Source organism: Sorex araneus, chromosome 2, assembly GCF_027595985.1.
Source record: "Sorex araneus isolate mSorAra2 chromosome 2, mSorAra2.pri, whole genome shotgun sequence".
Classification (NCBI taxonomy): Eukaryota; Metazoa; Chordata; class Mammalia; order Eulipotyphla; family Soricidae; genus Sorex; species Sorex araneus.
In genome coordinates this window covers 324379653-324649730 of record NC_073303.1, presented here as the reverse complement: position 1 = coordinate 324649730, position 270078 = coordinate 324379653, and the positions used below count along the sequence as shown (strand labels likewise).

General features: G+C 45.2%; 1 protein-coding gene and 1 pseudogene across 3 annotated transcripts; both read left to right on the top strand.

Annotated features, from left to right (window-relative positions):
• Positions 1-66570: 66570 nt before the first annotated feature.
• MTCL1 (microtubule crosslinking factor 1) lies at positions 66571-199786 on the top strand. 3 transcript variants are annotated; one of them, XM_055125794.1, is made up of 16 exons: positions 66571-67238; positions 75971-76195; positions 78661-78819; positions 145398-145457; positions 146577-146654; positions 150454-151746; positions 152851-153009; positions 163461-163688; positions 165107-165304; positions 174155-174319; positions 178292-178546; positions 185189-185488; positions 187606-187637; positions 191763-193038; positions 196256-196311; positions 198576-198741. In XM_055125794.1, exons 1-16 carry the CDS (start codon positions 66591-66593, stop codon positions 198595-198597), a joined length of 5154 nt encoding a protein of 1717 aa, XP_054981769.1. In that variant the 5' UTR covers positions 66571-66590; the 3' UTR covers positions 198598-198741. The 3 variants fall into 3 exon arrangements, with proteins under 3 accessions (XP_054981769.1, XP_054981768.1, XP_054981770.1); XM_055125793.1 differs by lacking the exon at positions 196256-196311 and having other exon boundaries at positions 198576-199786; XM_055125795.1 differs by lacking the exon at positions 146577-146654 and having other exon boundaries at positions 66572-67238.
• Positions 131519-131663, top strand: LOC129402683 (U2 spliceosomal RNA; annotated as a pseudogene).
• Positions 199787-270078: the final 70292 nt, after the last annotated feature.

The following is a 270078-nucleotide window of genomic DNA, read 5'->3' as shown; positions in this document are numbered from 1 at the left end:
TCTTTTTGCAACTTAAAATTATACAATAAAACTAGTAATCAATGAAGTGTGGTAGTGGAATAAGGACAGACTCAGACCAATGGAATAATATTGAGACTAGAGACATACTCAGTTACTTGATCAGCTAATCTTTGACAAAAGAGCTAAGAGTATTAAATCAATCAAGGAAAGTCTCCACAAGTTTCCTGGGAAAACTGGTAAGGAACTCTGACCTCTGTCTCATACCATAAACAAAAGTCAATTCAAAATGACTGAAGACTTTGATATCAGATAAAGATCCATAAATTATATTGAGGAAATATTTCATGAATTCATGAATTCAGAGGCATTTTTAAGGATTTGATTTCGCCAAGCAAATGGAAGCAAAGATAAGCAAATGGGATTAAATAAATGAAACGTTTGCACAACAAAAGAAACAATGACCAGAATTAAAACATACTTTACAGACTGGGGAGAGACTTGCCCACCACTCAGCTGAAAAAAGGTTATAATCCAAAATACATAAAGCACTTGTGAAAGTCAACAAGAAAAAACTAACCAACCCCATCAAAAATTGGGGAGAAGTGGTGAACAGAAACTTTGCCAGAGACATGCAGATGGCTAATGAGTAGACTGCACTGCATCATTGATCATCAGAAAGATGTAAATCAAAACAAAAAATTAAGAACTGAGTTTTTGGGCCGGAGCCATAGTACAGCAGGGAGGCCTTGCATGCAATTGACACAGGTTCAATCACTGGCATCCCAAATGGTTACCCAAGTGCCGCCAGGAGTAATTCTTGAGTGCAGAGTGTCTTCATATGACTTGGCAATTCCACTTCCCACATCTAGGCATGTGCTCTGAATGCCCAAACCCCTAATCTGAAAGGATATTTGCACCCCTATGTTCATTGCAACTCCATTCATGATAGCCAAAATCTAGAAACAACCCAAGTGTCCAAGAACAAACTGGCTACAGTACATACATAACAATGGAATAAGAAGATGTCACTGTCACTGTCATCCCGTTGCTCATTGATTTGCTTGAGCGGGCATCAGTCACGTCTCCATTCTGAGACTTGTGGCTGTTTTTGGCATATCAAATACGCCACGGCGCCCTCGGCCCAGATAAATCCGGAGCCGCTGAGCGCGAATCGGACCCTCTGCGCCTAAAGACTTTGATTCCAGAGATGTAACACATTCGGGCATCCAGCGCAGCATCCGATAGCAATGCACTGGGACTGCGAACTGGGCTACAACTCTGTGCTGCCGGGGGTGGATTTTTTTCCTCCCCACCCTGTCTTCCTGCACGGAAAGCAGCAGCCTGGCGGCACCCACGTGGCAGGCGCCATCTTCTGTGACTCCAAACCCAGAAGTATTCGGTTTTTACTTTTGGGGCTCCCAGGAACTCATGGGAAGGGGTGCGTAACCGGCACGCCCTCGGCCCAGATAAATCTGGAGCCGCTGAGCGCGAATCGGACACTCTGCGCCTAAAGACTTTGAATTCAGAGACTTCTTACAGCAATGCACTGGGACTGTGAGCTGGGCTATGTAATTTCTGGCAGAATTTTCCTTGGACTTTATACAGAAATCCAAAACCGCGCGGACGCTGCCGCGTCCGCACGACTTAACATTTATAATTGTCAGCAATGTGAAACAGTTCCTTTTGAACAGGTCTGACTTGGGTGGGAAACTCCAAATAATAACAGTAAGTTTTTGTTGAAATTTTGAAGGTTTTTACCGTAGCAGCCACCTCTCTGGACTGTGAACTAAGCAAAAGCCCCACGCTGGCAGACGCGGCGTGGTGTACACCATACTATGAGGCGCGGGAAGGGGGATGAGGGGGAAAAAGAAAAAAAAAAAAGGGAAAAGGAAAAAGAAAAAAAAAGAGAGAGAGTTATGTACTTGTAGCAGTGGCGCTACAAATCTCTTCATTTCCAGCAATGAAAAACTAAATATCAAATGTAGTAGGTCTGTCTCTCTTGGTTGGAAACTCCAACAACTATAGTGAGTTTTGTGTTGAATTATGGAATGTAATCAAGGTAAAGAAAAAATGAAGTGAAATTCATTAGTTATACAGTAGGGGGTAGGGGGTGGGGGCGGGGGGGTATACTGGGGTTTCTGGTGGTGGAATATGGGCACTGGTGAAGGGATGGGTGTTTGAATATTGTATAACTGACATATAAAGCTGAGAACTTTGTAACTTTCCACATGGTGATTTAATAAAAAGTTTAAAAAAAAAAAAAACAAATACGCCACGGGTAGCTTGCCAGGCTCTGCTGTGCGGGCGGGATACACTCGGTAGCTTGCCAGGCTCGCCAAGAGGGACGGAGGAATCAAACACGGGTCGGCCGTGTGCAAGGCAAATGCCCTACCTGCTGAGCTATCGCTCCAGTCCAAGAAAAGATGAAAACATGCAAATTGCAAATTGCAGCTACATGGATGGATCTTGAGGACATCGCGTGAAGTGAAATAAGGAAAGAGACAGACGCAGAATGTTCTCTCTCATATGTGGGATATAAAGAAACATAGTACGGAAACAGCAAATGCACCAACTACCAGAAACTGGGATTGGTCTTCTCTAGGCCCACAAACTGCAATTAAGAGTAGATCAGGGAGACAGCTCAGAGGCCTGGTGTTTATTCTTTGCATTCAAGCCCTGGCCAAATTCAGTCCCTTGCACTGCACGGTCCCCCAGGCACTGCTAGAAGCAGTCCCCAAACACCACTGGGTGTTGCTCAAAAACCAAGAGGGAAAAAAAGAAATGGAACCATAGAGGTAGTACAGGAAGTAAGGTGACCTTGCATGTGACTGATTCTAGTTGAATCTCTGGCACCACAAATGGTCCTCCTTGACCCACCAGGGGTGGCCCCCAAGCTCCTAAAATGTAGCTCAATGGTATAGTGCACGTGGTTTGCATACATGAAATCCTGAAGTTCTGGCCTTCAAAACCTGAAGCCCTGCTATTCCCACCTCAAAAAAAAAAAAAAAAGTGGGTCAGTGCTCGATCTTTGGACCTCTTATTCGTGTGCCACAGCTTTGTGTGGTCAACCAAATCAGAATTTTTTCATGGCTGCCATATGCAGATCCCAGAGCTTAGGGCACTCGAGGGAGAAGGTGAGTAGAAGATAAAACCCAGTGGCTCCTGCCCAGAGTCCACCACATACCAACGGCAGACCCATGATTGGAATTTGAGGCAGAGCTGGCCCCAGAGCAGTATCCAAGCTAAAAATCTATTGTGCCAAAGCTACGGTTGGGGAGGTGAGGGAATGTTTTCCTTGGCTTCAAAAACAGATAGGCTATTGGCTGGTGCAAGGCAGGCTTGTTCTCAAAAACTGCATCTGGAATCTCAAAAAAATGGGATGTGTACACCCAAAAGGAGAGAGATATCAAAGTGTAATGCCCCGCCACAGAGGGGGGTGGGGTGGGGGGATGGGATTGGGGGGATGGGAGGGATACTGGGTTCATTGGTGGTGGAGAATGGACACTGGTGGAGGGATGGGCTCTCAAACATTGCATGAGGGAAAAACAAGCACGAAAACGTGTGAATCTGTAACTGTACCCTCACTGTGACTCACTAATTTAAAAATAAATAAATTTAAATTAAACAAGGAAAAAAATTAATTAAAAAAAGGATGTGTGAAGGCTGTCCTGCTCGCTCTCATAGGCGGTTGTAGCGTCCTGCGCACTGGCTGGCTCTGCACGTTTGGCCGAGCCTGTTCTGATAGAGGTGCAACTGGGAACGTGGCTAAGCTGTGAAGCAGGTTCATCCCCTTGCCATGTCTTGTTCATACACTCACAGTTCAATTGAAAACTCCTTATAGATCTTAGCAGAGATCAGGCTGATGAGTTTATCCATCTGTGCGCCAGTCAATTCTGCTCCAGAGACTTGGCTCACGGAAGGATTACAAAGAGAGGTTGGACAAACTAGAAGGGGGGCCAACCCTAAGCCGTCTGCTGTGCTGGCAAGAACAGGTCCTCACCCACCTAGTGAGGTGGAACATTCCTCCCCTACACCCGTCACCCAACAAAGCACTAAGAGCTCCCAGAGCTGTGACACTTAATCACGTCCATAGACGGCAGGGGTTGGCTGCTTAACACCTGACAGAGAAGACTAACAGTAGAGACTCTTAACGTTTTGCTAGTTATTTTTGTTGTTGGAAAAACCACAGGTATTTTTAATGCTAGTTTAAATACAGTTTTAAAAATGTCTGGGAGGGGCTGGAATAATAGTGCATCCAGTAGGGTGTTTGCCTTGCATGCAGACAACCTGGGTTTAATCCCCAGCATCCCATATGGTCCCCTGAGCACTGCCAGGCGTAATTCCTGAGTGCAAGAGCTAGGAGTAGCCCTGAGCATTGCTAAGTGTGACCCAAAAATAAATAAAAACTTTAAAAAAATGTCTGGGGGGCTAGAGCAATAGCCCAGCGGGTAGGGCGTTTGCCTTGCATGCGGGCTACCCGAATCCGATTCCTCCACCCCACTCGGAGAGCCCGGCAAGCTACCGAGAGTATCCCACCCACACAGCAGAGCCTGGTAAGCTACCCATGGTGTATTCAATGTGCCAAAAACAGTAACAGCAAGTCTCACAATGGAGATGTTACTGTTGCCCTCTCGTCGATGAGCAATGGGATAACAGTGATACAGTGACAGGGATTCAAGTGGGACGCACTTGGTTTGGGGGCAACTTTGTTTCTTTGCTTTACCACCTTCCCTTCCAGTTGCTGCCATCACTGCTGTGGTCAGGGTTGCACCGTTAGGCTGGGGGCTCTCCTGGGATGAACCGCTGGGTGCAGTATCCCCACATGGCACTGCTGATGGTCCACTCAGCTGTGGCGCCCATAGGCTCAGTGTTCGCACATACTTGGGAGGTGCTGGGGTTGTGTGTCTGTGGGGGCACCACATGCCCCAGATGGCAGAGCCAAGGCCTGAGCTCACTGCAAGAAGCAGCACTGGGCCCAGACAGCGGCAGGGCGCAGGCGCAGATGCCCCTGACCTTCCCCGAACTCCTGCTGGTCCGTTTTAGTTTGGGGCCAGCGAACCCCACAAAGAGGGGAAGGGACCATCCCTTGTTTCATTCTTTAAAACAAGCAGGGTGAGTCGGAGAGATGGTACAGAAGCTCGGGTGCTCACCTCAAACACGGCTGATCCCCACCTCAGAGCCCTGCCAGAAGCAACCTGAGCACAGAGTCAGGGGTAACCCCCGAACACTGCCAGGTGTGGCCCCAAGCCCAGAAGTGATAATCAGTGAACAGGGCACTTGCCTTGCATGCAGCCCCTCTGGGTTCAGTTCCTGGCTCCCCATATGGGCTGCTGAGCCTGCCAGAGGGACCCTGACTGAGCCCGAGGCAGGGCTCAGCCCTGAGTACCTCTGTGTGAACACCCACGTGCAGGTGCCCAGGACTGCTTCGGATCAGCGCAAAGTGGACAGCTGGATTTTGGGTGGCGGGCTGCAGGGAGGGGACAGCTCTGGACCAACCCTGGTCCCCAGTTGGGGACTGCAGCTTTTCCATGCCTTATTGCCTGTCTGGCTTCTCCAGCCACCTTCAAGCGTCCAAGGCAACCCAGCTCTCTGGTCATTGGTGCTTGTCAAATGAGTGTTTATGCTTCTTTTCAGGGAGGGGGCCCCCAAATGGTGCTCAAGGAATCCAGGGGCCCTCAGCTCACTGCCACCTAACTCCCAAACACAGTTCCACACAGACAGTCCTCACCCCAGTCACCAGCATTGCACAGCAGCCTGGATGTGTCCCCTCTCCACCCTAAGAAGCTCTCGCAATAACAGGGGGGCTGGGCAGCCTCGTACCCACCCCGTGCCTGGCTGTCATGAGCCCTGGGAGTCAGGAATGCAGCTTGAGAGCCAAACGGGTGGGTTTGAGTGCCAGTGCTCATCACTTGGCAGCTCTGTCATCTTCTGGGAGATTGCAGTCAGTGTCACTTAGTGATAGGGACACACTGAGAAATCTGGGGTCACTGATCTCATCACCATGCAGACTGCAGAGAGTGCAGTCACAGAGACCAAGAGCAGGGCCAGGTGACACCAAGGCATGTGGCATAACCCACAGAGACCACTAGCATTTAGGAGGACCACCAGCATATATGGGGTCCACTGGCTTTCATGGGGACCACTGGTATAGCTGGGAACACTGACACAGATGGGGAGCACTGGTATAGCTGGGAACACTGACATAGCCTGGGAGCACTGGCATAGATGGGGAATACTGACACAGAGAGGGAGCACTGGCATATTACTTGGTCCTTGACCAAACATTATTTATTAAGTTTATGACACCTAACTAACCTTGCTTTCATCATGAAACAAGCCAATAAGTTGTTTGTGAGGATTATTGAGTGAATATTTGTAAACTCCCTATTGTAATCCTGCCACACAGTAAATAACCAATAATTAGCTTTTATCAATGTAAATGATCAATACCTTTCATTTTAGAAATGTCTTTAACCAACAGGAAATTACAAAAGTAGCACAAAATAGCTATGTATTCTTTCATCCACTCCCCCCATGCTAATAGCTTACACAATTACAATATCAGGGGCTAGAGAGAGTGCAAGGGTTAGAGCTTCATTACAAGTGTCCCAACTGATTTCCAGCACCGTATGGCCCCAGCAGAAAACTGGGAATAACTCTAAGCACCACTGGGTGTGACCCAACAAATAAATTGTATATATATAATATATTATAAACATTACAATGATCAAATCTGGGAAACCAATGTATATATTATATATAATACATATATTACATATAGTATATATAATGATGATCAAATCATTATAATATATTATCATGGGAAATTGACATTAACACAGCACAGATGTGCAAACTGAAGTCAACTTTATTCCAAGTTTCATCAGTTCCTTTATTTTTTAACAATCTCATTCTTTTTCCAGAATCTCTGCTCTTCCTCAGTGCCCCGACTGGCCTGGAACTATCTCTAAGGCTTGGCCCTGTTGGGTTCTAAGGTGCCCTGCGCTCCTGGGAGGCAGGCTGCTGACTTGTTCCCTGAAGTAAGTTCTATCCTTGTTTCTTTCACTTGGCTGCAAGAGGAAAGCCCACGTGCTTCTGGAGAGGCTGCTGCCCACAGTGGGCAGGAGTCTGGCTGGTGTGCATCCTCCCCCATGCCCCCTACACACACACACACACACACACACACACACACACACACACACACACACACACACACAAGGATTCCACCCTTGGCTGACCATTGCATAGTGATAGAACTTGTGACCACAATCTTGCCAACAAGCAGGAGTTCAAGTCAGGTAAACAGTCTTCGGGAAAGGGTTTTACTCGATTTTCTTTCTTTGTTTCTGTTTGTTTGTTTGGGGAGCACACCAGCTCTGCTTCTGGTGGCACCTAGGGGACCTAGAGCTGCTAAGGGTCAAACCCAGACCTCCTGCTTGCAAAGCATGTGCTCACCCTTCTCAACCCTCTCGCCAGGAGCAGAGTTTGCTTTAAAGAGAGTCAGACAGAGGGCCTCAGCCCTCTGGAGATGGTGGTTTTCATGAGATGCTAACAACTGTAACAACTACCTGAGAACTATGAGGCAATTCTGCCAAAAAGCACTGTCAGAATACCAAAAAGAAGGCTGACGATAAAATGGAAATAATACTTCAGGGTCAGTGAGAAAACTAAAAAGGCTAGAAAGCTCTTGCATGTAGAAAGTCCCAGCACCATACGGTCCCCTGAGCACTGATAAGAGTGACCCCTGAGCACTGAGCCAGAAATAGCCCCTGAGCACCACTCTGTGTTTCCCCAAAATCAAGAGGGGAAAAAAAGAATCCAAGTCCTTCCATTGTAGCCGAATGTTCCGTCCCATCCTATTACTGACCACCTCCTTGCTCACCCCAGGTTCTGTTGTCACTCAGCCACCCACTCACACCTTGAGCGCCATCTGTCTGTCCACACCAAGCCCCATACACTTACCTCAGGCCACCTACTGCCACTCCACCTGGGTGGCCTCAGCCACCTCAAAATCAACTGGCATTAATTTAGGTGTTAATTTAAAGTGTTTTGGTTTTTGCTGCACCCAGCAGAATTCAGGGCTTGCTCTTGGCTCTGTGCTCCGTAGACCATATTGGAAACCAGAGATAAGCCTGAGTTGGCCGCATGTACTACTGCTCTGGTTCCAAGACTTTTCTTCTTTCTTTTTATTTTTTATTTTGAAGAGGACACAGTAAGCCCTAGAAGTGTTCAGGGCCTACTCCTGGCTTAGGGATCACTGCTGACAGTGCTCAGGGATCAATATGGGATGCCAGGGACCAAACTTGGATCAGCCACATGTAAGGGAAGCATTTTTCCTGATGTACCATCTCTCCAGCCCTGTAATTAATTTTTGAACTGCTACTACCTCCCACCTCCCTTTGCAGGGAGTCGTTGGGCCACTCCTGGTAATGCTTTAAGGTTGCTCTCGGCAGTGCTCCGGGACCATGTGATATGAAGGACTTAGCCAGGGTCAGCTTCATACAAGGCAAATGCCTTAACTATCTCTCAGACCCTTGTCTTCTGTCTCAGAGCCAGTTCCAGCCAATGTGTGCTCCTGAATTCCTTCTCTTAGTAAAGGGAATAGCCATGTCCCAGATCTCGGACTTGCAGATGAGTCCTCAACCTTTCTTTCTTCATGTCCAATTAGTCTTCAAGTCCCATTGAGCCGAATTTTCTCTCTGGCCTTCGGCAGCAGAGGAAACCTCGTGTGCTTGTTTATAAGTCACTGATTTGTCTATGTTTTTTCATTGTTTTCTCTATACTACTTATGCTAATAAATTATAGAAAATCCCTGTTTCAGCGGGTAGGGCGTTTGCCTTGCATGCAGCCGACCCAGGTTCCATTCCTCCACCCCTCTTGGAGAGCCCGGCAAGCTACCGAGAATATCCCACCCACATGACAGAGCCTGGCAAGCTACCGTGGTGTATTTGATATGCCAAAAACAGTAACAACAAGTCTCACAATGGAGACGTTACTGGTGCCCGCTCGAGCAAATCGATGAACAACGGGATGACAATGACAATGACAGTTATTATCCAAGCATATTGGGAAATCCTATCTTCTCGAGGACACTTTCCCCCAAATGGAGAGACTTTCATGCAATTTTGCTTAAGTTTTCTAAATACTCCTTTGAATATAGTACATGTTATTTTATTTATTTAATTGAGTCTCAAGAAAACAAGGTGCTTGACCAGCTCTGAAGAACTAACAAGTGGTGGAGTTTAGACAGGAAGCCAAGTATTGATTCCTGCTGCTTTCTCTCACTGCCTTTGGAAAGAGTTACTCATCTTCTGGCTTCAGTACATAGTTACTGCTCCTCATTATTTACAATAACCAGCCAGCCAGTGGATAATTGACTTCCAACTCAAAGAGGTCCCCAAAGTTGGGTCATACAGTTATTTTAATCTGCTAAAAAATTCAATAGTGTGATTATAGTGCAAGCACTGCTTTTAAATGTCCTTTTTTCTTTTTTTGTGGGAGTGGGTCATTTGAACCGGAGCCTTGGACCCCCTCCCAAGATTCTTGGCCAACAGGGGACCACATAGTGCTGGGGGATCAGACTAGGTTGGCAGCCTGCAAGACTTACACCTTAAGCCCTCTACTATCTCTCTGGCCCTGGTTGTCTTTGAACAGGAAACAGAAATGGCTCAGAGAGACAGCTCCATGTTCTGAGCACATGCTTGCACGCAGAAGCTCTGTAATTTGCTCCCTGGCCCTTCGAGGTTCCCAAGCACCTCTAAGAGGGATCCTCACACATGTGTGGCTCCCCAGATAGAACAAACAAAAAGTTAACTACATTTTTTAAAATTAATTTTTATTAAGAACACCGTGATTTACAAACATACAGTTGTTTCAAGAATTTAATATTCCAACCCCGCCAGTGTGACTTTCCCTCCACCAATATCCCCACTTTCCCTCCCAATCCCAACCTGCCCGCTTAGGCACAGAACAAATATACTTTATATTGCTTATACAAAACTTTAAGAAATGGCAAATAAAATAATCAAAAAATAAATCAGTAAGAGCCAGTTTGTGATTACTATATAATTTTGACCTGTGTTAAATAAGATAATTAGAACCAATTAAAACAATATTATAAAATGCCTATATATCTCACTTACATACATAGGGATTCAACTCTGGAATCTAAAGTATACTACATTAAATTTCATTTTATACTTGGATCTCATTATGGTAATAATCATGTTTCACCTGTATTAAAACTTTTAAAGCAATTCTGTGTTAATATATTTTGGAATTTACATGTAATATGCATACATATGTAAATTTCCCCTACACTTAATATAAACACTATGGTTTACAAGGTTGTTCATAATAATTTGTTATGGGTATTCAATATCCCAACACCAGTCTCATCACCATTACACCTTCCCTCTACCATTGTCTCCAATTTTCCCAATCACTCCTTAAACCCTGCTCCCATAACAATCCCTCAATAATTCATTTTATATTGCTTGTTATCAATAATTTGCTAACAGAAAGATCAAAAAAAAGTTTTTTGTAAGGATGCTAAGTGAAAATTGTTATATTTCACCATGGAGCCATTAAGTCCTTGTATAAGACATTACTAGAGTGTTGTTACAGGTTATGCCTTATGTGTTTATGCTTTGTTAATTGAGACTGGTTGCCTTCTGCATTATATCCCATCCAATCTGGTGTGCTACCACTAGTTTATCAGTGTAGTAGTTTTTGAGTGTTTGAGATGCTCCAGGAAGTCCGGGATTCTTAACAGGTTGGTATATCTGGAGTTAAATTTTTAACTGTGTCATGGCTTGGGGTGTGGATGTGACTGCCAGGGCTTCCAGAAGCACAGAAAGATGGGGGGAGGTAGCCTATCCCAACTTGGTGGAATCCTGAAGATTCTCGTCACAAAACCAATATATTCCTGAACTGTTCAGCAGATGAATTTCTGGGTGAGGCTTGGTCACAAGACAGTGGAGTCCAGCCAGGAGAATGGCAGTGATTTTGGAGTATGGGAGCAAGCAGCTACTGGGGCTCTGTTTGAATAGCTCACCCCGCTCCAGGGTGCCTTGGACATATCAGCTGGGTGCAGATGTCCAAAAAAAAAAAAGAAACTTCTGTGGCTTATTGATCTCTTTCAAAATTTGTTTATGAGTCTCTGGAGCACATCTGATAGATGAGCTTACATGGTGATAGAGGGGTTCATCCTAAATTTAAAAATAAATTGAGAAGGTAAAAATAGACAAAAATAGTTCTATGATTCCTGTGGAGATTCCAATGCTCCTTTCTCGGTGATCAGTAGAGAAAGAAGGTAGAAAATCTGTACAGCTATTAAGAAAAAAAAAGAAAGCAAATAACAACTTGACCTAATATCCAGTAGCAGGATATAAATTTTGTATAAATACACATAAAATTCCTCCCAAACATAGTTTATTCTGGGCCATAAAAGAAAACGTCTTCTCTGACCACAGCTATACACTAGTTTTATTTTTATTGGGGAGCCACATCTGGTAGTACTGTTGGTTGGTGCTCAGAGACCAGAAATCAAACTCTTGACTCTTACATATAAATCATGTGCTTCAGGCCTCTGAGCCACATCTTTAGGTCCAGAAATGCACTTTTAAACAAATTTATGTCAAAAAGAAGTGACAGGGCATTTAAAAAAAGCACTTTAATTGCATGAAAATACAGTGTCTCCAAATCTGTAGTTTGTAGCTAAAATAGTACTGTAGCATTAGCACTCTTGGGAGGAAATAGGCTTAGAACGACTTATTAATAATTTTTGCTTTAAGAAATTAAGAATAGGAGAGACCAAGAGATAGCACAGTGGATAGGGCACTTACCTTTCACGTGGCCAACCAGAGTTCAATTCCCAGCATCCCATATGTTTTTCCTAGCCTGCCAGGAGTAAGTCCTGAGTGCAGAACCAGGAGGAAACCCTAAGCACTGCCAGGGGTTGGCTCACAAACAAACAAACAAAAAACAAAAAGAAACTACAGATAGGGGGCAGAGAGCTAGTATAGCAGTTAGAGTATTTACCTTGCATGCGATTTACCCAGGTTCAATCTCTGGGACCCGATATGGTCCTCCAAGTTCTGCCAGGAGTAATCCCTGACCCCAGAACCAGGAGTTAGCCTGAGCACAGCTGAGTATGGTCCAAAAAAAAAAAAAGAGGGAGAAAAAAAATAAAGGCAGGAAGTCAGGAAGGAAGGAAAAAAGGCAGGAAGGAAAGAAGGAAGGAAGCAAGGAAGGAAGGAAGGAAGGAAGGAAGGAAGGAAGGAAGGAAGGAAGGAAGGAAGGAAGGAAGGAAGGAAGGAAGGAAGGAAGGAAACTATGGACGGAGGAACACATTAATCCAATGCAAGCTGAAGGAAGGAGATAATAAACACGAATCATAAATATGTAAAAATAAGTAGGTAAAAACATCTGAAAAAATCAGTAAGTGGAAAATCATATTCATACAACTCAAGAATAAGTAAACAACACAATTATAAAAGAAGAAAAAATAGTAATTAGAGTCTGGAGTGTAACAGTGGTGGAACACTTGTTTCACATGTACAAGGACCAGGGTTTGATCCCAGCACCTACACCCAAAACTTGTCATTAGGGAAATGCAATTTAAAACCAGAAAACACCACACCCATAAGGATGGCTATTATCAAAGAAAGAAAATAACAAGTCTTGGCAAGGAGGCTGAGAAATGACCACCTTTATGTGCTGCTCTGGGGGTAATATAAAACTGAAATGATATGGAATTCATCAAACTTTTAAATATAGATATGCCATATATACAGAATTATACATCTGGATACATGCCTCAAAGAAGCAAAAGGTGAGGCTCAGATATTTGCCCTTCAGTGTTCACAATGACATCAGTCAAAATAGTTCAAAGGTAGAGAAGTAATACATGTTTTCATTGCTGCATGGATAAATAAATAAAATGTGGGGCCATATACCTACAATAAAATATTTTTCAACTTTGCCAGTGACCAGCCCCAGGTAAATGGCTCTGAAACAGGGGCACTGTGAAGATAAAGAAAACAAGGGAGTTGTTTGCCTGTAGAATTGTTTTCTAGCCTTTTTTTTTTTCGGTCTCCTTTAGGTTTTTAAAAATTTTTTAATTAAAATATCTTTTTAATGGATCACCGTGAGATAGTTACAGACTTACAAACTTTCGTGATTCCATTTCAGTCATACAATGATTGAGTATCCATCCTTCCACCAGTGCCCATTCGCCACCACCAATGTTCCCAGCATCCCTCCTGCCACACCCCACCCCATCCCCCAGCCTTTGACTTTGAGCCTGTGTTTGCTCTGACTGTTCAGATGTGTTTCTTACAGGCAGCAGAATGTTGGGTTCAATTTTCTGATCCATCCTGCCACTCTGTGTTTTTTAATTGGTACGTTTAGCTCATTGACGTTGAGAGAGATTATTGTTATGGGGTATTGCCCCATCTTTATGCCGAAGTTTGTTGTATTTGAGGGGCTTGTCTTGTCTTAAAGTAACCCATTTAGTTGTTCCTGTAACCAAGGTTTTGAGTCTATGAAGTTCCTGAGTTGTTTTTCTGTGAAACTGTGTTGTTCCTTCTGATATGAATGAGAGTCTAGCTGGGTAAAATATTTTTGGTGAGGTGTTTATTTCACTGAGGTTTTTTTTTTTTCTTTCACTATATCCCACCATTGTCTTTGGGCCCTGAGGGTTTCATCAGATCACAAAGTTCCTCCACTACCCAACCGCCGCCACGCTCCAGGCCGCTTTCCACACGCTCGGGCCAAGCCTCACGCATGAGCGAAGTCCCATGGAACCTAGGTAGTGGGGAACTTTGTGATCTTGGACTCTGGGCTCAATGGGACCTGGGAGCAGAGATCCTCTGCCTGCTTCCCCCAGTCTCCAGAGACCCGGGAGTCACACCCATAAGCCACCTCCTGCTGAAGCCAGATAATTTCCTCATCAACCACCCTCCAGAACTCACAGCTGCTTCTCCCGGAAGAAAGCATGAAATGAGGCTCCCATAACCATGCCACGGACTCCGAGCCAGGGGCGCCCTAGAGAGTGGATTGGTGAGAGGCTTCCCCGCCCCAAGGGACCCAGCCCTGGCAGCGGACCTCCACTGCCCAACCGCCGCCGTGCTCCAGGCCGCTTTCCACACACTCAGGCTGAGCCTCACGCACGAGCAAAGTCCCATGGAACCCAGGTAATGTGGATTTTGTGGAATTGTAACACTGTTGTCCCATTGTTCATTGATTTGCTCGAGTAGGCACCAGTAATGTCTCAATTGTGAGACTTGTTGTTACTGTTTTTTGGCATATCGAATACGCCATGCCATGGGTAGCTCGCCAGGCTCTGCTGTGTGGGCAAGATACTCTGAGTAGCTTGCCGGGCTCTCGAGAGGGACGGAGAAATCAAACCCGGGTCAGCCGCCTGCAAGGCAAATGCCCTACTCACTGTGTTATTGCTCCAGTTCGGATCACAAACATATCTCCATAAAATCGTTATAGGAATCTTGATTTTATGGAAGCATCAACTGTTGTCCCATTGTTCATCAATTTGCTCAAGCGGGCACCAGTAACATCTCCATTGTGAGACTTGTTGTTATTGGTTTTGGCATATCGAATTCACCACGGGAAGCTTGCCAGGCTCTGCTGTGCGGGCGAGATACTCTCGGTCACTTGCCAGGCTCTCCGAGAGGGATGGAGGAATTGAACCTGGGTCAGCCACGTGCAAGGCAAATGCCCTACCCACTGTGCTATCGCTCCAGCCAAATAAAACCTAAAAAAAAAAACCCAAATTTGAACTGGAGTGGTAATACGGTGAGAAAGGCCTGGCCTTGCATGCTGTGGACCCAGATTTGATCCCTAGAATAATTTATTATTTTTCAGCACCATAAGGAATGATCCCTGAGCACAGAGTAACTCCTCAGCATTACTGGGCATGAGAACCCTGGAAAAGAAAAGAAAAAATAAATAAATAAACCATACTCTCTGATATAAAGATTGAACTAAAAAGTGACAGTGACAAAAACATAGAGAGGGGTGGGAGTGGGGGCTCTGCCACAGAGCACTGGCCTTGCAGGTGTGAGGCCCTATTGCAGGGTGATGAACAAATGAAGAAGAGAAGAAGCAGGTCTATTTATACATGGTGAACTGATGTTCAACCAATGGAAAAGGAGGCAGTTCAGTAAGCAAAAGAAATTGTGGAGAAGAGTTGTTTGTTGTTCTCAATGACTGGTACTGGAACATTAAATATCCATATGTTAAAAACAACTATTTAATACACAAACTTTAATATGCACTTATTCTTTACAAAAATTAATTCAAAATAGAAACATAAATATGATGCTTCAAAACTACAAATCTCCCAGGGCCCAAGTGATAGTATAGCCAGTAGTACAGCAAGTGGGGCATTTGCCTTGCCCACTGCTAACCCAAGTTGCATCCTCGGAACCCCAGATGGTCCCTCAAACTCAACCAGGACTGACCCCTGAGTGCAGAGCCAGGAGCACCACTGGGTGTGGCGACAAAGCCAAAGCCAACCAAAAAAGCAATCCCTACAATTCTGTTAGAAGAAAACTTGGGTGTGGGGTGGGGGAATCTTGTTTGGGAAAACTACTTTCAGACCCTGAAATAAGTTTCTAAGATAGAAACTTACTGAAACGAGAAGTCAATAAGAAAGTAAAATAAGAGTTGCTACCACAATCTCTGCTCTTTAGCCATTAAATACAATAATATTACCCACTGGTAATTTAATTCTAGAGCTGCTAGGTCCCATCATACCCTCTTTGTCTTATTTTCCATGACTTATTCCAAAACACTCATCAGAACCTATTTCAGGGAAACCCATAGAAGACGTAAGTGCATAAACCAAACACCAAGAATGACATTGATGGAACATTCATTTAGCCTCAAATTTTCATTAGGCTTTTATTTTCTAACAAAAATGAGAGCAGCCCTACCATCTGTGTGATTCTTTTAAAACATATGGATTGCTCTTAATCAGCTGCAGAGATTATCCACATTCCAAGCTGTTAAAATTGAACAAAGCCCCAAATTTCTGCTTAATATCATAAAAAATTTTGTGATGGTAATTTTAAAGTTGAACGCTCCATTTCTTTTGCTCTCAGTCTTAATAGCATGAGTCGTATGACAGCTTATAGGAGAGCTGGGTGAAGAAAGTTTTAGTCTGGGGTTGGGGTGGGGAGCTCAGGGGACTGGAACACACACTGTATGCAGAAAACCAGAGCTTAATCTCCAGCATCACCTAGTACTCTGAGTATTGCTGGGAGTAGCCCCTGAGCACTGAGTTGAGAATAGCTTCAAGCACCAACAGGTCTGGTCCAAAAGAGAGAGAAAGAGGGTCAGAGAGAAAGTACAGAGGTAAAGCACTGAACTTGCACATGTCTAACCTGGATTCTGGCTCCATATATGTTTCCCCATACACTTCCAGGAGTAATCCCTGAGCACAGACTAAAGAGTAATCCTTGAGCACAATCAGATGTGGGAAGGAAGGAAGGAAGGAAGGAAGGAAGGAAGGAAGGAAGGAAGGAAGGAAGGAAGGAAGGAAGGAAGGAAGGAAGGAAGGGAGGAAGGGAGGAAGGGAGGAAGGGAGGAAGGGAGGAAGTGAGGAGGGAGGGAGGGAGGGAGGAAGGGAGGAAGGGAGAGAGGAAGGGAGGAAGGAAGGAAGGAAGGAAGGAAGGAAGGAAGGAAGGAAGGAAGGAAGGAAGGAAGGAAGGAAGGAAGGAAGGAAGGAAGGAAGGAAGGAAGGAAGGAAGGAAGAAGAAAAGTAAAAGGAAAGACGACCTCCTGGAATTGTCTTGATTGTGCTTGGATATCATGCCTTCAACTAACATAGGAAGTAGGAAATTTCTTGTGAAATTCTTTAGTCAAGGGGTGTTCAAATAAAATTCACATAAAATTGTAATCCCAAACTTATACTTACATTTATTTTTACCTTATTTTAATGTGCATCATCACTAGTCACCTCAAATCTTTGGAAATGATGTCCTTGATACAATTAAATAAAGTTATTACAGATAAAGATAATCTCAGTTGAGGGGCTGGAGCGATAGCACAGCGGGTAGGGTGTTTGCCTTGCACGCAGTGAATCCAGGTTCGAATCCCAGCATCCCATATAGTCCCCTGAGCACCGCCAGGGGTAATTCCTGAGTGCAGAGCCAGGAGTAACCCCTGGGCATCGCTGGGTGTGACCCAAAAAGCAAAAAAAAAAAAAAAAAAAGATAATTTCAGCTGAGTTTCTGCAACCACACAACTGCCCACTGGGGGGAGAAAGAGGACCGATGATAAAAAAAAATTGTATGTGGTTTAAAACCAAGTACAATTATTTCTAAATTAGAATTTTTATTCTCTCAATGCTTTTTACTATATTTTAAAGGAATGTATGTTTATAGATATAATTTATATATGTGGTTTAATATAGAAGAGGAATGTCAGTCTTAAAAATGTAGTTGTGGGGCTGGAGTGATAGTGCAATGGCAGGGTGTCTGTCTCGCATGCTGCTGACCTGGGTTGGATCCCGGCATCCCATATGGTCACCCCACCGGGAGCGATCCCTTGTTGCAGAGCCAGAAGTAATCCCTGAGCACTCCTGAGAATGTCCTTAAAACAAACCAAGAAAATTGTAATGCTTGGGATTGAGAGATAACTCAAAGAGAGTGAACATTCTGCATGGCATCCCAGGAGCCAAGCCTGAGTACCACTGAGTGTGGTAAGAAAGAAATGTAGATGCCTCCTGTATTTCAGAAGCAATTTGATTTTTTTGTTGTTGTTTTGAGGTCATGCCCAGCGGTGCTCAGGATTCTCTCCTGGCTCTCTCTCTGGGATTAGTCCTGGCAGGGCTGGGGGGCCATATGAGATGCCTGGGGTGGAACCTGGTCAGCTGCGTCAAGGCAAGCTCCCAGGAGGCCAGCTATGACTCCCAAGGACAGGAATCTTGTGGACTGGACAGAACAGGCTCTTCTGGAGGATTTTTAGATGCGGTTTGGTTCGATCTGTTTCTGCCACAAAGAGCACAAGCCCTAAGTTGTAGATCTGTTGGCTCGCTCCTTCCCACAGTGCTAATCTCTGACTACAGGGGTAGGTGACTGAGCTTTGCACTTCATATACAAGGTGCTCTTCTGTGCAGTTTATTCCACTCAATACTGTAAAATCCACCTATATTGTAGCAAATCATAGTACTTTCATTGGCTCCATGTAGAGTTTATTGCAGCAATAAGCTATGAATTATTTATTATTCATTGCATGACTAAACCAACATTCCTTTTCTGCATAGAGGGACAATAAAAGAACTTGTGTAGTATCAAAGTTAGGACTGGGGGCTAGGGCTATGGCTCAAACACTAGAACCAATGCCAAGCAAGTAGGAGTACCTGAGTTCTAACCCAGCACCCAAGTACCACTGGACCAGAACACCAAATGGCTAGGTATGCCCCACCAGGTGGAGCATCACCAGAAGTGACCCACGGGCCCTCCATCCCAGCACCACTGGGTTCCGCACCTGGAAACAATTCTTTTTCATAAGGCTGCTAGGGGCTTGACAGATGGCCCAATAGGTTGAGCACATGCCTTGCACGCCAGAGGCCTGGGTTTAATCCTCAGCATCACAGGGCTCCCCTAAGCACAGAGTCAGGAGTAGCCCCTGAGCTCTGCCGGGTCTAAACCCCAAATCAAAATAAACAGGGCTATCAACGTCTTATTCGTTCTGTGAATGAACTCAGGCCATATTTCTGTGAACTAGACCTTGAAGGTGAGTTGCTGGTGCTGCATTACAAGGCATGTGAAGACACAGCTGTGATAAATACTGACAAAAACATTGCCACCGCAGCGGGGCTGATTGACAATGCATGAAGAGACCAACAGCTCTATAATTATATTAATGATAGGTAATATTGTTTAAAAATAGCAATACTAAAGTTTTAATGATAAAATAATTATGATTGTTCAAAGCAGATGCCCCATTAAATAAGTCAATCAATAGAATTAATTACGTTAATAGCATTTCTTAACAACTTGAAACTGCCTTTTTTTCATTTTATCCATTCCAATGGCTCTATGAGTAGTATCTAATGTTTCCTCCATCTTTTACACATTTTCTCTTTTACATATACTTTATGTTCTATGGAAGTATTATTGTTATAATTATATAATAATATATAATAAGATCTAATATATTGGGGGCCGGAGCGATAGCACAGCAGGTAGGGTGTTCGCCTTGCATGTGGCTGACCCGGGTTCGATCCCCAGCATCCCATATGGTCCCCCAAGCACCGCCAGGAGTAATTCCTGAGTGCAAAGCCAGGAGTAACTTCTGAGCATCGCTGGGTGTGACCCAAAAAGCAAAAAAAAAAAAAAAAAAAAAGATCTAATATATTATGTGGCAGAGTCTCCTGACCCTGCACCTGGCTTTCTTCACCAGGGCCCCTTGGAGGGGGAGGGGTTTAGTTTCTCTCCCTGCCCTGAGTAGAGCCCCGGCAGCTGAAGACCTCTGGAGCCCAGCCACAGCCATGCTCAAGGCCCCTCTCCACACGCTGGACAAGCCTCACGCATGAAGTAACCAGCAGAGGAACCAGGTGTACGGGAGCTGAGGCTGAGGTCTCCAAGCCCGCTCAGATCAGGACTGGGCCTCCTCCACCCAGATCCCCCATCTTCCAGTAGCTTGGGAGTCACACCCACAAACTGCCCGGTGCCATGTAATCCTATCAATGGCCAAGATCCAGAGACTATAAAACAAAGCTCCCGGACCTCTTATTGTCTAGTTATTCCTCTCAGAGAACTCAGAAAGCTACCGAGAGTATCCTGCCCTCACAGCAGAGCCTGGCAAGCTCCTTGTGGTGTATTTGATATGCCAAAAACTGTAACAATGATAGGTCTCATTCCCCTGACCCTGAAAGAGCCTCCAATGCGACACCATTGGGGAAGATAAGTAAAAAGAGGCTGCTAAAATCTTGGGCTAGGACAAATGGAGACGTTACTGGTGCCCGCTCGATCAAATCGATGAACAACAGGATGACAGTGATACAGTGATGCAGTGAATATATTATGAATATAATATATTATAAAATATATATTATATAATAATATATATAATAATAATTATTATATAATATATACTCCTGACTTTGTGCTCAGAGATCACTCCTGGCAGAACTCTGGGAATCATATGCAGTGCCAGATATCAAGCCCAGTAAGCTTCATGCCAGGAAAGAGCCCTTCCTGCTGTACTATTTCTGTGGTCTCTCTCCAGAAGTATTCTTACAGGATAAAATATAAATAGACAAGATGACTTGGGATACCAGTGGTGCCCATGTCTGAGCAAGCAGAGCCTCAGGGAGAAAACCAGAGCTGATCACCTAACCTGGTGGCAGTGACTTGCTTGGGCCAGAACAACCATCGCTGGTTTTTTCCAGTATGTTAAATTCAACCTGAACTCAGCGCAAAGAAATGAAGAACTGAACTCAATACTGGGAACCAGAAAACCTGTGTGGTCAGGGGTGGTTGAGGATGTTGAGAATGTCCTCTTACCTTGTCCTAAAGGATAAGAAGATGAAAATAAGAGGATGAAATCAGAAATCTCTATTTGTGGCCACATGGAAGTATGTGGTGGGAGATTAGCCTAAGAGAATTTATTGACCAGCCTGGCGCCCACTAGTCTGTGACCTACTCAGAAAATAATTCCCTTTTCCTATAAACTGCTTCTTGTGACAGAGGACAAGATGGTTACTTTGAAGATGTGAGTCCATCATCTGCCACCCCTTAGGCTGGCTGCCACTTAAGCTCTTTCTTGTCTGTCACTGAATCCCAATGGTCCTCGGGAGCTAGTGAACTGAAACGTCATGGTTTCAAATACAAGAAAATGTGACTTTGTGTCTTACTGGACAACTTCACCCTTCTCTTTCTCTCTCTCTCTCCCCCTGAAATTTAAAAAGGAATTTATTTGTTTAAAAATGATTTCAAAAAATTTTTTGCTGCACCCTGGAGTTATGCTTAGGATCTTACCCTCTCCCCCCAACAATGCTCTGGGGTTGCTTCCAATGGGGGCGCCTGACATGCCAGGGATCAAACCTGGGATTCCTGTAGGCATGTACCCAGCTTTTTGTGTTATCTTCCCATACCCCTCTCCCCAAAGTGGTTTATGGCATGTTCTAGGCAAATGCATTCCTTTGAGTTATGGTCCTCAACTTACTGATCCAGCAAGAAGTTTCACACGTGGCTCAGGACTTGAAAATAAGCCTTAGCACGAAGCAGGCTTTTTGGCGCTGTTACACTATTGGGGAACACGACATTGCTCCCTTGGATGAGTTTAAGATCCATTTGTCTCTCAAGGGCTGTGTGAAATGACAGCTCTCCATGATATCCCTGACTCAGGTCGTGCCCCGGCCTGCCCCAGCTGGTAGGTTTTCTCTTTCTTTCACAGTGACACTCAGACACCCCACAGTCCCCTTAGAACATCTCCTCTCCCACCGCATGAATAAACGTGACTCTTGGAGAGCGGATTTGCTCAGTCTTGCCCAGCTGCTGATTTGTCTGCTTGTCTAACAATAGGGCTGAGCCCGACACAATGCTTCTTTGTGATTTGTGCTGGGCCCAATTTGTGATGACCACTTCAAACTGCCACTTAATTAGATCCATTTTCACATTCCAAAAAAAAAAAAAAAAAGATCTCGAGGACCTTTTGTAGGAAGAACTACTTTAAATTCTAGGCAGCACAAACCCTTTGCCATCCCCAGGACTCATGTGGAATTGCTGGTGAACTCCTGGTGAGGGCAGCCACGGCTAATCTATTTCAGAGCAGGCCTGGCTTTATTGTCACCAAGGTCACTCCCAGCTGGCCGGGTCATTCACTGCTCCAGGCAGCAGGCAGCCTCAGGGAACTGCCTCAGACTTTCATTTTCTTTCTCTGTGGGCTCAAAGGGCCCAGACTGAGTCTGAGAGATGGCTCAAAGGGCTGGAAGACGTGCCTTACATGCAGAGCTGTGGGCCGCACATGGACCCCCAAATGGTGCAAATACCCCCAAACAACCCTGCTCATGGAGCCAAAAATAGCCCCCCTGCACAAAGCAAAAGATGCAGGCTGATTCTTCCTTCCTTTGCTTTTCTCCTTGATTTTTTTTTTTTATGTTGAGGCACCCTGACTTAACAATATTGATAATAATAGAGTTTCAGGCCTACGATGTTCCAACTCCACACACCAGGGTATTGACATTCCTCCATCTGTGTCTGGGAAGGTGGGTATTTGTTTATTTGGGGGCCAGTGATGCTCAGGGTTTTCCTCCTGCTTTTGTGCTCAGGGATCGCTCTTGGTGGTGCTCTAAAGATCATATGGAGTGCCAGGGACAGAACTGGGTGTGGTCATGTACAAGCCGGCGCCCTGCCTGCTGTACTATCTCCCTGACGACCTCTCCCCTTGGCAGACTCAGTTCTGTGGGCAGGCTCCTGGGGGTTGCTACCCTGAGCCCTTTGAATCTCAGGTGGGAAGGACCATTCCAGGTCCACCTCCCTCAGCACGATGTCCGAGGGTTCCATCTTTCTGTAGAGGATTGAGAATTCCTCAGTGATGTTTCCTCACTGCCCACACATTCATGCCCATCAGTGCTTTTGCGCTTTTATAGCTCTTCCTTCCCTTCCCCTCGCCATTTGCGCAAGTCTCTTCATCATCACCATCTTAAGGTTCCCTAGCAAAAATGCAAGAAATTTCACATCCTTCAAATTCCTTTGAGAAATGCCAAGCCCGCCATGCACCCCAGTTCTCACTTAGCCAGGCTTTTGTGACCATAGAACCCCACCCTGCCTCTGTGGGGGAGGGGGTGGCAACCCTCCACCCTCCAAACTTGATTGCTTGGACTTGGTGCTTCCCTCAGCGATAGGAAAGTTATCCCCCAGTGCCCTCCGGAATGCTACCCACTTTTCCTGCTTACTCCTGTTGGCAGTTCTGGTGAGGGTGGGGCTCGTGGCAGGTGAGGGTCCTCAGTCAGTGATCTGGACTGCCCTCCCAGGAACGCTGGTCTCCTCTTTGTCCTCAGAGTGGGCTGCATGGGTAGTCAACAATGAGAGGCCAGAGAGGACTCTCCATAGACTGAGCTGTGCATGCGGGAGGTCAGGGTTCAATTCTGGCACTGCCTAGTTCCCTGAGCAACGCCAGGAGCCACCCCTGAGCACTGCCAGGTTTGCCTCAAAACCCAAAAGAGAAAATTCACAATGAAGGTCAGAGAGCGATTACAGGCAGTCAACCCAAGATCAAGCCCTGGCACATGGTCCCCTTAGCAACACCCGGGTGGTCCTGAAGCCCCTTGAGCACTAGTGAAATTGGGAGGGCTGAGGATCATAGGAGGGGCTCCTGGGTCTCTTGGGCACTACTTGGGACCCCTTTCCAAGCCCATCCTCCCAAAAGGTCAGGAATGAGTGTGCGCAGCTGGCCTTGGGTCTTCGTAAAGAATTTACTACAGGCAGGGAGCAAAAAAAGGCTGAAACACTGGAGAGAAAAATGCAGATATTTTGTTTTGGATCACACCCAGCTGTAGTCAAGGTTTACTCCTGGCTCTGCACTCAAGCATCACTTCAATGGACCATATGGGGTACCAAGGATTGAACCCACGTCAGCTGTGTGCAAGCTGTGTGATAGAATCTTACCCATTGTACTATCTCTCTGGCCATGGAAAAGCATTATTTTACATCTCACTGGCATTTCTTATTGTGGTTTCAACACCCTAAATGGCATGAGCTACATTTCCTCCCAGGAAAGGGGCCCCGAGGTGGCCTACAGAGTTTCCCTCTCAACTGTTTCTCTGTAAGTTCCTGGAACACAGCACAGAGGGGTCCACAAGCATTTAGAAGCCTCTTTGTAACAGAAGGATGTTAGTGCTGGGGAAGCCACCGCAGAGACGCCAGGAGGAAGGCCGGACTGGATCAGCCCTAGTCATGCACCCCTCATGGCCTCGACACAGGAAGCAGAGACAGTGTGACCTTCAGATAAATCCATATTGATCCGCTGTTGTCTGGGTACTCACTACCCAGGGACTCACAAAGTGCTTACTCGGTCTTGTGCCACTTTGCTAAATGCTGTTGCTATGAAAGCCCATAATCAACTAGGAACTCAATTTCCTCAGAGACTGTAAATGAAAGAAGTAAATGGAGACAGACTGGCTGGGCAGGCACCTCTCTGCTCCTGGGACAAAGCCAGCTCAGCCCCTAACCAGGAAAAGGCCCTGAGCCCCCACAAATCACTATGTTAGGCTTAAACCTGCCACTTCAACTAACTTTCTACAGACACTTTATATTAAAGGAAAGTCTGGGAAATGCAGAGGATTTCCTGCCCTCTCAATGTCTTTTTATCTATACAGTAAGGAACTCCAGGGCCAAGAGAGAATATAAGGGTTGTAGAGCTTGTCTTGCACATGGTTGGCCAAGTTTGACCCCCCCCCCACCATTGCACATGGTCTCCCAAGTACCACCAGGAGTGAATCCTGAACACAGAAGTAGATTTAGCCCTTGAGTGTAGCCAGATATGGCCCAAATCCCCCCATCCAATAATAATAAAAAAATAAAAAATAAGTAGGGCCAGGGGTATAGTACAGGGATGAAGACTCTTGTTTTGCATACACCTGAACCCACTTTGGTTCCTGGCATCACATATGGCCTTCTGAGTTCCACAGGAGTGAGCCCTGAGTACAGAGCCAGTATAACATTCTGACAAGAGTCAGGTGTGGTCCAAAAATGGACTGATTAGGGATGGAGAAGGAATACAGTGGGGAGGGTGCCTGCCTTGCATGCAGCTGACCTGGCTTTAATCCCTGGCACCACATACAGACACCTGAGCCCACCAGGAGTGATCCTTGAGTGCAGACAAGAGTAAGCCCTGGGCATCACTGACTATGGCCCCCAAACAAAAGCCCAAGCAATACAATAAACGTAGGATCAGAATATTAGTACAGCTTGTAGGGCATTTGCCTTGCATGCAGCCAACCTGAGTTCAAACCCTGTTATCCCATATGGTCCCCCAACACCGCTAGGAGTGATCCTGAGTGCAGAGCCAAGAGTAACCCCTGAGTATTATGGCCACAAAACAAAACAAACAAAATAAAACAAAAAATGACCTAATTGAATGAATGAATGCATATACTGAGCAGGTCTGGGGGAGAAAAGTATATATAAAGGTGCCGAGACAGGACTGGGGGTGTGGCTCCATGGGAACATGGCACTTGCCTTGCATATATAAGTCTCTGGGTTCAATTCCTTGCATTATCTGGTCCCAGAGCACTGCCAGGAGTAAGCCCCAAGCACTGAGTCTGGCGTAGCGCCATCCCTCAGTTACAGCCAATATGGGAAAACCACTACAGAGACATATGTGGGCCGGGGGGGTCCCCCTCATTCCCTTTGGTGCTGGAAAGAAGGGTCTGTCTTGAGCCAGTGGGAGTTTCCAGGCTGACCATCCCTGCCTCACAAGCTGACCTCACACATCCATAGGCCGCTGCAGCACCTCTCACAGAGAAACTAGAGTAGGTTTTGGCCATTTGGAAACCCTTCAAAGGAGACTCTTCATGTTCAGAAGAGGAATAAGATGTGCATTTGTGGGCACTGGAGCTGGGAGCTCTGAGCACTCCCTAGTCTCTGAGGGCAGAAAGAGAATCTTAGAAAAAGTAGAGAAAAGCTTTCCAACCACAGGCCTGGTCGGAACGGCTGCTTACACTGGTTGGCATGTGGCCTCTGCTGCCAACTGCCTGGGATTCCACAAGGCCTCCCAGATGGTTCTCTTGGATACTTGGTGGCAGGAATATAAGGGCTGGGCGGCCGGGCGGGGGGGGGGGGGTGGTTCCAGTGGCCACACCCAGTGGTTCTCAGGGGACCTTGTGGTGCCAGCAGAAATTAAACTGAAACCAGCCACATTTAAGCAAATGCCTTAACCACTGTAGTATCAATCTATCCCTCTTGGCTATTAAGAGATCTGTAGGTTCTAAGAAAAATCAAATCATAAAAATCCAAATTAAACGGGATTGGTTAATGAAGACCAACACAAAATGATGGTAATTTCCAGGCATTGTGAAGTGATTCACTAACAGATTGCTGTAACAGTAAGTTCCCTTTCATCGTTATATTTATTTACTTAGATCAGGACATATGACCCCACCACCACCATCCCCACAACACACAACCTTTTTGCTTCATTGTCTTTGGAATCTACATCCACACCTATCCCCCCAGTATACAACCCTGCCTTCTATCCACCTGTGTGATCTTACTTTTTTAGTTTGATTTAGGATCACATCTGGCTGTGCTCAGGCATCACTCCTGGTGGTGCTGGGGGGGTCATATGTGGTGTCGGGGATGAAACTGGATTCAGCTACATGCAAGCCAAGTACCATCATGACTGTTGTGTTTCTCTTCATGATTTTGTCAGTCCAAGAAGAACCTTAAGAGGGAGGAAGAAAAAAAAAGAGGGAGGAAGAAACACCCTCAATTATCTACTTTCTTTTTTATAAGGTAGGAGTACTGTTATTTATTCAGCCATTGATTAAGCTGATTGAATTGGGCATGAACTCCACCTTACAATTTTTTTTAATCACCATGAGATACAGTTATAAAGCTTTCATGTTCAAAATTCAGCCGTACAATGATCGAACACCCATCCTTCCACCAGTGCACACTTTCCACCACCAGTGTCCCCAGCATATTCCCACCCATCCCAGTCCTCACCCTGCCTCCATGGCAGGCAATTTCCCCAATAGTGTCTCTCTACTTTTGGGCATTATGTTTTTCTTGAATTTTCCCAACACCATTCAAGCCTGCCTGTCAGGGGCAGAAGCTAGATCATTTATTGTCCATTGCTCATTTTGAATATCTTGGGAGCTGTGGTCATGTGTTTCTAGAATCCTAGATTGTAAACTGTTGGGTTCCAGAGACATTTCTGTAGGGCACTAATCCATTTTGGGATTGAATTGGGCATCTCTGGACCAGGGCTGTTGGTGCACTAAGATGGCCCCCAGAGGCACATTGTGGGGATAACAGCCAGGTCGACAAGAAGGCAGGGAGCTCGGGAGGGACAACCCGGCGCCTCTGCCACCATGCAGCATGAAGATTTAGTCCTGGAACTTTCATATCTGGGCCTTGCTTGTGGAAGCTCTTGGTTGCCGGAATTCCATCTGGAGTAGGTGAGGAGCACCTGCTCCATCTGGGGTGCCCCAGTGAAATTGGCTCGGTGAAGGGCCCAGAGAGATCTTGGCTCTGTGGTGTCTTCCAGGACTTGCTGCTGTGTCTCTGGACCAGGGCTGTGGGTGTGCTAAGGTGGCTCCTGGAGGCACCTTGTGGGCTGACAGCTAGGCCGACAAACCGGAGAGGGACAGCCCAGGGCCTCTGCCACCATGCCATGTGGCATGGAGATTTAATCCTAGAACCCAAATACCTGGACTTTGCTTGTGGAAGCTCTTGGTCACCAGGATTCTATCTGGAGTAGACAGGGAGACTGCATCTGCTCCATCTGGGGTGGCCCGTGAAATTGGCTTGGTATGGGGCCTGGAGAGATCTCCGATTCTGTGGTGTCTTCTGGGGTTCACTGCTGTGTCTCTGGCTTTTGATCTCTTTTGATATTTATTTATGGGTCTCTCAAGCAAGGCCAGTAATAGAGTTTACAGGGTGGCGCTGTAGCTGGTTCATGGGAGTGACTGCCAGTTCCTCCGTGTGTATTGGGAAGTAGGGAGAGGTAGCCCACCCCAACTCTGTGAAAGCCTGGAGATTTCAGACACAAAACCCGCATACCCGAATTTTCAGCAGATTATATCTTGGTGAAGTCCATCTTGAGACAGTGGAGTCAGGATAGGAGTATGGCGGCGATTTTGGATTGTGGAAGCAAGTGGCTGCTGGGGGCTCTGTTTGGGCAGGCACAGGCCAAACTGCCCCTACTCTGATTTACCCTAGATCTGTTCAGCCCAGCCATACCCGGGTCTGAGATTAACTGTGGCTTTTGGTCTCTTTCGAGAATTTCTATGGGTCTCTGAGATAAGGCCAATAAATGAGTTTGTATAGCTGAGTCAGAGGTGGTTTGTGGGTGTGGCTCCCACATGCCTAACTTTTGGCCATTTAATTTCTTGGCAAACTTGCTTCCAGGTTGTTGGGGTCCGGCCAAAGGCACAGAGGCAATTTTGGGGTGACAGAAGCCTGAAGGCACCATCAGGCTGCTGATGCACTTGCCCCACAAGTACCGGTTGACCTATTGGCGGCATCATACCCCCCTCACTTATCTATTTTTTAAAAAAGAAACTTCTTAACTGAATAATGTAAATTTCCACCTCAGAATTTCACACACACACACACACACACACACACACACACACCATAATCCAAGCTACTGAAACAGAAAAATAAAATAGGAAATTTAAGACAAGAAATTTTAATATTGCAAATAAAAATGATACACAATGGAACTAAAAGATTTTTGAGGGGCCAGACCAATAGTGCAGCAGGTAAAACACTTGTCTTGTGTGTGGCCACCCATGGTTTCATCTCTGACACCTGATATGGTTCCCCAAGACTGCCAGGAGTGGTCCCTGAGTGCAGAGCCAAGAGCAATCCATGAGCACAGTTGAATGTGGCAAAAAAGGACAAAAAAAAGATTTTTGTGAGTCAATAAAATTGATAAATAAACCTCTAGCAAGACTGAGAAAGGACGAGAGGGAAATAGTACAAATGGTAGCAATCAGAAATGCAGAAATGAAGTTGGAGATCTCACCATGGATTGCCCAAACATGAGAATGAGCCTCTGGTACTATTATAAATGCAAACATGTGGGTAAAATGAATCTCTTTCCTAAAAGTCACAACCTACCAAAACTTACTCAAAATAGGATATATAATCTAAAAAGCCCTAAAGTTGCTGCCTTTTTTGTTTTTGAGCCACACCTAACAGCTCTGAGTTCAGGGATTTTCTCCCAGTAGTGCTCAGGGAACCAAGTGCTGGGAAACAAGCCCAGGCTCCCTCTGAGCTTGCCCTCAGTACATTGCGCTTTCTTTCCAGGACTAGCCCTAACAGGAACAATATATATTTTTAAAAGAGCAAAGTATGGTGCCCAGGATGTAGCTCAGCGGTAAAGCATTTGCCTTGCATGCGTGAGACCACAGTTTTGGTTCCCAACATCCCCCAGCAGGGAGACTACTAAAACAGCATTTGCCTCTGATAGATGGTGAGCAAAAGCAAAGTCTGTATCGCAGAGAAAGAGGTCATTAGAAAGTATTAAGTGCTTGAGTAAAAAGTATGTAAAATGCAGCAGCAGAAAACAGCCTCTCCCAGATGTGAATGGAGTTTTCAAAGATCCAGAGGAAGGATTGGGGGCCTGGAGAGACAGTACAGTGGGTAAGGCGCTTGCCTATAGGCAGCTGACCCTGGTTCAATTCCCAACACTCAGTATGGTCCCTTGATCCCTCCAGGAGGAATCATCCCTGAGGGCAGAGCCAGGAGTGTACCACTGGGTTTGGCCCCAAAACAAAGCAAAAAAATCCAGAGGAGAGAATGAGCAGATGGGAAGTAACAGTGTTCATGTTTTATAAATGGTGCTAAGACTTTACTCAATTAATCTCCACAATCCTATTAGGATTAAAGGTACTGATAGTTACAACAGTATCTAGCATACCCTATCTGCTATGTATTTGCATGTTAAATGAAGTAAAGTCATGAGTAGAAAAGAGGTAGTGTCATTATTAATTGTTTACAGTGTCAGAGTACTGGTACTGAGGCTCAGGATTACGTTGACCAAAGGCATATGCTAGGAAGACAGAGGGTCCCTAGAATAGTTCAACCCAATGTCAAGAGAACAGGAGAAAAGAAAGAAATGAAGAAAGTGAGATACTGAAGAAAGTTACATTTAGAAGTTGAAAGAGCAAGAGATTTTTCTATTTCAAAGCAATTCCAAGGACCCATGACCGGTGACTCTGGACATTACAAATGGACGGGGCCTCTCCTCTGATATTAAAGAGGAGGAATAATGGAATAATGTTTTAAGCTAGTGCTACCTTGGGGCTGGAGCAATAGCTCAGTGGGTAGAGTGTTTGCCTTGCACTCGGCCAACCAGGGTTCGATTCTCAGCATCCCATATGGTCCCCTGAGCACCACCAGGAGTGATTCCTGAGTGAAGAGCCAGGAGTAACCCCTGAGCATCGCCGAGTGTGACCCAAAAAGCAAAATAAATAAATAAAATAAAATAAAATAGTGCTGTCAGTCTGGGGAGACTGCTCAAGGGACTAGAATATGTTCTGCATGTGGGAGATCTGGATTCAATTCCTGGACCCCCATGACGCCTGAGCACTGCCAAGAGTACTACAGGATGTGGCCCCCAACAACACAATAAAAAGTTAGGTACTTGAGAGAGAGCTTAATGAGCTGAATGCAGAAACACAACTATATGGTTCCCATGCACAGTCAGAAGTGACCCCTGAATATGGGGCTGAGAGCCACTGGGTGCACCTTGCCCCACTAAACCAAAACAACACAAAATTTAAAAATAAATTGAACATTTTTGGTTTGACCCCTACCCAGTTGTGTTCAGGGGCTACCTCCTTTTAGTGCGAGAAGTGGGGCTTTGTTTCCAGTGTTGCTGGGGCTCTACTTCTAGCTGAGTGCTCTGGGGTCACTCCTCAAGGAACTCAGGGGACATTGTGGTGGTGGGGATTGAACCCAGGCATCCCGCATACAGAGATCTTCTTGAGCTCTCTGTCTCTCTGTCTCTCATTCTCTCTGTCTCTGTCTCTGTCTCTGTCTCTGTCTCTCTCTCTCCCCCAAATAGGCACAGTTTTGAATATTTGTCAGGTTTTAGTGTTTGTGTTAGAAAACTTTTTTAATGCAAAAACCACATGAGTAGAGGAAAATTTGATGACATTACCTTTCACAGCAGTATTTCTCCCAGAAGCCCCTTTAGTTATTTACTTGGCTGCTTTTTATTATAGGAAGAAATGTGCATTCAAAAAATTGCCCTCTGTTGAGTCTGCATTATTTTAATGACAAAAGCACAGACAAAAGGATTTAATTTTTAAGAAGGAAACATGCCAGTGGCAGATGAGAACTTCATTTTCAGTGGGTGATTCCTGACTTGAGGAAGGGTGGGTGGCACGTGGGAAGGCCTACTTTGTTTCAGGTGCTTTGAATTTAATGAACACTGGCAAGTGAATTCTTTCTAGTTTTTTCAGCAATGCTTTCCATTCTCTTATACTTTTTCATGTAAATGGGGTTCTAGAAATGTAAATAAGGCTCACTGGGAGAGCAGGCATCTTGCATGCATGAGGCCCTAGATATGATCCCTCACACAACACATCACTGTCACTGTCATCCCATTGCTCATCGATTTGCTCGAGCAGGCGTCAGTAACATCTCCACTATGAGACTTGTTGTTACTGTTTTTGGTATATCGAATACACCACAGGGAGCTTGCCAGGCTCTGCCGTGCGGGCGAGATAATCTCAGTAACTTGCTGGGCTCTCCAAGAAGGATGGAGGAATCAAATCTGGGTCAACTGTGTGTAAGGCAAACGCCCTACCCGCTGCACTATTGCTCCAGCCCAACACCATACATAAATATCGTTTTATGCATTTGGATAATTTTTTTTACATTGTTTGCATGCCTATTGCTCTTGGTCTACACAACTGGTTCTCAACTTTGTCTACACCTATGTCTGATTTAAGGCTGGGAATGTGGCTCAGTGGTAAAATGCACATGGCCCACTCTAGTTCAATCTCAGGAGTAAGTACAGACAGGATTAAGCTCTGAGTAGACCAGGTATAGCCCAAAATCCCACCCCTTCAAAAAGGGAGAGAGAGAGAGACAGAGAGACAGAGAGAGAGAGAGAGAGAGAGAGAGAGAGAGAGAGAGAGAGAGAGAGAGTAGGGAATGAAAAACAAGAAACTGGAAGATCTCTTGGAAGATATCCTACTTATGGAGTCTATAAATTGGGGGTCCTTGGGGAACACCATCATGGTGGTAGGTAAACTTGCTTGTTTGTCACAGTCAGTAGTTCTCAGGGACCACTTCTGTCTTGGTGCTTAAGGTTGTTCCTTACAGTGCTTGGGGGACCTTACGGTGCTGGGGATTAAATGTGCAAAATATGAGCTCAGCACTTTGAGTTGTCTCTCTAGCCTATTCAGGTAGAGTTTTCAGGGAATTTGTGTATACATGAATTTTATAGGAAAGTTTTTAAGTTTTCTTACAGAGGGTTCGGTGAGTCTAATTAATTAAAAACAATTAATCTCTGCCAATAAAAATATAAGAACATAATTTTTTATTGGCATAGACTAATTGTAGACTACATTCCAAGTATAGATACTATTATTCTGATATGCTGAAAGAAACTAATTATGTTAACAAAACAGAGAAGGGGGCTTTGAGGAAGCAAGCTAGAAAAGGGCAGAGACAATGCAAATTGTAAGTGATGTACATGTATTTTATATGGAGTTTTTGCTTTCTTTGAAAGTAAGACTGTTTTTTTAGTTTATCTGGAAGAATAATGCAATATGTTAGCGTGACAGCAATGCTCAGATACTTTGATGGACATGAGTTTAAGTTCAGTCATTTAGGAAAACTATCTGTGCCCCATCTACTAACAGTATGGACTAAAGAACTGCGTGTATATGTGCATCAAAGAATGTTTATAGCGGTATTATTTTATGTAGTCCAAGAATGCAAACCATCTCAGTAATCACAGCCAGTGGAGTGGATAAATAAATCAGACAGTCGTGAGATGGCATTCCGTGCCACAACGGAAGTGAGTAAGACACAGTTACATAGAACAATAGGTGTAATGAAACTCGTAAACATAAGATTGAACTAAGGAAACAAGACATCAAAGGAAGCACACTGAACGGTTCCGTTAATGTTAAGTTTAAAACACACTTTGACTATTGCTTTAGAAGTCACGGGGTATGGGCCAGAGAGATAGTGCAGATCTTAAGTTGTTTACCTTGCTTGCTGCTGATCCTGGTTGGATCCGAAGTACTGCATATGTTCTCCTGAGTACCCCTGAGAGTGATCCCTGAGTGGAGCCAGAAGTAAGTCCTGAGCACTGCTGGGAGTGGCCCAAATCTTTATGCTCCCACCCTTGAAGAAATAGAAGTCAGTGAAGGGGCCACCTCAGGTTTCTGGGATTCAGTTGTGTTTTGTTTCTTGACACATGGCTCTGTTAGCTTTGGGATAATTCAACAGTATGTGCACTAATGGTCTGTGGCCTATTTGAGGGGGATGGGCCACACTCACTGGTGCTCAGGGCTCTTCAAGGCCCTGCTCTGCGCACGCGTGGTGCTGAGGATCGAGCCCTGCACTTCAGCAGGCAAAGCATGTGCCTCAGTTCATTGATTTCATTCAGTTCATCTCTAGCCCTGGTTTGTGAACTGTTATCTCTAAACAGAAAACTCTAATTTTATTCTGATTTATAGAGATTTCTGCTTCTCTATCTGGACACATTTATAATACGTTTAAATGACCGCTGTCTTGTATAAACAATATATTAAGGATCACTAAAAGATAAAACACAGAACATTGGCAAAATTAATTTAAAAAGTTTTACAAAGGAATGACAAGCTTGAGCCAGGAGAGAAAGTATCGTGGGTCAGTCACTTGCCTTGCATGCACTGACCCAGGTTCAATCCCCAACACCACATAAGGTTCCCTAAGCACTACCAGGAGTGATCATTGAGCTCAGAGCCAGGGACAGCCCCAGAGCAGTTCTTGGGGGAAAAAAAGAACTTCGAGTAGTAGAGAAATTCCTAAGTGGCAGCAGAGGGAGGGCAGCGAGGGACTTGGCCAGGAAGAAAGCAACCGTTCCATGAGTTTACAGTTTAGTTCTCTGAACACGGCACACAGCAGGAGCTGAAGGTGGGGAGTGGGAACCTCTGTAGGAGTTACAGGTTGGGTTCAGGGACATGAAGCGCACAATCCATGTCACACCAAAGAATGTGGGTTTAGGAGATCCTCGATCTTAGAAATGGCTCCTGGGAAACATCCATTTTTTAAAAAATTTCCCCTTTTTTATTGATTCACCATGAGATACAGTTATAAAGCTTTCATGTTTGAGCTTTGAAAATACAATCATCAAACACCCAACCCCTCACCAGTGCACGTTTTCCACCACCAAAATCCCCAGTATCCCCCCCACCCCGCCTCAATCCAATCCTTTCCCTGCCTGTGTGGCAGACGATTTGCACAATACTCTCTCTCTATTTTGGTTCACTGTATCTCTGTATCACTGTCATCCTGTTGTTCATCAATTTTCTTGAGCGGGTGCCAGTAACATCTCCATTCGTCCCTGTCACGTGCTAGTGTAGCCCGATGGCATATTGGGGGCTCTTTCAGGATCAGGGGAATAAGGACTGTCGTTGTTACTGTTTTCGGCATATCAAGTACACCATGGGTAGTTTGCCAGGCTCTGTCGTGATCTACTTTGGTTACATTCAATATTTCGAAACCAGTCCCACCACCACTCAAACCTGCCAAAAAGGCAATGCTAGACAATTTGTTTTGTATTGCTTGTTATGGATAAAATGATAAAATATAATGTCGCGAAGCCTCGAGAGTGACATTGGAATTCTAGGAATTCTAAAATTTTAATAATTAGGGTCTGGAGAGATGTCTGCAGTAAGCTGCTCGGTTCCAAGATTCATGTGTGTCTCTGGATCATGGCGGTGTGGAAGCTTAAGTAGCTGGTGGAGGTTTGTGGGCATATTCTCAGAGTCCCATCAATGGGGCGGGATGGGACTCCCCTCCCAGTGGGGCAGGAGGAAGCCCATTCTTGATTCCAGAGAGACATGTTCACTTATCGTTATCCTGAAATGTCAGCAGATCATTGGGAGCATTCTTGTTGCCTTTAATCAATTTTTAAAGTTTTTTATTTATTTAAATTTTAATTGAATACTGCGAGATACGGGCCGGAGCACAGCAGGTAGGGCGTTTGCCTTGCACGTGGCCGACCTGGGTTCCATTCCTCTGCCCCTCTCGGAGAGCCCGGCAAGCTACCGAGAGTATCCCGCCCACATGGCAGAGCCTGGCAAGTTACCCATGGTGTATGCGATATACTAAAAACAGTAACGACAAATCTCACAATGGAGACATTACTGGTGCCTGCTTGAGCAAATGGGATGACAGTGATATAGTGATGCTACAGTGGTATTGTGAGATACACAGTTACAAAGTTGTTTACAACTGGATTTCAGTCATACAATGTTTCAATACCCATCCCTTCACCAGTGTGCATTTCCCACCACCAGTGCCCCCAGTTTCCTTCCCATCCCCACAGACTGCCTCTATGGCAGACACCTCTCTCTCTCTCTCTCTCTCTCTCTCTCCCTCTCTCTCTCTCCCCCCCCCCCCGCCCCTGCCTTTTCTCTCTCATTTTCCTTTTATTGCTGCCTTTAATTCAGAAATCAGCTGGGGACTACTACTTCTTCCCCCCCCCCTTTGTTTGTTTGTTTGTTTGTTTGTTTAATCTGACTAAAGGCATTCCTACTTATACATCCCTCAATTGACATTTTTTCCCCATACATTTGCAATCAGGGTAAAAAAAAATATGTCTCCCTCCTGTACTGTTCCGTCTCCTATTATATTGAAAATGTGTAATGCCATAAATGTACACTGGTAAATTAATTCTACCATCTTTAGATGGCTACAAAGTTTTTTTCGTTTTTTGTTTCATTTTTGAGGAATACACCTGGCAGTACTCAGGATCTGTCAGTGGTTCCTGAGGGTAACGTAGTACTAACCTGGGGCTCCTCCATGCAGAGCCAGCAGCCTGACCTTTTTAATCCATCTCCCACCCTCAAAGCTAGGTGGTCACAGTTTTAATCTAGAAGGTGTCAGTAATTAAGTTCTTCAATTTTAATGAGATTGAGAGGGATGGGTTGCAATCTTACATGTCAACAAAAAGTATGTGTGCTGTAGGTCTCTCCAGTCTGACATAAAACACATATGAATTTTTTTCCTTACATCTATCCTGGACTGTTTTATTTGATTAAGAAACTGAGCTGGGAGTAGCCTTTGAGAATTGTCAGGGTTTGACTTAAAAACAACAACAAGAGTGAAAAGATTCCTTAAAGCAAAAGGATCATGTGTACAAATAAATGGGAAATCACGAGATATTGTGAAAAAAATTAAGTGCACAATGATAGAACATTCTGGGTGAAGTTCATTTGTTTCATCTTTAAAACAGAGGATACACTAAGATGCACAATTTGAATTTTCCCCTATAATTTAAATGCTACTGTTTGCAAATGATCGAAAGCTGGGCTTGCATATGAGAGTTCTTCCCTCTCTAGAATGTCGGATCGGAGCCTCCAGTCCATCACAGAGCCAAGTCCCAGAAGGCCTGGCCTGGAGTGGGCAGGCGTCAGGCTGGCTGGGAGGGGATGCTGCCTCAGCGCTGTCTGTTCCCAAGCTAGGCCAGCAGCTCGCCAGGAGCATCTGGGCCTGAGAACTGGGTAGAAAGATGAGTTGTCCCAGACCTGCAGGCTCAAAGACTCTGTAGCAGGTACCAGCACTCACAGGAGACACAGAGATGTCTTTGCCACCAGGCATAGGCAAAGCTGGTGGAGAATGGGCACTGGTAGAGGGATGGGTACTCAATTATTGTATGACTGAAATGTAAGCATGAAAGTTTCTAAGTCTGTAACTGTACCTCATGGTGATTCATTAAAAATAAAAATTAAAAAAAAATAAAATATGCAATACTACTCAGATTTTTTTCTTTTTTTTGCTATTTGGGTCACACCCGGCAATGCACAGAGGTTACACCTGGCTCTGCACTCAGGAATCACCCCTGGCGGTGCTCATGGGACCATATGGGATGCTGGGAATCGAACCCGGGTCGGCCGCGTGCAAGGCAAACGCCCTACCCGCTGTGCTATTGCTCCAGCCCCTCTACTCAGATTTTAAATGAAGTATTACTCAGCTATTTTTTTAAATAAATTTATTTATTTTTAATTAGAGAATCACCGTGAGGGTACAGTTACAGATTTATACACTTTTGTGCTTATACTTCCCTCATACAAAGTTTGGGAACCCATCCCTTCACCAGTGCCCATTCTCTACCACCCGTAAACCCAGTGTCCCTCCCACCCTCCCCAATCCCATCTCCCCCCCACCCCACCCTGCCACTGTGGCAAGGCATTCCCTTCTGTTTTCTCTCTCTAATTAGCTGTTGTGGTTTGCAATAAAGGTGTTGAGTGGCCGCTGTGCTCAGTCTCTAGCCCTCATTCAGCCCGCAACTCCCTTCCCCCACATGGCCTTCGACTACAATGTAGTTGGTGATCGCTTCTCTGAGTTGACCTTTCCCCGGAACGTGAGGCCAGCCTCGAAGCCATGGAGTCAACCTCCTGGTACTTATTTCTACAGTTCTTGGGTGTTAGTCTCCCACTCTGTTATTCTATATACCATAGATGAGTGCAATCTTTCTATGTCTGTCTCTCTCTTTCTGACTCATTTCACTCAGCATGAAACTTTTCATGCCCATCCACTTGACTACAAAATTCTTGACCTCCTTTTTTCTAACAGCTGCATAGTATTCCATTGTATAGATGTACCAAAGTTTCCTCAACCAGTCATCCGTTCTGGGGCATTCGGGTTTTTTCCAGATTCTGGCTATTGTAAACAGTGCTGCGATGAACATACATGTGCAGATGTTGTTTCGATTGTACTTTTTTGCCTCTCTGGGATATATTCCCAGCAGTGGTATTGCTGGGTCAAATGGGAATTCAATATCTAATTTTTTGAGAGTCGTCCAAATTGTTTTCCAGAAGGGCTGAACCAGTCGGCATTCCCACCAGCAGTGAAGAAGGGTCCCTTTCTCCCCACATCCTCTCCAACAGCGGTTGCTTTTGTTCTTTTGGATGTGTGCTAGTCTCTGTGGTGTGAGGTGGTATCTCAAAGTTGTTTTGATCTGCATCTCTCTGATGATTAGTGATGCAGAGCACTTTTTCATGTGCCTTTTGGCCATTCGTATTTCTTCCTTGGTAAAGTTTCTGTTCATTTCTTCGCCCCATTTTTTGATGGGGTTGGATGTTTTCTTCTTGTAGAGTTCAACCAGTGCTTTATATACCATTGATATCAACCCCTTATCTGATGGGTATTGTGTAAATATCCTTTCCCATTCTGTGGATAGTCTTTGTATTCTGGTCACTGTATCTCTTGCGGTGCAGAAGCTTTTTAGTTTAATGTAGTCCCATTTGTTGATCTCTGTTTTTACTAGATTGCTTAGTTCCGTGTCACCTTTGAAGATACCCTTATCTTCAATATCGTGGAGGGTTTCGCCGACCTTGTCTTCAATGTACCTTATGGTTTGTGGTCTAATGTTGAGGTCTTTAATCCATTTTGATCTGACTTTTGTGCATGGTGTCAGGTCAAGGTCTAAACCCATTTTTTTGCATGTGGTTGTCCAGTTGTGCCAGCACCATTTGTTAAAGAGGCTTTCCTTGCTCCACTTCACATCTCTTGCTCCCTTATCAAAGATTAGATGGTCATACATTTGGGGTTGTGTGTAGGGATATTCCACCCTGTTCCATTGGTCTACGGCTCTGCCTTTGTTCCAGTACCATGCTGTTTTAATTGTTACTGCTTTGTAGTAAAGTTTACTCAGCTATTTTTTAAATGAAGTCCTGATATTTTATTTTATTTTGGTTTGCTTTGGTTTGGGCCAGATCTAGCAGTGCTCCGTGATTATTCCTGGCTCTGTGCTCAAGAGTCACCCCTAAAGGTGCTTGGGGACATATGGGCACTGGGAATTAAACTAGGGTTGGTCACCTGCAAGGTGCCAGCTGTACTGTCTCTCTAATCTGAAAATTCTGATATTTTCATACCAAGGATGAACCTAGAGTCTATTGTGTTTAGTGAAATAAATCAGATGGAGAAAGACAAATGATGACATATGATGTTTATATGATTTCTCTCATCTGTGCCATATAGAGACCAAACAAAGGAATTAACTAAACAGAAACAAATTTTCAGACTATAAGATCAAATTAGTAGTGACCAGAAGTAATGTGAAAAGGAGGTGGGTAAGTCAGATAAAAGGGGTCAGCTGTATGTTGAAAAATAAAATTATAATTTTAGTGATAAACTTAATGTAATTTATAGAGGATTTATAAGGATGCATTCATGAAACTAGATCATGTTATAATGCAATATTGCTTCAATAAAAATATGATAAATAGGCCAGAGAGGTAGCTCGATGGACTCCATATGCTTCTCATTAAAAGGCCCAAGATTAGACCCTGACACCACATGATCCCTGAGCACTGCCTGGTATGGTCCCCAAGACATCCGGCGATACACAGGGGTTACTCCTGGCTCTGCACTCAGGAATTACTCCTGGTGGTGCTCAGGGGACCATATGGGATGCTGGGATTCGAACCCGGGTCGGCCGCGTGCAAGGCAAACGCCCTACCCACTGTGCTATCGCTCCAGCCCCAAGTCAATACAAATTTTAATTTAAAGATACTTAAATAAAAATATTAATGAACACTCTGGGTGCTTCTGATGTACACTAGGTTTTAGAACTATTGTCCACAGTTACAAAGACAGGATTGTTTTTTTATACTGAGACTGAGTAATTTCAGAGGCCAGTTCAAAGTAAAAAAAAACAAAGCAAAACATCATAGGAAACAACGTTGAATTAAAGCTTTTCTTCCTAATATATGTGAGAAGAAAAATGTTCCAAACCAGGCGCAGATATTTATTCTGATGGATTAATTATTTTTTATAACTTGGTCAGAAAATTAGAAAAATCATAGCTAATCTAAAAGAGAAAATGCTACTTTAAATATATCTCAATATTTTATTTACCTGAAAACATAAAATAATAATACTCGTAGCATGCAATTCATATAAAGATGAAACATTTGGGGGGCTAGGGAGATGGCTCAGAGGCTTGGAACCTATTTTCCATTTGATCCCCCACTGCATGGACCCCAGCTACAGAGCCAGGAGCACCGCCAGGTATGACTCAAAAAGCAAAATAAACAAGAGACATTTTAGATTTTTTTTCCCCAAAATGCAAATTTTTATTCAGGGCTTTTCACTTTAAGGTTTTCCTTGTCTAAACTCTTTTAGGAATCTCTGATATAAATAAAGGCGATATCTCCAATAAATACTAATGCAGTAAAATATATATTCAGGATTTTCTTTCTTTCAAGGCATGAAAAATGATTACGAACAAGCCAGAATTCCCAAAGGAAATTAACTTCAATATGTTCTTTTGTGCCTTGTGTCAATGGTCAATTTGACATGTGGCAAATAATGGTGACTTACTCATAACTAAAAAAAGGCTGAGAAAGGATTTTATTCTTTCCTTTGGGAAATAATAAATGCTATACCAATATATGGTTTATTGTACTACAGAGAGGCCATTTTGAAGTGAAAATCAAAGGAGTCATCCTGCCCATAGCCCTCCCTTCTGTCTGGTGAGCGGCTTCCTGAGGCTGGGCTCCCTTGGAGGGTGCAGACATTCCACAGCACTGACTCAGACCCCACTGAGGGGCAGGAGCAGGTGCCCCTGCAGGTTGGTAAGTGGTTGGACCAGGTGGTGAGACAAGAATATCCTCTGTCAGCTACAGTGGCACCTGGCTTCCAACTTGTGTCTCCATTTCACCTTTTAATGGATTAAACACTATCGATAAAATCTCTACCAATAAAAACTCGAAGTCAGGGACTGGGTAGGTACTACAGCATAGAGCGTGTTTGTCTTGCATGTGAACCCACCCAGGTTTGATCCCTGACTCCACATATGGTCCCTTGAGCACCACCAGGAGTACTTCCTGAGTGCAAAGCCGAGTAACCTCTGAGCATCACCAGATATGGCCCTCAAACCAAAATATTAATAATAATAAACTTTAAAAATAAATTTAAGAGAAGAAGGAGGAGGAGGAGGAGGAGGAAGAGGTGAAGGAGAAGAAGAAGAGGAGGAAGTAGAGGATGCGGAGGAAGAAGAGAAGGAAGAGGAGGAAAAGGAGGAGAAGGAGGAGGAGGAGGAGAAGGAGAGGAGAAGGAAGAGAAGAAGAAGAAGGAGGAGGAGGAGGAGGAGGAGGAGGAGAAATTTAAGGCAAGAAATATCCCTAAAGTGGACAGGTCCAAAGTGAAAGAGGACCACATAAAAACATCACCAAGATCTCTAGGAACGTTTGCAGCTAGTTGGAGAAAACCATTGTTTATTGGAATTACACAGTTCCACTTTCCATGATATAACACACAACTATTGAGTCCAGTTGCCCATTGAGTGTGTGGATTAGTTAGTGACATGGGACCTCACCTAAGTGTAATTTTATTTGTCTGTATTTTTTTTTGCTACCTTTTCTGGAAAAAGAAATATTGGACGATGATCATAGTTCTTTGGAGTGTGAAGGACAATAGGTGTGTGACTATTCCCTGGTGCCTCTCACTGTAGACTTGAACATTCTGCCTCTGCTGTGACATGGGAGCTGAGACTGCCACCGCCCCCTCCACTCCCGCTATCTCCCCCCTCCCCCACACTCGGCCATCCCCAAATCCCTGAGACAATGCTGAGTTGCAGCTGGCAAGAGGTCTCCTGGTGGGAAAATACCACAGCTGGTGGGTTCTTGCTTTTGACATGAAAAGAATTACGCTGTAGATCTAGGCTTTGGAAAAGTTGGTTATTCCTTCCTGCCAGACAAGACTCACACTCACCCCTGAGTGAGGGTGGTAACCAGGACGGTCTATAAAGGCAGCGAGGCAGACTTCTTGAAGGCAGCTTCTGGTGCAGTTTTTGTAGCTTCCTGTCTGGGCGGGTCCAGGAAGGGATGTGGGAGTGGGGTTTGAGGCTTTTTCCTCATGGTAAGCTGGAGAGAAATAACCATCAGGATTCCAAAGTCCTTTGTGGCCTCTGCCTGGCTAAGCAACTCAGAAGCTGCCGGCAGCTGAAACCACACCCCAAGACCCTGGCTCTTGATTGACAAACGGGAATAAATTGTATGGACAGTAATAATAAAAGGAAGTGGCAATGACACGAACAGATCCAGAGCTCAGATTGTGTTACCTCTGCAATCTGGCTGGTCATGGTTACACAGAAATCTCTTTCCAAATTCCCCAATTTTGCTGGATTTGCAGGAAGAAGGAAGTAGGGAAGAAATGAGTCTTTTTTATTATTTTCTTTTTTTTAATAGTTTATTTTTAATTAGTAAATCAACATGGGGGTACAGTTACAGATTTATACATTTTTGTGCTCATGTTTCCCCCATACAGAGTTCGATAACCCATCCCTTCACCAGTGCCCATTCCCTACCACCAGTAAACCCAGGGTCCCTCCCACCCTCCCCAGTCCCGTCTCCCCCCACCCCAAACTGCCACTATGGTAGAGTATTCCCTTTAGTTCTCTCTCTCTGATTAGGTGTTGTGGTTTGTAATAAAGGTGTTGAGCGGCCATTGTGTTCAGTCTCTAGTCTACATTCGGCTCGAGTCACTCCTCCCCCGCATGACCTCCGACCACATTTTACTTGGTGCTCCCTTCTCTGAGTTGCCCAGAATGAGAGATCAGCCTCCAAGCCATGGAGTCAACCTCCTAGTACTTATTTCTACTATTCTTGGGTGTTAGACTCCTAGTCTATTATTCTATATTCCACAGATGAGTGCAATCTTTCTATGTCTGTCTCTCTCTTTCTGACTCATTTCACTTAGCATGATACTTTCCATGTTGATCCACTTATATGTAAACTTCATGACCTCATTTTTTTCTAACAGCTGCATAGTATTCCATTGTATAGATGTACCAAAGTTTCTTCAACCAGTCATCTGTTCTAGGCCACTCGGGTTTTTTCCAGATTCTGGCTATTGTGAACAGTGCTGCGATGAACATGTAAGTGCAGATGTCACTTCGACTATACTTTTTGGCTTTTCTGGGATATATTCCCAGCAGTGGTATTGCTGGGTCAAATGGGAGCTCAACCTCTAGTTTTTTGAGAATCGTCCATATTGTTTTCCAAAAGGGCTGAACTAGCCGGCATTCCCACCAGCAGTGTAGAAGGGTCCCTTTCTCCCCACATCCTCTCCAACAGCGGTTGCTTTTGTTCTTTTGGATGTGTGCTAGTCTCTGTGGGGTGAGGTGGTATCTCATGGTTGTTTTGATCTGCATCGCTCTGATGATTAGTGATGCAGAGCACTTTTTCATATGCCTTTTGGCCATTCGTATCTCTTCCTTGGAAAAGTTTCTGTTCATTTCTTCGCCCCATTTTTTGATGGGGTTGGATGTTTTCTTCTTGTAGAGTTCAACCAGTGCTTTATATACCATTGATATCAACCCCTTATCTGATGGGTATTGTGTAAATATCCTTTCCCATTCTGTAGATAGTCTTTGTATTTTGGTCACTGTATCTTTTGCGGTGCAGAAGCTTTTTTAGTTTAATGTAGTCCCATTTGTTGATCTCTGTTTTTACTAGATTGCTTAGTTCCGTGTCACCTTTGAAGATACCTTTATCTTCAATATCGTGGAGGGTTTTGCCGACCTTGTCTTCAATGTACCTTATGGTTTGTGGTCTGATGTTGAGGTCTTTAATCCATTTTGATCTGACTTTTGTGCATGGTGTCAGGTCGAGGTCTAAGCCCGTTCTTTTGCATGTGGTTGTCCAGTTGTGCCAGCACCATTTGTTAAAGAGGCTTTCCTTGCTCCACTTCACATCTCTTGCTCCCTTATCAAAGATTAGATGATCGTAAATTTGAGGTTGTGTGTAGGGATATTCCACCCTGTTCCATTGGTCTACGGCTCTGTCTTTGTTCCAGTACCATGCTGTTTTAAATCAATCAATATAATCCATCATGTCAACAAAAGTAAAGATAAAAACCATATGATCATATGAATAGATGCTGAGAAAGCATTTGACAAGATCCAACACCCATTCATGATAAAAACTCTCACCAAAATGGGTTTTGGAGGAACTTTTCTCAAGATAGTCAAAGCCATCTACCACGAACCTATGGCAAGCATTATCATCAATGGAGAAAAACTAAAGGCCTTTCCTCTAAGATCGGGGACAAGACAAGGATGCCCACTCTCACCACTTCTCTTTAATATAGTACTGGAAGTATTAGCAATAGCCATCAGGCAAGAAAAAGATATTAAGGGGATTCAGATTGGAAATCAAGCTCTCACTATTCGCAGACGATATGATACTATACCTAGAGAAACCTAAAAGCTCTAGTAAGAAACTCTTAGAAACAATTGATCTGTACAGTAAAGTCGCAGGCTATAAAATCAATACCCAAAAATCCATGGCCTTCCTATATGCAAACAATGAGACAGAGGAAAGGGACATGAAAAAAGCAATCCCGTTCACAATCGTGCCCCAGAAAATCAAATACCTTGGAATCAACTTAACTAAAGAAGTAAAGGACCTGTACAAAGAAAACTATAAAACCCTACTCCATGAAATCAAAGAGGACATGAGGAAATGGAAACATATCCCCTGCTCATGGATAGGGAGAATAAACATTGTCAAAATGGCAATACCCCCCAAAGCATTATACAGTTTTAACGTGATCCCTATAAGTATACTCATGGCATTCTTCAAAGAAATGGATCAAGCAATCCTGAAATTTATATGGAACAATAAACGCCCACGGATAGCTAAAACAATTCTTGGGAAAAAGATGATGGGAGGCATCACCCATCCAACCTTAAACTCTACTACAAAGCGGTAACAATTTTTTATTATTTTCTTTTTGGCTTTTGGGCCAAATCTGGGTGAGTTCTGTGTTGACTTCTGGCTCTGTGTTCAGGGATCACTCCTGGTGCAATTCGAAATTCCAAATGGGGTATCTGGAATCGAACCTGGGTCAGCTGAAGCAAGCGCCCTGCCCACTGTCATAGCTCCCCAACTTGGGAAGAAATGGATTTTAGCCAAGCTTCAGGGTAGGCGCTACACACAGTAGTTCTCTGTTTCCCAAAGCTCTGCGTGTGTCTGGGCCATTGCTCCTGCAGCTGCCTCCCACTCCTGCTGAGTCCAGAGCCAATATCTCGCCCAACCCTCATCTTTCAGATTTCTTTTGCCAAGGATTTCTGGATCCCAGGCACTGAGAAAAGGCCCAGTCAGCTGGAGGGAGCTGAGAGGCACTGTGTGTGGGCATGCTGGAAGACCTGCCACTCCCCACCCCCCCCCCCCGCCCCCAGAAAACCAACACCACTGAGAAGAAAAGAAACTGATGAACCAAGTCAGAGAGAGAGAGAGAGAGAGAGAGAGAGATGCAGAGAGAAGAGGGACGAGGAAGGCCACATCTGTGAGGAGTTTGAGTGTGGCCCCATTTCCTTTCTCAAGAGGAGCTGAGTCCTTAGCGAAATGGCTCCTGTGTACCTTGTCCAGCTGTAAAAGAATATATGTCCCAACTTAGTCTGGGAAGGAACCTGATTGTGTGCCATGTTATTCCCAGACTTTTTCTGGGAGATTTTTTTTTATTAGTTTATTTTTAATTAGAGAGTCATCGTGAGGGTATAGTTACAGATCCATACATTTTTGTGCTCATGCTTCCCCCATACAAAGTTCAATAACCCATCCCTTCACCAGTGCCCATTCTCCACCACCCGTAAACCCAACATCCCTCCCCCCCTCCCCAGACCCGTCTCCCCCCACCCCACCCTGCCACTATGGCAGGGAATTCCCTTTTGTTTTCTCTCTCTGATTAGGTGTTGTGGTTTGCAATAGAGGTGTTGAGTGGCCATTGTGTTCAGTCTCTAGTCTGTATTCCACCCGCCTCACCCTTCCCCCACATGACCTCCAACCACATTTTACTTGGTGGTCCCTTCCCTGAGTTACCCAGAATGAGAGACCAGCCTCCAAGCCATGGAAACATTCTCCTGGTACTTATTTCTACTATTCTTGGGCGTTAGTCTTATAGTCTATTATTCTATATTCCACAGATGAGTGCAATCTTTCTATGTCTGTCTCTCTCTTTCTGACTCATTTCACTTAGCATGATACTTTCCATGTTGATCCACTTATATGCAAACGTCATGACCTCATTTTTTCTAACAGCTGCATAGTATTCCATTGTATAGATGTACCAGAGTTTCTTCAACCAGTCATCTGTTCTAGGGCACTCGGGTTTTTTCCAGATTCTGGCTATTGTAAACAGTGCTGCGGTGAACATATACGTGCATATGTCACTTCGACTATACTTTTTGGCTTTTCTGGGATATATTCCCAGCAGTGGTATTGCTGGGTCAAATGGGAGCTCAACCTCTAGTTTTTTGAGAATCGTCCATACTGTTTTCCAAAAGGGCTGAACTAGCCGGCATTCCCACCAGCAGTGTAGAAGGGTCCCTTTCTCCCCACATCCTCTCCAACAGCGGTTGCTTTTGTTCTTTTGGATGTGTGCTAGTCTCTGTGGGGTGAGGTGGTATCTCATGGTTGTTTTGATCTGCATCTCTCTGACGACTAGTGATGTAGAGCACTTTTTCATGTGCCTTTTGGCCATTCGTATCTCTTCCTTGGTAAAGTTTCTGTTCATTTCTTTGCCCCATTTTTTGATGGGGTTGGATGTTTTCTTCTTGTAGAGTTCAACCAGTGCTTTATATACCCTTGATATCAACCCCTTATCTGATGGGTATTGTGTAAATATCCTTTCCCATTCTGTAGATAGTCTTTGTATTCTGGTCACTGTATCTTTTGCGGTGCAGAAGCTTTTTAGTTTAATGTAGTCCCATTTGTTGATCTCTGTTTTTACTAGATTGCTTAATTCTGTGTCACCTTGGAAGATACCTTTATCTTCAATATCCTGGAGAGTTTTGCCGACCTTGTCTTCAATGTACCTTATGGTTTGTGGTCTGATGTTGAGGTCTTTAATCCATTTTGATCTGACTTTTGTGCATGGTGTCAGGTCGAGTTCTAAGCCCATTTTTTTGCATGTGATTGTCCAGTTGTGCCAGCACCATTTGTTAAAGAGACTTTCCTTGCTATCTGGGAGATTTTTTTTTTCCCTTTTGGGCCCCACCAGGCTTACTCCTGGCTCTTTGCTCAGGGGTCACGCCTAACCAGAGCTGGGCACCATTCATGGTGTGGGGATTGAACCTGGGTTGGCTGTGTGCAAGGCAAGTGCCATACCTGTTGTACTATCTCTCTGGCTGTTAGGGCGCAGATCAAAATCTCCCTATAACGACAAAGAGACTCTGGCTCCAGCACTCAAGTGTTCCACATAGAGAGACAGACAGACAGACAATGAACTGACTATAAAAGCACCACTACATGTGTACACATCTGCAGTTGATTGACTGATCTGACCCTTCAAAAATGGCAGGGAAAAAAACTGATAGACTGAGAAAGAAAGGAACAAGTCCCCAGGGCAAAGTTAAGCCCTGTCGGCTGATTGGGAACATTGCTCCCCGTTTCTCCGCCTGACCAGCCAGTTAAAAACGGGTCAAGAAAGCGCTTTTGTTGATATAAGCCGGCAAAACAATGCATGACAAAGTTGTTGAAACCTAAGTTGTCAGATGTTACCATTTTAAGGTCAAGACTACTGAGGCAGGGAGCTAGTATATCTTCTTATCAACCATGGGGATAGACCGCCTTAGTGACACACTTTTTCATTCCTGATATTATTAAACACTCAACCACATGATCTTGCATTTCCTGCCTTCTCTGCTCTGATAATAATAAGCAGAACTAAGAGAAAGATAATGAGACAAATACACACACACACTAAGGGCACATGCACATACACACTCCTGCACTCACTCGGACCGGTCCTTCTCTCACTCGGGTGCGCACCCCACTCACCATGTTCACACTGAGACTCCCAAACCTGCCCGATGGGCGTCCGAGTGGTCCGAATGTTCAGTGGAGTCAGCCTTTCCAAATCAGCACCTGGCGCCAGGTTACCAAAACCAAATGAGGACCCAAAGACCATTTGTCCTCCCAATCAGGGTTGACCACTTCCCTGCCGCGGTCCAAATGGGGACACCAGGCCCCCGAAACCAAATGGAATATTCCCCAAAATTTAAGGCCTTTTTCTGACCTGCTCTCTGGGCCTGTTTGCCGTCGGGAGATCTTGCTGGGGCCTCCAAATGTTAGGGCGCGGATCGAAATCTCCCTATAATGACAAAGAGACTCCAGAGACTGCAAACAGCAAGCAGGGTTTATTGTAAGACTGGCTAACCAGGGTCCAGCCGCCTATGCGGACACACAGGTCCAGCAGGTTGGGCAAAAGATCCCGAGCTTCTCCAGAGGAGATCTTATATAGGCCTTCCCCGGCCGTTACAGCAGAGCCTGCGCATTTCATAGCCAATAGATTTGTAATATTGCAAACTTTCTTAACCAATCCATTTAAAAGGACATCACTCCTTAGCCTATGGTTTTAGAGATCAGTATTTGAGCCAATATTCAGGAATGTCCCGGTTCTGGGGGCAGTCCTGGGTCCTGTGATATGGGTCTTGTGATATGGGTCTTGTTATCTGGTCTGACCACCACTCTTCTTGCGACCCAGGGTGCCTGTATCCAAATTCCTTGCTCAGGGACAGATAGACAAGTTATTCTACAATGCCGGCTCCTGTAAAAAGAGTCTTAAGAAAGCTAAATAGATTCCTGTGGTCTGTCCTCACACTGGCCAGAAATGAACATTCTGGATAAACAAATTAAGAAGTAGTGAGGAGCTCCATTGGGATTCGAATTTGTTCTGAGAAGCTGTCAAACTAGACAAAGGTGATCATTGATAGAATATCCTTATCTTATCACCTCTGGTTAAAACAATGATCATCTAATAACCTTTTCCTATAAAATGTCCCTACTAAGAGGAGATTGTATTGTTCTACTCAGGATTTTTAACTTTTGCTTGCACAATTACACTAAATCTCATACTGAAATTATCTTAAAAACTTGCCTACATGAGAACAATCAGTCAAATCGAGCAGGGGTGATCAAAAATGTAGTCTACCTGGCATCTTGCTAGAAATGGAGTTGTGGAGTTTCAGCTGATGCTGATACACAGAAATGTAACATCATCCCTGGGCACATGCTGGACCCATAACAACGGTAGTTGAATGTTTTGGGGAGAGGTTACTGTGGTGCTCGGGGGACCAGGTGGTGCCGAGGATCCAACAGGGGTCTGCAGCCTGCAGGTTGCACCTTTGCCTCTGTGATCTCTCCAGCCACATTGCTGGAAATTGCTCAAGACTCTGGGTGGGCCTGCATTGCATTAGAGACCTACTCACAGTGACTTCTTCACATTCTTCTTGGCTAATGCATAAATTATTCTGGTCGTAGGGGCTTAGACTCTGAAAAGTCCACCTACCATTTGCTCTATAGACATGGGGCTTTATTTAGGGAATAGAACCAGTTGCCATTTTTACTGACCCCACAGTAACCCCAAGCCATTGTGCTGGCTCCACTCAGGAGGTTCATGAATGAAGAGGCCCTGCTGAGAGTTTGTCACAGGAAAGCATGCCTAGACAAGTCAGCGAGACTTTGATTTAGGGCTGGAGCAATAGTACAGCGGGTAGGGTGTTTGCCTTGCACGTGGTCAACCAGGGTTCGATTCCCAGCATGCCATATGGTCCTCTGAGCACGGCCAGGAGTAATTCCTGAGTGCAGAGCCAGGAGTAATCCCTGTGCATCACTGGGTGTGACCCAAAAAGCAAAAAAAATAGATTTTCTTTCAGTCTTTTTATATTAATTCAGTGTTCACTTTGTCTTGGGGCTACACCCGAAGGTTGCTCAGGAGCTACTCCTCATGATGCCGAGGGAACCACCTCACACGTGGAGTCGTCTCATAGCCGGGGGGCCCTCTTTGCAGTTCTTAGGCTGATTTTGCACAAACACATGGAACTTGGGCATAATGCCAGGCCTTCAAACAGGTGGCCTCGAGCCTGGCAGATAGAAAAGCGGGTGACTTTTAGAGGGAGGATTCAGGGCAGAGGTCTTAATAATTAGAGAAACACGAGTTTAGATAGCAAAAAAAAAAAAGTCACATCTTTTCTAGACCATTTCTATCTGGCTAGAAAGATAGCCTCATCCTGTCTTCATACAGGAAAATCTTATTTTCCTTACATCTGTGTCCAGGACATGCTCCAAATAAAGCAGTATGTTATCCTTGCTTATATGCTGACTTCTTAACAAGATCCCTTTGAAGGCCAGAAGCACCTTTGCGTTCTCAGGTTTGTGTTTTTGAATGAATGAGTTAATTAGGTTTGATTCTAATGCCTGGGTGGGAAATGGACCCAGTCAGCGGATCCTTAGATCCATTCAGTCAAACCCTCTAAGAGTACAGAATTTTTCACACCCCACCCCCCACACTCCATCTCTTTTTATTATAATTAATTAATTTCGCAGAACCCAATGATGGTGATTTCAAACCACTTTAATTTCTATTCAGCTTTAAAAAGAGCATTTAAGTGGCTATCCTATTTAATTGCAACAGTCGGTCCATTCAAATAGACTAGTTTCCACCAGCTACTTATCTCTGAACAACACATCTCTTAAGAGAAGGTGGGTACTTGTAGCTTGGATCATTTCTGCTTCATTTCTGAATCTTGAGAATTCAAACTGCATTTTGTCAACCTTATCAATTCCTTAGGGGTTGGTCAGAAGTGTACCTTTGTGTTCTCAGTGAACAAAGGTTTGCCAAGGAAAGGAGGATTGTCAACAAGGTTCCACACTGTTTTCTTAGTGGAGAGGTTCACATCCTTGGGCACTTGGAGTGCCATTTACATATAAACAGGGTAATTGCAGTGATAGCAGGAGCTGGCATGAAAGAGGCTGGAGCTTGATGTGCTAATTGCAGTCCTCTATAATCTGTGTAAGCTGTTTGCAAAGAGAATTTAGATTTGGAAAGAAATGAAGCCCCGTGAGGCTAAGTAACTTGCTGGAAGGTCACAAGGACAATTAATTAGACATTTTCTGTGTGTTTAGAGTGTGCCCTCCCAAAGTTGTACATACAATGGCTCACTTCATCCTGGCTATGTTCTTAGCTGACAATCCCATTACTACACTCATCATGGTGTTGGTGGGAAAGAGAAACCAGAGAGAGAGAGAGAGAGAGAGAGAGAGAGAGAGAGAGAGAGAGAGAGAGAAGTAAAGCTGCATCTTGTCCAGATTTACTCTGCCTGTCCATCAGAGACCAAACAAGGCCGGCTTCTGTCTCAGGCCAGGTCAAGCTGCCTCCGGAGAGGGAGGCGCATGTCATTCTGTCTGTTAGGAGCAGAGCAAAGACAACCTCCCAGGTTAAATCAGCACAGAACTCAAGCCGCTTCATTCCCATACACATACGAAAGATTAGTTTATTTGGAGCTAGAGAGATACTAGGGGGTTATAGTGCTGGCATTGCACCTTGCCAACTCTTGTTCAGTGGTCCCCCAGAGCACTTGCCAGAGTGACCTCTGAACACAGAGCCAAAAGTAGCTCCTGCTGAGCTCCACCAGACAGTGCTCAAAAACAACAGCCAAAAGTTTTGGTTTTTTTTTAAAAGAGGAGAGTAGTTTATTATTATTATTATTATTATTATTATTATTATTATTACTACTACTATTATTATTATTATTTTATTGATTTGGGGCCACATCTGGCAGAACTTAGGGATAACTCTTGGCTCTGGACTCAGGAATCACTCCTGGCGGACTCAGGGGTCATATGGGATGCCGGGGATTGAATCCAGGCCAGCTGTGTGCAAGGCAAGCACCCTCCCCACTGTATTATCTCTCCAGAGGGCGATAGTTTATTAAATCAGAAAAATAAAAGCTATACAGGTGCTATAAATGCAAGCTAGTCTTCTAATTAACTTCCCACACAAGTGAACTGTGATCAAGGTATTTCTTTCTTTTCTTTTCTTTTTCTTTTTGGGTCACACCTGGCGATGCTCAGGGGTTACTCCTGGCTCTGCACTCAGGAATTACTCCTGGTGGACCATATGGGATGCTGAGAATAGAACCCTGGTCGGCCACATGCAAGGCAAACGCCCTACCCGCTGGCTATCACTCCAGCCCCCTATCAAGGAATTTCTGTTCCATTAATTCATAAATCATCTAAATAGTAACAAAGGTTTTTTTATTAATGTGAATTTAGAGCAAAACATATATATATGTGTTCTTTTTATTTTTGTGTCATTTCAGATATGTAGTGTTTTTATAGCAATCAATATGGTTTGTTCTCTAGCCTCAGTTTTTTTCCACACCCAGTAGTACTTAGAGCCTCTTCCTGACTTATTACTCTTATTTGGTGGTGGTTCCAGCAGTGCTCAGAGACAATGTTACTATGCAGATTAACCCTCATTACAGCATTGTCTCTGAGCCCCTGCATGCAAAGCATACATTCAGCCTACTGTTATCTCTCTAGCCCATTCTATCCTCACTTTTAAAAATTAAAACAGTAAAGCTGGAGAGATAGTAAAGAGGCTAAGGCACTTGGCCACGTGTGAGGCCAGCGCCACTGACGGTCCTCTGAACATCAACGGGCTTGATCCAAAAACAAACAAGAAAATTAAGAAAGTAAATATTTGAACTCACATTTTTAGGATAACACTGATTCTTTTGTGTGGAAGAAGTAATGAATAAACAGACATATAAATTATTTCTACTTCTCCTTCTTCTCCTTCTCCTCTGCCTTCTTCTTTTTCCTCTTCTGTCACACTTGGAAGTGCTCAGGGCTTACTCTTCCTCTGTGCTCAGGGATTGATCCTGGCAGGATTGGGGGATCACATGGGGACTGTGCTCAGGTCAGTTGTAGGCAAGGCAAGTGCCTTACCAGCTGTACAATCTCTTCAGCCCAGTTATTTATCTTTTTCTTTATTCAGGAATTTCTCAGAAACCAAAAGGGCATTGCTCAGATTCATCCTGAAATTTGTGAAGGTTGCTTGAGCACAATAATTTAGGAAACATTGAATTTGTACACTCAAGTCTGGATTAGACATTCTCTCTATTGCTTTGCCCTGAAACTGGCCAAACCAAGAAAGAATAGGAAATTGGAGTCACACATGACCTTGGAGCTTAGAGATCTTGGCTGATTTCTGGGGAGAGCTGAGGGGCAGAGACAGTACCTGTGAAGGAGCAGATAGTAGCTGCTCAATGAAAATACAGTCACTTAATGGACTGCTTGGGGATGCAGAAAGAGGAGGAAGATGAACATTTGGTATCCAAGAACCAAAACAAATATGCAGGAAAATGGGCTGGAGAAGGGACTTTTTCTTCTCACTTTCTGTTCTCTCAAAATTACAGGAGTACAGGCCTGCTTTCAGCAGTTCCTGCATTTGAAATTCTTTAAAGAATTCTAAAGTATCAGCTGTGTTCATATTCAAGCTTCAGGCCCCTAGGATGTATTAACTGCTGGTGCTCTCACTTTCTTTGTATTTCATTAACAAAGATTTAAATGAGTTTCTACTTGAAAAAAGCAATAAGATAATTTTACTCCTGGAATTTTCCCCCTCAAAGATATACAGAAGTAAAATGAAGAAAGTTTTGGTATTTATAATTTCCAGTGAATAAAGAGAAAGTGAAATTAAGTATGTTCTACTAATAGAATATTTCCTAAGGTCTAGTATAGGACAGTGAGTAGATCATCAAATGAGGGGTTGGTGCAGACGCCAATTCAAGTTCTATGAACTTGATATGTTTGTAGAAACTTTTAACGGTTGGATCAAAAATAGAGAAAGGTTTTTTGTTTGTTTGGTTTTTTTTTTTTTGCTTTTTGGGTCACACCAGGCGATGCACAGGGGTTACTCCTGGCTCTACACTCAGGAATTACCCCTGGCGCTGCTTAGGGGACCATATGGGATGCTGGGAATTGAACCCGAGTCGACCGTGTGCAAGGCAAACGCCCTACCTGTTTGTACTATCCTTCCAGCCCCGAGAAAGATTTTTTTTAATGATTGAATAAAATCAACATGTCTGGAATGGTTCTCAGTGTGTGGAATATTTAAGATGTCAGATGATGATAAAGATACTTTGTCCTTAAGAATCCAGGCTAGAGGCCACAGAATTAGCTCAATGACCTGAGGTGCAAGCTTAGCATGATGGAGTCCAGGATGATCCCTGGCACCATATATGATCCCCTGAGCACTGTCAGAAGTGACCTCCGAGCAAAGATTTGGTCACTGCTAAGTGTGAACCCAAAACAACAAAGAACAACAAATAAAAGAATGCAGACTTGAGGGCAGCCCACAATAACACTAGCAGGGGCGTGGTTCTTCAACTCTGAGTTCCTTGTCTTTCCTTCTTGGCATTAATTTGCTTGTGAAGTTAACGCCAAGTTAATGCCAAGTTAATGCAAGGTAATGCTGCTATATTAGCTACATATCAGGAAAAGATACTCTATCTTTTCTACACAAACTTTCAGTACTGCTCTGTGGCTTTGTACTCTATAAAAGCGAGAAAAAAATATAACTATAAAGTTAAAAGAGGCCCTGGCTCAGATAAGAATCATGTTGGTAGCTCAAAGACTGGCATGCAGCTTTGCATGCAGGAGGCCTCAGTTTCTCCTCTTCACTAGAGAGTTTCCTGAGCATTCACAGCTCTTGAGCAATACCTCAAGAGGAGCCTCTGGGCATTGCCAGGTATGCCCTTGAAATCAGAACCCAAGCAAACAGAACAATCTATCTCGATAATGTCCGTGAGAAATAGATGGGCTAGGAAATACCTTAAACTAGTGATCGTTCTTTTGGAGATAGCCCATTCCATCTGACTTCACTTATCTCTGGAGAGATGAAAATAATAATATGATCTATGTACTTCCTGGCATTCCTGAATATTGAATAAGCAATGAATTTTTATTTTATTTATCTCCTCTTTCTATGCTGCTCTGATTATTTTATTTTCCTATTGCTTGATATATTTTTCAAGGCCATATCAGTAGTTCGCTGATTATACCAGAGAAGCATCCTTCAGAGAAAATAAAAATTAGCACAAATTTCGTAGCCTTGCAGAAAGGACTTGGGGGTTGGTGAGATCATTGAATACTATGTCCCAGATTATAAAACAACATTATATTGGGCAAGTGATAAGAGCCTGGCTTCACTAGAGAACAAAAGAAACTCATGGAGCCATGTTGGGGCTGGACTGAGCTATCAGGGCGAGCCCATGTATATTGTACTGTACTACGGACAGGAACATAGGGACCCATGGAAATGGGCGAGATTTCTCGTGTGTCCTGACTGGTTTGGATGAAGCTGAACATTTTCACCCTTCAAGCTGCCTTCAGAAAAATAATTTCAGTATATTTAAAAGAGCAGTTTTCCTTCTCTCACAAAAGCCTGGCTGGTCTTTGACGTGCAGATGGTGTCAGCCAGGCCTGACCTTTGATATTGTAAATTGTAGGCTCTGGCCCAGCCTAGTCTTTGGGATGTAGATTTCAGGTGCTGCCTAGTTTTGTAATTGATGTGTAGATTTCATGTGGCAGCTCAGCCTTGTCTTTGGGATGTAAAACCAAGTGCTTTTAGCCCAAGGAAGGTTTCCGGTTTTGGTTTTGTGTCTTCTTTCCGGAGGCCTAGATTACTGGCCTGCAGATACAAGGAAATAATGTTGCCTCAATGTTCTTCCTGTAACATCTTTTGATGCGCTCTTTAGAGGTATCATGATCAATAAAAGGAGATCCACGAGGCCCTCTGCCTTTGCCAAGAGCCAGAGTGAGCCTGGTCCTCCATGAGACATATTTCTTCCGTGTTCCTTATCTTAGCGCCTCCGACCACACAAACGTTCACGCAACAGAGCCAAAAGACCTTCTATTCTGTACAGCTCCAAAGTAGTTTTTGATCTGGGCAGGTGAATTGCTCAGAGATGTGTGATCTCGAATATATTGATAATGTTTTTCAATCTTTATTGTCTTCAAGGAGAAATAAACTTACAGAACAGTCAGTGGTAAAACAAAAAAGCACCAGAACACAAAACTTATAGCTCATGGACTCAGAAATTTGCAAAGTAGAGGATGGATGTTCTCTCTAGGAGCATACACACACCTGTGGTTGGGTAAGTAGGTTTGTAGCTTGAGGTTCTTGGGGGAAATGAAACAAGGAGCCCACTAGGTAGGAGACTACTAGAAAGGACATGAATTGGATTTTGTTAGGGAACCTGGAGGAGACTTTAATCAAGTAGTCTTTTCTGTGGATTGGTATCTGGATGTGGGGTCAATTGGTATCTGATTGGGTGTCTTAATAAATCTTTTTGTTTGTGTTGGGGACCACAGCTTGCAGTTTCTCAGGGAGTCTGGGCTACCTCTGTTTCTGTGCTCAGGGGTTGCTCCCTGCAAAGTTCTGGGACTCCTATAGTGCTAGTGCTAAAACCTAGGCTCTACTCAAGCTACCCCCAGTCCTTTGAGCTCCCTCCCCAACCTGATATTAATAAATCTCATTAGACATTTGTGGCCTAAGTAAGGGTTGTGTTTGGTCTATTCATGCATGACCTTGCTGTACTCTTGTTCTTGTATTGATCCATCATGGTGTCAGTGAGGCCCAGTCTGATGAGGAGGTTCTGTGACAGCGTTTATGTTTAACAAGAGCTTATCAGGCCCAATTTGGAAAGTCAGGACAGATCCTAGGAGCATGGAGGGGACATTAGAGGACATTCTGGATTTGGTGGTCAACTTTTCTCTTTATTATAATTTATAAAACATTTATATGAGATTGCAAGCACCATAAAGGAAGATAGCTTTAAAAAATCTTTATTCATTCTATTATGCAAACATATTAGAACAAACATTTTAGCCAAACATTTTATTTTGCTTTTTTTATTTGTTGAAGAGGACCAGGGATTGAGCCCAGGTCTCCTGCCTGCAAGGCATGAGCATTACTACTAAGCAAAGTGTTGAAGAACTAGTCTTCGAATGACTAAGTGTTTAAACAGGCAAGTGGGTGAATGGACTGTAGAGATTGATCCCCAGACTTCTGTCTTGATAACATCTGAGGGAGTCAAAACACAATAAAAGAGTTTGTGTTTCCTTAGTAAGGGGAATATAAACGTGAGTCAGTCTGATTCCATTTTGACTCATTGGTTTTCTGTTTGCTTGGGGTCACACTTAGCTCTCAGGGAATCATACGCATTTTGGCATTTTGGGGGATTGAACTGGGTCACTGGCATGCAAGGTGCCTTACCCTCCATACCATCTCTCTGCTTCCTGGAATCATTCTTTTATTTTTTTTCTATCATTCAGGTTTCAAACTGCACACTGTGGTGTCCAGGGACTATCTCTAGCATGGTGATTAGAGTCGTTCCTGCTGGTAGTTGGGGATCCATGTGGTGCTAAGGTCAGGCCCCATGTGCTCCAGCCTAGAGTTATCTCTCTGGCCCTGCAGACTTTCATACCTTGAGAACTGTTCTGTAGTCATAGGGTGAAAATACAGAAGAAGCTGCCTGCCAAGATCCTGCTCATATCTTTGTTTCATGCAATTATTCCTGGTGTTCTCAATTTTATTTTCAAAGATTCTGTAGTCTGGAATACAAATCATTTAATTACCCTAATTATAGAAACGATGATTTCTTCAGATTTAAAAGGACTATAAATCCCAGTCATGGAGTTTTCCAAATACAGACTGACAAGGTTATTGTGCAAAGGGCCCTTTCTGCTATCAAATTCTTAGATCCTGGACATAGTTTGTTCATTTATTTATTGTGTGCTGCTGGCCTATACATTCAAGGCATAGCACTCTACCACAAAACTATACTAGTAGTTCTGTTATTTTTTTTTTCTTATTTATTGAGGTGGGCAGCACACTCAGTGGTGCTTAGGACTTACTTCTGTGTTCAGGGATCACGCCTGACGGTCTTTGGGGAACGATAAATTGTGCCAGAGATCTAACAGGTGTTGGTCACATGCAAGGCAAATGCTTTAACACCTGTCCTATCCCTCTAGCCTCCTTTCTAATTTTTTAATTAATTTTTTAAAAATAGAAGTAATTCATATTTGTCTAAAACATGGTAAGGTTTTGGGACCAGGACAGTGTCTGAGTTGGAGAATGCATGTTATACATATCTGAGGCACAGGGTTTGATCTCTGACACCATGAAGCACCATCCCTCACCCCTCAAACAAACCCACATTATAATAATTTTCACATAAATTTCATTACAATCCAGTATTTGTCTGTACTACAATATGACCGCCACATGAATTCTAGTTTCCATTCACCACTGTCTCATTGATCTCTTTACCCAATTTCCCCACTGGCCTTTTTTTCATGTCTGTCACTCTAGTTTCAGATAATTTCTTCAAGGCCCAGAAAGGCAGAATCATTTTGTCCAAGGTAATTGAACAGAGCACTGTGACCAAGTCTAGCACCTGCATCTCTTCATTAGTAAAATATGCCTGGAGTAATTTTATATAGAAACAATACTTGAAATGTATTTTGTGTGTGTTTTATTATATAGTGCCCTACCTCCTGAATTTATCAGGAAATAGTTTATAAATACTATCATCTGTTATGGAACTGTCTACAAATTCATTTTTTAATTTTTGCTTGCCATGTGTATCTACTTTTATTTTGTACATAAGATGGCTGTGGGAGTTGAGCAAGAAAGTCAAAGTCAGCAGGAAGAACTAATATTTGACATCGTCAATTTCAGATCTCCATATATATTTTGATTTTTTTTTTTGCTTTTTGGATCACACCCGGCGATGCACAGGGGTTATTCCTGGCTTTTGCACTCAGGAATTACCCCTGGCGGTGCTCAGGGGGCCATATGGGATGCTGGGAATTGAACCCGGGTCGACCGTGTGCAAGGCAAACACCCTACCCGCTGTGCTATTGCTCCAGCCCCCTCCATATATATTTTGAAAGGGAGAAACTCAAAGATAGAGACAGTAAGCTGCAATAAAATGAACACAGGGGCCATAGCAATAGTACAGAGGGTTGGACACTTGTCTTGCACACAGCACCACATATGGTCACCTGAGTCCCCCTAGGAGTGATCCAGAAATGAGCTTTGAGTATCACCAGGTGTGGCTCAAAAACCAAAGAAAAAGTGAAAGAAACACCAACAAAACCACCACACAAAGAAAAACAAATAAAATGAACACAGGACATGTACACATACCAGAATCTGCATGGTGAAATATGAAATGTTCGCAATTAAAGAGGTGACAATATAACACATCAATTTCCTTAACATTTTTTTCAATAGATTTTACTCATCAGAAAAGGGAGAGTGTTGATTATTTCACAATGATTTTCCAAGTGTAAATTCCAAGTTAAACATCCTAAAATGGTTTCTAAAATTATTCTTTTTTTAAATGAGCTGTTATTTTGTAAGAGGAAGGGAGGCCAAATATACAAATTAAGTTTATCAAACATGACTAAAACGTGTTTGAGGAAATACAGACTCCTCAGCTTAATGAAAGGACATATCTTAGAATTACCAACCTCTTAGTCCCACCTCCAGGAACTGACCCTTCTTTCTGTCTTTTTGCTGTTTTTTCCTACTGGAGCAGGGATTTCATTCTGGTCCCTTTCCGGGCATCCTCCGGGACACTCACCTTCTATGTCAGAGCAGACACTCAGCCCCACAGCTTCTCAGGCCTCCGGTGCCTTGTCTCTTTTCCTTACAAATAAATACCTTCAGCATCATGGAACAAAATTGTGTGTAGTACTTACCAAATGTGTATGTGTATGTGTGTATACATACATATATACACACATACATATGTACACACATACATATATATCACTGAGTGTAATAAAGAATTAATAAGAAAGTAATTTATAACAAAAATATGTATTTCAGTATCTAAAGTCTAGGTACAAATATGCAAGACAATATATGTGCAAAAGCAGTCAGATTCTTTTTGGAGAGGCAATTGCTAAAAGGCAAACACACATGGGTGTGTTGTACTAGTGAAAAAAATACTCTGAAGTGTGCCACAAGTGTGTGTGGGCAAAGGGTAGTTAGGACAGAGAAGGGACTAATATGACAATAATAGTTGGAAATGATCACTCTGAACAAGAACTGAGTGATGAACGTAGGTAAAGGGATATGCATGATAACCTTTCAGTGTCTGTATTGCAAACTATAATTCCCAAAAGAGAGAGCAAAAGAGAGAGAAAGAGAGACAGAGACAAAGAGAGAGAGAGAGAGAGAGAGAGAGAGAGAGAGAGAAGAAAAGTGCCAAAGTACCTGCCATAGAAGAGGTGGGGGTACAGGGCAGGAGGGAAATTTGGGACATTGGTGGTGGGAAAGGCACAGGTTGGAACATTGTATGGCTGAATCCCAACATGAATAACTTTTTAACTGTGTATCTCTCTACACACCCCCCCTCATTCTTCCGGCCCCCCCCGCCCGCCTCCCTCTGCCACCCACTTGAAGGCCACTTCTGGGGCTGGGGCTGACAGGACTTTGTCAACTTTGACCTATGACAGATATTTCCCCAGGTAGTTGAGGTGGATTAAGCAAGGAGGCAGAAGCTCTGTTTTCTACCCAATTGCCTGCAATACCAGCATTAGCTTGAAGTAACCAAAAGAAAGAAAGGAAGAAAGAAAGGAAGAAAGAAAGGAAGAAAGAAAGAAAGAAAGAAAGAAAGAAAGAAAGAAAGAAAGAAAGAAAGAAAGAAAGAAAGAAAGAAAGAAAGAAAGAAAGAAAGAAAGAAAGAAAGAAAGAAAGAAAGAAAGAAGAGAGGGAGGGAGGGAGGGAGGGAGGAAGGAAGAAAGGAAGGAAGGAAGGAAGGAAGGAAGGAAGGGATAAAAAGAGAAAGAAAGGAAAGAAAAGTCCTTTGAGTCCTGCCCTCATTACTAAATGATCTGAAGATAAACACGAATTGTAAATCTTCAACTAAAACCAAGTTCAGCTTTGATTTCAGTTGCAGCTGTTTTTCTTTAAAAGAGGTAGTATAGGGGTCGAGGAGCACAGGAGTTCAGTCCTATGTGGGGCTGGGAGGACCCCGAGCATGGCCAGGGCAAGTATTCTTTTTTGCAATTTTTAAATATTTTATTTTCATAAAGTTGTTTATAATAGTTCATTACAGACAGTATTCAAACACCAATCTCACCACTGAGCACCTTCCTACCACAATAAGAGGGAAGTGTGTGAAGCTTGTTGTATTTCATTCTGGAGCCATTTAATATAAGAGAATATGTGAGATATTATATATTCTCTTTTTTTTTTTTGCTTTCTTTGGGTGGGGGGTCACACCCGGCATTGCACAGGGGTTACTCCTGGCTCTGCACTCAGGAATTACTCCTAGCGGTGCTGGGGGACCATATGGGATGCTGGGAATCGAACCCGGGTCGGCTGTGTGCAAGGCAAATGCCCTACCCGCTGTGCTATCACTCCAGCCCCAGAGATATTATATATTCTTATGTACACCCATATACAAGAGAATACAAGCAAGTATGTTAAAAACAAACAAATGTGTGCTACTTTTAGTACATAAGTGGGCTAGGGGCTGGAGCGATAGCACAGCAGTTGGGCTTTCACCTTTCACACGGCCAACCTGTGTTCGATTCCTCTGCCCCTCTCAGAGAGCCCGGCAAGCTACTTGTGTATGGAGCCTGCACAGCAGAGCCTGGCAAGCTATCTGTGTGTATTGGATATGCCAAAAACAGTAACAATAAGTTTCTCAATGAGAGACGTTACTGGTGCCCGCTTGAACAAATCGATGAGCAACGGGATGACAGTGACAGTGACAGTGAAGTGGGCTAGAGGTTGCGCGGCTGCAAATGTGGCTGCGTGCTCCAGAAAATTCTGTGTTGTTCTCTTCTGGGAGCTTTAGTTTATAGTCTGTGGATCTTGGCCATTGATGAGATTACATGGCGCCGATGGGGGGTGGCAGTTTATGGTGTGACTGCCAAGCTACTGGAAAACTGGGGAGCTGGGGGGAGGAGGCCCAGTTCGAACAGGAGCAGGCTTGGAGATCTCAGCACGGGTTCCCACATATCTGGGTTTTTCTGCCTGTTCCCTTTTGGTTGAGGCTCATCCAAGCATAGACAGAGTGCCAGGGTACTGCTTGGGGCGGGGATGGACAGACCAAGTATTGACAAAACAGGAAGGACAAAATGCAGGGGGCTGGTCATAAAGGTGAGAGAGGAATGTAGGATAACATTGGTTTGTCCTTTCTATCTTGCCACAAAGAGCTTAAGTTTATTGGGTTACTCCTATCACAGTGCTCCCATTCCTCTGTGTTTATTTGTAATCTCTTTCTTTGTGCTCTGTTAACTTGTAAATATTTAAGTCTTTTGCATGATTCAGAGCAATATCCTTTTTGTATAGATACAGGAGGACAGTTAATGCTATGCTTTTGTAACTTGGGAGTTAATTGACTCTGAATGATATTCACCCCAAAGCATCTGTTCTCTCGACTTAAGCCTCAGTTTTTCTTAATTCCTATCACTCCAAAAGCAGGGTCCCGACAAGGGACTGGATGGACCCAGGGCAAGCAGTGGGACCCTGGCATTGGAATGGCCTGGCCAAAGCGCCATAATACTTAACTATAAGTTAAGAGCATGGTCATGGACAAATTCTGCCATGATCCAAAAAGTAATAACTGGAGTAGGACCCTGCTATGGTTAGGAATGATTAATCTGGCTTAAGCACTATAGTCTGAGATCTATAGAGAGATGTCCCCAGGAGAGCCACCCTACAAGCTCAGTGCATTTCTTGCTGTGTGTACAAAATAACTAATATTAAGAAGTCAAATTAAGATGTTAATTAAGATGTTAATTGAGTTATTAGACTAAGGAGAGGAGAAACACCCCTTGGTGGTATTCCCCTACCCCCACCCCACCCTTGGACCATTAGGAAGGGCCTTTGATATGTTGATTTTGATATGTTGATTCTGCAACCCCCAATGCAGGGAGTTGGTGAGAGAGGAGAGAGGGAGACCAGGGCAGCAAGATGGAGCGCAGAGAGACTAGCAAAAGAGACACAGGGAGAAGAATGTAGGGAAGAATGCAGAAACAGGCACATGGAGAGACAAGAGATGTGGCTGTGAGAGGGAGGGTGGAGAGATAAGTGGGAGAGACAGGAGGAGACGGGAATAAGGGGCAGCGTGAGACTGGAATGGGGAACTTAGTGAGATTGGAACAGGCACGTGGGGAGAATGGAATAAATGGCAACTGATCACCAACCAGCCTGGTGGCCTTCATTTCCTCCTTCGTCTGCCCATGGCATGGGCCGCCCTGGCAGGGGGAGTGACTCGAGTCCACTGAACACAGCCAGCGAGAGGGAGAGCTGCCAGGGATCTCCCTAGCTGCCCAGAGATTACACAGAGGAACCAAGAGTCAAAGGGGTGGGGCCAGTATTGGGTTCTATCACTGGCACTGCAAAAACGAAACAAACAAACAAACAAAAAACAAAGAATAAAAACAAAACTCTTAAAACGTTTTTTGTAAAAGTAAAGAAATTCAGAGATGTGCAGTCACTGGAAGCCAGGACCACCCTTTCCTAGAGAAGGAAAGTAGGGATCAGCAACAGCACCTCATCCAAGTAAGGTGAGCCAGTGAGCACTGAGGCCAGTTCACAAAGACCCGGACACCATGAAAGAGGCCAGCTCAAGTTCGGTGAGGGTTAGGAATTGTCTGCAGAGTTGGGGGGATGGCTCAGAGAGCTGTAGAGCATGTCTCACATGCGGGAGCCTGGGATTCTATTCCCAGCACCACAGGAATGGCCCTGGAGCACTGTGCCAGGAGTAGCCCCTTCCCCACATCATACCCAGGTGTGGCCCCCAAACAAAACACACACAAGAAATTCCCTGGTTTGGGAGGAGGGTTGGGGAGATTATGTAGGAGTAAGGTGCTTGCCTTGCATAGAGCAAACTCCAAGTACAATATCCGGTACAACATAAGGTACCCTGAACACCACCAGGTGTGGCCCCCAAACAAAACAAACCCCCCCCAAAAAGGAAAAAGACATTCCTTATAGTCCTTGAACTGTTGCATTGCAGATTAGTTCTCCTACTGGCCAAACCCACTCAGCAAATCCAGGAACCTTATGACCCACCATTACGGATTCTTCACTCCACACTGAGAAAGGGCAGAGCAAGACTGGACCTGCGGACAGATGCAAACAGCACGTTCAGATTGGATTTTGTCATTCTCCTGCAGAATAAAGATTAAAGAGGCTTAAGTTTTTTTAAATAGTATCTTGCCCATCTTTTCTTAATAACTTGATTTAACAACATTTTTCCCCAAATCACATGTCACTTTAAAAATGCACCTAGATATCTCTTTATATCTACAACTTATTGAGTATCAGTAAAACATAGCATTATTAAACACCTCCTAGCAAGAGCCAACAGAATCAATGGCCAGATTAATGATTTATGGGACAAATTGCATTTGAGTTACTACATGAAGGAAGGAGGAGCTGGATACAAGTATTGTACTCACCTGGTAATATTTTTGGAAAACCAACTTAATGTGACATTTTTGAGGTGTTTTTTAATGACTGTATATGGTGTGAGGGGCTGGTGAACTGTGCTGAATCCTGGAATCAATTCTTCAGAAACATGAGGATATTGGACACTTCTTTTCTGCTAGAAGTACCAGATGAAGGCCTGGATGCTCTAGGGATCAGCGTTGCTGCTTCGTGGGGGTTTCAGCGCCCTCTAGGGGACAGTTGTATGGCACCTTGCAAACACTTTCTGTGTCGTCACTAGTCCTTCCCCCCACCCCCCAAGTACTCAAGTATGTTTGAGGTCTTAGTAGATCCTGCATCGAAGGAGACTCAGTTCAGATCCCATCTGCGTGAGCTGTCAGGCAGTCAGAGGAATTACTCAACAACATACCCAGTAGCGGCACACAGCAGCAGAGCACAGCAATCAGCTGTCTCCAGGGCTCAGTCTGGTTCTCAGCCTGCTCGCTTTTCAGCAGGACCAAGTGTCTGGCAGCCTGGTGGTGCCCAGACATCCGTCATCCCATTGCTCATCGAGTTGTTTGAGCGGGCACCAGTAACATCTCTCATTGAGAGACTTATTGTTACTGTTTTTGGCATATCCAATATGCACGGGTAGCTTGCCAGGCTCTGCCGTGCAGGCTTCATACTCTCAGTAGCTTGCTGGGCTCTCCTAGAGGGGCGGAGGAATCAAACACGGGTTGGCCATGTGAAAGGCGAAAGCCCAACCGCTGTGCTATCACTCCAGCCCACCCAGACATACCTTTAAAAAAATTACATTATTCTGCATATAAGATAGACAATGTGTAGTTAAGATCACAAATGTTGGAGTCTATTTTCCCCATCTGCTTTCATAAACCTGTTTCCTTTACTCTTTCCCCTACTTTCTTTGCTGTGTGTATCAAATGTCAGCCTCGGCTCAAGCTTCTGCTTGCAGTGCTCACACACTGGGTGGAGAGACTTAGAGTTTGCACACTTTTTAAAAAAATCATTACTGGGGGGGATGCTGTGGGCCACACTTCATGGTGCTCAGGCTCTATGCTTGGGGCTCATTGGTGTCTGGAATCGAACCAGGATCTCAGCCATATGCACATGTTGATTTTGGTGCTTGCACAACAGCTCCTGGGGGCCACCCCCCTTTAGTTGTGCCATGTGGTACATTCTAGTTCTAGAGCTGGGGTGGTAGTCTACATTTCTGACCTGGGTTTGTATAGGGTGGGGGGCAGGCATAGGCCTTGCACTTGGCACTAGAGACACTGGGTGATGAGCTATTATCCTTGAGCTATTCCTAGGTTTTGGTTAGCCCCTCTCCCCCTTTAAACTTATTACCCTTGGCCTGGACCTATGCTTGCTATCACTAAGCACCCCACTCCAGCCCCTCCTCACCGTCAGTGGGAATATTTCTAAGCACAGAGGTCCAGTCAGGTTTTAAATCTTCAAATCAGAGATCAAATCTCAACTCCTCTAATTGTTCCTCCAGACTCTGGCTCAATGTCCATGCTGAGACAGGGTACCCGTCGTATTCACACTCAATGTTACCTCTCAGTCCTAGCCTGCCTTCAGCCACTCCCCCCAGACCAACCCGTCCTTCCAGCAAAGCGCCCAGCTGCCCAAGCCGGTAGGCGCGACCCTCCCAACTTGTAATTACTGCTCCTTGGCTGCCCCACGTCTAGACAGCCTGCTGGGCCATAACACTCTAGGCGTTGCTCAACACCTAACGCCGGGCATAACCCCAACTCACATGTGAAAAGCATTTGATGGTCTGCACTGCATATTCCCCGGTTCATGCAGTATTTTCTAATGAAACGGGCAAGGGAGGGACCCCAGACCCGAAGGAGTCCAAGGCACAGGCTGAGACTCCTGCGGCCGCAGCTGCTGCCTCGTGGGGAGCACGCAGGACTGAGAAATGAAGAGACACGGGACCAGGGTGGGTGGATGGTGGCGGTGCTGGACGCGGGTGCCTGAGGTTCCCCCAGACCGGCGACTTTGCCTCTCTGCGCCTCTGGCGATCTCTAGCCCTCGGACCCGACTAGGGCTGGTTGGGATGATCCAATGAAACGAAGCGGGTGGAACGTCCGGCCGCGGCTGGCTGGTGCCGGCACTCTGACTGTGAGTTCCCTCGCTGCCCCCACGCCCGGCGAGCTGCTCCTGCTCCTGCGAGTCCCGGCGGCCGCTGGGGGTGCCAACTGTGGAGCTCGGCGCCCGCTCTGACGCCGCGGCCGCGTCCTCGCTGCATCCGGGACCCGCGGGCCTTAAAGGAGCTTGGGGGTCCAGGGACGCGGCTCCGGGAGCCAACGGGGTGCACCCTGCTTCCCGAGCGCCGGCGCCCCGCCCTGTGCCCCGGAGGCGGGGCCGCGCGCGCGTGCACCGGGGCGCTCGGGGCCGGGGATGCGAGCGGCGGCGCGGGGCCAGGCTGCAGCCCGCCGCCCGGCCCGGGCCATGGACACGCCGAGCGGCCCCGAGCGGAGACGGCCGCAGCGCGCGCCCTCGCCCGCCAGACCCGGCCTGCAGGAGCCGCCGGGCCGCGCCGCCGCGCCCGCCGCCCCCGACCGCCTCCCGCGCCGCGGCGGCTGCAAGGACAAGCCCCCGCCGGGCGCCGCCAGGGCCGCGCCGAGCCCCAGGAAGCCGCCGTCCCGGGCGGGGAAGCCTCCCGGGCCGCCCGCTGCCACCAAGACTCGGAAGGCGCCGCGCAGCCCCGCGCCCTCCGCGCCCCCCGCACCCCCCGCCGCCTCCGCCGCCCCCGCGGCCCCCGGCCCCGGCTCCCGCAGCAGCCAAGCCGACAGCAGCTCCGATCTGTCCGACGGCCCCTCCGAGCCCCTGTCGGACGAGCAGCGCCCGCGCCCCGCCGCCGGCAGCGATGCCCGCAGTCCCGGCCGCCCCTCGCTCCTCGCCTGCGCCTGCCCCGGCCTTCGCGGCAGCCTGGTCGGGAGCCCCCCGGGCCGAGCAGCGCCGGGACCCCCGAAGGAGCCGGCGGCCCAGGAGGAGGAGCTGCTACGGGAGGTGGAGGAGCTGCGCTCCGAGAACGACTATCTTAAGGTGAGCCGCGGCCCCGACACGCCCGCGCCCGGCGGACCCCGTGCAGGCTGCTCCTGGGTGATGCAAAGGCAGAACTTCAGGGAAGAGCGGCTGGACCCAGGCGTCCACAGCGTCTTTCCTTCTTTCCGCCTCTGCCTGCGCCCCCCCTTGAGGTGAACTGGTTTGGGACACATCAGTGGAGCGCCCCCATAACCTTTGCCCCGCGAGCGGGGCGCTCCTGGACCAGGAGGAGCCGAGGTGCCCGCCGGCCACGTGCCGGAGGACGCGCGGGGCCACTGGCGCGTCCAGCAGTCCTCGCGTCTGCCCCCGAGCTCAGCGCCTCCGCGCTCCCTCCAGCGCGGGGACCGCCCAGGCTCGCGCCGCTGAACCCCATAGCTACCGTGTGTGTGGCCTGCTTGGGCGACAGCCCCGCGGGTCAGGTCTTTGTGAGCTTCTGCAAACCCTGATGGCCGCTGGTGTCGGGAGCAGCCACCTGATCCCCGCCGCACGCCGCCGCCCTCGAGGCAGCGGCTACAGCCTCTGGATTCTCCCCCAGGGCCTGCTGCCGGGGCCTCTCTGTGCCTCCACCCCTTTTTTCCAGAGCTGGTGCGTGGACGTGCACAGTCTGCTTTAGATAGTTGGGAAAGCTTGTGGTTCCAGGCAAACTATGTCCCCTCCCGCACCCAGACCCGTGAGGTCAGATAAGCAGGGGTTGTACTGGGGCAAGGTTTTGATCTGTTGTTAATCCTCGGATAAGTTTTAAAAAGGAAAAAAGGAAAGAAAGGGCTCCCTGTTTCTGTTGAGATGGCAATACATCTCCCATTTGGGCGGCATTGCCCATCTGGAGTCAGGTTGTTAGTGGTATTTTCTCTGCCATGGTGGCCCTCTTCCATGAAGGTCCAATTTGGGGACCTAGTGAGGCCATGGCTTGGAAGGTGAATGATGCTGAATGTTCTGTTCATGGCAGGCTGATTGCTGAGTTTTCTCAAACCAGATCTCTTCTCTGCTGTGTTCTGGTCACTAAACTTGGGCAAAGAGCTAATGACAGTAAAACAGAGAAGAGAGGCAACGAGAGCTTGTTGAGACTGGAGTAAGGTGTTTTCAACAGTACCTTTGCTTTTGGTCACCTGCTCTTATGTAAGAGGCAACAGAATGTGTTCAAAGGTGCTGGAAAAAATGATCAACTATTGGTTGAGCCTCTCTCTGTGGGAGCCGGCACTTTGGAGAATCCTCCATAAGCAAATATAGGGTGTGGGATGGGTTTGCTCAGTGTGGCAACCCTAGCACTAAAGCTTAATATCTGACCTATGGAGTGAGAGATGTTTATCCAAATCTGAAATGCTAAACAACAGAAAGAAAACAATTTTAAGAGACAGTGTTTCTCATTGCATCTCTGATTCTCACAGTCAGGTTAGACTTCATTCAGGAGTCATGTCTGGGAAACTGGGTATTTCTCTTTTCTCCTTGGTTGAATGTGCGGTGAATAAATAGGTTTCTGACTCTAGAATCTGATCGTGTGTCTTTAACAGTCAAGTGAGTCTTCACGATGTAAGGTTTTAACGTGACAGTGGAGGTGCTGTGTGCGTTAACGAAACCGCATTGAAGTGTGAGCCACCAGTGGTACACATCTGCCCAAAAAACCTAAATGGCTTTCCCAAGGTCAAAGAGCTCATAGGTGTTTAGCATCTTTTTCCTGACTCCGGATTCTGTATCCCAATTTCCAGCACAGATGCTTTTCTTATAGCATGCTGCTGTGCTTGGAATTGTTTTCTTGGCCCAGAATGTTCCCAGTATTTAGCTTCACCAGGAGATCCCCTGTTTTCTCTTCAAGGTAAAGGAACCCTAATGAATACATCCCCTCAGCCCCTGTACGGACCATCACATAGGTCCCACTGCTGCTGTTTGGCTTTGAGAGACATATGCTCTTGTGTCCTGAGGATAGGTGCCAGGGCCATTTGGTCTGCTCAGGTCTGTGTCCAGGCTGTTTCTGTGACAACAGGCAAGAGGAGTAGGTCGCGCAATTGCAGATACATGTGTGTTGGTTCAGAAACATCAGCGGCAGTGGTTCATTTGGAAAACGAGACACAGCCATCCTTGTAGTCTTTTCTAAAGGTCAGTGAGTCTGCCCGCGTGTGCAGAACCAAACTCCAGTGACCCTGTGGGGATAGAGACAGTGGGAGCGCTTGCACCTTGTAAATAGAAACTTCTTTTGCTCAGCAGTGGATTCTCCTCTCATGGTAGATAAAAGCGTATCCTTGACCTACTGTTCGCTTCCAGAACATTGCCCAGAACCCTTGCTGTTAGATTCAGCAGCTGTCAATTCAGATGTTACCTAACAAGAAGAGACTCTGAGATTTTTGCTTTGATATATGCTAGAGGACTGTGAGCACATGAAGAACTACATTATTTCCTGATTCAGTTGCTATACAGGACTGTTACTTCTTCTGAGCTACTGAATCAATGGACAATGGGACAGAAAACTAAAGTCTGCAGAACCTTAGCAGGGTTCCTCTTATTGATCAGGAAATTCAAGTGTTTTTCTCTCAGCTTAGACCAGACTGTTGGATTATTTTAGAATAGCAAGTGTCACCAGGGAAGTGCGTGCCTCCTGTTGTGCTGGTGGGTCTGTACAGAGCGTCTCTGGACCCCGCTTTCTGTTCCTTTCTTTGTTAAAGGGGACTGGATTTTGAAAATGCAAGAGGACTTAATCCAGGCTGCTAGCTCTTTGCAGGAGAGAGGTCAGGCTAGCGTTCTTGTTGTCCCTCTATACCTGAGGAACTCAGGAATATGTGGGAATCTCTGGACATTCAGGTGAGCAGCTGAGTTTGGTGATCTAAAGGCTTTGACTTCTTTCTTAACCTAAGCCCGAACACGTTTCTCAGTGATGAATCCCTGCACTAAAGGCTGCGTCACCTGCCGGCCACAACCGTGCTTGGCTCCAGTGCTCAGAGACAATCAATCAGACATGCCTGGATGCTCATTGAAAACATTATTAATTATGTTTCCTGTTTCCACAGAGAATATTTGCAGGAAGGTTTTCATCCCTTGGAGTTTCGGGGCTTATTTGGAAAATGCTTTCAGGGACACTGGATCATGGTGCCGACCCACCCCCCACACCCATCCCCGCTGCCTTCCCCAATAGTGTTCTTCAAAGCGCTGGTGTCCAGCTTGCTTTTGCTCTGCTTTCTCAGTGATTTCATGAGGATTATTTTTGGTAAGGCTAGTGCCAGCTCCAAGGGCAGACAACACTGGATTCTTTGAGAAGAGAGATTTCCTAGGGGAGGTGGCTGGGAAGGTCATTTGGGTTTTATAGGCCACCAGCTATCCCCACAAACCCATCCTCACCCTACCGGGTCCCACTTGAGATGCTGTCTGAATCCGAAGCCATGCAGTGAGTGTTTGGGCTCAGTGTGACTGCCAGGACCGCAGGTCACAGATGCACGAAGGGAAGGGAAGAAGCCGCTGAAGTGCGTGAGCTCCACCCTCTTGCCTCCCCACGCCTCCTCCCTTTCTCTGGGAAGGGTCAAAGTGGACAGAATTTGTATTCTTCCCCCGCATTCCACTTGCCACACTCATGCTTTATGCAGCCCCTGAAAGAGCGGTTGTAATCATCTTAGGTGGCAGCATAATGTAGGGCAGGGCACATAGAGCCCAGCAGCTGCGGACTGGACTGTCACTTGGTAGACAATGGCAGCAGCCCCTGCACAGCTTCGCTCCAGCTGGGACTCTGCAGAGAACATTTCCATTGTCCAGATGGAAATGAGGTGGATTATTTGTATATTATTGCAGACAATAGTCTGTGTTTGCAACTCCCAGAAGATGGAATTATTACAACAGTGGACAGATGCTGGCCCAGACTGTCAAACTGGGGCTATTTAAAGAGGACCCATTAACATCGAATTAGTTATTGATTTCAGTTGTCTCAAGGAGGTTCAGATTTGGATACATTTTTATCAGTAAGTTTTCATCATTGGCACTAAGAAGCCATGCATTTTAAAAAAAGAATTATATATTTGTGGGTAAAACTATCCTTGTAGAAGTTTCATGAGAACGTTTAATTTTAATCTTGGTTTACTCTAGTGCACACATAATTCTTCATTATTTCTTGATGAAGAAAAGTGGCTCAAGTGTGAGCTACAGGTAAAGCAGAATACTTGAGAATGTCACATGACTTTGAGATATCAGTTTATCTACAAGATTTTAAAAATAGAGTGAATTGCAATTAGCTTAGCTTTCAGTGGGGTAATGATCATGTAACATGTCAGAGTATTACAGAGTTAATTAAGCACAAAATTACGGATTCAGGACAACTTTGTTTTTATGTATAGACTATATTTTCCTCACCACTGCAAAGCCTAGTTCGTCTTCATTACCATGTAGGTGACCCCAATTTACTCCTTTTCTGATAACTACTGTTTTGTCCTTATAGTCTAAGACTTTGTTTTTGTTTTGTTTCTTTATTTGTTGTACTTTTTTTTTAAGTGTAAAGTTTTTTTTTCTTGCGTGTAGCATAGACAGGAACATTTAAATTCAACAGTTTTTATTTAAAACAAAAATAAAATAAATTAATTAAATTAATAAGATAAAGAAAATGTTTTCTTTAATAAAAAAATTTAAAGAACTTTACTTCCTCTCAAGCTTGAATCTTGAGCTCCAGGATGTCCCTATAGATAGCAATTCAAACCTTCCCACATCACCAATCTTGGAAATAGTGGTCTTGTTTTTGCATTACTACTGTGTTTGCACGGCTCTTGCTTTTTGGGAAGAATTTTTTTTACAGGAGTCAAATTGTTGTTGTTTGTTTTTCTCTCTATGACTTATTTCGCTAAACTTAATATCCTCTAGGTTGATGCCTAATTGCTAAATGCAGACATCGTGTTTTCCTCATTGATTTCTGTGTATGAAACCCTACAGCCAGTTCCCACTCTCACTTATTCTAAATCATTGCTATTAGAAACATTATATGTTGTGCTTGATTTGGATTTTTTTTTAACATTCCACTAGCAGACATATTTAAGGTTTAGTACAATGTTCTTTTAAATTCCAGCATGCTGTCAGAAAATTAATGTTATGTTAGCCTGAAAATCACCATCCATCAGGATCCTAATCTGAATAATCACAGTTTTTGCTTTTCAAACATTTGCTACAAGCTTACATGGGTTATAATTCACTTTTCTTTTAACTCTGTTTCACTGAACCTGAAAATTGCTTTTTTCAGGGCTCTATGAAAAGTGTTGCAACACTGCCTTGTTCCTTCTTCTATGTAGACTCCTTCTGGAAAGCCATTGAAACTCTCAGGACCTCATTTGGGAAATGGGGGTCTTAAGATCTTGACATTGCAATGTTTTCTAAGGACCAATTTTAATAATTGATATACTTGTACATAGACAGTTCTCAAGCGCTAAGTGGTAGCCTGCTTTCATTGCTTTAAACTGATGGTGGGCTCTTAAGATACAATTTCAGTCCTATTATTGTTTCATTTATATTGTGGCAAGTAATTTATGGTATTTACTGGAAAGAGGATGTGGTGTTTGGAAGCAGACAGATTTGCAGCCTACCTTTCATGTACTAACTGTGAAACTTTGGATACATTAAACAGTAGGGGTGTAGTTCTTTGTTTATCAAATGGGGGTGATATATTCCTGGTAGGGTTATTATAGGGCTAGTAATGATGGTAGAATATTTAATAAAGGGTGCTTTCTACTCTATAAATGTGATAAAATATTATGAAAGCAGTGATTCAAATAGATACAATATTTCTCTCTAGTTTTCCTCTTAATGCAATTACTGTTAGTGATTACTTATTTTTAAAACGTATTTACATTTGGCCTGCTAAATGATTTGCTGCTGTGGGTTCAACTAGCCCTTCAACAGTTGTGGTTTTTTCTTTAGCATAATGTTGATGAGTTCTCCTCCTCCTCCTTTCTTCTTTCTCCTCCTCCTCCTCTTCCTCCCCCTCCTCCTCCTCCTCCACTTCTCCTCCTTCTCCTACCCCCCTTCTCCTTCTGCATGTAAGGTATGTGCTTCGTTGCTGAATCATGTCCTGGATTTAGGAAATTATATATTATATATATAATCTCCTCCTATGACTGTTTCACATTTTTTTTATTTCTCTTTCTTCCTTTTTTTTTTTTGCTTTTTGGGTCACACCCAGCGATGCACATGGGTTACTCCTGGTTCTACACTCAGGAATTATTCCTGGCGGTGCTCAGGGGACCATAAGGGATGTTGGGATTTGAACCCAGGTTGGCCGCGTGCAAGGCAAACGCCCTACCCACTGTGCTATCGCTCCAGCCCCCCCCTCTTCTTTCTTTCTCTCTCTTTCTTTCTTTCTTTCTTTCTTTCTTTCTTTCTTTCTTTCTTTCTTTCTTTCTTTCTTTCTTTCTTTCTTTCTTTCTTCCTTCCTTCCTTCCTTCCTTCCTTCCTTCCTTCCTTCCTTCCTTCCTTCCTTCCTTCCTTCCTTCCTTCCTTCCTTTCTTTCTTTCTTTCTTTCTTTCTTTCTTTCTTTCTTTCTTTCTTTCTTTCTTTCTTTCTTTCTTTCTTTCTTTCTTTCTCTTTTTTGGGTCACACCTGGCTCTGCACTCAGGAATTACTCCTGGCAGTCCTCGAAGGACCATATGGGATCCTGGGAATCAAACTCTGGTTGGTCGGCGCATGCAAGGCAAATGCTCTACCTGCTGTGCTATCTCCAGTCTCGTTTTGCATTTTAAAATGACTTTCATTCCAGCTGAGAGAGCATATAGCTCAATGGTAAAGAATTTGCTTGCATATATGTATGAGATCCTTGGTTCAATCCCTGCACTGCAAAGTAATTTAAAACACAATTAAGAATTTCCATTACATTAACAGGTAACTTCGGACACTAATGACTGACTTTTTTGTTGTTTGTTTTTCTTTAAGCTATACCTTACTTCTGGCTCTATGCTCCTGGTGGAGTGAACATATGAATGATCATATTTGGTCCTGGGGATTTAATCTGGGTCAGATGTGTTTCATGGGCAAGATGCTGCCACATCTTTTTAGTTGTGGTTCTTGCTGGGGGCTGCAAGGCTGTTTTGTAATGCTTGTACACACTTGGCTGTGATGTGGCAGATGTCATGTGGCACAGCAGATGTTATGGCACCAGGATCCCAGATAGTAAAGTTGCTAGGATCACCCTCATGGAATGTTGAACACTGGGGATTTGAACTTACAGCCATGTGTTTGCAAGGCAGGAGTTCAAGGCCCTGAGGCCCAAGACCTCTTTTATTGAACTTCCATGTAAATTGAAGAAAATTAATGGGAATGACTGAGGAAATCCCATTCGGGAGGCATTCAAACTATCAGTGATAAAACAAATAAAAAAATCTCAAGTGCATATATTTTTTTAATCCCTTCCTTCCCAAAGTGCTCCTCACTACAATCCTTTGTGATACTTTTGTAGAATTCATCTCTTACACACGGCAGCTACCTGCTATGGGTTTGGTAAGGAATGGACATAATTAGACTAGGACACAAAGCAAAGATGCCGTTGTAGCCAGTTTTGTCATCTTGAAGATCTGGTGCTTCTGCATGTTTACTGGTTTGCCAGTGTATTCATCTGTTGTACAAATATTTATCGAGAATCTAATGTGCGGTTCACCCTGTTCTGGGTTCTGTGAAGGCACAGTGGAGTGAAGCACTCAAAAGGCACTGACCCTTTTATGTGGGCAACAAAGAACGAGTAGGAAGAAACACAAATAACATTAGGTGGTGATAAGAGGTAGGAAGAAAATAGGCAAGTTGGAAGACCAGAGTGGGCGGGAGGAGGGGGCAGTCGGCAGGCATAGGGCCTTCCCAAGAACAAGGTGCCATGGAGGGGTTGGGGGTAGCCACACAGGGGAGAGGCTGGGAGAGCAGCAGCACAGATGCCCCTGGAGGTCTCTGAAGAAGGAGGAGGGGTCTGAACTGCCCACTGAAAGGGCAGCTTTGTGGGTCATGGGAGATGAGAGGGTTGGGAAAGCAGGGAGCTCCCTGCCTTGACTTGCCCATGTCTGCCACTGCTCCCTCGAGAAGTGTGGGCCTGGCCTCGCGAGCACAGGGAGGTAGGGCTGCTGGGCAGTGCTGGGCACTGCACTGGCCCCAGGAGGGGAGAGAGAGGGGTTTGTCTGTGACCACCGTGTTTTCTTATTAGTGCCGGAGTAGAATGGAGACAGGAAAGGAAGGCTGGGTGAATGGAAAAAAACCCGATGTGTATCTGAAATGATGCAAAAGGAGTTATCTTTAGAACGGTGAGTCATAGAGTCCATACTGAGATTTGTATTGTGGAAGGGAATTTCAGGGATGTTTGTAAGCATGTTATAATTTGAGGACCATTCACAGTTATTTCACTTAAAGTTTATGTTCCTTGAAGGCAGAATCTGTCCAAGGCTGCCTAGGATCTTGGTTGGGCTCTGTGATCAGTGCTGGGTTTGAATCTGAAGGCTTCCCTGTTTGTGGTGCTGATTTGCATGTATGAATATGCTTATGTAAGGAACATGGTGAGGAGCATATTCCGAGAGGCTGCAGTGAATAATCCAGGCTGTTGTGCTCTATTTGTTTCTGGAGCCGTAGGACTTGAACAGACCTCAGGTGGGTGTTTTCTCATGCTGGCCTCTGCTGAGGCCCCTTTGCTCTCCCACCAGGTGGGGACGTGTGCCGGGCAATTGGAAACCCTACTGACTGACTCGGGTGCAGGGCAGACACCTTGGTTTCTGGTGGACTTTGCTGATCCGTTCTCTGTCTGGCTTGTGTAGGATGAGCTGGATGAACTCCGTGCTGAAATGGAAGAGATGAGGGACAGTTACCTGGAGGAAGACGTTTACCAGCTGCAGGAGCTGCGGCGAGAACTGGACCGTGCTAATAAGAACTGCCGAATCCTACAGTACCGCCTCAGGAAAGCCGAGCAGAAAAGCCTGAAAGTGGCTGAGACGGGGCAGGTGGACGGAGAGCTGATCCGCAGCCTAGAGCAGGACCTGAAGGTGAATAAGCAGGGGCGTGGCGTCCCAGCAGGGCTTCTGGACCTGATCTCAGGCCTGAAGATGCAGTCCTGGGCCCCTGCGCATACACGCTTCTCCTGCTCACCTATTTTCTCAGCAGGTCCTCGCACAAACATTCTGAGTTCACTCTTGCCTCATAGGCATGTGTGGTCATGTGGCAATGACCACCTAGGATTCAGTTTGTCAAGCAATCTGTAATCTTAAAACCTAAAAAAAATGAAAGAAATGATATGAATGACTCTACAATTAAAAAATATATAAGGGCTGAGGAGACAGGGCAAATGACAGAACACATGCCTTACATATGTGAGGTCCTCAGTTTGATCCCTGTCACTGCTGGATGTGGCCCTATTGGTCCCAAGCACTTGCTGGGGCCTGTACCAAATTATCCTGCTTGGAGCACAGGGCTGAGCATTGCCAGAATAGGCCCTTGCTGCCCCAGTGATGCTGAATGGAGCCCCATTAAAAAAAAAGAATGAGAGAGATAGTATGGGTAGGACACTTACCTTGCATTGGTTGACCCGGGTTTGATCCCCGACACCCCATATGGTCCTCCAGGCACCACCAGGAGTGATCTCTGAGCATAGCTGGGTGTGGCTCCAAAACAAAACTAAACAAAAAACAGAAAGAAAAGAAAAGAAGGAACAATTGCTAATTTGGATTTTCAGGAGAAAGGCACACCCAATGGTGCTCAGGGGCTGCTCCTGGCTGCAGGCTTGGAGCACTGCCAGTGGTGCTTGGGAGATGTTGTGATGCGCAGGATTGAACCAGGGTTGGCTGAATGCAAGAGAAGTATCTCAATCCCTGTACTATCTCTCCAGTCCTGCTTTTGATTTTTGGGGAGACTGATTCGGACCACACCCAGGAGTGCTCAGGAGTCTCTCTTGGAAGTGATTGGAGAACCATATGGTACCAGGAATTGAGCTGGGATCAGCCACTTGCAATGCAAACCCCTTGCCCCCTGTAGTATTTCTGTGGTTCATCATCTGCCATTATGTCTGGCAATTATATAGAAGTGTCTTCCAAAGATCTGAAATTTATTTTGGTAATATTTGTGTATGGGGCCTAATATCAAGTCAGGGCCTCATGTATGCAAGGCAAGTGCTCTACCACTGAGTTATACTCCTGGCCTTGAAATATTTTTTAAAAATTATTAATTTGGGGGACTGAGAGAAAATACAGGGATTAAAGTTCTTGCCTTGTTGTAGCTGACCCCGGTTCACATGTGGTCCTCCCAGCACCCTGTGTGGTCCCTGACCACCACCAGGAATGATCCCTGAGCACAGAACCGGAAGTAAGTCCTGCGCACAAATAGATATGGTCCTAACCCCTGCACCTTCCTTGCTGCAATCTATTGATTATCAATAGATTAAAATATTGGTATTTTATTTTTTAATTTTTTTCCATTTCTATTTTAATATTGGATATTTTAATATCAAAATATCTTAAAGTTATCCATAGCTGTATAATACTTTAGTTGTTCTTTAAGTTTCTAGAGATAGGCTCCCTGGAATCATCATAACCCAAGCGAGACCCATGAAGTGATGATTCAGCTGAAGGAGAATTTAGGGGTCTGATGGCCAAAGTGTTCTTGCAAACTTTTGGCAGAAATGAGGGTGAGGTGAAGGGGACCCAGACTTGGTACATTTACTGGTTTACCAGGTAGCCTGGCTTCTCTCAGGCTTTGATTATCAAATCATATATATAGAGACTAATAATGAAAAATGCCCTATTTATTATGGGATGGCAGTACTTCCGAAAGAACTCCCTTCAAGTTTTCCATTGTGATAATAGGACAAGAATCTTTGTAATTCTATCAAACTTATAAACTATTAACAAAATGTCATTCAGCGTGACATAAGGGTAATTATTTCTTTTGCAAAGCCTTTTTTCTCATTTTATTTAGAAAGTAAAACATGTTTAACTGCTTTTAACATTCAAGTATTTTACCACAATTGCCCGTTTACAACTTGAATACCTCAAATATTGACTGCAAACAGAATTTGTTTATTTATTTTTGCATCTTGGTCTGGTATTACCTAAGAGAACAAAATGTTTATTGTTGATGTTGTTGATGACAACAATAGTTTCTAATCTTTCATTTAAAAAGTATGTGTGCCTGCATAGAATTGGCATTCATGATGATATTCGATAAGTAGTTAAGACATTCAGTGCAGCTTAAGTCATATTTTTGTTCATTGGTGGTTTTCATGTTTTAAACAAGTAGTCTCCACTATTTACTTTTAAAAATGTAAAGTAGAATTTATTGATATTAAAATAAGCCTATAATATACAAAGAAGGAAAGCAGATTGCAAGAGCATGCAATGTAAGATACCACTTGTGTTAGGCATTAGAGTCTGGAAATATATAAATATATATCCTGACAATTATCTTGGTCACTATCAAGATAATATATGTTGATAATATTTGAACATTATCAATGCAGGTAGCCAAAGATGTATCTGTCAGATTGCACCATGAACTTGAAACCGTGGAGGAAAAGCGTGCTAAAGCTGAAGATGAAAATGAAACTCTCCGACAGCAGATGATTGAAGTGGAAATATCCAAACAGGCCCTCCAAAATGAACTGGAGAGGCTGAAGGAGGTAAACCACAAGTGGGGGGATACCTCTCAGCTTCACATGGGAGGAGCTTGGGGCTCTATGGACCCCCTTCTTGGTGGAGCCTAGAGCAAGCTGCCACCTCTTTTCGCCTGGGAACTGAATATGATTTGTGTGGTTTGGATGACACTATAAACAACACGAGGGACCACCACCACACAAAATAAATAGGCTGACTGTGACCAAAGATTGCATGTGGCTTGCAGTCTAAACTGTTTGTTATGTGGCCCTTTGCTGATAAGTCTTGTTGAATGCTAGTCTAAAGCTATTTTAAAAAATAATTTCATGCAGATGAGCTGGTTATTAATTTCTTTTATGTGTTTAAGTTGGGGTCTATTATTGCTAGAATACATAATTTAACCAGAGCTATTTTTCTTGAGTCATCTCTTCCAAAGCGCTGGATATGTTATAAGACTATCTATTAAGGCTGTGTAAACAGTTAAGTTATTAGTGCTTCCTCTACCTATTATTTAGCTAATTGGATTTAAACATGCTAATTTTGGAGCCAGAAAAGTGGCCCAGTGGTAGAGTGTGAGGCCTGGGTTCCTGACACCGTTTGATCCCCAGGTCACCACCTGGGGGGCAACCCCAAGCTCTGCTGCGTGTGGTCCCAAAACTCAAACAGACAAAAAAATGCATACATTAAAAATTTAGGGAGTGCATGTGTTATAGCAAAGTGGTCTAGAAAGCTGAATATATATGTATGAATATATATTCACTTGCATAGAGTATTACAAGTCCTATTTTGTTGTTGAATTCCATTATAAAATTAAAGCAGAGCGTTTATTTAGAAATGGCTTTTAGGTGATGGCTAAAGCTACATTTTCGCAGTTAACACACTCATTTTGCTGCTTGGGACAAGTTTCCTGAGTCACAGTCATTCCCACTGGTGTCTGTCGACCTGCAGCAGATCCTCAGGACACAGCTGAAGCCCTGCCCTCAAGGGCTTTGAGGTTCAGCTCTGTCCTGGGGAGCAAAGCAAATAGGTTACAGCAGAAAAACACTGCACACCGTCAGCCTCTGCTGCTTTTTCTCGCACTTGGCTTCCCAGATCTGCGGGACTGGGGGTTTCTCTCTCCCCTCTCATCTCTGTGACGTCTCTCCTCAGCCACCCTCAACTTAGTACTTCAGTTACATTTTATTTCATTTTGGGCTAAACAAGTGGTATGACAGGTGGCAATACTTGTGTATGTGTGAGTGTGTGTGAATGTGTGTTGGGGGGGCACTGTGAATAGTGATTGGGAGATCCTGCAGTGCTGGAGCTCAAATCTGGGCTCTCACATGCGAAGCATCTGTCTCAGTTCCCTCCCTTGCACTCAGCTCTTCTGTTTTAAAGTCAGTCCTATGACACCTCCCTAATGGCCCCCAGCTATCCCCCTCAGTTTCCTAAGCATTTTGGGTCTGGGTAAATTATTTGCATGCTTTCACTACCGACTGAACCCACTCTGTGTTATCTTTGTCTTCCATCAGTCCCTTTCCCACCAATGTGCCTCTAGTTCTGAGATCATGGGACAGGAAGTCCTGTGAGTGACTGTAGGATCCTTGCTGGGGGAGGGCATGTGTGCAGGTGACAAGGCAGTGCTGTGATTGCTCGCCAGGGGACCCTGAGCTTCACAGAGGAAGATTTCAAAGTATATTCTGAGAATTTCCTTTTATTGGGGGTAACCCTGACCCCTTACCTTATACGCATATTAATCTTCAAGCCCGGAGGCTTCATTTCTCCCCCATCAAAGATCTCTTACTTCTACACTCAGGAGTCCTGGTGATTCACTTCCCCTTCTTGTCCAAGTTTGCCAGAAGATATATCTTAAGATTTTCTTAAGATTTCTCTTGTGAGTTTCTCCTTAAAAATGTAGAAAAACAACTTGGTCCTTTTTTGTTGGTGTTTTGTTTTTGAGCCACATCTAGCAGTGTTGGGGGGTTATTCCTGGCTCTGCACTCAGGATCACTCTTGCCGTGCTTGTGGGACCATATGGAACGCTGGGGACCGAGCCATGGTTGGCTGCATGCAAGGCAAATGCCCTACCTGCTGTACTATCACTCCAGCCCTAGAATTATACTTGGTCATTTTTTGTTTTGTTTTGGGGCCACACCCAGCGGTGCTTAGAGTTTACTTCTGGCTCTGTGCTCAGGGCTCACTTTTGGCAGGGCTTGAGGGACCATATATGGTACCTGAGTCGGGTGCATCTAAGGCAAGTGTCTTACCTGTTCTGCTATCTCTCCAGCTCTCCTTTGGCAAATTTAATATGTGTGTATGTTTGTGTTTCAGTATGTAAATTGTATAGCCATGTAAATAAATATATGTAACTGAATAGATAAACTTTTATCAGTCACAGATTCTTTTCTACACCTTTAAGTGAATTTGTGTCAGATTTGGCATAAGATATGAATAGGTCTTTGGGAAAAATATGATTCCTGAGAGTCACAGCTAGGCAAGGATGAAGTGAGTGTTCAGAGAGCTCTGAGTGTTCAGGCGGATGTGAGATGAGAAAGTGGAGGGATCCATCCCTCCCATTTCTGTGGATTACAGTTACTCAGAGCGATTGCTCAATTGGAATACAGTAAGTATTTTACCTCCAGAGCCGCAGTCAGACTGGTAGGACTGCATACTTATACTCAACAGGTAAATGAATCGCAAAATGAGGCAGGCTGAATTGCTTGCAGAATGTGCTGGAAGCAGAAAATGATAGAATCAAGTGATACCAGGTTCAAAGGTGGTGGGAAGAAATGGTGATTGGGAAATGCCAGCTGCCGTCTTTGGTGAATGTGTTTTTTCTCTTTTCAGACTTGTTCTGTGGTAAGAGTAACCCCCTCCCCCTCCTTTCTCCCCTTGCTCGTTATTGCTCACCTCTTAAATCTGATAAATTTCACATGCTGAAAACTGCAAGGATGATCTGTCTGCCTGAGTATGTGTCGAAACGCTAAACCTAGTTGCAGATGTTGTGTGCCCCCTTTGCCCCAGAGGGCAGTGAAACAGCACCAATCTGTACCTCCTCAGTGCAGTGGCTGCGGCGGGGATTACTCCTATAATCTGTATTTTCATCTGCCTTGTGACCTCTTCATGTGGGTTTCTCCCAGCCCTTCTTACTTATGTTCAGAAACAGCCTTGCCTGCTCTACCATCTACACTGGCTTCTGCCTTGCCCCTTGGTGTTACTGGTGCTGTGTCCTTCATCCACCCAGGTCTTAGTGGATGGCAATTAACTTTACCTCGTTTGCTGCCCACTCTCAATTCCTACCTTGTGCTTTTGATTCTGCAATCTGTTTTTTTTTTTCTTTTTGAGTCACACCCGGCGTTCGACAGGGGTTACTCCTGGCTCATGCACTCAGGAATTACTCCTGGCGGTGCTCGGGGGACCATATGGGATGCTGGGAATCGAACCCGGGCCGGCCTCGTGCAAGGCAAATGCTCTACCCACTGTGCTATCACTCCAGCCTCTGCAATCTGTTTTTGCTAAAATTATTTTTTGTCACTTAACTGCATAAACCTCAAAAATATGCTAAGTAAAAGAAGCCAGGCATTGAATAATTCCACTTATAGGAGATAGCCAAACAAGGTAAACCCATTTAGATAGGAAACAGGTCAGTGATTTCAGAGGCTGAGGCTCAGGGAACCAACTGCTTAAGAAAAATACTGGATTTCACTTCAGGTGATGAAAATGTTTTGAAACCATTCAGGCGACAAATTCTCATTGTACTAAATGTTAATGAATTGCACATTTAAAAATGGTTCATTTAAACCCCAAGTAAAAGTTTTTCACCTCTGCTGTTCTCACTATCCTTTTGCTAATCTCCTCTCAAAGGGATATTTGAGAGCCAGTACTTGGAATCAAATGCATTCAAGTTATGTCCAACTACTAGTTTTTCCTTTTTCTATTTTTATCTTCTCTTACCCTACCCTCTCCCCTCCCAAATCTGTTAGTGTTACTCTGTTTACATTTGCCTTGGATCCTAGTTGTTCAGATGACACAGAGGGCCTGTCCTGCATGGCCCATCCTGCTGCCTTGCTGGGTTTCCCATGGCGGTAAACCCTGAAGCTAAAGCAAAGCAGCTGGAAGGCTGGGAAGAGACTGTGCCCTCGGGTCTTTGCACAATAGAGCTGTGTTTTTGTAGAAGTCACTTTCTCCACTGATAAATGAGATAAGGAAGACTGGCAGTGTTAACTCCTTGGCCCTGTCAGTTAACCAGCTTCCAGTGACCTGCCTGACCTTCTGGCTTCTGTGCCTACATATGCCATATTCTCTGCAACAAACACTTACAGCCCCTTCCATTTGTGCAAACTCATTTTTGTTGTTTTTGTTGTCATTTGGGGGTAGAGAAGTGTATTTCTTCTAGTGTTCAACTCTATAAGATGGTATGTTGAAAATGATTAACTTTACCTAAGTTTCAACTTCATAAAAAATTGCTCAAGTTCTTCCACCCAACACTATTGCATTCTGCCAAGTTGTTTTTGTATTTTTTTTTGAGTCCTTAGTACATGCTAGATACAAATGATAAACAGCCAAGTTAGTTGACACAAGAGACAGATATGTTCTAGATCATTCCAGTGAACTAGGATTGTGGAATATAACCACAGGAAACCAGCTATCAAATAGTTCCTGTGAAAGATGACGCCTTTCATCACCTTTCAGGAGATATTACTAGTTCTCCATGCTTGGTTGAGATTTCTTTTGTATCTGATAAGTCATTTGACTTTGTTAATACTTCACGAGTATTTGAGAAGATTATGCATCTGCTAGTTTGGGGATCAAGACTAAAATTTAAACCCATTAGATTTCAACCTTTCAAACTTTAGTCATAATTTCAAAAAAGTTTAATTTAATGAACTGGAGTGATACATTTAAATTCCCTTCTTTTAATTCATCAGATTTTCTGTATGTATTATGAGGCTATACTTTTTAATGCATGCAGACTTGGAACTAACTGTTCTTTTTGAATTATTTCCCTTATTTTTTGTCAATGATCTCTTTTACTTGTTGCTTCATTGTATATATACTTTGTTTGATTTTTGTCTTTGATACAAAGTTTATTTTGGTTGATATTTGCCTACTGTAGCTTTTTTTGTTATTCTTTTAGTTTTTCTTGTTCTATGTCAGTATGCTTCAGTTTTTTTTTCTTTTTTTTTGCTTTTTGGGTCACACCCAGCGATGCTCAGGGGTTACTCCTGGCTTTGCACTCAAGAATTACTCCTGGCAGTGCTTGGGGGACCATATGGGATGCTGGGGATCGAACCCGGGTCGGCCGCGTGCAAGGCAAACGCCCTACCCGCTGTGCTATCGCTCCGGCCCCTCAGTTGTATTTTTTATGAAAGAAATGTATATCTACATTTTAAAATTGGAATTTGATAATCTCTCTTTTAAATTTATGAATTTTATCCATTTGCATTTATAGTGATTATTGATGTAATTGAATTTATCTGTCATTTTCATTTTCATATCTGTCATTTCAATTAAATTGAAATCTGTCATTTCATTTTATACTCTTTGTATTCTATGACATCTCCTCCTAGTTTTTAAATGTTGATTTCTCTTTGATTTTTTAAATTTTCCTGTGCTCTCTGAGGGTTCTGAAGTTATGCACTCTGTAAATATTATTTTGTGTGCTGCTAAAGAGGATATATATCAGTATTCTTTTAATGATTTCTCTTAACATTTAACATGCACACTTGACTTAATACCTAAAACTTACATTATCTCTACTTTTTTCCTGAACAATGTAAGTGTCTTAAAAAGCTTTGACTTAGGGGCTAGAAAAATAGTATAGTGGATAAGGTACTTGCCTTGCATGTAGCCAATTGAAGTTTGATTCCCTGTTAACCCATATGATCCCAAGCCTAGCCAGGCATGACCCCTGAGCACCATTGGGTTGGATGTGCCTCCTCCAGGGGCCTAGTGATAAAACACCAGGTAGGGTGCTTGTCTTACACATCACTCACTCAGGTTTGATCCCCAGGTCCCCCAAGCACTGCCAGGATTGATTCCTGAGTGCAGAGCCAGAAATAAGCCCTGAGCATCACCAGGTGCAGCCCCCTCCCTGCAATTTTTTTTCCGTTTATTTATTTATTTATTTATTTACTTATTTATTGAATCACCATGAAAAAAGTTACAAAGCTTTCAGGTTTAAGTCTCAGACACACAATGCTCAAACCCCATCCCTTCACCAGTGCACATGTTCCACCACAAGAACCCCAGTATGCTTCCCATCCCCCCACCACTCCACCTGTGTGGCTAATGATCTTCACTTCACTCTCTCTATACTTTGATTACATTCAATATTTCAGCAGAAAATTCACTATTATTATTTGGAATTTTCCCCCAACAATCAAACCTGCTGGAAAGGCATCATTGGATAATTTGTTTTCCATTGCTGAGAATGAAGAGTATATGAGGTCACGTGGCCATAACAGTGGCCACAGGGTTTTGGAATTCTGGTATTTTAGTAATTAAGTCCAGAGAAATTTCTGCCAGAAGTTGCGTCACTGCAAGCTCGTACCTCCAGTTAGTAGGCTCTATAAGATGGTGGTCGCCACGTGGCCACCCACGCCACCACCGCTACCATGGAAAGGAAAAGCCGAGAGAAAAACCTTTCCCCTCCTGGGGTGGCATGGGGTCGCAGCTCAGTTCACAGTTTAGAAGCATTTCTGTAAGAAGCCGCTGGGTGCCGAAAGTAGTTAATAGGCTTCCCAGATCATGGCCTTTTAGGAGCAGAGGAGCTGTTCATGTGCAGCTGCTTCGGGTCTAGTCTGGGCAGAGAGCGCGCCATCCCGAGATCTCCCACGCGCCAGTCATTGCCCCGCAATGGTTTTTTTTTTTGGCTTTTTGGGTCACACCCAGCTGTGCACAAGGGTTACTCCTGGCTCTGCACTCAGGAATTACTCCTGGCGGTGCTGGGGGACCATATGAGATGCTGGGTATCAACCCGGGTCGGCCGCATGCAAGGCAAATGCCCTACCTGCTGTACTATCGCTCCAGCCCCCCAAAATATTTTTTTAAAGAAAAGAAAAAGAAAGCTTCCTTTCCGAGCAACTCCTGTCTCACATATTGTTGCTCTCATTTTAGAATCATTTAATTTCAACTTTTAAAAATTATCTAATCCCCCCCACACACTATATTTGTCTCATGATGCTTATGCTTATTTAGATTCACATAAAAATTTTCCAACCATTTATCTCTGAATTTTTTTCTTATTAGTTATTTCTTTTTATTTCCTTTCCTTTAAAATTTTTATCTGAATCACACTCATGATGAGTTGCTCTTGTCTTGGTGCCCAGTGGTAGCCCTTTGGCAGTGCTCAGGGACCATCTGTTCCGGGGATGGAAGCTGGTCCTCCCACGTGCAAAGCAGACGCACTCAACCTTTGCTCTGAGCTGTCTCCTAGGCCCATTACTTTATTAATTTTTATTGGTATTTTAGAAAAATGTATGTATTAGCTGGAAATGCTTTTATTTCAGATACAATTATGAAAACGACTTAGCTAGACATAGAATTCAAACACTTTGATATTTTTGACTTTATTTTCCTATCAAGAGTCCCAGTAGTATTTGAATTAGCTGCAGCTGCTTCTGCTTCTTCTTTTCCTCCACCTTCCCCTCCACTTTTTCCCCTCCCCCTCTTTCTTCTTTCTTCTTTTTTTTTTGTAAATAATCTGTACTTCCTGGGGCTACTTTTGTAATTTTCTCCCTGAATTTGGTATTCTGTAATTTCAAAGTGATAGATCTAGATTTGTTTTATTTTGCTCAAAACTCAGCGATAGGTGCTGGAGTGATAGTAGCACAGCGGGTAGGGCGTTTGCCTTGCACGCGGCCGACCTGGGTTCTATTCCCAGCATCCCATATGGTCCCCTGAGCACCACCAGGAGTAATTCCTGAGTGCATGAGCCAGGAGTAACCCCTGTGCATCACTGGGTGTGGCCCAAAAAACAAACAAAAAAAATCCTCATTGATAACATGAATCTTTATGGCTTTTGTTAAATCTGGAACATCTTCACTCTTTGAAGAGTGTTCAGCGTGAAATTATGGCTTTGCTTCATGTTTGGCCGCATTCCCTGAATTTCGGTTAGTGTTCTCTGGACATACTGGGCTGTTCTTTTTCCAGCTTCCTTGTCACTTAACTGTTCTTTCTGTTTTTCAAATAGTTCATCTTTCCATTCTGTGTTCTAGATACTTTTATCATTTCTTGTCTGTTTTTAAATTTATCCATTATATTTTTATTTTAATGTGCTCACCTTTCATTTCTAGAAGTAAATAGCTTGCTTGTTCTGTTTCAGTTTCTTCTTTATCTCTTATTTGTTCTCTTATATCTTCAACATCTTAATTTTTTAAAAATTGGGGGTGGGTGCTGGAGTTACACCCAGTCATACTCAGAGGTTGTCCCTGGCTCTGTGCTCAGAAGTGACCCCTGGCAGTGCTCAGGGGACAGTGTGGGGTTGCTGGGGATCGAACCATGATCAGCCACATGCAAGGCAAGCGCCTTAGCCCTACACTATCTCTCTGACCCTAAAACTGCTGATATTCTAAAGTCCTAATTTCTTTCACTCTGCTCTCTTATCACAAGTTCTTGGTGCTACTAATTCTCTCTGTCACATTACTCACTCTTGTGCTGTCAAACTGGAGAGTTTTATGAGGGGCTCCTCAGAGCGGGCATTTCATGGTATTTGTTAATCTGTTGAGAGTCTAGTGAGAGGCCTTGGGAGTACCTTTGGCCCAAATACAAATCTTCATTTTTGGCTGTGGATTCATGTGCCAAATGGACTATGTGAAACTGACAGTAGACTCGAAGGTGACACAGGCTATTGTACTTTGTCCTTCACAGGAGATCTTCGCCCTCACTCAGTGTTCCCCTCACACTCACCCCAGAGATTTATGTCCCCTTTTAGTGGGACATAGTTCTTTGATGGGTTTCTTGAGCAAGCTCATAATCAAAGGTTCTTCTCCCACCCTCAGCTACCAGGGCCATAAATTGGGTCTGGAAACTTCTATCATTCCCTCCTACACACTGCTCCTTAATGTGTAACTTTGTCCTGACCCTGGTTTTTCATCCTTATGCATAGATTTCTCATACTAAGGGAATGTTGCTTTGTTTTTTAATATGAGTTGTGCATGTATACATTTTTATTTGTCATGTTTTCTCTAGCATTTCTTGCTGTCATTTCAAGGGGTGTGTGTGTGATGGTTTAGTAGACTTTGATGCCAAAACAGGATGTGACCCTTCAAGGGTCAGGAAGAGCTCTCAAGCCCCACAAGTGACCCAGGAGCTCTCAGCCCATGACTCAGCTCTCCTATTTCTGTCTTTCTCTCTGGTTCTTTCTACCCTGCTACTCACACAGTCTCCTGTTTTCCCCTTGTGGCTTTTCTGTATTGGGCTTTTCTGTCCCTGTCTTCTCAGAACTAGGGAGTTGCTCTAGATGGAATGCTTGTACCCAACCCCCTTTCGTATATTAAATCCTAATTAAATCCTGATCTTTAGTGAGATTCTGTGTGGAGGTAGGTCCTTCGGGAGGTAATTAGGTTGTGTGAATGGAATCTTCATGAAGGAGATTCGTGACGTCTGAGAATTCATGACCCAGGGAATGTGTTGCCCGTCCCGCCAGTCCAGCTCAGTGAGAAGACAGCTCTCCATGAACCAGGGAACCTGCCAGTCCCATGTTCTTCAATTCTCCAGCCTCCAGAACCATGAGAAATGAAAACTTTGTAAGCCACTCGTATGGCACTCTTGTTACACTAGCTCTAATATAGCGAGATAGTGCAAGGTAGTGTCTTTCTACTTTCTGTCTACAGTGGTGAGGCTTCTCTTAGGCAGCCATAAACAGGGATGTAAAGGTATCATCAGTGGCTTATTGTTGTTATTCTACAATTTAATATAATGATAATACTATCTGTGCTTCTGGACTTTGGTTTTCAGAAGGAACAGATTTGCTCTGAGGAGCCAGTTTCAAGTGTCACTGACAGAGGCCTCATCACATGGCATCTCCAGTGACTGGCCAGTGCCTGGAGGGGCAACCAGCAACCCTGTCCATAGAGGCAGGAAGTTTTTGTTTGTTTGTTTATTTGTAGTTCTGGGAGTCATACTTGGCAACACTTAGGAATCATTCTTGGTGGGGCTGAGGGGACCATGTGTGATGCCAGTGATTGAACCCAGGCCAGCTGCATGCAAGGCAAATACCTACCTGCTGTGCTGTCACTCCAACCCAAGGCAGGGTATTAGCTTTATGTATTAGCTTGACTGGTTCTCTGGTGCACCTGAGAAGTACTAAGTAACACTTGGTCTCATTTGCAAGTCGTACAGTGGCAGAGGCTGGGGTGGGCACAGAATGGCTTGAGTTAGGAAAGTAGAAGTGGGGAGAAATACCGTGTCCTCTCTCTTATGTGGCTGCTATGTGGTTAAGGTGGTAGAAAGGGCTAAAGACCAGGAGCAGGAAGAATCAGGTGAAATCTTTCCCCAGGCAGAAACTTGAGAAAGGGCTGGGGCACATGGGCATGCAGCGTCTGGGCAGGTGTAGGCAGAGAAGGAGCCCGGGAAAAGGGCCCTAGAGCTTCATCAGCCAGTGGGCTGCTGGCTGCAGAGGGTGAGCACCAGGGAGATTGGGCATGGCTGGCTTTGAATGCTTTAAGTGTGAGCTGTAGCTGGAAGCTCTGGTGGATGAGAAGATAGTTTTGGCGGGTGGTGTGGTATTCACTGAAATGGCTAGCAACAGTACTAATGCCTGTTTCTTGCTGCTGCTGGAAAGGAAGAAGCAGGACCCCTCATAGTCCGTTCTGATCAGCGGGACCATCTCAGAATACAGGTCGGGCCATAGGAAGGTGTGGGTCGGTTGGTGGACCCCTGTGGCCCTGCACAGAGCGCGGTCTCCCTGGGCCCTGACCAGCCGCTGCCTTGCCTTCTGTGAGGCCTAGGGTCTGTTTCTTTGCTTTGTCGTGGTAGCATGTGGCTGGGACTGAGGAGCTGAGGGCTTGTCCAGCTCCACTGTCCTGGAGGCTTTTGTTTCTCTTGTTTGCAAGATTCTATCATTAGAGCAGGATTTTTTCCCCCCGCTTTGATCTATATATTTTTTCATGTTGGAAAGGAAAAAACTGTATGTTGGGGCTTGAGTGATAGTACAGAGGGTAGGGCATTTGTCTTGCATGCATCCAACCAGAGTTCAATCCTTAGCACTCCATGTGGTCCCCTGAGCACTGCCAGGAATAATTTCTGAGAGCAGAACCAGGAGTAACCCCTGAGCAACAGCAGGTGTGGCACCCCTCTGCCCCAGTTTTTTTTTTAATTAAAAATAAAGAAAACTGTTGAGAAACAAAGGAGGCCCCGGAAGTAGGGACAGTGGCCGCTGAGCCTGTGGCAGCAGTCTGCTGAGGCTGTGCACATGCCCCAGTGCCTGAGGACCAGTTCAAGAGCTTTCAGAGTCCCTGAGGGGAGGTCACTCGGCCACTCCATCGCTCCACACCCTGAGCGGCCTCTGCAGGGGTGGGGCACGCAGCCTGTTAGCTGGCAGTTGGGCAGAGACTGGAGCCCAGCTCCTGCCCCTCCTCTCCTTCGGGCCTGAGGTCCAGATCCAACAAGGATGTAGCCTCCGTCCAGGATGCGAATGAAGCAGCCCCCAGCTCCCTTCTCTGAGGGTCAGCGAGCAAGGGCTCCCCTACCTTTCTCTGACCCATTTACGCTTCTCGTCAAACTAATTTCTGCTTTTAGAAGTCTTTATTAAGCTCCTTTTATCTCTCCTGAGAAAATTATAGGCTGACCGAGGGTACGATTGACCTCTGCAGATGGACTCCGCGTCTTCCGGACCTGCCTTCCACCCTGCCCTCCTAACCGAGGGGCCCTTCTTCCCCACCCTTCTTCTTGGCTCCATTGTGCTTCCCCCCCGGAAAGCCCCCAGGTTCCCACCTCCGCCCATTGAAATGCTCCTCATTCTCCCCAAGCCCCCAGAAGTGCCATCTCTCACAGGAGCCTTCCACATCTCTCTGGATAACTCTTACAGATGTTTTCCTGAAACCATTATTATGATTGTAGAAAATACTGGAGGCAGAGAAAATGATAGAGGAAGAAAGTTCAGAGTTCAGGTCATGACAGAGATAGAGCTGGTTCTGTATGAAACTGGGAACTTGCCGCCTGGCTGATGTGTGGTGCTATTTGTTTACTTGGTTTTGGGGTCACACCCAGTAATTCTTAGGGGTTACTCCTGGATCAACACTCAGGGATCACTCCTTGCGGGTGCGGGGACCATTTAGGGTGCCAGGATTGAACCTGGATTGGATATATGAAGGCAAGCACCTTACCTTATCTCTCCGGTCCCAGCATCATTTATTTTTAACTCCTGCCTTGACTTTGAGATACTCGCAGCGATGAATGAACTTGTGTGAGATAAAACCTAGGCCATGTAGCCTCCCCTAGTTTTCTCCGGTGATCACAGCTCACCAGCTTAAGCCCAGTATTATAGGCAGGATAGGAACCTCGATTCGGTGAAGATGCTGAAGAGGCCCCTTCCTCAGGCCTCCTCTGGACCTTTTCTGACCCACATCCACTTTGCCTCACCCTCATCTCCGCCCTGGCGACCATGGCTGTGTACTCCATTTGGACCTGGTATCATTTCCAGTGTTACATAAATGGGCTCATGCAGGGCATCACATCTGGGGACTATTTTCGCTCAGTGTCATTCATTCTCTAGAGCAGTGTTTCCTCTGCCCTTGCTGGGAAGGTGAGGAGGGGGTTAGGGTTGTTAAAATGGTCCAGGGGGCACTAGTAGCCTTGGGAGCGATGAGGGAGCAGGTGGATTTTGAGGGGTAGGTAATGTATCTGCAAAGGGGGCTGTAGGTCAGATTAGTTTGGAGACTTTTTTGGTTTTGTTTGGGGACTACACCTGGCATTTCTCAGGGGTTACTCCTGGCTCTACAGTCAGGAACCACCTCTGGCAGAGTTCCAGAGCCCATATGTGATGCGGCGATAGAACTCAGTCAGTCTCGCCTGCAAGGCAAGCACCTTATCCACTGTACTATTTCTCCGACTCCAAATTCGGGGCTTATGTCTAGCAATTCATCTAGGTTCTTATGTGAATTTGGAATCTACCCTTTTTCTGTTGAGTAGTGTTCCGGGTATGAATGTAAGAGCATTTTGGACCATTTACTTGTTGGAGAACCTCTGAAATTTTTCAAGCTTGGGCCTATTATGCATAAAGTTGCTGTGAATGTTACTGTTTAGGATTTTGTGGGAATGTGAGTCCAGGAACTTTGTTCGTAGGTGATGCAGTTGCTGCCTCCATGATTTTCTTTATAAATAGATATATCTCCACATATGTGATGAACTTGACCCTTTGTGGTCATTAGGATTGTTGCTTTGGTGATAGGGTGCGGAGGTCAAACAGACCAGGCCCTGTGCTGGGGATCCCCAGTGGCAGGAGCTGGAGCTGACTGCCATCGGAGCTGGTGCCAGGAAGGGCACGAGCAGCATCCTGCCTGCTGGGCTGGCCCAGGCCTGTCCCATTTTCCTGAGAGCCTAGAGCTGTCCAGAATTCCTGCCGTGTGCCATTGCTGCCAGCAGTGCAGAAGCCTCTTTGCAGGTGCACTACTGCTGCCATTCTCATACTGGAGTTTTAATTTGCTTTTATCAATGATGAAAGAGGCTGGATTTTTTTCCTGTCAAATTTGCCATGGAGCAATATGGGCTGGAGCAATAGCACAGGGGGTAGGGCATTTGCCTTGCATGTGTCCGACCCAGGTTTGATTCCTTCGTCCCTCTCGGAGAGCCCGGCAAGCTACCGAAAGTATCCTGCCCGCACAGCAAAGTACCCATGGTATATTCGATATGCCAAAAATAGTAACCACAAGTCTCATAATGGAGACATTACTGGTGCCCGCTTGAGCAAATCAATAAGCAACAGGATGACAGTGATACAGTAATACAGTGATATTTGCCATGTGCGTATCCTCTTTGGTCAAATGTCTTTTCATGTCATTTGCCCATTATCTAAATAGATGCCTGTTTATTCTATTGTTCTTAAAATTTCACTGTTGAATTTTGAGATTTCTTACTGGGGTCTACATTTTAGTCCTTTGTCAGATAAATAGTTTGCAGATATTTTCTCCCACTTTATAACTTGTCTTTCATCTTTTCAACAGGGTCTTTTTTTAGGGAAAATATTTTTAATTTCAACGATGTTCATTTTATAAATATTTCCTTTTATGGCATCAATTCTAACAGTTCCCTGCCTTGCCCTAGATTCTGAATATTTTCTTCTTCTTTTTTGAGTTTGACACTTTCACATTTTACTTCTTAGTTCAAGGCCCATTTTGAATTCATTTTTGCACAAGGTAGAATGAGGAAGCCAAAGTGAATTTTTTGCCCATGCGTGTCTAATTACTCCAGCACTATTTCTTTCTTTCCTTTCTTCTTTTGGGGGGGGATTTTTTGACACACCCAGCTGGCTCAGGGTTTGCTCCTGGCTCTGTGCTCAAGAATTTCCCTTGGCAGGGCTTGGAGGACCCTGTGTAGTGCCAGAGGCAGAGGCATAGCTGGCTGTGTGCAAGACAAGCTTCCTACCTGCTTCTCAGGCTCCCACTCCAACACTGCTTGCTGAAAAGACGGGCTTTCCAGCATTTCACTATTTTTTCACCTTTGTCAAAATGAACTGGGCATATTTGTGCAGACTATTTCCGGGCTCTCTTCTCTGTTCCATTAATCTCTGCCAATGCACCTTATGCTAGTTATTTAACTTTCTTAAAAGTGCTCAGTATGATGCTTCTCCAATCAGCAGTTCAAGAATCTCATTTAATCCATTAGTAGCATTTTGGAGATGGAAACGGTCATTCGGCACCATCTCTGCCTAATGATACATGTAAGTGTATCTATGCATTCTTGCCCTTATCAAGTGTTCAGTAAATATTTGTTGAATGAGTAGAGGTGTTATCATCTTTATTTTTCCCCTGGGAAAAGAGCCATAGCAGTATTTAGAAATATCTTGGTGAGGAATTTCCGATTCTGTAAATGATTAGCTCTGAGCAGTTCTGTAAACCAGTATGTCCACTCTTGGCCAAGTTTCTTTCTTTTTAAACAATGATGACTGTGGGTCAGAAAATCACTTTATTTGGTTAGCGATAAGCAAAGCTACTTCCAGAACATTTTGCCAGGCCCAGGCATCTCTGGGGTTGTGTTACCCCAGGTTGCTCCCTCTGGGGTTTGAGATGGGATTAATTTTCTTCTTTCTTTATGGCAAGGCTGGGGGTTGAATGCGTTTCTGCGGCTGCTCCCACACTGGCTTGTGGCTGCATAGGTAATCTTTCAGGAAGGTGATGGACACTGGGACACGGGACTGCTGTGCCAGCAGCCCTCAGCATACATAACCTTTGGCTTTGGAGATCTAGCTTGGCACTGCCCTTGCACTGTGAAAGGTGGAGGGCAGTGCCATCTGCAGCTTCAGCACTCGGGTGGGGGGGTGTTGTGGATTTCACAAAATAAGTGCATTGTCCTTCTTAAGATCCAATCTAATTATAGACAGAGTGCTTATTGACAAGTAATTTTAGACTTTCAGTAGGCAGTGAAGAGTCTTCAGACTGTACTGTGGTGCATTGCACCCCAGAACTGGCTGCCCCCCAACCTAAAGGTGTGCCGTCCCTTTCTTTTGCTGTATGGGATTCTCTCCTCTCTCCTCTCCCTCAGAATTCCTAAATAAGACCATTTTACTCCCCCAGGAAGTTGGTGCTACAGGTAGAAATAGAAATGCTTCTTTTTTTTTTCAAGAATGACAGTCTTTCCATCTGATGTAAGTGGTGTTATTGATGTGATATAATTTAGGGAACTTTTATCCTCAAGTGCAGAACTGAGAGAGAAGTCAAGACGCTTAGGAAATACACTGAATATTTGCTGCTACCTGGAATGCCTTTTGGCATACCTTCCTCCCTCACTTCCTGCCCTCTGTTGATATTGTGATAGTTTGGGACCATGCCCGGGGTTGTGCTATTTTCACAAACTTGGCTGCAGTGTGGCTGAAAATTGATTGCAGTTCTGGGGAACTTTGCAGAGCTACCAGGCAGAAAGAGCAGGACTTCCAGGGGTACTCTTGGTATATACAGCACTGTGGGGGATTGAACTCATGATGTCTCACTTACAGGGCACTCTAGAACCACACACACACACACACACACACACATACACACACACGAATTTAGGCTACACTGGACTGTGCTCAGGGCTTAGCCCTGGCTCTGTGCTCAGGGATGACTCCTGGTGTGCTCAGGTGACTATATAGTGTGCTGAGGTTTGAACCCAAGTTGGCTAGGTGCAAGGCAAGTGCCCTACCTACTGTACTATTAACTCCAGTCCCCTCTAGAACCGCTCTCGGTCTCATTCTTTAACCACTGAGCCTTCTTCCGGCCCCTGGCTTTTCTCTGACTCATCAAGTTGAAAGATTTGAAGTAGAGCCTCATCAGCAGTTTTCACTTTCTCCCCTAGTCATCAAAACTTACTCAGCATTGAAAAGATACCAGCTATGTATCGTGTAATACAGTCACTCAGAAAGTCTTGGTAGCGAGCAGTTGATTAGTCAGTGTTGAATATGATGGAAGGATGCTCCTCTGAGAATGAATCAAGAGTGCCCAGCTCTCCCAGGGAATGTTCCTTCATGGTTTATTTATACAAGTTTGCTATAAAAAATATTTTATTTTTATAAAGTTCTTCACAATATTTGATTGCATTTGATATTCAAATACCAATTCCACCACCATTACACCTTCCCACCACCATGTTTCAAATGTTTCCGTTCTGAATCCCAAACCCTGCTCTCAAAGCAGAACCAAAATAATTTATTTTGTATTGCTTATTATGAATAATCTGCTAAAAATGATCCAAAAAAGTTTCTTAGAGTAAAGTGTGTGAAGATTGTTCGGTTGGCTAATTTTTTTAAAGTCACTATTATTTATTTATTTATTTATTTTGATGATTACAAGTGTTTTAAACAAAAGTCACTGTTATTTAAAAATTTATTCATAATAGAGTTTCAGGCATACAGTGTTCTAACACCAATCCTATCACCAGTGTTAGTTCCACCAATGACCCCAGGCTCCTTCCCCAACACTCCCAGCCTCTTTAACAGCACATTTTAGAAGTTTGGTTGCTGTGGTTTGGATCTTCTGCTTTCAGAGTTGTGGACTCTGTGGTTTGGATATATGCATAGACCTCCCCTCTACACCACCGATGTGCCCGAGGCCCCTGACCCCTACCCGTATTACCTCCGTTATGCCTCTTCCTGTCCTCCCTGCTCAGTTTCTTTCCTTCCTTGTCATCATTTCTATAACCTAGGTTTCAAGGTAATCCTTTAAATTTGTTGCTGTTTGGAGGCTTCATTCAGTGGTGCTCAGGGGCTACTTTGGATTCCTTGCTTTGGGCTTGCTTTCAGCAGTGTTTAGGGGACTTTATGTTCTCGGGGATCAAGTACAGACCTTCTGCCTGCAGAGCATATGCTCAGTCCTTTCAACAGTGTTCCTGGCTTCTAGATGAGCCAATTCCTTTTCTTAAAGAATATTTGTGTGGCATGACTGGGGTCCCATCTGACCCCCAGTATTGCAGGTGCTCTTTGTTATGACCCACAGCAGCCTCATGCAACAGGGAATGGAGAATATGTGGGGTGTATTCTTAGATGGCTGACATTTGAATATCGACTGAATATCACTGGATGCTCATGTGAGCTGGTTGCCCAAGCAAAATGATATTTATTTACAAGCACATGCTTCTCTTTAATTATTAAATTTTGCACACTTGTCCATTATTTTCCCTCTCTGCATCGTGTCTTCTGGCTGGTGATGTGGGAATGAGAGGGGCTGGGAGCTGGAGAGATGCCAAAGGGAAGGCAGTGGGGCAGGCGTCAAGGCACCCCACGTTCCTTGTAGCAGGAACCATGAGTAACCATATTGGAGGTGAGGCTGCCCAGGGGCATCAGTGAATGATTGTTTGCACAAAAGAGGGAACTAAATTTACTTCCAAAAAACCTTTTTATCATTTTTATAAGCCATCAGAAATCTTAGAGTTTAAAGAGGACATCACTGTAGGTTCAAGTGCCTGTCTATTTTGGTCAAATGCATGTGTTTAAAACACTTTTGATCATCAAGTGCTTTATTTGTTTTGCTTTTAGTTTTGGGGCCACTCCTGGCAGTGTTCACAGACTACTCTGGGCCCTGCGCTTGGGAGTTGCTATTGACAGTACTCAGGAGACCAGCGGTGCCAGGACTCAAATCCAGGCTCCCTCATGCAAAGCCTGCACCCAGCCACTCTGGCTACCTCCTGGCCCAATGATCAAAACCTTCAGCCATTTTCACTAAAGGAAAGTCACAGGAACTCTCTCATGGGACCTGAAGACTTTCCCCCTGGCTAAAAGACCCCGTGTCTGGTTTTGACCAGGCTTGTCTTTCACTTCTCAGTTTGGAGGGAACATTGGGGTTTTTTGTTTGTTTCCAGGAGGTTTCCTGTATCTCTTTCTTGGTTTGGGTTGTGATTTATTGCTTTATTTACATATGCATTTATTTGTTTTCACAGTGCTCAGCTGAACACACTCTACCACTGGGCCGTATTTCCGGCCCAGGGATAGGAGTTAGGTTTTTTCCTCACTGGTTCTTTCTACTATATACTTTAATTATAGCATCATGATTTACCAAGTTGTTCATAATACAGTTGTTTTAGGTGTTTAATGTTTCAACACCAATCCCACTACCAGTGTGACTTTCTTTCCACCTATGTCCCCAGTTTGCCTACCACTTCAGCCCATATCCTTAGCGGGCACAAACAAATTTAATTCATATTATTTTGTAGCAACACAAAGGCAAATGGAATTATCAAAACTTAGATGAACAGAAGTCAATTTGTGATCATTGTTATATATCACAGTGGTCTTACTGAGTCATTGTCTGAGGATTTATGGGGCTGGCTGGTGCTAGTTGAGCTTTCTGTATTACTGTTTTCACACAGTGAGTTTGGTAGTCTCCAACACAACTTTCTCATCAGCTTTGCTGTGCTCCTACTGGGCTGACAGTACTATGAAATTTGGAGGTGTTGTGTGGCTGCATATATGGCTGCACACTCCAGGAGCCATGATGCTGGAACAACTTGATGGCTTGGAAGTTTGATGAGGCTCAGCTGGGGAGCTGGGCTGTTTCTGTGTCAGAGGGAGTGACCGTGGGCTGCTGTGCCTTCAGGCAGAGGGGAATCTACCTGGCCTCATTCCAAGGAGGCCCCAGAGTTCTCAGCCAGACCAGACAACCCGGGAAGAGTCTGCAGCATGTTCTTTTTAAGATTAGTTGTGGAGCTGAGCCATTTCAGATTTAGTTTTGAGCAAGATTATTTATAGGTTACCTATGTGACTTGGCCCATGTGGCATATCACATCATTGGAACCTCAGGTGTGGGGTGCTTGAGAAGATGAATTTTATGGCTGGAATTCCTCGGCGTGGTTCTGTGGATATCAGTAATGAGATCGTTCCCTGTCTCATGGCTACTGCCCACTAAATACAGGTACACCTACCCTACATTACATATGTGGTGATGAAATAAAACCATCTATGGGTATTGCCAAGTGTCCTTGGTTGCTCAAAGTGCTTCTCATTGCGCACTGATGGTTAAGAGAGACTAGGCTCAAAGGCCAGCACAATGGCCCTTCTTCCAACCCCTTGATATTCTTTCCTCAGCCCCTCACTGGAGCAGAATCCTGGTGGCAGCTGCACATGAGCATGTGCTAGGATCAGCCTGCATTTGGCCTTGACATGGTGTGGGCTCCTGGAGTCGCAAAGAAGGGTTTGTTTGGCTGTGGTGTATGTCTTCAAGAAAAGCTCTCTTTTCTCCTTTCTTACTCTGTGTGAATTCAGATCCCCCTCCTCAGCCATCCCAGTGAATCTGAGAGCTTCATTGATTAGCCCTGGGCCCCATTTTCTTTTTTTTTTTTAAATTTATTTTCATAAAGTTGTTCACAATAATGGATTACATTCAATATTTCAACACCAGTCCCACCACCTTTACACCTTCCCACCACCATTCTCCTGCACTTTCTCGCCACCACTCAAACCTGCCAAAAAGGCAGATGCTAGATAAGTTATTCTGCATCGCCTGATATGAATAGCATAAGATGTTGTGCAGCTGCTCTTGCAACTCCTGGAATTCTAAAATTTTAGATAGTTAGGGTTCGGAGAAATGTCTTCAGCGAGCTGCTTGGTTCCGAGATTCTTTTGTGTGTCTCTGGATCGTGGCCATTGAGGAGCTTAAATAGTAGCCAAAGGCAGTTCGTCGGTGTGACCTCCAGGGTTCCATAGGGACAAGGAGATGAGAAGGACCAGCTCCTTCCCTACCCCTTAAGGCCTGAAGTTTGCCATCACTGAACCCACGTGCCTGCACTTCTCATTGGGTTCTGGAAGTTGGTGGCCACCAGGATTCTTGGGGGCAGGTGGAGGGACAATGCCTGCTCCTGTCTGAGGCATCCAGTGAAATCAGCCTGGCTTAAAGTCCAGAGGTATCTCTGCAGCGGGCTGCTCAGTTTCAAGATTCTTTTGTGTATGCCCATTTTCTAACTCTGTGTAGAGGTGGGTAGGAGGTCAACATTGCATGTTTGCTTTACCCTGAGCATTTTGTAGAACATCTTCAAAAGTGCTCTTTAAAAGGATGGGAGAGATGTTTGGAGTCTTCCCTGCAGCAGGATTAGAACATGGCAGTGTTTGGAGCAGGTTTTGACAAGGTGCCTCTTGCAGAATGGCTTTCATCAGATAGAGAAAAAGAGCACATAAATATGGTCCAAGGACTGAGCCCTTAGGCCCTCCCTGGAATGCCCCAACTCTGGGAGCTTTAAGAATCCCAATGTCCTGGCCACTCCCAGGTCAGTTGCATCAGATCTGCAGGGAGTGTGACCGGATATCTGCACTTTTGACAGCTTCCTGGGATATTTTATATCAGCAGCACTAGAAGCAGTTCCATAATTGGAGCTAAATGTTTTCCCCAGCACCCAGGAGAGGTGCTGCTGGTTAGTTAGGTTAATGAAGGATAAAATAAGAGTTTCCAGGACAAGCATTCGGGGAAGATGAGGGTCACGCAGTGACCTCTTTCTATCAAAGTCAAGGCCCCAGACAATTGAGCTACAGCCTGTAATTGCTCCGGTGAGTTCATCAGTTTTCATTCTGCAGTTGTATATTTATGGCCACAGAAGGTTGTAAAGGGCAGTGACTCTGTGGCTTCCTGTCCATTAATTATCATTTTTCCTAAAACACATTAGAGATTCGAGGCTAGCATGTGCCTACAGCAGCCTCCATCTGGCTCTGGATCACTCAAACCTGCTACTCTTCATATTCACTCTCCCCGTCCTGCCGTAGTACATTTTTTCCCTCTTCTTTTCCCACCGAAGATTGAGCCCTTCTCAGTTTGTGCTTTCTACTGAGCATGTGGGCCTTGTTGCCACAACTCCCCAATTAGAATTTGATTAGACTGACCTAAGCGCCGCCGTCTCTCCTGCTCTTTTCCAGCCTGAGCTCTCGAGGGCTCTTGAAACCACCCCTCTGAGTTCTTGAATTATCCCAAGTGATTTCCCTCAAGTCAGGAAAGGACAGACGAGGCAAAGGTCGGTTGCTAGCCTGGGCCTCTCACTCTGCTCTGTATTCCAGGGGCAGGGCATGGGTCATGGAGAAGCAAGCAACAGCAGTGAGAACTCTCCTCAATTGCCATGACAAGAGCTTCTTTGTTCTTTGCTTTTTCTTCTTGTAGTACTTGGAGGGGCAGGGGGGGGGTGGTGTCCAACCCAGGTTCACGCACATGTAGGTAGGTGCCCTACCGCTAAGCACATCCCTGTCCCAACTCGGGGTTTCTCTGGTCCAGGGAGGAAACCTCACCTGGTTTCCCTGAGTAACCCGTGAGTCTGGAGACCAGCCCATTTCCAGCTGAGGAAATTGTGCCTCAGTGATAGTGAGTGATTTGTCTTTGGCAAATGTGTACTCGGTGGGTGAGCCCTCAAGCCAGTAGGAAACATGCCCTATAGGAGACAGAACAAAACCTTTTGTTTTCTTTGGTACGTGGGTTGGGAGGAAGATTGGATCACACCTTGTAGTTCTCAGGGCCTCCTGGTTCTGTGTTCAGGACTCATACCTGGAAGTGCTCAGGGAACCATATACAGTCTCAGAGATTTAACTGGGGTCATCTACTTGCAAGGAAAGCACTTAACTCCATTTCCCCCCAATTTTTTTGAAATGTAAATACCTTTTCTTTTCCTGAAGAGAAGTATCAAAATTTAATGTGCTTAGAATTATATATTTAGGCTGTGAACATCCAAAGTAAAGAATTGAAGGTAAAGAATCAAATCTGGGGCTGGAGCGATGGCACAGCAGGCAGGGCATTTGCCTTGCATGTGGCCGACCAGGTTCAATTCCCAGCATCCCATATGGTCCCCCGAGCAGCACCAAGAGTAACCTCTGCACATCTCAGGGTGTGACCCAAAAAGCTAAAATAAAATAAAATAAAATAAAATAAAATCCTCCTGGGGAGGGAGTAGGGCAGGGCAGGATATTTCAAAGACCTGGAGCATATTTCTTGCACACACATGACTCCTGGTTTAACCCCTAGCACTTGCAGAGTAGAGCTCTGTTGGTCTGTGAGTACTACCACACATGGTCCTGGTGACCTCTGAGCACTCTAGGGCATGGCTCTGGTGGGCCCCAGCACGGTTGGGCCTGAGTTGCATCTTCTCCAAGGCTCAGCACCTCACCACCCGGTTGTGCCTCTGTGAATGGCCCCCAGAGCCTGTGAGCACTCTGGAAGTCTGTTGTTCCACTTTGGGAGGAATGCCACAGCTGGCGGTGCTTAGGGGCTTCTGACACCTCAGTACTTGGGGTTCTTCTCAGTGGTGCTTGGGGAAGCATGACTTGCTGGGAATTGAACCTGAGGCTCCAGTATGGTTTGCATGTTCTCGGTCCTTTAAGCTATCTTCTTTTTTAAAAAAATTATTTTATAAGGTAGTTCACAATATTTGTATTTGATTACATTTAATATTCAAACATCAATCCAACCACCATTACACCTTCCCACTACCATATTTGGGATGTTTCCATCTGAAGCCCCAAGCCCTGTCCCAAAACACAACCGAAATAATATATTTTTGTATTGCGTGTTATGAAAAAATGTTGAAAATGCTACAAAAAAGTATCCATAGAGGACATAGTGTGAAGAATACTCTATTTTGGCAGGGACCATTAAGATCTTCTTTAGGATATCACAAATATGTTGTTATAAAGGTTGAGTGAACTTTCATATACATATATGAAAATATATATATGTGTGTATATATATATACATATATATACATTTCCCTCTATGATTGGTTGCCTACTATTTGAACCCCATCAGATGTGGTGTGGTTCTCTTGGAGAATGGATAGGGAGTGTCTTATGATTCACGGCCACGCGGTCCAGGAATAGGTTTACTCGTGTGTGAGCCTTGGCCAGAGCATGTGGGGAGCGGCCTTGAGCATGGCGGTGGTTGGGTTGTGGAGGTTTTTGGCTGCCAGGGCTGGGTCCGTTGGGGCAGGAAGCACTCTCACCTGTGCCCCTCTGGGGCGCCCTGAGTGAAATAGCCTGGTGAGGGGTCCCACAGCTTGGCTATGGCGGGTGTCATATTGTTCCCTTCCGGGAGAGAAATAAGCTACCTTCTTGGTCCACTAAAATAGCTCAAAGGGTAGAAGCACATGCTTTTTTTGTGTGCAAAAGCTTGGATTTAACCCACTGCAGGGTTCCCAGAGCACTGTGGGGAGTAGGCTCTGAGAACTACTAGATGCGGCTCAAAAGCAAAAGGAAAAGAAAATAATTGAATCTTCCTCATTAAAAGAATTCTGGGTCTCAAAATTGTCCTGGATCCCATTGACAAGCCCAGTCCCCTGTCATTCATGGAAAAGAAAACCAGTAAGAGAAAAATCACACTGACTCTTAAATGATGCCACGGATCAAATTATGCAGCCTGAGTACAGAGAAATGAAAAGGTGTTTCTTAAAATTAATGAAATGTGCCATGTACACTTGTTTAAAATTCCTGTGGATAAGCCCAATTCCATTTCATGCCTGAATTAACTCCCGCTGAGCTAGGTGCCTTAGGAAGCATTGCAGGGTGGGAGTTTCAGTACATTCTTGGAGTAATGTTGCCTTTGTAGACTAAAGATTTCTTGGAGTGCCTGTAGTGTTCCAGTAGCTGGTGCTAAATTCGGGTGAGTTGTCCCTTTTGTCTTTTTCTAAATAGCAGTCAAGCTCCGAGGTGACCATCCTTTTTCTTCAGCTTCAGACCAACCAGTGAAACAAAACTCAGTAGAGGGATGGATTCTTGTGGTCAAGAGTTGTGTGTCATTCTTGCCAGAAGTACTGTTTTGACAATTAGTAGTGAAGACCTTGGAGTGGGGGCTAATGTTTGAGGGATAACTGCGGAAAGCAGGGACAAGGTTCCATGGTGATGGCATTCCCTGCTGTATTTAGAGCTGACTGGGGGTTGGGCACAGAGCTGGTGTGCCTGAGGCAGCTGGTTGGCCACAAGGGAGTAGTGCTTAGAACTCTCTTCAGATCAGAAGTGACCACACCTGAGTGTAAGGTGCGCCGTCGCTGTGGGAGATGCCAAAAGGTGGTAAATGGGGGCTCAGTTTAGACGCTGAGAAAGGTGTCCCTTCATTCCTCAGAGCTGAGAGGATCACTGAGAAGATTCACAGTCTGGGTGGTGTGAGTCCCATGGCACAGAGAGAGGAGGAGAAGCCCCAGTTACTGCCCAGACGCTGGGACCCCTGGGGTCCCAGGGCCCTCTGCAGGACAGAGCTGTTCCAAGTCAAGGCCAAGGCCCACCTGACCTGATTCGGCTTTCTTGTCCACTCGCTGTTTAGAATGGAAGTTTTCAATCTCTATTAACTCTTTTTTTTTTTTTTTTTTTTTTTTTGCTTTTTGGGTCACACCCAGCAATGCTCAGGGGTTACTCCTGGCTTTGCACTCAGGAATTACTCCTGGCAGTGCTTGGGGGACCATATGGGATGCTGGGGATCGAACCCGGGTTGGCCGCGTGCAAGGCAAACGCCCTACCCGCTGTGCTATCGCTCCGGCCCCTAACTCTTTTCTAATGGGCTCCATTTCCTTCCTGTTAAAATGCATCTTTCAACGTTATTTTAGCAACAGAATTTCTGAAAAGCAACTTCTCTTGACCCTTACCCTCAAACAGTAATTTAATTAGGCTACATCATCCTGCCTTGGCACTTCTTTTTTTAATTTTTTTTATTTTATAAAGTTGTTCACAATATTTGATTACACTTAATATTCAAACACCAATCCCACCACTGTTACACCTTCCCACCACCAAATTTGGGATGTTTCCATCCCAAACCCCAATCCCTGCCCCAAAGCATAACCGAAAAAATATATTTTGTATTCTCTGTTATGAAAAACCGCTGAAAATGCTACAAAAATATTCATAGAAGAAACAGTGTGAAGATTATTGTATTTTGGCAGAAGCCATTAAGACATTCTTTAGGATATCAATAACATATTGTTAAAGTAATGTGAGCTTTCATATATATATCTGAAAATATGTATATATGCATATATATATATACACATATTTCCCTCTATGATTTGTTGCCTACTATTTGAACCCTATCAAATGTGGTGTGGTTAAAAAAAAATGGATGGAGAGTGTCTTATGATGTGTCACATGGTCCAGGAATACGTTCACTCGTGCGTGAGGCTTGGCCTGGGTCAGATGAGATTATCTGGCGCCGGCAGGACGTCGTTTATGGGCATGACCCCTGGGTCACCGGAGACTTGGGGGGAAAAGGGCAGAGGATCTCTCCTCCTGGTCCCAATGAGCCCAGAGTCTAAGGTCTTAAAGATCCGCATTACCTGGGTTCTGTCGGATTTCACTCATGCGTGAGGCTCCACCCGAGTGTGTGGGGAGTAGCATTGAGCATGGCGGCGGTTGGGTTGTGGAGGTTTTTGGATGGCAGAGCTGGGTTACTTGGGGCAGGAAGGGCTCTCACTGGCCCCTCTCTGGGCCACCCCGACCGAAACAGCCTGGCGCGGAGTCCGGTGGCATGGCTGTGGGGGGCGTCATGTTGCTCCCTTCCGGGAGAAAAAGCTGTGTGACCCGGATGGCGGCCAGTGACGAGATTATCTGGCACCAGCAGGAGGTGGCTTATGGGTGTGATCCCTGGGTTGCCGGAAACTTGGGGGGCCTTGGCACTTCTAAAGATACAGCCAGCAACGGGGGTGTAGCCTCAAGGGCTGAAGCACATACTTTGCCAGCAGGAGGCCCTGGATCAATCCCTGTTCTTGCATGGTCCCTCCACACTATTGAGTGGCCCCCAACACAGAGCCAGGAGTAACCCCCAGCCCTATCAGATGTGATCTCCAAACATGCAAAAAGGTGTAATTCTGTATTGGGCCGGGGGTTCCATCTTGTCATTGTAGGAACTATCAGCCTAACTGTCATTCTTTGCCAGTAACTTGACTTTCCTCTCCATTTAAGATTGCCTTATTATGTACCATCGCGATTTCATAGTCCTGCATCTTGAAGTGGAATTGTTTTCTAAATGTATCCCTCTTGGGACTTGCAGTCTTTGCCTTGTGTCTTATGACTAGGACCACTGTAGCTTACCTGGCTCAGGTATTGTTGCCTGCTGTCTAGTTGCTTGCAGCTTGGTCAGGTATGTCGGATGATGGCAGAGAGGCTGAGAGCAAGAGATGGTATCGGGACTTTCAGAAATTAAGTCCCCGTCCACTAAATGCTGCTTTTTCTGGAAGACCACCATATCACTCTCACTGGAATTCGTGAGTCTAAAAGAACAAACCTCTTTTTCACTTCTCATATTCCTCCTCAGATAACCGTTCGAATATATATCAGTTGAATCCATGGTTTCATGGCTAAAAGCATTACCCTCTAAAAGGTGTTACCTGGTTTCTCATTTCTATACTGGACGGCATTTTCCCCTTCTCTACCAATATAGCAGGGCAGGCAGCCATCTAACTAGAAGATTATGCTCTCATTTCCCACCTCAGCTCTGAATTTATTAGAGCAGATTTTAAGAGATAATTTCATGCATTGGCTACCTGCTCTAATACAGAGTCCAGTTACTCTATAGCAATAATTAGTCTATGCATTTATAGGTATCACAGAGTTTTGTTTTGTTTTTTCTTGTTTGCTTTTGGACGACACACAGCTGTGCTTGGGATCACTTCTGGCAGGTCTCAGGGGAACCATGTGGGGTGCTGGGGATGAAACCTGGCTTGGCCAAATAACTTACCTGCTGTGCTATCTCTCCAGCCCCTGCAAATATAAATTTATCTTCAGTTCACACGTTGCAGGCAGCACAAAGAATAAGTGTATTGGTGGTATTATTTTTTTTGCAAAAATTAGTTTTTATATGCATGAATTTTGGAGGGGGTCCCAAGCAGTGTTCAGGGTCCTGGTGGGGAGGGGGCCACTCCAGGTAGTACTCTACCAACCAGACCAGATGGTTCCATGTTTGAAGCTGAGGATGTGGATTTGTTCAGGTTTTGAGGCACCCTGGCATTGTCCTAGAGTCATACCCTGGTGGTGGGGTTCAAGCTCAGGTCTCAGCACCTGCAAGGATAGATCTCTCACTGCTGAGCTACTTTCTGGCCTGCTGTATGCACTAAAGGGAAGTCCTGTGGGTCTGTGTGATTTTTGAGCTGGTATTCTCTTTGCTTCCTATTCCTTTCTGCTGCTGTTGTTTCTGCAACGAACAGGTGTCTCACATACGCTTGGTCTCATGTTCCCGTGGTCACTGTCTTCTTAGGTGGCTACACACTTTTGTTGTTTTGGTGCTGAAGCATGTTCTGGCTGTGGTGCTTACATGCTTAGTTGTGGACTTATCAGGGATTGCATACTTTAATCGTGGATACCACGTGATTACCTACTACTGAGTTATCCATAGGCTCTGGAGTTGGCGGGTTTTTTCCCCTTTGGCCAGTAAATCTAAGGAATTAAAAAACTATTTTGGAGTAACTTTTTGGAGGACTAATTGGCCTCATCTGGTTTGCTGGGAATGAAGGCATGTTGGTTTATGTTTTTGCCTGCAGGACAGGAAACAGACTCATTTCTTTTGAGATGTCTTCCTATCCTTCCACACAGTAGGTTTACCCAGAAGAGCCTTTTAGTTTCAAGTCAGGTTACATTGACCGGCTGGTGTAGAAGGTAGAATACATTACTGTGAATGGGGCAGAGGAGGCTCAGGGGAGTTCTTGGCTAACCTTCATCCTGAATGGTCCCGTTGGAGCTGAAACACATTAGCAGACCAGCCTAAAAAATAGCAAAGGCAGGAAAAAACACAAATGAAACCCTTGAGCGACAGATTATCTAATGAAGCGAGAGTTCACGTTATTCATAGACTCCATCATAGAAGCCTAAAATTGGTGTGTCTCAAATATAGGTAGCTAAGTGGAGGCAGTAATTAGGGGCAGCTAGGGGATGTCCCACACAGGAGGAAGATTCTTGGCAAGATTGAGGGGCATGTGTAGAAGGGCATGGATGGAGGGGATGGAAAGTAGTTCAGCGAGAAGCAAGATGGTGTCTGCCCTTAGTTCTCTAAGGCCCTTCCCAAGGGCCATTAGGCTAAAGATCATTATCACCAGCTCAATATTATATTCAGGTTAGAGTAATTCATTTCAGGGCAACACAGGCTGAGTGGAACAGCATGGTCGGAGCACCCACGGTCTGGGGTGTGTGAGCAGAATCAAGTGTTGCACCAAGAGGGATGCTGCTAGTATCCAATGGTGGAGAGCCAGAGCGGGAATTAAGAGCGATGTTCCTTTTCTCAAGGTTGTGGCAAGCTCCTCACTCCTTGGGAAACATATTTGTGTCTCCCTCCTTATGCTGATTGGTTTTTGAGAAACAAACTCCTTCATAATTAGTTATCAAAGAATCAGGGGGAGGGCTTAAAGCATGACTGGCACACTGGAGGCCCAGGTTCCATTATGGCATGACATGGCCTTCTGGGAGGGACCTGCCCAACCCCATCCCTCACCAGTGGGTGTGCCCTCCTCCAACAAAAACCACAACAAACCAAAGCAAAAGAAAGAACTCACTATTGTGCTTATTATACGCTGACCTCTAACTGGAGGGTTCTTTCATTAACCAAAATTCATTGTAGAGCTCCTCTAACTCAGATTCATCCAGGGACCAAAAATCTGTGTGAGCCTGAAAGATTCTTGAGAAACAAGTTAATGGCCATTTGGGGACAGTGCATTGTGCTTGGGTTTTAGTTCATTTTCAAGTCCTATGAGCTGATTGTCTAATCACCTACGTAACTTCCCCAATCTAATTTGCAGTATTTATGTACTTTTTGCTTTGCTGATTCATTTATTTTTTTAGGACATTTACAAAATTTAATTATTATAGTTTAGGTCACACATTTACAGTAATGTCAGTGTTTATGGTCTTGATATACAGTTACCTCACCTCAACATTGCCCAAGTGTTCCAGACCCTCCACTCAATGTCCTCAAACTACTTCCAGTCCAAAAAGATTAAGGAGTTTAGAAAACCTTGTAGATGCAGGCATGGAAGTGTCCTGAGGCAAGAACTGTGGTTGCTGGACCCGAGACGCTGAGGTGGTTTTGGACTCAATTGCTCTTGTTTGGGGAACAGAGTTGAAAATTGAACATCATGGCAAACCTTGAGTCCCTTGTAGTTGATCCCTCACAGAAACTGTCCACTAGACAACCAAGAAGACAGCAAGACCATCTTCCCCCTTTCTTTGCACAGGTCTGGACCCTTAGTCCAGAATGGTTTGTGACAAGACCAAGATTTCTTTGAGTCTCAGTTGAAAGAAAGCTCCTCTTGCCTTTTGAATAAAAGTACTTGGTTTTGCTGGACATCATGGTGTGTATTAAGAGGAAGGTGTGAAAGTTGTAGGATTTTGCGCTTGAAACCTGGGTTTTGAGCTGCAAAAATGGCAATAAGGAACTGCATACGGAAGTAAATAAATATGGGATGGGAGGAACCAGTGAAGTTGCCTCTAAGTAGAAAGTAGAAAAAAATGAGACAAGAAAAGCCACCAAATGCACACACACAAACCTAAGATGTGAGGGGGGAGAAGAAATAGGAAGGATTTACATTTTTGGCCAATCAACACAGACTTGCTGATCAATTCATGCACATGGACCATTGTGAGGTGTTTGCTCTCAAGAGTTTTATTTCCCAGTGTTCTTGGTGGCCATCCAGCAGCTCATCAAGCCAGCTTAATGGAGAGGTAAATGACTCTTGAAACGAGCTGGCTTGATGCAGCTGGCAGCTCAGAGCTGCGTCCCTGTGCCGGGCTGCACTCTAGGAAGAAGCAGCTCTGTGGCCAGTCTGTAAGGAGGACCCTACCTCCAGGGGCCAGGGCCTGTTGCTCTTATTCCTCCCTGGCCAGCCCGGCCTCCTCTCGCACAGGAATCAGATGCTCAGGAAACTGTCCTGCCACAGCCTGCTGTTTCCTCAACACATGGCCCTGAGTGGTGGGGTAGATTGGCAGGCAGGAAGCTTAGCTGGTACATGCATTTTCACATGTAGAGAGTGTCCCATATATGTAGCATTAGAGAGAATGATAGAACCAGCTTCGAAGGCCTTATCACCCAGATGCAATTGCTAACAACATTTGCCGGTTGGCCTTGTTTATTTTGTTTTGGGGGCCACACCCAACTGTGCTTAGAGATTGTTCCTGGCTCTGGGCTCAGACATCACTCCTGGTGGGGCTTGGGGGACCAGATGGGTTGCCAGGGATTGAACTTGGGTGGTCACATGCAAGACAAGCATCTTACCTGCTGTATATTATCATTCTGGCCCTGCTACTTTCTTTAAGTTTTCCTTTTTCCCTCCCTTCCTTTATTTTGAGTTAAAGCCAGTTTCAACTATCTACATAATATTGGTAATGCTAAAAGCCTTGTTTGTTCTTCTTCTTTCTTTTTATCATCATAGGGTCAAGCCCAATGTTGCTTCAGGGTCAGGGGCTAGCTAATTCCATGAGGCCACACTCAGTGACCTGGGTGGGGGTGTGGTATTGAGGATGGAGCCCAGGGCTTGGCATATGCAAGATACGTGCTCTGCTACTCAAGCCATGTTCTTGATCCTGAAATCCTTATATTTCAAGTGGAGAATGTGGGACCTGTAATAAACTAATAATCTAAACCTGCAGATCCTTGACTTACAGGAGGCAAGGATCTAACAACAAGGATCTAACAACAGCGATAACACTTTTCAAGATACAGATGCTACTTGTGGGGCTGGAGCGACAGCACAGCGGGTAGGGCGTTTGCCTTGCACGCGGCTGACCCAGGTTCGATTCCCAGCATCCCATATGGTCCCCTGAGTACCACCAGGAGTGATTCCTGAGTGCAGAGCCAGGAGTAACCCCTGTGCATTGCCAGGTGTGACCCAAAAAGAGAAAAAAAAAAGATACAGATGCTACTTGTATGTATGTGCCAGGCCTTCCCTTTGGGGTTGGATTTAAAAATAATTAGTAATTCCTCAGTGCAGAGCCAGGAGTAAGCCCTGTGCATCGCTGGATGTGACCCAAAAAGCAAAAGCTAAATTTAAAAAATATTTTTAAAATAAAATAAATAAAAATAATTAGTAATTTGTTTTATTTCTATTTACCTATCACTTAAATATATCTCATTAAGTTAAAACGACTTCGGAAATGAATTAACTGCTTTTTGAAAACAGAATGGTTTGTTGGGTTTTGGTTTTGCTGCTGTTGTTTGATTTGTTTTTGACGCATTCCCAGCACTCTCAGGGGTGACTAATGGCCCTGTCTCAGAGGTCAGTCTGTCAGTGCCCAGAGATGGGTCTGCTCCGTGCAAAGCATGTTCTCCAGTCTGTGGGGCTATCTCTCCAGCCCTGAATGATTTAGTTTAAATGCCATGGGGAGCAAGAAGGAGATGTAGTAGTCTGCAAAAGCTGACATAAGTAAGCTGAGCAAGAGACTCTAACCTTGTTTCATTTGTTCTTTAGTTTGAAAGGCATTGTTCTTGAAATTTGAAGATATACCTTTTAAGAATACCATAAAAACAAATGTGTGCCCAGCTAGGGGCCACAGTGATAGCACGGTGGGCCAGAGTGCTTGCCTTGTATGCAGTTGACCCAGATTCCATCCTGGGCACCCCATATAGTTCTCTGAGCCCCACCAAAAGTGATCTCTGAGTATAGAGCCAGAGTAAGCCCTGTGCACCACTGGGTATGACCCAAAAAGGAAAAAAATAGATAGAGGATCAAACATGATAGCCTCTCAGTATTGCAACCCATAATGCCCAAAAGTAGAGAGAGAGTAGGGTGGAAATTGCCTGCCATAGAGGCAGGGGCAGAGGTGGGATGGGAGAGGGGATACAGGAGACATTGGTGGTGGAAAATGTTCACTAGTGGAGGGATGGGTATTTGATCATTGTGTGACTGAAACTCAAACATGACAGCTTTGTAACTGTATCTCATGGTGATTCAATAAAAAAAACAAGAACAATAAGGTAAACAGATGTTGATTTGAATTAAAAAAGCAAATGTTTGGTATATTAAACCTGTTCTGCTTCTCATAGTTGTAGATAATTATATTTTTATGAACATCGTGACACCAGTAGTTGACAAACATGTATTTAAGAACACAAACTGCTGGTAGTTGACAAACATGTATTTAAGAACACAAACTGCTATGAACAATCTCCCTCTGAGGCAAAAATTATGGAGTACACTAAAATGAATTTCATTTAAAATTAAAAAAAATAACATCACATGACTTGGTACAGTAGTATATTCGACTCACATTTTTATTTTCTTTTCCCTTTAGTCCCTGGTGTTATTAGGCCCAATCTTGAGTCTTAGTACACAGGGATATAGCGTCTTATTGTGGCAGTAACAAATTATCCCAAACTTAGCTGCTTAAGACTGTGTGAACGGTCAACTCTCAGCGTGCAGCACAGAAGCTCCAGTGGGCCTCAGTGACTAGAATCTTGCTGTCAGTTCAGCACTTCTCTCTCTCTCTCTCTCTCTCTCTCTCTCCCTCTCTCTCTCTCTCTCTCTCTCTCTCTCTCTCTCTCTCCCTCCCCCTCCCCACACCTCCATGCTCTCTTCTGATTCCTCTCACCCTCTCCCTTTTTTACAATTTTTTTGCACTTGGGATCAATCTAGGTCTCATGCATATAAGGCATTTTTGCTTTGCCACTGAGCCTCATATCTAGTCCCAGAACTTCTTTTCTTTTTTCCCCCCCAGGGAGAACATAACCATAGTGCTCAGGGGGCTCTTCCTGGCTTTCTATTCTGGGGCATCATCCTGGCAGTGCTCAGAGGGACTAAGCAACAAGGGGGGTTAAACTGGGGTCAGCCACATGTGATGCAGTCACCTTTAGCCTTAACTCTCCATTGCTTAAGGCTGCGATAGGCTGGACTCACCAGGGAATTGAGGCGAGCCTCCTTATGTTTAGGTCAGCTCTGCCACATCACAGAGCTTCACCTGCGTTACCTCAGCAGGGACACAAAAATGCAGACTTGTTGACTTAGAGTTCCCTAGCTCCTTCCTGCATTTGCAGAGTTGGAAAACTGAGACCCAGGCATAGCATTTATTACATACCACTTGTTCCAAATACTCACGTAATTGTTATGATCACCCTTTGATGTAAACATTTCTATACTTCTACTTACTGATTAGAAAACCGAGACTCCAAGTGGCCCACAAACCTGGCCTGCCTGGAGTCACAGCAGCGGAGCCGACCTTATGCCCGTCCACTCTTTCCACTCCACGCTGGGGGTGATGGAAAAGAATTACCCCTGAGTTTTAGATCTGAGCCGTATCTCTCAGATCTTCCCACTTCCTGCCTTAACTATTCTTTTTCCATCACTCCATTCTGCCAACTCACATTTTTCGCCTGTGACACAAATAATAATGTATTTTCCAGAATCCCCTTTGGAAAGAAGATTCACAGATCATTGGTATGTTGAAACCTTTTTCTGTTTTTTGTTCCAATGTCCTTCTCTAAGAGGCACCATACATTCTATTTTTCATACTCTCAGAGCATGATTTTTTGTTGTTGTTGTTGTCAGTTACTCACTTCATGCACAACAGAAGTTTCCTGTGGAAATTCTAAGATAAAACTTCATCTGATTTCTATTCTTTGCTCTGCCTCCTGCAGCATCTTAGGACTGGACCCCAGATTTCTTTTTCTATTTGTCTTTGACACATTCCTTCAGTTGTTTTGCTTTTCTCTTTAACCAAGTTTGAATACTTAAAAAAAAAAATGAACAAACACAGATACTCTGGGTGTCCAGAGAGACAGCAGGTAGCAGGGAGCATGCCTTGCACAGCTGAGCAGTACTCCATCCCCCAGTACACATATGGTATCCAAGCACTTCCAGGAGTGATCTCCTGAGCACTGAGCCAGGTTAAACCCTGAGCACTGTTGGGTGTACCTCAAAACAAAACACAAATAGAAAAGAGTATAGACTCCTACATGTATATGTTCCTGTAATCCTAGCTGACACTATTTTCTTTTGATAATGTCCATCTCACTGATATCCAGTGATACTCATTGTGATATTTTTTATTTTGCTTTCTGGGTCACACACAGCAATGTTCAGGGGTTACTCCTGGCTCTGCACTCAGGAATTACTCCTGACAGTGCTTGGGGGACCATATAGGATGCCAGGGATCAAACCCGGGCCAGCTGAGTGCCCTACCCTCTCTAGCCCTGTTAATTGTGATTTTAACTGAATTTTTCTACTGACTAGTAATGTTGAATAGCTTTTAATTTGATTACTGGCCATTTGTTTACCTTCTTTAAGATTTTTTCTTTTCTTTTGGTGTCAAGGAGAAAACCCAGGACTTTCCCTATGCAAGACAAAGTTCCTAAGTACTGAACCACATTCCACATCATTTGTGTGTCTTCTTTGAACAAATTTCTATCACTTTTTTTTTGCTTGAGTTCATTCTGACTTTTAATAGGTAATATCAAATCATTTTCCAGATGGTTGTCAGAGCTAATACATAATCAGCAGCTAATGGGAATTCCGTTTGTTCCCTACCTGTGCCAGCACTTGGGAGGTTGGGCATTTAAATTTTTTCCTGTCTGCTGAATGAAATATTACACTCTTAGGGCTTCGTTTGCAGAGATTATAAAGTATCTTCTGGGCTTGTGTAATATTTTCAATCTTTCAAATCATAACTTTCAAAGACCATAAAATTTCAATGGGATTCATTAAGTGAGTCTCTTTCCTTTTGTGCATGTGTGTGGTGTGGTGTATCGGACACCACCAAACCCAAGGCCTCACACGTGCAAAGCAAGTGCTCTACCACTCAGCCACCTTCCTGGTCCCCACATTCATCAGCATTTCACAGTTTACTTCCCAAGATTATGCATCTCGTTTCCTATTATATTATAGACAGGATTTACTTCTAAGGCAGAGCATGAGTTGAGACTTTCTATTTTCCTATGAACCACCAGTTGTTCAGTGACACAGTAATCACTTGACTCTTGGGTGGGTCACGTCCTGAATTACGGGAAGTTAATGCAGACTGCACACCCTGCCTACCGTTCTGACAAGTGAGTCCTGAGAGGAAAGTTTCTCTGTGTATGTGTGTGTGTGTGTGTGTGTGTGTGTGTGTGTGTGTGCGCGCGCACATGTATGTATGTGTTTGTGTGCGTGCTTGTGTGTATGTGTACATGCGTGTGTATGTGTGTGTGTCTTTGTGTGAGTATGTTTGTATGTATGGATATATGCGCATGTCTGTGGATATGTGTGCAGAGAGTCTCTTGCCCCTGTGCCTTGCTGTCTTTCCCTGGGCCCCTGACGGCCCCTCAGTTTCTCTCCCCACCCTGAGCAGAAGACTTTCAGGGCCCAGTCACAGCCATGCTCAAGGCCCCTCTCCACACATTCGGATGAGTCTCACACATGAAGGAACCAGTAGAGGATCCCAGGTGTGTGGGACCCAGGGCTAAGACCTCCAAGCCTGCTTGGATCGGGACTGGGCCTCTTCCGCCTAGATTCCCCATTTTCCAGTAGCTAGGTAGTCACACCCAGGGACTGCCCCCGTCACTGTTTAATCCCACCAACAGCCAACATCCAGAGACTATAAAACCAAGCTCCCAGAAACATCTTATAGCCTAGTTCTCACTCTGGGAGAGCCTGGCAAGCTACTGAGAGTTTCCTGCCCACATGGGAGAGTCTCACAAGCTCCCCATGGTATATTCATATGCTAAAACCAGTAACAATGCAGGGTCTCATTCCCCTGACCTTGAAAGAGCCTCCAGTCAGCACCATTGGGAAGGAAGAGTAAAGAGAGGCTTCTAAAATCTCAGGGCTAGGATGAATGGAGATGTTACTGAGACTGCTCGAGAAAAATCGATGATCAACGGGATGATGATGATGATGATGATGATGATGATGATGATGATGATGATATGTGCATGTGTGCGTGTGTGTATTCCTGTACAGGCACTCAGCAGTCTGTGTGCTCTCTCTTCCCAAAGCCATTGCCTGGTATGGAATACTTTGCCTGTTTACAGATTGCCCAGGTCTCTGTTCTCTGTAGTTCTGCTGCAGAGCTAACTGGGAGCCCTCTGGGGTCAGGCCTGGCCTCCTTATCCTGTGCTTTTCTATGTCTGTGTGGGGAAAAGGTAGATGGTCCCAGGCTGTCACAGGCCCTGGGAGGGGTGGAGAAGGCTCTGTGCTGTCACTGAGAGAGCGACCTTATTGCTCCCTCACAGGGTCCATGTTTTTCTGACTCTTGTTTTCTATAATGTTTCTGCATTTTCTATGTTGATTGAAGTCATTCATGCTTGCCCAATGTTTCAAGGACCTGAAGTGCCTGGGGACTGTCCTTGCTGTTTCCCATAGTTGTTCTGGTAGTGGGGGTGTCCTAGGACATGCTACTACAGAAAACAGATAAAAGAGCAGCCCTCTTGGGCTCTGTTGTTGGGTTTGGAGCAGAAGACTGGGAGCCAGTGAGTGGTTTTCCTCTCAGGAAGAAGCTTTCTCTCACTGTGTGCTTTGGGGTCTGTGGTGTTGCTGGCGGGCCTTCCCGCACAAAAGGCTCCCCAGAGCTTACAGCCTTTCCAGTGTCCAAGACCCAGCTCCAGAGGGATGGGTGTGGATTATTGAGGCAGGATGATTAAACAGACAATTATCTCATTATTTATAATAGTATTGAAGAAATAACCGAGGATTGGTACAATAGATTTTTAAAAATTGGGCTGGCTAATACCACTCCTGGGAATATATCCCGGAGAGGCAAAAAGGTATAGTAGAGATGGCATCTGTATTTCTATGTTCATTGCAGCACTGTTTACAATAGCCAGAATCTGGAAAAAACCAGAGTGCCCCAAAACAGATGACTGGTTAAAGAAACTCTGGTACATCTACACAATGGAATACTACGTAGCCATCAGAAAACATGAAGTCAAGAAATTTGCATATAAATGGATCAACATAGAAAGTATCATGTTGAGTGAAATGAGTCAGAAAGAAAGAGACAGACATAGAAAGATTGCACTCATATGTGGAATATAATGTAACTGAGAAGTACAAGTTGGCAATGATGCAACTTCTGGCAGATATCTCTCTGGACTTAGTTACTGAAATACTAAAATACAGAAACCCAAAACCAAGAGGCCGCTAAGTGTGGTCACTCGACCTCATACCTCTTCATTCTCAGCAATGGAAAACAAATTATCTAATGCTTCCTTTTCAGCAGGTCTGACTTTAGGGGAGAGACTCTCCAAACAATAATAGTGAGTTTTGTTGAAATATTGAGTGCAATCAAAGTGAAAGTAAAGTGAAATTTATTAGTTACACAGGCGGGGGGGGGCTAAGGGCGGGGGGGCTAGGGGCATGGGGGGGCTAGGGGTGTGGGGGTGCGGGGTGGAGTTATACTGGGATTCTTGGTGGTGGAATATGTGCACTGGTGAAGGGATGGGTGTTCGAGCATTGTATAACTGAGACTTAAACCTGAAAACTTTGTAACTTTCCACATGGTGACTCAATAAAAAAAAAAAATTGGGCTGGCTTCTCTTGCTTCCCATGGGAAAACACCCTTTTGAGGAGATTTGTAGGGCAGGGTTCTCTGTAAACTAAAGGTGGGGGGTGATGTTTTCTGAGAAAAAAGACAAAAGCTGACGGGATGAAGGAGCCAGTTTAGCTTGAGCTCAGGAGGATGTTCCTGCCTCTCTCCTTCTGTCCATGTCACCAGTCCCTGTCACCCAGTCTTTTTTTTTTTTTTTTTGCTTTTTGGGTCACACCCAGCGATGCTCAGGGGTTACTCCTGGCTTTGCACTCAGGAATTATTCCTGGCGGTGCTTGGGGGACCATATGGGATGCCGGGGATCGAACCTGGGTCAGCCGCGTGCAAGGCGAACACCCTACCCGCTGTGCTATTGCTCCGGCCCCCCCTGTCACCCAGTCTTTGGCCAACACTGTCGTCCTTCCCGAGGGCCCCACCTGGGCCTGACTCTTCCGTGGAGCTCCAGCATCCCTGATGCCTGCCAGGCCATGCTCCTTTCCCAGGGCTGCTGTCACAAGTGCCACGTGCTGGGCTTTGGCTGAAGGGCCAGAACTGGATTCCTGTAGCGGTCTGGAGCGTGAGCGTCTAAAAGAAAACCTTGGCCAGCCCTGCTTTCTCGGTAGGCAGCCCAGGGCCATTTTTTTTCCATCCCTCTTTTTCACTCCTGATTGTCCTGGACATTCTTTGCAGCTGCCTGGAGCCAGCTGTGGATGAGTATAGTTCTGGGCCCTCAGAGCCACCACCTCCTCCTCTGCCATGTCCCCTCTATGGCAAATTTAAACCATACTTGTGTGACCACAGGACAGAGAATGAAAATAATTGGTGAAAGTTTCTTGTATTGCGGAGGAGGAATGAAATTTTAGAGTAATAGGGAACAGCACTGATTCCATTTTCAGATGTCAAGGTAAGAGTATGTAAGATTATATATGTATTACATATATAATACAGTTACATATCATATGTATTTTATATATCTATAAGGTACATAGATTATGTTTATAATATTTAAATTTATCATCATCATCATCATCCCATTGCTCGTCAATTTTCTCGAGCAGTCTCAGTAACGACTCCATTCGTCCTCGCCCTGAGATTTTAGCAGCCTCTCTTTGCTCGTCCTTCCCAATGGTGCCTCATTGGAGGCTCTTTTAGGGTCAGGGGAATGAGACCCATCATTGTTACTGGTTTTGGCATATGAATACACCACGGGGAGCTTGCCAGGCTCTCCTATGCGAGCTCTAGGAAATTTATTAAAATATTAATGAAGATTATTTAGAATCTTTGAAAATGTGAGCTCAATGCTTGCCACTGCTGTCTCTTGTGCTGGAACTGCTGGGTGGAGAGCAAGTCTGGTGAAGGAGCAACATGGAGTGTGCATGGAGCTTGCCAGACGGCCTTGTGTCCTCGAGACTGACCCATCGGGTGGCACAGCCCCTGACACACCCAGTCTCTCAGAGCACTTTTGCACGTACAAGGTCAACTGAAGTGTCTTCTGTGAGCGCCACCAGCACGTGACAGCAGCCTCGTCCTGTTGCCTCATCTCTACTTTTAGTTCTGTTATAAATGGAGACCCCGGGCTCACCTCAGCTGACCTTGGGAGATACTTGGCCACTTCACCTTGCTATTGGGCAGCAAAGTGGAGCTTTTGGTCAACCAGGAGCATCTTCCTTGGCTGAGACATTCTCGCCTGGGCCCTCTGTCTTAGCTTATTACATACAGCATAAAGAACAACTAGGACATAACAGAGCAACATAGTGCAGTTGCCCAAACCCCAGGCTTTAGCAGAAAAGAAGTCACACAGATTTCGGAGCACTGGGATGGGAAGGAGAGCCACTGGCCAGGTGAAAACCGAGCAGAGATACTGATGTTCTGGGCCCAGAGGGTAGGATGCTTTTGCAGAGGCTCTGAGGTATCCCAGGAGGCTTTGAAATAGGAGTGACACAGTCAGAATGATGTCTGTGGAAGGTAACTTGCAGGAGACTGAAGCACAAAGAGAAACTAGTTAAGAGGCTGTTGCAGTAGCAGAATAGGGGGAAGCAACCAGAGTGATGCAGGTGCAGTGGTGCTAGGTCCAGGAGCCAGGGAAGGATTTTGCCACCTAAGAATTGCCTGGAAGAATAGCATCTTCCTCTTATGCTGGCACCTGAGCTCAGTAGATAGTGTCAGGGCCTGTGTTGGAGATGGGCACAGCCTTCCAACTCAGTCCTCTTCTGTCACTTACTGATAGGGCACAGTGCTTAATTATTTTAACACTATTGTCTTCAACTCGGACAATGACATATTAGTACTGGCAGCATAAACTCGTTCTGATGTTTCAGATAAATTTTTGCATGAAGAGGAGGCATGCTAATATGAAATATAAAAATGTATTTTGATACTACTGCCCTTTAGGGAATTTTTAAGTTGTTTATAGTTAGCCATGCATTCATGTGTGTGTGTGTGTGTGTGTGCGTGCGTGCGTATGTGTGTCTGTGTGTGTGTGTGTGTTTGTATTGGTTGCCAAAGCCAGACCAGCCTGGAGAGAGCCCAGAGCTGAGCATGTCCTCTTGAAGGGCAGGGCCACACCCAATGTCTCTGAGTTCCCTGCTGTCTCCAGAGGGCTGGGGACCCAGTACTTCTGTGTCATGTGCCTGTCACTTCGCTGGCTGCCACATGAGGAAGTAAATTTCTATTTTCTGATCAGTTGGAGAGCCTGGAGGAACTACGCAAGGCTCTCAGCTTAGGGTTGCACACATGGACCCCGCACACGTAAATCCCGAGTACTCTGCTTCACAAGATGATTGAGAATTCTTTTTATTCTAGGCATGGGAGAAGTGGAGACAGGATTATTACACGCTTTTTTGAATGTGTTGCAATTAAATCCGATTATCCATCTGACTGGAGGGAGTTCATGGCTTATTAGAGTGCTTTATCTTCATTACAGAGAAGCGACTTGCCAGTAAAACTTAATTTATTTCAGGGAGTCACCAGATAGCCACCTTTGGCTTGGCAGGGGTGGAGGCCTGCAGAGCTGCTGTCTATTTATATGTTGATACATTAAACATATCATGGAAGAAAATTCCCAGGAGCGTGATGGGCAGCTGTGGGGCAAGTCTGCTGTGTCTGTACATAAACTCCTTGGTCAGCTTCCATGCAGGGCTTTGGGTCAGCACTCAGCTCTGAGGACTGGGAAGATGCTCTCGGCAGCAGACCTGGAGCTGGACTGTGGGTGTGGACATCACACCTGTGCACATTCAAGCTTTGTCTATATCTCTCAGCTCATGGGCTGGGTGTGTCTTATTCTATTGAGAAAAAAAAAACCTGTGCAGAGAAGAGGCCCGTCAGGCTCAAGTTGCTGCTGGCACTGCACTTTGGCTCAAATGTTTATAACAAATCGAATGTGTTTGAACATAGCTTGCATATGTTCTGTCAAAAGAAGACCCAAAAAAGGCTATTTCACCAGGCCCTGGGTTGTGTGTTTCTAGTTTTGTGTGCAGAGACACTAAACATGGCTCTTTCTGTGACCACCCAGAGTGTAACATGATATTTTATCTAAACTTCTGACCACGTATGCAATGCTACTAGAGCTATGTTGGACCGTGCAAGAGTTGGCCATGTCTTCCTTCTAGAGTAGGTCAGTGTTGTTGGGGAACAGAGTTATTTAAATTTGGTATTGTGATTTCTCACTGGAATGCAGGTTCTCACGCTGATTTCTGTCCACTGACATGAAGAACAACTGCCTTTTTGTTGTTGGGATTTTGCTTCAAGGGCTTCAAAGATTAAGTAGACTTGGGGGGTGGGTGGCTGGCTTTCTTATTGTTCTGCTCCCACAGATTCCAGAGGATGCAGTAGGTGTCAGACAGAGACACAGGAGGTAAAGCTCAAGTGAAGTTGACTGTGATTCAGAGTGGGAACGCCATAATAAGAGTCATCATTTTTTTACTTGTCCCTAGATTATGCTCTGAGTTGGGCTAATGTAACTCACCTTGGAAAGTGGTTACAGTAATCTGAGCAGTACATACTGCAGACCTGGATCAGGTTAGGGATGCCGAAAAGAGGGAGAATGAAAGACTGTTAAGGTGTCTGAAAAAAGAGGTTTGTTGATGCTTCCATAAGACCTACAGGAAATGAGTGGAGAGTCTGAGTAATGCAGTGATTTGAATCTGGGACATTTTGATGACAAAGCTGGAGAAGGCTAATTTGGGGTAAAGAGGATGAGGTCAGGGCTGACTTGCATAATGAGATAAAATTAAATGTATCATCTAATGTTTTAAGTGATAACATCTAAATAGTGTTAGCTTGAGTAGGACGTGTAAATATCGTGACTTTATTTAAAAATCTGCATATTAGGGTATTTAAGACATGTTATAGATGTTTTATAAACATCAAACTTTTCTTTCTTGTAATATTTAAGCTTTCACATACTTGTCTCCTTATAATTGAAGAGAGCTGGTAATTGATAACTTTTTTTTTGTTTTTTTTTGTTTTTTTTTGCTTTTTGGGTCACACCCAGCAATGCTCAGGGGTTACTCCTGGCTTTGCACTCAGAAATTACTCCTGGCAGTGCTTGGGGGACCATATGGGATGCCGGGGATCGAACCCGGGTCGGCCGCGTGCAAGGCAAACGCCCTACCCGCTGTGCTATCGCTCCGGCCCCCGGTAATTGATAATTTTTAAATAAAAATTTTTTAAATTTTATTTTATGGTTCTCTTTAGCAACTGTTAACTGATTTTTTTTTCAGATTTAAAAGTTTAAGAAAGGCTTGTCTTTTCTTTGCCTCAAGGAATTACCACAATGAAATAGCAAATTAAGCAGAGTGAAAGCAATTCCAGTCTGAGGTGTGCAATAGTTTTTGTGCTGGACTAATCCACACAACAGTTCTGAGGTTTAGGGTAACTTTCAGTCTTCCTTCTACTTTCCCACTATTTATTGTTTATTTGGGTGGCAATATCTGGTGGTGCTCAGAGTTTACTTTGTTTCTGCTCACGGGATGGGCTGGAGCAATAGCACAGTGGTTGGGCGTTCCCTTTCACGCGGCCGACCCGAGTTTGATTCCTCCGGCCCTCTCAGAGAGCCCAGCGAGCTACCGAGAGTATCAAGCCCGAGAGGCAGAGCCTGGCAAGCTACCCATGCGTATTGGATAAGCCAAAAACAGTAACAATAAGTCTCTCAATGAGAGACGTTACTGGTGCCCGCTCGAACAAATCGATGAGCAATGGGATGACAGACAGACAGACTGCTCATGGGTCACTACTGGCAGCGTTGGGTGGACTACATGCGGTAGACAGATAGAACTGGTTCAGCTATGCAGGAGGCAAATGTCCTAACCTTTGTACGATCTCTCCCTTCCTTTCCCACTTCTGTTTTTGAACGACATCTGGCAGTTCTCAAGGCTCAGGGATTGCTCCTGGTAGTTCCCAGGTGTTGAAGATTGAAATTGGGGTCAGTCACATGCAAGGCAAACACCCTACCTATTGTACTATCTCTCCCACCCCCTTTCCCACTTAAAAAAAATACTGTCTCAGGGAGATCTAGAAATTGCAAGAAATTGATTCATTTACTGCCAGATTTAGGCAGTTGCTACTGAGGACCACTCTGACAGACTGCATAGGCTTTTCCAGGACCCTGTGTCCACCCCACCCCAACCCCCACAGCTCTCCAAGAGGGCTGAGATAAGGAGGCAAGGGTTTCACAAAAGGAACAGTAAATTGCAAGTGAGACAAAGCACCAGGCTGTTGACCTCCAGGATTACAGTCTCAGGGAATTATAGGCTCCTTCAAGAATATAGAGGCAAATAGCCAAAGTTGGGTACCGTGAGGCTTCTGCTTTGGCCATCCTGAACTGAGAGGGGGACTTGAGCCAAAGGCAGAGGTTGGTTGCCCCTGGATTTTCACTCTGCCCCTTGGCTGTAAAACCATTTCCTTCATCATCCGTTCTATAAAAGCAGAGCTACAGGTGCCCTTGGAAAGACTGCATATAGGAACTGATGAGCCGGTCTGGGCAGGCAGGGGTTGCCTGGCTTCAAATGTGTGCACTGCGGACAGAAGTTTTGTGCAAGTTGGGAACTGGATGCAGAAGAGCAACAATGAGGGCAAGACCATTTTCACAAACAACTCCAGATGAAATGCTATTCATCTTCAGAATAGCAAATGCTTGGGGCTGGAGTGATAGCACAGCAAGTAGGGCACTTGCCTTGCATGCGGCGGACCCGGATTTGATCTCTGGCATCCCATACAATACTCCAGCACCACCAGGAGTGATTTCAGAGTGCAAGAGTTGCCCCTGAGCATTGCTGACTATGGCCCCAAAACAAGTAAACAAAAAAGCAAATTAAATGTGGTAAGCATGACCTGCTAATCCAGTTGTTTGTTTGTTTTTCCCATTGGTTCAACTGTAAAGTCATTTATTGTGGGGTTTTGTCAGTAGTTTTTTGTTTGTTTGGTTTTGGCAGGGGGCATATCTGGTAATTCTGGGGACTTATTCCTGGCTGTGTGCTCACTCAGGGATCACTCCAGGTGGGGCTTGGGGGACCATATGGGTTGCCAGGAATTGAACCTGAATCAGCTGCATACAACGCAAGCACCTTACCCACTGTACTATCACTCTGGCCCCTGTAAAGTCTTTTTATTATTATTATTATTATTTTTTAAGTTAGACACACTCCATCATAATTTGAAACAAATATACTGACAGACCAGGAATGAATTGACTTTCTTTTTTTGTTTTTGTTTTTTTCTTTGCTTTTTGGGTCACACCTGGCGATGCACAGGGGTTACTCCTGACTCTGCACTCAGGAATTTCTCCTGGTGGTGCTCAGGGAACCATATGGGAATCTGGGAATTGAACCTGGGTCGGCTGCATGCAAGGCAAATGCCCTACCCGCTGTGCTATCGCTCCAACCCCAAGTGACCTTCTTAAAGTCTAGTACCTGGTTGATAGAGTTTATTGAAAGCTGGTGAAGACATCACCCTCTTGAGTCAGAGACAGAGGACTTGATTACCTGGGCTGAGTGGGCAGCCTCTATGTCAGATCAGTGCCTGTTTTGCAGGGGTCAGAGAGCAGGACATGGGCCCAGTGGGAGGCTGAGCACACCGTGAACATGGTGATAGCTGAGGAGCACTGAGTTGGAAGGCCTAGGACTGTTAGAGCTAATAAAGACCAGCCTGTCATTGTTACTCAACCCTTGAGGGTGCTTGCTGCAACCACGCCCTGGAGAAATGGCCCAGGGAAAGGCTGCTCAAGGCTTACATCTTCAGCACACACAACAGGGTGTGTTGGACTAGGAGAGATCATGGAGACTGTCTCCAAATGACAGAAAACAGAAATATCATGATGTATGGGTGAGACCCTTTTTGGTACTTATTTTTTTATTTTGGTGGAGGTAGGACCATACCCAGTGGTGCTCAAGACTTTCTCCTGGCTCTGAGCTCAAAAATCACTCCTGCTGGTGCTCAGGGGACCATATGCAGTGCTAGGAATTGAACCCCAGATTCAGCAAGGCCAGAGCCCTACCCCTATACTACCTCTCCATCCCTGTAAGGAAGACTCTGAGAGAAGTGGGTCCAAGGATGTGGCTTAATGGTAGAGGGCCTGTCCTGAAGGCAAAAGGACCAGATTCTAGCCCCAGCACTGCCTAATATGATCCAGTGCAATCCAGGGATATATATCATTGCCACAATCAAGTGTGTAACACCCCAGATGTAGAAGCAACAACAAAGGGAATTAAGGGGGTGTGTGTTTGTGTGTGTGTGTGTGTGTGTGTGTGTGTGTGTGTGTGTGTGTGTGTGTGTGGTGGGCAGTTGGGGGGGGATTAAAGTCTTAAGGAGTGTTAAAATTTGTGTCTGTTCCATGAAGAACCATTTCACAGGCTCTAACTGGGAAATATATTTCTGCTTTAAAGACTTGCAATATTAAGTGTTCTTTCAAATGATTTGAAAGCCCTATTGCTTTTTTGAGACTCAGCAATCACCAACTGCTTGAGAATTTTTCACCTCACTGCTTTCACTTCTCCCTTATTTTTAAACAGTCATGTATAAAATATGCCCGATGTGTTTGATTTTCTCTGGAGTGCCACTGGGAATACAGAGGAAGTATATGATTCCATTGTTGACCTTGAGTTAATAATATAATTGAACAATGAGAAAGGCAGACATAAAACAACCAAGTAAATCTATCAAGTGGTTGATAATGAAATACTAGTGGTGTCAGAGGGAAAAGTGAACCAAATCATTTCATAAAATTTCCCCAAAGAATGGTTATGTAATTTTTTAATTGGTCTGTATTCCTGTAGCCATGAGTCATCCTACTTCCAAAGAGCTAAAGTATAGAGGTGCACAGTTGTCCAGAACTTCTAGCCAGTACTGCGTCCCTCTGTCCCCGAGTTGATCTGGATCTTGTCTTCCATGTTGCTCTTATTTTACTTCCTTCTTTTTGCATACAAGTCTTAGTGAAAATGGGGTGGGGTTGTTTTTTAAGACTTTAAGTGGGAAGAAAATGGCTTGCAGATGAAGCTCACTCACTCCCAAAGTCTTCCCAATGTTGTGCTCTGCTTGATCCCTTCCACCCAGCTCTCCAACCCTCACCTTCTGTCCACATCTGAGCTACTTAACTGGTTCAAATTGACCCCCTTGTTGATGGGGCACCTTGAAATCAAAGAAAACTTAACTATAGAGCCAGAGCCTTTAGGTATCTTTTGATTTAAAACAATTTCATAAGAGTAGAGCATGTTTGGGCCGGAGCAATAGCACGGTGGGTAGGGCGTTTGCCTTGCACACGGCCGACCCGGGTTTGATCCCCTGCATCCCATATGGTCCCCCAAGCACTGCCAGGAGCAATTCCTGAGTGCAAAGCCAGGAGTAACCCCTGAGCATCGCTGGGTGTGACCCAAAAAGCAAAAAAAAAAAAGAGTAGAGCACGTTTTTGTGATGCCAAGTGCTCCTGAGCCATGGGTTTGCCCCTGACTCTGCTCTATCAATTACGTGGTAACTCATCCCCACCTCCTGAGGGAGGCCAAAGGATTTTCTGTGTAGATTCCACAAGTCAGAAGAAAGGTCAGGACTCTTGACCAACTAACACCCAGGTTACAGGTGCTGTTGCAGAGTTTGGGTTTTGTGGTTGTTGGTTTACTGTTTTATCAACCATGGTTTTTCTTGAGATTAAACCATTGTATCAGTGTAGAAAACTGGCTGGTGTTTAGTACTCAGTTGCTCCTTTTCATCAAGACCATGCTGAGTAACGAAGGTGTAGGGCACTGAGGTGATTCTTCAGTGCTGACACTGTAGTAGGAGTGGCTGTTACTCTTTATGAAGGAGAGGTGTGGTTGGTACTCTTTATGGAGTATATGTGTGGTTGGTATTCTTTGTGTAGGAGATGTGTGGTTCCTTTTCTATGAAGGAAGTGTGTAGCTGCTACTCTTTATGAAGGAGTGGTCACCAAGCAGGGCTTGATTTCCACCAGAATATTTAAGAGCATCTCACATCCTGCTGGCTTTTCCTGGGACCAGCTCTGTCCCACATACTCCTGAAGGCTTGCATAGCTTCTGAGAATTCCAGAACATCTCTCTGGGGCTCCAGAGATAACCTGACCTATTTTGTGGTGGTTCATGACTAGGTTTTAAATATCTAAGTTACCTTTGAAAGGTATTGTCACCTCTTAAGAAAATATGGTGCTGTAAATTCTACAAAAGTTTTTCTCATAGAAAATTTTAGCCTCTTCAGGGTTAATGTTTTTGTTTAGTGAACATAGTTGACTTCTATGTTACTTTGCCATATAATTTGGTGTACTACTACTGGCACATCAGTATTGTAGAGTTTGGAGGTGTCTCCCAGCAGCAAATGCAGCTTTGAGTTTCAGAAACTCCAAAATATTTAATTGGGCTTACACAGTGGCAGTTGTGGGGTGTGAGTGTGGCCCAGGGCTTCCAGAAGCATGGGGGCTGGGGAGAGGCTGCCCCCCCAACTCCAAGAAGACCCTTGAGTTCTCAGTCAAAAATAAACCTGTGTACCTGAAAGTTTTGGCAGTTTGGCATCTCTGCAGAGCTCAGTTGTGAGGTGGTGAAGTTTGGCCTTTGGCAGTTGTTGGGGTATGATTGAGGCTGGCGGGCCTTTCACAAGTTGGGGACTTATCCCACCTCCCTCCCAAGGGTGCCTCAGAGTTTTCAGCTGGAAGACCAATGTGTCTGTGGATTTTTGTGGCTAATTGATCTCTTTTGAGATTTAATCATGAGTGTGGAAAAGTTGGGTCGGTAGATGAGCCTGCAGAGGAGGCTTCTATGGTGGGGCGGTTGTGAGATATGAGTGTGGCGTGTGCTCTACTTTTAATATGAAAATGATCACTTAGTGGCTTTCCCATTCAGTGGCTTGAAGAACACAGTGCCAGAAAGAGCAAATATATATTTCTTTTATAGGTCCCAATATCACTGTATAATATTGCTATCTAGTAATGGGGGTCTGATAAAGTCTCATCCTTTTTAGAAATTTTTTGCTATTTAAGGATTCACACTCAATGTCATTCATTGGTGTCACTAATTAATGATACTGGTATTACTAATAAAATGTGCAACCTTCTTTGGATCTAGATATTCTTCCTTTGACTGGCTTTGCCACTGGATTTGGTAAACAAGATTTTAAAGGCTGTCTTGTCACTTTTTCTAGCAGAGATAAAAGGAAGTGTTTTCAGTAATGACTCAGACACGAGATGGAAGCACCCGTTCCACTAATCCTCCTTCAGAAACTCTGCCAACTCACATCGGAGACTTTCCTGGTTATGTAGCTGCTCATTTCATGTTTACTGGGTGGAGATCATTTCATGTAACATTTTATTCCATATGTTATAATGGTGCTAGTCACCTGGGTTTTTCTTAATCCACAGGATTTGAGATAATTGAAGATAATGGATAAAAGTTTCAGGTTGATTAATCTGGTCTGTGATGAGCTTAGCACTTCTGCCCTAGGATATTTAGTTCATACAACTTGGCAAATCTACTGACGGGTCTAGTCTTACTTGAATGATAATTATATTTATTTCTGCTGCTGCTGAAGTGGCTTTTTTTTTTTGTTTTGGTTTGGGAGCTATATTTGATGTTGCTCCTGGCTCTCTGCTCAGGGATGAGTCTTTTTTTTGTGGGGGGGTCACACCTGGCAATGCACAGGGGTTACTCCTGGCTATGCACTCACGAATCACCCCTGGCGTTGCTCAGAGGACCATATGGGATGCTGGGAATCAAACCCGGGCTGGCCACATGCAAGGCAAACGCCCTACCCGCTGTACTATTGCTCCAGCCCCTCGGGGATGACTCTTGGTGATGGTCAGGGACCACACAGGATACAAGATGCTCCAGTCTGTTGAGCTATGTCTCTGGCTCCCATCTATTAATTTTCCTGAGAATTATTCATGCTTATTATATGTTAAGATGCTCCCATCTCTTTAAGTAACAGGAAACTGGAAGAATTATGAATTCTTTTCAGGAGTCAGGTTAGGTAGTAGACAGTAATGTCTGATACGTCTGATACAAGGAAGCAAAATGCTATGCATGGTAAATTGATTGTGCTGGGGACACTAGCTAGAAGGCATTCAAAACAAAAATGAAGATGGGCAATATGCCAGTGTTGTAAATTTCTGTCAAAGTTTCCTCATTCTTTATCCACTTGGGGCAGACAGTAAAATACAGTTGGCAGTAGTACCTCCTGTAGTCCCTCCCTGGTTAGCAATACAAGAGCAGCAGAAGGATGAGCAGAAAGTGGATGCAGGGCAGGGTGGGATTGTTGTTTTCATTCTGCACTTGGGGTCACTGTTTGAGGAAAATTGCCTTTGAGTGGAAAGGGCTCCCAGTAGACCACACACACAAATGCTGCTAAGTGCTCTGGAAGCCATTGGATAATGTCTGACAGACTGCTGAGCAGCCTCTCTGGGAAGCAGTGGCAGAAGGCTCAAAGTAAAGCTGCAGACACTCCACCAAGTAGGAGAAAACTGCCCCATGCTTTAGAGATGCTTCCATACGGTAGCCGTTCTTGGACCCCCACTAGTCTCAGCAGCACAAAGGCACTGAATCGAATAGGAGAGAATAGCACCGATGTCAAAGGCTGCTGGATATTGCAGCTTTGATGTGGGAGAATTTTCAGCTTCTCCCATTCAGCCAAGAGTACACAGAAGAAGGCTTTCTTTCTCCCGTTCTTTGTGTTCACTTCATTGTGAAGCTCCTGATGCTCAAGGATGACTGAATCCCTCTCTCAGGAGTTGAAAAGATTCCCATTTGTCACAAGTAACATGAAAGAGATCTCATGGGAAAGAAAGATGAACTCCAGGGCTGGGCTGGGACTCAGCGGCAGAACATGTATCTGGCATGCATGAGATCCAGGGTTTAGTAGCACTGCACTGTAGCACTGTCATCCTGTTGTTCATCCATTTGCTCGAGCGGGCACCAGTAATGTCTCCATTGTGAGACTTGTTGTTACTGTTTTTGGCATATCGAATACGCCATGGGTAGATTGCCAGGCTCTGCTGTGTGGGTGGGATACTCTTGGTAGCTTGCCGGGATCTCCAAGAGGGGTGGAGAAATCGAACCCGGGTCAGCCGTGTGCAAGGGCAAATGCCCTACCCGCTACACTATCACTCCAGTCCCTGAGTTTAGTACCAGGCAAAAAAAATTAAAAGAGTAAGAAGCCAAAGTCCAGGCCTGGGATATAACTCAAGTGGTAGAGCACAGCGCCTGCATGTGAGAGACCCTGGGTGTGACTTCCAGCTCCTCCTGTTGTGACTCCTGGCACCCGCCACCCTTGCCTGCCAGCACTGCTAAGTATGGCCCTCACAATGAGCAGTGGCAAAAGAAGAATTCTATCATGTGACCCTTAGAAAAGAAATTTTTTCTCTCATACCAAATTTTATAGAAAGCATATGATGGGCAGATGTTTCTACTCTCTATTGTTCATAAACTACAAACTTTTCTTATCAGTTTCTATGCCTCCCAGGAGCTCATACCACACTCGACCATTAGTCATCAGGAGCCTGGGTGTGAAGAGGGAGGAGTGGGAGACACATCGGTGAGACATGGGTTTCCTGGCTGTGAACAGGTTGGCACAGTTTGGAATTTGTCTCTGGAGGTCTCTGGAGGTGCACCCTATGGTACGCGCTCATAGGAGCTCAGAGTACGTTGGCTTCACTCTACCTGGGTGCCTGAAGCCAACCGGGGAACTCTGTGTCCCCTTAGAAAGTGGATCAGTTCTAGTTTAGGAGGGTTGGAGCCTCTCGAAGCCACGCTGTTTCTAGGGTATGTGTAGTCTCTTCTTAAATGCCTGGGACATGAGCCCTGCATGCAGAGGTAGGAAGTAGCCGAGATCGTATCACGCTCCCGCAAAGGTAGCCCAGTTGTAGGCAGAGATTGTTCAAATGCTCCCGATGGGGCTGGACAATACGTTCCTTTCTCTGAGCCTGTCCTCTCACTGATGAGTGAGACTAGGAGTTGAGAGGAAGACAGATTCCTGAATGTAAAGTGTTTGGCTCTAAAGAAGCAAAGGTCACCAGATACCTATTTGACAGATATGCCATTCTCAAGGATGGTTCGTGGGTGGGTGTATCATAGCGCCTTAGGGTTTCTCTTTTCACCTCTAAGAAAGTACATGTTGTCACCTTGACATCTCAGCTGGAATACAGAGGCTTAGATAGGTTAGTTAGAAGCCAGACATAAGGCTTGGAGCTCTCCCTTCCTCTCTCCCTCCCTCCATCCCTCCCTCCTTTCCTTTCTTCCTTCCTCTCCAACTTCCTTCTCTCCTTTCATTCTTCTTTCCACATTCTAAAAATTGATATATTTTTGTGTTATGTGTACAATACACAAATGGGTGACACTGTTGAAGGAACTCCTGTATTGCTTCTAATAAGTTTCAAAATGTTACATTTTTTCAACCAAGACACTTTAAAAAAGAAAAAATATTCCACTAGTTTTCTTGGGTAATTAAAAAAAATCCTACAAATAAATTGCAATCACTGAAATTATTTTCTTCTGATGGAAAAACAAGACATGCAATAGTTGGCTAAAATATTCTGGCTTGAGCCAGAGAGATAGTACAGCAGGTAAAGGCACTTACCTTGTACCCAGATGACCCAGGTTCAATTCCTAGCCCCTCATAGGGTCTCCCAAGCACTACCAGAAAAGACCCCTGAGCACAAAGTGAAAAGTAAGCCCTGAACACCATCCCAAATCACACTTGGCACATCACCGAAAAACCACCACTAGAGACATGACAGGATTAGTTATTTATTAGACTTTGTTTTGGTTTTGACACACAGCCAGCAGTGCTTAGGGGTAGATAGCTCCTAGTGATGTGTTTGGGGCGGTGCCCATTGGTGCCGAGCAGTCATGTGGTGCCAGGGGTTGAACATGGGCATTCTGCATGCAAAGTATAGACCTTTGAACTATCTCCTTGACATACAAAATAAAAATTATTTTATTTTTCAGGGAACGGGAGGTGTTGGGTCATATCTTGCAGTGTTTGGGGTCTGCTTCTGGCTCTACTGTTAGGAGATAGTGGTATGCTGGGACTTAAACCACACATGTGGTCAGCCACATTTAAGGCAAAAGCCTTAACCCCTGTACTATATTTCCAGCCTTAAAATAAGATTTTAAATGTGTGACTTTAAAAAATAAAAAAAAATAAAACTTAGGAGGAAAGATTTGCTGAAGCATTGGCCACTATCTTCAAAGCATTTATAAATACTTCATTCATTCATCGCTTCTCGGCCTTTTGGCTAAGATCAAGTATAGTATCTGTTCTTATCAGGTTAAATAGTTCATTCAGATGTGTTTTTTACAGATTAAGAATAGTCCTAACTCATCTTAGATTTCTGGCCATAAAAGGAGAAAAAGAACATATATATCTGTTCTTATGGAAAGATAAATAAATCTTGTATCTTATAGTGACACCCCTAACACAAACTACAGCTATGCAAAGAGCCCTGTTTGGGGTGCTTTGTTATGACTGTTGTGGCTTTCACAGACTGTATTGGATATAATTGATTATGTGTGTGTGCTTGTGTGGCAAAATATACACAATCTAAAATGATCATTTTAATCCTGTTACGGGGTGAGGTAGCCCCAGCAGTCTGAGGGGTTACTCCCTACTCAATGTTTGGGGGTCAGTCCTGGTATGTGGTACCCAGGTGTAGATGAGCATCATGAGGACAGAGACAGGTGGAGCCCAGGCCATGGTGAAAAGGATCACAGTAAGGCCTTTTCTTGGTGAGTAGCAGACAGGAGGTTCTGCAAGAGAAGGATGAGAAGCCGGAGAAAAGTAAACAACACAGGAATGGGGGGGGGTGGAGGGAAGTTGCTTGGAAAAGATCCCTCCCCTGTTTTCTGCCCCCTCACAGCCTCTGCCTCTGTGCTTCTCCTCCTCCTCCTCCTCCTCCTCCTCCTCCTCCTCCTCTTCCTCCTCCTCCTCCTCCTCCTCCTCCTCCTCCTCCTCCTCCTCCTCCTCCTCCTCCTCCACCAACACCTTTTCCTTCTTCTCTTCTCCTCCTTCTCTTCTTCCTCTCTTCCTCTCCCTACCTTCTTTACTTCAAGTTCTCTACATTCTTCCTCTTTATCAGATTCCTTTGCTTTTTTTTGGTTAATACATCTTTTGCACAGAAACTTTCTGGCAGAAATGATCTTTCCCAATGACTCCCATTCAGAATGTCTCATTTATAAGGTGACAGACACCACCATCAGATCACAGGACACCTTGTGACAGGGCCTTGTGTCTGTTGTTTTGTGTATGGGGAAAAAGAGCAGAACTGAAACCCAGATGCTGGCTGGGTAGATGTGTGGAGGAGGACTGTGTCTAAGAAGAGCCGTGCCCGGGAGGGCCTCCTGGTGCAGATGCCAGCAGGCTGGTTCTGCTCTTGGACCCACAGTGCATTGTCTCATTTTTCTCATTTCTCCAACTGCTTGTTGGTTCACACCCTGATGAGATTTTCAGGTAGTGCAGAACTGACTGATTCTGGAACAAAAAATGGCATATAGAAAGTTTCATGATCCCTCTCCTAATTTCTTTTCCTCTGCTTTATACATTTACTCACCCTGAAACCAACTCCCATAACCTTATTTATCACTTTATGTTCTTGTGTGAGGGAAAACCCCTGATAGGTACAAAGTGAGCATCTCTCCTTTGATCCTTGGGGTCCAGTGGGATTCAATGGTGGGTAGAACTTTTGTCCCTTTTCTCCTCTGGCTTCTACCTTGTATTGTGACTGTTGGCTTACTTCATTTCTTTGTGCAAATCTGACCTTCTTATCAGCCTGAAGTGCTAGAAATAATGTCTTAATATGAGACCTCTCTGTTGTATTCAAATCCCTTCCATGAGTTCCTAACAAGCATTAATAAGATATTTTCATGATAGATTTTATGTGACCTGACATGTGAATTTAGACTTCTTAAGAGTTCAAATTTCATTCCATATGCATAAAACAACATACAAGAATATACAGAAACTTAAAGATTACACTTCAAGCAGCCCTGTCTTCTGCAGAGAAAAAGACATTTCCTTGGACATCTGCTTTATTCCTCAGAGAGGAAGGCAAGCAAGAATGATTAACAATGGCTGCTACTCTCTGATCTGTCAAACAAACTAGCAAAAAAGAAGATGAGTATTATTTGAAAATATTAACCAGGAAAAGAATCAGAGTTCTTTAGTAAGCTAAGATTATGATTGCTTTTTATGGCTACCATGATTACTGGTGCCTGCTCGAGCAAATCGATGAGCAGTGGGATGACAGTGACAGTGATACAGTGATACTTCCACATGGCACTTCTTTTAGTCTTAGAGAACCCTTTATGTCAGGTTGATGGAATGGCACTATTGTTCCCTGTTTGAAAAGTGAAACTGCTGGCATTGCCCAGTCCACGAGTCTGAGGTCTCCGGCTGCATGTCCCATCACCCCTGGATTTGGTCACGGATGTGCACCCACACACATACCCTCGCTGTTTGCCCTTTTGTTCACCCCCATGTGCTCTCCAGAAAAATGAAAGATTCATGGAGATGTTAGACCAATTTTGGAATAAGGCTTTTATCTAATGCCCAAAAAAGGCTACAATTTGAATTCCACATTTCTCTAAAGGCTTACTGCATTAAAGCTTTCCAAAGCCAGTTAAAATTACACCTTTGTATGTAAAATTTTAAGTACTGTCACTCCAGATGTTAAAAAGGAAAAAAGAAAAATTCCCAAAGGGGTCAGAACCAAATAGTGAACACAGGTGTGTGATGCAATCACGAGATGCTGGCATGAAAGAGTGGACACAGAGCAGAGGGCAAAAATTTTACAAAAACATAAAACCACAAAAACATCTGTCCTCTGACTTTTTCCTATTCACAGACTCTGCACTACTTAGATTTCCCACAGGCTTGCTCTTTGAACAGCAGTGAATTTGGCAAACCACTTTTTAATTTGCATCCTCAAGTGGATGTTTGCCTGGACCAGGCTGTGGTACCCAGGTGAGGTTGTAAAGCAGAGGACGTGATTTTGTGGCTGGCCACTTTCCTTCTGTCAGTCTCCCAAAGTGATGTGGGTCTTGAGAGGGTAGGGAAGGTGCAGCTGCCAAGTGGGGTTGTGTGGGAGTGCACTGGACCGAGGGCTGATGAGCTGAAGGGACACTTGACTCCACTGCCCTGTGTGATGGCCGTGGTCTGCACTTTGGGGCAGCTGAGGTGTGGTCATGCTGATCACTCCAAAGTGAGCCCCAACTTCCTCCCTCCATGACCTTGGGTACTTTGAATCACCTGGTTAAGCCTCTGTTTCTCTCCTGATGGGAACAAAGTGGGGACCAAGATTCCTAGTGTCCAGTTGCCAATGGCATGGCATGGCCTCTCCATGTTTGGGGACTTTTCTACTCATGGTTTCTGCAGGGGAAGTCTCATTTTTACCAACCTGGTGTGTAGCCAGGAGGAGTGATTAAAAAAAAAAACAACTTTATAATTGAATCACCGTGAATTACAGAGTTGCAAAAATATTTATGATTGAATTCCAGGTATACAATGCTTCAACACTAATCCTTTACCAGTGTCCACTACCCTCAGCTAGTGTCCCATTTCCCTCCCGTCCCCAACCTGCTTCTGTGGCAGACACTTTTCCCCTCCCCTATTACCCTAGTTTTCCTTTCCCTAACATATCCCCCTACCTCTTCTTGCTCCAGTGCCAAGCTTCCTACTGAAGACCAGCTCTCCTGCTGTTCGCTACTATTGCCACTGGACATTTGATACTCCCCTATGAAAGGTTTTTCATATCCCATATATGAGAGATACCATTTTGAGTCTGCTTCTCTCCCTTTGACTGATTTCACTAAACATGACGCTCTTATCATGTTCTCCAGATCTATCCATACAGCAGTGAAAATTAAGAAAATACTTTTTTCCTTATGGAAAGTAGTATTCCATTGTGTAGATATACCATAGTTTCTTTATTCTGTCATCTGTTCTCAGGCGCTCGGGTTATTTCCAGATTCTGGCTATTGTGAGCAGTGCTGCAATGAACCTAGGAGTGCAGGTGTCAGATTTCTCCTGCATTGTGTTTTTGGGCCCTTGGAATACATCACCAGAAACTGGAACTCATCCAAAATAAAAGAAAAAAACCCCAGTGTGCAGCCAGGAGGAGTGATTTAATCATGCAGTAGAGTCAGAGGAGGTAGTGGTTGGGAGAACCCAAACTCTGCATCAATTCCCAAACTGGCTGAGCCATATGGGCTTGTCAGAGTGGAGCAACAGCCCTGGACAGAGGAAGGAGGAGCCGTGTCAGGGAAGGAAGCAGTCACAGCCTTCTGGCCCAGCCCCTACCCACAGTCCACTCAGATATGTTAGCATAAGGGCTTGCCCAAATGTATTTACACACAGCCAAGAGAGGTGCCATCCCAGTGAAGTGCTGCTCAAATCCAGACTTCTAATGTCCTTCCTTAAGGACATTTGTCCTTCTGTCCTTCTGGCCTCCATAGTCTGAGTTTTATTGCTTGCACACAAAGTTATAATGTCTGAGTTTTCTCTTGCCAGCTCTTCATGTGAGAAGCTGGTTATAGATTCATTGTCATTTAGAAGACAGAAAACTCAGGCCAGAGTAATAGTACAGCAGGTAGAGCACTTGCCTTGCATGCAGCTGACCTGGGTTTGATTCCTGGCATCCCATATGGTCCCCCTAGCACCACCGGAAGTGATCCCTGTGTGCGGAGCAAGGAGTAACCCCTGAGTACCACCAGATGTGGCCCCAAACAAACAAATAAATAAAAAATTAGAAAAGAAGACAAAAATGTCAACTACTTTAGTCAGCTACACTGTCTGATTCTGCATGAAGAAACATGTAGCTCTGGCTGCAGAGATAGTACAGGGGTTTAGGCACTTACTTGCATGTGGCCAACTCTGGTTTGATCCTCAGCACTGCCTATGGTCCTCTGAGCACTGCCAGTGGTTACTCTTAGCAAAGAGTTGGGAGTAAGCCCAGAGCACCACTGGGTATAAAAAGAAGAAAGGAGCAAAGGAGCCATCAGTGCATTTCCACTGGCTCTCCCCAGGCCCCTTCATTCTCAGCCTCATTCCCTGCTCGCAGTCCAGCTCCAATGGCAGCTCAGTGGAGAAAGGCCCGGCTCCTTGGAGAGCAGGCTGCAGGCTGCTTGGAGGGAAGCGCCTTGGCGCCTGTGACAGGGTCACTTGTCACAGAGGGTGGGTAAGGGCTCAGATCACAGCCCCTGTCATTCAGCTGCAGAATCCCTGCAACACCATCACCTGGCCTGGCACTGGTGGTGCTTTAAATCCTGGGTCTTCTGTCGGTGTGATGGTTGCAGAAGAACACTTGGTTTGGGGTGTCCTGCTTCTGAGCCCCTGTGTTCCCCAAAGAAGTGGGCACCATAGCAAGGAAGGCAGGCTGCTCTGACTCACAAGCACCCAGACTCCTTGGGTCTTCTGTGGGGTGCTTGCATCCTTCTACCTGAGTGGGCAAGAGGGGTGGGGTCCCCCTCTGCTCTGAACTGTGCCAGGTTCCACCTGTCCTGGGCTTGTGTTGTTCCTGTCAGGAGTTTTCCTTTGCTCCCAACTTATGTCCTGCTGAAAGCATATTCCCCAGTGCTCACCTCTGGCCCACTTCAAACTGAAGCTGGCCAGCCCCTTCCCCAGCACCCCATCTGCTTTCCCACCCTGGGGCTTGCTCACTCTGCAGGAGGATGGAGGTTCCTGTCTCTGTCCCGGAGCTCAGTTTCTGATGTGGTACAGCTGAGACGACGACAGCTCCCATCAACAGAGCTGATGATGGAGAATCAGGAGAGCTTTTGCCCCTTGGGAGTCAGGGTCCCCTTGACCCAAGAATCCCCACATCCTTCTCCCACCAGCTGGAGTGGGAGTGGTGAGCATTCCTGTGCTGTGGCTGAGAGGGAGAATTGGGACAGAGATCCCTTCGTGCAGAATGCGCACCAGAGACTCCACGAGTTCCATCTTTGGGTGGACGGTGATTGGAAGTGGATGGAGGTTGTGATGACAGGGCTCAATAGCAACACAGGTTCGTAAGCGGCTGCCAGGTGGGACTGCGGGGCTCTCGGAAGAGCCTGGAAAGGCAGTTCCATTTGCTGCTTCTAAATATCCATTAGGCTCCTCTTTGTCTTCTGGGGGAAGATGTTTCTGCTAATCCCTACAAACAAGGAGCTAATCCTGCCTGATTGTTCATCCTGCTGCCAAGTTTCCTGTTCATTTTCATCTCACTCAAGGGTCCACAGGCTACAGTTTTGTCCATTGCTTTCAGGGCAGACTGCACATGACACACAGATTTAGATTTATGGGGGGTGGAGAGATAGTAGAGCAGGTAGGGTGCTTGTCTTATTCCTTTGTCCCTCTCGGAGCGGCTGGCAAGCTACCAAGAGTACCCTGCCTGCACGGCAGAACCTGGCAAGCTACCCATGATGTATTCGATATGCCAAAAACAGTAACAAGTCTCACAATGGAGATGTTACTGGTGCCCGCTCAAGCAAATCAAAGAAAAACGGGATGACAGTGCTACAGTGCTACTCCATATGGTCCCCTGTGCCCACCAGGAGTGACCCCTGAGAGCAAAGCCAGGGGTAAACTCTGAGCACTTCCAGGCATAGCTTAAAAACCAAAATAAAAAAGAATTAGATTTATGGGTGTTTAATTATGGATCAGTTGTGTCATCCATCCCAAGAAATAGCTTGTTTTCTCATTTGAAAGTATAGAATGTTAATTTTCACTATTTGAGAGAGAATACCAAAAGAAAAAAAATCAATGAAGACTTGGAGTTATATTTCTCTTAACTATTGATAAAACCTGTTAACATTTTAATATATTTGCCAAATATCTCAAAGACAAAAATATTTTATCATGGTAAAAGTATATTAAATTTATGTTTTTTTCTATCCTACATCTAAGTGGTATTTTTAGGAAAAATTCTCATGTCATTTAAGTTTTTCAGTAATCATGATTCTAACAGCTCTATATTATTAGCTGGCTTCAGTGAAACTGCACGTATTATATATTTTATAATATCCCTGCCTGATATTATGAAAAATTTCAAGCAAATGTGAGAAAGTTAATAGTTAACCCATATGTTCTCGCCGCCTACATCCTACGTTATTTTTCTGTAACTCCTTTATCACATATCTATTCATCTGTCCATGTAATTTGTGTTGTTGAGAGTGTTTGGGCCACACCCAGCAGTGCGTGCTCATGGGGTCCATGTAGTGTCAGGAATTGAACTGGGGTCATCTGCATGCACTTTAATCCTTCTGCTATCTCTCCAGCCTGGTCCATCTAATTTTTTTATGCTATTAAAAGAAATTGGCTATATCGCCATTATTGTAAGTTTATGCTATCAACAGAAAACAGTCAATAAACCTATATTGCCTAAAAATAAATAAAAGAAATTGTGAAGGTGAAGAGATAGCCCAGTGGGCTGCAGTCCGTGCTTTGCATGAAGGAGATGTGGATCCAGTCCCCAGCACTGCATGATCCTCTGAGCACAGCCAGAGGAAGAGGCTGGAGTAGCGTTGCTCGTTGTAACCCAAAACCCACAAATGAATAAATTAAAGAAAAGAAATTATTGCCACTAATTGACTTTCCCCTAATCATAGTTACATAATTGACTCATATTGGTTAAATTGTTAACTAGCTTGATTTTTGTTTATTTTGTTGATTTACATATAATACGTGCACAGATCTTAAATTTACATTCACTTTAGTTTTGAAAATGTGTTGCATAAATTCAATGCTACACCAATGCACTATATTACCTAAAACAATCCTCAAAATCTAATTAGAATGTCCAGAGTTGTGATGACAGAAGAACCCTATAATCTGAAAGAGAAGGTATACATGAAATAATATAATTAGTAATGCAGAAATTTTCTGTATGATCTCTTATTTGAAAGTTAAACTAAAAAACTAAATATTTTTCATATTACAGGCACCTGAAAAAAATGAGTGACAAATTTTCTCCGAAAAGAGGAGTAACATTTAAAAATACTTCGTATTTCTATTTTGGGAGCTTTATAAGTACTTCTTATTGTTTGATATTGTTTCATTAGACTAGGAAATAATTTACCTTTCTTGATGAACTGGTGTACTTCCTTTCATTAGACGAGTGGAAAGGCAGAGACAGATTTGTTTTATTTTTATTTAGGCAGTGTGGTTTACAGTTAGTATCCAGGGTTTCTAGGTTCATCTCCTCCCCCACCCTTGCTTAGCAAACAAATCTATGAGCAGATTCTCAGGGTGGAGGAACAGATTGTAAAAGAATACAAATCTTGGGCTGGAGAGATAGTGTAGCAAGGAAGGCTTTTGGCTTGCATGTGGCTGACCCAGGCTCAAACCCCATCTCCACATATGGTCCCCTGAGCACCACCATACTGAACCCTAAGCACACAATAAGTTCTGAGCACACCCACCAACCCCTCAAGAAAATATTAAAAGGTACACAGTACTGGGGTTGGAGTCATAGTACAGTGGGCAGGGTGCTTGCCTTGCACACAGCCATTTTAGGTTCAATCCCCAGCATCCCACATGGTCCCCTGTGCATAGCTTGAGGAGTATTTCCTGAATGCAGAGACAGGATTAACCCCTGAGCACTGCAGGGTGTGGCCCCAAAACAAAGCAAACAAACCAGGGGGAAAGTGCACAGTCCTTATCTTCAGTTCTCATTAGCAAGTAGCAAAGATTCATACAAATTTTCAACTTTTTTGAGTGGTCAAGAGCCCATTGTCACTCACCAAGTGATCAGTAGGAGCTTCTAAAATGGATCCTAATTTGATATTTCATGTAATGCTTGGTGGTTTTGCCAAAAGCCTTTGAGAAAGTGCTCATTGAGAGTGGGGATTTCTACAGTTTTGGCCTTTGGTGCAGTCATAGTAGTTTTCCAATAAATATGATTTTTCATTTTTCCTTTGCACAGTTGGTAGGGCGTTTGCCTTACATGCGGCCAACCCGGGTTCGATTCTTTCATCCCTCTCAGGGAGCCTGGCTAGCTACCGAGAGTATCCCACCCGCATGGCAAGCCTGGCAAGCTACCTGTGGTGTATTCGATATGCCAAAAACAGTAACAACAAGACTCACAATGGAGATGTTACTGGTGCCCGCTCGAGCAAATCAACGAACTATAGGACAACAGTGCTACTGTGCTAAAGTGCATTTTAATAAAAGCTTTTGCTTTTATTTATCATGGTCATTTTAGTTACTTTTGCATAGTTTGAGGCTACTATGCTGTAATGTGTTTTGACCAATAACTTCACAATAGCTGTTTCAAAATCCATGTCTCAGAGGTTCAAATAAAATCTACCAAGTCCCCATACTCTCTCTATTATCTGCCATGAAGGCAGGGGGAGGGTGGGAAAGGGGGAGCATATTGGAGATATTGGTGGTGGGGAATGTGCACTGGTGGAGGGATGGGTGTTTGACCATTGTGTGATTGTAACCCAAACATGGAAGCTTGTAACTATCACACGGTGACTCAATAACATTTAAAAAAAAAATCTACCGTCACCAGTGCGAGCAAATATTGACACATTCCACAAATTTACAGAGGCAGCTGTCTGTCATGGTTAGCATCATGCTGTTTTCCCAGGAGAAAGTGGTGTGTGATGGGCAGGGTGTGCAGGCTCTGTGTGTGTGTGTGTGTGTGTGTGTGTGTGTGTGTGTGTCCGTGTCCCTGGGAACTTTGTTCTTCAGGCTTGCCCTCTTCATCTTGGCTTCTGGACGTCATGACTCGGCTCTGACTTCTATGGCTGTCTTTCTTCAGCCACTGTGTTTTGCCAGGATGTTTCGCCTCTTCTCTACTTCAGGGTCTCTGTCCTCTGATAATAGCTTTCTGTCTTTTCCAAACAAGGAACATTGCTGTGTGTTGCCTCTGATCCTTTCTGGACTCATCAGAGTTCCAACAAACATTTCATGGCCATGAGGCAACTCATGCATTGAGCACTCTGCAACTGTTCTTATATTAGTTATTCATGCTTTTTCTTGCTACAGAAAAACTGTTTTTGGACAAAAAAAAAAGCAGCAATTTGGGCCTCAAAAATCTTTAAAAAACAAAATGAAGAGACAGTTTGGATTTGAGAGGCTGGACAGAAGCTCTGAACTTGGGGTTTCAATGACAGATTGCTGGGGTGCAGAGTCAGATTGGTACCCCATTTCCAAGTTCAGAGGACCTTGAAATATTCCCTTAATTCTGAATGTGCTTTCTTGTGTTTGATCAGTCATAATAATATCTGCTACTGCAGCTTTCATGAGAAGTAAATTAGATCGAATGAGTTTAATGCTGTGCCTGGCAAGAAATGGTAGCTGCTAATGCCATCCTCTCCTCAAACAGAGCAAAGGAGAGAGAGAGAGAGAGAGAGAGAGAGACTTTCCTTCCTGCAGGGACCTGGAGGAATTTCGGTCTCTTAGGGAGGAGGAGAAAGGAAGGATCTAGTTGGAGGAGAAGCTAATATAGTCATCTCTTAGTTTCTAAGGAAATTGATTCCATCCAGAACTCCTGGGAACACCAGAATCCTTAGATGCTCAAATTCTTTTACATAGTGGTACAGTGTCTGCATATAATCTACAAATCCTCCCTTATGCTTTAGATCATCTCTCATTATTATAATATCTGGTACAATGTTAACATTATGCAAATTACTATTATACTGTATTGCTTAGGGCATAATGACCCAGAAATAAAAATCAATTTGTATATGTCAGTTCAAATGCAAGTGGGCACTCCTGGTGGTGCTCAGGAGACCATGCCAAGCATGTGCTCCAGCCTGTTGAGCGGACCCACTGGCCTTGTAGTACAAATTCTTGAACTGCAGTTGGTTGAATCCAAGGCTGTGAACCTGATGATATGGACTAACTATAAATCTTACCATTTCTGTATCATAGCATAATGGATAAATGAATCTTAATAACTTCCTCCTAAAAGGAATGGGAAGCCCTCTGTGCCTTCATTTTCTAAATCTGATCTTATAACTGCATTTGCTATAAACCAGCCCCAAATAACCTAAGGTACTTTCTAAATAGTAGGAGCCCAGAAGAGTTCTAAAAATCATCTCTACATCTATACACTCTTCCCACTAATTCATAATTTAGAAAATCCTAAATTTTAGTTGCCCCCTAAACTTTATGCTTGAAATCTCTAAAATACTAGCAATTAAGATCTTATTTGAGTTCTGAATTTGCCTTCAAAAAACTGACTAGCAATATAGGCAACATGGAGTGATGGGAAAGTCCATATCACTGCCTTATTTCATGTAATTTAATTACATTTACTACCTCAAAAAAGCATCAGGTCTTTGATAAAATTCATCTGGATTCAGAGCTTTTTTTTTTTTTAAAGTAGTAATAGTGTTAATCGTTGGCAGCAAACCAGACTAAAAAAAGACTGAAGTTAATCAGCTGCAGGTTCTAAATTCTGGGTTGTTTATTTGATTAGTGGGTTGTTTATGTGATAATCTGCATTTTCTCCTTTTCCAGAATTGTTTCTTGGAAGAGACTCTCCAGGATCTCTGGGTTATCTAGAGGAATGAACTGGCTAATAATAATCTCATACAAATAACAGTCATTCCATCCCCAGGGCCCTTGGCCAATATGCCCAAGATACTCATCTCTCTTGAGTGAATGAGACTCATCAGCTGTGAAGGATGAAGACTACATCTTGTGTTGGGGACTTTATTTATAGTGGGGTGCCTGCAAAGTCCTCAGGACTTTTATTTTTCTTTTTAGGTCACACCCAGTGATGCACAGGGGTTACTCCTGGCTCATGCACTCAGGAATTACTCCTGATGGTGCTTGGGGGACCATAAGGGTGGCTGGGAATCAAACCTGGGTCTGCCGTGTGCAAAGCAAACTCTCTACCCACTGTGCTGTCACTCTAGCCCCACCCTCAGGACTTTTTGATCTTTTTAAATAATAAAAACTATGTGAGGATGTATGTGTGTGTGTGTGTGTGTGTGTGTGTGTGTGTTAGGCCCTGTGCTTGATCCCCAGCAACTAAATAAATAATTTTTTAAAAAAATAAGCTTTAATTTTTAAAATTTTTTTTAACTTTTTATTAAATCACCATGTGGAAAGTTACAAAGTTCTCGGGTTTATGTCTCAGTTATACAATATTCAAACACCCATCCCTTCACCAGTGCCCATATTCCACCACCAAAAACCCCAGTATACCCCCCGCCCCCACCTCCCCACCCCCTACTGTATAACTAATGAATTTCACTTCATTTTCTTTTTACCTTGATTACGTTCCATATTTCAACACAAAACTCACTATTGTTGTTGGAGTTTCCACCCAAGAAAGACAGCCCTACTACCAAGGAAGCATTTGATAATTAGTTTTCCATTGCTGGGAATGAAGAGATATGTAGCCCCACTGCTCCAAGTATATAACTCTTTTTTTTTTCCTTTTCCTTTTTTTTCCCCCTCCTCATCCCCCTTCCCGCGCCTCATAGTATGGTGTACGCCACGCCGAGTTTCTCCCTGAAAATGGGAAACAACCTGGAAAGAGGGATATTTCCTCTTCTCGGCCGGCGTGGGGCTTTTGCTTAGTACACAGTCCGGAGAGATGGCTACTACATTAATAACCTTCAATATTTCAACAAAACTTACTGTTATTATTTGGGGTTCCCCCCCAAGTCAGACCTGTTCAAAAGGAACCGTTTCACATTGCTGACAATTATAGATGTTAAGTCTATAATCTATGGTTTTGGATTTCTGTATAAAGTCCAGGGAAAATTCTGCCAGAAATTGCATAGCCCAGCTCACAGTCCCAGTGCAATGCTGTAAGAAGTCTCTGGAATCAAAGTCTTTAGGCGCAGAGGGTCCGCTTCACTCTCAGCAGCTCCGAATTTATCTGGGCGGAGGGCGTGCAGGTTACACCCCCTTCCCATGAGTCCCTAGGAGCCCAAGTGTAAAAATCGAATAACTCTGGGTTAGGATTCTTAGAAGATGGCGCCTGCCATGTGGGTGCCGCCGCCGCCGCCGTTTTCCGTGCAGGAAGACAGGGTGGGGAGGAAAAATCCACCCCCGGGCAGCACAGAGTTGCAGCCCAGTTTGCAGTCCCAGTGCATTGCTATTAGAAGCTGCGCTGGATGCCCGAATGTGTTAGGTCTCTGGAATCAAAGTCTTTAGGCACAGAGGGTCCCCAAGCTTTAATTTTTTTATAACTTAAATAATTTTAAATTATTTAAATCATTTTAATTGCAAACAAAATAATATTCACTGCAGATGACTGGAACCCAGGAAAAGTTCCAACAAAAGAAATTAAAGGGCCCAAGAAGCAGCTGAAAGGACTGGCACATAATTTGCCTGGAAGGGGTAGAGTTTAATCCCTGTCACTGCCTGGCCCCCCAGAGCACCACCAGGAAACACCCCCAGCGCTATTGGGTGGTGTCCCAAAACCAAAACTAAACTCACCTATAATTCTGTCACTTGAAAATAATCCAGTAATGTCTCCATTGTGAGATTTGCTATTACTGTTTTTGGCATATCTAATACACCTCGGGTAGCTTGCCAGGCTCTGCCGTGTGGCCGAGATACTCTTGGTAGCTTGCCGGACTCTCAGAGAGGGGTAGAGGAATCGAACCCGGGTCGGCCGCATGCAAGGCAAATGTCCTATCCACTGTGCTATGAAAATAATCACTATTAATATTTAATACATATTTCTTCGGTCTATTTTTCTTTTTTTGTTGTTCAAGGAGCTAGAGTAATAGTACAGTAGGTAAAACACTTGCCTTGAATGCGGCAGACCCAGGTTCAATCTCCAGCACCCCCATGTGGTCCCCTGAGCCCTATCAGAAATGAACAGTGAGTGCAGAGCCAGGAGTAAGCCCTAAGCACTGCTGGGTGTGCCCCCACCCAAAAAAGGGAAAAAGATGCAGATAAGCTCTTATTTCCATGAAAGTCAATAATTGAGGAATATCACCAGATGTTATCATCTGGATTTATTGGCCTCTTAGGATTTGAAGATTTCACAATGCTTATTCGACTGCATCTAAAGTAGCAATCAAAGTGGTTTCTTGAATCCAGTGGAAAAATTAGTGTCTGTCCACTATCTGCATTCTCTGCCTCACATTGGCTCCCACATGGGACCTTTCTGAAACTGAATGTCACTTGGATCTTTTTCAGAGTTCCCTAAAAAGAAGAGGCAGCCGAGAAGTGTATAAAGACAAGAAAACCTTCAACCAGGTAAGCAGGGGAAATTGCCTCTATTTGAATTTTCTTTAAAAAGTGGTTAGCTTTGCCTTTGAAGGAGTCAAAGAGACATTATCTGCCCCCCACCCCCCATATTCCATCATTCCTCTTTTCAAAAAAATAAAATTGGATTCATTTAAAGACTCCAAGAGGTCAACATTTTCCCTTCCAAACCCAGGGCTCCTCCCCTTTGTCTCTCCCACTGATAAGTGGGTGATTTCTTCAAGAAAGTCAAGGACAGAATGACTTTGTGTGAAACAACTCAGCACAGCTAAGGGCTCTGTCGCTCCCAGGCTGGGAATGCTATTTCGGCCTTCACAGTGGTTCACACAGTGAAATAATATCACCGCTGTGGTGTTGGGTCTTCCTAAGGCATTGTTTGGAATGTTGTGTATTGCTCCCCCCCCCACACACCCCCCAATGTACAGGATGAATGATGACTTCAATTTTTCAAATTGAAAAATAATATATTACCGGTTAAAGTTGGTAAAAGCTTAGCCCTTTCTATGTTCGTAGTATGTATGTTATCTTCAGAATTTTAGCAGCTTTTCTGAAAGTTTTCCTGGATTCCTTTCTTCTTGTTTTTTTTTTTTATTTTTTTAAGACAAATAAAACAGCTTATTACTAGTATTAGGTGTTGGAGAGAACAAAGGTATTATTGGGATATCAAGTCCCTGAACTCTCAGAACCAGTAGTAATTAGAGAGCTGAGAGACCTGAGCTGGCCTGCCCTAAAGATTCCACACTCAGTCCCCTGGGGTGTCTCCATTCTCCAAACTCATGGGGGCCTAGATTGTCCTGCCAGGAGGCCCGGCCTGGTGAGGAGTAGAAAGGCTAAAGATGGACTTCCCCTCCCCCACCCCCAAGGCTCACACGGGCACCTTAACAGCAGGGCAGTGAGAATCCCTCCCCCTTCTCCTGGGGTCAGGCATGTCTTCTCTGACTAGCTTCTGGCCAAGGAAGACCTTCTCCTTAAAGGAAACCGCAGCCCTATTACAGTACCAACAGCCTGGCATTGTCTTCTGCTGTGGCCCTAGAGGCCCCCTGGGCACTGGGAATTGGGTTAAGTCTCCCCTCGGCCTGCAGTGTCATTGAGCAAGGAGTTTCTGTTCAGCAGAGTGGTGGAGTGGAGCGCCTTGGGAACTGCAGGTCTGCAACCAAAACTCAAAGGAAACTGGCACCCCGGCGCAAGGTAGGAATGCGAGCAGCCAGCGCTTGGGGTGCTGGCTAGACATCTGACTTGCAAGCCGAAGAATATATACCCATCATGATATATTTCTGCTGCTTGGCAAGGCCTTTTCAGCTGGTGGCGGTGGTCCTGTGTGCGTCCTCCCCTCCATGTCATGCTTGCCCTCTCTGCCTGCAATAGGATACTCTGAGTCCACGTTCCACTGTCATGACACGTTCCTGGTGACAGTCAGTGATCTCCTCTGATAGCCTGAGGTTAGGGTCTGGCTGAGACCTCTCCATGGGTCTGGGGAGAGTGCTAGAACGTTGATGGTTACAAGATGAGTATCCAACCTCCCTCTGCCTTTGCTGAGACTGGGAGTCCCCATCTTATTTGGAGGGATAGCCACTGTTTTCCCCAACCCCCCCCCCCCCACACACACACAGCCTGAGCTCACTCTCTTCTACCTCCCATTGCCCTTGGCTCCCCTCTGCCACCCTAGGATTCTAGTCACCCCCCGAGTGAGGAAGTCTGACCCTTTCATTAAATACACATTCTCTCTCAGCTTCAGCGTTGGTGGCAGGCTGGGGCGTGCATGGGTGTTGGTAGGAATGGCGGCATGCTTTCATTATGTTAGAACTCCGGTGGGCATACACTTTCTTTCTTTAAGGAACAAGAAGACTTTTTTGAGATGTGTTCTCAATCCACAGGTAATCTGTGAATGGGTAACTCGTATGGTAGGTCGTAGAAATCACGCTTCTTTTCATTGCGATGGGAATTTAGCAGCACGGAGCTGGGAGAGCATCCTGGTTCTGGTTTACAGTCAGATGGGTAAGGAGTAAATGGGGGTCTTTGGTGAAAGGGGCAAGATGCCAAGGCCCCTGTTTCTAGAAATCAAAGCAACTTTAAGTTTTTGCGAGGGCAGGAGGTCAGGATTTTGTACCTCATTCAGGGGGTGCAGATAAGTACTTACAACCTATTGTTTCAGATGCCCCAGGGCAGTCCCCTGTACCTCTCAGAGTCCTTCTCCTTTCCCCAATTTCTCAGTTCAAATTTTAGGGAAAGTTCCCCAGGAGAGATCACTTAAACACCCTAAATCTTGGTTTGAGATAAAAGCTTCCCCTGATGCAGGCAACTGTCCCTTGTGTGACCTTTCCCAGCCTCTGTGGATGGAAGGTCTGGGCATTCACTGGTCACGGCAAGTGACCTGCCAACCGAGGGTTCAACCCTGAGGTTTCCAGAGGATAGATGAGCTCTGTGGCAGCAACTTTGTCCCCAGATCCCTGCTACAGCCCTCAGCATGGAGCTGAATTTCCATGCTTCCGGAGATGGGGTCAGTTTGGGACCAAGGAGCAACGGTGGCTCCTGAGTTAATAAGGGGACCAAGCTTTTCACTCCCCCAACTAATTTTTTCAAAGTCCAAGAAACTTGACTCTGTCTATATTACTATATGTATATTAGTGCCTTCAAGTGGAAAGCATAGATCTCACTCTTTTGGAACGCCTTGCAAATCTGTGTCCCAAAATTAAAAAGGTGCTTTTGATTGTTGTCCTTTTGAAAGTTGTAAGAAATTGGGCTGGTAAACATGAATGGGTAAACGAGTAGGGCGCTTGCCTTTCATGCAGCCAACAGAGGTCCAGCATCCTTTTTGGTCCCCTGAGCCTGCCAGAGTGATTTCTGAGTGCAGAGTCAGGAGTAAGCCTGAGCACCACTGGGTGTGCTCCTCCCCCCAACAGTAACATATATGCATGTATTCAGCAGAAAGAATAAAGGCATGCTTTTCCTTCAGAGTGGATATTAAAGAAAATATCTTTTGAAGTTTAGGCCGGCCCTTTAAAATAATGACCAACAATGAGAACCTGATTTGTCCTTTGTGGGCAAAGTGGGCACCTTGCTGTTCACTTGGGCACAGAAGCTCTTCTTCTATCTGCCAACCCCGAAACAAACCAAACCTGAACGTGATAAGTTCTCAGGACACAAGACCACACTGTCCTCTTGTGACATTTATATCTCACAGAGGAGGAGAAAAGCAGAGTGACTGACCTCTCCCCAATAAGAACTGGATTTCAGACAAAGGAGGTCTCATTGCAGGGTGTTCAGATATGCTAGCTGATATTTCCTTTGACCTTCACCATGATCTTATGATTGAGGGAGGTCCCAGCTGAGCACATGATGGGACAGGCTCTCAGTCAGCACCTGGTACCCTGGACAGAAGGGGTGGGAGGGGCAGGAGGGGTATTCATCTTTCACCCCAAACCCAGCAGGATGGTATGGTCCTTTGTCATGAGGCTGGTGGCAGGAAAATTGTCCTTCGGGTACAGGGCCACTCCCAGTTGGCTTTAGACTTTCCCTGTCTTCCTTGTGACATTATTTTCTCCTTCCATGGGATCGTGCTGAGGAGGGGAGGGGAAGGTCTCTACAAGATGGAAACAGGAAAATCAGGGGGACTCCGAGGAAAGGTGTTCCTATGTTTCTCTGCCCAGGGGCAAGTCTGCAGCAAGCAAACGACTGAGAATGAGCCCATTTCTCTGAGCAGGAAAGCTGATCAGCTCTGCAGGACCAAAAGGATGGGCTGCCACAATTCATCTCTGTTTCCAGACATTGGCTTTGCTGTCGGCTCCATCGCTGGGGCCCACGGGGCTTGACAATCATAGAACACGTTGTGTTTCTCTGTGTGACACCTCAGAGTCACTGACCGCTACCACCTATTTAAACACCCAAGAACCCCGAAAAAGGAAGGATGGCTGAAACTGGCCATTTTCCTCACTCAGGAAAAGTGAAATATTTGTGTAGGACAGAATCCGAGAACCCAGGAAGACAGAGCTGCCTTGGTCGCTGGCCCACAAAGTGCCTTCTAGATTGACCCCAGCCAAGCGGGTGTGGGCCTTTCACAGCTCAGAGGCCCTATGGGGGGGTCCCCCCAGAAATCTCTAGGTTGCCAGTGAGAGCCACTTCTCAGGTTTTGAAACACTAATTCCTTGCATTGGGTGTCTGAGTTTAATTTCCTGCTCTGTTACAGCAACTAAAGGGAGCGGAGAGTAACCAAAGGCTCAGAAGTTGCACTTGCATGGCAAAAGAGGTTGTGAGTGACCCGGCCATTTAGGTTTGCAGCATCTGATTTATACTAACCGTCAGCTCTTCACACTTACTCAGCACCGTGGCCTCCAAAGCCCCCCCCTCATTCCTTCCATCTCATTTTTTTGTCCTCCTGTCATCCTTGTGCTATGTTGGGAACAGGGAGAGAGGAGGAGGAGGGCTGGTAAGCTGCTGTGCCCCACAACTCACTGTCCACCCAAGCAGGCCCCTGCCCTCCTCACCCCAGGGGCGGCTGTGGGACGGGGGCTGGGGGTGCCTCTGGAGGAAGCCAGAACAGTGGGCAGAAGTAGGCATGGCAGCGTCTTCCTAGCCTGGCGCTGGTGCCTCGGTGGTGCTGCTGATTAGCCCTACTAGGTTCCCCGAGCCATGACGGGTCCCTCCATCACTGCGGGGGCAGGCAGTTTCATTTCATTTACCTTGCCTCCTTCGTCACTCGGATGAGGTTCTTCATGTGCACATCTCCCCCGAACTAATTTTGTGGTTTCTTTTATTTCTGTGACAAAGCAGCAGACCGGAGGCCTCACCTCGTCCCCTGGCCTTTGTCTTGGCCCTTTCTACATGGAACTTAGTGCATCATGGGAAGATTGGTGTGTGTGTGTGTGTGTGCGCGCGTGTGTGCGTGTATGTGCGTCCGTGTGTTGGGGGCGAGGTGCAAGGGAAATCATGAAAAACATGAACATTTGGTATTTTCAAATAACCCTTCTCCCGGGCTGTTCTTCCCTGGCAGGATGACAGTGCCGATTTGAAGTGCCAGCTACAGTTTGCCAAAGAGGAAGGATCCCTGATGCGCAAAAAGATGGCCAAGCTGGGGAGGGAGAAGGACGAGCTGGAACAGGAACTCCAGAAGTACAAGGCCCTCTACGGCGATGTGGACAGCCCACTGCCCACGGGTGAAGCCGGTGGGCCCCCCAGCACCAGGGAGGCTGAGCTGAAGCTTCGGCTGAAGCTGGTGGAGGAAGAGGCCAACATCTTGGGGCGGAAGATCGTGGAGCTGGAGGTGGAGAACCGAGGCCTCAAGGCCGAGATGGAGGACCTGCGGGGTCAGTGTGAGCGGGAGGGGCCCGGCCGGGAGCACATGGCCAGTATTCCTACCTCACCCTTCGGGGACTCCCTGGAGTCCTCCGCGGAGCTCCGCCGACACCTGCAGTTTGTGGAGGAGGAGGCCGAGCTACTCCGGAGATCCATAGCAGAAATCGAAGACCACAACCGGCAGTTGACCCATGAGCTGAGCAAGTTCAAGTTTGGCCCGGAGCCGGGGTGGCTGGGCGACAGCGTGGGCAAGGGTGCCGCGCCGGCGCCGCTGCAGGAGGAGCTGAAGTCAGCCCGCCTGCAGATCAGCGAGCTGAGCGGGAAAGTGCTGAAGCTGCAGTACGAGAACCGCGTGCTGCTCTCCAACGTCCAGCGCTATGACCTGGCGGCACACCTGGGCCTGCACGGCCCCAGCCCCCGGGACAGCGACGGCGACAGCGACGCCGGCAAGAAGGAGAGCGACGGCGAGGAAGGCCGCCTGGCCCAGCCCAAGCGGGAGGGGCCGATCGGCGGCGAGAGCGACTCGGAGGAGACGTTCGAGAAGACGTCGGGCTTCAGCAGCGGCGGCGAGCCGTGTCCCGCGGAGCTGGCGCGGGCCCGGGAGGGCTCGGAGTGCCTGGTGAGCATCAGGCACGAGGCGGAGCGGCTGGAGCGGAGCGTGGAGCGGCTCATCACAGACACCGCCGGCTTCGATGCCGACGTGGGGCTGGCGGGCGGCGGCGAGTCCTCGCCGGGGCCTGACGCCCAGGGCACAGGGGGCAAGGGCGAAGGGAGCAAGAGCGAGCCCCAGCTGCTCGGGACCATCAACGTGAGGATGAAGGCTTTCAGGAAGGAACTTCGGGCCTTCTTGGAACAGGTGAACCGGATCGGGGACGGCCTGTCCCCTCTGCCCCAGCTCTCAGAGTCTTCTAGCTTTCTCTCCACCATGACCTCCGTGTCCCGGGACTCTCCCGTCGGGACCCTGGGGAAGGAGCTGGTCCCGGACCTGCAGGTAAGGGGACTCCCAGCGCTGCCCCCCTGCTCCGTTTTGCTCTTCCTCCTCCTTGCTGGCATTGCTGCACTCGAACTCATTCTGCTCACGGCTGCTCGGTTATGATTTCAAACCTGCATTGTACTAAAGCCTCAAGTGTCAACCAAATCCTTTCTATTGGCTGCGTTTCTTTTATTTATTTATTTATTTATTTTTTGCTTTGACGTTTTCTTTGTATTTCCTGGTTTTTTTTTCCTTTTTCCTCTCCCGTTTTGACTGCACTGCTGCTCTTGCTTAGAGATCCTCCCTCATGATACAAGGCTAATCCCAACGGAAGAGCTAGGGACCGGCGCAGTCCAGCCTTCCTCCTCTGTTGGCGTCCAGGGTGACCAACTAGCCCAATGAAGAAGCAAAGAGAAGTTTTATACAAACTCGCTTCACAGTCAGGATCCTTAGCAGACTCGATCGGGCTTCCTGCCAGAGGGCGCGGTGCAGGCCTAAGGGGCCCTAGGCAGCCAGACCCCTGCACCCCCGCGGGAAGATGAGCCAGAAGCGGGAGAGAGGTGCACGCTGCTGGGAGAAGGATGGTTTGGATGGAAAATCTCACTGTCAGCCCTGCTGCCCGCCTGGGGCGGAGGGGAGTCAAAGGGCGTAGCTCCCATGGACCGCTTTCCTATGCCTCGCCCTCGGGTGCTGCCCTGGATGATGGCTTTGCCGCGTGACCACAAGCCAGGAAGGAGGAGCCTTGCCCGTACCCTTGGTGGGCAGCGTGCTTGCGGTGGTCCCAGACTGCATCCCACTGCATGTGCGTCTTCCTCATCTCCCCCCTTCCCCCCTCGCTTTGTTCGCTTTTCAGATCTTTATGCCCATCTATTTCTTTTGCCCGGTCAGCATTTTGCTTCTGTTCTCTTCATTCTCTTATGCCATCGTGTTGAATTTGGCTCTTCTATTCACGCTTTCTCTGCATCTGGTAGTTTTGTCCAACCATCAACCTTACCCATTTTCTGGTTTTCTTTATCCCCTCTTCCCCATGCCCTACCTTCTCATCCTTTCTTTTTTTATGTCAAAAAAATAAAATAAAACTAAAAATGGACAAACCAAACCTCCGTCCCGTGCACCTGACAGTCCAAACTGAGAGAACAGATGGAGTGGCAGCCGCTGGCTTTGGAGCAAGGCAACGAGCGGGAGCCGCTGCGCCTGCACACCTCGGGGGAGCCGCACCGCAGAGCCGATGGGGATTCTGGCAACTTCCGGCCGGGAAGCCAGAGCTGCTTCAACCTAGAGGTCAGCTGCTGACGGTCCCCCTGCGGGCCCCTCCCCTTCGTCCTGCTAGGGACTGTCTGACGTTTCCCACCTGAGGTCAAGGGGGATGTGGAACCAAATGGGGCTTTACCATTTTACCAAATGGGAATAAAGTAAACTGGAGGGTCCTGACAGGTGAGTGCAGTGCAGTGCAGGCAAACAGCTGTGGTTAGACAAGCAATGCCTAGTCCATACAAAGGCCTGTGGGCCTCAGAAATATAGTGAGAACTTTCTGGGCTTCTCAAACACAGAATAGGATGAGAACCAACAACCATTTTTGTATAGACTGGAGGAAATTATTCTCTCTCTCTCTCTCTCTCTCTCTCTCTCTCTCTCTCTCCTCTATCCCTCTCTCACTCTTTCTCTCTTTCTCTCTTTCTCGCTTTCTCGATTAAAGGATTGTTATACATGTATAGCCCTCACCTGATGGTGCTCATGGGACTGTGTGATGCAGAGGACAAAAGCTAGGGACAAAACACACCAGGCTGTGTGTGCTCTGCCACATGAACCACCCTCCCAGCCTCTCCCTGTGTCTCTGGGGGCCAGTCCCGCAGTTTCTGATGACAGTACTCCAGCCCCAGAGGACAGAATCAGGCAGTGTGCTCCTGGCCTGGGGCTCTTCAGCAGTTTCTGTTCCCATGGTAATGCCATGTGAACAGAACTCCTAGTTACCATCATTCCCATAGGAAGAGACAGTCGTCAGCAGCCTCATCCTTTGGTGCAAATAGCTCTGCCCAGGACAGAAGAACAGGTGGCCCCTAGGAGAGAGCCGCTGACCCTGGGAGTGTTGCTTCGAGTATAGTCTGTGTTAGAAGTTTCTGGGTGAAGATTCCTAATAATCGGTTCCAGTGGGGATGTTACACATCCTCGTGCCTCCTCTCCAGCGGAGGTGAGGAAAAAGACTGTCAGCAGAGTGAGGACTGTCACCCCTGAGAGCACACAGAATCTCAGTGGCTGGGAATCAGGAAGTGCTTGCGTAGAGGCACCTGGATTCAAGCAGTGCTTGGTTTCTGCTTGTCAGGCAGCCCAAGCGGGGATGCTGGCGGAGGTGCACTCAGCTCTCGCCACGCAGAGCCTTTTTCTCTTCACCTCAGAAAATGGACCACACCTCTGCCCATGCCGCAATATGAAAACCACTTCCAGACAGCTGAAGTAAAAGCAAACACAGCTTTCAGAGACATCCTCTGCAATCCTGCCACTCGTCGAGTACCTGACAGAGGAGAGGCCCTCTGGGAAGGGCGCATCCAAGTCTCCCCCCCCACACAGGGTGGGAGGCTGGCCACACTGAGGCGTGCATGGGATCAGCTGAAGGGCCAGTCCTGTGTTGATGCCAGGCTCTTGGAAAATGTGCAGAATCTCCATGTGGCTATGCAGCTGTCTCTCCAGAAGAAGCTAGCAGTGCCCGGAAACATTGATGGTTTTAATTTATGTTTGTTTGGTTTGTTCTGGGGCCACACCTGCCAATATGCAGGGTCTACTCCCAGCTGAGAGTGGCAGAGTGCCATGGTCAAGGAGCAAAGGTGAACCCAAACATTTTTGTCTAGAATGGAGTCAAGAAAGAAGCAGGAGGTGCCCTAGCAGTTTTCTTTATGCCCCATCTCCATCGTAGCTACTAATTGCACACTTAATTGCTCTGTTCTTGAGTCATATTCCTATAGCTCTCTGCCTGCCTTCCTTGGGGGATAAGGGGAAAGGGCCAGTGGGGTGGATGTGAAACCTAGTATCTGCATCTTAATGAAAGCAACAGTATTCTGAATCTGACCTAGATTTTTTTTTTTTGCAAAGGTCAGTTTCTTGAGGCCTCTTTGTGAAATAACTCTAAATCTTCATAGGAAAAGGAAAGTTGTTATTTTAGGAGTAGTTCACCCTGTGAAATAACTACAGAGGGAATGATGCCAGAAAGGAGAAAACCACATCCTATGTTCTTACCAATGCATTTTGGAGGCTAAAGAATCTGTCCTCAAGGGTCTTCCCTCAGATGGCAGCACTTTGAAAACAGTCACAACCAGAGGAAACTGAAGTCAGAATCCAGTCATACCCAGTAGCTCATTAATACAATCACACAAAAATTCACTCCTCAGCATGCGCGCGTATGCGCGCGCGAGCACACACACACACACACACACACACGTTCTTCAACACACACGAGCACATCAAGCTTCAGAATAGCAAGTGTTTCTGTTGCTTATTCATCTTAGTAGGCATAAGCAAGACCGTGCACTGAATTCTTCTTTCTCTTTGTTCCTTATGACTTCCAACAAATCTGCAGAGAGTCACATTTGTTAAGACAACAGCATCTAATCTATCGGTTTGGAATGTTCAGGCGCCTTAAAAATAGTTCCAAGTGAGAAGTAGCCAAGCTTGGGCACTGGTCAGATTTCAGATATAAATGAAGTCAAGCCTGTACCCGAGGATTGAGTTTCTGGGTCAGAAATCTCTCATAGCTCTCCTCTCTAGCAATCCTTTTATCCTTTAATCAACGAAACACCAAGGCATTTATGATCTCTTATGCCTCAGCTGTGAAATACCAGGCATGATAAAATGACGTGGGGTTTTATCTAAGTATGTGTACACAGGTGTTGACCTCATGTACTGATTTTGAGAGAAGTGGTAGCAAAACTGGCCTGGACTAAATGGAACTCTCCAGAATATGTAATCACATCAAGGAGGTAGAATAGAGTCCATTACCTGCAAGCCGCAAGCTGGTTATTAGAGTGACTGTAATGGAAAACATTCCTTTTAGTCTTGTTTTTTGTGGTTGTGATTGTATTAAATGTGGAAACTCATTTATGGACCATTTTCCCAAAAAAAATATGTCCAGGAAATGAGTGAGTGTAAAGCAGTGTGGGATACAAGCATACAGGGTACAGGGCAGGGAGGAGCATGGATGTGGGTTTCAGAACACAAATACAGGAAGGGTGGTTGTGATGTCGGGATGGGTATATCTGCACAGGCTCAGAGTCCAGTGAGGATTTGCTGGACAGAATGGCTTTCGGGAGAGACCAGAATGACTCTGATGAATAAGCATAGTCTTGGGTGAGCGGACACAGGTTGACTTTTAGAATCCAGCTGTTGGGAATTTGGTAATAGAGGTAACGGTTTTCTTCCTCAAAGTAAACCTTCATGTGTGTATGATATGAGCAACCTCTCTGCATGTGTGTGACTGTCTGCAGTCATGTGGTGATAACATAAATAAGTCTGATTTTGCCCGCCACATGTTTATATTTTTGGTTTTAGGGTTTTGTGTTTAGCACTGGAGTGGCATCATCCTGACTAAGTAGTTAAGTTGTCCACATGCGTCTTCATGACCCACTAGCAAAATGGGCAGTAAAGGAAAGTGCACATGGAACTGATCTAAGTTTCTGTGCGACTCTCTACAGATGGCTTGGAAGCCACCTTAGGTAAATCAGATGCCCAGACGGATACTCTTGTACGGCCCCAGGGACATTTTTTCTGTCCTTAGAGGGGTGGTTCAACCAGGGGAACACATTTTGCAATGGGGAAAGGTTTGGGGCCACAACTAGCAGTGCTTAGGGCTCACTCCTGGTTCTACATTCAGGAATTACTCCTGGTAAGACTCGGGGGACCATTGAGGGTACCAGGGATTGAATGCAGGTCAGCCATGTGCAAGGCAAGCATCTTCGCCACCGTTCTAGCTCTCTGACCCAGGAACACATTTTTAATTAATCATTGCTGAAGTTTAAGGTTCATTTATTTTGGCAGGAGTGATAGCATAGCAGGTAGGGCATTTGCTTTGCACTTGGCCGACCCGGGTTCGATTCCCAGCATCCCATGTGGTACCCCGAGCACCGCCAGGAATAATCCTGAGTGCAGAGCCAGGAGTAAGCCCTGTGCATCACTGGGTGTGACCCATAAAAAGCAAAATATTTTTTAAAAGGTTCATTTATTTGTTTAAAAATAAAAGTGGTAAAACTAGACTAAACCAAATAACATATTTTGTGTAGGTTTAGTAGATCTTCGCTTTCTTCAAATATAAGCTTGATGAGGGTACCCATTTTAAAATTTAAGGATAAAATCTAAGGATATGGAGGTCTTGTCCAATGTGTACACTGCAGAGAATTTTTTCTTATTAACTATAGAGAGTATTGTGTAAGTGAACAGTGGAACAGCCAGGGCCCCTAACAGCCCTCCCATGTAAACATCTGAACTTTCAGAAGGGTTGTCTCAGGGGACAAATTAATTTGCTGCTATTTCTCTACTCTGAGGCTTAGTCTTATAGGTACTTAACTTGTTGGATACAGTGCAGCATGTAGTAAAATGACCTTTTAAATCTCGGACTGAAATCCCCAGGAAATTGGGAACACCTTCAAGGGTGGGAATTGAGCATAGAGGAGGAAAACCAGAGCAAGGTCTATGGCCATTTCATGGGTAGGTGAAGAGGATAGTTACCAGAATTGGTGCCCCCCAACACCTTGCATTTTAATAACTCCCTGGGGATAGGGATAGTCCTGGGCCCAACATGGGCAAGTCAAGATGAACTCAGATGTCCCAAGTCTGTCCACGCCTAAATCTCAAACTAGTGAAACACCTGCTTACTGGAATAGGAGGCAACAGGGAAGTTTGTTCCCAGTGGAAAGTCTCCCTGGAGCATCTTCAAGGACAGCTGTCATGTCTAGGGTCAGGCTCTAAGCTGACTGGTAGCCCAGGAATCCCCAAGGAAAGGAAAGTTTATGTTCTTTTGCTGGTGCCTACAGACACTTAAGCCAGCAGCATGCATGTGGAGTTGAGGCAAGGATTCCACTCTCAGCCCTTCTTAGACAAGGGTGATCAGATGGAGACAATAAAATGAATGGGTTAAAAAAAATTATAAATGTCAAGCAAAAAGATAGAGCAAGCTGTTTTGTAAAGTATCACTTATTAAAAATAAGCATAAAGAAATGAGTCACTGAAAAAATTCACTGTGTAGAGAAGTACATTTGAAAAAGAGTCCCAAATCCTATCTAGGAGCTATGAAAAATCTAACAGAATAATCCTTAATACCTAGCAAAGTGAAAAAGCATCAATAATCTCCATTATTCTTGAGTTTCTTAAGAGTTGAGCTTTTGAGTAGAGCAAAAATCTCTAGCTTTCAAAACAGACTCACCAAATCTCAGATTTGAGGAGTCTCCAGTGTCTGATTTTCTTTCTTTTTTTTATTTTTATTTTTTAAGTTGTTCACAATAATTTATTGCATTCAACATTACAACACCAATCCTACCACTATTACACCTTCCCACCACCATTATTTTGCATATTCCCACCATCCCCAAAGCCTGTGCCTAAATAATTTATTTTGTATTGATTGTTGTAAAGAATCCACTAAAAATTATCTTAAAAAGTTTCCTTAGAGGAAAGTGAAGATTGTTGAATTTCACCCTGGAGCCATTAAGCCCTTGTATAAGAGATTACTAACATGTTATTACAGTTTGAGCCTGTGTGTAAATATATATTTGATCAAGATCGGTTGCCTTCTACTTTACACCCCATCAAATGTGGTGTTCTACTCTTGGTACATCAATGGTGTAGAGTATGAGATGTCGCGTTGCTACGAATGCAGCTGCACATTACAGGAATTCTAAAATTTTGAATAGGGTGCTAAAGCTGGAGTTAAATTTTTAACTGGATGGTGACTTTGGGGTCCGGAGGCATCTCTGCAGCTTGTGGCTCTCTTTCGAGATTTATTTATGAGTCTCTGGATCATGGCTGTTAATGAGTTTATATGGCACCAGAGGCAGTTTGTGGACATGACTGCCAGACTCCTGGAAGCACAGGGAGATGGGAGGCAGTCACCCATTCCTGACTCCATGAGAGCCTGAGAATTTGGTCACAAGTCCCACAGTCCTGGGTTTTTCAGCAGATTCACTCCTGGATGAGGCTCGTCCCGAGCCTGTGGAAATTGGCTATGAGTATGGCAGCAATTGAGTTCTGGATGTTTTAGGCTGCTGGGGCTCTGTTGGGATGACTAGGGGGCATCACCCATGCCCCTCTGGGTTTCCCCAGATGAGACTCAGCCTGGCGTGGGGTCTGGAGGCATCTCTGCAGCTTGTGCCTCTCTTCCAATAGTAATTTGTGAGTCTCTGGACCATGGCCTGATTTTCTTCGTCTCCATTCTTCTCTGTGTTCTCTCAGTCATTCTCAGTGCACAGGGCAGAAATCTGCTCTCTGTTTTTGCATTTCCTGTTCTTGGGGTATGATTGGCACTCCTGGCAAGCCACACATATCATCAGACTAGATGAGTAGAAAGAGCAAACAGGATCCTGAGGGGAAAAGTATCTAGTCAGTGAAAAATCATTGCAATCAACCCATAAAATGACACTCTGTTTTTGTTGCAACAATGAGTTCTCACCCCAGCTGTAGGCATCACCTATGTTAAACAGCATTCAGCAGTGGGTAAAGTGTGATGCTTCTGTTCTCGTGCCACCTGCTCCCTTTGCTCAAATACTTTTAAAAATTTCAAAAGTGGGACTGACTGATCTATCATTGGACATAGAAGTAGACTATCAGGAAAAAGAATATTAAAAGATCTTTAGCTCTCTACCCTTCGATGTAGTAAGCAGCCCTTCTGGGCAGCGCATGTGATTGGGAGACCTGTGGTGCTGAGTGTGGGATGGAAGGACTCCTTTCCAGTCACCCTGAGCATGGAGGGGCGCTCCTGAGAGCACAGGAGAGACTCTGATCATCTCAGGAAGCAGCTGAAACAACGAAATTTGCAGCTTAAACACGTGTGAACCTGAGCCTTGAGTCTTAAAGGTGGAATGTAAAGGTTCAAACTTTCAGAATCCCAGCACAGACCACCCTGGATGCTTAGGAAACTGTTCAGAAGCTGCTTTGGTAGCTAGACCCCTTGGGAACATCCTGGATCCCCATCCAGCGCATCTGTGGCTGCCGTGGCAGCCAGGGGCCAGGGACCAGGCACCACCTCCCAGCCTGTCTCCGTGAGGAGCCGGAGGGGAGGAGCAGCAGCCCATCCTCGGACAGAGCGAGTCATTCCACTGCTGCAGCACCAATGTGTGTCCCCAACATGTGCCTGCCTCTGGGCATCTTCACTCAGCCCACGCGCTTGCTTCCACTAAACCTTTATCCCACCCCACCCTCACCCCAGTTTAACTGAACAGAGTGTATAGAAGAGCTCCAGGGTCGGCTCACACAGGCGGCCAGACAGCTTCAAGAATAGACATTTACAAACAATATCTGTAAAGTCAGCATGTCACGGGGTCAGCGCCACTGCCATCCTGGTCGCAAGCCCCAACACAGATCCAGGGTGTGTTTTCTAGCATACCGGCTTGTCTGCTATCAACTCCTGGACACAGGAGGCACACAGAAGTGTGGCCCAGTCCCCACACTAGTGTTTTCAAGATGTTTCTACCTTGCTGCCGTCCGGACCGTGCTTTTCAGTGTGATAGCGTGCCTCAGGAAGTCCTTTTGATTTCTCAGTTGTCCATTGCCTTAACCAGCAGAGTCAGATCAAATAAAGACCTTCTACAACTGGACATGAAAGCTTGTCCATAGTCTTTTTTTTTTTTTTTTTTTGCTTTTTGGGTCACACCCACCGATGCTCAGGGGTTACTCCTGACTCTTAGGAATTACTCCTGGCGGTGCTGGGGGACCATATGGGATGCCAGGGATCGAACTTGGGTCAGCCGTGTGCAAGGCAAATGCCCTCCCCACTGTACCATTGCTCCAGCCCCACATGTCCATAGTCTTGCTTGGCCTGCAAATTTGTGCATTTTGTGAAGATCAGGATACTCTTCTGATAGAAAGTAACAGCTCCCTCTAAACTACCGTCTTTGAAACCCCTTCAGTCACTAAGCCCCTTATAAACTCTTTTGGCTGTTTTCAAGAACCTGTCACCAACAGGTTATGCTAATAATCCCGGGACTGTTTACTTTCCAGAACTCCCAGTACCAAGGCCCCAGGGCCTCCCAAAGATCATCCCTGCCGCCTGAATCTAACTAAGCTGTAAGCCGGTGTCCGGACACAGAATTGCCTTCTCTGTTCCCCTTGCTCTCATTTGATCTTAAAAACATAACTGGACCTTTTCAAACAAAAGCAAAAAATCACTTGGTTGGGGCTGGAGTGATAGTGCAGTGTAAGGTGCTTGCCTTGCATGAGTCTGATCCAGGTTGGATACCCAGCATCCCAGATGGTCTCCCGTACAGAGCCAGGAGTAACCCCTAAGCATCACCAAGTATGACCCCTCCCCCAAATAAAATTTAAAATAAAAAACACTTTGTTTTGAATAGGTTACCATGTGCCTTAAAATGCTTATCTTGTGCAAACAAGATACCAGGGGTATCTTGTTTAGAACTTATTTTGTACATGCACATTTGTTACCATGAGCCCCTGGCTGCTGGCGATCCTGCTCAGTAACTAGGGCAGAAACATATTAAGGGATGTACGAAAAGTGCAGGTCCTGCCCCCTGTAGCTTAAGGCAAACAATGCTGACTGCCAGCAGCTGGATATGGCTGTCACTCTTCACCAGTAGACACCCTATTTCACTAGTTTCCTTTACAGGTCAAAAGTACACAGATAGTTACAAAAGGGAAGTGATTTCCTGTTACCTGAAAGGTAAATTGCTAAATAATATTGCTTTATTCTTTCGCTTGCCTCTCACAATGCTTAAGTTCACCATGTAGATTTATCCCTGGAGATGCTGTTGGGAAAGTGTCAGGGTTCCAGTGCGTCCAGGACTTAAAGTTGAGGTTTCAGCCTACAGACTACCGCTGGAGGTAGTAAGATCTTGTCAAAGCTTGTTGAAAGGGAAAGGAAGGTGCACCCCCTGACAGGCCCAGAGCACAGACTCTGAGCCCTAGGGAACTGCTTGGAATCATGGGACTGAAGTAGGCAGCCAGAGCAGTGGAAAAGTTGCAGGAAAGAGTATTTCTGGGGGTTGCAGATAAAATAGCAAGAAAACACCTCCCCTCGATCCACCAGCACTGCACCTTCTCTGACTAAGACTAGTGATCAGCAGAACCTGCCTTGCACCAGGCTCGCATCTACTTTCCTCCACACAAACTGTGAGCAACTTTTGGTGGCACTGTTCTTAGAGTATCGAGTGGGCTACAAAGACACTGCAGGTGGAGGATAACACCTCACCAGCATGGGAAGTTTCCCAGCATGGAGGCCGACCCTTCCCACTCCGTTGTTGGGTCCAGAAGGACAGAACTAGGATAGCACTCGAGGGCTGCTTAGGTGTTGAGTGGATTGTTTTATGTTCTTACAGTCCAAGTGCAAAAAATAAAAAGGTGTGATGTCATAACAGGGGCCGTGCAGATCGCTGTGCGAGCAGGCCCTCCCAGAGCCCTTGTCCTCTGCCAGCTGGTCAGTGGATGTCAATCACAGGCATCCAGAGCCTTAGTCTGAGTTCTGAACATGAGTCGAGTACTTCAGGAGAACCAAAGCAAAATAGAATGTCTTGATTTTTGGCGCAAGAGGAAGAATTATTTTAGGAGAGGACAGCCGGTAAAGAAGAAATAGACTTCTGACCTTGTTTTCTGTTGATTTTTGTTAGATTTGGTTTGGTTTGGGTTTTGCAGTGCTAGAGACTGATGCAAGGGCTCTTCCACTAAGCTACATCCCCAGCACTAACCTTGTTTTTTTAATAGAGCATAAAGTTTTCATCCATATGTCACTTTTGTTACTATAGAAGTTGCACTAATGTGTCACCTGTAGACTAACATTTTATTCACACCCCTTTGTTCATAATAAATATTGATTGTTAAAGAGTATACTACTGTTTTAAAGATAGGAACTTAATCTAGATATGGAAAACATTTATTTCAGCTTTTATTTCAAGACTTACCACATTGAAAGGAATATGAAATCTTAAAATTGGAAATAGGTTTGGACTGCCTTTCCTGTTTGCTCACCACTGTATGTAGTAGGGTTTTGAAAGTTTTCCAAGAATGCTCTGGCCATGCCACTCTTGCTTTCCACATCTCTGCTAGATTTCATCAGTTCTGAGTTCTCCACTTTCTACACGGGATGGCAGAGACCCAGTGGCTCAGGAAACCCCAAAGGAGAGTTTGCATTGCTCCCTTTTCCAAATGCAGTGTTCCTCTGTGTGCAAGCTTACAGACAGGGCAAGTGGAAGCTACATTGAAGTAGACACAAGCTCTACATCCAAGGAATAATACTCCAGAGGAGTTTAGAGAGGTTTAATTTTTTGTCTTTGTATAGATGCCTTTTTAAAACACCATGAGAGACTGGACAGGAGAAAGAATTAAATTAGTTTGCTTAAATTATCTCTTCTAGATCAGAGAAATCATGAAGGTTTGAGAAATATGAAGCATCTCAAAGGGTTAGACCAATCATTGGAGGTTTACATGTTCCATGCCCCATATATAAAATGGTACCACGTGAATCCACGAGTGGTTGGATTAGGATGAACCGGGAGGATGCTGCCATAACACTTTCTCTCATTCCATTTCAGATGGAGGAGGAGCATCTTTATGGTCTGAGGTGGAAAGAGCTGGAAATGCACAGCCTGGCTCTGCAGAGCACCTTCCATGAGCGGACCTGGAGTGATGAGAAGAATCTAATGCAGCAGGAGCTCCGTTTCCTGAAGCAGAACATCTTCCTTTTCTATGTCAAACTCAGGTGGCTGCTAAAACACTGGCGGCAAGGGAAAAGAATGGAAGAGGAAGAAGATTTGGCTGAGGTACCTCCACACAGAGAGAGTTCACTGTCTATTTCTCAGCTTAGATCACTGTCTATATCTTACCCCAGAATACTGCTGCATCCCCTACACACACACACACACACACACACACACACACGCTATGATTTTAGATGATTTTGTCTAGTCCCATCTAAACCATGGAACACAGCGGGCCCTCCAACATACACTGGCCCTCATTCTAAGAGCATGCTGCACTGTGTTCTGCAGCAAGTTGGCTGCCGTCTTCTCATTTGCCACTTTATGAATTGTCATCCTGTGGGCCTTTATGAATTGTCATCCTGTGGGCCTTTCCTACCCCATTCAACCATGATGCCTGGTTAAACCCTGGCTCTCAAACGTTGTCTTTTCATCATAGTTTCTGTTCCTAAATTCCAGGAGCCTGTCTTGCCTTGCACTCTTGACGCACATCCCCGAGCCAAGCCCGGATCACGTACCACCACAGTTTGTGTGTCTCAACTTCCCCGGGTCTCAGTTCCCAGATTCTGAACAGAGACACAACACAGCAGGGACTTGCCTTCTAAATGACATCTCTGGAGCCTTGGTTCCCTCAAGTTCTGCTGGCTCCTTCCCGGCCTTACTTTCTGGTGGGCTCAGGGCAGGGCTAGGGACCTTTGGGTTGTATTCCTTGGGTTGCAAACCAAAGCTGCATTCCTGCCCCTGTTGTTCTGAATGGTTAGGGTCCTTTAGACCCTGTGTATGCTTTTCATCTATAAACCATGAGTGTTATTTTCGTTTTGTTTTTTGGGTTTTGTTTTTTTTTTGGCTTTTTGGGTCATACCTGGCGATACACAGGGGTTACTCCTGGCTCTGCACGCAGGAATTACCCCTGGTAGTGCTCAGGGGACCATATGGGATGCTGGGAATAGAACCCGGGTCGGCTGCATGCAAGGCAAATGCCCTCCCCGCTGTGCTATCGTTCCAGTCCCCAATGAGTGTTATTTTCAACTCCTTGTGAACAAGAAGCTACTTTATGGGTCCCTCTTTCTTTGGGGTGAAGGAAGGCTTCAAATCAGATTCCGCCAGTTTTCAAACCCTCCTTAAGCAAGACGTTGGCATAGTGAAGTTTTTCAAATTCCTCCTTTACTGATGAATAAAAGTATGATTATGAACCAGCAGTAATTCAGAAAGCAGTGAGACTTTTTTTAATATCAAAATATCAACAAGTAGTAAAATTTTCCCTCTCTCTCACAAAGTTTAGGTCCACATTCTGTGCTGTTTAAATGGAGAAAGAGGCCAGTGAATGAAAGAGTCCAAATGAGGAACTTAGGGGAAAAGGCTAGGAAGCGAAATCTTGATAACCCTTAGAATGGATCCTTTGCAGTGTTCAGACAACACAAGTCAGGCTGCTGGCAAAGCAATTTGGGCAGAGCAGTGATCATCATCTCTTGTATTTTCAGGGTGAGCACCCAGAGACTCTTCCCAGGCTTGGGGAAGTTCGAGTCCAGGGGGACCTCAAGAGGGAAGGTCCAGACCAAGAGGACAATAGTCCAGGCCTCGGATTTCCCACAGGGGACCATTCTCCCCACTGCCCTGTGCAGATGGGTGAACACGGGTCATGGCTGCAACCTGCAAATGGTGGACAATTCCATGGACAGGTGGGTGCTGAGCTCCCCAGCCTACTTATGTACCCAGGCCTGTGTTGTCTTTTGCAGGCTCGTGTTCCAGGGAGTAGAAAACATTCCTTTGCTTGAGTTTTGCTAGAAATCACACTGGTAAGACTCTGTGTGTGTGAGTGTGTGTGTGAGCGTGTGTGAGTGCGTGTGTGTGAGTGCATGAGTATGAGTGCGTGAGTGTGAGTGTGTGTGAGTGTGAGTGCGTGAGTGTGAGTGTGTGTGAGTGTGTGTGTGTGTGTGTGAGAGAGAGAAAGAGATAGAGAGACACAGAGAGAGAGAGAATGAGAGTAGGAACTGAGCCCAGGCCATACCAGTACTGTGCCGTGATGCTAGAGTCCTGGCCCCAGATGTCAGGCTTTTCTTTAAGTCACAGTCCTGCAGAGTGTACAGACTTATACATCTAAGTCAGAGTTCAACAAATCAATGTAATCATGTCCATTCAGGATCAACAAATGCATCTTAGAAAAAGAAAAATGATTTTTTGGTTGCTTTTTTACAGTGCTGAAGATTAATCACAAGGCCTCACATATGCTAAGCAGGTGCTTGATTTCTGAGCTATATTCCTGGCCTCCAAAAATGTATTCTTTTGAGGGGCCTTAGAAAGGTTGCTCAGGGTCAGAGAGATAGTACAGCAGGTGCGGCTGATCTGTGTTTGTTCCCCGGTACCACATGTGGTCCTCAAGTCTGTCAGGAGTGACTCCTGGGTCCAGAGCCAGGAGTGATCCCTAAGCCTAAAAACAATAAAGACAATAAAAAAATAAAAGTGTCTCATTCTCCCAAGGAGGAGAGAATTCAAAGCAACCCTCTCATCCACAATCAAAGCACAAATAGGGCTCCTTTGTGGATGTTCAAATGTTTAACTGAGCTAGTATCACCATCATCACTAATTTGGCAACATCCTGTATAAAGAGAAAAAGAATAAGTACTTAAGAAAAAAAAACAAACATGTAGTTCAAAGTGTTTTTAGGTTTTTTGGGGGCCACTTGAAACTTAATGCCCCAAATAAAAAAAATATTTAATGAACCCTTTTTTTTTAAAGTATATAAAAAAGAGGAGGATTTTAGTGTAGGCCATTAAGAAATGACTCATGGTGCTGAATGCAATATTCACATAAAGCAACTAGATCCTGCTTAATCAATAGCCTAAAGATGCTACTGACGCTCAGGTTGTTTTATACTTTAATGCAAACCCACAGGCCTGTGGGTTTATTGTGTTCAAACCCTCAGAGGTATGGATGTCAGAAGCTTTCTTGCTCCCAGACTTTCTCTGACTTTTTTACTTCACAGTGGAGTCCACAGAGTAGGGCTGGGGGCCTGGAGCCCTGGCTATGGGCTATGGGGCAGACTAGGAGTGTAGGGAGCAGCCTGTTGCCTGGAGCCCACCACATTGTGGACACTCACTCTCTCTGCCCCGGACACCACAGCTGCAGCTGCTCCCTCAGCTCAGGGCCTCAGAGGGAGAGAGTTGGCCTCCCAGCACTGGCTCAGAGCCAAGTGTGAAGTAAAGTGGTAGCTCTAAGGTGCCTTTCTGGCTATGATCAAATCATATTTTGCCACCTAAGGGCTGTTTCTGAGTAATGTGACTAAAGAACAGGAGGTCCTGCTTTCAGATGAACTTGTAATCATACTTACTAAGAAGTTTGTCATTATGCAGAATCCATGGGGAGGTTTGAGATCATCGAATGGGTTTTCCAGCAGTGATTTAGTTGGAGAATAAAAGGCTGCTTTTTGATCAATCCTTTAAATTCTGCCACTTTCATTATTTTTCACTTATTAGAGATCCATCAACTCTGTAAAGTATCTGTGATTAACTCTGATGGTTTGGTGGCCAGCTGATCACAAACCTGTTGCTCCTAAGGTCCCACGTTGGGTGTGTCCACACATGCATCCAAATTCCTTGGAAAAGAAGGAAAAAATGCAAGACATCTGGCTTTTCTGAACAGCAGTCATGGAAAATTTGACCTATGAGGTGGAAAATAATGTAAAATCACTCAGCTGGAACCTCAGAGGCATTCTTGTGTTTTCATGTCAGCACTTGTTGCTTGCCCCCTTTCCACCACTCATTTTTCAACTATTCTTCTTGTTTGTGGAAAGAGACACACGCTTCGGCATCACGCAGCATGAAAGAGAGACAGCCCGGGGCTGCTAGGGTGGTGGCTGTGCTGGGCATGTCTGTGCTGAGTGCCAAGGCCAGCTGCTAGGGCAGGGGATTACTGAGCTCTACTGTAAGCACCAGCTGGTGCCCGGGAAGAGGCTTCTCCCTGGGCTTTGCCTGCCATTTACTGGCAAGATCATTAGCGGGGCTGCCTGCACACCAAGGCAAGGACACTTTTCTTCCCGAGCTGCTGTACTGAGCCACACTGTTTCCAGAGACTCTGAGAGCCTCCCAAGGTGATAAGGAGATGGGACACCTAGCAGCCCTCGTTCCCAAGGCCAGAATTGCGAGTAACACATTTCCCAGGCCTTAGTCTTTCTCCTTCCCACAATCCAACATGGTAGATGGCAACATTTATCTCATCCAAAGAGCTAAAGGAATAATAAAAAATCACATGGGCTGTGCCCAGGGGAGAGCTGATAGAATCCAGCAGGTCAGAGAGCTTTGGACTGCGTGTCCTGACTGCTGCCTGCTCAGTGCTCGAATGATGGACTGGGCTGCCTTGAGGCAGTTGGAAGAGAAGGCAGTTTGTGTCCAGCCTGGAAGGACAGAGGGGAAATAGGGGAGCGTTATCATGTCTGTCTCGCTAAGCTCCAAATGAGTCAGAGGCTCCTCGGCTCACTGCTGGGGATTGAAGCATTAGGGCAGCTGGTAGGGTGCCTGCCTTGTACTCAGCTCACCCAGGTTTAACCCCCCGGCACTCCGTACGGTCCTCTAAGCCTGCCAGGAGTGATCCCCAAGTGCAGAATCAGAAGTAAGCTCTGAGTACTGCCAGGGGTGGCAAAAACAAACAAATAAAAATGACAATGCAGTCAGGGCCAGCACTCCTAAGACTGTAAGCATTTTATACTTATTAGTAATTCCAGAAAGCATGTCTTTTTAAACACAAGGTGGTTAGTAGTGCCAGCATTATGACCTTATGGGTCCAAGAACTAATCTTCCCAGAATCAGATTATTTTATTATGAAAGAAGACTTTTTTTTCATTCAAGAATATTATCTCTTTCTTAGTGCATCAAAGTGTACAGTTGCAGATGCTCTCATAAAATTCAGAGCAGGATCAGAGCTGGAGCAATACTGCAGTGGTTAGGGCATTTGCCTTGCACGTGGTCAACCAAGGTTCAGCTCCTGGCATCTTATATCTGCCACTGAGCATCACCGGGTATAGCCCAACAACCCCCCCCCCAAAAAAAAAAAAAAGAAAAAGAAAAAGAAAACCTCAGAGCAAGATCTATTGAAATTGTATTTCCAGTTAGTTTCCAAGCCTCCAGCTTTAACCAGAGCCTGAAAACTCTGCCCTGAGGCCCGGGCAGGAATCTGAGGAGCCTCTGACTCATCTGAAACTTCACTCAAGCAGAGACTGATTGAGATAAAAGCTCACAATGTGCTTTGGCTTCCTGTACTCCAAGTCACTGTAGTCCAAGTCACTGATGTATCCGGCAGCCTCCCTTCCTGGTTATCCACCTTCCTGCTTTGACCAAGATGTAAAAACTAGAAAGAACACCTGTGCACCATGTGACTCATACCTGAGAACTGGGAACCCCCTCAACTCCTGTTTGGCTGATTGGTTGGTTGGGGTCTGGGGTCCCACTGGCAGGGTGCCTGGGCTACTTCCGGTTTGAGGCTTGGAAGGTTGTTCCCAATAGGGTGCAAGGGACAGTGTGGTGCCAGGTTGGAACCAGGCCTCCTGAATGCAGCACATGTGCTCCACCCCACGGAACCATCATCTCTCCAGGCCAGTCTTTTCTTTTTTTTTTTTTTAATGTGAAAGCTGACCTCTCAAGTCTAGAAACATTCAGGCCACTATTTTGTATATGGGACTGGGAGTTATTGGTCAGATGCACCTTTACAGCCCCTTCTGTGACACTTGCAGCTGTCTATGAGACTAAGAGACAGAGTTTATGATGAGGAAATATTTTATTTTGCTTTTTGTTTGTTTGTTCTATAACTGTGAAAATAGCACCTGCAGAAGTGAGCGAAAATAAAGAAGTACAGGAGGACTTCAGGCAAAGATGTTTTGTGACACCCCTTTCAAAGGGCCTAAGAACTCTAACCCCGGCTCACAGGGGAGTTTTTCCCATCTGGCCTCTTGATTCTTATCAGACCATCTCTGGTTTCTTTGACACCTGTGGCTGTTCTAACACTGTTGTTGCTCTTTTTTACATGCATGTCCCTTAGGTCTGTCACACACCCACATTTTATTCTTGACAACTGTTCAGTAAAAATTATGGAGACCTTCAACCCAAGCCTAGTCCTCCTGGCTGGGCTCATCTGGCATAAATTTAGTCAGAGGGAGATGGAAAGAACTCAGTAAATGGGAGCACAGGTTTTGAGTGCAGAAGGCCTGGGTTCCAGCATCCCATAGTTCTCTAAGTATTGTCTGGAGTGACCCCTGAGCACCAAACCAGGAATAGCCCCTGGATACTGCCAGATGTTGTCCCAAAACACAAACAAGCAGATTCACCTGGAAAACAAATGATTTCTTATACATTGCTATAAACTCTCATTACAAATTTTATTTTCTCAGTTCAATCTTTTTTTGTTTTTTTTGCTTTTTTGGGTCACACCTGGCAATGCACAGGGGTTACTCATGGCTCTACACTCAGGAATTACTCCTGGCGGTGCTCAGGGGACCATATGGGATGCTGGGATTCGAACCCGGGTTGGCCGCGTGCAAGGCAAACGCCCTACCCGCTGTGCTATCGCTCCAGCCCCCTTCTCAGTTCAATCTTTAATAACCCATTCTTTTTCAATCTGTGTGAGCAAGAAATGGTTTTAGAAAAGAATCTTGAAATGACTTGTTCGGTTGGTTGTTTTTTGTTTTTTTGTGGAGTTTTGTTTGTGTGTTTGTATGTGTGTGTGGCTACACCACTTCTGGTTCTGTGCTCAGAGATCACTCCTGGCAGAGCTCAGAGCACTGACCACATGCAATGCCAGGGATTTAACCCAGGTTGGCTGCATGCAAGGCAAGCATCCTACCCACTGTACAATTTCTTCAGACCCTAATGGCCTATTCTTATAAGTGTTGCTAATGTGCAAGTGGATTCTTTTTGACTGATCTTGCATTCTTGAGTGACTTTCCTGGGTTTGGGGATCTTAGGGTGCAGCTCCTACCAATCCCCAACTAAATTTACATGTTGAATGTCCTGTGCGAACATGCATTGGAGACTATTTCTCTGTTTTGTGACTGGCTTTTTGTGAGTCACTACATCTGTTCCTTCATATTGAGCCTATCTACAGAATCAATGATTCTGCTCTTTGAGAGTGAAAGTGTCCACATCTTAGAAATCTTACAAAAGATGACTTTGTAAAAATAATGGTCATTGCATCAAAAATGTCTTGCTCTGTTGTCTTTTCCAGAAATGCCCTTCTCACTTTGTGTTAATATTTATCATATACTTGATAGCAGTCCAATTGGGTGAAACTCAACCTTGAGCCTATTATAAAGTTTAACAATTGACAGCACAATGCCTGTTCCCAATTTTGGGATTATTTTAAACCCTCCCCAGGAGAAATGGAAGGACTGAAATACCCTTGGCTTGAGAGGAAGGAAGTACTGGAGCTAATTTATCCTGCTACTTTGTGAGAACAGGGATGCTGATCTCTGAAGGATCAAAGTGTTGTTTATAATTGACACATATTTAACAATTAAAAGAGATAAAAGGTTACCCAGCTCTGTCACTGGCATAAAAGCTTCAGAAAGCTGTCTCCAAGACAATCTTCAAGGATTTCTATGTAGACCAGAGTCCTGATTTGTTTTTTGACTCGTTTTGAATCCCCTTTTTATCCCCAAAATATCTTAGTATAGGTCATCACAGGAAGAAAAAGTGAGACATTTCCTTCCCTTTTCAACATTCTTCAGGACAACTCTCAATTATATCCTTAGTTAGAAGATAGAATTGCTTACAGAGAGATTAGTTTAAGAATTTTTTTTGGCCTCTGAGGACCCTAATGCAAAAATTAACAAACTCTTTTCTAATTTCTTTTTTGTTGTTCATTGAAAAGTACAAATCACAGACAGGGAGATAGAAGAGTGGATAATCTTTGCAGATTTGCCTTGCACATGGCCAAATCTGGTTTTGATCTTTGTTTGGTTCCCTGAGCCCTGCCAGGAGTGATCCCTGAGCAGAGAGCCAGGGGTAAAGCCTGAGCACCACTGGACATTGACCAGCCACTTCCCCAAATAAAATTAAATCAAAAAGAAAAGAAAGAAAAGAACCAATCCATTTTGTGAACATCTTTTAGAAGAGCAAGAAATGGGGCTGGAGTGATAGCACTGTGGGTAGGGCGTTTGCCTTGCACGCGGCTGACCCTGATTCGATCCCCAGCATCCCATTTGGTCCCCCGAGCACCGCCAGGAGTAATTCCTGAGTGCATGAGCCAAGAGTAACCCCTGAGCATCACCAGGTGTGACCCAAAATAGGAAAAAAAAAAAGAGCAAGAACTGACTCGTTTATTTAGTCTGTTTGGTTTGTAAGAATAGGCTTCCAAAGAGACAGCTCAGGGTAAAGACCCCAAGTTCAATCTCCAGCACCAAATACCCACCTCCCCCCCTTCAGGTGTCGCCATCATAGTCCTCGGCAGCACTGCACCATCAGGCCCACATTGAACCATCACACCCAGATGGCCAAGTATCCTCCGGACTGACGTTCAGCTCCATTATCACTGCTTGGGAGACAAACCTGCCACCCCCTAGAAGTAAGAAAATAAACTCCCACGTTAGTGAAGTGCAGTTCAAGTACAACTTCACAAGTATCAAAACTCTTTTGTTTTGTTTTGTTTTTGAGCCACACCCACAGACACTCAGGGATTACTCCTGCCTCTGTCCTCAGGGGTCACTCCTGACGGGGCTAGGGGAGATGAAGAGGCTGGGGAGTGAACGCAGATTGGCTGGGTGCAAGGCAGTCGCCCTACTCGCTGTGCTATTGCTCTGGCCCTTTTTAAAAAAAGTAAATAGCAACAATAATGATAAACATTATGAGCAAAATAAGTCACAATACAAAACTTTTTTAAGTGTGGGGCTTTTTTGTTTGAGTATTTTGAGGACTTCTGACTTATTTTGAGAGGTGCTCAGGGCTCACTCCTGGCCCTGTGCTCAGAGAACCGTGTGCAGTACTGGGAATGAAACTGGGTCAGCCCCACACAGCAAGTGCTGTAACCTTTGTACTATGTATCCTCTGGCTCCTAAAAATCTGCAATGTTTTATTTTTCAATTTTTATTTGGGGGTTTCTTTGGGCCACACCAGCTGCTCTCAAGAATCACTCCTGCTTCTGCTTGGGGGACCGTATATGGTGCTGAGGCATGAACCTGAGTCTGCTGCATGCAAAGGAAAGAGGAGGCCTGTGCAAACACAGGAAGCTGCAGGCTCTGTCTGGCTGCCTTGACCTGAAAGGTTTTCCCAGGTGGAGTGGGACAGTGATAAGGGGTCTCTGGGGCTCTGCTCTGCCCTGCCGTGGAGGAGGGATGCATGCAGTGTGCCTGAGAGCACTTTCATTCATCCAGCCTCCAAAATACAGCAACCAAGGCTGCCTGGGGCAGGTCCGAGAGCGTGTGGTGAGCTGAGTGTCTGTCTGAGAGGAGAGACAGTCCCGGGGGATTCCATTGTCTCAGTCCATCACTAATGTGGTGTGTTCATCATTCATTCCGACAAACCTTTCTCAGAGAAAGCTCGTACACACGTGCAGAAAAACAGCCATCAGAGTTTTGAAATACCACTTCTCACAGGACAGGAGGATGTAGAAAATATACAGTTAAGTTTAAGAGACCAGTAATAAAAATCCAGATTTAAGGAATATAAGGTAAGGGTAAGAGACCAGTAATAATAATAATTTAAAAAAAAAAAACCTGGGTTTAGGGAATATAAAGTAAGTGTAAGGCTCAGCACTGTAGCACTGTTGTCCCATTGTTCATTGATTTGCTCGAGCAAGCACCAGTAACGTCTCCATTGTGAGACTTGTTACTGTTTTTGGCATATTGAATACGCCATGGGTAGCTTGCCAGGCTCTGCCATGCAGGCGGGATACTCTCGGTAGCTTGCCGGACTCTCCGAGAGGGACGGAAGAATTGAACCCGGGTCGGCCACATGCAAGGCAAATGCTGTGCTATTGCTCCAGTCCAAAGTGTAAGAGACTAGTAATAAAAATCCAGTCTTCATTCAACAGGGCTGTTGGGGTCCTCACATGGACCCATCTGTATAAAACAGAAGGAGTAGGGAGGTTCAGGCTCTGCTTTCTCTGCCAGCCCCCTAATTCACGGTGGTGGCACTGTGGAACAGTGGGGGTCATGAGGAAGCCTTTATGGACAGATGTGGCTTTTACCTTAACTTTCGTTATTAAACATGGCCATGATGTGTTTTTAGCTAATTACATACATGACGAGCACCAGGCTTTATTGATTCCCTTTCTGTTCAGCCTTTGGTTCTCCAGCATCAGCGAGTGTCTAGACCTTGTTCTCTCAGCCCCCCACCAGAGCTTGCATGTCTGATAGCCTCAGCCTGGCTCCTGGGGCTCCTGCTGGCTCCTCGGCCCCCTGATCCGGCAGCCGGAGTCCCAGCTTCCCCGAACATCCCACACACCAGGGCTCCAGCCCCGGTGCCCCTTGTCTCCCCCAACCTCCACGGCTCTCTGACCTCCCCTCGCACCACCCTGAACCCAGCACTGTCCTCCCCACCCCCTGACAGGTGGAAAACCAGCAGCTGTTCGGCGCACTCAGGAGCCTGCTGGAGGAGCTGCGGATGGAGCTGCAGGAGGACCAGCACGCCCGGCTGCGGCTGCAGCAGCAGTACGCCGGCGACAAGGCAGCCTGGGACGTGGAGTGGGCCGTGCTCAAGTGCCGCCTGGAGCAGGTATCCACCCGCATGCCCTCTCTGCTCTCACCCGGCTCTGTCCTCTGAGAGAGGTGGGAGGTGGCTCAGTGACCCACATCCAAGAGAAATAGGGTTTCCAGGACAAAGCATGGTTGTCTTCGGTCTGTCTTCCCAGCCCCTCCCCTGGGGTGAGACGAGCAGCATCAGAATAGTATTCACCTTCCCACTCGGGCCAGGCCAGGTTGACTGGAGCCCCCTCAGGCAGACCGGATCCAAGGACACGATCAGCAGGGCCTGTGGACAGCATGCAGACAGGAACAGGGAGCCAGCTGGGGGTGGGTTGTCTCTAAAAGAGGTAAATGCATGCTGTCCTTTGGATTTCTGGAAGTACCGGAAAGAGCTGATAGGATTTTGCTGCACATCCTAGGAGGCTGGGAGCTCAGTACCAGAGTTTGCACGGAAGGAGGTGGGCCCAGGAGATCAAATGGCCTTCCAGGCAGAGTGATTGGAAGGCTGGTTTCCTGCCTCCACACCCCCCATGCCAACCCCTCCCAGAGCACAGCACAGCAGCTTTGGAAATCTTACACCCTGGCCATGGTTTTGAAGTTCACACTTAAGTTTTTGATCCCTTGAAATTCATAAAAGCAACCTCCCTTCCTCCATGTGTTGCTTGCTTAGAGCAGGTCTCCGGGTCTTCCTAGCACCTTGACTGTGATGAGAGAGGAAAGAACTGTGCATCTGGGCTAATCTTCCTAGGTCTTATTTTGAGACAAGTCATACCCATCATTCATATTTTGTATGATGGCAGATATACAGTAAGCACATGGCCAATGCACGGAAAGACAGAGCCACAGCCCCGGTGTGGTCTCCTGCCGAAGGACATTTATCTCCATTTATCCTGGTACCCAGGCAGAAGAGCCCGCTCCAGAGGAGGAATCGCTAAGGACACTCTCTGATGAGCTGCCTCCTACTCTATTTTTAAAATGTTTATGGGGGAGCTACATATGTTTAAAGAGTTCACATGTAAGCTAAAGAAGGGGGAGTATAATGTTTGGTGCCAGCCAGTTTCAAAACATTTCCTCTTTGTTTTAGAAGAACCTGATCTCCTTCCATATACATTTGCTGCAAATAAAGCCTCAGGGAGTCACTAAGCACCAGAAATAAAGAGCATTTCAAATCTAGATGCCGGGTGGTAATAGATAAAGATGACTCATCCTCAACTCATTCTGTTTCTGCCCAAAGAAATTTCTCAGATAGACATTTGTAGCCCAGAAAGCAATTGTGTGGGTTGATGCCAGTTTCTTTATAATAACCTCACCTTTACTCTCTTCTAAGCATATGCACAACAGTTGGGATTCTTGTATCACTTGTCATCCCATTGCTCATCGATTTGCATGAGCGGGCACCAGTAACATCTCCATTCGTCCCTGCCGTGTGCTAGTATAGCCCAATAGTGTCTGCTCGCTCCAGGAACATGAAGAGCCTCAAACCGTTCATTCAGGTCTTGACGAAGAAGTCTGACCATCTCATAGGTGGGTGGCCAGGCGTTCTTTTTGATGTCCCATGGAATCCAGTCGGTAACAGCTCTAGTCCAGTGGTGTCTCTGAATATCATTACGTGTCCGGCCCATCTGATTTTCAACGCCTTGGCAAACAAGACAGGGTCCCTGATTCTTGATCATCGACTGAGGTCGGACAGAACTTCAGATTACTTCGAGCAAGCCAGGTTCTGAAAAGATTGACCAGAATGTTATGCGACAACCGGAATGGGAAGGAATGGGAGTGAAGATAGACAGTTGGCAACTATACCACCTCTGCTTCACTAATGACATTGTTCTAATAACACCAAACATTAACCAAGTGGCACGAATGCTGGCTGACTTCAACTGTGGATGTGGAAAGGTCAGACTGCAGCTGAATCTCACAAAGACAAAATGCTCATGAGAAACGGGCTAGTTACTGACATTCCATTTGCTCTCAATGGAATAAACATCTCCAAATGCAGCAGTTATGTGTACCTAGGTCAAGAACTCAACATGATGAATGACCTGGCAACTGAGCTGCACTGGAGGAAGAGAGCAGCATGGAACGCCTTCAAGAACGTCCAAGAGGTTGTTAAGAGGACAAAGAACCTCCGAGTCCAGTCACATCTTTTTGACTCCACCATTCTTCCTGCACTAACATACACCTCAGAGACCTGGGTCCTACGAAAATAGGATAAGAGTGCTATTTGGGTCTCCCAAAGAGGAATCAAAAAAGCTGTGCTTGGAATATCATGCTTCACTCAAGTGAGAGAAGAGATCCAGAGTTGGGATTCTACCAAAAGAAATATTTTATCTTAGTAGAGGCTATGTTGAGACTATTCCCAAATCTGTAATTCTTTTAGTTGACTCCTAAGTCAGACCTGGTCTAAATATCAAGGATACAGCAACAAATATCTTGTCTGTTGGGTGTTTTGTTTGTGTGTTTGTTTGGTTGATTGGTTGGTTGGGGAGGGGAGGGGAACCCATCGGTGCCCACAGTTACTCCCAGCTCTATGCTCAGAAGACTGTGGACTGCTGAGAGTGGGATCAAGCCTCTTGCATGAAAAGTCTACCCTCATCTCATTGACCCAGTTCTCCAGTTCTGCTGTGTGTGTGTTTTGTTTTGTGTTTTGTGGAGGTGCAGTGCTCAGGGTTTACTCCTGGCTCTGCATTCAGGAATCTCTCCTGGTGGTGCTTAGAGGACCATCTGGGGTGTCAGAGATTAAACCTGGGTTATCCATGTGCAAGGCAATATGGTTCAGGCGTGTGTGTGTGTGTGTGTGTGTGTGTGTGTGTGTGTGTGTGTGTGTGTGTAAGATCTCTTTTGAAGCACTTTTAGTGCAGGGAGATCCAGACAGTAGATGTAATTTTGAGTAGTTTGAGAAGTGTCTGCTGGTCTGTACTCAGTGAGTCTCAGGGGTTGTAGGTATGCAGGACATACTTTTCAGCTTGTTGGTTTTGGAAAGGGTTATTCATAATGGCTCTCAGAGGATCAGAGAGAGTGGAGGAGAGAAATAACATTTTCAAGAGACAAGGATCTACTGAAGAAAAGAGAGGGAATACCTGAGCAACAGCGGAATCCTGTATAAGGGAGAAAAAATGTTCAAAGAATTGAAGACTAAATCAGATTGTATCACAAAAGTCAAGTATTTTGATTTGCATTTTAAAAGTCTGTTGGGGGCAGGAGAGATTATTCAGTGGGCTGGAGTACATGCTCTCCATGCAAGAGACTTAGATTCAACCCCACTTCCCAGCATATCCTCCCCAACTACTGGCCCTCAGCAAATAAAGCCCTGGGAATAACTCCTGTTCATGGATGGATAGAGCTGTGTCTTTTTTCCTGTTGTGCTAGAGGCTTTCTGTTAGATTTTCAGCAGTTTGAATGTGATATGGCAAGATAGGATTTTTTTTTCTTTTTGGGTCACACCCAGCAATGCACAGGGTTACTCCTGGCTCATGCACTCAGGAATTACTCCTGGCGGTGCTCAGGGGACCATATGAGATGCTGGGAATCAAACCCGGGTCAGCCGCGTGTAAGGCAAATGCCTTACCTGCTGTGCTATCACTCCAGCCCCAGGAATTTTTTTTTACTTGTTTATTTTGGTATTTACCTCCTGGGTGTTTGGCAAATAGTTGTCCTCGACTGCTCGTTACAATGGCTGCCTCATTACTAGGATCCATACAGGGGATAATGATATGGAAGAAAAATTGCATAGAAGAAAGGCCAGCAAAAGATGGTGTGACTCAGACTGGCAATGGAATGGAGAAGCAGGCTATGGGCAGCGAGGTGGATTTGTTGCTTAATATTCTATGTGATGATGTCAAGTGTTTCTAATTTGCACTTTTAAAGTGAAATTTGTTCTTCCTTGGGATTAGTCACATCTTAGTTTAACTGTATTTCCATAAATAATGGATACTCATGAAACTTCTTTTCTCCTATGAAAGTAAGATGTGTGAGGAACTAAGTTCCTGTCCTTCTCCCCTGACAGCTGGAGGGGAAGACTGAGAATAACTTGGGAGAAACAGGCTCCCCCGTGGACAACAAAGGGGCATTCAAGAAAGAGAGGGAGACCCACCAGAAGCTCCTGGCTGACAGCCATGGCCTGGTCATGGACCTGCGCTGGCAGATCCACCACAGCGAGAAGAACTGGAACCGGGAGAAGGTGGAACTTCTCGACCGCCTCGACAGAGATCGGCAGGAGTGGGAGCAGCAGAAGAAGGAGTTTTTGTGGAAAATAGAGCAGGTAAGGATGTCTCAGGGGAGTGGGGAAGAGCATGGAGACCATCAGACCACTTAAGTGAGGGGGGAAAATCACATGGCGCAGAGCCTTTCATCAGAGTATTTCATGGACTCCAGAGAGAAAGCAATATTGGAGATAAGTCTTCTGCTTTTCCTTACAGTCTGTAGGGAACTTTCTTGGGTGACATGTATATGAGTAGAGGTGAACAGTTAAAGTTCTTAAAGGAATTAAAAAAGCTAAAGATGTGATCGTTTCAGGTTTTGTAAAGTGACTTTTTTCCCCAAACTAACTTTTCCATTTACCACTCAGTCACAGCAACTGCTCCGGTTTGAATGGAATTGTTGTCCATCTGAGGAGTTGCTGAAGTAAGTCAGATGACAGGCTGTTTGCACCTGCCACAGATGTTGCTGAGTAATGATTAAATGGGACAGTAGTTAAAGGAGATAGCAGGGAGCTCACTGTCTTCAGCTAACCAAGTGATTTAAACCCTTGAAATTAAGTGGGGAAGAGGGAGATATTTCCCCCTCTCCAACTAGTCTTTCTCTGCATTGCATCAGATTTTGTCCTGTTTAGATAATTCTGGACCATGTTGCCTCAGTGATGCATGGGCTAAATTTTCACATTGGGCCAGGTTTTACTTTCAAATACATTTTCCTTGTTGCAGTCTGTCACACATGAGACCTCAAGAAAATATACTAAATCAATCGAGAACAGAGTTTGGGAAGGGTAACCTCATTCTTCTATCCACATGAACTACATTTTCATCAACCTTTAGGGGAAATGTGCTCCATTATCCTCCAACAAGGCCTCTTTCCTAGATATATGCAATGGTGGACAGTGATTTCAGCAAGCAGTAGGGGAGTGAGGAAGGGGGGAGGAACCAAGTGTTGAAAAAGACCAGCCCCCTTTGGCTCAGACACTGTTGAGAAGAGGAAAATGCATTCCACACCGAGAGTGGTGAAGTTCTTCCAGGTTTGATTATTCACACCATTGAGTCATCAGGTTGGCATTTGATATGCCGCATTTCATAATCTCCCAAAGTCTATCAGAGGAAAGATTGGCTGCCATCTGCTTAGCCTAAAAACAAAGCACTAGGGAAAGTCTTTCGTATTAAATCCTTTTTGGACCTCAACTCTCTTGGAAGAGATCAGACATGAAGTAGACATGCGGAGGGTAGACATAGCCCATAATTCTTACAAAATGGTGTCAGAGTCACCATGTCCCACTTGGGTTAGATAGTGCCACAGTCACTCCAAATATTATGTTACCTGGTGGGTCCTTCTTGACCTGCCCTCCATGGTCACTGACAGGGCCTTGTTCTGCTGCCTATTAGCCATTGGCTTGTTACTCACACTTAGGTTGGAAGTTGACTATCAGTTAGGCAAGTTGTTAGGTGTTTGATTTTGGTTTTTGGAGTGAGGAATTCTTTGTAAGATCATTAAGATATTCTGTGATATTCATCTTGCATATGATGATTTTGGGTTAGCAGTTACTTCCATTTTTAGACTATATTCTTGGAAGAGTGGGTAGGGACTGAACCCCATTTCCAAATTGTCAGTACTTGGCTGTCTTTCTCATAAAGTCAAGATCATTCTTTGAGAATTCTACCGCCCTAGAAATTACAGTGATATGCATGCCACAGACCTAACAGCCTCAGAGCATTAGTCCACAAAGCTGATGTCACTGAGAATAATTTATTCCAAAACACATGGGTTTCAGGCATCATCTGTTCCTGAAATCTGGGTACTGGATCCCACAGACTTTGTACAATTATTTCATTGTTGTTTTTAAGAGATTTGTGCTAGTGACTGTTAGGAAGATCTGCAATCATGGATATTTAGTTGAGTCTTTAAAAAATAGGCGCAGACAGATGGTTCAAAGGACTGGATTATATGCTCTGTGGGAGCCCAGGGTTCAATCCCCAGCTCTGCATGACCCCCTGAGCAGCTTTGAGAGTGACCCCCAAGCACCATGATAGGCATGACCCCTGCCAGGTATGACCTCAACACCAAAAAGATTAAAATTAGTTTATTTGGGGGACACACCCATTGGTGCTCAGGGATTGCTCCTGGCAACGTTAGGGAACATATGTGGTATGACAGATTAAACCAGAGTCAGCCACATGCATGACAAGTAGCTTTACCTACTGTACTATCTCTATGGCTAAAATAAATTTAAAATTGAAAATAGTTACTCTCAAGACAGCCAGCTTTTTAAATGAAGTTTTTATCATTCTCACTCCTCTGTCCTGAAATTTTAGTAGAGCAATTATAGGTTTTCATTGCAAAAGAGAGATTTGGCTAAAGTGTGCGTGTAAATTTTATTTATCAGTTATTGGGTTCTTTGTTTATTCAACTCTTCGTCACATATTTCATAGATAAGTAATAATATAGTGAACATCCTTCACAGTGGATGTCCTTGATATTTGACTACTTGGTGAACCATATAGCTTGGCTGTGATCATCCAATACGGCTGATGAAAGAAGTAACAGTAAATCCATTTTCCATTTTCCAAACACATGCTTCATACTTGTCCGGTGTCAATGAATTCCTATATAATTTCTGTGTCTCATGAGGCATTGTATATGATGAATGGCTCTGGGAATGTGTCTGGGGTCATCCAACACATATCACCTCTCATACCATCCATCTTATCAGCATCTCTTGTGTCAACCGAAATGTAATCAGTTGGTAGTTAACTTTTATGGAGTAGCAGTACTTTTCTCCTAGGAATTGTTAAGTTCCCAGTTAACTAGCAGCTGATGCAGGACTCGCTGTATACTGAACAGCTAAAGAAAATCTCCTGGTCATTCCATTCTCCTTTCAGTATATCCTTCATTAAATCAGGTAACAGGAAAGACCATTCTCGTAAAACCTGTGACCCTTAGGGTGACCTTTATTCTTTGGACCAGTTCTTATGAACAATTCAGGTGACACTCCAGGAGCGTTTATTGTTTTTTCCTGTATTACTTGAAATGCAAGTCCTTTAAAATTTTTTATTTGCACTAAAAGTTGCTTTACTGTAAAATTTTAAGAACAGTGGAACTGACTCTTGATTTAAATGATTCTCCTAGGAAACCTTATCCTCTTAAAGATCCATTATTCTATTACAACACACTAGAGGCATTTCAGCAGCAGATCCCTCCCTCTGAAACCATTCCAGTTCATTTTTAGGAAACTCAACACTCTCCAGCTTTAGTGAGCTTTGCTTCTGGCTGCCTGGGTTTATTTTTGAAATCCCACTTTACTGAGTTCAGACTGCTTTTTCATAGCTCTCTTCTGGGCTCATCCTTACCCCTCTTCACTCACACCCTCGGTGCACATTTACAGCTTCAAATGTGATTCTTGCATTTTAATTCCTTGCCCAAAATAACTTGGAGATGATCACGTGTTGAAACCCAATTGCACTGACATGTGTTAAATGAACACAATGAAAAGCTTTCCTTTTTACTATTCATTTATTTTTCAGAAAGCATTTTAGCAGCATCTTTAAGAGAACTTTGAAAGAGTTTGGTCTTTGGGGAGGGGTAAACAAAGAACAAGGGCTGTGCTGGAACCCATAAGGACTCTGCTTTATTCCAAAATTTGACTGTGTTCTTGCCTCCAATGCTCATATTGACTCTCTGGCAGATTGATTCTCCATCTTTCTCATAAAATCACAATAATTTTCTGAGATTTCAGTTCTCCCACCCCAGAAATCACTGATGATATGCATGCCACCCTAATACCTGAATTGTGAATGAAGGCCCAAATTAGGAGACAAAGGTACAGTTTGGAAAGATGTTTTGTTAAGACTAAACCAAAAAAGGAAAGTTAATTAATATGCTTCTAAGAGAGTTTGAGAATTTCCTGGCACTGTCTCAGCACTCGCGGACTGAAAACCTTTCTTCTGCCACCCATGTAGGTCAAACTGAAATGTCACTTTAGTCATTCAGATAATTAACTTGTTCAAAAGAGCAATCAGTGTGATGTCATGCACTGAGACTGGCAGGTAGAGAGGGCCCTCACCCCCCTCCATGCTCACTGTACCTATTTTGAAAGGAGGTCTGTCAGGAAAGTTTTGCAGAGAAGAGAGAACATGGGTTTTCAGGCGAAGTGGGGAGTGTCTCATACATGCCTTTTCCTGCCTGTCACAGTGGCTTCACATTGGGCCTCTCCTGAGAAAACTCATCCCTGTGCTGGAAATAGATCGGGGAGGTGTGGAGCAGGCCATGATGGCCTCCCTCACTCAAAAGAGCTTTGTCATAAGCCTTGTCCCCACAGGATCCCCATGTTTCTTACCTCAACCCACAAGGGAGAGATGTGCTATGCCAAATTTCTAGGTAAACTGAACTAAAAGGAGTTGGGAACTGTATATCTGGGAGCAAACCAGCAAGTCATTCAACACTGGTCCCTGTGCAAATGTTCCTCACACCAGGCAGTCCTGCATCCCACCACTACTTCCTGTTTATCGAGGGCATAGGGTTGCTGCACCCAATTCCAACCTATGTGCAACCTCTCCCTACCAGAAAGCAATTCTCACATGCCAATATAGTGTCAGATAATTCCTCTTTTCTGCTTCATTCCAACACTGTCTATCCAGACAGATGAGTTCAGATTCACAGGGAAAGGGCTTTTTATACCACCCTCTTCTTCAGATGCCATTTGTACCCCTTCCCAGGTTATTGCTTGTACCTCTGAGCATCTAACTATACATCAGAAGTTCCCAGGACACCCTCCTCAGTTCTGATTAATTTGCTGGAGTGGCTCACAGAACTCAGGAAAGCCATTTATTCACTACTGCACTGGTTTATGACAAAGAATATTATTCAGGGACAACCAGATTGGAAGGTGTGCTTGAGGCAAGGTGTGGAGAAATGTCAGAGAGCCACTTTCTCTCTAGGTATGGCATCCTCTTCAAATAGCCAGTATTTGTCAACCTAGAAGCTGTTAGAACCACTCCTTTTGCTTTTTTATGTTTATTTTTCATGGAGACTTCATTGCATAGGCATGTTGATTAAGTCATTGGCCACTGGCAGTTACACTTAACCTCTAATTGCTCTCCCTTCCATGGAAACCAGGGGGTAGAACTGGAAGTTCCAGCCCTTTCATCACATCTTGGTTCTCCAGGCAACCAGTGCCGATTTTCAGGTGCTTTTCAAAGGTTGCTTCATGAATATAACAAGAGACTACTTTGTCACTCTCAACACTTAGAAATTACCAGGGCTTGCTGAATTGTTGATCTAGGAACTGTGGGGTCATCAAAATAACCAAATATCTACATCTCTTGTTAATCAGAGTATTGTGCCAAGTCAGGTCAAAAGTCCAACTATAAAGTATGTGTCTTGTTTTCTTTTTAGTCCTCCCAGGCTTTAAAGTGCCTTTATAGCTTAATTTTATTCCTCTCAAAGTATAAGTGTTCATTGACACCAAATACTTATTAACCCAGTTTGATCACTTGGGTTACATATGTATAAGACTGTTCCAGATGTTTTAGGTCTAGTTAGGAAAATAAAATTTACTCTCAAAAACTTGTTACCATTGGTGATATTCTAGTAAGTGTGCCTTAAATTCTGGATAATTAAAAAGGCAAATTATAAATGTGTTGCTTAAACATATTTTTGTTTGTTTGTTTGTTTTTTGGGGTCACACCCAGCGATGTACAGGGGAGACTCCTGGCTCATGCACTCAGGAATTACTCCTGGCGGTGCTCAGGGGCCATATGGGATGCTGGGAATCAAACCCAGGTCGGCCACGTGCAAGGCAAATGCCCTACCCGCTGTGCTATTGCTCTAGCCCCTAATTAAACATATTTTATAAAACTGTAGAAACCATGAATTAAAAAGCTTTCAGTAATAGTTTCAGGATACAATGTTCCAACTTCAATCCTACCACCAATGTCAGCATTCCCCCACCATGTCCCCAGATTTCCTCCCAAATACCCCAGTCTGACTCCTCAGCATATACCTTTTTAGGTTTAACAATTGTAGTTTGGGTTCCATGCTTACAGTAGTGTTAGTTCATGATGGGTTGGTTCCATAAATTTGCTGTTTCCTATGAGGATATTCCTCCAAGTTATGTACAATAACATCAGAAGGGGTTGGCGTGAGCCTGGTTCATGTAATTTTCCCAGTTCAGACTTTGAAGTTAATTTAAGAGCATTTACCTCTCAGACTTTAAAATGTAATTCAAAATTATGAGGAACATGGTATTGGGAGAGTAACAGAAAAATGAAGCTAATGACCGGATAGATAGTAGAGGGATAAGGTGTTTTCCTTGCACGCAGCCAACTCTGGTTGGATTCCCAGCATCATATATTTTCTCCCAAGCACTGCCAGGTGTGATCTCCAAGCTCAGATAGGAGTAAGCCCTGAGCACTCCTAGGCACAACCCCAAGCCCTTCCCACCCTCAAAAAAAGAAAAAAAGAAAGAAAAGTGAGGTTAATTGGTTTTTTGTTTTGGTTTGGTTTGGTTTGGTTTGGGGACCACACCCACTGATGTTCAGATGTTCTCCTGGCTCTGCACTCAGGAATCGCTCCTGATGGTGCTCTGGGGAGCCATTGGGATGCTGAGATAGAACCTGGGTGAGTTGCATGCAAGGCAAGTGCCCTACCCACTGTACTATTGCTCCGGCCCTTAATCATTTTTATTTTTAAAACTCTCAAGTTGCAGAAAGAAAATAATTCTCGGAGAAATGGCGCTTTCCTCTGTGACCAAAAAGAAGGCAACATTCACCCCTTTGCCCACTCAGGAAGCCCCCGAGTGCCCCGCCCCATGGCTATGTGGTCATGTGCAGATGCCGACTCCACTGCGTTTGAAGACCGTCCACTGTCCAAGCTGAAGGAATCGGACAGGTGCTCTGCACGGGAGAACCTCTACCTGGACGCCCTGTCCCTGGACAGCGAGGATCCAGAGGAGCCTCCGGCACGAGGGCCCCACAAGGATTTTAGGAACTGCCTCCCTGAGGTGGGTTTCTCCCTGGGTTTCTCATTGGAAAACACAAAGGGTCCTAAGACATCCAACGCTTACCTCTCGGGTTTCAGAGCTACATGTATGGTCATCTCTGTATTGAGTAGAACTCCAGTTTTCACAATACCAAGAATTTTGTTGGTGCCCCGACCTCAGACAAGTGTGCCCTTGTGATCTCTTTCACTTTGCCCTCCTTGTCTGGCATTGAGAAATACAGGACTCAAAAGAAAAGGCCTCACCAGTGGACATGTCCAACACAAAACACTTTAATGGAAATTCTGGGCAAAGTAGATCTTGAGTTTCTCTTAAAATTATAGCAGTGTTTTTGAGTCAGGAAAACTTATTAATAACCAAAAAATATCGTTTGAAAGAAATTACCTAACATTAAGAAGTAGCAGGAGCTTAAGTGGCCCAATCAAGTTATCGTAGTACTTATCACTCACTAGTGATATGCTATAAATATCTTATTTGGTACAGAGCAGGGAAATCCAGTGCTTAGAAACTGTACATATGACAGGGCAACTGGCCCCTTTACTGACATTTTCATGTTACAGTGTTTTCTATTTACTCCTTTCTTAAACCTGGATTTTAAAAACTGATTTTAGGGATCGTTACTTATAAATTGATTTAATCATTATTTTACCTCTTTTTATTGAATGCTAACAGACATGTAGCCTTATATTAGTCAGTGTACAGCATAATGACTGGCTATAGATAGATATTTCACAATATATGATCTCCACAGTTAAGTATAAAACCACGCAGAATTATACTTTTTATTTGTGATGATGACTTTCATGAACCCCTCTCCTAGTTATTTTCAGGACGGTGAGAGGTTAGATATGGGTGACAGCCGTCCTTTTTTTTTTTAATTTATTCTTTTATTGAATCACCATGTGGAAAGTTACAAAGCTTTCAGGTTTAAGTCCCAGTTATACAATGCTCGAACACCCATCCCTTCACCAGTGCACATATTCTACCACCAAGAATCACAGTATACCTTCCCCCACCGCCCCCACCTCCCCAGAACAGCCGTCCTTTTCACCAACATACATTTCACTGACACAAAATGTTCCCATTCAAGAATGTTGAAATACAGGGCAGTTCTACTTCTCTGAGCTGTCAGTGAAATCAAGGCCTTGTCCATACACACCTGTACACACCTGATGGTGCTTCCCATGTACTCAGCCTCATTTGATCTCTGGCTCACAGTAGAGAGAAAATGTGAGCAGGAAGATACTGTCCCCAGCTCTGCAATAGTCCAAACCAGTGGCGAGCACATGGGAAGGTGTTATTCCAGCCCCTCTTGGCCTGCAGGGGGACACACATCACACAGACTTGGGTGGCTTCTGGCTCCTCCTTCAAGACCTCATCAGTACAAGAACATTTATTCTAAAGACAAGTTTGTCTTCACTGCACTGTCTGCCAACACATAGCACTCAGCCTTTAGGGGAAGTCACTGGCACTTTGCTGCCAGTTCTCAATGGCAGTGTTTAAAAACCAAGAAAGCCCTCATACCCAAATATGTGACTCCACCTACTATAGTGACCCAGGAATCGAGGGACATCGGTCTTCTAACACACTCTCTCACCTCACCTGCACTCCCCCCTACCCATGTCTCTGTCTCTTGTTTCTCTCTGTCTCTGTCTCTCTGTCTGTCTCTGTCTGTCTCTCTCTCTCTCTCTCTCTCTCTTTCTCTCTCTCTCTCTCTCTCTCTCTCACACACACACACACACACACACACACACACACACATAAAGAGCCGTATTCACTGGTGCCATTAGAAAAACTGGCTTTGAAATTCATATTCTTAGTCCTTTGAAGAGGACACATGCTTCCTCCCAGCCATGTTCAGGACTGGTTTTTCTCACTTCAGTTGGCTACTTCCTGACTGCGGAGGCTCCAGCCCCTCATCATGCCGTGGGTTCAGGTTTTATTATCATACTTCAAAGGACTTAGTTGCAGTAACAGCTCCTGACCAAAATCTGACCTCCTTAGACGTTTCACAGGGTGTTTCTTCCCGGCAGAAGAGCAGAGCTGATCAGTTAGTACTCGGAAAGCTCCCGAGCAGTCTGAAGTCATTTACTCAGATAATGCTTATGTTTTTCTTATAGGAAGAAGAACATCACAAGGGAAATCTTCAAAGGTAAGTAAGATAGATGAAAATAATAGTTGGCTATTGAAATGGAAAACTCTTGGTCTTAACCTCTTGGCACATTTTGCTACTGTAGTCTATTGCATTACTCTTTTCAAAATACTTTAAGACTTCTGATAAGGAGTTGCTTTATTATTATTATTATTATTATTATTGTTATTATTATTATTATTATTACATCAATAAGGTGTTTCTTAGTAGTAGCAACAGAGAGGTCATTCCTGTGTCCTCATGTGTTGTATTGTGGTTAGAACTTGCTGTTGTGATTGTACGTGCATTGTGTAGGGCCAAGAGTTATTGTGTTAAGTGGTTTTGAAAAGTGCACAGAAACTGCTCTGTTTTATTTAGAGTCTGGAAAAATTTCATAGTGATAATATTTGAGGCATTTTATATATTTTATATATATTTAAAAGCTCTATATATTAATTATATTAAATATATTTTATATATTTAAAAGAAATAGCTCAGAAGATGGAGCACAGCTTTGCATTCAGGAGACCAGGATTTGACCATTGGTGTTATCTGGTCCCTGAGCACCACTAGGACCAACCCTGAGCACTGAACCATGAGTAGTCTTCAAACAATTCTAGCAGTGACCCCCAAAACAATTAATAATGATGATAAACCCCTTCTAGGGAAATTTATTAAACTATTGCTCAGTAGCAATCCTATTTTGGTGGGGGGTAGGGTGTTGTTGGACGATACCTTGCAATGCTCAGGGACTATTCCCAAGTTCCTGCTTAGGACCCATTCCTAACAGTGCTCAGGTGACCATGTGGTACTGGGGATTGAACCCAGGCTTCCCTCATGCGAAGCTTGTGCTCTTGACATCAAGTTCTCTTTCTGGCTTTCTCGGTAGTAATTACTGAAGTAAATGTAAAAATTGTTGCTATTAATTACTAACCCCATTTTAGTTCAGATGTATGAAAAGCTATGTCTGAATAAGTCAGACAGAACTACATTTGTTTCAGTTTAATCATTAAAAATACACAACTGAGTGTAAAGGATAGAGATTTTCCACATATCCCTCTGCTGGCTCACACCTACCTTTTATTTGAGAAATAAATAGATACTTTTTCCACCACATGGAATTTCTTCTGAGAACAAGTCACTGTTCTCAGATCTTCTCATCTCTGATTTTCTTTAACATGGAGCCCGTGAGCTCCTGTCTTCTGTCCACTTGCCACTAATCAGTTGCCTCCCACACCTAGAATTCCCTCTATTATATCCCTGCCCTCCACATCCCAGCCTCACACAGGCAGGAAGTGCCCAGGGGAGCACCACTCTAGACTCAAACAGCCTTGCTTCAGGTCTACATCCACCTGAGGTTGGCCCTGTGTCCATTCTGAGTTATATGACCACTTTGTGCCTCAGTTTCCCCATCTGTAAACAGGAGGTATTTCGACTTGTTCACAGGTTTGGTGTGTTGATACACATCAAGCAATGCACCCACCCAGGTTTCAGCTGTTTGCTTCTTTTCTCCTGCCTTCTTTCTCGGTCATCCCATGAGGACTTGTAGTGAGCCCCTTTACTGCCCAAGCCATCAACTTGCCATTTCCTCCCTGTACATTATTTTGATTGATCCTTTCTCCATTCCCAAAGGAATCCACTCTGGTAAAATTTAAATTACCAAACTGTCCAAAGTAGGAGCACACCTGTGCCCTGGTCGTTGCTGCCTTCCCTGGGCATGTGGCAATGCCGGGAGTCCCTTCTCCACATCTTCCAGCACCTGCCTGTTGTCCCACATGCTGTGGTTTGAGTCAGCATTGCTTTGTTTCCCTCTGGGCTGCTTCTCCTTCCTGCATGCATGTGGTCTCTGACAATGAAAAGAGGTTCCGGAGGAACAGCATCCCTGCCTGGTGCCTCCAACTGAACGCTGGAACCATTTCTTCCATGAACAGATAAGGCAGATACGGACAGCTGCATGCTGGAAATGTGACAGATTGGGGCTTTCTGTGTCCACAGAGCCCCCTTTCCTCCCCTGAGAATGAGGTTCTGGAGCTGCCACTTCATCCCACAAGTCCAGAGGCAACAGCAGGAAAATCATCCTGTTTCCTTTCAGTCCTAGCGCTGGCCGTTACCAGTTCTCTGTAATTCAGATGACCATTGGTGGTTTGTAGATCATTCCTAATAACAACAAAAGAATCTTTTACCCCTAAAGGGAAATGAGATGAGATGCCCACAGTATTGCTGATAAACACCTGCTTTTTTTTTTTTTTGCCTCCTGGTGACAAAAGCAATTAGCCCTGAGGTGAGAGCCATGTGAGGATCCGTCTATGGGAACATGAACCCCAATCTGGCTTCACTGTCATTAATGGCACCATGGTGGAGTGGCCAGTGGGTTTTATCTGGAGCCTTCTGAAAGCCCAGGCTAGTGTAAGCCTTTAGGATGGCAGATCAACCTTGGAGAGGGTGATTTGTCAGCAGCAACAATGCTCTATATGCCTCTTTTCTCTCTGCTACCCCACCGGAGAGGTTCTGGGGCTGACCTGTCAGCACGGCCATCCTGGGCCTGCCTCCTACACAGGGAATACTCACCACAACTGCTCAGCACCACAGCCTCATGACTCCATGTGCTAGAACTTCCAGCACATTGTACAGGACCTCCAGGTGTCTTAGAGGCAAACAGATAATCATGTCGAATTTAAAATATTAATTTATCACAGCACATCAATTTATTTTTCTTTTGGGGGTCACACCCAGAGATGCTCAGGAGTTATTCCTGGCTTTGCAATCAGGAATCACTCCTGGTGGTGCTCAGGGGACCATATGGGATGCTGGGAATCGAACCTGGGTCAGCCGCATGCAGGGCAAACACCCTACCCGGCGTGCTATCACTCCAGCCCCATGCACCTCAATTTTTAAAAGTTTAAAAGTTTTTAAAAGATTAGTTGGAGTGATAGTTCAGCAGTTAGGGCTTTGCCTTGCACATGTCTGACCTGAGTTTGATTCCCAGTATCCCATATGGTCCCCCAAGCCTGTCAGGTGTAATCCCTGAGTGCAGAGCCAGGAGAAGCTCTAAGCACCAGGAGGTGTGGCCCCCAAAACAAAACAAAAAAAAATGTTTAAAAAGAGACAATTATTTTACTTTCCTACTTTCAATGTTTATACTTATATTTTTATACAAATATTTGGATTGACAAAATCAATATTTCAACTTCCCTCTGAACAATATGAAAAGATCTTAAAATCCATGTTCCATATGTTTGTCTAATATTTTCATGCAAAATATTTTTAAATCTTACAGATCAGTCATAATTTTTTCTCTATCAGCAAATACTCAGGTATGCACCTGCTTAGATCTCACCTACAAAGTTTTTACAATGAAGTACTCTAAGTTTGAAAAATGAAACTTAGAGATATGAACTAAAGTTTAGTATATTAATAAATCTACTTCCAAGTAATGCTTTGGGCCACCGCCCATCCCATATTGGCTACTGCTTTAACTCCCCTAGCTTCACCCCCTGCATGGAACAGAGTGGGTGCCTGGCACGAACAGAGTGTATGGGTAAGAGAGGACAAGAGCTGAGACCTAGTAGAAGATTTGGACAGGACTCCATGGAATTTCGGCTTGAGATAGCATTGGGGGAATAACTTGCCAGCTTGATTGCATATCCCTTTGCCTACAACTCCATCTCCCATTTGCCTTCAGAGGTAGAGCGGGCCACCTATAGATTCTGTCAGTTGACCAAAAGACTGTGAAGGCATTGATCTGTTGCAGTGTGCTCTCTGGCTTCCCCACTGCGGTAAGCTCTGGTCCAGGTCTCCGGTGTCTACACCGGATGCCATGTTGCCTGCAACTGGGGAAACTCCCAGCAGATTGGGAACCAGATGTTCAGCAGCAGCTGAAGGGCCTCGGCCAAGCAGCCACAGGCTACACCAAGCTGTGTCCTCGCTCCAGTGGGTTTGCAGCGCAATTACAGTTGCCTTAAAGCCGGGCCTTCCACTTGTTCCCACAGTATAAGGTGGTTTCTCTCCCGTCCCTGAGCCGATGCTGGGTCACAGAAGCCCATGCACACCCAGAGGGATGCTGCGGAGCGGCCAGAACGTCGCAGGGAGCTGGGCGGGGCGGCATTGGGGTGGTAGCCGCTGACCACTGCTCTCTTGCCTTTCCAGGGCTGTGTCTGTGTCCTCCATGTCCGAGTTCCAGCGCCTGATGGACGTCTCTCCCTTCCTGCCGGAGACCGGTCGGCCGGCGAGCAGCAGCAGAGAGGACATTACTCCTCCCCTGTCCCCCGATGACCTCAAGTACATCGAGGAGTTCCAGCCCAGGGCCTGGGGCGAGAGGACCGCTCGGGGGGAGGCGGGGCGTGAGAGCAGCGCAGACGCCACCTGGTACCTCACCACGAGCATCACCATGACCACGGACACCATGACCAGCCCGGAGCACTGCCAGAGGCCCGCGCTGCGGAGCCACGTCCGCGCCGAGCCGTCGGGGGTGCGAGTGCTGCACAGCCCGCCCGCCGTGCGCAGGGTGGACAGCGTGGCGGGCCCTCCGGAGCCGGCCCCAGGCAGGGCGCAGGGCAACCCCTCGGAGCATGGGGTCGGCCGCTGGCCCGGCACCCCCCGCAGACAGCCCCGGGACGGGCCCCGCTGCGCCCCGCTAGCCTTCGCTGCACCCCTGCACGGCCTGCAGATGTCCAGGAACCTGAGTGACGACATGAAGGAGGTGGCCTTCTCGGCCAGGCCGCAGCGCAGGGACACGGCGTGCCAGACGGCAGGGCCGCCAGCGGCGCGCGTCAGCGTGGGGCTGCAGACCGAGGCAGCGCGGGGCAGCGCGGCCAGACCGGGGCCCGGGAACACGCCCGCCTCATCCCCGTCGCGGGGGCCCAGGGCCCGGCCGCCGGCGCCCAGCGACAAGGGGTCAGCCAGGTTCGAGCGCGCCTGCTGCTCCCCGAAGCTGCCGCGGAGGCCGCCGCCCAGGGCCGAGCCAGCCGCCAGGACCACGCAGGGCTCGGCCTGGGCGCGCTCCACCACCACGCGCGAGAGCCCGGTGCACTCGGCCATCGGTGATGGCCTCTCCAGCCTCTTCACCATCGTCGGGCCCAGCCCCGAGCCCTTCCCGAAGGGCGCGCGCAACGCCTGCCGCTCGCGCTCGGCCGAGCCCCGCGCGCAGCCCAGCCCCGACGCCGGCTCCCGGGGCCGCTCGCCCAGCCCCCGGGGCCCCGGCCCAGACCCGCGGGAGGACGGCGGGGAGGCCGCGCCCGTGCGCCAGGACCTGTCAGCGCCGCCCGGCTACACGCTGGCCGAGAACGTGGCTCGCATCCTCAATAAGAAGCTGTTGGAGCATGCCTTAAGGGAGGAGCGCAGACAGGGCCCCCACGGCGTCCCGGGTCTGAACAGTGACAGCCACACCGCAGAAACGGCTAGAGCCGAGCCAGGGTCCATGGAGGTAATGAGTGCCGAGGGGCCCCGCCGGGCACCCGCCTTTTCCTCTCAGCCGCCCTTGTCCGGGGCTAGACTCCTGCCAGGCAGAGATGTGGGTTTTAAGGGAGAATGGGATGGCAGGACAGCAGACGTAACCTAGTCTAAAGAAAGTGTCATTGTCATCCCGGTAATCTGAGGACACCAAACTGGCCTTTTTTTTTTTGAAGAAGTAGCTCAGGGTTTGAGTCAGGCTAATTTCTCAGTTCTGAGTGACTAATGCTTGTCCATGTGCCTGGGCCTTTTACCTGTGGATATATCTGCCCTCTAGAGTTTATCTTTTCTGATTTACAGTAGTGTTGATTTATACTTCATTTATACTTGAAGTTTGCGCCTCCACCACCAGAGTGCCAAATAAAAGCATTTCTGCAGAGGGAAGACTCCCTGGCAGTGCTGGAGGCCATGGGGTGGTGCCAGGAACAAACACAGGCTCTAGGCATGCCAGGCTGTCTTCTGAACTCTGTCCTTGCCTGTCCTCTACCTATGTTTGTTCTAGGACAGAGAGGTGGGGAGAGGGGGAAGAGAGAGACAAACAGACGGAGAGAGGAAGGGGGATGAAGTACCAGGCATCAAGGTGAACCTTCCTACTGGAGAATATCAGACGGTGCTGGAAAAGGCCCAACCAAACATAATAGAAAGTCACAGTAGGAGCCTCACCTAGACCAGCTGAGTGCCAGTGTTGTCTTCAGGACAGTGTAGCATTCAGCTCTCAAAGCCTGGCCCTCCTGGTGACCACGGAGAGTCCAGGCCAAGTAAGACACAAGGGTCAGAGTGATAGTAAAGTGCATAGGCCAACCTGGGTTGGGTCCCCAGCATCCCATATGGTCCCCCAAGCACCAGCAGGAGTGATTCCTGAGTGCAGATCCTGGAGTAAGTCCTGAGCACTGCCACGTGTGGCCCATAAACAAAAACAAACAAGAAAGCCATGTAAGACAAATGTTGGGCTCCAAATCCCCCGCCTCATGCACTGTGATTATCAAGGCCATCCCCTTTCACAGCACATGCTAGAGCATGTGGCCCCATGTTATTTTGCCTCTGCTCACATTACTCACCAGCCAACTTTAAATTCCCTGCCAGTGCATAGCCATGCATGATGGATTGGCACTATGCCACCTGAGAATACACTCTTAAGCACCAGAGGCCACTCACAGGGTAGAAGGCTTTGCATACTGGAGGCCTGGGTTCAATTCCAGGCACTACATGTTTCCCTGTGTGTGACCGGGGTGGCTCAATACAATCCTTCCCCCACCTCCACCCCACCCCCAAAAGTTCTTTCTTTCTTTGCTTCAAAAATGGGCAAAATAAAACAAGGCTGGATGGTGTTGTTGGAGGTGAGAAATGTGGCAGTGCCAGCCTGGGGGCTTGAGCCCACAGAAAGGCATTGTCCAGCGATGATCTCACTTAGGCTTGGGAGTGAGTGGTCTGGAGGGACCGGGGGTCTAGACCCAGTGCCATTCTCAGCAGCTGCTGAAGTGAGAGGAAAGAGATCTTCCCCTGCGGTTGCCAGCTCCATCTTCCCCCTGTGACCTGGGCAGCCCCTAACTCACAAGTATGGGGAAGGGGAAGATGTTTATTCCTGTGACCTCCTCCACCTTCAATCCCACAATTCCTTTCAATAGGGATCAGTGATGGGCAGTTTTTCAGTCTGTCTGAGCAGTATTTAACTCAAAATACAGAATTTAAATCTGGAACCAAGTGCAATTAAAAGCATGTGAAATTGCAGTAACCTACAGAAATGGCACTGCTCTATGGTATAATTTGATACTGGTTGTGCGTCAACTACATCACTCCAGAGATGTAGGTCCTTGAGCTGTTCTGAGGAGCACAAATAGAAATAGCTGTTCTCAGGGGAAAGTGTGTCAGATTTCAGTTACCCATTCCTCAGGTAAGTGACTGGTTTCTGTGGAAAGAGTTCAAGTGCAGTTGTTTCTGGTTTCTGTGTGTGTGCGTGTGTGTGTGTGTGTGTGTGTGTGTGTGTGTGTGTGTGTGTGAGCCGCACATGCGTGTACCCTGCCTTTTTGTGTCTCTGGAAGAATCCATTGATACTACCTTTGTTCCAAAGCATTAACTGATGGTATCTGTGGAGTCCATTTCTATTAGACAAACTAGAATTTGCTTAGGAACCAAAAGAAAAACGGTGCCTTGTGTGTCTAACTGAATGCTGTAAGTAATATATAGATAATATGAAGAAAAGGGTTTGATGACTGAGCGTAGCACTAAGACATGAAAATGGTTGGGTCCCTATGGAGCTGGGCTCACCCTTTTGGCCCTCTCTCAAATGTCTAAATTTAGATTTTCTTCTCTCTCACTGCATTTGATATCAAAAGACAATTGGCCAAGCCTAAGAGGGTTAGGAGGATTGTATCCTAGGCGGAGCATTCATTGTCAGCCTTTTAATATCTTAGGCTCTTGTTTTCCTTTTCTGACAAATAATTCCAGTGCCAGGAATTATTCCTGACTTATATAGACTTGGATATTAGTCCTGGGGGGAGGTGGTGTCCAGCCTGTCACTCATCAGCTTTGTAGGAGTTCCAGGTCTCCTTCAAGGTCACCAGCATTGTTCTGATCTCCCAGTCTGTTCTAAACACCCTGTTGTGGAGTCTCTCCCCAAACCTGCACTTGAACACACAGACCCAGGGGTGACATTGGTGATCCCTCACAGGAACGTGCCCCATAGGAATAACCCCCTCCCTTGCTCCCTCCCTCCCACCAGCTTTGGACTCCTGCCCTCTCTCCAAGTTCTAGCGTCCAGGCATCAATGTGGACAGGAGTGCTGCGGAATCAGCAGAAAATGCCACAGTTGTTCTTCCCTCCCTCGTCTCAGTGCTGAATACAGGGAAAGTTTTCAGTGTGAGCAGCGGTTGCTCCGTTGTTGTAACTAAAAGCAGTTGTTTCAAGGTCTCTGTTCAGACACAGTGGTGCAGGCCATGGGGTGTTGGGGAAGTGAGAACCAACTGTGCATGGTAGAAGCTGTGTGCGTGGCCTGGCAGATGCCCTCTGTGCACTCAGCCGGAGCCAGGAGGACCGGCCCATGGTACCTGGACTTTGTTGAAACTTCATGCGTCTCCTATGAACCCTTCCTGGAACTGCCAGCAACTCACTGACTTGACACCTGGACTGTTCTTCTTTTGTACAAAGCACTTTCCAACCTACTTGCTTTTCTTTTCTCTGTCTGTTCTGTCCAGAACCAAACTGTCTTACTAACCGCCCCTTGGGGATCTAGCCCGGCCTGCCTCACGCCGTAAGTTCTCCTTTCCTTCTTTCCATGTCATCCACGTGGGGCATCTGTGTGGCTCAGGGTTGGCACTTGTCACTCAGAAATGGCTGACTTGTCTCAAGCGGACTGGCTCCATCGAGAGGTGACTGCCCACACTGCAGGGGCCCATCTGCAGGAACAGATCGGTGGCCTGGTGGTGACAGCTCCCCACAGAGCCAGGCTCTGAGGTGATGAGCCCCCTGCTGTGGATTCTCTCACTGCAGTTTGCAGCCCATCTGATCTCTGAGGGGTCAAAGGAGGTCTCTGGAGACCGGACAGTCTTTGACACAGAGATCTAGCCATTCTGGCCCCACTGTCTGCTCCTGTCCCCCAGCATTTGGAGCCATGCGCACTGCCACAGGCTGTGATGAGGTAAATTGCACCTTGGGGCTCAGCATCTCTATAACAAGAAATCAAGTTAGATGTTTCTTGCCCATCCAGGCAGTCACCCCAAATAACATCAGAAATGCTTTATGAATACAGGTTGAACAAATAACAAAGTGTGGGAGGCCATTGCCTCAAAGGCCACCGAGGATCAAGTGCCACACATAGGCTGCTTCTGTGGCCTTGTAGGCAGAGCCCCATTGGCTCATATCACTAAGGAGCAGTTGTCTGGAACTGACACTCACACACCCTTTTCTCCTCTGGAAGGTGTCCAGCTTCGTGACATAAACCCCCATTCACTCAGCCGCTGCTGGGGGGTACCAGGCACAGTAGGACAATAAAAACCTGCACACAACAGTCCCACAGGACACGGACCTATGCTTTCCCCTTTCCCGCACCATCCAACACACAACAGACACATCACACAGTGCATTCTTTGAGAACATAGCCCATAACAGCACACACACACACACACACACACACACACACACACTCAATTGCTACTTCACTAGAAGACACAAAACCACAAAACATCAACCTCAGGTCCCCTCTTGCCCTGGGGTGAGGTGAGGACTCAGCTCCCCACTGCTTTTAAGTTCTGCTGCCAGTGCCCTGCGGGGTGTTGCCTGGGTGAGGTAATTCTGGTTGTCATGGCTGCCATTAGCATAAGCACTCTGTGGAGGCTGCTTCCCCCTCTTCACATCAAGTAGCAGCCATAAAAGGGCGAGGAGCACTGAATATCCTTAAGGTGCAGTTTCCTTTATCTGCTGACCCCCACAGGAAGGCGGGGAATCACCTCTCTTCTTCCCTCTTCTGGGAACACGGGCGCTTTGTGTCTTCACCATCCATCTTTGCTCCCCCGTTCTAGGGCCGTCAGCAGCGCCAGCTGCCACTTCCCACCCCATTCACTGTGCTTCATTGTGGTCTGCATCAACACTTGTCATGTCTCAGTCCTCCATCTTGCTTCCTGCCTGGCTGTGCAGGTCTTCTCTTCGTCCTTCCTCATCACAATGGTTGTCCCTCTCAGCTTTCCCTGGCTTACCATATGGACAGGTGGAGTCCACCTGGGAGAGCACACAGTTTCCTCATGCTCCAGCTCTTTTCATCTCTGTGTGCCAGCAGACACCAAGTCCAGGGTCCTGGTTTCCTCAGATGAGCGCTAAGGATGGGTTCCACAGTCTTTAAAACCGAACAAGTAGCCGTGACCCTTGGGAAGCAGGGTGATGGGGATTTTTTAAGAGCTGTGTGTCTTGCATCAGCTGTTCTCTGGATGAGTCGGAGTCTACAGCGTGAGCACTCAGATTCCTTAGCTGCCACGTGAAGTCATTAAAGTCAGCAAGACCCAAATTACCATTTCTGCCAGCAGTCTTTTTCCATGTTGTGGGAGTTTGTTTAACCCACTGCCAGTCAGTTTGGAATAAACAGTAGCAAAGTTTGTTTGTTCTGAGGCGAGTCTCAGTGCTGATGCAGCTGAAACACAACACAACAGGGTTGAGGGAGGAGTCACAGTAGCTGAGTGGGTCCTTGGGAAAAGTCCAGATGATTGGGTCAGCTACATCGGGAAAGACGTGGACCCCACAGCCACCTAGCCTTCCCCACTGCTAATGCGCACTGTCAACCTGTCCATTTCACAGCCTCATCATGATCTGAGCATTTCCCTCATTGATCATGCATTGGATACTTACCATCTTTATATATCTCCAGGAGCAAAATATTCACTAACATGCAATGGAATCGCTCCTGATTGATGGCATTTAACCCGAGTTTGTTGAGAAGTGTTTGTAGGGGCTGGGGGGGGGGGGGTCATCCCCTGAGCTGGCGGTGGGTTGTGAGTAACTCTGTCTTTTTCTTTCTTAACTTTGAAGGAACTACCTTGTTCCGCACTAGCTCCTTCCCTAGAACCCTGCTTCTCCAGGCCCGGAAGACCAGCAAACCGCCGCCCTCCGTCCCGTTGGGCCCCACATTCCCCCACTGCCTCACTGGTTCCGCTCCCTGGAGACCCGGCTTTGCTGGAGGAACAGGGCGATGAGGAGCCGCCTGGGGAGAAGCCCCACCTGTGACGTGATGCAAGTTTGCATGGATTGTCACGGAATAATTCACTGATTTGCAAACCCGACACCATCGTCATCAACCAAATGCTGCCCCAAAGGAGAGATCTAGTTTCCTAAGGTCAAAGAATGTTTGAACACACACACACACACACACACACACACACACACACACAGCTGCTGAATGTTCAACCTGTGAAACTGAGATGTTTCTAGAATGAAACAGTAAACGTGCCTGTAATAACTTAATTTTTTCATAACTCAGAAAACTATTTTTGTCTCCATCTTTTTTATGCACAATATATTAAACAATAAAGGGTAAATAAGATATAAATAAATTTAAGATATAAACGTTTTCAAGATCTACCTTTTAAGAGATTCTGAACTCTCGCACTCCCGAGACGGACTGCCTCTCCTCCATTTGCACTTTCCCGTTTTGCTTTGGTTTCTTTCCACATTGAGGTTGAGTGTTTTAAGTTCCTTTCATTTGGTCAATGTTGCTATTCTCTGAAGACTCTTTGAAAGGCTCATGACTGTCTGAGCCGATGAACTCTTTGGAGTGGAAAGCCATGAAGCCAGTAGACATGACAGATGCCCTCTGGACTGAAGGGGACAAGCCAGGATGCTTTTGAAGGTATAGCGTCCTCAGCCGGGCTGACAGAATCCGCTGCATAATCCACGTATCCTACTCGACCTGCACGTCCTCGGGTCCGAAGCACCGCGGTGCATGTACATGCTGCTACCATGTTCTCCCATAGCCTCCTTGTGTCTGTCTGCTGTAGGATGTTTTAACCCCCTTGTCCTGCACTTTCACTGTTGTCTTCTAGCATTGATGATTCTACCACCATGGCATTTTTTTAAGTTATTGTTAAAGAATTAATTGGCAATATACAGTGTTTACTCGGAAATTTTCTTGTTTAAGGACAAACACTACAAAATGTGAGGATACCAAATTGAAAGAAAGAATGGTGCCTCAGAGTCTGTACAGGACGATGACAAAGTAGAAATAAAGTCTTTACGAGATGGCAGCCGGGCCCTGAGCCCCTGTTTCTTGTGAACCTCCATCTTTCCCTCAGGACTATAAGCATAACTTCTTCTGCAGCCGGAAGAAGGGGGCGGGATGTTGTGGACAAGAGGGACCAGGGGCAGGTGGGGCCAGAGGTAATACCTGCCTACACAGCCAATGGAAGGCTGTAGAGGTCTGATCACACTGCAGTTTCTCGGAGCTAAGAGGATCAGAAGGTAACTTCAATTTCCCTGTTAAAAGAAGGAGTCCATGGGCTAGAGTGATAGGGTGCTTGCCTTGCATGCAGCAGGCCAGAGTTTAATCTTCAGCACCTTATAAGGTGAGCCTGCAAGAGTGATCCCTGAGCACAGAGCCAGGAGTAAGCCAGGTGTACTGCCAGATGTTCCCTAAAATAAAAAAAAAAAAAGAAAGAAAATCAGAAGAGATAGTACATCAGGTAATGTATGTACTTGCTGTGCATTAGGCTGGCCCAGGTTCAAGGGAGAGAAAAAAGAAAGAAGAGAGAAAGAAAGAAAGAAAGAAAGAAAGAAAGAAAGAAAGAAAGAAAGAAAGAAAGAAAGAAAGAAAGAAAGGAAAGGAAGGAAGGAAGGAAGGAAGGAAGGAAGGAAGGAAGAAAGAAAGAAAGAAAGAAAGAAAGAAAGAAAGAAAGAAAGAAAGAAAGAAAGAAAGAAAGAAAGAAAGAAAGAAAGAAAGAGGAAGGGAGGGAGGGGAGAGAGAGAGAAACCAAGAAAACAGGAAAGAAAGAGCAAATGGATGGTTTTGCTGTCCCCAGGCAGTACCAGGTGCCATCTCTGATTTTTAACATTGAAAGGGCAAATGGTTGGTACAAGGAAATTGATTATCCAAAAGGTATGTGTGCCGGCCTCTCTCCCTCACAAGAAGCAAATGACTCCAGAGCAGAGATTCTCGTCTTGATGCTAATCGGTCGCTCTGATACTCAGATGCAGCCCAACCAGTTAGCACTTGATGGAGTCAGAGTATAAAGAAATGGTGTTGCCAGCCACGGAAGAGCAATTTCAGGCTGAAGCTTTTCAGCTTTAGTGTTTCATTAAGTCAACAATTTTCCTGTTATCTCAATGGATTAATGGAAAAAGTACTGTTGCCATTATCACCACATTTCCACCTCTAACCCAAAACATTTTCAAATAAAAGGAAAACATGATTTTTCATTCACTTTGGAAAAGTTGGGGTGAATATGGAAAAACTGGTGCTCTGTTGTGGGAACATAAAACAGTCTGGCCATTTTGGGAAATAGTATCATACGGTGCTTTTATGGTGAGAATGGCCACATGAAGCCAGTAATTAAACTTTGGGAATTCCTGAAGGAGGTAAAAGCAGTGTCTCAGATATTTGCATATTCATCATCACAGCAGCACTATCCACATCAGCCACCAGGTAGAAACTGCCCAGATGTCTGTCAGCTAATAAATGGATCAATTCACTGTAGTGTATACACATACAACAGACTAGTCTTCAAACGGAAGAGATCCTGATGCATACTTTATGTGAATCAAATTTATGTGATTCTTGAGAACTCTGCTCAGTAAGAGAAGTCATTCACAAACATGGTAAATGGGGTAGGATTCTACTTATTTGAGGTACATAGTATGGTCAACCTCAGAGACAGGGGAGTAGAGAGTAGAATAAGGGGTAAAGGAGAGGAAAGAGTGAGACTCAAGCAACCGTGGTGATGGTTGCACAATCTGAATGTACTTAATGCCATTGAACCCACTCTTAAAAGACGAGATGAAAGACCAGAGAGATAGTACACAGATAACCCAGATTCCATCCCTGGCGCCCATGTCAGAAGGAAGGCTGAGTTCCATCCTGGCAGGCATTCACTCCCTCATGGTCTGAGCACCACCAGGAGGAAGGCTGAGTTCCATCCCTGACAGGTATTCACTCCCTTGCGTAGCCCCATGGCCTCCAGACAAGGAACAAGGAGTAAGCCCTGAACACTGCCCCAAAAACAGAAACAAAAACAAAGAGAAACTCTTTGAGGTGGGTTAAGGAGATGGCACAATGAGTGTAGCCTATGCCTAGCGACAGTGCCTGCACCATGAGGCTGAGTTCCATCCCTGGCACACAGCCCACTCCCTCATGCAGCCCCGGGACCTCCACACATTCCCAGGCCCTGGACTGAACTTCCAGGCTGGTATACCAGGGAAGATTCTGACTCAACTCTAGAACCACTGGGCCTGGCCCTTATTTTTAAAAAAAATTAAATAGATTGAGATATGTATCCGTATATGTACATATACATATACATACATAAAAATATAATATGTACATATACGGATACATATCTATCTTGCCATAGAAATTTTGAATGCAAAAACAAAATGCTCCGCTTAGGCATCCTACATGGATGTTACAGCTAACACATAATCCCTTGTGCCTATGCTGTCCCCAGAGCCAACACTGCAGGTGCATTGGGCTTCTTACAGTTGGAAGCCAGTGGCAAGTGGCGGATGGGATGACACTGGCTCCCAGACCTGTGGTGCAGTACGGCCCAGTGCAGCTACAGCCTGGCGCCACCAACAATGCTGGCAGGACACTACTTCTTGGCATGACTCTTCCCAAGGAGAGTCTCAGACAAGCCATCCCCTGCTCCCCACGACTCCTGCTTATCAAAAAGATAAAGAGAAAACATTGTTGGTAGCTACAGCAGAAGCACCAGGATTGGTGGCTCTCCTGACTGTTGATCAGGCCAATAAAGGAGCTGTCAGAACAGTGGGGAAAGGTGCCCGAGGACACTGCAGGCCAGGGACATTCCAAAATCACAAGGGAGAGGTTTCCAGCATCAGAGAACTTGCAGTTTGGTTGGATGAGATATCTTTTCCAAGTACACAAACAAAATGCAAGAATAGTGTGATTTAGGTCTAAGGAAAGTGAACTGAGCTGAACTGAGATCATTTAAAACCAATTTTTATCATCATCATCATCATGATCATTATTATAGTTTACTTTGGGCTGGAGCAATAGCACAGCAGGTAGGGCGTTTGCCTTGGATGCAGCTGACCTGGGTTTGATTCCTCCATCCCTCTTGGAGAGCCCAGCAAGCTTCCAAGAGTATCCCACCCGCACGGGAGAGCCTGGCAAGCTACCCATGACATATTTGATATGCCAAAAACAGTAAGAACAAGACTCACAATGGAGATGTTACCGGTGCCCACTCGAGCAAATTGATGAACAACGGGATGACAGTGCTACAGTGCTATGGTTTACTTTAGGTAATAGGTCGCAACATTTTAAGTTTCAGGTCTTGATGCACAAGGATCACCTCCACCGCCAAAGTGCTCATGACCCTTCTTCTCTTCCCCATGTCATCCAACACTCACCCCTACCCCCCATCTCCTCCACCACTGTCAACATTCTTTCTGCGCTCCTACAGCTCTGCCCCTTATTTGCTCATTGACAGGAGAAAGTTCAATGAAAGGAAGACAGAGGTGGACGACAGAAGAACAGTTGGAAAAGAGGCGCGTCTCTAACTCAGAGACAGCATACAGTGATAAGGCACTGGCCTTGTATATAGCCAATCTGGGATTGATACCTGGCACTCCATTATGGTCCCCGAGCACTGCAAGAAGTGAGCCCTGAATTTAGAGCCTGGAGCAAGCCCTGAGAACTCTCGTGTGGCTCAAAAACAAACAAATGAAAAAACTGTCTAACTCAGGTTCAAATCAGAGCCCAAGAAACAAAGCCACATCATGAGACAACCAGGCCTTGAGTTCTGGATTGGAATTACTCGAAACCCACAATTTCCTTCCATTTGGACCTATGTATTTATTCTTGCATGGATGCACACCCACTTCTGAAGTCAGCAGAATGAAACCATTTCCTACACAGGGTGCAAATGGCCGCAGAGGCAGCTCTATGGGTTCCCGAGTCTCTGGAGGAGGGTGGCACCAGGGAGCAGTGTGCAGGTGTGTCCAGGGTGAATGTCCTAAAAAAGGCAGCAGAAGCAGAGTCCGCAGGCTGCCTCACCCAGTGGGCATTCCCCACTTGCTGGGTAGTGCCAGCTCCAGCAGCCCTGAGAAATTTCTAGTCAAACTGAAGTCTGTATGGGCAGTGGTCTGCCCGTGTCCTCCTTCTGAAAGGGTTAAATTAAGGTTTTTGCCACAAGGTGTCCTTTTTCCTCTCTCAGTATATCCTAACTCTGGTTCTTATGTACTACATTTGTTCCTACCTCTTTTCCTCTTTTTTGTTTGGGTTTTGGTTCTGAAGCCACACCCAGTGAAGCTCAGGGTTTACTCCTGGCTCTGTGCTCAGCAATCCACATGCACTACCAAGGATTAAACCAGGTCAAATGCGTGCAGGCCAAGTGCGCTGCCTGATGCACTATTGCTCTGCACCCTGCCTCACCACCACCTCTTTTTTTTTTTCAGATCAATCTTGAATTAAAGTATATTTACTTTATTTAGAAACAGAGAAGCATCATGATAATTTTCTCTTTTTAAGTCCATTTGTTTGATGGTGCTGAGACACACACAATGTGAAATTGCCATTTGCATGCATGCATGCTGTATGGTCTCGCCCCTGTCCGTTCTCAGAACATTTCATCGCCCTAAAAGGAGATACCAATTAAGCTTCACTCCTCAGCTCTGGAACCACAAATCCCTGAAACTGCTTCCTGTCTCCATGGACTTGCCATTTCTGGACATCTCATGGGCAAAGAATCAACTGACATGCAGCTCATTCACCTGGCATCTTTCGCTTGGGCGGAGCCTGTGTCATTCATTCCTCTTACTCCATTGCCGGCATGTTTATGTTCATTCTGTTTATGTTCCATTCCTCCTATAGCATCTATTTTAACAACAAAAGAAAATCCTTTAGCTACTTAAGGTGCCAAGTAGAGCATTTCCCAACAGGAGAAAACTCCCAATGAATAATCTGGACCTGGATCCATACATTTACATAATCAAGACAGCCTTGAGTACCAGTTTTGAGAGACCATCAGTGCATATTATACTGGCCGTGCTATTCTTTTATGTACACTTAGTCCTCTCGGCATCATCTCTGAGAGTCATATGCGTTGGACACCAGCATAGTAGAAAGTCAATCTGAATCCTAAACAAGTTGGCTGAATGAGTTTGATGCTCTAGTGTCCGATTCAGTGTTCCTCGCCTTTTACCTTCTGATCTTGTTTCCTTCCTGTGCCCCCCAATTCTACCAATTGTTCCCCTAGTCTCATGCTGTGGGCTCCATTTACATTATTTTCACCTGTGTGACCCCCTGGGGAAATCCTGGGGACCCACCGGGCAGCTTATGACCCCAGCTGAAAAGTGCTCCTTTAACCATCAGAATGAGGAGGGCTCTACGGGGAAAATTTTTACAGTGTTTAAACATTTAACACAAGATTGAGGAACCTTTTCCTCCCAAGGGCCGTTTGGATATTTATAACATCATTTGAGAGCCATCCAATGCTAGTAGAGGGCTACAGACAGCCAATGAGAAATATCCATGTCTATTCATTCTAGCCAGCACCAGACCACTTGATGCCAAGAGCCTCATACAGCCCACAGGCTGGACATTCTCTACCCGTTAGAGTAATATAACCTCAGGCCATTTTAAGACTCACTTGAAATATGACAATAATACCTGCTTCTCAGGCTTGTGAGGATTAAGGCTTACTGTGGTCCTACTATGAGCAAGAAACTATATTGAGAACACCACAGAGGAATAGAACGAACAAGCTCCCGGCTCTCGCTGCCATACTGCGTAGTGATATGAGACAATGTCAGTGTCACTAAGAGGACTGAAGAAGCTAGATAGCTTCCTTGGGGAGATGAGATTTGTTCTGAGATCTGAATAATGACTAGCTGTCAGTAGGCTCTGGTGCAAATTGCACTTGAAGTGCCAGGAGCTTGGTATGTTCCAGAATAAACAAAGATATGGGGTGGGGTGAAGCTATAGTACAGCAGGTAGGGCACTGGCCTTGCATGTAACTGTCCCAGGTTCGTTTCCTGGGACCCAATATGGTCCTCCAAGCCCTGCCATGAATAAGCCCTGAGTAATGCTGGGTGCGTCCACCCCCACCAAGGAAGAAGGCTAGTATGGCCTAAGCAGGAGATGAAGAGTAGGGGAGGGGGTCAGAGGTTGGGAGAGAAGAGGGTTTGGGTTTCAGAGTAGATAGGACCAGGGCAGTGGTGGGGAGAGAGGGGGGCACAGCAGGCCGGTCGCAGTGAGCAAAATCCAATGAAAAGATATTGAGCAACAAAGATCTTCGTTTTTGTTAGTTTGGGGGTCACTTCCAGTGTGGTATGGCAGACCAGATGACCAATAGGTGACCAGAGGAGTCACTCCTGGAGGGACCTGGAATAGGCCCTCCCTCGTGCCAAACCTGTGCGCTAGTTCTCTGAACTAAGGTTTTAGAAAAAGATCACTGTGGCTATGAAGGTAGCTATGAAGGGAGAGCTTCCAATTAAAAGCATATCTGTCGACCCAGAGAAGCCTTGATGGGGCTTGAACATTTTCCTGCTGTGGTTATTATTAGCATCCCCACCATCAGGCAGGCCCCATGCTGCTTGTCAAGAAGTGGCTCTGGAATCTGTGGCTCAAGGTGCCCATGCAGCAGTGCCAAGACCAAGAATTACCCCCATTTGTTCAGATACTACTGATGGACTCCGTTATTTATTCACCCGCTGCCCAGTAGGCTGGGCCAGCTGTCTGGTCAATGGCCTTGGGCCAAGAAGCCCTGGTCTCCCTCTTAGCCCCTGCCCCTCAGAGCACAGAATGGCACAGAAGGTTCTCCTTCCTGTTTTGTTTCACTTTGTTCTGTTTTTAAGGTCTGATCTTTCTCCAGAAGGAAGTTGGCACTTCTAAGCTATCAGCAGTCATTTTGTAATCAAGTGGAAGTATGTTCCTGCTCCTTAAAGTTGACTTCTGAGGGACACCGGAAAGGGCCCTGGGTGAGGAGGTGGTGGGTGGGGAGAGCTGGAGGCAGTACAAGTGCTGCACAATTCAATTTCAACTTGACAGACCAGATGACCAACAGGTGACCAGAGAGACAGTGCAGTGGGTAAGGCACTTGTCTTGGACAAAGCTGACCCAAGTTTTGTTCCCAGCACCACAAAGGGTCCCCAAGCCCAGGAGCGATCCCTGTGCACAAAGTCAGGAGTAGGCCTGAGCACAGTCAGATGTGCCCTTTGCCCTCTGACAAAAGAACAGGACAAGAGTGTTCTGCAACCTCCTTGGCTTACAAGGCCAAGTTCCCTCTACAAGACTGCAATGTTACCTGAAAAAAAAAATCACTTCTACATGGAGAGGAGGAAAAATAACTTTAGTTTTGAGAGCTTGAGAGAAAGTTCTGATAAGCTGCTCCACCTCGCCCCCTCCCCCATCTCCAGGACCACTTCCAATTCATACACAGTTAGAACAGTTGGGCTATTCTTCACACCTCCCTCAACACAGGGGGATTACACTGGAGTCAGCATTAAAGTTATAAAGCATTTCTCTTTGACCGGTAGGTGGCAATTCCTAACATCCTGGCTAAAGAAGAAAATGCCAGGATAAGACACTTGCCTTGCACACAGCCCACTCAGGTTCAACCCCAGCATCTTATATGATACCCTGAGAACTACCAGAAGAAATTCCTGAGCTCAGAGTCAGGAATAACTCCTGAACATTCCCAGTGTGGCCCAAAACAAAAAGGAAAAAGGAAAAAGAATGACAATGCTATTTCAGACTCAAAATCAAATAGTTCCAACCAACCCCAGTAGAGCCCTTGCAGCCCAAAATTCCAGAACCCAATCTCCACCATGGTCACAGCCAGTCTCCACATGCTCAGGATGAGCCCCTCATGCATGAGAATGAATTTGCTGAAAAGCCCAGGTATGCAGGTATGCAGCTTTTCTCTTGTGGAGTTGGGCATGGCCGCCCTCCCCCTATTTTTGTCTTTCCCAGATCCTGGTGGTCACACTCACAAACTGTCTCTGGTTCCACATAAACTCATTAACAGCCATGATCCAGAGACTCAAATAAATCTCAGAAGAGAGCTACAAGCTGCAGAGATGCTTTTGAATCTTAAAATCATTTCCAGTTATATCACCCTATTTAAAATGTTAGAATCCCTAAATTCTAATTCACAAATATGTCCGTGTGAGATTCATACTCACTTCACTGATATAACAAGAGTAGTACAGCTCAGTTAATAGGTTAAGGTAGAAAGCAATGGATCATGATCCAAAAATAAATAAATATTAGCACACAGGCTCAACATGTACCAACATGTTAGTAATCTCTTATACAAGGGCTTAATGGCTCTAGGGTGAGATACAACAATCTTCACACATTTTCTTCTAAGGAAAGTTTTTTGATCATTTTTGATGCATTATTCATAATAAGCCATACAAAATAAATTATTTAGGACCTACTTTTGTGCTAGGCTTGGGTGGTGGTGGAAAAATTCAAAATAATGGTAGTGAGAAGGTGTTATGGTAGTGGGATTGGTGTTGGAATATTGAATGTAATAAATTATTGTGATTTATTAAAATAAAATAAAATTTTTTAAAAATCAAATAGTTCCTACCGTTCTAGGGTCAAGGAAATGCATCTGAAGGGGAAAATCCCACTAAGGGCTGAATATGGTTCCGGTGGCAGAGCACAGGACCTGGTTCCATCCGGCTGGCCCCACCTGGCCCCTGCATTCCCTCCGGAATATTTGCCTCTGATTTCCCAGAACCCCTAGGTGTGGCGTCCACAACTAAAAAAAAGAAAATTCATCATAAGATTTTGGTTGGGTGGACACTTAGCCCTGTTCTCTACAGTTCCTGTGGCCTTTGGGACATCCAAGTGGTCATCTGAGGGCAAGAATGAGACTGAGCCGGGCTGATAAGGCTTTTCACAGCCAAAAGGAGAAAAGTCGCTTTTCTCTTCTTGGCTGTCTCAGAGGCTGCTGCAAATTCACATTCTCTGTACCCAGTTTTGTTTTGTTTTTTTTTGTTTTGTTTTGTTTTGTTTTCTGGTCTTACCAAGCAGTAGTTGTTCAGAGGTCGCTCCTGGTGATAATAAACTCATCAGATCAGGCAGTACCAGAGCCTGAACCCAGGCTCCCCTCATGGGAAAAGCACATGTTCTAGCCCCTTAAGCTATCTCCCTGGTGCCAGTGCACCCAATTTTATTCTACTAAAAGAATCTATTCCATTTCAAAGACAAAAGCTTCTACAATTTCCCAGTGAATCAATAAACTTTAACAAGGAAGTCCAACTTCATTATGCCCATAACTCTGAAATAAATCCATCATTCATCAGCCTTGATCTGTACTGGTCCTTTAGAAATATAGCTGTCTTATTAAATTTAAAACATAGCAGAGGCCAAGAGGGAGTATAGCAGGCAGGGCACTTACCTTGTACATGGCAGACCTGGGTTCAACCCCCAGCAGCACATGTCCCTTGGCTCCACCAGGAGTGATCCCTGAGCTCAGAGCCAGGAGTAAGCCTTGAGTACAGCTGGGTATTACCAAAAAAAGATTATATTAAAAAATAAAATAAAAACAGAGCATTGAAGAGTCTATGATGTAACAGGTATACCTAATGGAATTATAGAGTGTAAATTCAAAATATCTAGGGAATGATTCATCAATAAGCAGTTTCTATAAATGTTCATATTTCTTTCTCCTAAATAATCCCAATGCAATCATGTATTTATTTATTTATTTTTTATTTAAATTTATTTATTTTTAATTAGTGAATCACCGTGAGGGTACAATTACAGATGTATACACTTTTGTGCTTATGCTTCCTTCATACAAAGTTCGGGAACCCATCCCTTCACCAATGCCCATTCTCCACCACCAGTAAACCCAGCATCCCTCCCACCCTCCCCAATCCCATCTCCCCCCACCCCACCCTGCCACCCACCGTGGCAGGGCTTTCCCTTCTGTTCTCTCTCTCTAATTAGCTGTTGTGTTTTGCAATAAAGGTGTTGAGTAGCCACTGTGCTCAGTCTCTAACCCTCATTCAGCCCGCAATTCCCTTCCCCCACATGGCCTTCGACTGCATTAAAGTTGGTGATCCCTTCTCTGAGTTGCCCTTTCCCCAGAATGTGAGGCCAGCCTCCAAGCCATGGAGTCAACCTCCTGGTACTTATTTCTACAATTCTTGGGTGTTAGTCTCCCACTCTGTTATTCTATATACCATAGATGTGTGCAATCTTTCTATGTCTGTCTCTCTCTTTCTGAATCATTTCACTCAGCATGAAACTTTTCATGCCGATCCACTTAAATACAATATTCGTGACCTCCTTTTTTCTAACAGCTGCATAGTTTTCCTTTGTATAGATGTACCAAAGTTTCCTCAACCAGTCATCCGTTCTAGGGCATTCGGGTTTTTTCCAGATTCTGGCTATTGTAAACAGTGCTGCGATGAACATACATGTGCAGATGTTGTTTCGATTGTACTTTTTTGCCTCTCTGGGATATATTCCCAGCAGTGGTATTGCTGGGTCAAATGGGAGCTCAATATCTAATTTTTTGAGAATCGTCCATATTGTTTTCCAGAAGGGCCGAACTAGTCGGCATTCCCACCAGCAGTGTAGAAGGGTCCCTTTCTCCCCACATCCTCTCCAACAGCGGCTTCTTTTGTTCTTTTGGATGTGTGCTAGTCTCTGTGGTGTGAGGTGGTATCTCATGGTTGTTTTGATCTGCATCTCTCTGACGATTAGTGATGTAGAGCACTTTTTCATGTGCCTTTTGGCCATTCGTATCTCTTCCTTGGGAAAGTTTCTGTTCATTTCTTCGCCCCATTTTTTGATGGGGTTGGATGTTTTCTTCTTGTAGAGTTCAACCAGTGCTTTATATACCATTGATATTAACCCCTTATCTGATGGGTATTGTGTAAATATCCTTTCCCATTCTGTGGATAGTCTTTGTATTCTGGTCACTGTATCTTTTGCGGTGCAGAAGCTTTTTAGTTTAATGTAGTCCCATTTGTTGATCTCTGTTTTTACTAGATTGCTTAGTTCTGTGTCACCTTTGAAGATACCTTTATCTTCAATATCGTGAAGGGTTTTGCCGACCTTGTCTTCAATGTACCTTATGGTTTGTGGTCTAATGTTGAGGTCTTTAATCCATTTTGATCTGACTTTTGTGCATGGTGTCAGGTCAAGGTCTAAACCCATTTTTTTGCAAGTGGTTGTCCAGTTGTGCCAGCACCATTTGTTAAAGAGACTTTCCTTGCTCCACTTCACATCTCTTGCTCCCTTATCGAAGATTAGATGATCATACATTTGGGGTTGTGTGTAGGGATATTCCACCCTGTTCCATTGGTCTACGGCTCTGCCTTTGTTCCAGTACCATGCTGTTTTAATTGTTACTGCTTTGTAGTAAAGATTGAGGTTGGAGAGGGTGATGCCTCCCATCGTCTTTTCCCCAAGAATTGTTTTAGCTATCCTTGGACGTTTGTTGTTCCATATGAATTTTAAGATTGCTTGATCCATTTCTTTTTTTTTTTTTTTTAAATTTTTATTAAATCACCATGTGGAAAGTTACAAAGTTCTCAGGTTTATATGTCAGTTATACAATATTCAAACACCCATCCCTTCACCAGTGCCCATATTCCACCACCAGAAACCCCAGTATACCCCCCGCCCCCACCCCTACCCCCTACTGTATAACTAATGAATTTCACTTCGTTTTTTCTTTACCTTGATTACATTCCATAATTCAACACAAAACTCACTATAGTTGACATAACTCTCTCTCTCTCTCTTTTTTTTTTCTCTTTTTCCTTTTCCCTTTTTTTTTTTTCTTTTTCCCCCTCATCCCCCTTCCTGCGCCTCATAGTATGGTGTACGCCACGCCACGTCGGCCAGCGTGGGGCTTTTGCTTAGTTCACAGTCCAGAGGTGGCTGCTACATTAAAAACCTTCAATATTTCTACAAAAACTTACTGTTATTATTTGGAGTTTCCCCCCAAGTCAGACCTGTTCAAATGGAACCAATTCACATTGCTGACAATTATAAATGTTAAGTCTATAATCTATGGTTTTGGATTTCTGTATAAAGTCCAGGGAAAATTCTGCCAGAAATTGCATAGCCCAGCTCTCAGTCCCAGTGCATTGCTGTAAGAAGTCTCTGAATTCAAAGTCTTTAGGCGCAGAGGGTCCGATTCGCGCTCAGCAGCTCCGGGTTTATCTGGGCCGAGGGCGTGCCGGTTACGCCCCCTTCCCATGAGTTCCTGGGAGCCCCCAAAGTAAAATCCGAATACCTGTGGGTCTGGAATCAGAAGATGGCGCCTGCCACATGGTGCCGCCAGCCCGCCGCTTTCCATGCAGGAAGACAGGGTGGGGGGGGGGAAAAATCCACCCCCAGCAGCACCGAGTTGTAGCCCAGTTTGGTGTCCCAATGCATTGCTCTCAGGTGCTGCGCTGGATGCCCGAATGTGTTACATTTTTGGAGTCAAAGTCTTTAAGCGCCGCAGAGGGTCCGATTCGCGCTCAGCAGCTCCGGGTTTATCTGGGCCGAGGGCGTGCCGGTTACGCCCCCTTCCCATGAGTTCCTGGGAGCCCCCAAAGTAAAATCCGAATACCTGTGGGTCTGGAATCAGAAGATGGCGCCTGCCACATGGTGCCGCCAGCCCGCCGCTTTCCATGCAGGAAGACAGGGTGGGGGGGGGAAAAAAATCCACCCCCAGCAGCACCGAGTTGTAGCCCAGTTTGGTGTCCCAATGCATTGCTCTCAGGTGCTGCGCTGGATGCCCGAATGTGTTACATCTTTGGAGTCAAAGTCTTTAAGCGCCTCAGAGGGTCCGATTCGCGCTCAGCAGCTCCGGGTTTATCTGGGCCGAGGGCGTGCCGGTTACGCCCCCTTCCCATGAGTTCCTGGGAGCCCCCAAAGTAAAATCCGAATACCTGTGGGTCTGGAATCAGAAGATGGCGCCTGCCACATGGTGCCGCCAGCCCGCCGCTTTCCATGCAGGAAGACAGGGTGGGGGGGGGGGAAAAAAAATCCACCCCCAGCAGCACCGAGTTGTAGCCCAGTTTGGTGTCCCAATGCATTGCTCTCAGGTGCTGCGCTGGATGCCCGAATGTGTTACATCTTTGGAGTCAAAGTCTTTAAGCGCCTCAGAGGGTCCCGCTTGATCCATTTCTTTGAAGAATGTCATGGGTATCCTTATAGGGATCGCGTTGAATCTATATAATGTTTTGGGGAGTATTGCCATTTTGACAACATTGGTTCTCCCTATCCACGAGCAGGGTATATGTTTCCATTTCCTCATGTCTTCTTTGATTTCATGGAGTAGTGTTTTGTAGTTTTCTTTGTAAAGGTCTTTTACTTCCTTGGTTAAGCTGATTCCGAGGTATTTGATTTTCTGGGGCACGATTGTGAATGGGATTGCTTTTTTCATGACCATTCCTTCTGCCTCATTGTTTGCATATATGAAGGCCATGGATTTTTGGGTATTGATTTTGTAGCCTGCAACTTTACTGTATAAATCTTGTAATCATGTGATTTATAATATATATTCATAGTAACACAATGTAGTAAAAAAATTTTTTTTTTTTTTGCTTTTCGGGTCACACTCAGCAATGCACAGGAATTCCTCCTGGGTCTGCACTCAGGAATTATCCTGGTGGTGCTGGGGGACTATATGGGATGCTGGAAATCAAACCTGGGTTAGCCGTGTGCAAGGCAAACATACTACCCGATGTGTGGTCACTCCAGCCCCTAATGTAGTAAAATTTTTAAAGCAGTCTAATCAAGTTATATTTTGTTAACAAATTTGAATATTGTGTTCTCTCTCTCTCTTACACACACACACACACACACACACACACACAATCCTAATGACCAGGAACTGGGCTAGACCTGTGGGATGCAAAGATACATGTGACATGTCTGCTCCCAAGAGGCTCCTGACCGAGATGAGGACAATCAACAATCTGGGCTCAATCAAACCTGTCCCCACTGCTTTCTAAGAGAACCTTCTCTGAGTCTGCATTTCCACAGTGCACAAATAAACAAATAATAAATAAAAGGGCCAGGATGTGGCTTTGTGGTAGAGTATGTGCCATGCATGCTTAAAATCCTGGGTTTTGATCACTGGCAACACACATACACACACACATGCACACACACACATTCACAAATCTCCTGATAGAAGATACAAAGATTAAATTAGCTCGATATTTACTAAGCACTCAGAATAGTGCCTGACATCATATTTTCTGAAACAAAATTATCAAATGGTCACATTACAGTACAATATAAGTGCTACCATCACCTTAGTAAAAATGGAATGAGCACATAAAACAGGTAACTCTGCCTTGAGTAAACAGTCTGACTGAATATCTAAGGGCTTTTTTAGGTAGAAATGGTGAGAAGTTGGGACCCCAGAAAGATAGTGCAGCAGATAGGGCACTTGTCTTGCATACAGTCAACCTAGGTTTGATCCCCAGCGTTCCATATGGTACCCAAGCACCACCAGGCAGAGTATTCCGAGTGCAGAGCATCACTGAGTATGGCCCCAAAACCAGAACAAGAGAAGGAGAAAGGTGGGAAGTGGAGAGAAGAAGGAGAGATTCAAAAACTACTGCCTAAATTATGCATGCAATATTCTTTTGTGATTTCTCAGAAGAGATTCAAAATTATTTTCAACTCATTGTCTAGTGGACTGATGTTCTTATTGACTAGGACACAATGCTAGGTTTTATTGAAAGAAAGTCAAAGAGACAGAATCCTGATCCCCGACCCAGCCATTCATCCCAGGACAGCAAGTCCATAACTAACCACATCCGTAACTGCTCCCAGCTGCCCTGGGACTTGCCTCTTTTCAGTCCTTTGCTAGCAACAGTCCCTTTTACTCTTGTTCTGCTCAAGTGTCCCTAGTAACATGAGCAACCACACCTACACAATATTGTTGTGCATTTATGCCTGTTTACTTATGACTTGGGCTTGGAACAGATGCCAAGATTCTTAAGGAAGTGCTAAAAACTGACCTAGCTGTGAATTTGGTTGTCATTAGAGCTGGTCTTGGAACTGTTCGTAATGACTACTACACTTCTGATCACACTTCCCCACCCACCTTGAACTGGGTTTGGCTTTGTGCCAATGAAATATATTAAAACAAAAAAATATCATATGTGCCACATCCCACTGCCAATGTTAGAATGATCCCACTTTCTGGCATCTCTTTTCTAACCTGGCAGTTATGGAACATGTGTGCCTTTCACTGAACCCCTGAATGACTTCATACATGTACCCACTTCAAATAGGTAGCGTGTGTAACAAATAAATCCTATGTTAAGCCACTGAAATTTGAGAACTACTCATGAATGGAATTGGGTCTAATTTAGCCCATTCTAGCTAGGATAACTATCTAAAATATGGAACTAGGCAGAGAGATAGCTCAAATGGTTAGTATGTATGCTTTGCATGATGGAGGCCTGGATTCAATGACCAGCACCACACAATCATCTGAGCACAGAGTCATGAATAATCTCTGTGCATAACTTGGTATGGCCCCCAAGCTAAAAATTTAAAAAATAATATAAAGAAACCATCATTTCACAGAAAAAGCTTCACACAAGATTTTCACTGCAAATAAGTGTAAGTACATGACAACGAATAGCAGGTAAGAGAATTAAAAATTATGTAGACGGTTATTATTTTCCATATTGAATTCTTCCAGGGCATGGTAGAAGACACATCTAGATGAAGACAGAATTGTGCTCATCATTGAACTGCATATTTGGAGCAGAGACAAATGGGACAACGACCCCAGCACAGCTGTTTCCTACCCCTTTCCTTGTCCCGAGGAACACTTGTTGGAAAAGATTCTCCCTTGAGCCAGAAAACTGAGATAGTGAATTTTCTAGAAAATCAAAAGTGCAAGTTGGAAGATAACAGACAAGTATCCTTACCAATCCTTCCTTTGACGCATCATTCGAATTGTGGCAACCACTTACTAAAGGCACATTCCAAGCCAGGCGCGCAGTGTGCATCTGATAGCATTTTAGAATCCCCAAAGTTATTTCAAGCCCTACCCAAGACCTCGTAAATATGGCTCCTTTGGGTGTGGTCATCAGAACATTTGGGATGTTTCCTTAGTGAATCTGCTGTCAGCCATGTCAGAATGAACAACTCCCAGTAGAATAGAATTTTTTTAACCTAGGAGTTTTCAAAGGCCCTATGTGATAGACTCATCGTGGGGGAAGGAAGAGGGGCGGTGTGAGGAATTGGGGAGAATGGCTGTAGAAAACCAAAATGCCAAGCTGAAGAGATAATCCAGGGGTCAGTGGGTGTGCCTTACATGTGACTGGTTCAATATGATCCCTAGTAGTACATGGACCACTGAATATCACTTGCGCTGGAGGCCCCCTAGTTCTGCTATGGTGGCCCAGGCAATGCCCAGCACCACAGAGCCCAAGCAACACTGCATCCTCAGGGCCTCACATTGAACCATAGATCCAGTTAGCCAAGTATCACCAGTATCAGCAGTGAGCCCAACATACCATGAGCACTGCTTGAGAGTGATCTTCAAGGCACGAGAGATAGTACTGTGGGTAAGGCACTTGCTTTGCATATAGTTGACCCAGGTTCAATCCCTGGCACCCCATGTGGTTTCCAGAACTCACCAGGAGTCATCCCTGAGCCTAAGTCCAGGAGTAAGCCCTGAGTGCTGCCGGTATGCCCGCACACCCCCCCACACACAAAATCTTCAAATTCCTGGGGCCATAGAGATTACTCAGTGGCCTGGAGCACACTCTATGCATGCAGAAGGCCCAGTTTGAGCCCTACACAAAGGCTCCTACAAGCATTACTGGGTTCTCTCTCCAAACATCCAGCCAGGAATAGCTACCAGGTGTAACTTAAAAATAAAACCAAGTCAATAACTAAATGCCTGCTGATGGGTTGGGGGGATACTTGTGCCCCAGGAAATGTCAAACAATTGCCACCGCTCAACCTTTGCACATCCTCTGGAGCCACAGCCTTTCTCAAGCCTCAGAGCTCTTGATTTAGTCAGGTACAGATGCAAACCCTAACTCAGCTGCACAGCTTGGGGCTTGGGGCTGGTCCTCTCCCACCTGGCATATGTTTCTGTCATTTCATAAAATGGGAACAGCAGCCACCTCTCGAGAAGGCTGTGAGGACTGGGTGAGAGAGTAACTTCAATGGTGTCTGTCTGGGGTGATGGCTCGAGAAACAAGCTCAGATGGTCTTGTTTCATAATCGTCTGCCAGCAAGCTTGGGCATCGCTGTTACTGCCCTGTGTTCACAGTGCCGGAAGCTGACGGAGGGTTGGAAAGGTCATAATCTGCCTCCAGATGGATTGGAATAGCTGGCACCTGGGACTCACACCAAAGATTCCCTGCGCAGAAGTCAGAAGCGGCCCCACACCTGCCCCTTGTTGCCCACCCTGGAGGGCTCCCTGAGATGGGCAGACCTACTGGCACAGCTCACCCTCAGCCCTGGAGCTTCTCACACAAAATCACATCCCGCATCTCAAAAACTGTCTCTTCTCAGATTGTAAAATTGCTTTAACTGACCAATTTAACCAGGATTTTGTCTCCACGTGCTGTTGAAAAATTATCTTTCTTCTAGAAATACTTATATGCTACCCTTTTTTTTTAGGGTCACAGCCATCAGTGCTCAGGGGTCCCTCAGGGGTCCATATATGGTGCTGGGGATCAACGAGGGTCGACCATGTGCAGGGCAAATACCTTATTCCTAGACTATCTGTCCAGTCCTAATATGCTGCCTTTCTAAAGGGATCCATTCTGTGAAATCCCCGTATAGTGGCTGAGGAGAAGCGCAGGCCCCAGTGGCACGTGGCTCACAGTGACTGTGTGCAGACTGTGAAGACACTGTCTTGGGCACTGATGCACTGTGGAAGATCAGACTTTGTTCCAGTAAGCGAAGAAAAGTCTGGAATCCCGGGACTAGATAGGGCATCTGGACTCTCAGCTGGTCCCTTGAGTTTGTCTTGTTTACTTAGATGTGTTCATCCCAATAAAGACCCTGTGCACTTTCCTGGGCGCCCCCTTCACCCCAGCCCGGCACTGAGGTGGCTGAGACTATGGCTTTAGTGCAGGATACAGCAGGCTGTTTGGGGTTGAGGACAGGCTCAGGGGCATTCTGCTCTCCTTTCCATCTCCATTGGCCTCTTTATTACTGTGAGCATTACTGTGGAATGTGACATGGAAGCACCATTTCTTAGTCTGTTTGGGGGGCCACACAGAGATGCTCAGGGGTCACTCCTGGCTCTGCACTCAGGAATCACTCTTGGCAGGACTCCTGGGACCATATGGGATTAAACCCCAGTCTGCAGTGCAAGGCAAGTGCCTTAACCGCTGTCCTATCTCTCCAGCCCTGAAACTCCCTTTCTAGAACTTTCCTGGCCCCTAGTCTGATGAAGACCCGAGGCGACTTCTAGGGAGGAATCTATAGCAGGCAAGACTTGGCTGAAGCCGAAATCCTGCCCACTCCCACCCAGAGCCCCCACTGTGAAGGCAGGAGGGAGTGGGTGTTTCTTTGGGCGGAAAGCTACAAACACACGTATCGCCCTGCTGGCTTGACCTCCGTTCTGAACAGGGTGGTCACCAGACCACCAAGGGCAAAGCTAAAGATGAAAATAAGGATGCGAACCCTCTGCCCCCAAGAACCCTGGGTCTTCCAAAGTACAGTCCAGATGGAACCAGATTCTTAATCCTAAAGATCTGGCTAAATTTACCCTGACCCACTTAGGGGAAGCGCCAGAACCCAGCGGAACTTTTGAAAATGAAATTTGGAACACTGCCCAAAGCACAGATGCCCCGCCAAGCAGCTAGGGTGGGTTTGGAGGTTCCATCTAATATTAGCTCGCTGCCTGCTAGGCAGATGGGCAGCGAAGCTCTTGCGTGCACCTGCGGGGGGGGGGGGCACCCGCGGGCTCAGTCAGCAGCTCTGGGGGTGAGCGGCCTGCTGTCCTGTTGCCTAGCAACACCTAAGCGATGCCTCACTTCGCTTCAGGTGCCAAGACTGGATGGGAAAAGGGGCTTTACGTCGTCACTGCTCCAGGCCCTTGACCGGGCAGACGGGGCATATGAGCTGGAAGCCAGAATTGTCCTCTTTCCCCTCATTTCAATGACCTCATCTGGGAGGGGAAGGCCGGTGTGGAGTTCTGCCATCCTCTCCTCCAGTGGCACCTTCTTCCGCACTTCACGAGAGGAAAGTGAAAGGGGCTCCTGCGGGATCTCTCAGAACCCATGAATCACTCAGGCAGACACACTGAGGGGTGCCTCTGCTTGTCGATCTCTTGCTCATTTCCTTCCCTTTCCTTTTTTAAACTTTTTTGAAGAGGCAGGTGCAAAAAATTTATTCACTAACCTGGAAGACCCGTGGCCAAACTCCTCCACAATAATCCGCATACTATCGTGTTCTTAACAATTTTTGTTGTTGTTTTAGGGCCACACCCACCTTTGCTCAGGGCTTCCTCCTGGCTCTGTGCTTAGGGATCACTCCTGGCAGTGCTCAGGGGACAATATGGGATGCCAGGGATAGAACCCAGTTAAGGCCCTGTGCAAGGCAAATGCCCTACCTGCTGTACTATCTCTCTGAATGCAGCATTTTGTATGTGAATTCATGGTTTCCAATGTGACTTTACACTCATCCTTTAGGATTGGGAGGGTCAGTGGTAATGCCCGTGTCCCATTGATCACTCATCCTTAACGCTTTCTATAGTTCTTCCTCTCTCATGGCCCTTGGCAGCTCTCTGAACCTCAGCTGCTCTCTCAGGAACCTCTCAGGGACCTCTGCCCCCTCAGATCACCCAGTTCCCTCTTGGTGGTCCCTTTCATGCATTTACACTGCAAATATTTGACCCGGGGCCATGTGTTTGCCAGTAAGGACTGGCATGTGGCTGGAGCCAGTGGATCCAATCCCTGCCCGCACAGATCTGTCTGCCACCAGACTATTCCATCAGAAAAAAAAATACTCACCTCGCTTTTGCTCAAGTATCAACACTATTTATGGCAGTGTGGCTTTAAGATGCTGCCATACACAGCTGCAAACAAAGCTGGCATAAGCCAGATCCCTGCAACAGTGCTGAGGGAGATTGAAGACATGAGAGTCTGTCTGTGGGAGCCAGGCCAAGGGCACTAATGTGTGACATGTATCAAGTTGTGTGCTTCTGTGAGATAGCATATTGTCAAAAACAGATGGTCCATATGAAAAAGTCCATTTCCTAAACTCCAGTAAGTCCTACTTAGCTATTTCCTTGCTGTTCTGGTCATTAACCTCCAGTGTCAACCTTTTTTCCCAGTTGTGCAGGATCAGCCTTCATGAAGAACTTACAGTTCAGAGTGCATCAGGGGCCTCCAATCTCATTCATGTTCAGATGCAACAGAAACGTGATGACCTTGTTAAGTGAAATGAGTCAGAGATAGAGGGACAGACATAGAAAGATTGCACTCATTTGTGGAATACAAAGAAACAGAATGGGAGACTAACACCCAAGAATAGTAGAGATAAGTACCAGGAGGTTTTCTCCACAGCTTGGAAGCTGGCCTCACACGCTGGGGGAAAAGGCATCTCAGATAGAGAAGGGAACACCAAATAAAGGGTGTTTGGAGGACCCGCTCGGGATGGGAGATGAGTGCTAAAAGTAGACTATAGATCAAACATGATGGCCACTCAATAACTATATTGCAAACCACAACACCCAAAAGGAGAGAGAGAGTAAAAGGGAATGCGCCCTGCCACACAGACAAGGTGGAGGTGAGGGAGGGGGCAGTGGAGGGGGGTTCTGGGAACATTGGTGGTGGAGAATGAGCACTGGTGGAGGAATGGGTACTTGATCATTGCATGACTGAAACATAAGCATGAAAGTTTGTGAGTCTGTAACTGAACCTCACAGTGATTCATTAAAAAATTTTAAAAATTTTTTTTAAAGAAACATGATGAATTGATGCCCATCCTGCCAGCCAAACTGGGTAAGAAAAACGTATTCTGGGGCTGGAGCAATAGCACAGAGGATAGGGTGTTTGCCTTGCACGTGGCCGACCCGGGTTCGATCCCCAGCATCCCATATGGTCCCCTGAGCACCGCCAGGGGTAATTCCTGAGTGCAGAGCCAGTAGTATCCCCTGTGCATCGCCAGGTGTGACCCAAAAAGAAAAAAAAAGAAAAGAAAAACGTATTCTGGGGCCAGTGCAATAGCACAGTGGAAGGGCACTTGACTTACATGCAGTTGACCTGAGTTGTATCCCCTGTATTCCATATGGTCCCCCGAGCACCACCAGGAGTGTTCCCTGAGCTCAGAGCCAGGAGTAACCCCTGAGCATTGGCAGGTGTGAGTCTAAAACAAACAAGTATAAAAACCAAAAGAGGATGTTCTGCCCCTATTAATGGCTTATCACTTTTAAATTATTGTATAAATAAAAGTATATTGTTAAATACAAATAGTAATTAATAATTATATTTATAATAAATTTCCTTTTGTATTATTGTTATTATTCATTTCTTCCTGTTTTATCTCTCTGCCCACCCACTCATCCCTCCATTTCACACTCTCTTTCCATGCTGGGATCCAGGTTATTAAAAGCTTGCCTTCTTCCAACTTAGAAAAAGAGATAGTTTTGCAAGAAACATTTGTAGATGATAGTTTGTGAGTAATACAAGAACAGTGATGCTATAATATAAGAACACTGTATTAATACAAGAACACTGGTGCTTGTGGAAAGAAATTTTCCAGAAAGCTCTGTGTGCTAACACAGATTCATGGCTCCTGTCAGGAAGAACTGCCTGGTAAACATTTGGCTAGGCTTTATACCTTGTTACCATCATGCTTTCCCCAGGATCCTGTTATCGCCTCTTCTCTCCTGAATGGCCAGCCTATCTCGCAGGGGCACATATCTGGGCCAGGTAGCTGTCCTCCACCATGCAGACAGGGCACACCCCCTCCTGCTCCAAAGCCTCAATGTTCATCATCTTGCATCAGGATCTCTGGGGCAAGGAGCCAGTGTGTGTCTGTGTGTGTCTGTTGGGTTTGGGGCCACACCTAGTGTTGCTCATGGGTTATTCCTGGCTCTGTGTTTAGGAGTCATTTACAGTGGTACTGAAGATTGAACAGGGGCTGGCCACACACAGCAAGTGCGATAATTCCTGTACAAACTCTCTGGCCCATTGTATTTTGTACCATTTGTTCCTTCTCATCTGCCAGAAATATAAGAAAGAGACTCATGAACACAGCTCTTTCAAGCCTCTAGTGCTATTCTATTAGCTACAACACAGTTCTCATTGGCAATAATTCTACTTTTCTCCTAATTTATTGAGCACAAGCCCTCACTACATTATCCTAAGAATCTTGCTTACCAGCAGTAATTAAAACAGCATAGTATTGGACTAGAAACAGACCCGCAATCCAATGAAACAGAGTTCAGTATTCTGTAACATACTAAAATATATGATCACTTCATCTTTGATAAAGGAGCAAGAAATGTGAAGAGGAACAAGGAAAGCCTCTTCAACAAATGGTGCTGGGAAAACTGGACAGCTACTTGCAAAAAAATGAACTCTAACCTCTGTCTAACGCCAGACACAAAAGTCAGGTTAAAGTGGATTAAAGACCTCAATATCAGACCTGAATCCATAAGATACATGGAGAAAAACGTACGCAGAATCTTCCATGACATTGAAGCATCTTTAAGGATGAAACACCACTGACCAAGAAAGTGGAAATAAACATAAATAAATGGGACTACATTAAACTAAGAAGCTTCTGCATCTCAAAAGAAGCAGTGACCAAAATACAGAGTCCACAGAATGGGAAAGAATATTTACTCAATACCCATCTGATAAGGGATTAATATCCATGATATACAAGACATTATTCGATATGCCAATAATGGGCATCATTCCCCTGACCCTGAAAGAGCTCCCAATACGGCAGCATTGGGAAGGATGAGCAAGGAGAGGCTGATAAAATCTCAGGGCTGAACTAGGCTGCCAAAATGAAGGACTAACATGACTGTACTTTCAACGCACGTACACTGGCATCATAAGCATCCATAGAGGATCTGATGGTGCAAGTGCAGAAGATCAAGTACGACATCATTGGACTGACTGAGACAAGAAGGCATCAATTATATCACGCCGTTTTCAACACTGGAGAAGAACTATTCCTTGGAACATGCAACAGTAGAGGCATTGGTGGTGTTGGTGTCCTCAACACAAACTTGGCCATGAGCATTGATTCATTTGAATGCCTAACAACCAGAAATGGACGCTTACATTTGAATAGATGTGGCTCATTGCTGGCAGTTTCTATCTTCATCGTCTATGCACGTCTATCCAACTACATCGAAGAAAAAATTGAGAAGTTCTACATGGAGCTGGAGAAGTTCTATAAAGAAGACCACACCTTCTGTAAGATCATTGTTGGTGATTTTAATGCCAAGATAGGACTGAGAAAGTGACCCGAAGAACTCCACATAGGGACCCACAGCCTAGAATAAAACAAACATTGTGAGAGACTGTCTGAGACAGTCATATTGACCAAGACCATCCATGGCAACTTGCAGTTCCAGAAGGCTGAACCTAAACACTGGACATGGGAGTCTCCCATTGGACAGTTCCACAACAAAATTCGCCACATCATATTCAATCAAAGGTTTTGCCTGACCGATGTTGTCCCAAAATTCCAAACAGGATCAGACCACTGTCTTCTTCATGTGAAATTCTACTTTACAGAGCAGGAAGAAAGGGCTGCAAAGTTTAAGAAAAGAACTCCCAAAACGACCACCAATTGGGAGCTCTTTGGCACTATTGTGGCAATATGGGAAGATACCATCATTGATAACATCAACAAGGAATATGATCGACTAGTTCAGCACCTCCATGACTGTGTGAGGAATGCCGAGAGTGAGAAAGCCACAAAAAGATGCCTGTCTTTGGAAGCTCTTGAGCTCATTTGCCAAGGTGGTTTGGCGTGAGCCTCAGGCAATCACAAGCTAATGTTTGAGCTTGCAAAGCTGTGCAGAGAAGTGATAAAGGAAGACCTCAAAGAGAGAAGAGCAGCAGTGTTGGCTGACATGGCAGAAGCCGGGAAAAGTATTCGCAACACTCGCCTGTCCTTCGCTGACTACAAGACCAAGATGACTGTCCTCCGACGTCCTGATGGATCTATCACATCTTCCAGAAGGGCAATGGAGAAGGTTATCCACGACTTCCACTTGGATCTCTTCAATAGCCACATCCAACTGCCCACATACCAAATTCTGCAGGATGTATATGTCATTCCCAGATTTCTCCCTTTTGAAATCCAACGCACCATTTCGTCGATAAAGAAATGTACAGCACCCAGACCAGACAAGGTCAGACCCGAACATCTGAAGAATCTGCCACCAGTACACATCAATACACTGGCTCTTCACATGCTACCTGTCTGAATGCAAGGTTTCATCCCAATGGAAAACCAGCAGGACTGTTCTGTTATACAAGAAAGGAGACATCCACGACATCAACAACTATCACCCGATCTGCCTGTTGTCCATCGTCTACAAGTTATTCTACAGGTTATCCTATCCTAGTCATCCTGAATAGGATTGTCAGAACACTAGACAAAGGACAACCATGCGAGCAAGCCAGGTTCTGAAAAGGATTCAGCACGAACAAACATCCACACAGTGACCAAACTTATTGAGGTTTCGTGAGAGTTCAAGATGCTGCTCTGTCTAATGTCCATTGATTTAAAGAGGGCCTTTTATTCTGTTGATACTGAAGTGGTCATCAAAGCCCTAGCCAAACAGGGCGTTCAAACCCAGTACATCAGAATCCTCTATGAGGTATATTACGGATTCATCATCAGGATCTCACCATTCTACAAGGAAGTGATCATCGACGTAGAGAGGGGTTCAGCAGGGCAATAACCATTTCACCAAAACTCTTCAGTGCTACCCTCGAGAACATCATGTGACGACTGGAATGGGAAGGAATGGAAGTGAAGATAGTCGGTTGTCAACTATACCACCTCCACTTCGCTGATGACATCGTTCTAATAACACTAAGCATTAGCCAAGCGGCACAAATGCTAGCTGACTTCGACCGTGAGTGTGGAAAGGTCAGACTGCAGCTGAATCTCACAAAGAAAATGTTCATGACAAACAAACTAGTTCCTGACATTCCATTTGCACTCAACGGAACAAAAACACCTCTGAATGCAGCAGTGTATCTGGGTCAAGAACTCAACATGATGAACGACTTGGCACCAGAGCTGCACAGGAGAAAGAAAGCAGCGTGGAACGCCTTCAAGAGCATTGAAGAAGTTGTTAAGAGGATGAAGAACCTTCAGCTCTGGACACATCTTTTCGACTCCACCATTCTTCCTGCACTAACATACACCTCAGAGACCTGGGCCCTATGAGAACAGGATGAGAATGCTATTCGAGTCTCCCAAAAAGAGGAATCAAAAGAGCTATGCATGGAATATCACGTTTCACTCAAGTGAGAGAAGGAATCTGGAGTTCTGACCTCCGTTGATGATCGATGATCAGGAATGTTACCTCATTTGCCAAGGCATCAAAAATCAGATGGGCCAGACATGTAATGTGATTTGGAGATGACAGCTGGACTAAAGCCATTACCGATTGGATTCCACGGGTTGTCAAAAGAACGCCTGGCCACCCACCTACAAGATATTCAGACTTCTTCGTCAAGACTCTGAACAAACAGCTTGATGCTCTGTGTTTGTTGGGCAAGCAGACGCCATTGGGCTACACTAGCATGCGACAGGGTTGAATGGAGATGTTACTGGAGCCTGCTCGAGGAAATCGATGAGTAACAGATGACAAGTGATACAAGTGATACAAGACAATAGTAGAATTGTACAAGAAAAAAACCTCCAACCCTATCAAAAAATGGGGCAAAAAAATGAACAGGAGCTTCCTCAAAAAAGAAATACAAATGACCAAAAAGCATATGAAAAATTCTCTACATCCCTAATCATCAGGGAGAAGCATATCAAACAACAATGAGATATCATTTTATACCACAGAGACTGGCACACATTCAAAAGAACAAAAGCAACCAGTGTTGACCTGGATGTGGAGAAAGGGACGCTCTTCCACTGTTGGTGGGAATGCTGACTGGTGCAGCCTTAATGGAAAACATCATGAGCATGCCTTAGAAAACTAGAAATTGAGCTTCTATATGACCCTGCAATACCACTTTTGGGAATATATTCCGAGGGTGCAAAAAGCGCAGTAAAATATGACATCTGCACCTGCATGTTTATTGCAGCATTTTCACAATAGCCAGAATCTGGAAACAACCCAAGTGCCCGAGAATAGACGACTGGTTAAAGAAACTTTGATACATCTACACAATGGAATACTATGCAGCTGTTAGGAAAGATTAAATTTGCTTATAAGTGGGTGGTCATGGAGAATATCATGCTAAGTGAAATGAGTCAAAAAGAGAGGGACAGACATAGAATGACTGCACTCATTTGTGTAATATAAAATAACATAATATGAGACTGACACCCAAGGACAGTAGACACAAGGGCAGGAATATTGCTTAATAGTTGGAAGCCTATCTCATGAGCTGGGGGAGAAGGCAACTGGAATAAAGAAGGGATCACTAAGTCAATGGTGGTTGGAGAGCTCTTTTGGGATGGGAGATGTGTGCTGAAAATAGATAAAAGACGAAACATGATAGCCTCTCAGTATCTATATTGCAAACCATAATGCCCAAGAGTAGAAAGAGAGTATGGGGGAAATGATCTGCCATAGAGGCAGGGAGAGGGTTAGAAAGGGGGGGGGTATACTAGGGACATTGGTAGGGGAGAATATGCACTGGTGGAGGGATGGGTGTTTGATCATTGTATGACTGAAACTCAAACTTGAAAGGTTTGTAACTGTATCTCACTGTGATTCAATTAAAAAAGAAAAGAAGGAATCTTGTTTACATTGTGCATACATCACACCTACTTCTGTGCACTTTCCACCTCATTTAATCCAGTTTGCTGGATGCTTAGCACAATTATATATTGTCTAATATACATATACATATTCTAATCAATATTTTTCAAGTCAGTTAACAAATGTTTATTAACCGTCTACTGTATCCCAGTTTCAGTTCCAGGGACAGGGAGTTGAATACAAAGAAACACTGTCTCAAGGAAGACCTCAGAGTCCAGTGGAAGAAAAAGGCATAATCCCACTTCCCTACACCAGGGGGCACTGTAGGAAATTGAGGAGGATGAGCTCATTAGACACTGTCAGGTGCTAGCAGAGAAGAGAACTATCATAGTCCATTTGGGGGATGAGACTTAAATGCAGGTAGCTTCATTCTAATTTATATTTTTCTCTACATAAACATAGGTAGTATATTTAGTTAGGAGTTTTGTGAACGTGGCAAAATGACTTTTGGAGGGAAGTTCAATTCAACAATGCTGGGATTCATTTCCATGGACCTTAGGGGATCATGTAGTGCTGGGATCAAACCCGTGGTTTCACATCAACCATTCCAACCCTCTGAACAATCTCTATGGCCACAAAATGATTTATTGTGACTGACTTGAGCCCAATACAAATTAAGTTGCATTGTAACATAGCATTCACATTAGTGTCGATATTAAAACGTTGGCTCTAGGTTGAACCTCTTCGTTAAATAGTTGATGATGGTACCATGTGGCCAGCGTGATGAGGATCAGGGTGTAGTCCCATTTCTTTCTCAGCAATGCCTTTCCTGGCTGCCATCTTCCCAGTTCCTGAGTCTTCTGCTGGTGTGACTACTGAAAGAACTGTATTAATTGATACCCTTCAACAAACAGTCTTGGATCATCTCAGTGTTCTCTTCTAGTCACTATCTGCAAAACTGCAATTCTCCTCTTCACTAACCAACTGTTCTGATTGGTGCTCTTGCTCCCTCTGTAGGACCTGAGATCCACGTCTTTTGGACTGTAGCTGCTCCTGGAAGAGGATCCAGGCTTCCTCCTGGAGTCTGACCTGCGAACAGGTCCTCCATCACAGAAACATAAGAACAGCCAAGCTATGTCTATGTGCACTGGAGATAAATAATAAGTTAACTTTGAGTTCCTTCCTGATGTACACAGCATGAGCTACAGAAGTTGGAAAGAAAGTGTGGACAGCTGAAGAAACATCTCAAAAGTCTATCTGGACTGAGCTCTTGATTAGGTTGAGATCGAAAATGTAAGAGAAAAAGGAGAATGTTAAATATTAGAAATTGTATTGTGAGGATTTGAAAACCCTAAAGAACAGTGTCTTTTATTCCCCTTGGTATTAACTTTATTTTAATATTTTTATGTCTTATTGAATCACAATTAGATGCACAGTTACAAAGTTTTTCATGATTGGGTTTCAATCATACAATGTTCCAAAACCCGTCCCTTCACCAGTGTACATTTCCCACAACCAATGTCTCCAGTTTCCCTCCCCACCCCTCCCCCATGGAAGGCACTTTTTCTTCTCTCTCTCTCTCTCTCTCTCTCTCCCTCTTCCTCCCTCTTCCTTCTTCCTTGCTCCCTCTCCCTCCCCATTCTCTCCTTCCCTCCCTCCTTTGGCACTGTGGTTTGCAATACAGATACTGAAAGTAAAGAACAGTGTCTTAGCAAGATTAAAGTCAGTGTCTCTCATGGAAATATGCAGTGGCATATGAAGTGGCCACATCAGAAGGAACCCTGGTTCTTTCTTGAGTACAGCTCTGTACACTGTATTGTGACTTCTAACTCATGGACAAAATGGCTGCTCAGATCTGATTCATTGCATTCTTTTTGTTTTTTATGTTTGTTTTGTTTGGACTTTGGACTGTAGCTGCTCCTGGAAGATATTCAGCGATATTCAGTGCTTACTCCTAGGTCTTCCCTCAGGGGTCATTCCTGATGGAGCTCAGGCAGCCTCATGTAGTGCTGGGAATCTAATCATGCAAGACAAGCACCTTACCCACTGTACTATCTCTTCAGCCCCATCAGCACATCCCTATTCCACACAGAAAAAAGAAAAAAAAAAAGGAGTGAAGAATGAATCTATATCCCGCCTTCCTATGAGGACAACTCTCAGAAGGCACATTTACGGCTTATTATGAAGAGAGATTAGAAAAATGGGCTTTATTGAAATAGATTGGTGCCACTTACTGCTACAATTGGAGACTTTCTAATAGTCCTTACAAATGGCTGTGATAGACATTGAAACGCAAGACTTCAGAGGTGGGCTGGAAAGATCACTTAAGGGCTAAGCACCTGGAAGGCCCTGCCTTGATCCCCAGACTTCTTGTTCCCCTGAGCACCATGAGGAGCAACCTTCAAGCACAGAGCCAGGAGTAGTGTCTGAAGATAGCCAGGTGTGATCCCAAAAAACAAACAAAATAAACAAGATCTTTAGGGTGCACAATGCTCAAACCAAAGTTACCTTGTATGTATTTATGTATATTACATAATGGTGCCTGCACAAGCAAATTGATGTGCAACAGGATGACAGTGACAGTGACAATGATGTACATATATATGTATGTGTGTATGACTCTAATTTTTGCCTTTGAAATGCATATATATACACGTTTTGACTGAAAGCGTTAATATAAGACACAATATATAAATACATACATACATATATGTAAATATATACATACATACATACATACATACATACATACATATGAACACTCTCAGTCATAACACAATGCAGAATCGTAGTCCAGGACTGAAATCACAGGTGGTTGAAAGGCAGTCAAAGCAAAGAAAATGATTTGCTAATCAAAGTAAGAAGCAGGCTTGCTCACTGATAGAAGGTTGTCATTCCCAATGTGGTGAAGCTGTACCAGCTGGTTTCAGGATTCAGGTGCAGAAGATTCTGAGGCATCCCCAGTCCATACCCAGCTGCAGGACAGTCCAGATAGCCATGTTGTCCCTGGCTGATGTTTATCTTTCTTATATTCAGTTGTTCCATGGTAGTAAGTATATGTACCTATGGAATCAGCAACCTCAGCTCTCCCCCTGTTGCTTTCCCACATAAACAGTGAATGCAATAAACACATGAATCCCAGACGCTTGCTGGTTTCCAAAAGATGCCCAAATAAGTCCTCTTCCACTGACTCCGCAGGAGTGACAACAAATAGCCTTTCTGTTTGGTCAATTGCCCAGTGAGCAGTGGCCTATTTGTATTTTTTTTTAATTTAAATTTTATTGAATCACCATGTGGAGGGTTACAAAGTTCTCAGGATTATGTCAGTTATACAGTACTCAAACACCCTTCCCTTCACCCATGCCCATATTCCATCACCAACCACCCCATTATACCTCCCGCCCCCTCCCACCCCCCCAGTCCCCGCCCTTGTAAGTGATAAGTTTCACTTCGTTTACGCTTTATCTTGGTTACAGTCCATGTTTCAACACATAATTCACTATTGTTGCTAGGGTTTCCCCCCAAAAAAGAGAAGACAGTCCCACTGTCAAGGAAGCATTTGATGGCTCTCCATTGCTGAGAATGTAGAGATATTAAGTCCCACTGTTTGTTACATAACTTTTCTATTTTTTTTCCCCCCTCGTCCCTCGCCACCGAGATCATGCCTGTTTAGTAATCACCACGCTGCCTGACAAAGGGAAAACAAACCAAAAGAGATGGTTATTTCTCGTCATCAGCCGGCGTGGGGCTCTGGCTTAGTTGATAGTCTGGTAGAATGTCTGCAAGCAGTTTCTGGAACCAAAAGTAATACGCTGGTATCGGCCCTGGCTCAAGATTCCACCAGCGTCCCGCTGTTCCAAGTACATAATAATTTATTCCCTTGTATCCGATTCCCACACCACCAGGTCCGTGTCAGCTTAATGGACATCATACTATGGTTAACGCCACGCCACGTTTCTTCCCGAGAAAGAAGGATATTTCTTCTCAGCCGGCGTGGGGATATGGCTTAGTTCAGTCTATAGAGATGGCTACCACTTTGGTGGCCTTCAATATTTCAGCAAAAGACTTACTATTCTTGTTAGGATTTCCCACCAAAGTCCGACCCGTTAAAAGGGAACCATTTCATATTGGTGATGATTAAATGACAATAGGTTGCGCGGCCATGGCAGCAGCCTCGCGGCTTTGAATTTCTGTATAAAGTCCAGGGAAAGTACAGCCAGAAATTACACATCGCTACAAACTTTAACCCTATTATGGTCCCCCCAAAGTCCAACCCATTACAAAGGAACCATTTCATATTGCTGATGATTTGATGACATTAGGCTGCCGCGGCCGCGAGGTTTTGGGTTTCTATATAAAGTCCAGGGAAAATTCTGCCTAAAATTCTATCGCTACAATCTTTTACCCTTTAACAAAAAAACTTAGTACTATTGTTTGGAGTTTCCCCCCACGTTAAGTCCTGCCAAAAAGGAACATTTACACGTTGCTGACAATCAAGAGATATATTGCAGCCGCGCGGTTTTGGATTTCTATATGAAGTCCAAGGAAAATTCTTTTGGTAATTGCATCACTCGCTGGCAGCGCCTGGGCCAGAAGCTCCCAGCACACAGTTTGGAGGCATTTTGGGGGCGCCGCTCGTGTCCAAAGTGGTTCAGTTGCCTCCGGGGTCCATCTCGCGTGGGGCCGCAAAGGAGCGTCCCCACATGGCTCTGTGCTTAAATGTCGCCCTATTTGTATTTTAATGACTGAAAGTAGATGGGTGAGGGGAAATACACAAAACAAGAGAAAAAATAAAAAAGAACTTGAGCTAATTTGAGAACAATCGCAAGAGTTAGAACAAACATCTGTTGCCAAAATAGCAGAATGGAAGAAGATTCACTTCCTAGTTTCTTTATCAGGAAAGAAGTGCTGATTGAGAAAGAAAAGGACAGAGTAACTTCTTTCACTATCCTGAGAAGATGAAAGCAAACTAATCGATTGCTATATACTGATACTGGCACTTCAAAAGCCACCATCTGAGCAGTTCAGGGACCCTGTGGACTCAGTTCCTGTCTGGATAATCCCGCAGGTCACATAGCTGGTGCCTCTCCTGTATCCCTACAGCCGAAAGCTCACTCCTCACTCATCCCAACAGCTTTGATCTGCTTGAGATTAGAGCTTGAAAGACAAGAAAGAAGGTGAAGTTTGGTCCATTTAGATGGAATTAGAACCTTGATATAGCCGCATGCATATCTATTTCCAATTCCAAAGCCTTGGAAGTCCAACACAGAAAATGAAAAATGAGCTATTAGGTGTTTCTGTGAAGCTGAGGATGCCTGGGCAGTCTTCTCTTTTTTCATTCCAATGTGAGTACTATTCGGTATCACCATTAAAACTAGGGAATTCCTTCGAAAAGAAAAAGAATTCTTCAACTATCCAGTGCCTATCCTGCAAAGCAAACTGTTCATTTATTAGCTTTCTGAATCACAAAACATAGGTAACAACTATGTATGTACCCACCATCTGGAACAAATAGCTAATATTTGTGTCCTAAATTACAGTTGATTCTCCTTATTCACTGTAGTTCTGGTCTATAAAATGGCTGAGTCCTTACTTGCATCCTTAATCAGTTCTAAAGGAATACTCTGAAGTTTCTTGTGGTCTCTGATTATCTTTCCATAAAACAAGTTGGTATGACTTATAGGGTTTGCTTTGTGAGTGTGTGTGTGTGTGTATGCGTGTGTGTGTTTGAGCCACACCTGACTGTACTCAGGGCTTAATTCTAGCTCAGGGATTACTCTTGGGCACCATATTGGGTGCTTGAATCAAACCTGGGTTGGCCACATGCACAGTCAATGCCCTACCCACTATACTATCTCTCCCGCCCCAGAATTTGCACATTTGACATAACTATTTGAATGTTCTGTGACTTGCTGCATCTACTGGATTATATGTTTTTGAGACCTAGTTCTATGAAAACAAATAAATCTAATTCATTCATTGAAACCAGCAGAGTAATCCCAAACTCAGTGATCTGTCATTGAGGACTTTAGGTACTTCCAAAAACAAATACTTTATCCTAAAAACCAATGCTGGCCTTATTAATCCTTCTCATTATACTAACCTGAGCATGTGATGTAGAATAGAAGAAAAACTCCACAGTGCATCAAGCACACTTGAAAACTAGCCCCAGGACCATGTCTTGACATTGCTTCCACCCCTAACCCAGTGCAATCAACGCTGTTCTGCACATCATCTCATATCTTCGGCCCTTGCAAGCACAATGCCTTTGCTTTGTTTGTTTGGGGGTCACACCCAATGGTACTCAGGACTTACCACTTGCTCTGTGCTCAGGGAACCATCATGGTAATGAAAATGGAAGCTGGAATAGACCACATGTAAGTCAAGCACCAAACCCATGGTACTATCTCTCTGACCTGCACCAATAGCTTTCCAGAAGGTTCTCTTCTATCTCTAGAAAATTCAGACTACTTTCTGCCTTCTCCAGAGGCAGAGTTATTGGGAAGTCCCTGAAATGCAATCTTTGGGTCTTGCATTGACAATGGTTTCTACTGAATCTGTGGGAAAGAATCAAGCACTGTGACCACAGGGACACTGGCTGTTTTGTTTTGTTTTGTTTTATACAAAATATAGGATATAGATATTCTTAGCTAAAGGACCATCTCTATTTTTTAAAATTTATTTATTTTTTAATTAGTGAATCACTGTGAGGGTACAGTTACAGATTTATACATTTTCATGCTCGTATTTCCCTCATACAATGTTCGAGAACCCATCCCTTCACCAGCGCCCATTCTCCACCACCAATAAACCCAGCATCCCTCCCACCCCCCAGTCCTATTTCCTCCCACCCCACCCTGCCTCTGTGGCAGGGTATTCCCTTTTGTTCTCTCTCTCCAATTGGGTGTTGTGGTTTGCAATAGGGGTGTTGAGTGGCCATCGTGTTAAGTCTCTAGTCTACTTTCAGCACGCATCACCCTTCTCCCGCGTGGACTCCAACCACATTTCACTTGATGTTTCCTTCTCTATCTGAGCTGTCTTTTCCCCAGAATGTGAGGCCAGCTTCAAAGCCATGGAGTCAACCATCTGGTACTTATTTCTACTATTCTTGGGTGTTACTCTCCTACTCTGTTATTTTATATTCCACAGATGAGTGCAATCTTTCTATGTCTGTCTCTCTCTTTCTGACTCATTTCACTTAGCATGACACTTTCCATGTTGATCCACTTATATGCAAAGTTCATGACCTCATTTTTTCTAACAGCTGCATAGTATTCCATTGTATAGATGTACCAAAGTTTCTTTAACCAGTCATCTGTTCTAGGGCACTCGGTTTTTTCCAGATTCTAGCTATTGTAAACAGTGCTACAATGAACATAGTACAGATATCATTTCGACTATACTCTTTTGCTTCTCCGGGATATATTCCCAGCCGCGGTATTGCTGGGTCAAATGGGAGCTCAATTTCTAATTTTTTGAGAAGCGTCCATATTGTTTTCCAAAAGGGCTGAACCAGTCGGCATTCCCACCAGCAGTGTAGAAGGGGCCCTTTCTCATCACATCCTCTCCAACAGCGGTTGCTTTTGTTCTTTTGCCTGTGTGCCAGTCTCTGTGGTGTGAAGTGGTATCTCATGATTGTTTTGATCTGCATCTCCCTGATGATTAGTGATGTAGAGCACTTTTTCATGTGCCTTTTGGCCATTCGTATCTCTTCCTTGGGAAAGTTTCTGTTCATTTCTTCGCCCCATTTTCTGATGGGGTTGGATGTTTTCTTCTTGTAGAGTTCAACCAGTGCCTTATATACCCTTGATATCAACCCCTTATCTGATGGGTATTGTGTAAATATCCTTTCCCATTCTGTAGATTGTCTTTATATTCTGGTCACTGTATCTTTTTTTTTTTTGCGTTTTGGGTCACACCCAGCAATGCTCAGGGGTTACTCCTGGCTCTGCACTCAGGAAGTGCTCCTGGCAGTGCTTGGGGGGACCATATGGGATGCCGGGGATCGAACCCAGGTCGGCCGCGTGCAAGGCAAACGCCCTACCCGCTGTGCTATCGCTCCGGCCCCCTGGTCACTGTATCTTTTGAGGTGCAGAAGCTTTTTAGTTTAATGTAGTCCCATTTGTTGATCTGTTTCCACTTGGTTGGCCAGTTGCATGTCATCTTTGAAGATACCTTTATCTTTAATATCGTGGAGGGTTTTGCCGACCTTGTCCTCAATGTACCTTATGGTTTGTGGTCTGATGTTGAGGTCTTTAATCCATTTTGATCTGACTTTTGTGCATGGTGTCAGGTCAAGGAAGGACCATTTCTATTATACAACAAACATCATCTAAAATGTCCCCATCTGCCCACCACCACTCTGTAATGCTTCCCACGACATCTGCAGGGGAAAGCTTTCGGAGGACCAAGAGAACTTCATTCTCTTTCCTTGATGGGAACAGTTGGGCCACATGCCACACAGTTCTTGAGGCCTGTTCCTTGTTTTGAGCGCAGCAGTCACTCCAGGTAGTGCTGGTGGCCATGGGCACCAGGGATTGAACTTGGGCCTCATGCAAAGCAAGTTCTCAGCTCATTGTGCTCTCTCCATCATGCTCTTATTCTTTTTTTTGGGGGGAGGGGCTCACTAAGTGGTGCTCAGGACTTACTCCTGGCTCCATTCTCGGGAATCACACCTTCTGGGGTACCGGGAATCAGCCCTGGTTCGTTTTGTGCAAGGTAGCCCCCTAACAACTATTCTATCACTCTTGCCCCACATTTTTATTCTTGCATCTCATGTTCCACTTCTTTTATTTAGATTTTTTTATTAGAGAATCACTGTGATGTACAGTTACAAACTTATGAACTTTTGTGTTTGTATTTCAGTCATACAGCGATCATTTACCCATCCCTCCACCAGTGCCCATTCACCTCCATAAATGATCCCAGTATCCCTCTCACCACCCCCACCCCATCCCCCACCACCACACCCTGCCTCTGCAGCAGGGCATTCCCTTTTGTTCTCTCTCCTTTTGGATGTTGTAGTTTGCAATAGAGGTATTGAGTGGTCTTCATGTTCGGTCTATAGTCTACTTTCAGTTTGCATCTTCCAAGTAGATCAACATGGAAAGTATCATGTTAAGCGAAATGAGTCAGAAAGAGAGAGACAGACGTAGAAAGATCACACTCATGTTCCACTTCTTGTCTAGCTTGTCAGCTCACCCATGACTGAACAGACATATAAGGATTTCTGTTCCTATGTCTGCTGAGTAATACATATTCAACAAACACCTGCTAAATGTGTATTAGTGATGAAAATATAAAAACTCTATGAATTTATTTGCTAATTGTTCCATCCTTTACCCCTCTGGGCTTTCCCACTGCAGGCTCACCAGGTTAAGCAAGGAGGAATGACTGGCCTGAGACATGAAGAAGGGCGGAGACTGTCAGGCATTTCAGGAAGAAATGTGAGCTAAGTCACAAAAAGGAGGTGAAAGAGAGAAGTGGGAAAGGAATTTCTGACCCATAGAGAGTTCATGTTAGTCAGAGACAGTACTGGGGTTAGAGCACGAGCCTCACATGCAGTTGACCCTGGTTAGAATCCTGGCTCTGTCAAAAGGGAATGCCCTGCCACAAAGGTGGCGTGGGGTGGAGGGGGCAGGGTGGGGGTGGTGGGAGGGATGCTGGGATCATTGGTGGTGAAAAATGGGCACTGGTGGAGGGATGGGTACTCGATCATTGTATGACTGAAACGCAAACATGAAAGTTTGTAAGTCTGTAACTTTATCTCACAGTGATTCACTAATAAAAAATTTAAAAAAAAAAATCCCGCTTCTGTATACAGTCCTCCCAGCTGCCAGCACTGAACCAAAAAAGAGTCAGGAGTAAGCTTTGATCACTGCTGGGTATAGTCCCAATTCCACCTCCCTCCCCAAAAAATATCAGAGAGTTTATGATTTAGGTGGAATGTGTAGCAAAGCAGAAGTGAGGAATAAAGAGTACATAAAACAGGGGCTCCGAAGGGGAAAGGTGTTCAGCTGTGATTGGGTGGATTAAACTAGAGACAACAGCAAGTCTGGCAGTCTGACTCTTGCTGTTTCTCTCTAGAAGGACTTTCCCCTTGATTGTCCTTCAAGAACTAGCTTTGCCATGACCTCCCTGGGACCCTTTAGAGCTGTCCCTTCCTACTGCACCTGCCCCACCCCCCAGATCCCTCCCACTATGCAACCAAGACAGTAATGGAAGACGCTACAAGTCAGTGTGTTTCACTAGTTTTAAACATCTGGGTAATTAGCTGAATTATGCAGAGAGACTCCTCTACATTTTCATCTGATTGTTTTATTTTCTCTACCATTAACTATTAATTAGAGAAGTCTAGTGTTTCATATTTCAATTCACTCCTTTTTCCATGTTCTCTGTGAGGGAGCTATGTTTGGGAGAAGAAAAGGACATTCTGCAGCCAAGTGGCAAGGAGGCAGGAGAAAGAAAAATGCAGAAACAAACAATGCCTCAAAGCATTTCCATGGAAAAGAATGTCTCACTTGAAAACAGATGCCTCTGATGTTTGCTGGAAGTTAGTTAGTGGAAGTTATTTGCTCCATAAAGTCTCAATAGAAGCCAGTGCTGCCAGCATGTAAGAAAATCCTTACCCTTCCATTGCTGTCATCTTTATGGCAAGAGACTCAAATAGAGCCTGAGATCATTCAAAATTTAAGTATTTGACCGAAGCAATCAAAATGTCCTTGGGTTGCAGGAGTGAATGAATAATTTATTTCCTAAAGTTAACATTCAGAAAAGACAGGGCTTAAAATTCCAGGAGGGTGGGATAATTGAAAATAATAAGACAATTCCCTCTTTTCAATGAAAAGTGGAACCCAGAGTCTCTGTTGATATCTCAGATTCCCTGCATTTGGGGCAGGAGTGCAGCTCAGGCCTAGGGGCCAGGGGAGAGGGTGTCTTAAGTCTGGGAAGGTACCCAGGAATGTCATCTGACTTTGGTTCATCTCAAACTTCTGAGCTTCTCCAAAGTCAACCTTGTATGTGGGCCACTGGGGACCCTGTCAAGAGTCTGCTCAGTGAGACTCATGAGGAACACAGGCTCCCTCAGCATGGGTGCAGATAACTAAGGTAGTAAGGAGACCAGCTGGGGCTCAGGCCCAGTACATAGGTTTGTGCTTGCAGGGAAGAGGGTGGTAGTCGTCTCATATCACTGTATCACTGTCATCCTGTTGTTCATCGATTTGCTCGAGCGGGCACCAGTAACATCTCCATTGTGAGACTTGTTGTTTCTGTTTTTGGAATATCGAATATGCCACGGATAGATCGCCAGGCTCTGCCATCCAGGCGGGATACTTTCGGTAGCTTGCCAGGCTCTCTGAGAGGGACGGAGGAATCGAACCTTGGTTGGCCACGTGCAAGGCAATGTCCTACCTGCTGTGCTAATGATGAGAGAACTGCACAGCACCTAAGCAAGGCCTGGGTTTGGGTTCAACGGTCTAAAGCCATTGCAGAGCTCCAGCAACTGGTAGACAAGTTGGGGAGGCAGTCACAGTGGGTGTCAACCGCACCTCCCCTTCTCTGACCTTCTGGAAATCAATCTCTAAGACTCAAGCACATTTGGACACCCCATGTCCAGGCTCTATAATTTCTGGTGAAAATAGTTCTGCCTGAGAAAATTTAATTCTTTTTTGGATTGTCTTAGTGCTCCAAAGACTGACCAGTGCACTAGATCACAGATGCAGTTCAAACACATGATGTCCGTTCTCATTTCCCTCATCCAGATCTCCTACAGTGCTCTTTGAATGAGATGGAGCCTATTTGCTTCTTTGTCTCAGAGGAATGGGGCTCCTTTTGGCCTTTAATCAAGGGCCTCCTAAGCTACAGAGTTGCTCTTTTACAGCTGGAGATTGCCAGTATATTCTGCTAATAAATCTACTGTAGAACCTGATATCACCCTGGTGGTTCTCCTGAAATCTCTGCAGTGCAGGGCTATTTCCTTCTTACTTTTGCATGGGAGGAACTAGGAATTGATTAAATCACCTTTCTCATACCATCCAGCGGTATGAGAAAGAACCAGATGGGGTGCTGATTCCCAGGCCCATGGGACATTCTGCCAGTAGCCTGTCCTTTTCCAGAACTTTTTTTTTTTTGCTTTTTGGGTCACACCTGGAAATGCACAGGGGTTACTCCTGACTCATGCACTCAGGAATTACTCCTGGCGGTGCTCAGGGGACCATATGGGATGCTGTGAATCGAACCCGGGTTGGCCACATGCAAGGCAAATGCCCTACCCGCTGTGCTATTACTCCAGCCTTCCCAGAACTTCTTGAGGTTCCTGTCACCAAACTCTGGCCACTAAAGCTTGCCTCCTAGTAGCATCGGGGCAGTCTAGGGACCTATACTTAGCTTTTTAGATTCATGACTTATTTGGAACCTGATATGTTTTTGTTGGACCTAAATCAGATTTGTAGTTAAGGAGAACATAACCTGTTTCGGAACTATTCCTTGTGAGTGAAGCTAGAATAGAAAGTGCAGGTCCTCACTGAGTTCTTAGTATATTCAGAATGGTCTCCTCCTTCTCCTCCTCTTTTTTTTTTTAAATAAAAGGACTTTTAATGTACTTGATAAAGAAATTTTATATCAATAGTAACATTATACATTGAGATGAATTGTATATTTTCTTTTCTTTTCTTTAATCGAATCTCTGTGAGATATACTCTGCTACTTTCCTGCCATTTTTTCATCACTCACTGGGGAGGTAATGTAAGTGTTCTATGGTTTAATGACCAACATGTATTTCTCATACATATTTTGTCTTCAATCAATTTCCTGACTCATGAATTCCCAAACCCTTGGAATTTCTTAAGCATTGAGAGAAAAACTGCCTCTTGTTATGTGAAGGGGTGACACTTGGAGAAGCACATTAGACTGGGGGCTGGTAACATGGATAGAACCAAAGGATATCATGTTGAGGGAAGTCAGGCAGAAAGAAAAGGAGAAATACAGAATACTCACTCTCATATGTAGCACTTAGAGGCACACAGCAGTGTAGTAACAAAGGGCCAAAGGCAACCTAATGGGAGAACCGATCCATATCATTAAGTTGGTGGGGGGGAGGGGGCGTTGGGAGTCTTGGGGGCAGGAGGTGGGTACACACTGGTAACGCGTGAGATGTTGGAATTATATGCACAAAAAACATTATTTAACAGGCTTGTAAACATCAGTATTTAAATCCATTAAAAAATAGTTTTTAAAAATGGAGGCTGGTTACCCAGAAAACCAAACCTGTGACCGGCTGACTAGAAGATTTGAAATCCCAGTGCCCCCATCTCAGATGTCTGGAGACAGGAGAGGAACTGGAGTTCAGTCGCCAATGGCCAGGAAGTTCATCCATCACAACCAAGTAAAAACTCCGTGAAAACCAAGAAGAGAACTTCCCCATGGAGAAGCAGAGCACTGCCACGTACCACCTTATCAGACCCCAAGCTCCATGAGGAAAAAGCTTCCTTGTTCCAAACCTCCCCCTCTGTCTTCCTTTACCTGATTATTGATTACTTTAGTGTCCTTTGGGATAAATTGGTTATTTTGTGAGTAGATGAGTTCCCTGGATTCTGTGAGTTACTTTAGCAAATTCTATTGATTAGGGGCAAGAGAAGCCTAGGTATGGGAACCTCCTCCTTGTAGCTGACCTGTCAGATAACAGCCTGGCCTGTGACCGTGACTAAAGTGACAGCCGTCTCATAAGACTGAATCCTTAGCCTCTGGAATCTGATGCTCTGTCCCCTGCAGCAAGAGTGTATCAGCGCTAAGTAGATTTCTCAGATACTCTGCAAGTCGCAATTATAGAGCTGGCCAAGTTTAGAACCAAATGGAATTTACAGAATACAAAAGTTGCTTTCCCAGCTTGTTTTTAAACTGGAATTATTTTGGTAAATTCTGACAAGTATACGAAGAGTTGACCTAAAATGGCGGCCAGGGAAAATTGGAAAGGGACCAGAACCTTTTAAAGAACTCAATAGTTGGCAAGACTTTAACTTCTAATGCTGGCAGGTGATAAATTATTAAATGAAATCAGCCTGGCTTCTACTCACCATAGTCTAAGAGTATTGATTTTCCCATTACTAACCCACAGAGGCCTTCATTATAAGATCATGTGCAACGGAAGAACACAACATTTCTGCTTTGGACTCTTGCCCCTTCCATACCTGAGATGCTTTTTTCTCATATAGTGGAACTTCAGAAATGTCCTTAGAGTCATGTTAAAGAATAAAAAAGATGACTGTTGCCACACATTCTCTTAACTGTGCTCAGGATTTCAGGTGACAAATAATTCATTCATAATCCTTTTTCCTACATAAGACCAACATTCTATGATCTAATTGACTCATAAGTGCTTTTTAAGAACTGACATGCATAGAAATTGCCCAAATACCATGTGAAAACGGAAACTCTTCTAAAAGGCAGAATGATAGTACAGTAGGAACTCAATCTTTGGCACCCCATATGGTCCCCAAAGCACTTATAGAAATGATTCCTAAGTGCAAAGATAGGAGTAATCCCTGAGCATCACTGGGTGTGACTCAAAAACAAAATTAAAACTAAAAAAAAATTAAAACAAACAGAAAAAAAAGGCAGACTTCTGAGATTTCATTCACTGGATAATCTGCCTTTACCACAAGCTCCTTGGTGATTCCAGTGTTGCTGGTCATGGATCATTCTTTGAGTAGCAAAACTCGAGACTGGTATGAAACTAGGTCCGCCTCACTGACCTCCCTCTCCTGTCCACCCTTGTCAAGTCTACCCTCAACATTGCACTGTAAATCTCTTTCCAAACCCCTCAACTGCCCTGTAAAATCTAATATAAGCCACATTTTGCCTGGCATTCAAGAGCCTGAACAAATTCATCCTAGCTGCTTTCTAACATATTTTTACTTATTATTTTTTTCCTTTTGGGGTCACACCTGGTGGTGCACAGAAGTTACTCTTGGCTTTGCACTCAGGGATCACTCCTGGCAGTGCTTAGAGGACCATATGGGATGCTGGGAATCAGAATCGAACCCGGATTGGCCTCGTGCAAGGCAAACACCCAACCCACCGTGCTATTACTCCAGCCCTCCCAACATATTTTTAAATCCTCTCTTCTCATAATCTACATCTCCACCAAAATGTAGAAAGTAGCTACTACTCCACCATCCTGTAGAAAGTAGCTACTACTCCATGTGCCTTTATTCTGCTATTTCTTTTGCCTGGAATATTCTTTGCCTGGCTCCCTCAGCATCTAACTTAAACCCTGCCTCCTCTATGACACCCAGCTTCCTCTTTCTCTCCTTCTGATGTCATTTTACACCTACGCCACTTAAGGGCATGGTCACTGACTCATCTGCTAAGACTGTTGGGGACTGTGTTTTTATTTTGTCTATGCTACTGTCTGCTCCATAGGGCAGGTTTTCGTTTGATTTATGCTTGTAGTTTATGCAATTCCTTGTAGAGGAGAACATAATATTGTGAGTCCATGTATGTTGTGAGTCCATTTATCTTTTTTCATTTATTTAATTGGCATATAATTTAAATAAGTAAAATGCAGATATTTCAAATGTACCATTCATTCCAACCCAGTAACAACCACCCAATCAAGAGAAAACAAATGCCATCATTCCAGAATATTCTCCAGTTCTCTTCCAACACAATTCCACAAAAACTTCCCAAACAAAAATATAACTTGCCAAATGTTTACCACCAATTTTATTTTTTATATGCTCAAACCTCTTACAAGTGGAACCATATAGTATGTACCTTATTGTCTAGCTGCTTCCATTCAACGTGCTCATCTCTGGGGCTGGAGCGATAGCACAGTGGGTAGGGCATTTGCCTTGCACGCGGCCAACCCAGGTTCGATTCCCAGCATCCCATATGGTCTCCCGAGCACCACCAGGAGTAATTCCTGAGTGCAAAGCCAGGAGTAACCCCTGGGCATTGCCAGGTGTGACCCAAAAAGAAAAAGGAAAAAAAAACAACAACAAAGTGCTCATCTTTGAAGTGTGTCTGTGGTGGCATGTATCGAAAGTAGGGTGGTGGGAGTTGGACCCCCCAGTTCACTGCAGTGACACTGAAGGGGGCTTCCTGAGCCCAGTAGCATCAGAGTTTCCGTTCTTGTTTCGTGCTACAAGGTCCAAAAACTCACTTGAAGCTCTTTCTCTGCTTCCCTTTGCCTCCCTACACTGCCTCCCAACTCCCTCGCGAAGGAAAGGGTTCCCAGTGTCTTTCTCATTGGTACCCGCAATCCTACTCCTGCTCTAACCTCTGCGAACCCTGAAGTGCCTCCCCCTGACAATGCTCTTCTCTGCCTTCACAGAGATTCTTCTGAGAACGGAGTGGCTCACCGCCCAGACTGTTCTGGGATCTCAAGGCTCATGTCATGCTGCAGTTCCTGTTTGTTCCTTGGCCGGAAGAACAAAGGGGATGCAGCTGGCCCTGGGTGCCCCCTCTGGCTGGTCGGAGAGTGTCCATCCTCGAGGCAGTGGCAGTCCCTCAGAGTGGTGGCTGCTGTCCTATTGGGTTTCAGAGCAAGTTTAGAGAGACAAGCCAGCGTTGTGCCCACAGAGGACATGCTTTTGCAGTTCATACACTGTCAGAACCACCTCTCCAGTCTTTGGCATGATGGGAAGGGGAAAAGGCTCAGGCTGGACACATCACAAACTGCTCTCAGAAAAAGCGACCCCAGGCTTGCATCTCCCAACACCAGAGCAGCTGCCTAAAGGAGCATAAGAGAGCCAGGCATTACCCTATTGAATGATCTGGATCTTGGAAAACAAGGAAAGGGTCAGCAGAACTGTGTGATTTTCTACTTTGAAAAAAAAAAACTGTAAAATATGCTGCCTTATTCAGCTCAGGATGCTGTAACAAATACCCCAGACTTTATTTTTTTATTTTTTTTTATAATTTATTTATTTTTAATTAGAGAATCACCGTGAGGGTACAGTTACAGATTTATACACTTTTGTGCTTATACTTCCCTCATACAAAGTTCGGGAACCCATCCCTTCATCAGTGCCCATTCTCCACCACCCGTAAACCCAGCGTCCATCCCACCCTCCCCAATCCCATCTCCCCCCCACCCCACCCTGCCACTGTGGCAGGGCATTCCCTTCTGTTCTCTCTCTCTAATTAGCTGTTGTGGTTTGCAATAAAGGTGTTGAGTGGCCGCTGTGCTCAGTCTCTAGTCCTCATTCAGCCCGCAAGTCCCTTCCCCCACATGGCCTTCGACTACAATGTAGTTGGTGATCGCTTCTCTGAGTTGCCCTTTCCCCGGAACGTGAGGCCAGCCTCGAAGCCATGGGGTCAACCTCCTGGTACTTATTTCTACAGTTCTTGGGTATTAGTCTCCCACTCTGATATTCTATATACCATAGATGAGTGCAGTCTTTCTATGTCTGTCTCTCTCTTTCTGACTCATTTCACTCAGCATGAAACTTTTCATGCCCATCCACTTAACTACAAAATTCTTGACTTCCTTTTTTCTAACAGCTGCATAGTATTCCATTGTATAGATGTACCAAAGTTTCCTCAACCAGTCATCCGTTTTGGGGCATTCGGGTTTTTTCCAGATTCTGGCTATTGTAAACAGTGCTGCGATGAACATACATGTGCAGATGTTGTTTCGATTGTACTTTTTTGCCTCTGTGGGATATATTCCCAGCAGTGGTATTGCTGGGTCAAATGGGAATTCAATATCTAATTTTTTGAGAATCGTCCAAATTGTTTTCCAGAAGGGCTGAACCAGTCGGCATTCCCACCAGCAGTGAAGAAGGGTCCCTTTCTCCCCACATCCTCTCCAACAGCGGTTGCTTTTGTTCTTTTGGATGTGTGCTAGTCTCTGTGGTGTGAGGTGGTATCTCATGGTTGTTTTGATCTGCATCTCTCTGATGATTAGTGATGCAGAGCACTTTTTCATGTGCCTTTTGGCCATTCGAAATACCCCAGACTTTAAATAATACATTTATTTCTTATAGTTCTGGAGGATCAAGTCCAAGTGAGGGTCCAGCATATTCAGAGATCCAGTATCTGGGTGGAGGGAAAGAGGGAGGGAGGGAGGAAGGGAGGGAGACAGAGACACACAGAAAGAGATACAGATGAGAAGAAAGACACCTTGGTCTCTTCTCACAAGAACTTAAATTCCATCTGAGTTCTCACATGCAGACACACCTCAGCATGTCCCCAAGCCCCCTCTCCAAACAACATTACATGGAGGGCTGGGGAGTCCATAAAGGAATCCTGGGGTCTCAAACACTCAGTTCATGGCAAGTTCATCACACAAAACTGACTGTCCTAACCCTCCACCCCCACCCCACCCTCACCCCTACTACACATGCACATAATGTGTATGGTTTGGAGACGTGGTTCCTGAGGGCCTTTCCAGAACCAAAGCGACAGATCACATAGAACCATCCCTCAATCCAGGCAGTCAATGTTATGATTTCTGTCACAGGAACTCTGAGGTTGGAGACATAGTACAGGGGTAGGGTGCTTGCCTTGTGCGTAACTGACCTGGGTTCATCCCTGGCATCACATATGGTCCTCTGAGCCTGCCAGGAGTGATCCTTGAGCACAGAGCCAGGAGCAAGCCCTGAGTATCACCATATATAGCTCCAAAGTCAAGGGAAGTGAGGGGAGGGGAGGGAAAGCAACTAAAGGTCTTGAGAAGACAAAATTCACATTGAGGCACTTGACAGACCTTGGATTTAAAGCCCTGTCTGTCTGCTCTAGGCTGCTTCCCTACTGCTCTCTCCGTGTCTCTCTGGCTCAGGGAAAATGATTTCAATATCTCTGCTCCTGTTTATCCCATCTGCACGCTCACCCAGTCTCCTCACAGCACTCAAGGAAGATGTCAAGAAGAAGCCCTCAGACTGGCCTCTCCTCGCCCAGCACCCCTCAGCACCACAGGCCCGGCCTCTTCCCGCTGCCCAGCACTCCTTGTGCTGGTGTGAACCTCGAGTGAACAGGGAGAGAGACAGCTCGGGATAGGATAGTAAGTTTATTAGATGCTATACTCTGAGGACCCCAAGTCAGAAGTCAGAAGACTTGGAACCCTGTTTGCTCAGAGGGTCTCTCTTTCATCCTCTAAAAATGGGCTACAGTCTACATCCCTTCCTATCAGTGAGACAGGGGATACAGAGATCATTGGTAAAAGTTCAATCGAATCGTCTTTTCCCTATGGCATGGCTTCAGCGCCCAAAGGGAAAACAGTGACAGCATATCCTGCCTATTTGGCGCCACCCTCAAGTGTCATCTCCCAGTATTCCTGCAAATTCCTCAGGCCCAGTTCACTCCCGGAAATCTGGTGGCCTAGAGGGGGTATAAGGAATTATTCTTCCTCCCTTCTCTTGTTTAATGTAAAGTTTAGTTTTCTGTTTCCCAGTCTCCATTACATTTCCTTAGTTCACATTACAATTTCATCATTCTTATTACATTCAGTCTCTTATTTATCATTACACCCCTCAGTGTCTCAGCCCTGGCCCCTCCCTCCCAGCACCCCTCAGTGTCTCAGCCCTGGCCCCTCCCTCCCAGCACCCCTCAGTGTCTCAGCCCTGGCCCCTCCCTCCCAGCACCCCTCAGTGTCTCAGCCCTGGCCCCTCCCTCCCAGCACCCCTCAGTGTCTCAGCCCTGGCCCCTCCCTCCCAGCACCCCTCAGTGTCTCAGCCCTGGCCTCTCCCTCCCAGCACCCCTCAGTGTCTCAGCCCTGGCCCCTCCCTCCCAGCACCCCTCAGTGTCTCAGCCCTGGCCTCTCCCTCCCAGCACCCCTCAGTGTCTCAGCCCTGGCCCCTCCCTCCCAGCACCCCTCAGTGTCTCAGCCCTGGCCCCTCCCTCCCAGCACCCCTCAGTGTCACAGCCCTGGCCCCTCCCTCCCAGCACCCCTCAGTGTCACAGTCCTGGCCCCTCCCTCCCAGCACCCCTCAGTGTCTCAGCCCTGGCCCCTCCCTCCCAGCACCCCTCAGTGTCTCAGCCCTGGCCCCTCCCTCCCAGCACCCCTCAGTGTCTCAGCCCTGGCCCCTCCCTCCCAGCACCCCTCAGCATCCCAGGTTTGGACTATGGGCCTTGCCTGGACCTGGATTTGCAGAATAGTGACAAGGTCCATCCAGAATTGTTTTCCAGTGCTGGGTTTCCAATTACTTTTCATTGCAGCTACAAAGGCCAGATTCTTGCCAGCAGTTCTCTAGACTAGAATCTGTGCCAAGTGCAGAGCGGATGACACAGGAGTCCATTATCTCCCATTAACACTGCAGCCACTTCCCCTTCTGGACGGCAATGAGTCTGCTGAGAGGGCCTCAGGCAAATTACTTGAGAAAGAGGAAGAAATGATTTTTCCCTTTAGGATTCCACTTCATACCCCCAGGACTAAATGAGTTACTGTAGGAAACTGGGGCTCTCCGGATGGGGATTTGGGAGGAGGGAGGAAGCTAAAAGCAACCAAGGTGCTATTTCCCGGCAGATTGTGTGGGGACTGGTGGTGAGGAATGCTAGGAATGAGGGCCCGGAAGCTTCCGTGGCAAGTTCTGTGGACCCCTGGGACACTGATCTCCCCTAGAGCCCTCTTTCTACTGACATCTAATTGGAGAATTGACTCGTTCCTCCCAGAGCTGTGGAGACGTGTGTCATGCACCCTGGGGGATGTGGCATAGCAGTGGCACAGGGCAGTGTCCAAGAAGTGGTACCTCCTGCCTGCGCCAAGCCAGTCAGTAAGTCTGTGGGTGCTGGAGGGAGCAGGGCCCACAGGTGACCCCGAGAGCTCACAGGTGCTTGCCTGTCTCCGTTGCTTGAGTCTTGCACTGCCCTGCAGCGCACATACATAGACGGAAGGGCCTCTTAGCTTTGCGAGATCCGGTATGAGCTTCCTGTGGAGGAAGACGTTGTTAGGGCTGGAGAGAGCTCAGGAGACAAGCACGGAGCACAAGAAGAGCAGGGAAAGCAGCAGCCACAGAGAACAGAAGCTGCAGGGCCCAGCCGCCTCTCAGCCTGCTCTCCCTACAGTGGACCTGCCCTTTACTGCCGTGACCCCCAGTCTCCTCTCAGTCCCCAGCTCTGCTCCTGGGCCATCTCCAGCCTTGCTGCTGCAGTTTTCCCCTCCTCTGGCCCTGTCCGCAGCTGCTGATGGAGGGACCCTGGCACAGCCAGCCCACGGGGAGGAGTCGGGAGGAGTCAGCCAGGCTGTGCCACCTCCCAGAGCCGCCTCGAAAGCACCCCAGAGTGACAGTCTACATCCTGGCCAGGGATCAATGCTGCCAATAGCACTGGTTCCTTTATTAAACTGCTCCCCTCCCCCACTCCTGGCCAAGGAAAATGTTCTGGGAAAGTTTTGCAGTTTCCTGAGTGCTCAGGGTTCAGCACCTCAAGGCGAGGATGGTTCTTACAAGGCTCTCATTTCGCTGGGGCTTAGGCCAGAGTCCTGTCCACCTGGTGGCTCTGGGGCCAGAGTCCTGTTGTGCAGAGTGGCTCCTGGAAACAGCTTTCTGTCTGTTTCTGCGAAGAGTCTCCGGCACAGACCCTCAGGACTCTGCCACACACTGCAGGCAGCTCTGGTGGATGATCTTAATGGGACACCCAGGCTGCTCCGAGCTGGAAGGTCCACCAGGTGCATACACTGTGGTGAGTGACCTTCAGAGAACAGCTGCTCCAGCACCTCAGCTCTTGGGGATCCTAGCAAGGTGACAGTCACTGTCACTGTCATCCCGTTGCTCATCGATTTGCTCGAGCGGGCACCAGTAATGTCTCCATTGTGAGACTTATTATTACTGTTTTTGGCATACCGCTACACCACGGGTAGCAATACTCTCGGTAGCTTGCTGGGCTCTCTGAGAGGGGCGGAGGAATAGAACATGGGTCAGCCCCGTGCAAGGCAAACGCCCTACCGCTGTGCTATTGCTCCAGCCCAAGGTGACTGTATTCTAGAAAATAAGCTCTACCTTTAATTTTCTGCTGGCTAAAATAATAGTACCCTAGAACTATTTGCAAGGCATCATTTTAGTTCGAGTGCCCCAACATTGCAGCCTAATTGCCTTTGTCTAAATCCATAGCTCCTCCTCTCATCCAGGCTGAAATGCCTTGTATTCGTCTAACCCTGTCTCTCAGAGCTATGGCAAGTATATCTTTATCTCTAGTGGCTTTAAAAATGGAGAAGTGAAGGTGAGCAGTGGCCCCCCACCTTCTGAGAAGCAACTTTGGGAACAGAGCAGGTTTCTGTTTGCATCTTAAAACCAGCAGCTCAACAAAGCCCTGGATTCCTGTTTTGAGATGCTACCAGATCTGAATCTTGCTGACACATGCCCCATCTGTCAGCTGTAATAATAGGGTTCGAGGTGATTTCATTGGCGCTCTAGGATTAAAGCGCAGCTGAGTCACTGGCTGTTGAGTTAAGGAGCCCACAGTGCTGGTGAAGCTCTTCCTGTTCACGGCAAATCTTGTTTTCAGTTTGGTTGGTTGCTAAAATGGAAATAAGTCCTTCTCCTGTTTCTTGCTTTAAATGCTTCATTTCTAGGGACCAGAAAGATAGCGCAATGGGTAGGGCGTTTGCCTGACTGAGGTTTGATCCTAACACTGCATACATTCTCCGGATCCCCACCCGGATCCTGAGCACAGAGCCAGGAATAAGATGTGAGCACTGCCAGGGATTGCCCAAGAACTCAGTGCTCCCCCAAAAGCTCAGTTTCTGATATAAGTGGTCTTCCCACCTCCAGAAACTCAGCATTAAGGTAACATCATTGATTCTAAAAATCCTAAATCTGAGGACTCTGTGGGATAACAGGTCCAATAATTAAATGTAAAAAGTACATATTTGGGGTCTGGAGCAATAGCACAGCGCGTAGGGCATTTGCCTTGCACGCAGCCAACCCAGGTTCAATTCCCAGCATCCCATAAGGCCCCCTGAGCACCACCAGAAGTAATTCCTGAGTGCAAAGCCAGGAGGTAACCCCTGTGCATCACTGTGTGTGATCCAAAAAGCAAAAAAAAAAAAAAAAGTACATATTTGGCAGTAAAATAAATGATATTAGTGAATATGCATTGATTTGAAAATGCTAACTAGATGCAGTTGTTTTTTGGTCGATGATGTTGCATCAGTTTACTCTGCACACTTCTCTTCAACTAGCTCTCAGACCAGTGAAATTTTCCAGCCTATATAAAAGTATATAAAGCTGAAAAAAATGGAAATGGTATTGAAATTTGTTACAAATAATGCAAATATGCTTTTCAGATTAATCTTTATTATGAGAATAATATAGCAACAACCAACCCTCCTAATAACAACTAAAAGTGTTTTTGACACATTTTCACACTGCTCCATTGTATAATCTCTAACTCTCCCCTTGTAAAAGTGCAAAGTGAATTTTTAAGATTTTGAACTCTAGAGTTCATACATACCTGGATTCATATCCCAGCTCTAAGAATCACTATGGATTGTATCACTGTATCACTGTCATCCCATTGCTCATCAATTTGCTTGAGCAGGCACCAGTAATTGTAGAGGTTAAAAAAACTTGTTACCAGAATGACAACCTCCCTGAATGAATAGTTGAGATCTATTTGAATCTAGGTTCTGACTGACGATTAAGATAAAGAGAAGTAATGGGAGCAGTGTTCCAAACCATGGAGAGTGAGGGACTAAGTGACCTGTTCCAGAAGCAGACAGGAATTGTCAATTAAAAAATTTAAAAGACCCTTTATTGTATTGCCTTGCATCCGGCCAGCCCTATTTCAATCCGGCACCGCATCCACCTCCTAGGAACCAATCAATCACGGTTCCCAGGAGTGTTTCATGAGCTCAGAGTCAGGAGAAAGGCCTGAGCACAGCCAGGTATGGCACTAAAACAAAATAAAAAGGGGGTGGGGGCTGAAACTTTACTCTGGAATCAATTGCTCCAGCCCATGCAGACTTTCTTCATCAGAAAGTACAGCACAGAGGGTATTTGCCTTGCATGCTGCCGACTGGAGTTCTATCCCTGGCATCCTATATGGTCTTCCAAGCACTGCCAAGAGTAGAGGGTCACTCGCTGTGTAAAGCCAGGAATAACCCCTGAACACCGCCAGATATGGCCCCAAAACAAAACAAAAACAAAAAGAGAAATGCACAATTGTCTCCACCCCATCTTAACTGAAATATGGTTTTCCTTAGTCTTTTGTCTCCCTCATCCCCATCGTCTAATAGTACATAGTGAGATGTTGGTAGGATACATACATATATCAGCTTGTATTTTCTCTTTTTACTAAATGGCTAGTGGAAAGTTAGGATCAACATCACTTGGAAATGAGATGGAGTTGGGCTTTATCCCATTGAGATGCTCCTTAGGCTCTTAATTTTATATTCCAGTAAGTCACTTTGCTTCCCCTGTTAAGAAAGAGAAACATAAAAATCTTTACATACCTTGTTTGATTGGGGAGTCTTCAGGTTTTTTATTTGTCATTCTAAAACCAAACACACTGGTTCAGGAGATAACTCAAAGGACTGGCATGCGTGCCTGGCAGGTACAAGGCCTGGTGTTCGATGTCTGCCACTGTCTGACACCCTGAACACTGCTGGGTGTGGTCCCCAGGCAACATCAGATTGTCAGTTAGAGCACTGAACCACCATCTTTGCACAGCCAAGACCCTACAAGACCAAGTATCTCTGGAACAGCCCCTGGGTCCCTGAGCACTGCTCAGAAGGCCTTTCTCCCAAAGTAAAATAAAACAAAAAGAATAAAACATAATATATTTGTATTTATTTTTGAGAGCTGGAGCGATAGCACAGCAGGTAGGCATTTGCCTCACAAGAGGCCGACTTGGGTTCTATTCCTCTGCCCCACTCAGAGAGCTGACAAGCTACAGAGAGTATCTCGCCCGCACAGCAGAGTCTGGCAAGCTACCCGTGGCGTATTCGATATGCCAAAAACAGTAACAAGTCTCACAATGGAGACATTACTGGTGCCTGCTCAAGCAAATCAATGAACAATGAGATGACAGTGTGCAACTGTGTGTATATGTGTGTGTGTGTGTATGTGTCACAGTTGTTAGATGTAAGCTATCTGTTAAGCAGGATACATAATCAGAATTTTAGATGGTTTTCTGCCACTTTGGTGATACAGTGGTCAGCAAAGCAGCCTTCCTAGATGGTTTTCCCTTAAAATCAAACATTTTGTTGCCTAAATAAGCTATTTGTTTGAATAAGTAAAGAAAAATGCTTTCATATTTCAAATATCAAATACAATTAACAGGATTGAAATGTCTCACTGTGCTTTTCTTAGACCAATGTTAAATAACTTTATCTTACAGAAAAATAAATCAGAATCCCCTCCCCATTCTGCTTTTTTTGGTGGGGAAGATTTCTACTCCAGGAGCTATTTCTGTATACCCTTTCAGCAGCAAGCTTTTCCATCACATCATATATGAATTTCAAGTTTCTTCTCTCTTGGGAATAATTAGGAAAAGCTTAAGATGGAGCTCAAAAAACAGCCAAGAGAAAAGGAATAAAGGGATAAAGGAAAGATATAAAGGAAAGGCTGTAAGAATTCTATCGGGAAGCCTGATATTGAAGTGAGCTGGCAAAAAGGTCTGTTTGACCTGAAAGAGCCGAGTGTGGGGCAGTGGAGGGGACCACCGAGCAGGACAGCGCTGTGATTTCAATCACAAAAACTAAGGAACCTAAGTGCTCTTTCTGTCAGTGAAATTTTCAATGACCATAAGTGAAGAGTAAGTATATGTTATAAGGAATGTAATGAATCTCCTTAAAACTGCCATGTCTGATTGGACCATTCTGAGCAAATTTATCTGGAAATCTCGGAGTCTCTCACCCTAACCCTAGATTACTGGATTGTGAATACCAGACGTTATATTGTTTCCTCCATAAACCTTTGTTGTAGATGGGTCTATTCACATCCACAGAAGTCCCTGGAAAGCTCGACAGCCACAACATGCCTGGAAACAGTGCGACTGCAGCACGCACCAATGCAAGCAGCTCCCACCAAGTGTGTGTGGGGGAGATGCTGCCCATGAGAACCACAGTGAAAAGAGGGAATCTGCTTGTCTGTTTGTTTGTTGGCCACACTCAGCAGTACTCAGTGGCTATTTCTGGCTCTGCGCTCAGAGGTGTTCAGGGCTCGGGGAACCCTCTGCAGGGCTGGGACTTGAACTCGTGTTGGCCACTCTGAAAAGCAAGTGCCTTAACTCCTGCACTGTCTCCCCAGACCCAGGGAAATCTTTTCCTAAAAGAGATTAGGACTTGTGGAGAGAAATAAAAAAGGCTAACATACGTATCTGGTATGCTCTGTGCCCCACGTTAGATCCTCAGCTCCACATGGCCTCCCAAGAACTGCTGAACACAGCCCTGGTGGCCCCAGTTCTGTTGGAGAAGCACTCCAGAAACATCCCAGATTATTGGATTGTGAGTCCCAGATATTATATAGTCTCCTATATAAATCTTTGTTGTAGATGGATCTATTCACATCCACAGAAGTCCCCTGGTGAGCTAATAATATATATCACTGTATCACTGTCACTGTCATCCCACTGCTCATTGATTTGCTCGAATGGGCACCAGTAACATCTCCATTGTGAGACTTGTTACTGTTTTTGACATATCAAATACACTACGAGTAGCTTGCCTCTGCCATGCAAGCGAGATACTCTCGGTAGCTTGCCGGGCTCTCCAAGAGGGGCAGAGGAATCGAAACTGGGTCGGCCATGTGCAAGGCAAATGCCCTACCTGCTGTGCTATCACTCCAGCCCCTATATATACACTGAAACATCTCTGTTACTGAGCCCTCCCCACAGCGGGTAGGGCATTTGCCTTGCACGTGGCTGACCCAGGTTTGATTCCTCCATCCTTCTCGGAAAGCCTGTCAAACTACCGAAAGTATCCCCCTCATATGGGAGAGCCTGGCAAGCTACCTGTGGCGTATTCGATATGCCAAAGACAGTAACATCAAGTCTCACAATGGAGACGTTACTGGTGCCTGCTTGAGCAAATCGATGAGCAACAGGATGACAGTGACAGTGATATATATGTGTGTGTATGTGTGTGTGTTGTGTGTGTGTTTGAAAGGAAATAAGATACAGATAAAAATACAGGGCTACATTTATATAATGCATCTGTGGAATATACATGGGAAACCATTAACTCTTTGCTTCCAATGAGGCAGCTTGAATGGTAGCAGAAGGAAAAGAAAGAGAGCCACTTCATTAGAAACACATGAACACTGTCCGAATTTTGTAGCATTTCTAATGTATTTCAAAGCATACAATTTGAACCTGTTCAAGTCAAGAAGTTGAAGAATCAGTCCAGGACTTCAGGTGCTATGAGGCATTTAGTGGAAAAATGGTTTCTCTGTCTTCACCTTCACATTCTTCAAGGACAATAATTGCCTGCCTGCCTCATGGAAATAAAGCTACCCAAAACCAGTATTGTCACAGATAAATGAGATTTTTTTTTCAAATAAGCATCTAGAACTTATCTATTTTCATAGCCCAATTTTCTATGATGATACTGTCACTTACTTTAATGTATTGGGAAATGTGTTTATAGCTGAGAATTAGTTTACAGATATAAAGTATATAGCCCAATAATATATACTCACTTAGGTTAAGACAAATGTGGTTTCACAACAGTTTCATAAGTTAGCTATTGAACTTAGTGCTATAGTGCCTTAATATGGGGAAAGTTGTGCCTTTATAAATCTCTGTACTGAGACGAGATCAGGTGCATTCAGGGTGGTATGGCTGTAGACTAAATCTCTGTATTAAAAATAAATTTTACACTGCATTTTGAAAAGTTAAATATATATAAATTATATATTATTGGACTGGTAATACTACATTACTGCATATTTTGAGGGATACTGATAGTAACTAGTGAGATGGTGCTATATATTTGTAAAGTGTTTTTGCATATAGTTTATTTATTAGTTTCACATATTCTCCAAGGCATAAATTTCGACTTATATTTTATAGATGAAAATATGAGTTGCTATAACAGAAAAATGGCCAGCATCAATTCTGAGTCTTCTTGCAATCCAAAAGCTGTTTGTTTGATGTGTATATTGCCAACTGACATAAATTGATCCAACTTTAAATTGGCCATTGCAGTCTACTCATGTACCAAGCAAATGTGATTCAGAGACTAAAACAACATTGAAAAGTGCACCAGGGAAGACAAGATCCCCTACCAGTCTATGCCACTGGTTTATTGGGTGGTTATGATGGTAATGGCAGTGTGTAAGATACATTTTCATTGCTCATCTCATTTTATCCTTGCCTTGGGAAATGCATAAAATTCTCATCACAAACCCTAGAAGAGTATGATATTAATTATAAAATATATTTAATAACAAGAAACTTGTTTTACTTTCTGGCTTTGTTCTTGAATACTTCAATACATCCCCATAGAAAACCCTGAATTCTAACAAAGCACAAGACTTAAGTATGTGATAGAACTCCAGAAATAAAAACCAAAGTAACAACCTAAACTTTCTATTTGGGGTGGGAGAAGAACTTTCTTTTAATTTGGGACCACACCTGGCAGTACTTAGAAGCTATTCCTTCCTATGTTCCAGGGACCAGAGATGGTCATTTGCAGGATAAGTGCCTTAAGCCCTATATTATCTCTTCTGCTCCAAGATTATTCCCTCCCCCCTCACCCCCACACCCCCTGCAAGAGCTAGATATTCAACCCTCAATACAAGGACTTCTCTCTCCAAGTTCTAAGGTCCTGACAGGGGTCCCAGTCCTCCCCCTCAGTAGAGCTAATGGCTGACTTGCAATATTGGAAAAACTCACTCTTTATCTTGGTTTCCAGGTTAAAGCTCTGAGAGCAATTGAAACACAGGAATTTCCTTAAGTTACTTATAAACTAAACAGAGAAGAGGAGTCTATTCAGGAAATAATACGAACTAATGAGTACATAGTAGCTTCCATTTTCTGGTCTCTGTGAACCCCTGTGTAACCTCCAATTCCCAGAGTACTAACAGAAAGGACCTAGAGCACATCCATGTGGATTTTCTCATTTCTAATAGTAGACGTCATGATCAATAATGTCAGTGAAACAAAGTATTGTAAATCTGTTTTCAGTATGCCTCATTTTACTTGTCAAAGATAAATACAGAATTATAGCCAGTAGTTTTGGTGGGCTTTTATTCTCAAGAAAGGCTATCAATTTTTGTGGTATGTTTATGACAAAATGGGGACAGTTATAGTTTATCTCATGTAATGAAAACAATAACTTATTTTTCCTTCCAGTTTTATTTAGGCATCATAATTTATCAGATCATTAATAATAGATTCCAGGCTCACAGTGCTGCAAGCCCACACCCTGCACAGTGACAGTGTCTCCCCTCCTCCCCACCCAACTCCCTTCAGTAAGATTAGTTCTATATGGCAGCTCTCAGGGCTACTGTTGGCTGTACGTTATTCCCTTTCTACGTTTCTTTATATCCCACATATAATAGATTCTGTGTCTGGTCTCTCCCTCTGACTTCACTCAGCATGATACACTCTAGCTCCAAACATGTAGTGATAATTGCATGATTTCACTTTTTCTTTAAATTGAGTAGTGTTCCATTGAGAAATAGTAGCTTATTTTAGAAGTAATAGAAATGAATTTTCAATGAAAGTCTCTGGAAGATTAATATTCTAATTTGTTCCAATCTTCAACACATTAGTAGCAAACTATGACAATCACAGTAAAGGAATAAAATGATAGAAAAATTTATGTCCAGAGTCAGACAGATTCCTGATTATACCATATACTTACATACATGATCCTGAATAAACTACATCACCTCTGTTTCAATTCTCTCAAGAGTAAAATGATTATTGTTATTACCTACTTCCTTCAGCTTTTATAATACTCAATAATGTCTTGTTTATAAAACTCTAGCCAGTTAATGCACACCCCTTTCTGTGTGAGTGTATGCACATGTATGTGCGTATAGGTGTACATATGCTGCTTTCAACCTCAAAGAAGCAATGGGATACATCAGTAATGAAACGATATTGATACATTTGACATTTACTTATCTATTGCAATTCACTTACTTCACTAGACCTGTGTTTCTACTTCAGTGTAAGTTTTCTTGCCTTCCTTAAAAAGTTATTGTGAATCAAAATATAATAATACTTGTGAAAGTTACCTACAAACTAGGTAGATGTAGTAACTAAACATAAAAACTAGCAGAGTATTACTCAGAAGGGATTCAGGACCCTTTATTGAGTCCTCTTTAAAGTGCCAGCAATCACAAAGTTTCTATATTGATAAATTAATTTAAAAAATATTTAAGGGGGGCTGGAGTGATAGCACAGTGGGTAGGGCGTTTGCCTTGCACGCGGCCGACCCGGGTTCAAATCCCAGCATCCCATATGGTCCCCTGAGCACTGCCAGGGGTGATTCCTGAGTGCATGAGCCAGGAGTGACCCCTGTGCATTGCTGGGTGTGACCCAAAAAGCAAAAAAAAAAAGTATTTAAGAACCTCAGGACAAGACACATTTCTCATCTTTATGCCCGTGATATTTCCTTGTATATATGGATTAGAGATATGTGCATGCAGGCACCTTCTGGTGGACAGTGTGAATCCTTTCTTACCTATGTAGACCTCTTGCAATAAATAAAAATTTTCCACTCAAAAGAGAGAAAGGTGGGGGTTGGAATGATAGTACAGCATGTAGGACATTTGCCTTGCACCTGCCAACTCCTGTTCAATTCCCAGCAACCCACATGGTCCCCCAACTAGAATTACCAGTTGTAATTCCTGAGTGAGAGCGAAGAGTAACCCTTGAGCATCACTGGGAGTGACCCAAAAGGAAAGAGGGAGAGAGAGAGGGAGAGAGAGAGATAAAATACAATTTAACTTCTAGCTGTTCACACCCTAAAGAGACTCATACATATATAGACACATACAAGAATGTTCAGTTCAGCTTTCATTGAGATAATGAAAAGGTGAAAACTTCTACAGGATAAAAATCAATAAGTGGGTTTTTACACACAATGTATTCAACAGTTAGCTTGAAGGAACTGAATTGATCAGCAGCACACTTGACTTGTGAGAAAAATGTTGACTCCTATCTAATTTTTTAAATAAAGTTTTATTGGGACACAGTCATACCCATGTGTTTACATGTTTTCATTGGCGCCTTTCTCACCACAATAAAGGGCTGAGTAGTAGTGATGAATACTGTAAGGCCAGCAAAGCCAAACATGTTTTCTATCTGATCTTTCACAGGAAGTTTGCCAATTTCTCAATAAGATCAACATTTGTGAACATAAATATATCTGAAATATACCATTTTGAATGAGAATGGGGTAAAAAATAGACACCGCATGACTTTATTTGCATTACATATTTAAGCATACTAAACAACAATGTGTATACTCATCAAAAGGAAACCTTGGGCCCAAGGCTGGTCACGACAGGCTAAGCCATAACTGTTCACAAAGATGGTGGGATGCTAATCACATGAGGCTGCTGACCATCTGCCACCAGACTCTGAGCTGCCCAGCAGAGAGAGTCACACTGTCTACTTTCCGGGAGTCTACAGGGGAAGCTTTCAGTCTAAAACATGAGTGAGTAGAACTAGGTGAAAAGGAACACATCCTGATTAGGATGTGTTTGACGAATGCCCAGAGGATGGCACAGAGCTGACTCCCGCTGGGCAGCATGCCCAGACTTCCTTGGTGCTCTCTCATCAAATTTCCACAACCTTCTGTCCAAAGATGCGTCTGTGTGTGTCTGTGTGTGTGTGTGTCTGTGTGTCTGTGTCTGTGTTTGTGTTTGTGTCTGTGTGTGTACTCATCTTTGGCCTTCGGGCCATATATAGAAGTGCTCAGTTCTATTCCCAGCACAGAGCTTGGGGGTATTCAGGGCAGTGCTCAGGGGAACATGCAATGCTGGGATTGAACCTGCATCTCCAGCATGCAGACATGCACTAGACCCTTTGGACTATCTGGTCCTCACTCGTTTCCTCTGAAATAGATGGCCTTGACTCACTTTTTGTCCAAATGTGATTAACTGGACCCTGAATTTCCAGCTCTAACTGTTTACATTCCATGAATTGTTTCCCCAAATGACTCCATTACATAGGCCTGTCCTCAGCCTACATGAAACATTAGCACCCCTAGCCACATTGTTTTAAGCTGTCACAACAAATGTGTCCTTCAAGATAAGGGTGCATGATGAATGTCAGAGTCTTACTCCTAGATAAACATGGATGCACTGAGTCCAAGGTGGCTATGAACATCACAAAACCTCTGCAAGGAAGACATCAGTCTTCTAGGGTCAGGCCCCAGGGCTGCAAATTCTGTAAGCAGAGACAGGTGGAGCTTGAAAGCTTTTCCCAGAAACCAGACTTGCTCTTACAAACTTACATAAACCCAGAACTGTCAGGAGCTCTTCTCACTAAGCAGCCAAGACAAATGCTATTATCTCTCGCCCTGGCATCCCAACCAGGGCACAAGGCAGTACAAGGTCAGGAAGATTTGGTGAAGGAACAGACCATGGAAACCCACTGGTCTGCTTCTATGGGCAAACAGGGCTTGACCCAGGTCACATGACTCATTTCTTCCAAAGCTGCCAATGTACTGCCTCCATGATCACTGGTGCCAGGCCAAAGATGTTCATGCTAACCAGCTCCTCAATGGGGAGCACCCAGGGCCTCTGTAGAGAAGGTGCCGCTGACAGCTGCTCATGCTATGGTGCTCAGGTCCGTGCCCTTGACGTCTAGCTCCCACAGGAACACGCTGCCCCTTTCTACTTTGCCGTCACTGCAGACCAGACTCTCTGACTAAATGCTGACATTTTTAGCAGAGTCACGAGATTGTTCAACACTTCACAGCTTTTCAAGAACCCACGGAAATTGCTTACGTGTGAGTGAGGAAGAGGTCTCAGGGAAGCTCAGGCCGGAGAGCAGCTCTCATTCTTGGCAGGAGAGAGCCTGCTTTATCAGAAGCCCGCTCATTCATCACCCCACTCTGCCAACAGTGAGTGCTCGGACCCGCCTGTCTGGTGATCTGGACTGATGTGCCAGCGGCTCTCCTGTCCCCTGCTAAGCCTAGGGGACAGCTCCCCCTCCATATTCCTACTGCTTCCAGGCTCTGTCTGTCTCCTCCTCCTACCCCACCACACACACACACACACACACACACACACACACACTTGGGAGGACAAATGAGCAGTCTATGATTTCGCTGGACTCGACATGAACACACACCAGATGGGAAGTACAGAAAGCAGTGGGCACCCCATGGGAGGGGGAGGGGATGATGTTTGGGGTCTGTCACCATAACAACAAGAAAAGCTCTGTTGAAATTTCTATTTCAGGGTGCCACTAATTGCTAGGACTGTTTCCCTGGGCCCTGTGATCAGCGGCCCCAGCAGTCTCTTATGGCAGATGTTTTTTTTTTTTTCTCTGCAGAAAGTTAGTAGAGGATGATGGGTGTATTTGGTTGTTTCATTCTTTTTTAAGACTCTGACAGGCTTAAGAATGATTTTACATTATTTTTGTAGATACCCAGATGCCTTTAGAATCTCCAAACAAACAGCATTTTGTGAAAATAAAAGATGGACTGGCAGCATTAACTAAGTGTTTAAACTGTACTTCAGGGTGGGGAGTGCCCTCACAGCCTTAAATAATCAACAATTCTTAATAAATCACCCTATTGATCCCCCTGGAGAAGTAAACCAAGATGATTATTTGGCAGTGGGAAGTGGATGCCTGTGTTGAAACATTGTGTGCCTGAAACCCAATCACAGATTACTTGGTCATTTCAGTGCCTAAATAAAAACCAATAAAAAGAGAAATAAAAACAAACAAACAGGGGCTGGAGCAATAGCACAGTGGGTAAGGTGTTTGCCTCGCGAGCAGCCGACCAGGGTTTGATTCCCAGCATCCCATATGGTCCCCCAAGCACCATCAGGAGTAATTCCTGAGTGAATGAGCCAGGAGTAATCCCTGTGCATCACCGGGTGTGACCCAAAAATAAATAAAAAAGAAAAACAAACAAACATACAAATAAATAAATAAAATGCCTAAACTTCCTTTAAAAAAAAAAAGATGAGATTATTGGGGAAAGCTAAGCTATCCTTGCTTATCGGTTAAAATGTGTCCATGCTAGGATTCTCCCCAGAAAATTTTAGGGAGTGACCCAAGAACATATTGCCAGAGTAGTTGGTCTCTGGGCGCTGCTAGTGTAGCCCAAAATCAAGAGAGAGACAAAGAGAAAGCAAGATAGAGAGACAGAGGAGGGACAAAGACAAACAGAGAGAGAGAGAGGGAGGAAAAAAGGAGGAAGAAACAGAGAGAGAGGGAGAGAGGGGGAAGAGAGAGAGAAAGACATAAAGGAAGAGCAGCTCTGCTCCTCAGCGTGCATGGCTCTACTCCCTAATCTTTCAGATGACACCCCTTGATTCTGACTTACTCGTCAGTTCCCTGCCCTCCTTTAGATGCTCACCTGGAGAGACAAGATGGGCCTGTCCTAGACAATCTCTGTGAGAAGTCTCCACCTGGTGTGACCGACAAGGGTGGCCCACCCTAAACAGGGCTTTGCTTCGTGGTTGCTCTGTCACCCTCACCTTGCTTTATTAATTCCTTCACTGTTGCCTTTCTGATGTGAACTCCCCCCGATCCTTATTGATCTTTAAGTACTTTGAACACATGTGGGATGAGCGGCTTATGTAACATACTTAATGCAAATAGATCTTTAAAGACTAGATTGAATTGCTATTGTCTTGAGAAATTTTGATATTACATTTGCCCTCTGAGCCACCTGAAATGAACCAAATTTTGCATTACTGTGAGGGTCAATCTAAAATTCTGACCTAAATTTTGGTGGCGTTGGGGGACCATGCGGTGCTGGGATGGGTGCAGGCTTCCCGCACATAAAACATGAGCACTGGCCTGTGAGCTCTTTCTCCAGCCCTCCTCTTTTCCTACAGCCAGGCCCCTATCCCATTCTGTAGCACTGTTTGCCTTCTTTGGAATCCACACCCATGTACGTTCTCCATATGCGCCCCTATGTCATGAGACGTGTTCTTTTCTCAACTCATCTCTCGGATATTGATTTGATGGCTCAACCGGACTGAGAAGAATCGAGAGAAGCACTGTCACCACCCCACCCATCATGCAGATGGTTCCAGCAGCCTGAAGTATTGGGGTGCAAAGTTTCCACCCCTATCCAGAAAAGGTCGGAGATCACTAATAGGCATTCAAGTGGCAGGCACCTGACAGAGAAAAGGCCTGGCTTTAAATTCACAGTTCAGAGTCCTTGAGGCCCGGTGAGTACCTCTGAAGGTCTGATGAGTATGGTTGGAGTCAGGATGAGGCTGACTCTAGGAGGTGTCCCCCTCCAGGACAAGACCCTCTCTCAGCCCTCTGTGCTCTGGTTTCGGGGAGGTCTGCGTGTGCTGCTGTGTGACGCCAGGTGCATGTCTCAGCCTTGCTGATTTTCCTCATCTGAAGCATGATTGTTCCTCCCTGCCAGAGCTCCTGTGAGCACTAGCAGTGGCTCGGCAGGTGTGGCTGCCCTCCGGTGGGTAAGTGGATGGGGTTTAATTCTGTCTCCATCACCTTACTGCTGAAAGACACGTGTCCTTTCAAAGGCCAGGCATATCTCCCCAAGATGCCCAGAACAGACTTTCCCAAATACATCACCATGTCATGTGCATTTTTTTTGAACCAAGGTGAATCAAGGCCCTTTGGGCTTCAAAAGAAACTTTGACCCACTTTCTAAAATACCTAGAATAACGAAAGTTATCCAATTTTAGAATTCTCTTCAAAAATAACCTTTTATCAGAGAACCCCATCTTCACAGCAAGGCAAATGGACACCTAAAGAATATCTAAATTTGTATTTTATTTTTTAGGTGGCAGGGGCACACCAGTTTACTCCTAATTCTGTATTCACGGATCACTCCTATTAGTGCTTGGGGAAGACCAGATGCAGTGCCAGGAACTGAACTGGAATTGGCCACAGGCAAGGCAAATGCTTTAACCCCCATACTATCTCCTTAGTCCCTCTGGATTTTGATTGGTTTTTGCTTTTACAATTTAACACAACTGTGCTACCGAAGTTATTCATATGGTTAACAGAATGCAACTTCAGTTTAACTCATCCTATGCAATTTGTACCAAAACCTTGGCACATTATTTAAAGCTTTTTATAAACAAAGATTTGTGATCTGGTTTTTCGCCTATTACAGCCATAAGTCAGAGGCCTTCCATTATACACTGCTCGAGGCAGCAGCAGAAACCTTAGGAAATTAACCTTTGGCTTATCTCTGAAAAAAATAACATGCTTTTCACTGTAAACATTTATGCATGGGTGTAACAAACATGGCTGTACTGCTGTTCTTTGCTTTGTTTATTCATCTGTTTGTTTTGTACTGGTTGTATTTTTTTTTTGAAGGGTGGGGGGAGGGCTTGGCTATACCCAGCGGTGCTCAGGGTCACTCTTGGTAGTACACAGGGGACTATATAAGCTGCCAGGAAACAAACTGGGCTCAATTCAGTGCGTGCAGGGGAAGTGCCTTAACTCCTATGTTATCTTCCCAGGCCCTTGTTGCTCTCCCGTGTGGAGCAGACAGCCATCCTGTTTATGTCTGCCTTTGGGACAATGACCTAAGCTCAAGAAAGGAAAGTGTGGAACTTCTGTGGAGAACAGTCTATACCAGAAGCAATGATGGTCATAGTCAAACTCAGTGGCAGAAATTTCACACCCGGTCATTCTAAAGCATCATTTGATCATTTGGAGCCAGTAGGTATGCAGAGGTATCCAACTACTGATAAGCACCCTGCAAGAGAAACTTAAAGTGAATCTGCTTCTGCCTGCCACCTTCTCCCTCCAGCCTGCTCTACAAAGCTTCAAAGGGGCTGCTTCGCTCCTACATCTAGAAAGATGACCCTGGGGTGAGTCTGAGTCAGGGAGGCAGGCAGAGGAGTTCTTTAGGGGAGGTGGGTGTGTTATATTCTCCTTCCGTCTACTGACAGTCAAATCAAAACTGCAAACTGGCCCTGGACACAGGCCAGAATTCAGGCTTCTCATAGTGGACTGTATTGGAGAGAGCAGTATATACAATCTTTGCTGAGTCTAGGTCATTTTTAGGTAAGCATTGCTTTATAATTTTGAGTTCATAGAATAACTTGGCCTTGGCTAACCAAGAGTTGCCTCCTTGAGGGAATTTGCTTTAATGGGGAAATAAAATGATACCTGGTTAGCACAATCACTCATGGGTAAGCAAGTACTTCTTTTGGATGCATGAAAAGTTCTTAAGCAGGATTAGGGAAGTGCTCAGCTGTAAGAAAACATGCCTCAAACACATAAAGCACTGGGTTCAATCCTCACATCTGGAAATATATATATTTAAATTTTTGTTCTTTTTTTTTTTCTTTTTGGGCCCCACCTGATGATACACAAAGGTTACTCCTGGCTTATGCACTCAGGAATTACTCCTGGTGGTGCTCAGGGGACCATATGGGATGCTGGGAATTGAACTCGGGTCGGACACATGCAAGGCAAACGCCCTACTCACTGTGCTATAGCTCCAATCCATATTTAATTTTTTTAAATGACGGGGGCTGGAGCAATAACACAGTGATAGGGTGTTCGCCTTTCATGCGGCTGACCCGTGTTCGATTCCTCCGCCCCTCTTGGAGAGCCTGGCAAGCTACCGAGAGTATTGTGCCTGCACGGTAGAGCCTGGCAAGCTACCCGTGATGTATTGGATATGCCAAAAACAGAAACAATAAGTGTCATGATGAGAGACGTTACTGGTGCCCGCTCAAACAAATCGATGAGCAACGGGATAACAGTGACAGTGACCTAGAAAGACACTTTGGTTTATAATCCCTCCACCCCTCATAGACAGTTCAAATATAAACTTGACTGCACTTATAGCACATATGAATTAAGCAAAATATTAAAACCTAGACTTTTATATGTGTTGCTATGTACATTGGATTAGCAAAAGACCAGCGTATTGCAATTGTAATGTTTTCCACAAGGGTAAATATCTAAATAATTTTTATAAATCTAAATTGGTGAAATGTATTTATTTATAGTGATGCAAGAACCAAAAACAGTTTATGTCACTTCAGTTATAATTCACTTGGTTTAAATACATTTAAAATATAGTTTACTCCTACTCCAGATGGAGCCCCGGTGACCAAGAGCTTCCACAAGCAAGGCCCAGTTATGTGAATTCCAGGACTGAACCTCCAGGCCCCATGATGGCAGAAGACCTGGGCTGTCCCTCCCCGGGTCCCTGCCCACCCAGCAGACTGGCTGTCACACCCACAATTTGCCTCTGAGCTCCACCTTAGTGCACCAACAGCTCTGACCCAGAGACTTCTAATCGAATCCTAAAATGGATTAGTGCCATACAGAGATGTCTCTGGAACCAAATCATTTACAATCTAGAAATTCACGTTTACAATCACGGCCATGCAAGCTCTCATGATACTCAAAATGAGCAATGGAAAATAAATTATCTAATGTCTGGCCCTGGCAGGTAGGCTTGAATGGTAGTGGGAGATTTCGAGCAAAACATAATGCCCAAAATTAGAGAGAGAGTATTGGGGAAATTGTCTCCCATAGAGGCAGGGTGAGGACTGGGATGTGGGTGGTGGAAAATGTGCACTGGTGGAGGGATGGGTGTTCCAACATTGTATGGCTGAACCTCAAACATGAAAGCTTGGTAACTCTATCTCATGGTGATCACAATATCCCGTTAATCACCGATTTCTCGGGCGGGCACAGTAACATCTCATTTCGTCCTTTCCCTGAGATCTTAGAAGTCTATTTCGACTTGGCCTTCCTAACGATGTTGCACTGGGGGCTCTTCAGGGTCAGGGGAATGAGATCCAGCTTGTTACTGGATTTTGCATATGGATACACCATGAGGAGCTTGCAAGGCTATCCCATGGGGCATGGTGATTCAATTTAAAAAAAAAAAGATGGGACTGGAGCAATAGCACAGCGTGTAGGGCATTTGCCTTGCACACGGCTAACCCAGGTTCAATTCCCAGCATCCCATATGGTCCCCTGAGCACGGCCAGGAGTAATTCCTGAGTGCAGAGCCAGGAGTAACCCCTGTGCATCACTGGGTGTGACCCAAAAGAGGAAAAAAAAAAGTAATGTGGAGTTCATGCCCAATTCAATCAGTTTAATCAATGGGTGTACAAATAGCAGTACTTCTATATCATTATAAATAAATAAAAATATAGTTCATTTGGGAATTTTATGAGGAAAAGAAATAGCCAAGTTCTTTAAGTTCCAATACATAGGAAGACATGATGACTCTAGGAAGGACAGAGAAAGACTGCAAACACATTGAAAGTCAACCTCAAAACTCCATTCGCGGAAGTCTGAAAGATAGACAATCCTACAGAAAGATTGTTGGGAGATAAACCTCCATAAAAGGGGGGTGTGGTGGTGAGGGTTCCATTCCTGGGAAATTCCATACTTCTAGAACAGGCCCAGAGAATTCAGACTAGAAATACAGCTAATGTACTGGCTTTTCACTTTCAACCATTGTCAGCACTTATGTGGAGAGGCTTTGCCCTCAAATACCCGGACTTCTGGCTTCTCTGGAACACGAAGCAGAGCTGGACCCATGGGAGCCGGCATTTCTGGTGCTGCAGATTTGCACGTGAGTACACCCTCCCCTGAGATGACTCAGCACCAACAGCCCCACACCACCACCTGCCCCTCACCAGGCAGAGGGGTTTCTAGTTTCCACCACCACCGAGGCTTCTTCTCTTTCTTTCATTTCAAAGGCAGAGTTCTCACACATGCCAGGCGTGTACACCACAGCTAGGGCCGCGTCCTGGGCCTTTGGAACTTCTCTCAACAGGAAAATGAGATCACTCTCAGAAGCAACCTGCATCAAAAACCAAAGATAGCCTGGAGAGCATTTTTTTTCCTTCAGAGACCCTGACTGGGTCTAGAAATTTAGCTAAGGAAGACAGATTGACAGGAGACAGGCAGGCACATTTACTAGATGTACATTTCTCTCGGAGAGCCTAGCAAGCTAACTGAGAGTATCCTGCCTGCACGGAAGAGCCTGGCAAGCTCCCCGTGGCATATTCAATATGCCAAATACAGTAACAAATAACAGATCTCATTCCCCTGACCCTGAAAGAGCCTCCAATCGTTGGGGAAAACAAGTAAGGAGAGGTTGCTAAAATCTCGGGGCTGGGACAAATGGAGACATTACTGGCGCCCACTCGAGTAAATCGATGAACAACAGGATGACACTGATGACAGTGATGACAGTGACGTTTCACAGAGCCCAGGTGCCTTCGAGAGGAGAGGAACACCTGAAGACACAGGTCTGGTCATTGAGGACCTGAAGAGATAGGCCTGAATTTCCCTGCTGGCTTTGCGAAGGAAGGACAGATGCAGCAGACGAGAGAGGAGCAGTAACGGGGGCTGCTTGCGGGCAGGGCCCCGGTCCATGCTTCTTCAGCGTGAGGCCGAGGCTGCTCTGTCCTAGTGGAGGACTCGTGACCACTCTGACACCAAGGAAAGGTGGGGAAGTGCCACTGCTGCTTCTGTTTTGTCAGAGTCCTTCTGCTGAAAGCGTCCAGTGCATCCAAATTCCATCTGTTGGGGGAGTGTCCTGAACCTCTTCCCACACAGGATGGAGGCTGAAGAGCAGAGGTCATATTTCTTTGGAACTGAAGATTAAAACATCCATCCCTACCTGTTTTCATAGACAAAGTGCCTGAAATTAAAGAGTGCTACAGTGCTTTAGAACCCACTTCACTCATTTGCAGTTTCCTGTCAGACTCAGAGTATTTTAATTTTTTTTTTTTTTGGCTTTTTGGCTTTTGGGGTCAGGTCAAGCAATACACAGGGGTTATTCCTGGCTTTTACACTCAGGACTTACTCCTGGTGGTGCTCAGAGGGCCATATGGGATGCCGGGAATCAAACCTGTGCAAGGCAAACACCCTACCCGCTGTACTATCGCTCCAGCCCTGCATTTTAATTCTTTATCCCTGGTTGCCAACCACGATAAGAAAATGTTTCCTTATATCTAAAGGTTTGGGAATCTCCTCTGGCTCATGACTTAAATGAATACACATAAAGCGGTTTTGAGACAATCCAAAGTTTAAATGGGCTCAGATGTCTATATGTCTACATAAAATTAAATTTTCTAGCATAATAACAGTTTTATGTTTCAAACATTTTCATCTGTTAAAGACACATAATTAACTACTTATCAGTTAAGACCATGACTTCTAGAATTTGATGTAAAGTATTTGAGAATATGAATTTTAAAATTTTTTCCATGATAAATTTTTTGTTTTTATTTTGGCTTTTGGGGTCATACCCAGCGATGCTCAGGGGTTAATGCTGGAGGGATTCATATGGGATGCTGGGGATAGAATCCAGGTCAGGCAAGTGCAAGGCAAACACCTCCCACTGTACTATCATTCTGCCCCTCCCTTCATAAAATTTTTTTTTAAAGAAAGCATTTACCCCACCTGTCTAGGAGCCTATGAATCTATTATCATGCAAACTTACACTGGGTTCTTTTAACCTTTTGTTCTCTTTGTTACCGCCTGCCCCAAGTTGTTGCAGATCAAAGCTCCAGCAAAATTACTAACTTGTTTATGTTGGAAAACTATTTTCAAGCAGCATATTTCATTTAAATATATGCTAGTAATGATTTTGTATATTTTATTTCAAATACTTATTTTCCATTTTGTTATAATTTTGTATGTCTATGTAGCATTGGCTTATAATAAACATGCTCTAAATAATGAATTTGACTATTATTTAAAATAATGAGTTAAATAATAAGTTAAAGTATGATGTAAAAGCTTCTGTTGCTGCTGCATTGGACCACACTCAGTCAGCTCTGTGCTGTGTGGAGGCCAGGGAGTATGTTGTGGGACGGGTTGAAGTCGGGCCTCCCTGTGCCAAACATGTACTCGGTACTTTGATCTAGATCTCCAGCCCCTATTAGGGTTTAATTCTAGTCTGATTAAGTCAGTAATCACCTAGATGTATCCCAGGCATGCTGTTGGAGAGCAAGCCCTTCCAGCCTCATCTTTCCACTCAGGTCCATGGGCATGAGTGTTAGAGGAGGTGGCTTTTGGGTATATATATATATATGTGTGTGTGTGTGTGTGTGTGTGTGTGTGTGTGTGTGTGTGTGTGTGTGTGTGTGTGTGTACATAGCACTGTAGCACTGTCATCCCATTGCTCATTGATTTGCTGGAGCAGGCACCAGTAATGTCTCCATTGTGAGACTTGTTGTTACTGTTTTTGGCATATTGAATATGCCACGGGTAACTTGCCAGGCTCTGCCATGAGGGCAGGATACTCTCGGTAGCTTGCTGGGCTCTCCGAGAGGGACGAAGAAATCAAACCCTGTGCTATGTGTGTGTGTGTGTGTGTGTGTGTGTGTGTGTGTGTGTGTGTGTTTCTTAACAAACTGGGCTTTGGTCAGAACAGCAGTGCTGAGGGGAGGGCTCGGCAGCAGAGATGTTTCAGTGAGGGGACTCACCCGGGACCCACTCCACAGTGGGTGCTGAGAAGCCACCAATGTGTTGAGGTTCTCAGTACACTCAGCTTTCTACCACCCTAATTTCAGACCAGGGCTTCATGAGAAATGCCCTGAAGCTGGAAAGCTCTTTCACTAGGTTTACAAATTAGAGTTCTCTGTTCCCATGTCTGACACAATCACCCCCAAAGAGACACACTGGTCCAGCGCTGCCCTTTGCATCCACCTGCTCGAGTTGGAAATGCTCACAGAAACTGGTGTTCTGGCTTGAATCAGCACACAGCCTCCTTTCCGCTGGGGGAAAGCGGTAACTCACTCATGTGTCCAGCAATGATGTGGACTTTTCCATAACAGTAGGACCATAGCATTATTTTCAACTTAAGGTACGTTTCATAGTTTCCCCCAGTCTCCATAAGAATATGATAAAAGACTTTTAAGTCCCTGATTTATATTAAAGAAAAAAATGTATCATGTGCGGACATGGACAGACTGCCATGGGCATGAGTGTGAGAGGAGGCAAGTGAGATATGTAGATATATCTATGTAGATAGATAGATAGATAGATAGAGAGAGAGAGAGAGAGAGAGAGAGAGAGGTAGATACACCTTACCAGAGAGATGTTCTTAACAAACTGGGCTTGGTCAGAACCACAGTGCTGAGGGAAGGGCGCTTGCCTTACACTTGACTGATCCAGGTTCAACTCCTGGCACCCCATATGGTTCCTCAAGCCCTGTCAAGAGTGATCCTTGTAAAGCCTCTTTAACAAATGGTGCTGGCACAACTGGACAACCACATGCAAAAAAATGGGCTTAGAACTCGACCTGACACCATGCACAAAAGTCAGATCAAAATGGATTAAAGACCTCAACATCAGACCACAAACCATAAGGTACATTGAAGACAAGGTCGGCAAAACCCTCCACGATATTGAAGATAAAGGTATCTTCAAAGATGACACAGAAC

Excerpts from the sequence above, each read along its gene's own strand:
- MTCL1 (XM_055125793.1), top strand. The coding sequence starts at position 66,591 with ATGCGAGCGGCGGCGCGGGGCCAGGCTGCAGCCCGCCGCCCGGCCCGG. Across the intron at positions 145,458-146,576 it reads ACAAGAAAACCTTCAACCAG|CAGAGTGGTGGAGTGGAGCG; the intron begins GTAAGCAGGGGA and ends GTTTCTGTTCAG. Across the intron at positions 185,489-187,605 it reads TTAGGAACTGCCTCCCTGAG|GAAGAAGAACATCACAAGGG; the intron begins GTGGGTTTCTCC and ends TTTTTCTTATAG.